At 43.7% G+C, this 288,358-nt stretch overlaps 1 long non-coding RNA gene across 1 annotated transcript; it reads left to right on the forward strand.

The window, feature by feature from the left end:
* Positions 1-39,128: 39,128 nt before the first annotated feature.
* Positions 39,129-156,306, forward strand: LOC146865595 (uncharacterized). Its single transcript, XR_014970328.1, has 5 exons — positions 39,129-40,807; positions 45,179-45,332; positions 73,078-73,168; positions 79,380-79,473; positions 155,034-156,306. It is a non-coding gene; the product is annotated as an uncharacterized LOC146865595 (long non-coding RNA).
* Positions 156,307-288,358: the final 132,052 nt, after the last annotated feature.

Here is a 288,358-nt window from a genome sequence, read left to right on the forward strand (position 1 = left end):
AACATTCTGCGTCAACTTACATAGTTAAGTTCCCAAGGTACTTAGCATTTATGTATATAGCACTGGCTTTGCAAATATCAAATGCATCTCTCTGTTGGCTAGCTAAATAGCAGGTATGTGCTATTTGGATGGGAACCTTGTAAAGAGCAAATAAACTTCATTTTTCACCTGGCTGCTGGTTGATAAGCAGACAGTATGCATAATTTGGCCACTATTGTGCAAATAGAAGAACTTCTCTATTTACTGCGCTTCTTTATAAACTGCTTTCATTATGTATTATTATGCCTAGTATAGATTTCAAAAGGCACCTGCCACCAGGTAGAACTGCAGGCAAGGACTGAATACCATCAGCACCTGTATCCTTATTCAGTTTGTGATAAGATTGCCTTAAATAACATTTTCGCCCGAACAGCACTAACTGAATGCCACTCCGTTATACTCAGGGCCATGACACCAACTTGGAGGGCCTATTATGGAGCTGTCACAAATATTCCTGCTCCTTTATCTGAAGCGATGGCTGATGGGAAACATGATTCGATTCTTTGCAAGACTAGGTGAAGCTGTTTACTTCTCTACAGCATTGTACTCACTCCTACCATAGGCGCAACTAGAGCCAAATTTCGGGGGCTACAAAAAATATCGGGGGGTGGGGGGGGGCTAATTCTTCCAGTTAAAGGCAGAGTGGAGATGAGGGGGGGAAAAACAACAAAGCCTCGTTAACACGTAAATGGTTCTTTAAAGACCTGTGAAGTACTCAGGTGTGGCTGCCATAAGCTCAAAAACTCTCTGTGTGCCCGGGAAGCTGTCTCAGCCTGGGCTGACACACACAACATGGGGGGGTGAAGCCCTTTGAGCCCTATGGGCGTTGCATACCTGACTCCTACTCACAAAGTCATGAGAATGTCGCAGGCCCAAATATGGTATTAACAAAGGACTCCATGCTATCAGAATACATATTTTTCTGTCACAGTTTTCGTTCAAATAATCAGTGCATTCTAGAATTAGTCATTTTGGTTCAGTTCAATTAAACAAATCAGACTGAAACACCTGAACTCTATAATTTTTATAAGCAAATGCTTGGACTGGAAAAGTTGGATGCCAATGACATAGTGCCATCTGATGTTTAGGGTTTAAAAATAGAAACAATTGCCCAGGCCCACTTATACAAATTAACAATGCAGTATAGTTTAAAAGCTTCTTTCTGATCTCATGACAAAAGGGAGAAAGCTATATATATTTTTTTACAATACTGTCCATGTATGTAGCCAAATGTCAGTCAGTGTGCTTTTCAGATGCTTCCATAGCTGTGTTTGGCAAGTAAATATTAAATATGACTAAATGACTGTGTTGTTGGTAATGACATCGTCATAAGAGTTATTTCTTTAAAAAGAAGTGCTGGTGACAGTGGATAGCAACAACAAAATAATACTTCCATCTCTAAACCAATGTGGTAACAAAAAATATATTTGGGAAATTTGCATGAACATTTGCATTGTTTTCAGAATAATCACCATAAGAAGGCGAGGGAGTAAAGGAGCGTAATCATTTTAGTAATTATTTCATTTCACTCCTAAGATCAGAAAAGTAACTAAATCAAAGGAATATTCTCTACATGGCTGTCGGTAATTTTGGCTATCTCATCACTCCACCCCTACGCCCCAGTTAACTGAACAGTCATGCATGTCCTCTGCAAGTGATCCATCCTTATGTTTTAATATATTGTGGGGCTCTGATGACTAGGGGATACCCAAACTCTGCCCATCCTGAGTGAGATTGACTGCTGGCCCATCAACCATAGTAGATATATATGTGACAGGTTCTATTAGCAGCAGTTAAATACTGCATGGGAACAAGACTTAAATTATGTTGCTGTTGCGAGATTGGCTATTGGTTGTCTAGACTCCCAAACTATGGTCTCTTGCCTTAATGAATGTCAGCTCATTATGGGTGGTTTACTGATACTGGGTGAATGGTGTGGTACATTTGAGCCTGGGTACTTGCTGCACATGTTGGTGGCTCTCCCTTAGCTAGGTGTTTTAGTCAATAGTAGATATGCTAGCCTATACATACTGCTTCCTAAGCCCACCTTCCCGAAACCAGTTGTAGATGTTGGATGACGAGATGACTGCCAATATATTCCCTTTACCACTTTGGATTTCCTCCTGCTCTAGTAAAATCCACCTATCTCCTGCTGTTGGTCTCTGAGGCAATGAGAAGAGATGGAGAGGGATGCCAGGCCTGGAATCAACAACACAACCTTTACCAGTCCATAATCATTTGACCATTGATTCTTGGCATCAAAACTCCGAAAAACTTGGACAGCAAAGAGAAGAACACTTCTCCAGAATTGTACAACTCTATATTAAATAATACGTTTGGTGCTTCTTTACCCTGATATAGTCTCGAATCACTTCTGGGTCCTTAGTTTAAAAAACAACCTTGTTGGTTGTGTATAGTTGATACATGGCCTATGTGAGAAACATTGGGTGGCATGTTAGAGGGTTAGAAATGTGCTCCAGTCATTCCATGGAAAACTTGTGATTGTGCTTAAGCATGAAGTGAATCAGAGCTTTACGAGAAATAGAGCTGCATTTTCAGACACATACCATTTTCTTGGTGGTTTTGCTAGGTTACTATGGTGAGGGTTTTTAGTGTGGCCTGAATGAAATCACATGGGATGTTCAAATGATTGGTCCAATTGTGTGACCACAGTCTTGATAGTGTTTTTATTAGGGATGGGTGGAACTCGCGGAGTTGCATGAAACCTCAGCAAGAATCCCCAGAGTTTTGCGAACATGCGGAAATTGGCAAGTTGAGCTGCCTGCTCTGTTTTTTAGCGCCAGGAGATTGTTCTGTGCTGAAAAATCAGTGTTAACTGTACCACGCGCTGCTTCTCGCTTTGGGTTTGCTGGCGCTCTAGTAGATTTTCTATTCGAGAGGCAGATTCCTCACCGCCTGCATTGGATTAATCTCTCCGGGTGCCCTCCTATAGCTTGAAAAATGTGCTACAGAACATTAATTCTTGCTTGTGAACTTACCGTTAACGGGCCACACGCGAGAATAAACCCTGCCACTCTGGCTTGAACTCCATGGTAAATGCGTAACGCGGAGTGGCCAAAATGCTGGAGACGGAGCAGAATTTATGTCCCACCCCTAGTGCTTATGCATGGAATGTGGCAAAAAAGTGTAAGATATATGGAAGTCAGACATGGGTGTGCACCAACATCCGCTACTATACCCTTTCCCTTGTTTTTCTTTGCAGCTTTATTTATCATTTATCAATTAACAATACAAAACAAAGAAAAGCATAGGGAACTGTCATGTGTGGCATTCTCCATCTGGGACGTACAATCAAATAAAGATAACAGAATATGATAATAGTTTCATGCCATTTTCCCTCAAGTTCTCTATGCAGGGAAATTGGAATATAACACGTTGGGGGAGGGTGTAGGATTGAGGGGGTGTTCGGAGTGTGGAGAGCTCTCGGCGGCCTTGAGAGGGAAGCACAGACATATTTCGATGTCGGTAATGTGGTGACACGCTTAGCAGTTAGGGCCTCAAGCTGGGTCTGGTGTCTCAGTACAGAAAGGAACCTGCAGAAGTCATATGATATCTTGAGAGTGGGCCTCCAGTCTTGGCTACCTGTGAGTGGAGGGTTGTGGTGGGTCGATGGATATCATAATTAAGGGGATATTCAAAAGGTATGGATCACGTACTCCTTTGATAATCTTTCTGTTAGAACAAATTTGAATAGCATGTGCTTAGGGGTTGGTTGGTGTGCATCAAAGGTATCGCCCTCTGATCCTGGACGTGTGTCAAACGTAATAACTGTTGCACTTCCCCACTGGGAAGCTTCTCTTTAGTGCACTGCCGGGGTTTCACAATTGGAGAACTTTAGGTAGGATTTCTTTTCTATATCAATCAATCAATCAATCACATTTATAGAGCGCGCTGCTCACCCGTGAGGGTCTCAAGGTGCTGAAGGGAGGGGGGGGTGCTGCTACTGCTCGAAAAGCCAGGTCTTGAGGTGTTTCCTGAAAGTGAGATGGTCCTGGGTCAGTCGTAGGTGTGCAGGCAGGGAGTTCCATGTCTTGGCTGCCAGGTAGGAGAACGATCTTCCTCCGGTGGTGGTTCTCAGAAATCCGTGGGACGGTGACGTGGGCGAGGCTGGCGGAGCGGAGCTGGCGGGTGGGGGTGTAGAGCGAGAGGTGTTTGTTGAGGTATTCTGGGCCCATGTTGTGGAGTGCTTTGTGTGCGTGGGTGAGCAGCCTGAACGACGTGATCCTCTTGTTGACGGGGAGCCATTGCAGGTTCCTCAGTGGGCAGATATGTGGCTGTGGCGAGGGATGTCGAGGATGAGTCATGCGGAGGCTTTCTGTATGCGCTGGAGACGTTTCTGGAGTTTGGCTGTGGTTCCTGCGTATAGGGCGTTCCCGTAGTCCAGACGGCTGGTGACGAGGGCTTGGGTGACAGTCTTTCTGGTTTCGGTGGGGAGCCACCGGAAGATCTTTCGGAGCATGCGCAGGGTGTTGAAGCATGCGGATGAGACGGCGTTGACTTGCTTGGTCATCGTGAGGGAGGAGTCCAGGATGAATCCCAGGTTGCGTGCGTGGTCCGTGGGTGTTGGTGCGGTGCCCAGCGCTGTGGGCCACCAGGAGTCGTCCCAGGAGGATGGGGATTGTCCGAGGATTAAGACCTCCGTTTTGTCCGAGTTGAGCTTCAGACGGCTGTGCTTCATCCATTCAGCGACATCTTTCATTTCTTCCTGGAGGTTGGTTTTGGCGGTGGCTGGGTCTTTGGTGAGGGAGAGTATCAGCTGGGTGTCGTCGGCGTAAGAGATGATGTTGATGTTGTGTTTGCGTGCGATGGCGGCGAGGGGGCTCATGTAGATATTGAAGAGGGTTGGGCTGAGCGAGGAGCCTTGGGGTACGCCGCAGATGATCTCGGTGGCCGCGGAAGTGAAGGGGGGAGGCGTACTCTCTGGGTTCTGTCAGAGAGGAACGAGGTGATCCAGTCCAGGGCCTTTCCTTGGATCCCGGTATTGTAGAGGCGAGTTATTAGGGTGCGGTGGCAGACGGTATCAAAGGCTGCCGAGAGGTCCAGGAGGATGAGAGCGGTTGTTTCTCCGTTGTCCATCAGGGTCCTGATGTCATCGGTGGCTGCGATGAGGGCGGTCTCGGTGCTGTGGTTGGCTCGAAAACCGGACTGGGATGGGTCGAGCGAGTTGTTTGCTTCGATAAATGTAGTCAGCTGTTTATTGACGGTCTTCTCGATGACTTTAGCTGGGAAGGGGAGGAGGTAGATGGGGCGGAAGTTCTTGAGGTCTTCGGGGTCCGCTGTGGGTTTCTTCAGAAGGGCGTTGATCTCTGCCTGTTTCCACCTCTCAGGGAAGGTGGCTGACGTGAAGGAGCTGTTTATGACGTTCCGGAGGTGGGGTGCGATGGTGGTGTCGGCTTTGTTGAAGATATGATGAGGGCATGTGTCGCAGGGGGAGCCAGAGTGGATGGTGTTCATGACGTGGGGGGTATCTTCAGTGCTGATGGGGGTCCATGCGCTGAGGGTGGTGGTGGTGGTCATAGGTTTGGCGGCTGGAAGCAGAGTCTGGGGTCCGAAGCTGTCGTGTATATCTATGATCTTGCGGTGGAAGAACGTGGCGAGGGAGTTGCAGAGATCTTGCGATGGTGTGATGTCGTTGTTGCTGGCGCTGGGGTTGGAGAACTCTTTGACAATGCTGAAGAGTTCCTTGCTGTTGTTGGTGTTGTTGTCCAGCCGCTCATTGAATGATGTCCTTTTGGTGGTGCGGATCATCTGGTGGTAGTCGCGGGTGGCGTTCTTGAGGGCTGTCATGTTTTCTGCTGTCCGTTCGTGGCGCCAGGTATTTGAGGGTTCTGCAGGTTTTCTTTGCTACTTTGAGGGCGTCTGTGATCCACAAGGTCTTTCTGTTGCCGGTCTTGCCTGGGGGGTTCTTGAGTGGAGCGAGGACGTCGGCGCAGTTGGTGATCCACTGTGCGAGATTGTGTACTGCGTTGTTGGTGTCAGGGGTGTTGACAGGTGGGTTCTTGCTCAGTGATGTGGTTAGTTGGTCTGTGGTGACTTTGCTCCAGCATCTGCGGGAAATCTGCTGCGTGTGGTGGTGGGATGTGGTCTTCTTGAAGGTGAAGTGAATGCAGCTGTGGTCGGTCCAGTGTAGTCCGGTGGAGTGGCTGAAGTAGACATGGTTGCTAGCGGAGAAGATGGGGTAGAGCGTGTGGCCAGCGCGGTGGGTGGGCGTGTCCTCCAGTTGCTTGAGTCCGAGGTTGTCGAGCAGGGTGGTGGTGTTGCTGTCGTTTTTTTCCAGGTGGAAGTTTAGGTCCCCTAGGAGGATGTATTCTGGTGAGGCCAGGGCGTGCGGGCTGATAAAGTCGGCGATGGTTTTGCTGAATTGTGTGCGCGGGCCCGGGGTCTGTAGATGAGCGTTCCTCTGAGGGTGGTCTGGGTGTTGGTGTGGATCTGGAAGTGTAGGTGTTCGGCGGAGGGGAGAGTATCTTCGGTGTTGGTCATGATGCTGATGGTGTTCCTGTAGATGATGGCGATTCCTCCTCCAGTTTTGTTGGCGCGGTCCTTCCGGGTGATCTTGTAGCCATCCGGGATGGCTAAGGCGATGTCGGGGGCTGAGGAGGCGTTCATCCAGGTTTCCGTGAGGAAGGCGACGTCTGGTGCTGTCGTATCAAGGAGGTCCCAGAGTTCGACAGCGTGCTTGTGGACGGAGCGGTGTTGAGAAGGACGCACTTGAGGTGGTTGTTGTTTGGTTCGGCGGGCAGGGGGCAGGTTCGGAGGCAGGTGAATTTGCAGGCTTGACAGGTGAAGGTTCCGTGGGTGCGCTTCGGGGCGGCTTGGTAGCAGGCTTGTGGTCATCCGGTGTTGAGTGCGTTGAGGGCGGCGGAGTCCTATCTCAGTCGAGTTCTCTGGTTTCGGCGGGGACCAGGGGTTCTGGCGCTAGGCGCGGTCCAGGCGCAGACGGGGTTGCCTGCCAGCAGCGCAATCGCTGCGTGCGGCCGCTGCGCGGCCTCCATATGAGGGGTAGAGGGAGGAGCAGCTGGGAGGTGGGAGCGGGGCAGCCAATGGAAGTGAAGGGGCAGGGCCGCAGGGGCTCAGCGGCGGGAGAAAGCGGCGGGAGAGAAAGGCGGGAGAAAACGGCGAGGGTCACCGAGGGAGGGGGATAACAGAAGAAAAGGGGGCCCAATGGGAAAAAGTCAGCGGGCCTCGTGAATCAGAACTGTGAGTTAATAACGACAAGACAACAAATTTGTGAAAAAAAGTCCTCTTAAAGAGGACGGAGTCCCATCACCCACCGAGGTGGCATGCTTCATCATTTGGGACCTCCTCTTAACCGCACCTGGTGCAGTTAGGGAGCTATAACTCCTTGCTAGTGTCAAAAGGAGGAGCTCACGGATTTTTAAATGTGAAAAGAGAGGACTAGATCTCCTAAAGATCGATGAAGCTACCTGGGGTGTGGTGAAAAGAATGTGATAAGCGTGCAGTGTGTATGAACAGTGTATTAAAATTGACTACCCAAAGAAAAATATGTTTATTCAGTATCTCAGGGTGTCAAGAAGTAAAAAACATGAAAACGTGTTCTCGGTAAGTATCCGAACTCGCTAACAACAAATGCGGTCTACATGTTTCAGCCAACTATGATCTGACAATATGATCATGGCTTTCTTCAGGACCATATGATGATACTACTGCAACAAAAAAGAAATGAAGTGCGGATTGTCACAAAGCAAAAGATAGAAAGGAACGATACAAGCAACTAGTATACCTGCTTATTCAAAGATAGGCGGTGCTGCAGGGATACAAGGTAATCACCTGTTAAAAAAAGCAAAAACAGGAGAAAACGCAAATGTCACATGTTGTGTTGGGTCATAGCAGTCAGTGAATTAAACAACTGTATTTATGAACAACTGTCATGCAAAGGTCTATAATTAACCTTCTTACCTGCAAAAAGTTGGGGATAACGCCCTCCACTCCTGGTAACAACTCAGGGCGTGAGGCAACGCTCTATACAAAACATAAAAAAGAAGGGAAAAAACTAGTACCACAATTGAACCAAGTGCTGAGTGCTTAGTTCCTCTTAATAGCACCGCTTAAAATAAACATAAAACAGAGGGCACAGGAAATCACTCAACGAGACTATCATAACCAAAGTACTGGACCTGGAACATGTGGGTTGTACTGACCTCACAAGACATGAATCAGAGGTAGAACAACCTATGTTGATGAACTGCATTCATTAATGAACAGCCCTTGAATCTGAACGTCATTATAATCAACAAGCAAAGAGCCAGGACCCAACACTTGGAGTCGATGGCTCCTCCTGAAAATAAGCGCATGCATTTATCAAAAGCAATAAGAAAAGAGCCAAGATCCACAATTTGGAATAGATGGCTCCTCCTCAAATAAACGCATACTTCTCTCTAAAACCAAAGGATCTAGGGCCTGAGATATGGTGCCATGGCTATAATAATTGCCCCAGCAGCATACGATCACTAGAGCATTCCTAAACACATCCAGAGTTGCTAAACCAACGTAACGGCGTGCTAGCTTCCTTACCTGTCCGTCGTTACCCCGGACGTTCTTCCTGGTTGTTCCGAGTGGTAACCGGACGGAAGCAAGCGCGTCATTTATAGAAATCCAAATATTCTAAACACATGGGAATCGGCGTACGGAACTTACGGGTGAACCTCGTCACTTGACTAGAGCATATCAGCATATAGCACTCGTACGTGAAGGATCAACAGGTATGATGGGAAATGTAGTATCGATCAATATAATAAAATACAGAGTTCTGGATGTGCGCAAAATCACTGTAAGCATGATCGAAGAAATTCCGCCAGTCTAAGCACACTGAAGGCTACAAAGACCATCGGGACCAACCATATTCCCATGCAGCAGCGCCAGGATTGGCTGAGGGATTGCCACGCAGTGCTGACGTGACGTGCTGTTCCAGTTCGAAGAGGGCAGAGATTCGCCAACGCGGACCAGGAGCAGAGGCAGTCAGGTAAGTTTTCCTCTTAATTTTATATGGCTTGTTTGTAGTGTTTTGTTTATAAAATGTGGGCAAATGAATTTATTTCTCTCTGGGGGTCTTGCTGGTCGTAGTACGGACAGTGTGTTTCTCTCTGGGGATCACGCTGAAATTAGTAGGGGTAATGTGTTTCTCTCTGGGGGTCTTGCTGCTGTTAGTATGGACAGTGTGTTTCTCTCTGGGGATCTTGCTGATGTTAGTGTGGACTATGGACAATGTGTTTCTCTCTGGGAATCTTGCTTAAGTTAGTACATGATAATGTGTTTCTCTCTGAAGATCTTGCTAGTGTTAGTATGACCCCCCCCCCTCGCGACTGCTCACACGTTCGTTTGCTTCCTTTGCAACCATTTTACGCCCCGCCACTTTCAAATGTCACCAGCCGCCCCTAATTGCAATATCGCAAATATGGCCGCCATCTTTAAACAAGTATACGTACTGATATATAACACAGTGTGTGTTGTTACATTCATGAAAGAAGGTAATGTAGCGTGATCATGTTGAATAAATCTCAGTCGTGCTTGTGCATGAAACTTGGCACTGTTAGTACAACGGATGCCCGCTAACAAAAACAGAGGTTGAACATATCGCAGTATCACAAATAACTATTTCCAAGATGTGAAACTCAACGCTTAAACGTGTTCAAGGTGGCAACGATTTGTTTGCTATATCAGATGTTGCAGAGACGTTTACAGTGGTTATAATGTAAACAAGCATTTGCAATGCAATAGGTCTCACATTTACTCGCGTTTGAGCTATTGCCATTATAAATGGCAATGCCTTTTATTTATGTTTTGGTTTTTAAAACATTAACCCCTTCGCTGCTAGGCCTTCCCACCCCCCCCCCCCCCCCCCCCCGTGCTAGGCCTTTTTTGGGCTATTTGGGGGTAGTGCGCGCTTAGGCCCCTGTAACTTTTTGACCACATAAGGTATCCACGCCAAATTTGCGTCCTTTTCTTCCAACATCATGGGGATTCTAAAGGTACCCAGGGTTTGGGGATTCCCCTGGAGGGGTCCCAGAAATTAGCCGAAATACAGCAACATTTTTTTTTTTGGAAGGGGGGAAAATGGGAAAAATGGCCATCAAATGAAAGCTTCTGGGTTTTTCTCTGTAAATAGTATCAAAAAAGGGTTTGTGGGGCTGAAATCACCATTTTCACAGCTTTTAGGGAATGACACAGTTTTGTCAGAAAACCAACATTTTTTCCACAGTTTTGGCATTTTCTGGGACATAGCCTATTTTTGCTATTTTTTGTGCTTTCAACCTCCTTCCAGTTAATGGTAGAAATGGGTCTGAAAGCAACAATGGATCCTGGAAAGCTATACATATAGGACTTGTAGGTTCACCAAGAACCCGACGAACCCAGAGTCAAAAACTGAGCAGCAATTTGCAATGGTTTTTTATTATGTTCCGTGTATATAGCAATTAATGTGGGAAAATGTATACATGGAAAAATCAGTATGAAAGACACCTATGTATTTCTGAAATGGGAAAAAATTATGGAGTTTAGAAACAGTACATATTTGCACATTTTCTAAATTGGGAATACTAATACTAGCATGAGAATTATCGGTCATTTTTCAAAATGACTTCTTTTTTGCACAAAGTCTTTCATTTGGAAGGCAGAAATGCATCAAAAATCAATAGGTAATAACAGTTGCTTTAGAAATCTGAATTACCCCAAGTCTCCCAATAAAAATGGTACCTCACTTGTGTGGGTAGGCATAGTGTCCACGACAGGAAATGGCGCAAAACGCAACGTGGTCACACCTCAATTTCGCATTTCTGTGTTGGAAAGTTCTGTAATCTACGAGGATCCACAAATTTCCACCCACCCTGCGTTCCCCAAAGTTTTACGAGAAAAACGGTACTTTACTTGTGCGGGTCGCCCTAGTACCCACGACAGGAAACGGTGCAAAATGCAACATGGTCACACCTCAGTTTCGCAGTGAAAATGACCCTTTTTTGGCGAAGTGCCTAGCTGTAGTTTTTGAACCCTAGCTCTGCGGGCACCTTGGGAAACCTGGGAAACCTAGCAAACCTATACATTTTTGAAAACTAGACACCCAGAGGAATCCAGGATGGGGTGACTTGATTGCCTCCTACCAGGGTCTGTTACCCAGAATCCCTTGCAAACCTAAATAATTGTAAAAAAAAAAACACATTTTCCCCACATTTCTGTGGTGGCAAGTTCCGGAATCTGCGTGGATCCACAAATTTCCACCCACCCCGCGTTCCCCAAAGTCTTACGAGAAAAACGGTACCTCACTTGTGCAGGTCAGCCTAGTGCCCGCAACAGGAAACGGCACAAAACGCAACGTGGTCACACCTCAATTTTGCAGTGAAAAATGACCCTTTTTTGGCAAATTGCCTAGCTCTAGTGCCTAGCTCTAGTTTTTGAACCCTAGCTCTGCGGGCACCTTGGGAAACCTACCAAACGTATACATTTCTGATAACTAGACTCTCGTGGGCTTCCTGGGAGGTATGGCTTGCATGGATCCCCCAATGTTTCCTTACCCAGATTCTCCTGCAAACCTCAATTTTAGCTGAAAAAATCACATTTTTCACACATTTTTGTGTGGGAAAGTTGTAGCATCACCCGGCTCACACAAATTTCCCACCACCTAGCGTTTCCCCGGGTCTCCCGGTAAAAATGGTCCCTCACTTGTGTGGGAGGCCTAAGTACCCGCGACAGGCAAGGGCCCAAAACGTAGTGAGGCGACATCAAAATTGCCTATCTCAAAACCGCCTGGTTTTGCAAGGGGGGTCACTTGGGTTTTTGGCCCGGTGCTCGGCGGCCATCTAGGGAGACCTACCAAACCCATACATTTCTGAAAACTAGACACCCGTGGGCTTCCAGGGAGGTATGGCTTGCGTGGATCCTCCAACGTTTCCTTACCAAGAATCCCCTGCAAACCTCAATTGTAGCTGAAAAAATCACATTTTTCACACATTTTTGTGTGGGAAAGTTGTGGCATCACCGGTCTCACACAAGTTTCCCACCACCCAGCAGGCAAGGGCCCAAAATGTAGTGATGCGACATCAACATTGCCTATCAAAAAATGTTTTGGGCCCTTGCCTGTCGCGGGTACTTGGGCCTCCCACACAAGTGAGGCACCATTTTTACCGGGAGACCTGGGGGAACGCTGGGTGGTGGGAAATTTGTGTGAGCCCTGTGATGCCACAACTTTCCCACACAAAAATATGTGAAAAATTTGATTTTTTCAGCTAAAATTGAGGTTTGCAGGGGATTCTGGGTAAGGAAACGTTGGGGGATCCACGCAAGCCATACCTCCCTGGAAACCCCGGGTGTCTAGTTTTCAAAAATGTATGGGTTTTGTAGGTTTCCCTAGATGGCCGCCGAGCACCGGGCCAAAAACCCAAGTGACCCCCCTTGCAAAACCAGGTGGTTTTGAGATAGGCAATTTTGATGTCGCCTCACTACGTTTTGGGCCCTTGCCTGTCCCGTGTACTTGGGCCTCCCACACAAGTGAGGCAGCATTTTTACCGGGAGACCCGGCGGAAAGCTGGGTGGTGGGAAATTTGAGTGAGCCCAGTGATGCCACAACTTTCCCACACAAAAATGTGTGAAAAAAGTGATTTTTTCAGCTAAAATTGAGGTTTGCAGGGGATTCTGGGTAAGGAAACGTTGGGGGATCCACGCAAGCCATACCTCCCTGGAAGCCCACGGGTGTCTAGTTTCAGAAATGTATGGGTTTGGTAGGTTTCCCTAGATGGCCGCCGAGCACCGAGCCAAAAACCCAAGTGATCCCCCTTGCAAAACCAGGTGGTTTTGAGATAGGCAATTTTGATGTCGCCTCACTACGTTTTGGGCCCTTGCCTGTCGCGGGTACTTGGGCCTCCCACACAAGTGAGGCACCATTTTTACCGGGAAACCAGGAGGAACGCTGCGTGGTGGGAAATTTGAGTGAGCCCGGTGATGCCGCAACTTTCCCACACAAAAATGTGTGAAAAATGTGATTATTTCAGCTAAAATTGAGGTTTGCAGGGGATTCTGGGTATGGAAACGTTGGGGGATCCACGCAAACCATACCTCCCTGGAAGCCCCCAGGTGTCTAGTTTTCAGAAATGTGTGGGTTTGGTAGGTTTCCCTAGATGGCAGCCGAGCACGGGGCCAAAAACCCAAGTGACCCCCCTTGCAAAACCAGGTGGTTTTGAGATAGGCAATTTTGATGTCGCCTCACTACGTTTTGGGCCCTTGCCTGTCGCGGGTACTTGGGCCTCCCACACAAGTGAGGCACTATTTTTACCGGGAGGCCCAGGGGAATGCTGCGTGGTGGGAAATTTGAGTGAGCCCGGTGATGCCACAACTTTCCCACACAAAAATGTATGAAAAAAGTGATTTTTTCAGCTAAATTTGAGATTTGCAGGGGATTCTGGGTACGGAAACGTTGGGGGATCCACGCAAACCTTACCTCCCTGGAAGCCCCTGGTGTCTACTTTTCAAAAATGTGTGGGTTTGGTAGGTTTCTCTAGATGCCCCCAAGCACGGGGCCAAAAACACAGTTGACCCGCTTGCAAAACCAGATCGTTTTGACATAATTAGTTGTTTGTTTCTACAGCGTGAGAATTTCGGCACAATATTGCAAGGAAAATGTGACAGACATTTTGAGGTTTGCAGGAAATTGTGGATAAAATAACTTTTTTGAATTCACAAGAGAGACATCACCATGACGTCCCATGGGTTTATGACAATATCTACAGTTGGTGGGTTATTCTTACATGGAACGTACACCATGGCAGAGAAACTAAAAAGACAAAGTTTCCTGCACAGCCATCTATTCCTCAAACACACACACAGACTGGTTGGATTTGGCATGAGGGCGAGTGATGGTTCAGTATATTAAATTTTATTAACAAGAGATTTCACAAAAATGAAATGCACTGTCAGTAATTAAATGGACAAAAAACTGGACCAATGACTCGCAGCTCGTGAGCTGTAAAGCCACAGCAAGGCACCAACCGCTTTACAGACCATTCACACACCTTTCATACGTGATACACACAAGACCATTCACACCACCAGGCACAAAAACAAAACATTACAACATTCACAAAAAGGGACAAGAAAGACACATATTACTGCACAGCCATCTAATCCTCAAGCACACACACGTACTGGTTGGATTTGGCATGAGGGTGAGTGATGGTTCAGTATATACAATTGTATAAGCAAGTGATTTCACAAAAATGAAATGCACTGTTAATAATTGAAAGGTCAAGAAACTGAACCATTGACTCACAGCTCTTGAGCTGTAAAGCCACGACAAGGCACCAACCTCTTTACAGGCCATTCATACACCTTTCATACGTGTGACACATACAAAACCATTCACTCCGCCAGCCGCGGGCCTATCACAATACAACACTCACACCAGCAGACAGCGCCATTCAAGGGCCCATAACTTTCACACGCCCACATTCCTGACTCAGCAACCACACAAGCTGATGGATTGCATGGAGTGGCAGTCAGCTAGCAGTGTGTGTAGTGACCAGCAGCAAGTCACTACTCACACACCGCCAGCCCGACCGCCAGTCCACGCACACCGCTAGCCAGGCGCCAGTCCACGCACACCACAAGCCCAACACCAGTCACGCACACCGCCAGCCAATCGCCAATCCACACACACCGCCAGCCAATCCACACACACCGCCAGCCAAGCGCCAGTCCACGCACACCACCAGCCAAGCACCAGTCGACACACACCACCAGTCAAGTGCCAGTCCAGGCACACCACCAGCCAAGCACCAGTCCACGCACACTGCCAGCCAAGCGCCAGTCCACACACACTGCCAGCCACACGCCAGTCCACGCACACCGCCAGCCAAGCGCCAGTCCACGCACACCACCAGCCAAGCGCCAGCCTACACACACACCGCCATCACATTTAGGATTTTTTTTAACAAATATAAAAACAGAAACAAATTGAAAATAGATACAAATCTACTAACACAAAATCTGAAATTAAATACATTGCACTAATGCCAACTTTGAAACAGATTCACATTTTTTAAAGAATACAGACCAGGCAGTTCACTTTACCACTCATGTATGCTCCCAAAAATTATTTTGCGTGTGGTACGCTCTAAAAAAAGCAGGGACACACAGCCCAGGGTTAGAAGGACACTCAGGCAGTACATACGAGTCTCCTTCCGCGTACCTCTTCGCCAACAGACTCTACATCTCCTAGTGGGAAAGTCTTTTGAGGATGTGGGAGGAATGAAATCAGGAAAGTGGCGATCTTTCAATCGAGCCACATCCTCCACGACTCCAACTCTAGGAACACTTGCCTGTTCCACAACAGCAAGGCTGCCTATCACAGATTGCTGTAACTGAACAAAAGTCAACTTTGATGCAGGAGAACACTCCTTGAACACAACAAAAGCATTGAAAGTTGCTAAATTAAAGAGATGGATGGCCAACTTCTTATACCAAACGTAACAGCAGTGTAAGGTTCCAACCTCTGATCTACTCTATTCACACCACCCATGTGCTTATTGTAGTCTAAAATGCACACAGGTTTGTGCACTTCAGAAATCTGACCCCAAACAGCCACAGGTGAAGTACTCTCATCATGGATGGTAGTCGGCATGTAAACATCCCGCCTGTCCATAAATTTCACAGCTAGTAGTTCATTACTACGCAAGGAACTGCACTGTCCCCTCTGAAGTTTTCTGCAAACAAGCTCTTTTGGATAACCTTTACGGTTAGAGCGGATTGTGCCACAAGCAAAAGTGTCCGCTTTGAACAATTCCTTAAACAATTGCACAGCAGTGTAGATGTCAAGGTACAAATGGTGGCCTCTGTTAAACAGTCCTCTAGCAAGATCCCACACAATTTTCTCAGAAACTCCAAAAGTGGACGGACAACCAGGGGGGTCAATAGTGGAATCCCTACCAGTGTACACACGGAAATCAAAAACATATCCTGTCCTACTCTCAGACAACATATACAGCTTAATTCCATAGCGTGCCCTCTTGCTAGGGATGTACTGCCTAAAAACCAAACGGCCCTTGAACAAGACCAAAGACTCATCAATAGATATTTCTTTCCCTGGAGTATAGATCTCTGAAAATTGATCTACAAAGTGATCAAGAACAGGCCGAATCTTAAAAAGACGGTCACAGTCAGGGTGAACTCGTGGCAACGCCAAAGAATTATCAACAAAATGCAGCATCCGTAGCAAAAGCAAATACCGATCACGAGTCATAACTGCAGGAAATGTGGCTGTTGCCATCAAGGGACTGGTAGACCAATTTGAAGCCATGGACGGCTTCCTTATCAAACCCATCAATAAAGTCAAACCCAAAAACTTCTTCATCTCTTCCAAATTTGTGGGAGTCCACCGGGTAGCTCTAGAGTGGGGCCTAAGTTTGTCACGGTTGTCCCTCAAAAACTGTTCAGCATACAAATTAGTCTGCTCAACAATCTCACCCAAAAATATATCATCCATAAACAACTGAAAAAACTGTATAGGCAAAAAATTTTCACAATCCACTCTACACCCTGCATCACCACTAAAGGCAGGCAACACCGGCTGCACCATGTTTGGATCAACCCAGACTCCAGCACTTCCAGTAGTAAGCCTAGCAGCCTCAGGCTGCAATCCAGATGCCTCTTGCACCATCGGCACAGCAGTATCCTCCTCTAAAACAGGCACTTCATCCGCACTGAGAGTAGCTTCATCTGCACTGAGAGTACCTTCGTCATCCGATGATTCCATGTGGAGAGAAAACTCACTGCCTGAATCTTCCCCTCCCTCCTCTCCCTCAGACGCACTGTCAGTCTCATAATCCTGCTCAGAGGAAGATTCAAGAAGCATACCAACCACCTGCTGAGCAGTCATTCTACGGCTAGCCATACTGCTTACTAATAAAAGTAACTTGTCAAACAAGTCAACAAAAACAAACACTTTGTAAAATAAGTAATAAACAAAATGCACCTTTATCAGAAATACCTATATACTCCAAAACGATACCACTCACTTGCCAGAAGCAGATAAATTCACCACCGCCTACTCTGCACAGACACACTATGGATCAACAAGATCCCACTAAAAAAGAAAGAGAAAAGAAAATTACAGATAAGACAATGCAAAACACATCGCAAAGAATTCCATGCACAAAACACTAACTAAATAAGCTGCCATTATGACACCACTTACAAAAAAAGTCATTCATAAATGACACAAATACTAATTTGGAGTATATACAACAAAAATGTTTTTCTTACCAAAAAAATGCAACTACGCAAAACTACAGAACACCACTGTCGAAATCGCGAACAGGAATCAAAAGCTTTACACTAGAATAAAAAGAAGAAAAAAACATTACAATCACATATGCAAATAATGCACCAGTCCACACACAATCCACCAGCCAAGCTAAGGGGTAGGTGAGCCTAAGAGTATAAATAAAATATTCACTGCCATAAAAGTTGAGCAACCCTTGCCCTTGAGGCCACTCCCAAACACTAAAATAAAAAAAAAATAACGCAGGTGGATAGTGGCTTCTGCCCCCCTTGAGGACAGATGGGCCTAAAAACATACTGCTATTCTGCCACCCAAAGAGGGCAGAAATGACCACAATCATCCTCCCATAAAAGGGAGCGACCCTTGTCCAAGGGGCCGCTCAACAACATAAAAAAAAACCCGGGTGGCCTAGTGGCCCTACAAATAAACAAATCAGCTGATCTGCCCCTCAGGGTGGCAGAAACGGCCAAATTAATACTCACAAAGTGGGAGCAACCCTTGCCCAAGGGGCCACGCCACACAAAAAAATCCCTGGTGGTCTAGTGGGCCCAATTAAAAAAAACATGGCCATCTGGCCCCCTGCGGGGCAGACACAGCCACAAAGATTGACCCCAAAGGAGAGTGACCCTTGCCCAAGGAGTCACTCTCCACAAATAACTCCCTGGTGGCCTTGTGGGCCCTACATTAAACAAGCATTTGCAATGCAATCGGTCTCGCCTTTGGGACCTTATATGTACTTAGCTATGCAGCACATTAGCCTGCTCCCTGAAACATCTGCTGTTCTTTGACATGGAGGGAAAGCAAGCAAAAAACTGCGTGACACGCCAAGTATTGGAACATACGGGGAGAAATATTGCCTTTCATCGGGAAATGATATAGTCCAAAGCTCTGTTTTTAATATAAAATCTGGGTCTTCGGTGGTCATACAAGATACAATACAAGATTTAAAAAAAATATTGTCTATGGGTGCTCGTGGAAGACAATTTCTATGGACTGAAAACTAGAGAATGCTGAAGTGATTCTAGTATTTTACTGACCTCTGCTGGTCATTTTCTATCAAGAAAGTTAAATAAGAGTCAGTTGATCAGAAAAAAAAGTCCCTAAGCGGAAGCAGACAAGTCCTTGGGCTGATCTCCAAAGCCCACAAACCATGTAAACATATAAGTATATACTAAAGTATATACAAGAGGTATCGAATGCTCGACCTAAAAATGGCATAATCTGCACCCCCATGGGGGCAGACTGCCAAAATCATAAGCCCCCAAAGGGGAGTGACCCTGGCCGATTTTATTAAAAAAAAAATGTCTGCACCCCCCTAGGGGGGCAGACAAAGCAAGAATATATTGCCCCCAAAAGGGGGAGCGACCCTTGCCTAAGGGGCCGCTCCCCCCAAACAGGAAAGTCATGGCCCTTTAAAAAAAAAAAATCCCTGGCGCTAGTGGCCATTCCTGCTGCACGATCGTGCAGCTGAAATGCACAAAAGAGACATTGAGGGAAAGGAAAACCCTTTCCTTTCCCCCGATGCCTCTTTCGTTTAAATCCCCCCCTCCCCAGCCCCAAAACTTACCTCTTTGTTCACCGACGCGCAGGAAGCAAATGGCTTCCTGCGCGTTGGTAAACAAAGGGAACCCTCAATGACGTCAGCGCGCCTCGCGCGCTGAAGTCATTGATGACGTGGAGGCGGGCGGGGGGAGGCAGGGGAACGTTTTCCCCTACCTTCCCCGCAACAAACCCGCTGATCGACCACCCACGTGGGGAGTGACAGCGCCTCCCCCGTGGGTGGGTGTCATGACGAGCTGGGCTCTTCATGAGCACACGGCGACTGTGTGCAAAACTATGGTATATTACTTTAAACACATTTGTAGAGCATTGTTTTTCTACTTGTATGGCCTCTAAGCACCGTAGGGGTTTAGGTACCAACATGCAGTAGTCCCAAGGATTACAATACAGGCTGGAGTCTCTTTTTCCTCAATGCTTGAGTGTCTTCAGTAGTGTGAGCATAGTTAAGATGCTGTGTAACACAGTTGGTTGTAGCTATGTAAAGATACCTCAACACATACTGGTTTCTTTAATAAGATATTAAAGACTCAATGCACAAAATATTATCCTAAGGCGAGAGCCTCATGTGTGAGATACCAGTCATACAATAACTGAGCTCTGGAAAAGCGGGCTACTAGCTTTTAAAGTGCTTCAAGGCCCCATCAAGGGTAGTAAGCACTATATAAATGCAATTACAATAATGTTCTCTAAAGCACACTGCTGCTCCTTGGAGCTAAGACGGCCCAAAATTAAATACCGAGGACAGCACATGTATTGTGTGCACACTCCTCTGATTTCTTTGAGCAGTGCTCGATGACTAGATCCAGATGCTTCATCTCCTCATCTCCAGTATGTCTTCATAATCCCTCCAGTGTGCCCTCATGCCAGCCAAAGCCTCACAGTCATCTTCTAGAGCCTCATCACCTCGACCAGGCGTACACAGCCCCTTCACTGTGATCTCTCCTGATCCTGTGGCATGGGCTCGCAATGACAAAGGCGTCAAGGAGATCCACAAAGCGGGAACCTTTTCCAGTGTCCTCTCAGCAAGGAAAGACCCTTTACACCTGCTCACTCTCACAAGGCCTCTAGTGTGACATCATATTACCTATGGGTGTCCACAGACCTCTTCTACAATGCCTTCTGATCAGCCAGGCCTTTACACCTATCCCAGTGTCACCATTGTGCAACTCTTGACGTTGTTCACATTCTGTGTTTTCATCCCACATGAATGTGCATTTACTGCTCATGTGGTGTTCTATCTAGAGCTCCTGACACTAGACATCCAGCACTAATGGCATAAGTAATCTAGTACTCCTGTTATCACTCCACACCTGGTGCTCCAGAGACTACATATGGACACAGACTGATGCTGCTCAGAGTCAAGGCTGAGGATCCCAACAGCCAGCACCTGGAGCCCCTGGCAGGGAAGTCTTGGTCCACCTGCCAACACAGAACGGATGCATTTGACACCTCGAGTAGGACGCACCTCATCTACCGCATCTGGGGCTCCTGACATTCCAGGGGTGTGACCTCAATGCACTAGTGTTCCTGGCACCACACATGGAGTGCCGATGACATAACCTGGTACTTCAACTATCACTATACCTCTGGCGCCCATAAAACGCCAGGGTTACTACTCTCAACAAGACAAGGTCCCTACCACCCTACACATAATACTCCTGACACCGAATGAATCAATGCTCCTGCCAAACCAATACTTAAGTACCTCACATTCCGAGGCTGATGCACACCTCGCAGCATGTGCCCCTGAAACACCAATGCTGAGGGCTCCGACACACTTCCTGGCATCCCAAGGATGCTGTCCCTACCAGCTGCTTAGTCTACTTTGCTGTGAACCGGTTAATCCGGTTGGGCACTCACAGGCCAGCTGTCATGTCATAATATCTTAGGGTAAAGCACCACTCCGACCTCATGCTACCTTGACCATGGGAGCCCCACCCTGGGTTTGCAACAGCAGATGTACACCGCTCTATCAGCACCAGCTTCTGACAACCCCCCACCAACCCCCAAGCACATAGAAAGGCAGGTCCAAAGAAGCCTTTATAGTCCTCCGGCGCCCTCTGTGACCCCCCTCCTCTCCACCCGGGGTGTGCTCGTACCTTTGTAGCGCTCCAACTCGTCCTATTTGGCCCGCACATACTCCTCCTGGCTGCGGGATGCTGGCAGCAGCCCAGGAGTGTAGGAGGCCATGAGGGCACGCTGCCCCCACGGTGGGTGCGGACTGGGTCTGCTCCTCTGGTGGGTCTCTTCTAGCTCCCAGGGTTTGTTTCCGGTTCCGCTTCCCTGTTTGTTTTGGACTGAGATGCAGCGATCCCCGAGGAGTAGTGGGGGCGGGCACAGGGAGACAAGGAGGAATGGTGGGGGCGGGTAAACACAGCACACGGAGACGAGGAATGGTGGGGCAGTACCGGCAGGGAAACTTTCTATACTGCGCCCTGGTGCCCTTTTTTCCTATCCAAAAGGGCGGGTGCTCCATACATAGGCATGGAGCTCGGCTGCAGAGGAGACTGAGTCAGGATGCAGCCACCTGGATGTGTGGGGAGGGGGGGAGGCATGCTAATTTAAATAAGACGAAAACATTGCAACGATCTCCAAGGAGTAGTGGGGGCGGGCACAGGGAGATGGAAGAGTGGTGGGGGTGGGCAAAGACTGCAGATGGAGACAAGGAGGCGTGATGGGGGTGGGCACACGGTGACAAGGAGGCAGCTGGCGCCCTGTGCGCCGCTGCTTGCTCCTGCGGCAATATGCCGTGGGAGTGAACTTTTCTAAAGAGGTGGGACATACACTCAACTATTAGCGATTTGCAGGCTACGATTCCAAAAAGACAAACTAAAAGGCCAATCGAATGTGTGGGAGGAGTCATAACCACATAACCGAGATACAACAGATCACCTACAGCACAAGTGCTGTTTAGGCTCGACCTAAAAAGGAGAAGAGAAGATTGTGAAAAAGAAGAGATTGAAATAGGGAGTGGAGGGGGGCGTGGCTTGGACGCCGAAGAAGATGGCCGCCTAGCACGGGAGCTCCGCTATGCTGGGACGATGTTCCGCGATGTCCTGCGCTCTCGAAACCGTGACATGAGCGTTTGCGCTGAATTCCAACGTTGGAGCCTGCCGCCTGTCTTTTGAGGTCTGCATTTTGGATTTTGGTGCCTGCGTGCGTCACTAATGCCGCTTTTTCGATCCTCCTCAGTGCGGCCGCCATTTTGTGTATCTAGGAGCGCTCAATGCATTCACACAGTCTGACATAAATGCTGCCTGCTTACTTTCCTATTGTATGTTTTCCACGCATTTTTGAAGCCTTTTTGAGGAGACACAGGAGTCGTTTCTGCACAGGAATGCTATGGAGGTTTGATATTTACTTCTATTTTGCCTGCTCCTCCACTTGGTTTTACCAGCTGCGAATTTCTCCTGAGGTGATATTTTATGCCCTTTTTTGCGCTATGTGTGGAATGACTGTTTTTATGGCGCTAACTTGCTTTTGGGCACTACATTTTATTCTTTGACTTGCCTTCACTACTTTTTTGAGGAGATTCTTCAGGATTACGTTTTTGAACCATGTGAAGTGGCACTGGACTTCCCTTTGTTATAAATGCCTTCATCTGGCGCTGCGATCCTATGAGGTTTGATGATAGCTGTGGTGGTTGCTCGTGCACATTTTTTGTTCAGCTCTCATGTTTTTTTTTAATAAAATCCACTCTCACCTCGGCGTTTATTGAAGCGCCGCACCTTTTTCTGCCTCAGCTTTTTCAGCGGGGACTTGAATGTTTTTTGCGACACTTCTCTCAGTTCAGTCTTGACCTCACATCTGTGCCGCCTATCTGCACTGTACGGTTCCCGCCTGTCAGGGTCAGGAAGTTTCTTTTTCTTCTCTTCCTCCTAGCCTTGGTACATTGGGTTACCTGGCCCCTCAATACCTATGGGCAAGTTACGTAATCCGAAGTTTGTTTTTGTGCCCTCAAAAAACGCCTCTGCGACGTCATCTGCCTCCTCCTCAGCTGCTGATTTGTCTTCTACTCCAGACCAAATGGCGGCTTCAGCTCCTAACCGTGCTTCCTCCTCGCAGCCCTCTTCAAGTAAGGTCTCTTCTCCTTCTACATCCTCTAAACGCTTGAAGCAGGATTCTCCTCCTCCGGACAAACCTTCTTCTCCTATCTCTCTGGAGTTACTCCTGGAGGAGATCCGTGCTTTACGCCCATTTGTTGAGGAGACTAATAACAAAATGCAGAACTTTGAACTAAAATGGTCAACTATGGATAACAGAGTTTCTTCGGTGGAACAGCAGGTTTCAGAGATCCAAGTCAATTCTCAACGTATTGCCTCATTAGAGAAGTCCGTCCTTGCCCTCCAGCGCCACACTGAGGAGTTAGAAAATAGAAATAGGAGGAATAATCTGCGCAATTATGGCCTTCCAGATTCCCTGGAAGGGGATGATCCTGTTTCGTTTTTCTCCTCCTTCCTCCTGAAACTTTTGGATTTGCCTGCCACTACCTCTCTTAGCATCCAAAGAGCTCATAGACTTGGCCCTCGCTCCTCCACCTCATCCAAGCCTCGTGGAGTTATCATTCTCTTCTTAAAGTTTACAGATCTTCTTCTGGTCCTTTCTGCGGCTAGAGCCAAGCGTCAAGTTTCATGGTTAGGTCAGAGGGTTTTTCTTTCCCAGGATGTTTCAAACGCAACTGCTGCAAGGCGGAAGGAATTTTTGAACCTTTGTGCCCCTCTACGCTCTCTTGGAGCCAGATACGGCTTATTCCACCCTTGCATCTTTAAAGTTACTCATCAGAACCAAACCTGGACTTTTCAAGATCCTGCGGAACTTAAAAACTTTATTCACATTCAGTCTAATGCTGGCATGGATACTTCTACTGCTTGTGGTTGAATGCTTAACTCTCTTTTTTTTCTTGCAGGTTTTATCTAAAAGATTTTTGCATTGCTTTGTGTCTTATTGTGCGTTTCTCTTAGATCAAGTTTTTTTTTTTTCATCTAACAGATTGTTGTTTCTTTCTTTTCCACGCATGTTGTTTTATTGTTTTTTCCTCCATCTGATTTGTTCACATCCTCTTTTTCTTCATCTAGGCAGACTGATGTGTTCTCCTTCACTCCATACGGTTTGTCTTTTTCGTCTTCCGTCCTGACTCGGTGTGTTCTCCTGGTTTTGGGTGGTCAGTCTTCTCGAATCCTTCCACAACCCCGCCACCTTTTCTATGTCCCCCTCAGGTATGTTACCTTCAGTCATCCTTTTTGGATATGTACTGTCTCTTCTTGTACTTTTTTTCTCTTGTCCTTTATCTCTTTTCTCCCTCGTCTTTTTCAACCTATTATTCTCTTTTGTCTCTTCTTTATTTGTATCATGTTTTTATCTTTCTGTTTATATTCTCCCTTCTGTCTCTACCTCCCTGCATTTGTTGCGATTTTCCTTTTTGTTAGTATTTATTGTCTTTGATATGATATCTCCTTGCTTTTTCATTGTTGCTGTAGGTACTGTTTCTATTCATGTTCTATTGCGTTTAAATTCAGAGTATTTTCCTTTTCTCTCCCCTGTACTGGTTGATCAATTCCGATTCTCCTTTGTTTCTCTTTACCTCTCTCCTTCTTTTCTCAACCTACTTTATCGATACTTCTCAAAGTTTTCTCCTTTTCGACTTGTCTTTTGCGTATGCCTCTTCTTCTTTACCTCTTCTATTCTATTTGATTCTATGTTATTTGTTAATTCAAAGTTATTACCTGGAATGTAAAAGGTTTCATTAACCCTATTAAGCGGCAGAGAGTTTTGTCCCATTTGGCCTCCTACAATCCAGATATTGCTCTCTTGCAAGAAACTCACCTTAATGATGTTGAATCTCTGAAGTTAAAAAGAAGTTGGGTGGGTACAGTTTCATTTTCACCCTTTGACAACAAAAAGAATGGAGTTGCTATCCTCTGTCACAAGAGGCTTAAATGTACGGTTCTGTCCCAGGAGACGGACTCTGAAGGTCGTTGGATACTGGCCAAATTACTGCTAAACTCTATCCCTTTGACTGTTTTTAATGTCTATGGGCCTGTACAAGCAGACTGTTCTTTTTGGCCTTTGATTACAGAGAAATGTGTTCAATATAAGGATGTATCATTTGTTTTTGGTGGTGATTGCAACCAGATTGTTGACCCGTTCCTTGACCGTAAATCCACAGTCCGTTTCACACCACACAAACCCCACAAACAATTTCTTAATACTATTTCACAATCACACCTTATCGACTCTTGGCGTCTTTCACACCCTGACACGTTGGATTATTCCTTTTTCTCTCCTCCTCACTCATCTTTCTCTCGCCTTGACTATATTTTCCTCTCTAAATCTTTATCTCAGAATGTTCTGTCTTCTTCCATTGAACCTATTGTCATCTCGGACCACGCTCCCATCGTGACAGATTTTGACCTACTCCCACCACATCCTAAACCCTCCCGTTGGCGCTTTAATAGTGCACTTCTTACAGATCCCAATTTTTCTTATTCTTTTCGCTCTTTCGTTGAGGAATTTTTTTCTCTTAATTCAGACCCTAGCATTTCTTCCCACACTCTGTGGGATTCCTTTAAAGCCTCTGCGAGGGGTTTCATCATTGACTTTGTCTCTCGGAAGAAGAAACAGTTTACTCAAAAGCGGAAGTCATCCCTGGCCCATATAAAATTTCTGGAGCACCAGTTCTACACTTCTTCTGATAAACTTATGTCACCAGATCTCCTGCGAGCTAAACTAGAATTCAACAAATTAACTACGGATAATGCTTCTTCGATTCTTCTTCGCAGTAGTGCACGGTATTACGGAGGTCGCAATAAATCTGGTAAGCTCTTGGCCAATTATCTTAAATCCCGTAAGGAGCGCACTCTTATAGACTCTATATATTCTTCTGCTGGCAGTCTTCTCCACAAAGACAAAGAAATCCTTGAGCAGTTTCAATTGTTCTATCAGAATCTCTATACCCCAGAGTGTCCTCCCACTCCTTCCCTTATTCAGAGTTATTTTGAGAAACTCCCTAAACCGTCTAATTCTCACCTGAATTTTCCGGACCTTGACCTCGATCTCTCTCTCCATGAACTCTCTGCAGCCTTGACATCCCTTACTAAAGGCAAAACCCCTGGCCCTGACGGCTTTCCTGTGGAATTTTATTTGCACTTTTCAGACATTTTACTACCTAAACTTTTAATCCTCTTTCAATCATTTTCCTCATCTGGCAAGGCTGAAGGCACTTTTCAAGATGCTACCATCTGTCTGATCCCCAAAGAAGGTCGCGATCACCAATTTTGTAAAAATTACCGACCGATTTCGTTAGTTAATGTAGACTACAAAATCTTTGCCAAATTACTTGCAATGCGCCTAGACCCCCTTATGCCTCATCTCATTGGCAAAGAGCAATGCGGCTTCGTTAAGGGCAGGCTTACTTCGGACAACTCTCGCCTTTTTCTTAACGTCCTAAATAAAGCTCCCTCACTTTCAACCCCTCTTGCTGCTATCTCTGTTGACGCAGAGAAGGCCTTTGACAGGGTTGACTGGTCTTTTTTGTTTGCTTCATTGCGGTGGCATGGCTTTGGTCCCAAATTTATATCCCTTATCTCTCTCCTATATTCTGCCCCCAAGGCCTCGGTACTTGTGAATGGACAACTCTCTCCATCTTTTAATCTTCAGAGGGGTGTTCGCCAAGGTTGTCCTCTTTCCCCACTTCTTTTTGTCTTATCTCTCGAACCCTTTTTATCCTCCATTCGCAATAACACTTCCATTTCTGGTTTCCCATATGGCTCTAATCAGTTGAAACTTTCTGCCTATGCGGATGACATCTTATTATTTATTTCTGATCCTGAGTCCTCCGTTCCCCCCTTGTTATCCGAGTTTCACTCCTTTTCTTTGGTTTCCGGTTATAAGATCAACCCGGACAAAACCGAAATTCTCCCTCTCACCTCATCCTGCCTCCCCCATCTTTTCACTGCTACTGGTTTTGCCTGGAGTAGCTCCAAGATTAAGTACCTTGGCATTCTGTTTTCCAATTCCATCTCATCCTCGGTTAAATTGAATTTGTCGGCAGTTATTTCCAGGATTGATCAGTCGCTCTCAGCCTGGAATCCCCTCTTTCTTTCCTGGTGGGGTCGTTTGGATTCAATTAAAATGATGATTGCCCCTATTTTAATTTATACCTTCTCTATGTTACCGGTTCATATCCCTACATTTTACTTTAAAAAATTGATTCTCTCCTTTCTCGTTTTCTTTGGAAAGGTAAGAAATCCAGAATTTCTATTGCCACCCTCCGCAAGCCTAAATCTAATGGTGGGGTTAACTTCCCTGATTTCCGTCTTTATCATAGATCCTTTTCTTTACGTCAAGCTTCGAGATGGATCTCATCAACTATTTCTCCTTTTACGCCCCTTTGGCTTCTCATTGAACAATCTTTACTATTACCCTTCTCCTTTGCTGAGGTGATGCGATTCTCTGCCAGGAATCCTTTTTCTCTTTGCCCCCTATTCAAACATACCTCTTCTCTTTTAAGTCCTTTGGTTCTTCCCTCCGAGGTCACACGTACATCCTTCTTAAATTCTCCTATTTGGTATAACTCTCTTATTCTTTTCAAAAATAGACCCATTTTTTGGAGAGCATGGAGGGTAAAGGGCGTAATGTGGGTCAACCAACTTTTTGACGGTGTATCCCCTTGCTCTTTTCCCCAATTTCAACTTTTATTTCGGTGCCCTCGTTCCTTTCTGCGGAAATTCACAACCCTCATGGCAATTATCCTTGATCGTTATTATTCTCTTCCCTCCTCATCATCATCGTCACCTCCTCCTTCTCTTCTTAATATTCTTGCTACACTCCCTAAAGCATCTATCATCTATAAATCTTTTGTATCTCCTAATCCTAATCGTGTCAAATCTAAAGTGCAGCTTTCTTGGGAATCGGATTTTTGTTGTACTTGGCCGATTGCTCTGTGGGATAAGTTGTGGTCCAGATCTTTAAAAATTTCCCGCTCTGCTTCTCTTACTCAATCCTTATTTTATCTGTATCACAGGCTCTACCTTTCTCCCCTTTCTTTCTCCCGCTTTTCTCCCTCCTCTGACTCTAAATGCTGGACCTGTGGCTCTTCTGATGCTGACCCTTTTCACATGTTTTTTCTGTGCCCAGTTGTTTCTACCTTCTGGGGGAAAGTGTGGTCATGCCTCTCTCGTATCTTCCCTCTCCCTTCCTCTTTCACAAACTCTTTTCTCTTTTTGGGTAGCCTCTCTGATTCCTTGAATCTCCCTGCTCATCTACACGGTCTCTTTGACCTGACACTTGCGCTTGCCTTCCAACACATTTCTTCAAACTGGAAATCTCTAGCTTCTATTTCCTTACAAGGCTGGTGGAATTCATCATGCCACTTTCACAGATTGGACGTCTCCTTTGCCTCCACTTGTAAACCTGTTCGTAATGTTGATTTTTTCTGGTTGCCTCTTACCACTTATTTGGACTGCTTGGCCCTAAAGAAGCCTATATGTCTCAATGCAGAAAATGTTAAACCTCCTTGAACGTCTAGAACTCTCTCCTCTTGCTTTCCAGTATGGGTTTTGTTTAATACTATTGCTTGTTTTATGATGGTAATTTTGCATCGCTGATATATACGATTTGAATATGTGTCGTAATTATTAGATAATGTATGGTCTATATTATGTTATTTATGTCTTCCTTTCCCTTTCCCCCTCTTTTCCTCCCTTATCCTATCCCTCCCATTGCCTCCCTCAATGTTAAAATTCTCTTAAAATGCTTTGTAGGTTTTTAACAGTGATATTAGCAGTGTTAAGTTTTTCAATGGTTTCTGTATTATTGCAATGTATGCTGATATCTTTCTTTTGTTATCAACTCTTTAATAAAAGCTTTCAAACATAAAAAAAAAAGAAATAGGGAGTGGATAGGGTTAAAACCACCGACAACTAGTCTATGGAATATTAAAAATGTGAAACAGCACAGGAGCCTGTATATCTCTTTGCTTGGGTTCTAATGAATTAGATGAGATTTCAAAAAATTAAGAAGTAAACAAGTATAGTGAAAAAAAGTGAACAGGTATAGTGACAAAAGAAGCCACACCGGTGAACTAGGTTGGAAAGAGAAAAGCTCCAAAATCTTATAAAAGGCAGCTATATTCAATGCGGTCATTTAGGCCGCATGGCATCGGCGTGTTCAGCCGTTTTATCCAGGAGGTTTCCCGTTGTGGCAAGAATTTACGTTGTCTCTTCCTTCTTTGAGATCCACTTTTTCCAAGACCAAAAAAGTGTAACTGGCTGATATTGTGGTTTTGAGCCAAGAAGTGCACTGCCAAGACTGGTTTAGTGGTTTTGTTTCTGATATGACTCTTGTGTTCGTTCAGTATTGCCTTTTTTTTTCCTCTCCGTTTTCCCCATGTAGGTGAGCCCGCATGGGCACTTCAGTAGGTACACAACGTTCTTCGAATCACACATAGCTGTGGTGTGAAATCTGATTTTGTATCCCTTGGTTGGGTGGTTAATGATGTTTCCTTTAATAACACTGTTGCAATTGCTGCAGTTGAAGCGCGGGGCATTGCCATTGTGTATCTTAATGTCTCCGTCGGTTTTCTTTGCTCTTAATAATTCATTGGTTTTTGCTCCTTTCCTAAGCAAACAATGGTATGTCTGTGAACAGTCCCTTGGAATCTGGCTCCAGTTAGAGCATGGGCCAATATTTGAGGATAATTATTTTGAGTCCAATGCTTTCTGTAAGCTTAGATACCATGACCATTCTGTTCGATTTGATTTGTAATCTTTTGGTAATCAGTAGTTGGGTGCGCGGTATTGTTGATGCTCTGGTTGTGGCTGAAGTGAGTATGTTGATGGGATTTCATCTCTCTTTGAAGCGGTCTGTCATGCTAGTCATATTGGATGTGAGTTGGTTTGGATCAGACACTATTCTCTTTATCCTCAAGAGTTGTGAATACGGCAAGTGGACTTTTAATGCGTTCTGGTTACAGGTGTTAAAATGCAGTAAGTTGTTGCGATCGGTTTCTTTTTTGTACAAAGATGTTTCCAGTTGATGAGTATTGATGTAGGTAATCACATCCAAAAAGTTAATCATCTTGTCATTGATGTCGTAAGTGAAACTGATGCGGTTGGTCACTTGATTCAAAATTTCGAAAGCTAAGGTTAATTCTTCCTTGGGACCCTGCCAGATGAGAAAAATATCATCTATCTACCTCAGAAATGTAACCCAAGTTTTGCTTCCATGTTTCTGCATGTAAGACATCGTCCAGTTTAAACTTATGGATGAACAAATTTGGATAGCTGAGGGCTACACAATTTCCCATTCATGTCCCTGTAAGTTGCAGGAAGAACATCTCGTTGTGTGAGAAATAGCTGTGATACAGGGTAAACTGGAGTAACTCCAAAAGAAAAACCTTTAGATCCTGCTTGATGCTTGATTCGAGTAAGAACAATTCAACCGCTTCTATCCCTAAATCGTGTGGGATCGAGGTGTACAGGGCCCTTACGTCGATCTTTCACAAAAATATTGGTTTACTCCAATGGATATCCAAGTTCCTGATTTTCAATAGAAAATCCGTGGTATCCTTAATGTAGGTAGTCATGCGCTGTACAAAGTCCCGTAAATGTCGGTCAAGGTATTTTTCCCCAGGTTCATGTATTGAGCCCCACGTGGATATTATGGGCCTCATTGGTGGTTTTCCTAAATCCTTGTGGATTTTAGGTAACATGTTTAGCGTAGGGCTTTTCGGAAACTCTTGTGTGAAGTATCTCTGATCTGTTTCTGTGATGGTTCCAAAAGCCACCGCTTTATCTATTAGCTCCTTGAGTTCTCTTCTGAATTCTTCAGTTGGATTGTACCCTAATTCTATGTAAGTGGTCTGATCCTCAACATGCTCATTTATTCTGTAATCGTAGTAAGATGCATCCATTACAACTAGGGCTCTACCTTTGTCTGCTTTAACACATTTGATCTGTGGGTTGTTTTGCCAAACGTTGTACAATACTTCTTTCCTTTGTAGTCAGTTTTGATTGTCTAATATTCTTGGTTTTATAATGTTGTAGATCCTTTTTCACGAAGATTTTGAAGGCATCCAATATCTTATGGCTAACAGGCGCCATATAAGAACTCTTGGGTCTCAATCCCTTCAAGGTGTCTTCAGTCCAAGGTTGTTGCTCCGTAACTACGTCCTCAAAAAAATGTCTTAGTCTGATAGATCCCATGAACCTAAATATGCTGACCTCCGTCTCCAATATGCTGGACTTGTAAGTGGGCACAAATGAGGTACCTTTTTGCAAAATTTCAGTTTCTAGTGAGCTTAAATTGTATGATGAGATGTTAATGACCAGGTTCTTTTTGTTCATGACCTCTGGCTCCTGGTTAATCGCTTGGATGTGGTCGGGTCTGTGCTTGGCTCTCCCTTTGTCCCTTCTGGTTCGTCGTTTCCTAAGGGGCCTGCTCCTAAAACGGAACGGCTATGGCATTTGATGTACCCGGTGTCAACGATGTTTCAGTGAGAGGCATGTTTCTACTGGCTTGGTTGAGCACTTGAGGCCACTCGTTCAGTTGTATTTCTGTTCATCTCAGAGTCACTACCCGCAGATGAAGTTTTGGTATCGGAAGCCTTGTTTTGGGGTCTATTTTGCCTTCTTCTTGCATAGACCTCTGCCCAGTTATAGACCTCCCCTAGCTTACAGTCTATTGTGTCTCTTCGAAACATTCTCACTTTTTGTTAGTTGATCTCTTGAGTGTGACGGGCCAGTTGCTCATTTATGTCTGATAAAACCTTGGACCATTCATCTGCGCTCAATTTCTATGATAGCTCGCTTTTTCAATAATTGATTTAATTGTCCAATTTGTCCAGAATCTTTGGTTGTTCCTCTACAATCAATAGAATCAGGTCAAGCGAACATTTATTGAGGATGCCGTACCATCTGTCTATAAATTTGGAATCATTCTTGCACAGAGACGGCTTTAAAGGGATCTAAAGTCCCCTAGAGATCCGCTGAACACAGTGATACCTGATGAGTGTGCTAGCATGCAGCCGCTGGCTGATCTCCCTTTTAGTTAAATATAGCAATTGCTTAATGTTGCTCTGGACTGATCCCGAGCTGGTGGTGGTCGTTTCAATTTCGCCAATGAGTGAGTAAATTGGTTGAACTTCATTTTCGGTAAACATGAAAGTATCCGCTTGTTTATCTGTCAAATTCGAAATCTCTTCATAAGTCATGTCTGCGTTGGGTGCTGTGTATCCTGGTCCGACAAGAAAGTATTCAAAAGGTATGGATCACGCACTCCTTTGATAATCCTTCTGATAGAACAAATTTTAATAGCATGTGTTTAGGGGTTGGTTGGCGTGCATCAAAGGTATCGCCCTCTGATCCTGGGCGTGTGTCAAACGCAATAACTGTTGCGCTTCCCCACTGGGAAGCGTCCCTTTAGTACACTGCCAGGGTTTTACAATTGGAGAACTTTAGGTAGGAATTTTCTTTCCCAAATTCAATCTCAAAGTCAAACTCTATTTCCAGTTGAGTTTCTTTATTTGCTTTCACAACAAAGATTCATTTCTCATGTTGTAATCTTCCATTTTGTTCTTGTTATAACATAAACCATTTGTGTCAATGGGTAAATATCAAACGAAGATTAAGGATGTCCCCAATGCATTTCGGGCATATCACTGCCCTTCATCAGGGGATGTGTTCCTAGAAAACAAAAAATTGGGTTAAAATGAAACGACAAGTAATGGTGTAAACAACCCACTTCACCAGGCTTGTATTATAACGTTGCCTCTTTTATGTGTTGTGAAAAATATTGTGTTAATGTGTCCTGTATAACACATGTGTTTTCAAGAATTGCTTTACTGGCTTAACCCCAGTTGTGTCTCAGAGTACTCAACAATATATGATGGGTGTAAGTGTTAGGTAATAATCAAGACCAGGTTATTGATGTTACATGCGAAATCCTGAATTTCAGACTGCGATTGACCGTCATGTGAGAGCGCGAATCTCAAGAAGAATATGGCCGATGGGCTTGCTTTCTGTGTCTAAACCATGTTGCATGTATACTGTCATTTAATGTGCTTCATGCTGTAAGGCGCCATCATATGAGTGCGCAAATTACCAGTGTTTTTTTTTTTTTAAATCTCCAGTGGCATGTAGGATATGCTCCGTGCTCACATGACGGTCAATTACAGTCTGAAATTTAACATTTCGCATGTAACATCAATAACCTGGTCTTGATTATTACCTAACACTTACACCCATCACATATTGTTTCAGATGTTTACCAGATGCAGATTGTTCCTGCTACACACTTGTTGCACATACACAGAGTCGACACACACATCAAATGTCACTGCAACAGTCTGGCAGTCACACTAAAGCAGAAGATTACACAAATGAGTTCAGCACATGATCCTCTTGCTTCACACACAAAAGCGTCTGGTCAAGACTATTCACCCACAAAACACTTCATATGATGAACCCAGGAAATAAACTGCAGGTACATTTTGGTTATTGGGGCCCCCTTGATGTGCCCCTCAAGGTCAGACAACAAATTGTGGTCCTTTTTCTTGCATGGACAAGCCTGGGCCTTTCCGCACATGCTAGATTAATTTGGTTGTAGGGCCAATAAAAAAAGTCAGGATAACAGTTTCACAAACAGTCGGGGACTCAGGGCAGAGGTACACACCTGTATAGTATGTGTAGGTGCTGTGACAAGTCGATGCAACCCAATCATGCTTTGGGTATCAATAAAATTAACTACTTCTGGATCATTTGTACACCCTGGATAGAAGTTATAATATCCCATAATCGTGAGGTATGCATATCGAAGCGAAAGAGGAGCTAAGGTTTCACTCAAGAGAGGCAAGGAAGGGAGAATATTAAACCATCTGCGAAAGACTGGGAGGGGTCAATCTTAAAACGAAAGCCAAAACTTTCTGCCCCCTTCATTGAGCCCAGATCAAATATTTCACATTGAAAGAAATCTCAGAAGAGAAGTGAAGGCAGACTTAGAGGAGCGATTCTTCATCCAGTGGTCACAACACACAGTGAAGCTTCTGGGGCCTAATAAGTACATTCCCTCTTGAGGTCAACACATAATGCAATATTTCTTCATGCTTTCTCAGAAAGTAACTAATTGGTGTGAATGTTTCCAGTGACAGGATTTTGTTTGTGCTAGATGTGATGAAGAGTCTTAAATTTTTGAAGGTTCTGGAAAAGAAGGTTCCCAAACTCAGTGTACAAACAGACAAGCCCCACATATTGACTAATGAGAGTTTGGATAGAATGGTAAAGAAGTATGTGGCCATTTAAACATCTGACATTTTTAATGACATAGCTTATTTTCAGTCCACAGGTTCATTGTCCACAGCTCTAGCAGGGACAAGAGAGCTCACATCAGTGTTACCACACGCAGTGCGGCATTCCAACTCAGATTACTGAAGAAATTGAAACTATTTTTACCACCTTCAGACTTAAACCAAGCAGTAAAATCACTTGTGGTCTCCAGAATAGAATATAGCGCGGCGACTCTGTCAGGTCTACCCAAAGCGAGTACAGGTCCTCTCAAAACTACTGTTAATGCTGCAGCAAGACTGGTAACAGGAACTAGACGCTTTGTCCACATCACCCCATCGCTAAGTATCTAGAGTGGCTTCCCCTTGAGGCAAGAACGCATTTGAAAATTGCCTGCCTCACACACACAGCACATTTTAACGAACCAAGTTACCTGGCAGAAAAAAATTGAATCTCCGGTGGCAGCCACTACTTAAGAAGTGCTAACTCTCTCAGGCTGGAACCTCCCAGAAAACAAAAAACGTACACACGCACCTTTTCTGGGGCGGTGCCAAGGATCTGGAAGTCCTTACCACCCATGGTGTGTTCAAACCCATTGACCCACTTATTTAAAAAAGAGGTGTAAAAAGATCCTAATGAATAGATTCCTTTCATAGACTCTCAGAGAGCCCCACCCCAAGGCACAAAGGATGTCACAATGGCAGCAATCTCGAGTTTCAATCAATCAACCAATCAGGGAATTGTAAGCGCGCTACTCACCCGTGAGGGTCTCAAGGTGCTGGGGGGAAGGGTCCGCAGATCTGTTTATCGGTTTAGCCTAAGAGCCAGGTCATGAGGGTCTTCCTGAAGGTGTTCAAGGAGGGGGCGCGTCTGATGTCTGCCGGTAGCTCGTTCCAGGTCTTGGCTGCAATGTGAGAGAAAGATCTTCCACCTGCTCTGGCTCTGTGGATGCGCGGGGTTTCGGCCAGTGCGAGGTTGGAGGATCGGAGGTTCCCTTGGGGTACGTGGAAGTTGATTCTGTCGTTGAGGTATTTGGGTCCATTGTCCGTTGAGTTTGGTCAGAAGCACGTTGTTTACAGGAGAACCAGTGGAAACACTGCTGCCCTGGGTGCCTGGATCTGAATAGTTCAGAGCAGCAGCAAATACCCATCAGGAAGATGCTAGATCAATCTAGACTAATGGAATATTAATGGAATGACAGTCGTTTAATGTGATATCTGTTGCAACGGCCTATTGTGGCACTTACTTTTGATGTACCCGTCTATACCTATCATTTGTTCATTCAACCCTATGTACAGCACTATGATACCCTTGGGTCATTTGATCTCTTTATAGAACACTCTAAAATAAAAAATAGCAGGGGGAGTCTTGCTTCTGGCTCAGAACAACGAGGTACACTGTTTTACGTACTGCAATAATATAAAAACTTGAGGTATATTCATATCTTTAGGCCATACAATCAAAAGGGTTTTTGCAGTTGGAAGCTAGCCAATTCGAATAGTCAGCCCATATGTGCCCACAAATAAGCAGTTTCTAATGTTACCGAATCCCAATTTGATTTATTGGTATGGTATTTGGAAGGTGCATGATTAGGGCATCACTGTCAAATACCAAATTGCAGTGCTATGTATGAATTTAACACTTCTGCTTTTCTCCTCCACCATTCTCCCCTTGTCTGTTTCCCGTGTGCTTTTGATCTTGACGCACACATTTTGTGGTTATTGTCACCGGTCTTATTTGCAAATATCCATAAGCCCCCACTATGCCTCTCCATCTTCCTTTTCAACTTCTAAGCTTCACACCATCCCTTCATGGTCTTTTAACCCTCCAGCAACCTTTGCGTGTAATTGTATTTTATTTACATTCACAACTGCTTATATTCCTGAACTTCACATTCACCATTTGTTGAATTATGTACTTTACCAATTACACTCCATCCATCATGCCCTTCCAACCTGTTCTAAAATATAAAGTATGCTATTTCAAATCCATCGCAGACCCTTCCCAAAACATGCCTCTTTTTCTACCCCTCTGGCCCCTAGCCTACTCAACTACACATACTGGGCCATGCCTTCCTTAGTGGAGCAGGTGCAGTGGCACTGTGCCCCAAAAACCCATTCAAACTAGATTACTGCTTTATATCAAAATTCAAGCAGGAGCCAGGCAGCTAATTTCTTTCCTTGCACTACAGCCCATGACGCTCTGCCACTGTGTACCTTTTTATACTTTGCACCTGCTTGTGTTATCACCTACAAACTATGAAGATGTGTCCTTCTGTAACAGCACCAACCCACAGTTACTGCTCTTCTATGGCCTCTCACCATGCCTATTCCTCTCCCATTCCCAGCCTTTGCACTTCCAGGGGCATACTCCCTATTGATGCCGAGGAAGCAGTGTCTTCGGAACACACAGGACTCTGGGACCAGATTATTGCTTCATTTTGCATTTTAAACAGGAGCCTGAATCCTATTTCCTTCCTTGCACTAGGGCACATTACACCCTGGCTATCACACTGCTCACTTCCATATGTGTTATAGTTGCCTCTGTTGCCAACTACAAACTTTACTGTTTCATAGCAGTGTTCTTTGGTAACAGCAACAACACCTATTTCCCGTCTTTCCCTTCCCCCATCCCCCAAATGTATCTATATATTCATCTCTTGTCCTTGGCCTTTGACCCCGCGTTTTCATGAGTGTAACAGCCATGGGTGCAGCAGACGCAGTTACTCAGGGCACTTTTCTCTCTCCCTTTTGATCTCGACCCATGCATGTTGTGTTTTTTTCCCCTGTCTTTCTCGTAAATAGCGATTAACCCCGCCTGTGTCCTTCTCTAAGCCCCCACCCTGCCTCTCCATCTTCTTTTTCCCACTTCTAAGCTTCACACTCTCCCTTCATGTTGTTTTAATCCTTTAGCCGCTTCTACAAGCAAATACATTTGATCTACATGCTCATGTTGCTTATGTTCCTGGACTTCATTTTCACCATTTGTTGTTAAATTATATACTTTACTAATTGCACTCTGTTCTTCATTCCCTTCCAACCCTTTGTAAAATACAAAGTATGTTCTTAGACTGCATTGGATCTCTTTCTTATAAACCTGCTTAGAAAAATATGTTTTTCTCAGCCCTCCCCCACCTAATGTCTGAAAACATGCTTCCCCTTTTTGTTCTCCCATCCCTAGTTTATGCAAACACAGTTACTGTGCCATTGCTTCCCACTGTGCAGCAGATGCAGTGAGCTATGGCCAGAAAAACACATTTGAACCAGATTGCTGCATTGTTTCAAAATGTATTCAGGGGCCAGGATCCCGTTTCCTTCCTTGCAATACAGCTGAGCACTTTTTTAGGTTGAGCCTACTAGACAGCACATTCTCTGTTTCAAGACATATTGTGGCTTGAAGCTAGATAGAGGTACTTGGCCGCCCATTGCTTATCTTTGGATGGCTTTCCTATCACTCTTGTTTCTCTGCTTCTTATTTGTGTCATAGATTCTCAATTTTGTGTTTGTCCCTCCTATGAAGCACCTCTTTGATTGGGTAGCATCTCTGCTTCCACCGCTTGCTTTTCAAGCACTACTTTTTAGGTCTCGCCTACGTAGCGCGCATGCGCTGCTTAGGCAAAAAGACCTTTAGCGATGCTTCGGCTTTTCAGCCAAAAATGTGCACGCGTTCCATTGCCTTCAATGGCAACGCGTGCACGACTGGAGATTCACTTGCGGGAGCGAGCGGCTGGCGCCATATGTTATCAATAATCGCGGCGCCAACCGCTCGCTCCCGAAAGTGATTCGCGCAGGCCCCCTCCCCCTGCTGCCGCACGAGGCACGCGCTTGTCTTCTCTTTTTAACACCCTTTTTGAAGGTCCTCACGAATCCTGCTCGTGTCCCTTACATTTGCATGCAGGTGACACGATGCACAACCGCAGCCTCGTTCATCTCAGGCCGCCCGTCATCACAGTCCGTCTGAGAAAACTGACATCTTTCTCTGCTAGCCCTCACCCGCCCCACCAGTGCCTCCTGGGACAGAGAAGGGGTGTAAATGCTGTGGTGGTAGTATATTACCCACGCGTGTGGTGGTGACGTGGGAGGACGTAGAAGAGCATGTAGGTAATATCCAGTTATCCTTCAGAGGTCGACATATTGAGGACCCTTAAATTGGATATTAGTTCATTGGCTAGCGCCCAGCGTATGTGTAAATGTGATATTAAGTGCTACATAAAAACTAATTATTGTGTACTGTGACCTTTATCAAGCCCGGTGGATATGCTTATCCTGGTTTCTGTGTTCCGTTCACTTTAGTAGCAGCTTACCTGTGCTGATGCTGTGTACTTCTTAGTGTCACACTCCTGTGTGCTCAAACATCATGGTTCATAGTGTAATATAGACATGAACAATCTCTAGCATAATGAGTTTTATCCTACAAAACTCAAAAAGTATAATTTATTATTTGTCAGTTGAGGACTAAAGTGAATTAGAACATACAAATAATCTTGATCAATTTACCATTACTTCTTCCTTCATCTGATATTCTTCTATTCATCCATCGGTCTGTTTTGACCACTTAAGTAAAATATCAAAAAATGTTAAACAATATGAACTCGTTGTTCCTCACTTTGTATCCCCCAATGCCAGGGCACAAATCCTAAAGCAAGCATTGGCATAGCCAATAGGTCTCGCCTTTGGGACCTTATAAGTATTTAGTTATCCAGCACAATATCCTTGGTGCAACAAGATTAACTGTTGCATGGCTAAACACTTATGAGGTCCCAAAAGCAAGACCTATTGCCTATGCCAATGCTTGTTTTCTTTTGTGTTAAGTGTTTTGTGCTGTCTCTCTTGTGTACTTTTCCCCCCTGCATTCACTAGAACAAAAATGAATGTTAAGCTGGAAAAACAACCATGTAGCCGTCTCAGCATTCATCTCTGCCTTAGCGTATCCAAAGCACCCTCAGATCTACTGATAGACTAGGTATCGCTGCTAGTGAGACTGGGATTTCTACATGCAGCAGGCGCTCCTGAGTCAGGGGCTGAGTCTCTGACGACCTGGAAGTTTGACAGTTTGCCCTCTACACTTTAAACAAGTTCGAAAGTTATTTCTGCAAAAAAAGTGGCGAGAAGTATGTCCTGTTAGCTGACGTCAGAAACTTGTGATTCGCTTCTTAAGCATTTGTTTACAAATGTGTTATTTGCGAATTCGCCCATTGCATCATCTTGTTCTGCATTGTGCCCATTCACCAGTTCTTCGCCTGTGTTGCCTTTCTGCGAAATTGCTGTTACTGGATAGAACATGTGCATGGGCATATGTTATAGGAATGGGTGAAATATTTTCCTTTTCAAATATACCGTGTGAAAGAAAATACAAAAGTGGTGAAAGCATGCTTTAATATCTCATGTTAACCATTGCAGCATTTTTACAGTACATCTGTTCCACTCTTTTGCACGTGTATTTGCAGCGTAGCGTTTTATGAATGGTTTTCTTAGAAAACATACCCATAGAGAAGATGTGGCTGTAAAATGTGGGAGCCTGAAAGAACTCGCGCTGAGTGACAGAGATTGATAATGGTAATATAGTTCTTCAGGAAATTAGCCACATGGCAGTAGCTCAACCACAGGGAAAGCAAGAATGTAAATGAAGCATAAGGTTATATGTCCCATCATAAGCTGCATTGTTTTCACAGATGAGGCATACACATATGAAGTTGGATATTTGTTTATAAAGTATGTAACAGTTCACAGGGATTACCATTTAGCTTGACATGAAGATGGGAGAGCATACTGTGGTTACAGAGAAAATAGAACAAAAACGAATGTGACACAATTGCATTATCCTTATCAACAAACATTGTCAAAATATAGTCAGGTATTGATAAATGTATTAGTGTGGTTGGAGCTGGTAATCCTTTTCAGAATCAAGACAGGCTACATTTTAAAATGGTCATTTTTCCTGAATTCATTATAGTCACGATTGCATAGTGATTACGGAATTTTGATCTAGATTTATATTGCTTGGTCTATATTTACAGCATTTTAAAGCAAAGTTGCATTGATTTTTAAACACATAACTGATAAGAAGTGGGTAGCCTCACAGCTTTCCTTAATAAGAAGTGCCTTCCAATACAGTAAGCATGTCTACAATTGAGGTGTGCTAAACAGCTGCAAAACAGTAAGTGACCTGAAAATCCTGCTGTCACAAAATCCCTGGTTCAAGCATAGCATTCTTGGTATTTCACAAACCCTAGACATTTTACACCCTAAAAAGCCACAGAAAATAAAACAATAAAATCAATATCCACAGATACCACAGGGTTGAAAAAAGTAAAGACTGTAACCCAAAATTAGACTTTCTTTCTGGTTTGAGTCTTTCTCTTCTAGGATTACTGGTGCCAGGCTTTGGGGGACCACCGCCCCTCATATCGGGCCTGGAGCTGCGTCGCTCACCTCGCACTCCCAACCCCTCAGGCTGGTGTTCACACAGCGGCAGAACAGCCTGGCGGCCTGTCACTTGCGGGCTGCCCCCGTAGCTCCGTCCCCACTGTCACAGCCTGCCTGCATCGGATCAACTGCTGCTGAAGCCCATTGTTTTCTGCCTGCAACAGCTCCCCACCACCTCCGGAGCCCCTGATGCAGAACTTGCTATGGTATGCCCATAATATCATCCTGCGAGCAACTTGTGCTGTTATGGCTTCATTGATGGGCTGCACTATTATACTAAGCCTATATGTTATTTTACCCATTCACTGATCTACATTGTTATTATATGCCTATATGCTATTTAATGCCTGTATGCTTTCTTGCTCATTCTAGAGCAGGGGTACTCACAAACTTTCTCTTGGGGGCCAAATTTACAGTGTGGTTTGTGGCCGAGGGCCGCACCTTGGGGGTGGGGTCATTGGGGGAGGGGCGGGGCTAGAGCAACAAAAAAAAACTGTGACCATGAGGTGGAACACAGGTCCCTGCAGCGGACGCCTTCGTCCACTGAGCCACCGGACCTGGCATACACATATCTCTCTATCTCCCTTCCTCCCTCCTCCGTCTCCCTCCCTCCTTCGTCTCCCTCCGTCCTCCGTCTCCCTCCCTCTCACTCCGTCTCCCTCCCTCTCCCTCTGTCTCCCTCCCTCTTCCTCCGTCTCCCTCCCTCCTCCATCTCCCTCCCTCCTCCATCTCCCTTCCTCTCTCTTTCTATCCGTCTCTCTCCCTCTCCGTCTCTCTCCGTCTCCCCCTCTCTGTCTCCCTCCCCCCTCTGTCTCCCTCCCCCCTCTGTCTCCCTCCCCCCTCTGTCTCCCTCCCTCCCTGTCTCCCTCCCTCTCTCTCCCCCTCTCTGTCTCCCTCCCCCTCTGTCTCCCTCTGTCTCCCCCTCTCTGTCTCCCTCCCTCCCTGTCTCCCCCTCTCTGTCTCCCTCCCTCTCCCCTCTTACTCTCTCCGTCTCCCTCCCTCTCTGTCTCCCTCCCTCCCCCTCTCCCCCTCTTCCCCTCTCTCCCTCCCTCTCCGTCTCCCTCCCTCTCCGTCTCCCTCCCTCTCCCCGTCTCCCTCCCTCTCAGTCATGGTTACCTTTTTCCTTTTACACTCATTATTCTGAAATTAGTGAGTGCTTTTGCATGAAAAGGTAAGGCCATGACTACAGGGCCTGGACCGGACCCGTTTCAGTGCCCATTGCGTATATTCTTTCAAAACATAGGCAGTATGGTATAAAAAGACCACATTCGTAAACACACAGTCGCTGTACACATTTTGTTTTCCAATTCACCCATCAAGCAGGTATTTCAGTACCTCCAGGCAAGGTGCACTTTCCCACACAGGGAAAACTATGTTGTTCAAAGAGAGAGGAGTAAACAAAAGTATCACTTCACTGGCAAACACTGTAAAGTGGCACTAATGTGTTTAGGTGTAAATAAATCAATCTGGACATCTTGCAACCACTCTGTCTTGCTTTAATTAGTTATTTATTTTTCACATTTGGAACGTTTTATTTCTCTCCACCTGGAGGCTGCACTTGTGTCAGAGAAAGACAACGTTTCCAGCAAAAATGTTATTCTTTTTTGGATCCATTTCACAGGGGAGCAAATAAACGAAAGGAGGAAAGAGAGGGTAATACCCGTTTCTTGAAGTCTCGGCTTTCACTAACTGAGGAGCGAGACAGAATGAGAGGGATGACTCTGAGGCTTAGATGCCATCACAGTGGTGAGCGCGCACAGTTTAATTTATGGGGACTTGGGGAGGCTGAAGAGGATTGTTTCCAGGCGCAGCCGTCTCCCTCGCTTAGAGTGAGGGGGCCCCTGGAGCGTGGGGGCCCCCTCGCACCGCGGGGGCTGCGTTATGCCCCTGGCAGCTGAGGCAGCTTCCCTTCCAGGGCACACACACAGCCCCACCCGTACTTCACAGGTCTTTAAGAGACCATTTGCATGATAACGAGGCTTTGTTGTATTTCACCTCTAAGCGCCCCAGCAGCTCCACGTGTTTGCTGACACTGTTAACTGGGGTAACTGTTTCTTTGCCAAGTATGGAAAGCGCTCTAATACCTTCGGGTTGAGTTTTCGCTATTCAAAACACTATAAATAAATAAATAAATAAAATAACACAACTAGCTCCAGGCTAAGCTCACATAACACAACTAGCTCTAGCCGCTGCTGTTTAGTGTTTTGCCTTTTCCACTATCATTCATAAATAATGTAATGGAAAGTGAGTTATACACATTATAGAAACATTGGAATCCATGTGTCCTTGGGTCAGACATACCTTGATCTGTACAAGAGTGTCATTTATAGTCAACGGTTAGAGACACAGGTTATCCATCAAGTAAGTGCACTGGCTTGAGGTGCAGGGCCTCCAGTTGTTGGAGATGCTCCCTTTGGTTTTTCTGTAGGTTGCCTTAAAAGAAGAATTACTTGCATAGTAATTAGAAAGCTACAGCACAAAGCAGGGGATTTCACTTAGAAAGTTTCCGTTCATTTGAAGAGAAATTAAGAATTCTAAGAAGTCTTTTACTATAAAATGGAGCGTTTGTATTGTGAAGTGGCCAGCAGATGGTAATCTTAAGGTTAGAATATTGAATGATGGGGGCGTGGCTTGGATGCCGCGCAAGATGGCCGGCTAGGTACGGAGCTCCGCCGCATCATTCACCTCACGGCGTATTTGTCCCGATGTAAACGGGACCGCTATTGAGCACCGTCGCCGGATTTGGCTGGCGGAACATTAACGGAATCAGCGGAGCAGCTTTTCACCGCTTGTGGAGCCGTTTTCGCCCCTCTCCGCGATGAATTCCCTGCCCCTCACGGAGCCGCCATTTTGAAGCTCTTCCGAACATCGGAGCCTCTGCTGACAGGAGCTGTCACTACACGACGTGCCACTGGGCACCAACGAACTTTCAGACACCGACTTCACTTCAGGGGTGAGATTTATATATTTTGTGCAAGACGCCTTTACTGCATTTTTTCTCTCCTCCTCCACATTAGAGGAAACGTCCAAATACGGCGCTTCACCCCTGACAACTGGATGTTTCCCGCCCTAACATGCTCACTGCTCTGAAATACTTTTTATCCTAAATTTCTTCCTCATGGCGCTATGACAACAACGTTCTCTGAGACTTTCTGCCCGTTTCTCCTGCGCCTCAGCTACTTCAGGATGCTCCTTCCTGTGCTTCCATTTTAGTCATCCTCCCCTTCTTGTACTCGTTATTTAGCACACTCTAATTCCCTGTCGCCTTTTCCACTGAGTTACGTCTGGGTGCTTCACCCTCTCTTTGGAGATATTTCTGGAACATTTCACATGCACCTTTAGTCGTCTCATAGGAAATTGAGACTATATTGTCGCACGTTCATTTCTTTCTATGGTCAACTTACGCAAACCTAAATTTGTCTTCACACCATCGGGGAGTACTTCAGGAGCATCTTCATCTGGTACAAATAGAGCCACTGCATCTGCGAAAATGACGACTCCAAAATCATCATTGGCTCATACTAACACCAGTAAGTCTTCCCCACCCGCTCCGGCGGGCAAGCGCCTCCAGCAAAATTCTCCTACGCCAGAAGACAATCCTTCACATTCTTCTACTGACCAAATTCTAGAGGAATTGCGTGCGCTGCGCCCATTTATTGAAAAAACGAGTACAGATATGCAGCTTTTAAAGGATAAATGGGAAAATATGGATGCCCGTCTTTCTACTGTTGAACAGCACCTTCCTGAAGTTCAGTCCAACACACAACGTATAGACTCTTTAGAAAAAACGGTCCTCTCACTCCAAAAGCATACAGAGGATTTGGAAAATCGAAATAGGAGGAATAACCTCCGTATTTACAATCTGCCGGAAAATCTTGAGGGGGATAATCCAGTAACTTTCTTCACCACTTTCTTGTCGAAACTTCTGGACCTACCACCTTCCACCTCCATTAGTATACAAAGAGCCCATAGACTAGGTGCCAGAACGGGCTCCTCCTCAAAACCTCGTGGAGTCATCATTTTATTTCTGAAATACACAGATCTTTTATTGATTCTCTCAGCTGCGAGGAGTAAAAAACAAGTGTCTTGGCAAGGTCAACGAGTATATCTATCTCAGGATGTCTCTAACGTCACTGCCTCCAGACGTAAAGAATTTCTGGCTATGCGTCCCTCTCTGCGCGCCTTGGGAGCAAGATATGGCTTGTTTCATCCTTGTACTCTCAGAGTCACCTATCGAGAAAAGACTTGGTCATTTCAGGAACCTGGAGAATTAAGGAACTTTCTTCTTCTACACAGTGAAGAAGGGATGGACGCCTCCTCTTCTGCCTCGACCAGTGGCTGAAATTGGATTTTTATTGTTTAACTTGTTTGTCTTCCTAATGGCTTGTCTTTGACTTCATGTATTCTCCTTACTTCTCATCTCAGTTCTTACACTCTCTTTTCGTATCTCTTCTCTCCTTTATCTGTTTCTGGCATCTCCTATATATCCCTCTATTTTCTTTTTCTACTTTCTGGACTTTTGTTTTTACGTCTACATGTTATGTATGTTAACATTTTTTCCCTTTTTTCCTCCCCAGACGGATATGTATCGGTTACTCCTCTCAACACCTTGTCCCATTCCATGTTCCTTTTGTGCGGTCTCGATGTGGTTCTCCTCCTGATCCTGGTCCGTACGTCTTGTAAAGCATCACCACCTCCCCACCTTCCCTATGTGTATTTTTTCTCTTTCAGGTATGTTTAATACAGTCATCCTTCTGGATTTGAACTGTCTTCTATGCATTCTCTCTTTTCTTCCTTCTTCCTTCCCCACTGATCTCCCTTCCCTTTTCCCATCCCTCTCCTCCTCCCTTTTCCTTTTTCTTCTTCCTTTTCTACCTGTTCTTCCTTCTTCCTTTTTGAAGAGTTTTATGGTTAATACTTCTATACAGTTTGAATTATTATTACATGTACAGTATGCTTTTGCAATTCTTGATTTAGATCAGTTTAGTAAGCTTTCACCTTCAAAGTTGTTTCATGGAATGTGAAAGGATTTAATCACCCTATCAAAAGGCAAAGAGTACTCTCCCACCTTTCCTCTTACAATCCAGATATCGTCCTTATCCAAGAAACTCACCTATCTGACATCGAATCTTTAAAACTAAAGCGACTATGGGTTGGAACTGTTTTATTTTCTCCTGCTTCTCAAAAAAAGAATGGAGTAGCCATTTTGATTCATAAGCAACTCCAGTGTAAAGTAGTTCTAGAAGCAAAGGATGACGAGGGACGCTGGGTCTTAGCTAAACTACTAATTAACAATATCCCACTTACGATATTCAATGTTTACGGTCCCACATGTTTTGACTCCTCTTTTTGGCCCTCCATTACAGCAAAATGTATTCAACATAAAGATGATGCTTTTTTATTGGGTGGAGATTGTAACCAGATCATTGACCCTTTTTTAGACCGAAGATCCTCTGTTCGTTTCTCCCCTCATAAACCACATAAACAATTCCTTGACACTATTACCCAAACTCATCTTGTAGACTCATGGAGACTCACTCACCCAGACGTTATGGATTTCTCCTTCTTCTCTCCTCCTCATGCTTCCTTCTCCCGCTTAGACTATATCTTTCTCTCTTCATCTCTTTCTCAACACCTTATTTCTTCTTCTATTGAACCGATTGTTATCTCTGACCATGCTCCTATTATTACTGTTTTTGACCTTCTTCCTCCTACTCCTAAATCTTCTCGCTGGCGCTTCAACCCTTCTCTTCTTACTGATCCTCTTTTTTCCTCCTCTTTTCGTGCTTTTGCTTCTGAATTTTTTCATCTTAACTCTACGCCTGATACCCTACCTCATATTCTTTGGGATTCCTTCAAGGCCACAGCCCGAGGTTTTATTATTGATTTTGTCTCTAAAAAGAAGAAAAAATTCCTTCAAAAACGTAAAGTCACCCTTGCTCATATTAAATCTCTGGAACATCAATTCTATACTTCCTCTGATAAGATTATGTCTCCTGAATTGCTTAAGGCTAAGATTGCCTTTAACAAACTTACCACAGACTCTGCCTCCTCTTTTCTTCTCCGGAGCAGCGCGCGATTTTATGGAGGTCGAAATAAATCAGGTAAACTGTTAGCTAACTATTTAAAATCCCGTAAAGAACGTACTAATATTGATTCTATTTATTCCCCCTCTAATGTACTTCTTCATACCAATGCAGAAATTTTGGAACAATTCCACTCTTTTTATGAGACTTTATATACTCCGGAAAACCCTCCCACCCCAGAGCTTATTCAATCCTACTTTGACAACATACCTCAACCAGATACTTCCCACCTTAATATTTCGGCCGTTGATTCTGATCTTACGATTTCGGAACTGTCCTCTGCTCTATCCTCCCTCACTAAGGGGAAAACCCCAGGACCTGACGGCTTCCCAGTTGAATTTTACCTACATTTCTCAGACCTTCTTTTACCCCACCTTCTATCTCTATTTCAGTCTTTTTGTTCTACTGGATCAGCCCAAGGCTCTTTTCAGGACGCTACCATATGCCTTATCCCTAAAGATGGTAGAGACCCTAAGTTCTGTAAAAATTATCGACCTATATCTCTAGTTAATGTTGACTATAAAATGTTTGCGAAACTATTAGCTCTTCGCCTTGACCCGCTCCTACCACATCTTATAGGGAAGGAACAATGCGGCTTTGTTAAAGGCCGCTTGACCTCGGATAATTCTAGACTCTTCCTTAATGTTTTAAGTAAAGCCCCTTCACTATCGATTCCCCTTGCAGCCATTTCAGTAGATGCTGAGAAAGCCTTTGACCGGGTCGACTGGTCTTTTCTTCTGGCCTCCTTAAAATGGCACGGCTTTAACCCCAAATTCATATCTTATATTTCTTTGATATATTCTATGCCCAAAGCATCTGTTCTCGTTAATGGTCAACTCACTTCCCCATTCACACTCCAACGTGGTGTTCGTCAGGGCTGTCCCTTATCACCTCTTTTATTTATTTTAGCGCTTGAACCTTTCCTTACCTCCATACGCAATAATCCATCCATCTCTGGCTTCCCGTACGGTAAACGTCATCTTAAATTGTCTGCATATGCTGACGATATTCTTTTATTTATTTCTGACCCGCCTACCTCAGTCCCCGCATTACTAGACGAATTTCAGAAATTCTCCTTGGTCTCCGGTTACAAAATAAACTCGGACAAAACAGAGATTCTTCCTTTAACCAAACTTTGTCTTCCCCACTTTTTCACGGCTACTGGCTTTGCTTGGAATTCTACAAAAATTAAATATCTTGGTGTTCTTTTTTCTAGCTCTATATCCTCCTCCATTCAACTCAACATGAATGCAGTCATATCTAGGATAGACTCATTACTCACCTCTTGGAGTCCACTATTTCTTTCCTGGTGGGGCCGTCTTGACTCCATCAGAATGATGATTGCCCCTATTTTGATTTACTTATTATCCATGCTCCCACTTCGTATTCCAAACTCCTATTTCCGTCGCATTGATTCTGCGTTGTCCAAATTTCTTTGGAAGCAGAAAAAAGCCCGCATATCGCTTTTCAACTTACGTAAATCTAAACTTAATGGTGGTACCAATTTTCCAGACTTTCGCCTCTATCATAAGTCCTTTTCCCTTCGACAGGCTTCCCGCTGGTTATCTCAGGAACCCTCCCCTTTTTCTCCCCTCTGGCTTTCTGTTGAACAGGAACTACTGCTTCCGTACTCTTTCCAAGAAGTAATTCGTTTTACCTCTAAAGCCCCATGCCTTAATCCCCTTTTATTCAAGCATACTTCTTCTCTTCTGCGCCCTTTAGTTTCACCTTCCTCAGTAACGCAGGAATCCTTCCTACTATTGCCTATATGGTACAATTCACTTCTATTAATTAACAACCGACCTATTGCATGGCCCTCATGGAGAGCGAAAGGTATCATTTGGATACGTCATCTTTTTGATGGGTCATCCCCTTGCTCATTTCCTGCATTTCGGTCTCAATTCCACTGCCCTCCTTCTTTTGCAAAGAAATTCCCTATCCTTATGGAAACCATTCTAGATCGTTATTACTCTCTCTCCTCTGAAGATCTACCTACCTCATCTTCCTCTCTACTCACTGTCCTTTCTACAAATCCTAAAGCTTCCATCATTTACCGGTACTTTTCAGCCCCCAATCCAGATCGTCTCAAATCAAAATTAGAATTGTCCTGGGAGACAGACTTACATTCTTCATGGCCGACTTCTCTCTGGGACAAAATATGGGCTCGATCCTTGAAGATTTCCCGTACTGCCTCTCTCACTCAATCCCTATTTTTCTTTTACCACAGACTATACCTTTCTCCTCTTTCTATCTCTCGCTTTCAACCTGATGCTGTATCTAATTGTTGGACCTGTAATGCCCCTTCTGCGGATCTTTTCCACCTCTTCTTCTTCTGTCCTTCAACTCGTATTTTCTGGTCTCAGCTATTCTCTCGCCTTTCTCGCATTTTCAACCTCTCTATTCAATTTTCTCCTTCTTTAGCATTTCTTGGTAGCCTTTCAGAGGATTTAGACCTCCCCTCACATTCTCGCGGTCTTTTTGACCTTATGCTGGCTCTGGCATTACAGCATATTGTCTCTAATTGGAAATCTCTGAACAAATTGTCTCTTAATTGTTGGTGGAATCTTGTATGTCACTCACACAGACTTGATGTTGCCTTTGCTTCCTCCTGTAAACCCTCCCGAAATGTTGAATTTTACTGGCTACCTCTTACTCTATACCTCGATCAATCCGCGAAAAAGAGTTACTCTCCACTATCTTCAGATAATTTCAAGCCCCCCTGAACACATGTACTCTTGCCTGCAGTTTTTCATGATATTTTTCAGTCTCAATATGGTAATTATTTAGCTTTATATTGACCTTCTTCATACTTCTTTTTCATTCATGCAATTACTCATATGATGGTTTTTTACTGTACTTTTTGATTGCCATTTACTGTATTTCCTATTATTGCTTACCCATCTTCTACGATAAATACCATGTTTTTGTTTTCTTCTCTCCTCCCTTCCCCCCCCTCCTTCCCTCCCCATAACTTAAAATGCTTTGTTTTTCATTGTGATATTGGCTGCTTCTATTTTCTTTGTCCCATCTTATACCTTTTTTTTTTTTCTCATATTTGCTGATGTCACCTTATTGTAATACTTATTTTTCTCTAATAAAGCTTTCAAACATAAAAAAAGAATATTGAATGATGTATTCCACCCTCATTATCCAATCTTTCTTGTGTACATTGACTGCCAAACGGGGCTAGTCGTCAAATGTAAACTCTAGTGCCTAGCGTACAAAGCTTTACACTTGAATTAGCTTTTATACTTCGCTAATTTTCTCTGCAACTCAGTTAGTCAAAGAGGAATGAGAATTAAGGGGTGCCAACATTTGAAACAACATAAGTGCAATAACAATCTTTTTCAGGAGTTGTTCCCCCAGAGTATCTAAGACCCAGCCCTTCCCCTTCTCTTCTGTCATTTGGATGACACCTGAAAAAAGCCAATTCTTCTGTATATCTGAATTAAGAATGTCTGGTTCTCTCTGCGCGCAGGTGCATGTTGTTCTGTCTGAATGCAGGAGCATTACATACAATTAATAAATACATTATTTTCCAGATAGAAAGTCAAATAGTATGCCAAAGGTTTTGGAGGGTTCCCAGAAAATGTACCTTGTTGGCATCCTTTGATACAATTGTTCATTTATTCTTCAGCACCTTTCTGCAACACTTAAGGCTTTGTTACGCGTGTCCTCGCTTTCTCTGCATTGCCTGCCACCCCTCCTTTGGAGCTACCAACACCAGAAGTGCCAGGTACTCTGGCAGGGGTGGGGAGCGGAGTTAATGATGGCCTACAAGTGAATCCCAATAACCTTAGCCATTACTCATTATTCCCTGGTTTTACTCTAAAAGAGTTCTCGTGCTTTCATCACTTCTTTTCCCATTGGTATAATACAAGCAGAATTAAGGTTATATATTATTTAAATAGGATAGATATTAGAATGATTTAAAGAAATCAGGTTGTCCACTCTGGTAGGTTCCTGGCAAGAATACCTGGTGAAGGCCCACACCTGCCCTGAGCTCCTATGTGAATAAGACCTAACATAAGCCGTGTGATTATTTTTAAGCCTGGGCGAAGCACTACGCTACGTTTGCGTAGTTTGCGAAGTTCGCGCTACTTCGCACTATGAGAACTGCACGTAGCACAGTGCGAACACGCGTAGCGTAGTGTTGCATAGTGCTGCGGTCATTTTTTGCATGCTCGCGGTCGTCAACGTCAAGTTGGCGACCGCGAGCAAGCAAAATGACATCCCAGCGAGACTTTTTCCTTGTTCGCGATCAGCAACATCAAGTTGGCGATCGCGAGCATGGAAAATAAACCTCCCGGCGAGATTCCCAACGCGAGGAGGTCAGGTTTCTCATTGTGAGGGGTCGCGTATGCTCGCGCCCGCTCGCGATGAGAAACTACCAGTTTGCGTTGAGAAAGCTGCAGCTCGAGTAAAAATCTACTCGAGCAGCAGAAAACTACAGCTCGCACTGTGCAAGATGCCATTTTCAATGATTGCACAGTGCCGGTTGCTTGTCCGCGCTGTGCAATCATTGAAAACAACATCTTGCACAGTGTGAACATGTTACTACGCAGTTCGCGAAGTGCTACGCGTAGCTCGCGTAGGGCGAACTTTACTTTGCGTAGCTTCGCGAAGTGCTACTTCGCGAACTACGCCCACCCTTAATTATTTTCTGTTTCTGAAAGACTATGTGAAAAGGAAGCCACTAAATGTAGGGCTTGGATCTTGGACTCATGTTGAAATAGTGCCACTCTGATAGAGGATGCATCTGTTTCTACAACGAAAGGTAATAGAACATCATGATTCTCAGTATCAGTTTAGAACTGAATAAGGTTTTTAATCTTCCTCTTGCTCCTATTACCAGCAGAAGGGTGATTCTATGAATTAAATGGCTGGAGCGTGGAAGAATATTTTTGTGCGAATTGCCTGTAAAAGTTTGTTTACACAATGAGTTGTTGTACTTCTTTTACTGTGTGAGGAGTGGGCCACTCAAGACAGCCTTGACGTTGGATGAATACATACAAATGCCTTGCTCAGAGATTTCAAAACTAACAAGGATATTCCTAACAGTTCAAAGAGACACTTCTTGATGTTGGCATGCAATGAGTGTTTCCTTATTCTGGCTAGCACTTCTCAGACATGAACCTGATGTTAATCCAAGGTTTCTGAGCAAATCAAGATGTCATCCAAATAAACCACTTTATATACACTTAAAAGATCTCCAATCTGCATAGGTTCTACTAGGTTCGCTGGGGGTTCTGTAGATTCAGAGGAATTGCAAATCTGGACAATTTCGCTCCTCTGTTCCTCAGGACCTCTGTTGTACTCCGATTTAAAAAAAGACCTTGGTATGATCATAGGGAGGACCTTCCGGATCCACGAGCCAAAGATAACACTATGGAAAGAATTGTCTGTGTCACCACCGAGCAATGAAGTAATAAAGATCATAAAATGACACTGGGGTTTAGTGGAAGATCCACTCCACGAGTAAAAAGGAACCCCAGTTCTCCTATAAAGGAGACAGGAACTTGAAAAATGCCCTAGTTAGGGCTACCCTACCACAGCCACCCAGAATCACCCTCAATACGCTATGGGTATTCCCGGCAATTGTGGCTCATTTCAATTGTGGCCAATATTTTGCCTGTAAATTCAGCATTAACACAAGCACCTTTATTCACAATAGTGTTGAAATTGCTCTTACTATCTTCAGTAACTGAAACACCCAGGATGTCATCAATGCTATATGGTGTCCATACGACCAAATTTATATAGAAAAGACAACACAAAATGTGAAATGTAGGATTCTGCAACGCAAAAGCAGAATAAAGTGTGGCATGGTGGGAGCACCCCTTGTTGAACATTACCAGACGCCAACACACAAGTGATTGAGCAGATCTCGCTTGGACGACGAGGAGGAGACAAAGCTAATCTCTACAGAAAGAAACTTTTATGGATGAACAAATTGGAAACAATTTCACATGGCTTGACGACTGGAGGCAACTCACCTTCATCTTAATACCTTGACAATACCGCATGTTTAAAACAATTTGTCCAGACTATTGATTCAAATGCGTTCAAACAGTGCTAATCGGATGATTCTTTACTTTGTATGATTCTTTATCTGGTATATGTCAATACCCAAATATGATATGCATGTTACAATCACCACGGGGCCGGAATGATTGTTTAACCTCTATTACTACTTATACCATAAATCAACATACATATGTGACATACATGCTATCATCAATTAGATGGATTAGATAGATCTTTCCTTTTTAAGCAATAACTTTTACATACATGTATTACAACTTCTATTTCCATGACCAGGTTTATAGGAATAGCAATATTTCTTTACCTTTGTTAAAATCGGTTTTGGTCAAAGAAATGCTTTTTAGTTTCTTTAATTTTTCTCTTTCATAAATTTAACACATTATTGAATATGCCAATGCAATTAATATCACTCTCCTAATTGATTACGCCAGTGCAATTTTAATCAGAGATGGTGATCCCACCGAAATGTGCACGTCAGGCTACAAATAAGCCGTACAATCGGCATTGCGCCACAGGCCCTGGATCCATTCGGGCCAGTGCACGTCCAGCCTCAGTAAGTACGAGAAGCTGGAAGGTTCTGGCAGCGGCCTCTAAGACTATCGTTAGCATTTACCCCCACCTCTTAGTTCCCTTTCAGCATTACTGATCATTTGATGGTCAATGCCCTCCTGCATGAGTTTTGCCCTAATTATTTCTTTTTTAATTTTAAAAACCACACAATAGAAACTTGTTTAATCATTATCCCGTCTTTATTTGCACTTTTAGATGCGTAATTCATAATCTGTTAAAACTGCCTCTCAATTCACAAGGGTAACCCAGACTGTCATTACGCTTGGTGAGCCACTTGTAATACAATGTTGCCACGTGTCGATTGACCTTTCTGAATGTTGCCTTAACTTTCCACATTGCCAGAGGCCATGCACAGCAGGTACGGTTTAAATTTATTTGAAACGTGTAAATTGTAGAAGAACCTGTAGACCCTTTCGAGAACCGAGTACTTTTCCTGTACTCCTTTACCGTTTTTTAGACAGTTAGAAGCCAACAGATACTAGTTGCATGCCTCATGAGCTAATATGTTGCCATGCTGTAATTAACTACGTGACCCGTCGCTTTGATTTTGCCGACGGCAATAACCAACACAAATGAATTAAAGATTGACGGTTCTTAACCCCCGCTTTCATTTAATTTTTCATTTAGAAGTGATATAACCACATTTGATTTGTGATTTCTGCCTTTTAAATATTTAGGGATTTGAACAATGTTCTTCACGATCCACCTCTTAAGTAAGAAGGCCCACAAGCTCCAGACAGCTTATGATGAGCCATACCACAAATGACCTGATTATGAGCGAACACTATACTTGTTTAGAGTACCAGGGGCAGTCTGAAACTATCTCTGCCAGAAAACTAGCTTTGTCAGAATGCCAGTCATGCCCTGTTCCCAATGTTCAAATTAAAAAGTTTGTCAATACACCAAATATCATCTCCCCTCATGAGCAAAACCAGAAAAAGGTGTAAGAGGTCAGAAAGTACCTCACGTAAGCATCACCAAAGGAACTGCTGGTTGGTACTCAGCAGTTTGCTCACGCTATCATCTTTGGTAACTTTCATGACCGTAAAGAAAGAAAAAAGATGGTGCCCTAGTTTTTAAGAGGTGAAGAAAAGGAAAAAAGAGAGAACTGGAAAGTGGAAACAGAATGCAGTGTCAATGCTTATGTCATTCTTAACCAATTGGACCCCGTGATGTGAAAGAAGAAAATTGCTTATCCAAGCTAAAATGAGTTGTGACTCACTTGCAGTTATACATACTTTATTGATCGCAGTGATCACACTCAGGTTAAAAGAACGGCATGTGTTAGACCATTTCAGTTAGAAAGGACGACATGTTTCATTGCCACTTATTTTCGGCAATTTCATCAGGGCTTGGGGACCGGTCTCTACCTCACCAATACTTCAAGCACAATCTGTGGTGATTGACAAACAATAAAAGAAAGATGGTGCCAAACATTTAAACACATATTAAAATGATGGTTTACTGGCAATATTGCTGAGACATTAATGCATGCAAATGTACAAGGTAATGGCATAATTACCCAGTGGTTCCTAACAGAGCTTGTTCCAGAAACACACTGTTAGGGGAGCACGCACAAATTTTAACCACGCAACCCCTGCAGAAAATTGCAAGTAGCAGTCGCCGATCATCAACTTGTGGATATATATAGATCAACACTCATTTTAATTGATGTGCGCTGACAATGTGTCCAGAGGGTCACCCGTATTCACCCTATAATCCGTGAGTGCCCACCTCACATCCGTTGGCATGTACTGATAGGGAATGTTCCAAACCTCGCAGCCTCACAATGCATTTGTAACTGTACTGTGTACTACTACACTCTATGGTGAACTGCCAATTGTATTGCCACAGCGCTCCATGGTACTTAACCGTGACCGGCGGTGCCAAGCTGTTAAGTTACCATTATCGGACTGCCCCACTCCGCACATACGCGGTACCCTACCCTTACTGCACAAATGGTCGTCTCTGCCGTAGACTCATCCAGGACGCTGAGAGTGCTCGTGCGCTCCTTTATGAGTGAGAAACGCGTCCCGGAATGACAGTGGAAAGCCCGCCCCCTGACCTCAGTCAACATTCACGTTCAACCCGTAGTGTGAGACAGGAGGAAGGTGCGAATCCTGCTAACACACGGGTGCCATCTTGGAGGGGTAGTTTTTACATACAAAAGGTGCCTGGATTGTAACGTTTCGATTCCTTTCTCGTTTTTTCTCAAGATTTCAATATTTCGTAAAGCCTTCTTCTTTTTTTACATGTAAAAGACTGTTGTACACATGATATATTTTACAAGGAAGTAGACGCATTTGCCTAAATAAAGTGTATCGACTTGGGCAGTTATGTGAGTGTCTGATGTAATATACAGGCATTGAAACACCTGTACTTATTAAGAAAGAGAGAAATATGTATATCTCTATCGAGTTGATATACCGGGCAATAACTAAGAAGGATTAGATTGACCACCACACCCTGATACCCATATAGGTCCCTAGGTGTCCTGTGTGGTGTGCCCTAAGCGAGTAGTCAGGAGAGAAGGTGTGGTATGGTCACCTCATGAGCAAAACCAGAAAAAGGTGTAAGAGGTCAGAAAGTACCTCACGTAAGCATCACCAAAGGAACTGCTGGTTGGTACTCAGCAGTTTGCTCACTCGATCATCTTTGGTAACTTTCATGACCGTAAAATAAGAAAAAAGATGGTGCCCTAGTTTTTAAGAGGTGAAGAAAAGGAAAAAAGAGAGAACTGGAAAGTGGAAACAGAATGCAGTGTCAATGCTTATGTCATTCTTAACCAATTGGACCCCGTGATGTGAAAGAAGAAAATTGCTTATCCAAGCTAAAATGAGTTGTGACTCACTTGCAGTTATACATACTTTATTGATCGCAGTGATCACACTCAGGTTAAAAGAACGGCATGTGTTAGACCATTTCAGTTAGAAAGGACGACATGTTTCATTGCCACTTATTTTCGGCAATTTCATCAGGGCTTGGGGACCGGTCTCTACCTCACCAATACTTCAAGCACAATCTGTGGTGATTGACAAACAATAAAAGAAAGATGGTGCCAAACATTTAAACACATATTAAAATGATGGTTTACTGGCAATATTGCTGAGACATTAATGCATGCAAATGTACAAGGTAATGGCATAATTACCCAGTGGTTCCTAACAGAGCTTGTTCCAGAAACACACTGTTAGGGGAGCACGCACAAATTTTAACCACGCAACCCCTGCAGAAAATTGCAAGTAGCAGTCGCCGATCATCAACTTGTGGATATATATAGATCAACACTCATTTTAATTGATGTGCGCTGACAATGTGTCCAGAGGGTCACCCGTATTCACCCTATAATCCGTGAGTGCCCACCTCACATCCGTTGGCATGTACTGATAGGGAATGTTCCAAACCTCGCAGCCTCACAATGCATTTGTAACTGTACTGTGTACTACTACACTCTATGGTGAACTGCCAATTGTATTGCCACAGCGCTCCATGGTACTGAACTGTGACCGGCGGTGCCAAGCTGTTAAGTGACCATTATCGGACTGCCCCACTCCGCACATACGCGGTACCCTACCCTTACTGCACAAATGGTCGTCTCTGCCGTAGACTCATCCAGGACGCTGAGAGTGCTCGTGCGCTCCTTTATGAGTGAGAAACGCGTCCCGGAATGACAGTGGAAAGCCCGCCCCCTGACCTCAGTCAACATTCACGTTCAACCCGTAGTGTGAGACAGGAGGAAGGTGCGAATCCTGCTCACACACGGGTGCCATCTTGGAGGGGTAGTTTTTACATACAAAAGGTGCCTGGATTGTAACGTTTCGATTCCTTTCTCGTTTTTTCTCAAGATTTCAATATTTCGTAAAGCCTTCTTCTTTTTTTACATGTAAAAGACTGTTGTACACATGATATATTTTACAAGGAAGTAGACGCATTTGCCTAAATAAAGTGTATCGACTTGGGCAGTTATGTGAGTGTCTGATGTAATATACAGGCATTGAAACACCTGTACTTATTAAGAAAGAGAGAAATATGTATATCTCTATCGAGTTGATATACCGGGCAATAACTAAGAAGGATTAGATTGACCACCACACCCTGATACCCATATAGGTCCCTAGGTGTCCTGTGTGGTGTGCCCTAAGCGAGTAGTCAGGAGAGAAGGTGTGGTATGGTGTAACGTCGCACACAGTGCCTTTCCTGATCCTCCCTCTAGTGCAGTACCTGCAATGACATAAATGCACGAATGCGGTGTATCTCATAATTCTCCCATGGTCATAGTTTAGACACTCAGCTCTGAGTGTAGACTAACACAGACACCAGCAGACGTGTATTGGTGTACACCCACACCCTGCCCACCATGTATTAGAGCCTCTGTTATAATTTTGATGGGGACAACATCCTGTCCTTCTCAGACATACTCTATATGGTATGGACATATATCCAAACTAATCTTACCATAGCCCGTCACATGCCAGTGTCTCAGGTGTGCCCAAACGGGAGAGGTTCCTTTCTGACCACCTTATTCCACTCAATGCAATCATCCAAGCCTATTTGATCCACCTTTTCCATAAAAATCCAACGTGCCTCCTTCCTGATCAGTATGTCTTCAGCGCTATGCATGTCTCCCACTACTCTCTCCAACACCGCCCATTTCAGATCCCTGAAATTATGTTTTTGCTCTTTCTAATACCAGACCAGTCGTGTAGTCAATTTCCCTGCCTTAACGGTGCTAATGTTCTTGTATCCTCACCTTCACTTTGCGGGACGTGAGGCCAATGTAATGCAATTTACACGCACAAGTAAATCTGTAAATGACATTTGTGTTGTTACAGTTGCTGAATTTATTTTGGTGCCAGATTCTGCTGTCCGTCAACTGGACATTTTTGGGCGCCTGAGTGAGATCACACACTGTACAACTCCCACATGGGAAGTGCCCTAATGGAATACCTGATTCTCTTTTATGTTGGGTCGGGCGGGTGTGGAAAAGCCGGTCTCTTAAGTTTGGTGCTATTCTAAACTCAAACCTTGGGGAAGAGAATTTTTGTCTGACTAGTGTCCAGAAATGTCCAGTGCTTTCTAATAATCTGTCTAATTTTGGTAGAGAGTGGGTCACAAGTAGAGACCACCAGTAGACAGGCCTCATTGTGTCTCTCATTTCTTTCTAGCAACGCCTAACGAGGGGTGTTGAGCGCTCTTTAGGGTGCCCGTTTGACCACCGTTGGATAGGCTCTGTTTTCAAAACTTTTCATCAGGTCCTCAGATTATTCCATGTACGTTTGTCGATGTACAGTTCCTTCGGTACCTGAAAAACTGCCCCACGGGAAGATTATCCAGCAAGGCCCTTGGGTGGAAGGAACGATAATGTTACAATGAGTTCCCATCAGTAGATTTTTGATGGACAGTAGTGTGGAATTTGTTGTTAACTGCAGCAATGTCCAGATCTAAATAGACAGCCGAATGCCTACTGATGGTCCATGTAAAATGGAGGTAGCTGTCTGCCTCATTTAGCCATCTAAGGAAGTCATGCAGTTTGTCCGCTGGCCCAGTCCAGATGCACAACACATCGTCAATAAACCTCTTCCAAAGAGAGATGTTCTTTTGGGAGGGGTTGGAGACATGATGAATAAAGTTCTCCTCAAATTGACCAACGTAAATACAGGCCAGACTGGGTGCAAAGGTGGCCCCCATGGAGGTCCCGGAGACCTGGAGATATAGTTGGTTCTTATAGACCAAAAAGTTAAGTGTAAGTGCCAACTCAACACCCTGCAACACAAAGGACGGTGGTATATCGTAAAACCACTCCCGCGCCCCAAGTGCCCTCGCTGCTGCCACCAGCGTGGCATCTTGGAGAACGCTGGTATACAGGGATTCAATATCGATTGTCACCAAAAATTGGTGTCTGGATCTTAGTCTACAGGGTCCAGGATATTGAGGATGTCATTTGTATTCTGGACAAACGAGGGTTGATTAATGACTGATTCCCTCAAGAAAAAGTCAGCGAACTGTGAGAGCGATTCAGTAATGACGGGATCCCCGAAACAATTGGGCAACCCAGGGGTGGGCGTTGTGCCTTATGAATCTTCGGCAAGATATAAAATGCCGGGGTCCTTGTCTTTGGCTTCATCAAGAATTCAGCTTCCTTGTGGGTAATCCACTTCTTCTCTTTGGCATCCGCCACCATAGCCCTGATAAAGCTTATGATGAGCCACAGCCCTGGAGTCACTATGTTGTGGCTGGATTTGTGGCTTCCATTAATGCTTTTGTCCCTGTTGCTCCACTTGTAACATGGTCGTCTGCTCGTGCTGATTACAGTTTACTCCCCGTCTCCCACTGATCCCTGCTGGCCACCTCAAAACTTCAATTCTGCTATCTGTTCTTCTCATTTACCAATCCCGATCACCGCCGTCTGCTTGGGCTGTTAACTGTTTACCGCCGTCTCCTGCTGCTCCCTGCTGGCCACCTCAATGGGGGAACCACCTTTACAACGCAACTTTTACAACGCTATGCTATTACAACGCATTTTTTACAACGCAAAAACTTTTACAACGCATGCTTTTACAACGCATGCTATTATATGGTAAGTACTTTTACAACGCATATACCTTTACAACGCATTATTTGAAAATGCCTTTACAACGCATGCATTTACAACGCATGCATTTACAACGCAAGATGTTATATGGTAAGTACTTTTACAACGCATATACTATTACAACGCATTTTTTAATATTGGTATTTTAATTAAAATAAATATATATCGTATAATTATTTGTTATAAAAAAAATTGTATTTGAAATAAAGTGAGTTGTTTATCAAAATATTAATACTTTAGTATTTTGTCTAGTAGAAATGTTTTGTTGGATAGTTTAATTAATACTTGAGTATTTTAATATTAATACTTGAGTATTTTGTCTAGTAGGAATGTTTTGTTGGATAGTTAAATTAATACTTGAGTATTTTAATATTAATTCTTGATACTTAATACTTGAGTATTTTGTTTACTAGGAATGTTTTGTTGGATAGTTAAATTAATACTTGAGTATTTCTGAAAATGGAATGATTGTTTTTATATTTAATTTGATACATATTACAGTGAATAGTGAGTATTTTTAAAGTTAAATAAATAATTGAGAATTATTCTAAATTGAAAGAGTATTTAATATATTTTTTCTAAAAAATAAGAGTGAGTAAATAAATTTTAATAGTTGAGTATTTTTTAAATATTAAAGTGTATTTCTTAAATTAATTTAGTTCATTGGTTTTTTCAAATTAAGAAACAGCATATTTTAAATTTAATTTATTTAAAGTTTGTGAGTACTTTTTAAAAATATTAATACTACAGTATCTATCAAAAATTTAAGAAATAAGATATGTAAATACTAAAGTATTTATAAGTTGAAAAAATAGAGAACATTGTTTTTAAAAAAAGGAAGAGTACTTTTGGATTATTTATTATAAAAATTAGATAAATTTATTAAAAATAATTAAAAATATAATAATATTTGAAATATTAAAAGAGTAATAAAAAATGCATTTTAAAAACAGTAATAGTTTAAAACAAAAAAAAAAAATAATTACTTACTTTTTTAAAATAATTCCCACGCTTTTCCATTGAAGTCTATGAGTGTCTTTGTCCTTTATTTATTTTGGCAGCATCAGAATATACAACCCGCGGAACAAGAAAAGAAGGATCAGAAAGTGAAGAAAGAGAAAGTTTTGAAAGGAAAAGACAATAGAGTCGAGGTAAGGAACATATTTAGTGAATTTACATTTAATTAGTTATAAATTTGAAAGTTAAATAACTATTTAAAAAATAATGACAGGAAACAATTTTTGTTTTCACATTTTTTATTTATTGAAAAATCATGAAAAAATAAACCATATTTTTAATGAATTTTGCAATGTAAGTAACATTTTTGAAACAAAATATAAATATTTTATTAACATTTATAAACATTTATTTACAGGTTAGTTAAATAAAGTAGTCCGCTTTAAATTTAGATGCACGCGATGACGTAATGACGTGAGCGTCGACGTAATACGCCATTTTGCAGAGCATCGGAGGAGGAAGCAGCAGGAAGCTGATCTGCGGCCAGGTAGGAAATATTTTCATTTGTAATTGTAGAATAAACCTTTAAAAGGGATACATATATAGTGAGGAAAGAATAAGGGGAGGTTGCGGGAAAACTAATTGATTACTTAATTGTTTTTAAACATGTCCACATTAATGTCATTAATGTATGCCTATGTCGGGTCGCTAAAATTTATTTATTTTGTTTAAAAAAGTATGTAACTGTTAAAAAAATAAAAGTTACTGTTCAGAAAGTTGATTTGTTTATTTAGGAAGTAACAAAAGTAATGTCGATCTTCATTTCGAACTGCAAAAAAGTTGCGTACTTTCAAATTTTGAAAAATAACAATTGTTATAAAAATGATGATTAAGCTGCAAAGTGCATTTCGGAATATGGTTTGAATTGTAGATTTTACATATGTTTCATTTTTGGAGATTAGTTTTGAAGGTAATTAAATTGGATTTTTTCGGTAATTTAATTAATGGAGTTCCGATGTCGAACAATAGTTCAAATACTATGGGACAGTAAATTTGTAGACATTGGTAGTTTTTGCTTGAAATGAAGATTTGTTTTAAAAAAAAATAACCCGACTTGTTTGTTTGAAAAATTTTTTAGAAAATACCTTGGTATGCCAATTGTAATTTGAAAATTAGTAAAATTTAAAGCAAAGCAGGAAAGTAAGTAATTACATTATTTTAAAAAGAAAGAATGTTAGAAAGATTTTTCAGGTAGTCTATAGCCACACACAACGAAAATTGTTGTAGAATTGCCAATAGTCTCTCAGACATTTCCCTTGTTTTGACTGTTACTCGTGGGTTTAGACTACCTGCGAGTGTTTGGGCTATTCTCATTTCTTGGAAACTTTGCTCCTTCTTCAAAGTTTCCAAAAATGAGTAGAAGTTAGGATGTGGTTTACCAATTGTATGGTTGAAGGAGTTATGCCATCCCTCAATGGCATTGTTTGTTTTTGCTTCTCCCTCTAAACAACTCGTGTAGCAGTTCCACCACTCCACATGGAATCGTGGCTTCCTCCTGCGACCCGATCTGCTTAGGTGTCCAATCCATGTGTCCTCAAAATAATTTAGAATGGGTGCCAATTTTTCTTCGTTACTCGTATAATAAACAGATTCTATAATTGCAGTGTAGTACTCGTCCACACTATCGGGAGGAACAAAACAAAGTGCAGTTAATTTTTTTAGTTCAAATTGTAGTTTGCTATCCCGAGAATATTCTGCAACTAGGGATGTTTTCTGTAATTTACGCCAAAATGCCTGCGAAAAATGGAAAAAACATCCCTGAATTTGGGTATCCGTGTACGTTTTAGTGATCACATTGATCATACTCAATTCAAAATCAATAATTATTTTTCGAGGACTTGAAGATGTTTTACTTTTAATCACTGATAAAAGTTCAGTGTATGTTGCAGAAGTCTTATCAGGTAGCAAACTATAAACTAAGGGAATTACACTATTGTTAATTTTAGCATGTATAGTGTAAATTTGAGTGAAAGGATGGGGTGTACTTTTAAACGTCCCATCCATCATCCAAATTTCACTAGTTTCTAACTTAGCAAGGTTACGTGGGGTACTAAAAATTAAAATACGTTTCTGAGGGTTTTCGTTGTCATGCAGAAGGAAAGGTTCATCAGAAAAAGAAATAGAAAGATCATGAGGAATTCTAATGTCAGAGAAAGTATGTGGTGTAGATAATTGAATGTTACTTGCCTGCTTTTGTCTCTGAATAATTCTTCTCAAATTAGGTATTATAGGCATGTTACTAGCAACATGACTGGGGACATGCTGTGCAACCTCTCTTAAAATTGATCCTGTGGAATCATTGGAGGTGCTTGCAATAGCTTTCATCTCGTTTATTGTTTCTCTAATTTCTACATCCATTGCAGAGGCAGAGTGGTTATGTTCTGTGGTTTTCACAACCAAATTATCAACAGTAACCGCTCTGCCACTGCAATGGGTAGTGTAGTATTGCACACACCTCCAATGATTTCTAGTTAAACTTATTCTTTCCTTACTATATATGTATCCACCATGGTTTAACAAATTTTTGCCCTTCCTGGATTTAATAAAGTTGGCAGCTCCCAGGCTAGACATTATCTGAAAAGAGGAGAAAAGACGCAAAAATTAGCCTGAATAAATTTATGATTTACCTAAAACATAACATTTACACCATCCTAAACATTCCCTACTGCTGCACCTTCCTGGAGTTAGAATAGTAAATTGCACCCCTACACCCTCCAACACTTTCCCTACTGATGCACCTTCCTGGAGTTAGAATAGTAAATTGCACCCCTACACCATCCAACACTTTCCCTACTGATGCACCTTCCTGGAGTTAGAATAGTAAATTGCACCCCAACACCAGCCAACACATTCCCTACTGATGCACCTTCCTGGAGTTAGAATAGTAAATTGCACCCCTACACCATCCAACACTTTCCCTACTGCTGCACCTTCCTGGAGTTAGAATAGTAAATTGCACCCCTACACCATCAAACACATTCCATACTGATGCACCTTCCTGGAGTTAGAATAGTAAATTGCACCCCTACATCATCCAACACTTTCCCTACTGATGCACCTTCCTGGAGTTAGAATAGTAAATTGCACCCCAACACCATCCAACACTTTCCCTACTGCTGCACCTTCCTGGAGTTAGAATAGTAAATTGCACCCCTGCACCATCCAACACTTTCCCTACTGCTGCACCTTCCTGGAGTTAGAATAGTAAATTGCACCCCTACACCATCAAACACATTCCATACTGATGCACCTTCCTGGAGTTAGAATAGTAAATTGCACCCCTACATCATCCAACACTTTCCCTACTGATGCACCTTCCTTGAGTTAGAATAGTAAATTGCACCCCAACAACATCCAACACTTTCCCTACTGCTGCACCTTCCTGGAGTTACAATAGTAAATTGCACCCCAACACCATCCAACACATTCCCTACTGATGCACCTTCCTGGAGTTAGAATAGTAAATTGCACCCCTACACCAGCCAACACTTTCCCTACTGATGCACCTTCCTGGAGTTAGAATAGTAAATTGCACCCCTACACCATCCAACACTTTCCCTACTGCTGCACCTTCCTGGAGTTAGAATAGTAAATTGCACCCCTACACCATCAAACACATTCCCTACTGATGCACCTTCCTGGAGTTAGAATAGTAAATTGCACCCCAACACTATCCAACACATTCCCTACTGCTGCACCTTCCTGGAGTTAGAATAGTAAATTGCACCCCTACACCCTCCAACACTTTCCCTACTGCTGCACCTTCCTGGAGTTAGAATAGTAAATTGCACCCCTACACCATCCAACACTTTCCCTACTGATGCACCTTCCTGGAGTTACAATAGTAAATTGCACCCCAACACCATCCAACACATTCCCTACTGCTGCACCTTCCTGGAGTTAGAATAGTAAATTGCACCCCTACACCATCCAACACTTTCCCTACTGCTGCACCTTCCTGGAGTTAGAATACTAAATTGCACCCCTACACCCTCCAACACATTCCCTACTGCTGCACCTTCCTGGAGTTAGAATAGTAAATTGCACCCCAACACCCTCCAACACTTTCCCTACTGCTGCACCTTCCTGGAGTTAGAATAGTAAATTGCACCCCTACACCATCCAACACATTCCCTACTGATGCACCTTCCTGGAGTTAGAATAGTAAATTGCACCCCAACACCATCCAACACATTCCCTACTGATGCACCTTCCTGGAGTTAGAATAGTAAATTGTTAGCCCTACACCATCCAACACTTTCCCTACTGATGCACCTTCCTGGAGTTAGAATAGTAATTGTTACCCCTACAGCATGGTACATATTTAGAACTGGTGCACCTTAGAATGTTGGATAAAATTACCTTTTTATTTCGAATTTGCTTTTCTTGCTGACTTTTCTTAATTGGGAATGGCGTGTAGGCAGCAGTAGACACTTATGAGGTGATTGGATTTGGAATGGAAAAATAAATGTCTGGAAAAGTGAAGAAAGAAAAGAATGAGAAAACTGAACGATGTTGAGAAATGCGATTTTACAATAATTTTTGTAAACTTGTATATTTGTTATAAGTTGCAGTAGAGAAGACTTTCCCTAATGCTACACCATCCTTTAGTCATGAAATAAAATTCTGAATTCTGCAAATGTAACCATAATTAAATTGTTTTTTTTTTCAACATTAGCAATGAGATAGCTAGTCTAATATATTGAAGGTTAAGAAACCATCATGAAAATCAATACCTTGTTTTGTAGAACTTGCTTTTCTGGATGAGGCTTCGGAGGATGATTTGGTCTGTTGGTTCTAGATTTAATGTGTGTGGTGGAAAGAATCTTTCTGTAAGGAATCAAATTGTTGTCTTTTGAAAAAAAAGAGGATAAAAAAAAAATTAACGTTGGTTTGAAATTTAAAATCTGAGTATATTTAAATAAATAATGACATACAATATAACTAATACTACATGACACTGTACTAACCAATGCACCTTCCTGTAGTTGAAATAGAGATATGTACCCCTACACTATAAAAAAATCTCCCTAATGTTGCACCTTCCTGGAGAAGAAATAGTATATTGTTACTCTAAACTATCCATTATTTTACTAATTTGGTACGTTAGAGGAGTAATAATTGCAAAAAGAAGGTTTAAAAATGTATAGTAAAAATAATACTGAAAAGGTAACATACCTTTTTCTGTTATTGCTTGTTTTCGTGCCTTTAAGCTAATGCTTGCAGCAGGATAAACTTTTTTTTTGGTACAGATGTACTCTGTGGAAAAAAAAACTTGAATAAATTAATGTTCCTTAGCCAACGTTGGTTGTTAAAAAAATAAATTTTAACAACAATTTGATATATGACAAAGGAGTATGAGTAACAATTGGTGAAAGAAAACATATTACACATTTAATGCATTTTTCGCAAAAAAAAAAAGGTTAATCCGATACTATCACTAAATTACTATAATGCAGAATATTCGAGGACTTTGAATAGAAATAGTTGCCCTAGTAATATGAATCGCTTTTTCAGATGTAGTACCCAACTGAAGTCTTATTAGTAATTGTTACTCCTGCATCATGCTATTTTTTCGTTTATGATGTAGTGAGATTGAGGTTTAAAAACAAAACACCATTGCCATACATCACTTTAGGTAATTTTTAAAAATATGTTTTACAATTAAAACCATTACAAATAAATTACATTTACCTTCACAATTTTATATGTCAGTCGTTTACGTGGTGGTGATGCTCAATTAGGTACACCTGTTGTTGAATCTCAATATATTCCGAGTTTCTGTTTTTGGAAAATAAAATACTTGTTTTAAGTTGGTGTGTATTTTTAGTGATAATAAATTAGAAACAGTACATTTTAAAAGTTATTATTAAGAATTTAATTTAAATTTTTTTTGGGGTTAAGAAAATATATTTTCCTCAAAACCAACGTTTAAAATTATTATAATGACTTACTAGTAGTTGCTCTATTGTAATGCTTTTACGAATGAATTCCGTGCTCTCTCTGAGGAGGTCGCAGTGGAGGTGACAGAGGGTCAGCTTTTCACGTCTGGTCTCTCTGCTAGTTGATAATCAACTGAGTGCAAAATGGTGTCTTCCTTGTATTTATAAGTTTTACTCTGTGTCACTATTAATTTTTTTAAAAACTGCGTTCATTGTGTTTTTTTAAATGCTTTGTTTTACTGTGGAAAATGATAATTTAAAAATGCTTTTTAAAAAATATTGTTTTCATTCATTTGCTCCGTTTTGGCATCCATTTTGGAACATGTCTTGTGGTATTGTTTACATAGCAACTGTGGTAGGACAAGTTTTACAAGTGAGATGGTTAAAATGGCGCCTATGTGTATGTGTGTTTTACTCTGTTTACTTACTTTCCGATTTATTCATGATAAAAATTGTGTTAGTACTGTTGTTTTAACTATCGTTCTTTTTGTTAATCTTTGAAATGTGTGAAAACGGAATTTATTTGGGGATTTTGAGTATTCATTTTAATACTTGAGTATTAATTTTAATACTCGAGTACTAATTTGGTTAAGCATTTCAGTAGATTTACGCTCAGTTGTTCTCCACATTTTAATACACTTCCCCACCCTAAAACCCCTAATTTCCCTGCATCCCGTGCCAGATTTTATTGTACTTTTAATTTAATAAAAAAAAAAAATCGCGTTGTAATGGTATGCGTTGTAATAGATTTCGTTGTAACAGCACTTTTCAGTATTTTAATAGGTTTTGCGTTGTAAGAGTATTCGTTGTAAAGTAATGCGTTGTAGTAGTACTTGCGGTGTAAAAAATGCGTTGTAAAGGTATGCGTTGTAATAGCATGCGTTGTAACGTCATACATCCCCTCAATGCGTCAAAGTTTGCCTACTCTTCTTTAGTCGTTTGTCAATTCCTTGCTCACTCGGATCACGGACGTCCGCTGGGGTTATTTGCTGTTTGACTCTCTGCTCGCCCTCTGGCCACCTTAACCTCAAACCCTACTTTTTAATTATCTTATAAGATTTTACCTGAGTACAGAAGGACAGTTAACCAGAGAAATGAAAGCATAGGCATAACCTCCTCTGCTGCTGGTTTACATCTTGGAATGTGCATATTGTCATTATCCCCACACACTTGGTCTGGGCGAACATCATGGAGTGGACATGTGGACATCATCCCACACACTTGGTTCAAGATTTCTCCCCTTAACACCATTCTTGTTCCTCTGATAAGTCACTCCCATCGGCCAATAGACACACTTTCATAATGGATTTAAGTCCTGATCCTTCAGGTTCCAATGCATTCATTATCAACTACCCACCCAACCTATTGAAAAATGCCGCCAAAAAACACAAACATCACATACTCAGGGCTAGGCCCGAAACGCTAATCTCGGACGTCTACTTTTGTTCAAACAACGGTAGTAAAGTTAATGACCTTATTTTCTACACTAGGAAAAGAGCATGTTGGCCACAAATCTTCCACTCTATGTTCCTAATATCAGGTAGTAGAAAAACACCTCATGGTCTCGAACTAACAATAGCGCCCTCGTCCACGCTCAACGCCAATGCCACCATCACCCTTTATAACAATGGTATCATCCTAATTCAAGCTCCCAATGCCAATCTAGTTAAGATAGCCATTTTCTTCCCGCTACTCAAAAACGCGGTTTTGGTGAACCCCAATGACACCTGCACTCACCCTACCATCACCCGGGATGTTACCAGTCCCCCCCCACCTCTTTGGGAAGGCCCTCACTCTATCTAAATCACTCTTTGCCGTTAGATGATCACAGAGCGGCTCTGTCCTCTATTGGCGTCCCCCAACCCCCTAGACCCCGACTCAAAAGGTGAGCGACTCTTCGGGCTCACTCATCGCACAGCTAACCAGTCCGATTCTATCTGTTCCTCGATCTGAGACATCCCCGTGTGACCTACTATCATTGCCTTCAACGAATGATCCCTCTTCCCCCATCCCTCTCCCCACAACCATACTATGCTGAAGGCTGGGCAAATGCCCTCCTCCTACCTTGATGGGTCAAACCCACTCATTCATGTTTGGACTGTTCCTGACTCTCAGCTCAGTGGGCATACCATCCTTGTTAATGCTACAACTTCGATATCCAAAGGCCATGGAGCTCAGCTAATCCCTAATGATCAACTCCCTCCCCAGGAACTACTCACCATCACCCTGGACCCCACGGGTCTACACCAAAGCCCCCGTCTCCGCTCGCTTTCCCAACACACCCCTTACCGCTTACAGATGTGGTTGCGCACCTGCATGATATATCTCTCCAGTTGTACCGCCTCACTACTGAACTACATGATCTGAAAGCCCTCTCAAATGATCTTTTCCCCATGATCAGCACCTCCCTCACCTCTGCAAATCTGCCGATATACCCCCCTAGGGTTAGAGATTGCATGGTCCAGCCTTTAGCCCCCTCTGTCTCGAAAACCATGCCCCTACCTAATGCGCCCTCCCGCCCCCGAAGATTTGAGACCTACCTGGCGTCCAAGGATCTCAATGACCTTCACAACTCATACTCTAATAGCTCCAACTCCAACATGATCCCGCCGAAAAAAATACAAACCATCCATTCTAACCCGAACAGAGAACCTCCTCACAAGATTAGAGCCATCAATAAAGACAACCTCTCGAGAGTGAAAGTCATCCAGACTCTTTCCCCTATAAATCCGTTACGGCTTAAATGTGTTCTACTCAATTGCAGGTCAGCCAGTAAACGCCTCCGATATCTTCGACCTCATCCAACACAATGACTTAGACATTATCATCCTCACTGAAACTTGGCTAAATCCCGCCTCCACTCCTATCCTAGACCTCCTAGTACCTCCCACTCACGACATAATTAGACTAGACGGAGCTCGGAAGCTGGGTGGTGACCTAGCTTGTATTCACAGGAACACACTCTAGATTTCTCTCATGGAGTCCTCTTCGCCTTCTTCCTGTGAATATCTGTCTCAGCATCTCAAGTAATAACCTGCCGGTTTGCAAACTTCACACTTTTTATCACCCCCTGGGAGAAAATCTCCCCTTCATCGAACAACTAATGGAAATCATCTCTGGCAATGTCGACTCAGCCATGTTCCAAATCTTCCTTGGTGACTTCAACCTTCACTGGACCAACCCCAATGACCTTGCGGTAACTTGCCTTAAATCATTCTTAAATAATCAAGATCTGATTCAGCACTGTGACCAACCAACTCATAATAAAGGAGAAGCTCTAGACCTCATTATCTCGAAAAGGCAGATCATCACTCTTGATACCATTACCCCTTGCGATTGGTCCGACTACCACTGCTTCCTCTTTTATATTAACAGGGAGGTGTCGATGACGAAGGGTCAACCAACGAAATCAAAGACCCGGAAAAGGGACCTCAGATCAATAAACTCAGTTGAATTAGCAGTCCACTGTAAATCTACCCTCTCCTCCCTAGCTGACCTGGGTGAGATTCAGCTACTCACCGACTCATACAACTCTACCATCTCCAACATCTTGGATTACAATGCACCACTCCAACAAAAAAAATGCCTCAACAAAAATATCCAAACCGTGGTACAATGACAATTTAAACACGGAACACCGCAACCTCAGTTGAACGTTCCTGGAGAGCCAAACACTCCTCGGACCAACTAAAACACCTTAGAGAGGTTAGAAGTTTCTACAACAAACAAATCAAATGCGCTAAAGCTGACTACTTCAGACACCAACTTGATCAAGCTGCTAACCTTCCTAAGAAACTTTTCGAATTAGTCAAACAGCAATCTGTGGTAGGTCCAAACTTCTCTGACTCTGGAGACAGCCCACCCTCATGCGACGATCTTGCTGCTTTCTTTATTGAGAAATCAAGACTAATATCCTCAGATCTCTCCTCTAAGAAGGCTCTTCTGCCATCCCCAGGGTCCGCACCTCCCCATGACCTCTTAGAAAAATGCAATCCTATTAGCATGAACACTAAGAACAACACGTCATGGGGCAACTTTACTCCACTCAGTGAAAAAGACATTAACAAGATTCTCCAGAATATCAACCCATCTAACCACTTCAATGACCCATTGCCCTCGGCCATCTTCAAAGAAATTAAGACTGTACTAATCCCCACCTGGACAAGGATTGTAAACTTTTCTCAATCACAAGGCACGATCCCTGACTGCCTAAAAGCAGCTCAGGTGTCACCTATACTAAATAAAACCAACGCAGATAAATATGACCTCAGTAACTTCCGCCCTATTTCCAACATTCTCACATTAGCCAAACTCCTAGAAAAATACGTACAATCCCAACTTAGTGCTCACATAGAGAACTTAAAACTCCTAGACCAGAATCAATCAGGCTTTCGGAAGGGGCACAGTACTGAATCAGCTCTCACTCGCGTTATGGATGACATCTTAAAAATGCTTGACCAAAATGATTCATGCCTCCTAATAATCCTTGACCTTTCCTCCGCATTTGACACGGTTAATCATGACAACCTCCTATCCATTCTGAAGAATAGGATGGGTTTCTCTGGTCGGGTGCTACAATGGTTCTCATCCTTCCTCCACCACAGATCACAAAGAGTCAAGGCAAACCACTCCCTCTCCCAGCCCTCTCCAGTATTCATGGGTGTCCCCCAAGGGTCAGCCCTATCTCCTATCCTCTTCAACCTTTTCTTGGAACCATTAGCTAATTCTCTATATTCCACGAACATACTTTTCCATATGTATGCGGATGATACGCAACTTTATCTGAAAATCTCATCCCCGGATGACATCATTTCACTCAACACTACCCTAATGTCTACACAAAATTGGTTAACTGAGAACCATCTCCTGCTCAACACCTCCAAAACTGAATTCCTTCTCATCTCGCCTCAGAACCATTTCCAAAGCTAGACCTTTGGCTACATCACCTCACTGCTTTCAACTGCACCCCTCTCATCAAAGACTATGCCAAATCCCTCGGAATCACCCTTGACAAGCACCTGAATATGAAAAATCACATCAGCAATGTGTATAAGGGAGCTAATCACTTGATGAGGACACTTCCTTCCACAAACCGATTTCAAGCAGGTGGTCCAAGCGCTCGTCTTACCGAGGCTTGACAATGGCAGTACTATGCTCTGCGGCCTTCACAAATACACCCTGGCTCCACTAAGGGCATCTCTGAATGCTGCGGCTGGATTGGTGACTGGTACCAAACGAAATGTACACATATCTCCAGTCCTAAAATCTCTTAAATGGTTGCCTACGAAGCTCGAATTCAGTTAAATATTGCCGTTCTGGCGCACAAAGCTCTGCATCGCAAAACCCCCATGTGCCTAGCACAAAAGCTTGAACTATCTTGTGTTGGTAGAGCCTCAAGAAGTGCTAACACTTTCCTCCTGAAACCACTCATTCTTAGCATAAAGAAAACTTCTCTGGCGCTGCCCCAAAGATATGGAACTCTCTTTCACCGGAAATACGCAGAATCTCCTCAACAACTGGCTTCAAACTGGAAGCCAAAAGATTCCTAATGAATAAATTCTTACCTTAAATGGGCTTGCTCACCTGCTCGAAGCCATTGATCCTACAACCATTGCACCGACATTTGAGGCTGCTCTTCCTTACCACATAGTGTGTCTCCCCGCGTAGCCTGCTATATACCTGTCTACTGTATTACTCTCCCTGTCTAATTTGCCTTGTAATTATGCGATTTTTCCTGTTTTTGTATTCTTACTTGATGTAGACATTGCTTTTATGTCCTTCCTTACATCCTTTTTGTAAAGCGCTCTGATATCCTTCGGGATCTTGTTCGTGCTATATAAAACTTTATAAATAAATAAATAGACTCACATAGAGACTTCATCCTTGAGAAATAATCCCTCACTCCGCAAGCTTTAGTGATCGAGCACACTGAGAACGATAAATACATTGATTCTCCCACCACCAAGTGAGTCCAAAACACCCTATCAAAAAGACATACATCTCGGCATTTGTAAAAAGAATAACATTTGTAACTATACATTTGTCTGTCATTTGTAGATTGACTGTAGTCCCTTTTGTCCTACTCGCCTTTGAGAGACGTAATAACTGCACTGTTTAACGACAGTGGTGGTAACTGACTATAGCTTCTGAATCTGAACTTAAATGAAACCTTTAGAATATGGTGTCAATACGAGGGATACTAAATTCATTATATCTCCCAACAGCTTGCCCACACCTGGTGACAGCCTTATGATGTACCCCCATACCTATTGTCACACACCTCTCAGATTGTAGGACTGTTGCCACAATCCTTTGGTAAGTCAAAATACCATATTTTAAACATTTTTATCATAACATCAAACCTTCAAGTTAATTTACACATGATTCTGTCATTTTAGGTGTCTCCTACATTATTCCTTCTTGATGACGACCCTTTTCTAAATAATTTTGTATTGTGGGTTAAAATATTGACAATTTCCACAGTGGGCTGTTTTTAAATTTGATTGAAGATTTCAACACTCTTACCTTGAGTGTTGTATGTTACAGCATAAGGTACCTACCAGTCACATGTATATGTTGTGTTCATGACCGAAACCTGAACATACCCTGACTCTGTTTTTGAATTAGGGCAGGCTTGCCCTCTTGGATATAAGATCTTCCATAAACCTAGAGCCTCTGGCAGAGGAGGGGGGGGGTCGGCATATTGTTTAAAGACAGCTGGAATTTTGTCCCTATGGAGGTCGACACGGTGGAGGGATTTGAGCTTTTGTGATTTTTTTAAAAGACACCAAGGGACACCTACTATATGGTTTAGTCTGTTATAGACCCCCTGGCCCTGTTAATATGCTTCATCTGCAGGCATTGATTGCTGTTATTGACAATATGGCCCTTACGCACTCAAGACTGCTTATAGTTGGAGATTTTAATATGTGGTTCAATGGGAATTTGGACATGGGATATTCTAACCTTCTCCAATCTTGTGAAAACCTTGGTCTCCGTCAAGGGGTAACGGAGCCTACACATAAAGGGGGGCACATGTTGGATTTAATTTTTAGTGAGGATAGTGCCACTGGGCATATAAGGGTACTTCCGGTGGATTGGACTGACCATTTTTTGGTTAAATTCCTGACGTATACTCCTAGTCAAGAAGTTCCCACTAATAGGGAAGTTAGGAGTTTTTTAAATAGTGACTGGAAGAGGGCATTAAAAAAGACAACGTGCTCTTCAACGTTCACCATCAATAAGGATTTAGATGTAGCCAGAACAGTGGAGGAGAACTATGTAGAATTCTGTAGTCAGATCATGGCAACTGTCAATTAAATTGCCCCTTTGAAAGTCTGCAAAAATAGAGGCAGACCTTCGGCCAGATGGTTTGATGAAAATTTGAAAAATCTGAAATTGAGGTGTAAACAGGCCAAAAGAAAATGGCGAAAGCCCTATACAGACGATGATAAGAATGCATGGAAAATGGCCATATCCATTTATAAAAAAGCAATCTTCTCTGCTAAAACAGAATACTTTGCAGAAACTATTCTGAAATCATCTAACAAATCTAAATGTGTTTTTAGATTGGTTGAAGAGATTAGTAATCCAAAGTGCCTACAAAATAAGACTCTGCCAACTCAAGGTCTTTGCAATAGTTTGGCAATCTTCTTTGAGGAGAAGATTAGTACCATCATAAATGGGCTTAAAACAACTATCCCAGTCGTAGCAGAAAGTTGGACCAGTGGAATAACAACAACCTCGTCCACAGATGTAGGAAAAATGTCCTATGCAGAGCTGGGTGCTGGTACTGTGCATCCGAGCACTCTGGACCATTTCAAACTTATACCAGAGGAGGATTTTGGTGGGTTGGCTCTGGGTATCTCTTCCGGGTCCCACTGGATCCTCTTCCTCATAAAATCTGGAAGGAATATGCTTCTGATCTGTTTCCTAATCTTAGACAGATTTGTAACTATTCACTTTCCAGTGGGGATGTGCCATCTAGCTGGAAACAGGCTGTGGTTACACTTCTCCTGAAGAAGGCTACTCTTGATCCAGCCCGCCCAGAAAGTTATTGACCAATATCCCTCCTACCTTACCCTGTGAAAATCCTTGAACGCTGGGTCAGCAGATCTCTGTCTGTGTTCTTAGAAAGTAACAACAAGTTAGCGGACGTTCAATTTGGCTTCCGCCCAGAACACGGTACAAAATCTGCTATGATGACCGTGATGGACAATCTTCGCTTGTTGGCAGACAATGGACAGTCGGCTATATTAATATTGCTCGACTTGTCTGCCGCTTTCGACATGGTCGACCATAGTATTTTGCTGACCCGCCTTGAGGAGGTTGGAGTGGTAGGTACTGCCCTGGGCTGGTTCCGCTCCTATCTTTCTGGTAGGCGTCAGGCAGTGACCCTTCCGCCATTTTAATCTGTATTTATTAATATCGGCCATGGTGTCCCCCAAGCGTCTGCCATAAGTCCGATTATGTTTAACATCTATCTTAGTCCTTTGATATATATACTGCAGGCTCACAATGTGAAGCTGATAAACTATGCTGATGACACTCAGATTATTCTGTCCTTGGATGGCACCCAACCTTCAGCGCTGGAGGATTTTCATACTTGTATGCGTGATACTGCGCATTGGCTACGGCTGAATTTTCTACAATTCAATTCTGAGAAAACCGAAATCATGCACTGCGCAGTAGGGAAGGTTCCTTTACCTCTCCCTCATAATTGGCCATTAGGTACTTCTTCCCCCTTGGTTCCGGCCAAAACGGTCCGTAATCTGGGAGTTCTGTTTAGTGCTAATTTGTCCCTGGAGGCACAGGTGAACAAAACGGCGGGTGCTGTTTTGTTCTTATTAGAGCCTTGAGAAAGATCCTCCCACTGCTGCCGGCCTCTGCCAGAGTATTAGTAGTGCAGGGTGCTATTTTAAGTCGCCTTGACTATTGTAATGCTCTGCTGCTGGATTCTCCTAAATATCTGATCTAGCGTTTGCAACGTGTTCAAAATATGGCGCAAGATTAGCTCTGGCTAAACCTCGAGACTTTTGTGCCTCAAAATGTTTGGCCGAACTACACTGACTTCCAGTGTTGCAAAGAGTACTGTTTAAGTCCTTGTGTATAATGTTCAAGGCCTTGCATGGGTTTGGTCCAAAACCACTGCAAGAAAAAGTACTTTGGTATATTCCTACTCGACATCTCCGTTCTTCTTCGGCCTTTCAGGCGAAGGTTCCTAGGTTCAACGTGGTCAGACTGGGTGGACGAGCCTTCAGCGTTGCTGCTACAAGGCTGTGGAATGAATTGCCACCCGGTATTAGACAATGTAATTCCCTGTTGCTGTTTAGAAAAAGGATTAAGACCTGGTTGTTCCCTAGAATTTGATTTTGCCCTCTGAGTACTGTCCAATCCTTCTGCCTGCCTAATGATTAATACTGCTCTGTAGTTACGTAATGCAGCACCAGGGTACCCCTGGGGTGTTTGTTGCGCTTAATAAATATCATATACAATACAATACAATACAATTAGCATTATGTATAGCACTATTTGTTCACCTCATCACTTTCACTGCACCATCACTAAATAGGAGCACTTTGTCTAAATTTGATACTGGGAATTGTCAAACCAAGTCCTTGTTTTGAAACAGGATTACTTGTGAAACATGAAATGCACACATCACAAAATAAACCTTACTAGTTGAAGGTTTCTTGTAAATACTGCCATGGAAGCCAAGAGCTACACTTCCCCCATAGGGACTATTTGCATTGATAATAATTGTCCTAACTAGGTGCCCGGGTTACTGGATTGCCCCCTTTTTTCTAGAACAAGTGCTTTGATTTGTAGCATTAAATCTACTAAAGCCATGGAAGTAGTAGGCCACTTACAGATCAGATCCAGTTTATCCTTTAGTTCGTCTCCAACACCTGGTAAAATCAGCAGTATCATCTTCATCTGTATAGGCCGTTTGGGGTCCAGTTGGGGAAAATGATTACTACAACTCATAAGTTGCCTGTTGTCTGATTCGAGGGTTGATAATTGAGTATGTGCTGTTTGTGCAATATGTTGTTTGGCAAAAGATTCTAAAAGTGGGTGAGAAACAGATTCCAGTTTGGATACCAAGGGCTTTGATTTTATATGGGGGATGTCACCCATGTTAGAAAGTCCTTTGTCCCATAATAAAGCACAAAGGCAATCTTTGGAGAATCACCAGTAAATTAATAAGGATAGGCTAGGAAGTGCAAATGACATTGCACTACAAATTACTAGAATTGATGTGGATTTCCTCAGAATTTCTCCAGCAGAGCTAAATTACTCAAAATAGGATTTCTTTTGATTCCGATTCCTGGAGCACTGCTTCTTAAAGTTGTAGTGACACTTCCTAAGGCTATTGTCGCTATGGTTCGGGAGAAAGAGGTGAAAGTCGAAAGTGTAAAGGACACTTGATTGATCCGATTTAACAAAATTGTCCTGTCTAATCAAACTGTTTTTAGGTATTCATATATCTAGATAATGTCCTGTTTTGTCGGTTGAAGAGGGTTTTCAGACAGGTTGATGGGCCTGGCAAACTGTCAGGTTCCAGGTAAGAAGACTTTCAGAAAGCCCGTGCATTCCCTGATGTATGCAAATTGACCAATGGCCACTACCCACTCGTTATAGCTATCTGGGGAAGACAGGTAGATGAAACACCAGACTGTGAAGAAGCCCTCATAGGCCAGTATACCAGGAGGGGTCCCAGGACACCACTGCAAACTAGACTGGACAAGAGCTGAGGGGAACAAATGAGAGAGAAAGAATACCCTGAGGTATCACAGACAAAAGCAAAAACACTATCAAAGCAATTAATGAGTTTTGGATTTTGGTGGGCAATCAGTGGACCACTGTTAACTGAAACATAGGTGATCCCTAAGCTGGTCTCCGAGACTCAGGAATGGTTTCTGTTGAATCAGGGTTCAGCTGCAGCACATGTGGTATGGGATTCTTATAAGGCATATCACAGGGCCTGCCTTACAGTGGAATGTATAAAATCTGCTCAGGGCAGGTAGGTCAGGATTCAATAGCATTAGGAAGTCATTGAGAAGTTCGCCCTACAAGCTCTCAGGCAGAAGGTAACAGCAAAGAAAGGGTAAGCTGAATGACCCACCATAACAAGAGCACAGTGGAGCATCTTGGTAAAAGATGTGAGGAGCGAAAACTTAAAAACTAAATATGGGAAAAAGGCTGGGGCAATCCTTTGATGGAAGACTAAGGGCCTGATTTAGATCTGGGAGGACGGGTTACTCCATCACAGTGGTGGCAGATCACTGCTTATCACTACTATTGATATAGCTAATACCTATGAGCTACATCTTCCTATTCACATGATGGATGCCGTCAAAGTCTTTGGCTCTGTAAATTAGGTAGATTTATGGGAGATTCTGTGAAGGATTGGGCTGGGCTAAAAAGGTATTGGAGCTATTAGAATGGGGTATTATAATCCAATAGGAAGTGTCTTGGTAAACAGTGAACACACTGAAGATATTGATATTAAGTGAGGAACAGATAGAGCTGCCCTCTTTCGCTCTGTATTATTTCACCCTCATACTGAACCCCTAGTGTGCAAAATGCATGAAACACATCAGAGAATCTGTTTCAAATATAGATAGTTTGAGAAAAAAATAGCGTTCTATGCTCATGGTCTTGCATTTTCACAAGCAAAGGTAAAAAGAAATAATATCAGATTTCTTGAAAATTACAAAATATCAAAAACAATAATTTTGAATTGCAACTATATTAGCCCCATGGCTAGAGAAGAGATTTGGTATGTAGGTCTCACTACTGTTCATACAATAGAAATGCTGTCTTAAATCAATATAAAAAGGGTTACTGGTGAAGTTACAGATCCACTTAAGACAGACCGATATCCCACCCACTTTTATTGGGATCATCAATGTCCTTAAGAGTATGGGTTTATCCTTGAATCTATCCCTCTACACTTTGATAAGCAGGAAATATAAAAGGTACAAGCTTAAGTAAACTCTTCCTTCTGGGAAGTCAAGTGCTACGGATTTTTATAGAGGAAATTTGCTCAATATGGAAGGATAGCTGGGCTTCATCAAATGTTCAGATATGCTACTGGGCTTTTAAGGTTAAGCAGTTCAGAAGACTCATTACTTGGTCGAGTGAGGAAGTCCCCAAGAATTGGTTGCTAGGTAATCATAGGCCATTCTTCCTGGAGAGGATCATCCCACAAATTATTAAAATACAGTTTATTTAAAATGGTGAATATAGGAGTATTTAAGGTATGTTTTGGGTAAGCCTTATTAAGAATATTGCAATGACTCTGAGACTCTATAGGTTCCAAGCTATGATTGAAGGATTGACTTAGCACTCCCCTGTTTCTGAGGAAAATTCTGTCATGAGTGCCCAGGATGGCGATAGGTGGCAGGAACTCAATTAGATGTAAGTTGTATCAGTTAGTCAAATGTATGAGGAATGTTACAAGTCGATTCGCTGCCTCTTTTCTTTTGAATGGCAAGTAAATCAGGGATTTGTATTATCAAAGGAGATCTGCTGATGGAAGTGGAAGAATGAAAGTTCAGAGATTCAAGTGCAGTATGGAGGGAGTGGTTGCCGGAAACCTCAGGAACTAATCTATGGCAAGTGTCTTTTTTTATTAATCCATACAATAATTATCCCTGCTGCATTAAAAGGCTTTACTGTTTCATGATTTCTGAACTGTACCTGTCACTGAAGAGGCTCAGCAAAAAAACAACCAAAAGCCCAGTGTGGTGCCCCTAATGTGCAATGGAGAAGACAGGTGATGTCCATATGTTTTGAGCTTAAGCCATATGGGTCTGATTTGAGTAGGATCATTGGCATAATTTATCACAAGAAAAATATGGTGGAGACTGTAGTTATAAGATAAGTAAAGGACAGAGTAAATCACAATCCTACCTCATTCTACTGCCAAGGAAAATAATTGGCCAATAGTTTATTAATGGATGACAACGTTTTGGAAGTTTGTCCTGCTAAGCAAACAGCTCCGAATTAATAAAGATATTTGAAAATGGTTTCATGAATGTGCCATTCGAGAATTACTTTGAAAAATCCAATGATTAGACATTATTATCAGACTATGAAGGAATGGTGATCCAGATTTTTCACATAAGCTGCCAAGCAAGTAATGCAACAGAATCCCTATTGTTCATAGCCCCATGGCATTCCATCTCTTTAGCGATAGGAGGACAAAAAAAACAGAATAGTCTATAAAGTGGTAGGCTTCAAATTAGTGTCCCTTCTGAAGAGTGAAAATATAGATATGATTTACTTTGGAGATAATTAGCTAATTACCTACATAAACCCATTGTGGGTGACAAGATCAGTAAAACAGATAATAAAATTGTAGGAAAGTAGGATCTACTTCTATTACCCCCACTTTTTGCCTGGTGCTAAGCTGTATTATGACCAGTCCATCTGCTTTCTCCCTACATTGTTGTGTTGAGTACATAGGTACACTCCAGACTGGATACTGGGGTACCCTTCTCAGTCCCTAGTATATGGTACTAAGGTACTCAGGGCATAGGTACCCCAGAGATCTCACATGGGCTGAAGCATGCATTATGCCACCCATGAGAGACCATGCAGAATGGAACTACGGGCCTGCCATCGCAGCCTGTGTAAGTTGGTGCTTGCACCACTTACTAAAGATATAGGTTTACTATATCTAAGGGGCACTGCAATTTAAAACTATAAATCACCCCTATAGCAAGCCTTTGAAATCCTGAAGGCAGGTTGCTTGGTTCTAAGTGAGAGGGTGTCCCTGCATGAGCAGGAAAACCCTGCAGCCTATGGAGTCCATTCTCCCGGGTTGTCAGTGAAGCAGCCATATACCATATAGAGGTGGACCACATAATTTCTCGATGACCATCTCGAAAACGGCTGCAACGAATCCTATCATGTTTGGTATCAAACATGTTGGAATCATACCCTCACACCATAAACGGTGTGGGAGGTATGATTCCAAGCACTGGAAGAGCCCTCCGTTAGGCTCTCAGTGTTCCCGGTACCGGCCTTGTTGCTGACCAGAGACACATTTCTGCCCTCCTGCTGCTGAGCCAAGCTTGAGCAGAGAAAGGCAGAACAATAGCCACCCTGTCACAGGGAGGTATGACCACCTTCCAGACAGGATTTAGTGTATTAGGGCTGGGTGTGTGCGCTTGCCAGCACTAGAAAGTCTGCATGAGGTGCACATTTGCTGTCCCTGTTCATAGACCCAGTTCAAACCAGTCCTGGGGGTCGTTGGCTCCTGCTCTGGCGCGATACTGGACATAGGACATGGGAGTAACCTCCCCCCTGTCCAGACCCTCACATGGGAGGGTCCTCTGAGTCTCTCCAACCCTTTACCTAGGGTACTTAAGGAACATTAGGCACCCTGTCACAGGGAGGTATGACCACCTTCCAGACAGGATTTAGTGTATTAGGGCTGGGTGTGTGCGCTTGCCAGCATCAGAAAGTCTGCATGAGGTGCACATTTGCTGTCCCTGTTCATAGACCCAGTTCAAACCAGTCCTGGGAGTCGTTGTCTCCTGCTCTGGGGCGATACTGGACAAAGGACATGGGAATAACCTCCCCCCTGTCCAGACCCACATCTGGTAGGGTCCTCTGAGTCTCTCCGACCCTTTACCTAGGGTACTTAAGGGCTAACCCGGGAGTAGGTCTTTAAATTTGCCGTGGATAAGATTCAGATCAGACACCATTGCACTTCTACCGTGTGGGCACTTTGGACTTCGTTTGGGCCTGACTTCATCTCCCTTCCAGTGTGCTGCATCGTCTGTGCCTGTGCATCCTACAGGAACTCTCAGGACCTGTGAAGCATCAAAGACAACTGAAGTAATCTCCCTTGGAGTGAAGTAGTTACTCCCCTGCATTCGCAGGCACCGCAGCTAAGTCGACCGGTCAGCAGATCCTGAGCTCCTCCGGATTCTGTGGGCTCTGCAACACAGGTGGTGGTTTTCCACAGCTCCCGAGGCCTGCCCTGCCCTCTCACCAAGTTTGAGGCCAGTATCCCTCCTGGGGGTTGCAAAAACTGAACCCCTGTGCACTGTTTCCAACTTGCAGTTGCAAAGGCTTTTTGGCTTCTTTGCAAGAAGATCTTCAGGCTCCAAGTGGCCCCAACCTCGAGCACCTCCAGTGACCAGAATCTTCAGCCACACCGCATCGTGTGCTTCGTGGCCTGCATCTTTTGGTGAGCTGCTTGAGGTACTCTCTTGACTCCTGTGCCTCCGGCCTGTGGGCCCACTTGAGGGTCACACGTGTTACTTTTGGGCTTCCCTGATTGCTTGGGCCTGCCCTGACTCCCCTGCTTGTGGTGAGTACCCTGGAACTTGCTGGTCTCAACTTTGCACCTTCTCGACTTCCTGCTTGGGTTGCATTTGCCAAGGCTTTTTGGTGCTCCTGCCACACACCGACCCCTCAGCACTCAACATCCTTCATGGGACAGCTCGTATCCGGGTCCTGGTCTTCCTCAGCATCGCCTGCTCTTCACAGCTGCAGAGTCAAGGTCATCGACATCTTCCCTGAAGCACCCGACATTGGAGGGCATTTGTCTTCCAAGTCTGCTGGTCACCCCTGAGTGACATAGTCTGTCCCCTCTGCTTTCAGGTACACGTTCTCCTCTTCCAGCAGCAGCACTTTCCTGAAGTCCTCCATTGGGTTCGACTGCGGTTTCCGACGCCACTTTATACCTATGCACCCGGCTTCCCTGGGATAGGTAACTTGGGTACCATGGGATCCACGGATGGGATGCCTCTCAAACCTTCTGTCTTCCACTAGGTTTCTTCAGGGTCCACTGGGAAGGGTCCTTAATCTTTAAAAATCCAACCGCGACTTGCACATAGACTTATATGGAGCACGCTGTCGTGTGCACACACTGCACACGCTCGACGTGGGGTCTCTATCTACTTACCTTGGGTGGTTCTGTGGGTCCCCAGCAATTCTATGTCCTCTCAACATCGTCCTGACTCGAGTCGTGGTTCTTATCCCACTTTCTAAGTATATGGTTTGGTCCACCCCTGGGGCCCACTGTATATTTCATGCTATTTACTGTGTTACTTTGCTAAAGTATTGTGTGCATTGTGTTTATCTCAGTGCTGGAGATATTGGCACATACTAGAGCGTATTATATAACAAATACATATTTTTAGAAATACTTGGTGTGGTTCTTTTCATTTAATCTGTACTATAAGATTGCATTCTGGTAAAACAAGCTGTTTTACACTGCTTCAAAACTAAGCCTGAAGGCTGCTCTCCGCAGCTACCACTTGGATATCTTTCTAAGATTGTCTAAGACCTCTTAAATCTCCATAAGGGTTGTCTGGACTGGTGCAAAGTGCCCATTTACATTAGTGGACATCATATACCAGGCCAGCCTCTCACAGTAGGACAGAGTAAATCACAACACTTCCTCATTCTACTGCCAAGGAAAAGAATTGGCCATAAGTTTAGGAATGAATGACAACGTTTTGGAAGTTTGTCCTGCTAGGCAAACCGCTCCGAATTAATAAAGATATTTGAAAATGGTTTCATGAATGTGCCAATTGAGAATTGCTTTTAAAAATCCAATGATTAGATGTTATTATCAGACTATGAAGGAATGTTGATCCAGATTTTTCACATAAGCTGGCAAGTAAGTAATGCAACAGAATCCCTTGTGTTCATAGCCCCATGGCATTCCATCTCTTTAGCGATATGAGGACAAAAAAAAGAGACTAGTCTTTAAAGTAGTAGGCTTCAAATTAGTGTCCCTTCTGAAGAGTGAAAATAGAGATATGATTTACTTTGGAGATAATTACCTACATAAACCCATAGTGGATGACAAGATCAGTAAAACAGATAATATAATGGAAACCAAACACTGAATACATTTTAAATACCCGCTAAAACCCAAGATCTTCCGAAGAGTCTATGCATGTTTATATCAAACTTTGTTTATTACATGAAAAACATCCACAAAGTATTCATAGAAAAAGATCACATCTCATGTGACCTTCTAAAAATTAAACCACCCTTAGAAACCATTACTAAAATTCATAACCAATAAAAGAATAGCGAAGTATTAAAATTAGGAAAGGTAGCCTATCATAAAAAGTTGATCAGGAGCATGGTTCGCTGGCTGACTTATTTGATCAGTGTTAGCATGCTAATTAATTAAGAATTTGAAACTATCAAGGATACTAATTCATCTTAAGCCTCGATGCTTTTCGCGATGTGTATGAGATCATTTCAGTGCAAAAAATTGGTGCCTATGTATGACCAACATTCACCTCAAACCACTATCACAGTGCCCATATTAAGAGGTTGCAAGGCCAGGATGGCAATGATGTTATTCCCAGAATCCATCCTACCATTTGACGGGAAATGCTAGTCGCATGGATCGCTAGCCACCAAGACCTAAAAACCTCAGAAGGCCATTGCAACACAATATCTTCTGGGTGTCTTTAACTCCCAGTTCCATTTGAATGAACATTGGCTATCAAATTCCTCAGTGTTTCTTACGCTGCCTCACGTTTTCCACTTGCTGCTGTGAGGTTGAGCCATCTTTAATGCCCATAGTATAGTGCTTACAGATGCAAGACATTTCTGTTTTTATAATTCTGATAATGTATTAATGCTATAAATGTTTTACTTTAAAGTACTGTGATGTCACCAAAGATGGAAGCTATATATATTACATAAAAGAGTGGTTCTGTGTGAGCATTTTGAATTTCTTGAGAAACTGAGACTGGCAGGAGAAGGACACTGAAATGTGTTTTTCGACATCTTCGAAACCGCCCGGTCAGTTTCAACTTCAGATTTATGCACAATAAGAATATTTTCCACATTCTATGGAGCCATCCTCGGGCATGCCCGACCCCAGAGGAGTGCCCGAGATGCTGGAACTCAAGTTCCTCAGAAGAAAACCCTCCAAAATCTACTCGTGACTCGAGGTCAACAAACGATTCAATTGTTCACGAGTGGCCATTTTAGATCCTGGAATCCTTGGCATTTTTAGGTTGACTTTCAAATCACTTCTGGCTTAAGAGTTTAATGCTATTAAAAAACATAGAGGCAAACACTTTATGAAATGGCTGACTACAAGAAACGACCGAGCCATCCTCTCCTGTCTATACCTGAAGACTGTACACTGTCGGGGTAGGCTGCATGCATTGGGGAGGATGCTGGGCCTGCCCACAGGCAAGGCCCACTGCCCAGCACCCACAGCACGCAAAGGCTGTGCACAGCAGGGGTTAACTGATGGCAGGGGTAGGACACTACCCTGTGCTAAGCTGTGTGCAGCAAGATTAGCTGACAGCGGAGACGGGATAATGCTTAGGTTCTTGCAAAACCCCCATTTGCACGCATCTGAGGGCCGTTTGCAGCAGGGTTGGCTGATGGCAAAGGGTTAGGTAAAGTTCCAAGTCGCAGGCCCCGTCCTATGACTAACCCCCTCTGCACAAAGCCGTGCACATCGGGGGTTGGCTGACAGCCACGGATTGGGAGGAGATCCTGGGTACAATCCAGTATCGCTACCCAACCCTGCTGCACATGCCAAAGGCCATGGACTGCAAAGGGTAGGTTAATGGCCTGTCCCTGTGCCCAACCCCTTGTGTGCATGGCCTTAATCCCAGAACTACTTTTTAACTGTGATGTTTTTCAGCGAATATATATATAGATCGATAGATAGATAGATAGATAGATAGACAGACACAAACATGTACTCCTAACCGTTTTCTGTTACGCTAATTTATGATGGTGTGTATGTATTCAATTGTGTATTTTCGAACACCTGCAAAAATAAAAAAGAAGTAATTTAACCGTGTACAAAAAGTGCGCGTTTCCATTTGCTATCAAAGAGACATTGTTGTACATGGATCATGAGAAATAAACGATATGGCCCTTACACTACTCCGCTAAAGCTAACCACACATCTTCGCACTCATTGTAATACAGTGATAGTTTATAGACAAGAAACTCTGATCGTCAGAGTTGAAGTTCTTTCGAACTGAAAACAAATTGCATCCGATTATATCCTGTAAATGAAACATGGCTAAGCAGAGCAGTGTGCATGCTATGTATACAAAGTGCTGAAGAAAAAGAGCTCAATACTTGACTGTGCAGGGATCTCAATAAAGCCAGTGATGAGCAAATGTGCGGCAGAATTTAGTATCCCATCTGCATCCGAGTCTGTGATGTTTGATGCTTCCTTTGCAAGATTAGAGTTTGCAGCCTGCCTTTGAAATAAACCACCTGCTTTCTTTCAAAACTGTTATTTTAAAAATATTTTTTTAATAATTTTATTAAATTGACATGAAAAATGCACGGATTTTGACAAACCCTTATATGCTTTATATGTTGTACATTGTCAAGTCACGGGGGTGCAACATAGCAATTGTTGCGAGAATTGCCGTAAGTAAAGATGGTTGTGCTAAAAAAAAACTTGTAGGTAAATGGAGACTGAAATAGACTCCCGAATTACAAAAGTTTTGCTTTTGGCTTTTAAAGCTGCGGTTATATACAAGTTGTGCAATAATTCTTCCTTTCATCAGCTATAGGGGTACTTTTTGGAGTTATATTTCAGAGCAGGGTGTAATATCCATCTCACTAGATAGCAGGGTCCTTCCTTTCACCAGATATATGGATGCATCCTGAAAATATATTACAGAAGAGGGTGTACTGGCCGTCGCACGGTAGAGCAGGCTCCTTACTACTAGTTCTGTGGGATTAAACTTCTTTTTAGTAGAGTTTTTTAGATACAACCCGCATTATGCATAAACATCTTGAATGCTACTGTAGCCTCCCCTCCAGCAGTTAAGAGGAGCAACCCCTACTGGTGGCTGTGTAGAGTTGCTATCTGTGCTTGGCAATACTGAGGTGACCCGTGCCAGACTGAGACATTTTTTGGTTATTGCAGCAGTGGTTGAGTGGAGCTGGACAGTGCTAGAACAGAGCAGTGCTGGCTCAAGTAATTCCAGATTGGAGCAGTGCTGGATGGAAAAGTGCTGTATTTGACATTGGTAATTCAAACAGTGCCTGAGAGGGACATCAGTGAATAGGCTAGAGATAGGGTGTGGTAGTGTCATTGCAGAGCAGTGATGATTCAAACAGTGGGGCAGTGTTGAAAGGAACATGCCAGTGAGGGACTGTGCTAGCTGAGATAGTGATCTTGTGGGGAATGCTGGATGAGGTAGTGCCAGGTTGGGGGCAGTGTTCGGTAGGACAGTTTTGCTAGTTTAGCCTGGTGCATTTTGGAAAAATGTGTGAGAATGGAGAGAACCAGAGTGAGGCAGTGCTGGATGGGACATTGATGCATGGGATAATGCCACAGCGGCAGTGCTGAATGGAAAAGAGTCATAGTGGGGCTGTGCTGCTTGAGACAATGCGAGAGTGGGACAGTTCTAGCTGGGACATTGTCTGCATGGGACAGTACTTATGTGTGCTTGGGCAGATCTGGAATAGAGCAGTGGGTCACATTTTGCATAATGTGCCTATGTGCCACTGCTCATTCCTTCAAAATTGTAGCAAATAGTGTCCTAGTCAGGGACCAATTATCTGATGGAAACAAACAGTAAATTCAAAGTCCTCAGGATCAGCCCTTTCCACCTACCTTGCCATGAGGTGCAAGGGGAGTAGATTCAAAATGCTCAAGTTCTTTCCTGTGCACCAACATCCTGATCAAGCTTGGAACATGCGCTACTTGTTCTTGTGACAGCATCTCCAAGACTATAGCAAAACCAGGATGTACGCTGTGGATTGCTTAGAGGTTTTTAAATGCATGGTTTAGTAAGAACCAGTGTGATGTACATAAATATACGAAGGAATGCAGGAGTCTCTTCTATATAAAGCAGGATCTTTATTGCAGAGCACAGACAAAGCGTACACCACAACCACTGACTGGACACCAACTGCCCCCAGTGCTTTATCAGAATTGCCCATTTACTCCTTAGCATATTAATATATTCAACTATTTTAAATATTTTAATTCAACATTATTTCCTATAGGATTTTATTTTAAGTCCATAATTCCATTCATCTTTATTGGAGAGTTTTGCAGTACCAGATTTTGGCCATGTGTGGTCCAGGACTTACTCCAGCTCTGAGCTGGAGTTATGTACTACTGTTTTGGGTCCCACTTTTTGCTTTTATAACTAGACGTGCAGATTGTGAATAGTAATGGGTTTACTCTTGAGCACAAAGCCCTACCTAAATCCTTTCCAAATCCCTACTTAATTCCCTCCCCTTTAGTAGCAAGCATTCCCAATTCTCCTGTCCCTTCCACACTTTTTCCTAAAACATATACTCACTGTCAGAACCCACTGGGAACGCAGGAGCTACCGGGCCCAACCACGATGGTTGAGTCCTTTACTCCTGATGTCTTAGAGCTGAACTCCTATGGATCCTGTGCAACTGGACCAAGTACCCTTTCTGCACATGACTCTCAATGGTAGTTGTGGATGAGCAGTCAAAGGCTCACTATGGGTGGGGGGTGTAAAGGGGTGTAGAAGTAGGTAAGTGAAGAAGACTCATAAATCAAAGTACACACAATATGAACAATAAATCAATGTCCAGTCCAATACTTAGTGTTTATAAGAAAAATAAATATTTTATTTCTAATTACACGTTCAAAGAAATAACAACATTGTTGAACAATAACACAATCCTACTGTTGTAGGGTTCTTCTACTGTAAGGCAAATCCCTATCCCACCCTCTTTGTTATAACGTGGTCAGGGTTATTCTCCAGTCACTGTCTGCGACATGCAAGGAATACTCACTAAGAGGCTGTACTATGGTGCTGCAGCACAGTTAGCAGCGAGCCCCCTGGGGCACCACAGGCCCAACTCCAGTCTTACCTGTTCCCACAGTATGGAAGCATTCAACGGTGCAGTGAGTGCCTTTCCTGCAGGCGCTCACAGGTCCTGATCCTGTTCAGCAAAGTCGGGCAGTGCACGTGGTAGTGTGACAGGGATTCTGCTTAGGCACAGAACTATGCTTGGGACCACACAACCTTGGCCTGTAGGGACTGAGCCACCATACCACCTCAGTATCCATGAGCCCGAGTTCGACCAGCTATATTGCCTCACTTGCCCTCCTAACCCTACCAGAGAAACAAGTTTATTTGCACCCCAGAACACAGCAATCACGACCCTCCAAGGAACACCCTTTCGCTCTTTCACTCTTACTTGTCCACTATAAGATATACAAGAGACACAAAAGAAGTTTAGCATATTTATTTAAACTATGTGCTAAAAAATGCAGTATTTGTGCCATAATTAGAAAACAAATGCATACTAAAAATACTGTTAGCATGGCCAATAAACCGTATACAATAAAAAGGCCCTGACATGTTATAAGGCAGAGTTGTCTAACCCCCCTGCCCTTCTAATGAAGCTAAATGAATATATATCAAAGATCTCTGGGATTAGTGGCAGACCCCATACCTTAGCATACACAGATGGACGTTCTACATCTTGGTGAAAGCAGTGCTCTTGTCTCTGAACTCTCACTCCATCTGTGTTTTTTGGACCTCTGTGCTCATCTCTATGACAAGACGTGTGTACATAAACAACAGCTGCTTTCTCGGGTTATGTCTAGGCCCTAGTGCCTGACCAGAGAAAATAACATGGGGCATTGTTGTTTTACCTTGTCTGGTGTGCAGAGTAAATCCCAGGAAATGATCAGAACACGAAAACATATGCAGGTTCTGTGTGAAAAAACAATGTGGCACAAAAGCCAGCGTGTTTATATAGTAACATGTGCAAAGGAAAATGCGGCTTACATATGCACAATTATTCTAAAATAGATAAAACGACAATTGGCCATGCAGGAAACACACGACAATTGCACTTGGCAGGTGCAGGCTCCCTCACTAGAGCTAATCCCTGCCTGCGAAGATAAGGTAAGTCACTCTTTCCTCACACAGGATGGAGGGAATTTGATCCTCCAGCTCCCACTGGAGCCCAGCGAGGGCACAACATCTCAGGCGGCGTCCTTCATGGTCCTCAGGGTATCAGTCAATTGCAGGCCTTGGCGTGCAGATGACCAGCCGGTCACAGCCTCATTCTTTTGTCTGGGTAAGGACCCTAACTTCTGGCAATGTGGTCATCGGCAGCCCCACCTGGCATACAGGGTTGCTGCAGTACTCGCACCTGATACTCCAGCATGCATGCCTCATCACGGTGGCATCTCCTGGCATACGAGGTGGCCGATTAAGGTAGTAACAAGTCTCGATGCTCTGGGAAAATATAGTTCAATGGTGGCCCCTTCTGGCTTACAGGGTTACCGAGATGAGGCAGTGCTGGCCTGGTGCTACCTGCACAGCACTTGCGACGCAGCTTGTGTCATGGCAGCCTTCTCCTGGCTTCAATAACACACTGGGAATCTAGGGGAGAGGCTCTGAATGGGGGACCGTACTACTCCCTGTCTAACTGAACTCACTAGAAGTACATCTCAAAACAAAGAAAAAGGGGAAGAGATGTCCCCGAAAATGGTGTGGTGACAATTTCAGACAATGTGTACTCCCCGACAAAGAGGAGACCTCTTTTATGACAAGAGCCCTCACAGGCCCACAAGGTCACTAGTGTGGGCTACAACTCTCCAGGCTTTGAAGAGGAGCTGAGGTGTTTTCAAGGAAGGGACCGAAGGTAAGGGTAGTGAAGGGTAGAGTGCAGAAAAAAAGGTTTAAAACTGTGTACAGGAGGACAAATAATCTTTATATCGCGGCCTTCTGGGACAGGATTAAAAAGAAAGAGGACTAGGGGTTACCAGCAATTTTTCTCCTACAGTAAGTCAACATGTTTCTGCCCTTAGGTGACCCCACTAGGGGTTCAGGGGCATTCTTCCTAATCAATTGACTAGTCCTTCAGCATGAAAAATTATATATATATTATTAAAAAATATGTACAATTGTTACAATATGAAACTTGTAGCATGGGAGAACGCCGGTCTTTTGACCACTGATGAGTACAAATACATGAAAAATGATAATCCTGTGACGCCTATTATGTACTTCATCCCAAAAGTCCATAAAAATCCAATAAAGCCCCCAGGCCGACTTATAATATCAGCATGCAATAGTATCTTAGAAAGAACATCAGTCTATGTGGACTATTTCCTTCAGACATACGTAAAAGAACTGCCTTCATACGTGAGAGATACGGGAGACTTCCTTGCGAAAATTAGAGATGTGATATGGCAAGAAGATTATCTTCTAATTACAATGGATGTTACATCTTTATATACTTCCATTAGGCATCAAGATGGGCTCAAGGCAATAAGGCACGGGTGAGTGAGTGGATGGGTGTTTAGACCTAAGACTCTGTGATGGGGTATGTACTTATTGGTGTTGAAGTGTCTATGGTTTTGAGAGTGGCAGTATGTAATTTAGAGTGGGTGTATTAAAGGTTATATTAGATTGTGAGAAGATGCATCAAATGATCACATGAATCACGCCATCAGTGATGTCATTTGAGATGTCATCAGTGATGTCATGAGTGATGTCACTGACCATGTCATGAGTGATGTAATATGTGACATCATCAGCAGTGCATTGCGGGGGCGCGAATTATAGTTAGCTGAACTAACTATAACAGGGGAATTTCAATGGTTTTGTACGAGGGAAATGTCCAGCTAACTATAACGCTCCTGAAACCTATGTTTTTTTCAGTGAATATATATATACATATATATTACCTACTGGCAGTCGCCAGCAGGTTGATATAGTTTATATATATACATATATATATATGCATATATATATATATAAGTATACAGGCCACCAGGAATCGGAAGCCTGTAGGTATGGCGATGGCCCGGATCTGTGGGAAGGATTGGGTCCATCGTCTGTCTGAAATGCATAATCAAAAAGCAAGAAAGCCAATGTGTCCTATTCGTTACATAAAACAGGGTCTCCATATCAAAACAAAACAAATTACAAAGTAGAAACATGTTTAAATGTTCAAACTCAGTGGTCTTATCCCCTAGGTGAAGCATTAATTCACTTTCCAACCTTGTAGGTGACCCCAATATTGGCAGGGCTAAAGGGAATCAAAAAGTACAAGAAAAACGAACAGAAAAAACACTCATCACAACCTCAGCAAATATGGCATGGTGTAATTTTGAGGAGAAAAAGGATTAAAAGCACCTGATGCTTCCCAAATATGTTCTTGACTAAAGGCCAAAACATGTATTGGGGACTTGAGGTTTGCGCAGTGAAAGATTCCCCTTACATTTCTGAAAGATGCTACGAGCGCTAAGTAGCAGACTCTTATAGATAAAAATAGGATATGAGCCTCTTTGGGAGTGGCATGCCTAAGCAAAGAGGCGCGCAGTACAAAATGAAGGGCAGCAGCTCGTGGTGAGTGCCCAGTTGCGTAATGAGAAAATGCAAAGCTAAGTGTAAAAGGACAGGTGCTATGTGGACTGGGCTGGCTATTGCGATATGCAGGCCGTGCAGCCAAGCTCATATATCAGCGTGGTCTGGAGAGACCACGTAGCAAAGCTCACCTTCATTGTAGTCCGTGTCCTACAGGATGTGGGAGTCCTGGCAAGAGGAAGAGTAAAGTTGCACATACACGACTTTGAGCACCTTCCTGAACACTGCAGGAGGCTCGTCAGAGCACCCTATGGTTAGCTGTGCCAAGGGGTCACAGTACTGATAAACTAAACGGCGCATATCCTCCTGAAGCGACCGCCATGCTGAAATATGAAGCGCGGTGGCTGCGTATCAGGTGCAAGCGTGCATCGTGTAGATAAAAGTTTGGTGCATTGCCGCCATGCTGAATTTCAATCAATCAACAAAGCTTTATTTCGACACGTGATGTCATAAAAGCACAAAATACATAAAAACAATTACAAATTCATTATTTTTAAAACATGTAAGAAAAATCCAATTTGAGATATACAATAAATATCTAAAAAAATGTATTAAATTTCACAGCTTTGGGGATTAAAAACGATAGTTTAAAAGATTTAATTAAAACTGATAAATTTTTGCCTGATTAGCCATGCCCAACCTAAAAATTTGGCCACTCCACAAACTAAGGTGGTGTTGGTGGTGGTTTTAAGGATTCGCATGGCGACAATGTGATCCCATGTTCCTAAGAGTAAACAGACGGGTCTAAGCCATTTCGTCCTAGGTAGTAGATAGGCTGGGCATGCAAAGAAGAAGTGAGAGACGTTTTCAGTGGCACCAGGACAGAATGGACAGTCAGGGAGGGTCTTGTGGGGGGGTTTCCACTTGCTAGTATGATTACGTAATGGGAGCGTCCCGAACCTAAACTGAATGAAGAGCGACCTGTCCTTGGACTTAGTAATAAAATCAAGGTATGGTTCTAAGAAGATAGTTGATTTGTGTTGATAAAAAACCTCTGTCAGCCTTCCAATATTGGGATCTCTTTGTTCCGAAGCATCCACCCATGCCCAGAAGGCTCGCTTAACTTCCACCTTCGATAATGGTGCCTCTACTGGCCAAACTGTTGTAAGGCCGGTTGCGATCAGAAGTTTTTTTGTGTTTGTGAGCCACTCAATTTTATGGGCTCCTTGCATGTTCATGACCTCCCTAAGCCCTTCAACATAGTTAGCGAGCTCAGGGGTTCGCCACAACCGCGCCCAATATAACAGAGGGCGAAGGGTGGCTAGATCCCTGATTGAGCGCCTACCAAAGTCGCTAAGGAGTGGTTTAGTCGGGGTACCCCTGGGGAGTGATACAAGTTCCCTAAAGAACTTGTTTTCGCTGGTCACAAGTGAGTCAACACAGCTGTAGCCCCATAATTCGGCGCCATAGAGTGCGCTACCCACCGCCTTTGCAGCATAGATGTTTAGTACTGGGGTAATAGGTTTAGAGGTAGAGGCCCGAAATTCCTTTCCCAGGGCACCAGTTACTCTTTTAAGATTAAGTGCCATTTTGTCTATATGGGGCTGCCATCTGAGCCTGTCGGAGATTCTGATTCCCAGATAGTCAAACTCTCCGACGCGCTCAAGTGGTTTCCCTTCTAGGGTCAGAATAGAACCAGAGGATTTTGAAGGGTTGAAGTAGAGGAGTTTGGTCTTGGCGGTATTGATGACGAGGCCTCTTCGCTCACAGAACAGAGAGAAACGCTGTAACAACTTCTGTAAACCAGACGGAGTTTTTGAGATTAAAAGAGTGTCGTCTGCGAAAAGAAGTGCGGGAACTTTATCACCCGCCAGAGCGGGAACATCCACTTCAACTTCAAGCAGAAAAGAGACCACGCCATTCACAAATAGTGTAAAAAGTGTTGGTGCCATGACACACCCTTGTCGAACCCCTCTATTCACTGGTATTTTTTTGGTTTTCTGGCCCTGTGTCCCCCATCTAATGCAGGCAAAGTTCTCTTCATGCATTCGGATGAGGAGTTTCAGGATGTAGGAAGGGATACCCAGCTCCTCCAAAATCGACCACAATCGATCGCGGGGGACCAAATCGAAGGCGGTCTTAAGGTCAATGAACGCAAGGTATAAAGCACCCTTGCCGATGGTAACCGTCTTCCAGTAAAGGAGCATTAACCTGAATGCTTGGTCAATGGTGCTGGTGCAGGCCCTAAAACCCGCCTGGAACTTGGTTAGAATCCCTTTGTCGTCCACCCAAGAATGTATCCTCTCCAGAAGTACCCTACCGACCAACTTCTGGCCAGAATCAATTAAGCTGATTGGGCGATAATTCACCGGGTCTCCCCTTGAGCCCTTCTTGAAGATGGGGATTACTTCTGCACCCTTCCATGACTCCGGCACCGGTGATCCGCTCAATAGACTGTTGATATAGATAGTAAAAAACGCAGCCCAGCCCTTTGAATTGGCTTTGAAAAGATCTCCCGGAATGCCGTCAGGACCTGGTGCCTTGGCAGATACAATCTTGTCAATGGCGATTTGAACCTCTTTCTCCTCAACACTTGGGAATAAAATATGGTCATGGAATTTTACTACAGACCCTGGGCTGGTGGGCTGGTCTACCACAACCTCAGGACCTGCGTACAAGTTCTTGAAGTGGTTAAACCATTCCCCATCCGTGATGTGGTTAGGAATTTGCGCCTGGGCACAGCTGGATGATCTTCTCATAATAGACCAAAATAGCTCGCCATTTTTTGCATGGCTCGCTAGTTTCAGTGAAACCCAGCGCTGTTCTTCCCAGTCTTTTTTGGCGGATGCGAGGGCTTGCCTATAAAGCAACCTCGCTTGCCTAACCTCACCGGGATTATTGGATTTAATTGCAGAGATTAGGCGATTTTTCTTTATTCTGCAATCTTTAGTGAACCAATCATTCTCTCTCTCAACTCTGGGGTTTGGTTTTTTCCTGTGGTCAATGAACAATGCCCCAATTGCATTCATAGAATCCACATAGACTTTAGTATAACTAGAGTTGTCCTCGGGTAGTAAAGAAAGCCTGGTGGTGTAGTCAGCGAGGATATTCTCCAGCGCAAGAAGTTTAATGTCACTAAGGGCAATTTTGGACCATTTAAGGGATCTACCACAGTTAGAAGGCTCAAGCTTCTTGGTCAACAACTGTATACCTGGTTGAGGGGAAATAGCCTGTCTATGCCAGACTTCTCGCATGATGAGGGACAGGGGGTTGTGGTCACTGGATGTTGATGGTATTACAACCATATCGACGACAAATTTCCATCCCCTCCTGTCAATTAGAATGTAATCTATTCTACTTTGACTGCCAACTCTGTTAAAAGTATTAGCGCCCACTAAATCAGAAGGGGTGCGCCCATTGACAGCTCTTAAACCGAATTCTAACGCTATGGCATTCATTTGAATTACAGCAGGAGTCCATCTTTTTACGGGGTTTAAGGAGAGTAGGGGGATATTCCATCTAGTGTCCTCGTCATGTGCGCCCAGTATATCTTCTGTGGCAAGTGGTTCAAAAGAACAATTGAAATCACCGGCGACAAGAAGATAAGAATTCGAGGTGCATGCAGAAAGTATCTCTGAGAGGGCTGTAATGGTAAGCGACTTGGCGCCCCCTTGAGTGCCACGAGAATAAACATTAAAAGGTTCCCAGGGTGGACTACTCTGGGTGTCTTTGATAATGAGTCTCATTATATCAGGCGTAGAGCGACCGTCAATGGTGACCTTCAGGTTGAGATCTGCCCTGATCTAGACCATGAGGCCCCCGGAAGGGCGCCCACGGCCTGACGAGATAGCTGGTATAGAAAAGCAACAAAACCCCGATTTATATAATGGATCAACACTCCAGGTTTCCTGGAAGATACATATATCATGTTCTTCTATGAATGCGTTCCAGTCAGGGAGGTCTAGCTTGTTACGTAGACCAGCTATGTTCCAAGAGACAATCTTAAGAAGGCCAGGTGTAGACACCCCGGGAGTTAAAGCGCTTAGAAGATAAAATTGAGGGGGGTCAGGACTAATAATGGACCTCGTCGGGCTCGTTAACATGATTGATGAATTCGAGCCCAAATGATCAGTCACTAAAGTGGGCTCTAGGGGACAACTTACTGAGAGAAGCGGAGGAGAGGCTGGAGTAACTTTACTGTCCTCCAGTCAGTCGACAGCCTCAAGACTGCTAAAGCGGTTTACTGTAGGAATAAGGTCTAAGGGTGGCAGATGTATAGGCCAACTCCCCAGTGGAGGGCCTCTCCCTTTTCTATGTACAACTGTCCATGGTTCTGTGAAGTGGCCAGGGGGATAAAAATAGGTTAAGGGGAGAGTTGAAATACATGATCCTATGGTAGTCGACCTCCAGTTGCAAATATGCTCAACTGCTTTGGTGTCCTTGAAGTTAATTAGGATACAATCCCCCTTTATGTTTTTAGCTAAGTGGCCTACCCATGGGACCCGTCGTACCATAAGAATTTTGGCGCTGATGTGCGGTGGTAATGGTCTATTTGTGTTGAGCCAATACACAACCCTATTCCTTAGGGTTGCGGGTGACTCAACTACGTTACTCTCCAGTTCGGGCACTCCTGCCAAAATTACAACATATGGAGCTGTTTCGGGAGGTAAGTTGGGAGTATTAGCCATAATTGAAGACTCTGATGTTAAAGGCCTAGCAACCTCTTTTAAATCTGTTTTACTGGACAAAATGGGGTTCCTTGGGTTGCCTGCTCTGGTAGGCATATTTGGTGTAGTTAGGGGTTGGCTTTCAATTTGGGCTGATGGTAAAGCTTTAGGGACCAACGGGGCTTTCTTAGCTCTAGGGTTGGCAGATGGGTTTGGGGCCTCTAAACTAGGAGTGGTGCTTGGTGCGATGGACAAACCCCCTAGGATACATTCAATCCTGGCTAGATGTTTTTCGATTTTGAGTAATCTGTCCTGCACAGGACAAAGGACCTGATTAAATCCCGTATGTCATGCAAACTCAATGGGTCAAGGGTCCCTCCCTTGGCCACTACGCTTTGCCCTTCTCCCTCCTCCTGGCTCATTATCCTTATTGATGTTAAACTGGATTGGGGGACAGAGTCATCCAGTGGGGCCCCCTGTAAGGGTTGCTCAGTGACATCAGGGGTTTTGTTCAGTTTTCCCGTTTGATTTGGTACCTTATATTTGCTTTTAGAGTATTTGCCCTTTCTGCCGATATTGGGTGGGCGCCCTTGTTTGGTTTTGGGAATAGCCCCCAAGTTACGCTCCCGAAGCTGCCTGGTGCTGCACTCCGGGGCTGTGCTAGGGGCAGACGGCAGTGGGCAAGGAGACAATAGCAAAGAGTCGAGGACCATAGACTGGTCCTCCACTAGAGTATCAGCAACCGTTCCGCTAGCTGGCAGGTCCTGGGCTGATGGATCTGTGTCAGATCTAACTGAGCTTGTGGGAGATAAAGTTTGACGTGCTGGAGATCGAGCATTAACAAGGTATCCCAGGGAGGACCTTCTGGCAGCTGCCAGATCCTGGGAGACACGACGCTCCAGAAGCATTATTTCTTGATCAATGACACAATTAACTTTAGTAACAAATTGGTCCATTGTCCCCGTGAGATGAGCATTTGCCGCCCTGACTTTGCTGTCCTTCGGTGGCATGATAATGGCCAATAGAATGAGCTACAAGGTAGGCTGGTACAACAAGAGCAAAAATGATAATTACATAAATGTTCAGTTTCGCATGACACTGTTAAATGCAAAGCGCCTGTAGAAGAAATGGGGCAACAGTACCTTAGATGGAGTGGTGTGCGGGAAACGTTAGAGGGGTTGCCCAGCCCAGTCCGTTCCAGGCAGTGACGGGCAAGGACGGGCCCGCCCTTGGCCCGGGCTTCGCCCGGGCGCGGCCCGCGCGCGTCCCGCGCTGCGGTGTTACTAATGGCCTGATATAGGGCCCGGGCGCTGCGTGATGACGTCTGCAGCGCGCGCCGGGCGCTAGGGCCTCTGGGTGATGTAGTTTTCCCCTGCCGTTCCCCTCACGGCGATGATGCAGGCGAGGATTTGGTGGGTAGAGACAAGCGTGCCCCTCTCAAATGCCGTTCCCCTCACGGCAGACTCACGGACAGAAAAAGGGAATCCTTCGGCCAGGTAAATGCGCGTCCCGCGCTGCGGTGTTACTAATGGCCTGATATAGGGCCCGGGCGCTGCGTGATGACGTCTGCAGCGCGCGCCGGGCGCTAGGGCCTCTGGGTGATGTAGTTTTCCCCTGCCGTTCCCCTCACGGCGATGATGCAGGCGAGGATTTGGTGGGTAGAGACAAGCGTGCCCCTCTCAAATGCCGTTCCCCTCACGGCAGACTCACGGACAGAAAAAGGGAATCCTTCGGCCAGGTAAATGCGCGTCCCGCGCTGCGGTGTTACTAATGGCCTGATATAGGGCCCGGGCGCTGCGTGATGACGTCTGCAGCGCGCGCCGGGCGCTAGGGCCTCTGGGTGATGTAGTTTTCCCCTGCCGTTCCCCTCACGGCGATGATGCAGGCGAGGATTTGGTGGGTAGAGACAAGCGTGCCCCTCTCAAATGCCGTTCCCCTCATGGCAGACTCACGGACAGAAAAAGGGAATCCTTCGGCCAGGTAAATGCGCGTCCCCATGAGAACCAGAGTAAGTGCAATTAGGACAAAATACATTTAGATAGATATATAGTGCAGATGGGACAGTGCTCAAACAGTGAACAAGTATATATACAACAACATACAGCCATAAAATATCTTTAGTGTCTTTTTATATGCTGTTGTATGAATACATGTTCAATGTCTGAGCACTGAGTCATCTGCACTAATTTGGATATATAAGGAAATTTATTTTGTCCTTATACTAAAGATGTGAAAACGATCATCATACAAAATTCAAACTCATTGGCGCTGCACTCGCCCCGATACTGAATTACTGCCACACCCAACTAAGCAGATGGCTTCAAACCATACAGAACTTAACAGGCTGCCTTCTCCCTCAACATCCCAACATGCACACACCCGGCACTGAAACAGCTTCACTGACTCCTAAGCCATAGTTTGTTTCAAACTTGTGAAACATACATTCAAAGTCTTACACAGCACTGGTCTGGCATACTTCAATACTGCCTTAGATTTCAGAAACCTTGCAGATACCTTTGCTCAGCATAGGCAGCACCAGAGCAGGAGAATAAACTTATTCTAATTGACTCCAAAAGGGCAGAATGACCTGTCTATACACATATGCGCTGGCTCTAAAATTATTGCATTCCGCATGAAACTGAACACGTGCCTCTTCAACTAGGTTACTCCATGGATCACCCCTGACTGCTCTAGCATGTTTGCCTGATTTTCAGAGGTAGATATGCTCACTCAGTTCGAGTAGTGACACCTCGGAGGAATACTCGGACACCCCCAACTTGCATCCCCAAACTGAAAGGAGTTGGTTTTACCACAGTGAGTGCACTAAAGATGCATGTAAGAAGTCTTCCTGAGCCTCATGTCGCGGTCAAGGGAGTCGTTAGTAAAGGTTCACTGGGAATGTATTCGGTAATGTTCAGAATGAAAGTGGTTATTTGACAGGTGGAAAAAAGTTTGTCAAACTGATTCCATCCTGCGGCGTATGAATGTGATGGGTATTTGCGTGGTGGCAGTATGTTGTTGTGAGTGCATTGGATTGGGCTTGTGGCCGGCGGTATGAAATTCTTGTCTGTAGTGCGTGAATGGCATGTGAATAAACCCTTAATCGGTTGCTGCCTTAACGTGACTTTATGGCTTACCTTCAGATGTCTTGGTTTCAATATTCAGATACTTTGATAAGTATTTGTGCTTTGAAGCTCGCTTTTCTGGAGGTGCTAAAACCAACCAGTGTAAGTGGTGGATTAATAAAAAAAAATTAGTACCACATTTTTGTCTGTGGTAGTAAGGATACTTAGTTGCAATGGAAACAGAGTATCCTTACCGCAAAGATAATGGTTTGGCCGACCGATTTATTTGTAAGCGCCATCTGTGGCTGACCTCTGTGTCCGTCCACCTAATTTAGATGTGCAGACATACAGGACAGTTTTCACTGCCCGTCACCACCTGGGAAACCATGGTGGTAAGGGGCAATAATAAGTGTCTAACACCCCCCTTGCCATGGGCATCCTCACCACGCTCCTGCTGCTCTTTGGAGGATGCAGATTTCTCCCATATGGTGTGGTCTCATCTGACACTTGCCCACTATTGGGATATGGTACTACATGTCATCCGTTATGCCTTTCGACCTTACCCCCCAATTGTGCCTGCTGAGTCTTCCTAAATGTAGTGCTGCGCATAAGGTTACTGATCGCTTTACAGACTTGGCATTGATCCTTACTTGTGGACAGCTGATGATATGTTGTAAATCGGCGGGCGGCACAGATTTAAACAGGAGGTGGCAGTAAGTGATTAGGCTGGTGGATTGTGAGGGAGAGGCGATTAGAAAGAAGGAGGAGAGAGAGGTACATAAGATGCTTATGTTACCGGCCTGTGATGTGGTATTGTTGGCCTGTCCTCAGTTAGACTCCCCGGGGGAGATGGTGGCGGATGTGGTTTATTCCCTGGGGTTTTAGGGGGAGCTAGCTATCCCCCCCCCCCGGGCCACTAGTCGACACAGTGACCCCTGACTTAGTGTAGCCCCTGCTCATGGGTTGTTACTGAGTATGTGGAGAATGTGTGAGAGGATCTGGATGTTCAGAGGTATGTGTTCACTCCTCGTGGGTGCTTTCTCTGATGTGCACTTGTTTACTGTCTGTGGGACCTTCTCCAGTGCAGCCGGCATATTTTATGTATCTATCATTTTGTCTGTGTCTCTCTGCTAACCTGCCCAGTTCGACATGTCTTTACACCCTTGTTTGTTGATTGCTTTTGTACTCAATTTGTTTAATCAAAACGTAGTAGAAACAGATTTAAAAAAAAAGAATGCCCCCCTTGCCATGGGAGATAACTCTCATGGTGAGGGCATTCATTTTTTTCAAAAAGAAAATTTGACTTCAGGATTTTGTTTTAAAAAATTAAAAAACAAAATTGATGGATGGCTCTGTCATGTTGTTGGAGTGGTGAGTGAAACATAAAAAGGCATTGAAAGAAACTGCTGTTTCATGGCTCCTGTCAATGTTTTTGAATTGACCGCCAGCGTGGCTGTCATTTGTAAATTTGGCTGGTGGTGCAGTCTCAGGATGGCAAACATTAAGTCCTCCGCCAGGGAGATGGTGTCCTCTTTATTAGCTAAAATGTAAATATGGCCCTTACTAAGAACAATTATTTTCAGTTGTGGGTAGCTGAGGACTTTGGGTCCTAGCTCAGCTGACACCTAGGCAAACCTGCACATTTTTTTAAAACTAGACAATCAGGGGAGTCTAGCTAGGGCTGCATGACTTGCATGGCTCTCAGCAGGTAATATTACTAAGAATCCCTTGCAAAACTTTGATAAGAAACACAAACTTTCATCACATATCTGTGATGGAAAGACATGGAATTTGTGGGAAGCCACAGGTTTTCTACCACCCTGAGTTCCCAGACGTCTCCTGATAAAAACACTGCCCCATTTGTGTGCCTGGGCCTAGTGCCCGCTACAGAAATGGGTCAAAAACCAAGGTCATCGGGAGCCCTTGCTAAGGGACTCACATTGACCTTGGTTTGATCCATTTCCTATCGGGGGCACTGGGCCCAGCCACACAAGTGAGATACCATTTACATTGGGAGACTTGGGGGAATACCTGGTGGAAAGAAGTTTGTGGCTCCCCGCAGATTCCAGAACTTTCCATCACAAACATATTAGGAACATTTGTTTTTTTGTCAAAGTATGAGGTTTGCAAGGGATTCTGGGACAAAAAACTTGGTAAGACCCACTCAAGTCAGCCCACCCTGGATAACCCTAGGTGTCTAGTTTTCTAAAATGTACAGGTTGGCTGGGTGTTCCTATGTGCTGGGTGAGCTAGGGTCCCAATTCTACAGCTACCCACATTAGAAAACGTGTCCATTTTCAGTGGATAAATGGGATGCGGCCATGTTGTGTTTTAGGCCATTTACTGTTCTAGACACTAAGCCTACCCACACAAATGAAGTACCATTTTTATCAGGACACTTGGGGTAATGCCGGGTGGATGGTAGTTTGTGGCTCCCCGCAGATTCCAGTACTTTCCATCACAGAAATGTGAGGAAAATGTGTTTTTTTAGGTTAAAGTTTGAGGTTTGCAAGGGATTCCTGGTAGAAAAACCTAGTGAGAGCCATGCAACTCAGCACACCCTAGATACCCCTAGGTGTCTAGTTTTAAAAAATGTACAGGTTGGCTAGGTTTCCCTATGTGCCGGCTGAGCTAAGGTCTAAAATCTACAGCTACCCACATTGGGAAGTACGGGTCAGTTTGCAGTGAAAAAGTGCAATGCGGCCATGTTGTGTTTTGGGCCATTTCCTGTCACAGGCACTAGGCCTAGCCACACAAGTGAGGTACCATTCCGATTGGGAGGCATGAGGGAATGCCAGGTGGATGGAAGTTTGTGGCTCCCCACAGATTCAAGAACTTTCCATAACAGAAATATGAGGAAAATATTATTTTTTTTGTCAAAGTTTGAGATTTGCAAGGAATTCTGGGTCAATAAACCTGGTGAGAGCCCAAAAAGTCAGCCCACCCTGGCTAACCCTAGGTATATAATTTTCAAAAATGTACAGGTTGGGTAGGTTTCCTTAGGTGCCAGCTAAACTATGGTACAAACTCTAGAGCTACCGACAATGGTACAAAAATAATGATCAGTTTCCCTTGGATAAATACGATGCGTCCATGTTGCGTTTTGGGGAGTTTCCTGTCTTAGACACTAACCTTAGCCTCACAAGTGAGGTACAGTTTTTATCAGAAAACTTGGGGAAATGCCGGGTGGATGGCAGTTTATGGCTCACCACAGATTGCAGTACTTTCCATCACAGAAATGTGAGGAAAATGTGTTCTTTTAGTCAAAGTTTGAGGTTTGCAAGGAATTCTGGGTAAAACAACCCGGTGAGAGCCATGCACATCACCTCACCCTCAATACTTCCAGGGTCTAGTTAAAAAAAATATACAGATTTGCTAGTTTTCCTGTTATATCTCGTGTTTATCTTATTTTCCCTTCCCTCTATTTTATGCTGCCATTTCAAGTAAAGGTCACCATTTACGCATGATAGATTATATCTTTCCCTTAGGCCACAGTTTACCTTAGAATGTTGAAACCTTGTATTGTGAAAAAGAGCCTGTAGTACAATGTTAAGCGCAGGTTGCGAGAAGACAGGAAAGGAGGTTGTAGAGTGGACAGAGGAGACTAATAAATTCTGGAACTTACCTGCTTGAATTTCTTCTTTTAAACACTGGTGATGATTGGTCTGCGTAAGGGAGCAGAACTGGTCTCCTTCCCATATGTATGCCTCCACTGCTTCAGTATCCAGCGGTTCCTGCATATTAACCTTGTGGCCTACAAGGTCAAGGTACTATTTAAGCTTTGTTGCCTGCCTAGTTTTGCTCCCTTCTGCCTTCATTTCCTTGGCCGTGTCTATCCCTCATACTGTTGGGGTAGGAAGCACTCTCCTGATGGATCGTTCTTCACCACTTTGCTGCCTTATGCTTCCATTCTCCTCCATGGTGTCTGTCCTTGTGCTGCTGGGATAAAGACCGACTTTCCGATAAATCTGTTCTTCACTGCTGTGTTGACTCTGCCAACCAACTCCGCTTCCTGTACTGGCATGTCAGAAGGCTTTCCTGCCCTCTTAGTGACACGCACACCAATCTGATCATCGAGCTCTTGCCAGAGGCATGTCCTATTTCTCTTAGGCATGTCAGAAGGTTTTTCTGCCCTCTCTGTGACATGCACACCATCTGTTACAAGCTAAGTCGGTTCCTCAGTTGTTGACTACGCGAGCAAACTCCGCCTCAGTTGTGGCATGTCACAGTGGTGCCTACGTCATATTGGTGACACGCACACCTCCGTTATTAATTGAGGTGGCTCCTTCATCCATCAGAGGTGTGGTCCTCGCAGTGTGAGCTGGCAAACTCCGCCTTGTGTTAGGCTTGTCACGGAGGCGTCTCTGCCATCTCGGTGACACGCACACCTTCTTCCCTTTTGGAGGCAGGTCCTTCATTAACCAGAAGCTTAGGTCCTTGCTGTGTTGGGACCTGGCAAAGTCCACCTTGTGTCAGGAGTGTCACAGAGGAGTCTCTGCCATCTCTGTGACACGCACACCTATTTTTGCTATTTGGAGGGGGCTCCTTCTTTAAGGTCCTCTTGAGGGTTCACTCCTTCCAGCTGCATGCATGCGAGGTGCACCTCCCAGGCAATTCCCTTGCAGCAGTGACACACACATCATCCTTGTATTTCACCTCTAGCAGTTACAAGGTGTTTTTTAGCTCTAAGCTCCCTGCCACGGTGACATGCACTCCTTAATTTTTTCTTATTTGTTCTGCTTCAAAGCACATTTGGCCGGAGACACGCACACCTATTTCTCATATGTACTTATTCTCTTCAAAGGAGTATATCCATAGGCGTATCCATTAGTTGCCATGGTGATATTCACACCAGGCTGGCATTCACTCCCCCTTCCCTCCTCAGTACCTTTTCTGAATTCAGTGTCTATATAAAAGTTATTGCATTTCTCTTGATATTTCCTTCACCACTTAAACATATAGACACAGGTCCTCTTGAGAATTATATTTTTCTTGAGCCATATTGAGAGTTATTTTAGTCTGACAATGGTAGCAAGCATGGCTCAACCTGCAGCTTTTCTAAATGAGTTAGGGGAACCTAACATCCCATGGAAGGACTGGAGAAAAGTCTTGGAATCCTACCTGATAGCCATTGGAGGAGAAAAGTTCAGTCACATAAGGAAAACACATATATTACTAATAACTTAGGCACACATGGCAGGATGATTTTTGACACCCTACTGGATCCCTTACAGGTTTGCAATGTAGATGACGATGATGATGTATACAAAGTTTCCTTACTTAAGTTAAAAAAACACTTTGGTGATAAAATTAGTATAGCACTTGAGCGCCATAAACTTTTCAGTCGATCCCAAGGAAAACAAGAAGTTATTACCAGTAATGTAGCTATTCTGAGAGGCTTAAATGAACTGTGCAAATTTAGAGAAATCAACGATTCTCTCATAAGAGATCAGCTGGTACGATGCACAAACAACTCCAAGATACAGGAAAAACTATTACAAAAACAGCCTGACATTAGTGATGCTATTGAAATAGCAAAATCCATTGAGCATACTGCCATGTGTATTAAAGAAATGAAAGCCCCTTCCAATACTGAACATGACAAGTTTCAAAGATCACTAACGAATCAGTTGACATCACTATATGCCAAATAAAATCTGACAAGAATGCCGCTACATCCATGATGCAAAAAGAATAGACTGAGATGGTACCACTGTGGTAGCAGTAACCACTTAGCTAACCATCCCAGTTGTTAAGCTAGGTCAAGTATTTGCAGGAAGTGCAACAAGAGAGGACATTTAGCAAGGGTATGCCGGAATCTCTCCAAGAAGCCTAATGATGAAGATAATTCTTCATATGTAAAACCACAAACTGTGAAGAAAATAGTGTTTCAAGTATCGGAGCATAATGCTATTAATCAAGTAAAATACAGTGATTGTGAAGTGTGTCTAGATGGCAAGCAGATAAAAATGGTAGTGGGTTCTTGCTGTTAATTTATATTAATTAATGCTGTTGATTTCAACTCCATTAATATCTACAAAGAAGAAAATTTACTTACAGATATTACCCCAAGTGGATACACAAGGGACCCAATTGCCCTTAGAGGCATCGTCAAAACCTGCCTCATATTTAAAGATCGCTCTACCATTGGAAAAGCATATGTCGTAGAAGAAGGATTAAACCTACTAGTGTGGCAACATCAAAAGAATTAGGAATCAATCTGGATCCTATAACAACCCTGAACAGGTCCTAAACATAGACCACCTTATCACAGGTAAATCTGTGTGTAATCAGTTCCCTGAAGGTTTCACAACTTAACTGGGTGTGCTAAAACATTTCCATCATTAAAAAAAACTTAGACCAAAGGACATGCCACTAGTTTAGAAAACAAGACCCATACGCCATCTACTGTGGGAACCAAACAACTCCAAGATACAGGAAAAACTATTACAAAAACAGCCTGACATTAGTGATGCTATTGAAATAGCAAAATCCATTGAGCATACTGCCATGTGTATTAAAGAAATGAAAGCCCCTTCCAATACGGAACATGACAAGTTTCAAAGATCACTAACGAATCAGTTGACATCACTATATGCCAAATAAAATCTGACAAGAATGCCGCTACATCCTTGATGCAAAAAGAATAGACTGAGATGGTACCACTGTGGTAGCAGTAACCACTTAGCTAACCATCCCAGTTGTTAAGCTAGGTCAAGTATTTGCAGGAAGTGCAACAAGAGAGGACATTTAGCAAGGGTATGCCGGAATCTCTCCAAGAAGCCCAATGATGAAGATAATTCTTCATATGTAAAACCACAAACTGTGAAGAAAATAGTGTTTCAAGTATCGGAGCATAATGCTATTAATCAAGTAAAATACAGTGATTGTGAAGTGTGTCTAGATGGCAAGCAGATAAAAATGGTAGTGGGTTCTTGCTGTTAATTTATATTAATTAATGCTGTTGATTTCAACTCCATTAATATCTACAAAGAAGAAAATTTACTTACAGATATTACCCCAAGTGGATACACAAGGGACCCAATTGCCCTTAGAGGCATCGTCAAAACCTGCCTCACATTTAAAGATCGCTCTACCATTGGAAAAGCATATGTCGTAGAAGAAGGATTAAACCTACTAGTGTGGCAACATCAAAAGAATTAGGAATCAATCTGGATCCTATAACAACCCTGAACAGGTCCTAAACATAGACCACCTTATCACAGGTAAATCTGTGTGTAATCAGTTCCCTGAAGGTTTCACAACTTAACTGGGTGTGCTAAAACATTTCCATCATTAAAAAAAACTTAGACCAAAGGACATGCCACTAGTTTAGAAAACAAGACCCATACGCCATCTACTGTGGGAACCAAACAACTCCAAGATACAGGAAAAACTATTACAAAAACAGCCTGACATTAGTGATGCTATTGAAATAGCAAAATCCATTGAGCATACTGCCATGTGTATTAAAGAAATGAAAGCCCCTTCCAATACGGAACATGACAAGTTTCAAAGATCACTAACGAATCAGTTGACATCACTATATGCCAAATAAAATCTGACAAGAATGCCGCTACATCCATGATGCAAAAAGAATAGACTGAGATGGTACCACTGTGGTAGCAGTAACCACTTAGCTAACCATCCCAGTTGTTAAGCTAGGTCAAGTATTTGCAGGAAGTGCAACAAGAGAGGACATTTAGCAAGGGTATGCCGGAATCTCTCCAAGAAGCCCAATGATGAAGATAATTCTTCATATGTAAAACCACAAACTGTGAAGAAAATAGTGTTTCAAGTATCGGAGCATAATGCTATTAATCAAGTAAAATACAGTGATTGTGAAGTGTGTCTAGATGGCAAGCAGATAAAAATGGTAGTGGGTTCTTGCTGTTAATTTATATTAATTAATGCTGTTGATTTCAACTCCATTAATATCTACAAAGAAGAAAATTTACTTACAGATATTACCCCAAGTGGATACACAAGGGACCCAATTGCCCTTAGAGGCATCGTCAAAACCTGCCTCACATTTAAAGATCGCTCTACCATTGGAAAAGCATATGTCGTAGAAGAAGGATTAAACCTACTAGTGTGGCAACATCAAAAGAATTAGGAATCAATCTGGATCCTATAACAACCCTGAACAGGTCCTAAACATAGACCACCTTATCACAGGTAAATCTGTGTGTAATCAGTTCCCTGAAGGTTTCACAACTTAACTGGGTGTGCTAAAACATTTCCATCATTAAAAAAAACTTAGACCAAAGGACATGCCACTAGTTTAGAAAACAAGACCCATACGCCATCTACTGTGGGAACCTCTAAAAAAAAACTTGCCACATTAAAGGACTTCGGTATCATCCAGCCTATAGATTGATCTGATTGGGTTGCTCTAGTGGTTATCGCTAAGAAAGCCCATGAGGAGGACATTCGATTATGCATTGACCTTTGAGACCCCACCAACAATATTTTAGGTAAAAGGCACCCATTACCTCGCATTCATGAGATTCTAAGCCCAATGCGGGAGGCAACCTGCTTCAGTGTCCTAGACCTTTCCATGGCTTATCATCAAGTGGAACTACACCAGGATTCCAGGGAATAAACCCATTTTTCTACTCCTTCGTGTTCATTCATGTTCCGTAAGATGCTGTTCCGGTGAGCCTCAGCGGCTGCAGTCTTTCAGAAGATAATACATCAAATACTACAGGGCGTACCTAAAACAATATGTTTCCAAGATGACGTATTAATATACGATGCCACCACTGAGGAACATGATGTATTGGTAATGTGGGTACTCTCTAAGTTCAAAGAGGCTGGTCTAACTTTAAAAGAAGATAAATGCCAGATAGGTGTAGGAGCTGTGGAATACCTTGGTCACACCATCACCAAAGATGGCTTTAAACGTAAATTTAGTTACCTTCAAGTAGTCAAGAAAGCTCGTGCCCCTACATCCAAACAGGAACTTTTGTTCTTCTTAGGTCTCACAGAGTACATGGCGAAATATGTAAAGAATTTTGCATACTTAAGTAGTAGCTTTAGAGAACTTACAAAAAGTCATATGCCATACAAAAGGCAAAACGAACACCAATCCTCATTTCAAAAGATAAAAGATGCTACACTCTCTGCTCCACATCTATGTAATTTTGATCCCTGTAGGAGAACATTTCTTACCACTGACGCCAGCAGCAAAGGACTTGGGGCCACGTTATCTCAACTTAGAACTGGTAAAGAATGCATTGCAGCTTTCGCCTCACACACCCTCAGTAACTCAAAAAAATGACTCAGTACTCAATGGTGGAGAAAGAAGCCCTGGCATGTTTTTGGGCCATCAAACAATTTAAATTATATTTATGGGGGATCAAATTCACCGTCTGCACAGATCACATAACCACTTACGTTCCTTAAAAAAAAACGGGATGCATTTAAAAAAGAAAAATGAAACTTTTCAGTTTCATTTTTTAAGGGCAGGCAAGTGGTCCTTTGGACAGCAAAAAATTGTCATACATCTGGCCCTAAATTCTTCCCTAATTGGATCGGCGGAGGCGAAAGAGTGGAAGATGATTTAATTGTGGCAAAAGACAAGATCGCCTCTCACCAAACCAAGTACAAGTCTTACTATGGCCGTAAACATGGTGTCTAGGGTAGGGGACTGGGTGTCTATAAAAAAAAAACATCGGAGGAAGTGGAGCGGTTGCAAATTTTCTAAACCCAAAATGATTGTAAAAGTCAAACATAATGTAGTTGTTTTGGAGAACGGACAAAGTTGGAGTATGGATAGACTAGCTAAGTGTCCAGCTCCAGTTGAAAATGCAACTGGAAGCACCATCACCACACCTGCATCACATGAAGACTCTGTTAACCAACGTGACCATGTCAAAAGACATATTGTGGCACCAAAGTGGCACAAAGACAATGTAATAGAAAGATGATAGTTTTTTGGTTATGTATCAAATATATCTTCCTCACGATGTTTGGTTGGAAGATGTGTTATATCTCATGTTTATCTTATTTTCCCTTCCCACTATTTTATGCTGCCATTTCAAGTAAAGGTTATCATTTATGCATGATAGATTATTCCTTTCCCCTCCCCCATCATGGTTAGTACTTCCCTACAGTTAGGCCAGAATGTACCTTAGAATGTTGGAACCTTGTAATGTGAAAAAGAGCCTGCAGTAGAATTTTGACCGCAGGCTGCGAGAAGGCAGGGACAGAGTTTGTAGAGTGAATAGAGGAGACTAAGAAATACTGGAACTTAACTGCTTGAAGTTTTTTCTTATAAACATTTCGATAGGTGCCAGGTGAGCGAGGGTCCAAAATCTAGAGTTACCCACATTGGAAAAAAGGATCAGTTTTCAGTAGAAAAATGTGATGCCTTCATGTTGTGTTTTGGACCATTTCCTGTCGCAGGCACCAAGCCTACCCACAGGTACCATTTTTATCAGAAGACTTTGGGAGCGTAGAATGGTAGAACATTTTTTATCACCTATTGGATTTTGCTGCATTTGTGCTTTTCAAATGTTAGCCAGGGTATAAGAAAAAACACTTTTTGAAAAATACTCTCTAAATCATACGCTAGTAAGGTTACCCACAAATTCAGAGAAGTACAAATTACCACTGTTTCTATACTCCATATCTTGTGCCCATTTCAGAAATACATAGGTTTCCTAGATACCCTTTTTGCACTCTTACTATTTCACTGTATGAATTCATCTATACTCGGAAAAAACATTGTATGTTGCAGCTCAGTTGTTGGCTCTGGTACCTTGGGTTCTTGGAGAAACTACAAACCCTATACACCCCCACAACCAGAAGGGTCTAGCCAACGTAATGGTGCATTGCTTTTTCTAAATTGACCATAGTGACACAAAGTTACGCATGAAAATGTTGTCACAAATTACCTACTTTTCCAACTAATTTTCAATATATCCTTATTTCAACTATTATTTTCCTTAGGAAATCTTGAGGGATCTACATATGACTCTTTGCTGAATTCGGAATTTTCTCTACTTTTCAGAAACCTACAGCTTTCCTGGATCACCCATGGGTATCACACTTGTTTTCACCACAAACTGGAAGTAGGTTGAGAGCACAAAAATAGGAAAAATGGGATACCACTCTGAAAAATGCCAAAACTGTGGTACAAAATAAGGTTTTATGATTCAGATTTTTTTCTCCCGAAACTCTAAATTTTGCTATATTTTGCCTATATTTTTGGTCCCCGCCAGTGAAAATCACAAACCTTGGGTACCGTTATAATTCCCAGGATATTGAGAAAAAAAGACACTAATTTGCTGTGGATAAATTATATGGAAAAGAAGTTATGGTGCCCTAAGCACAAACTACCCCAAATAGCCCAAAAAAGGCTCAGCACTAGGGGTAAAAAGCCCAGCAGCTAAGGGATTAAATGCTGTGCTTATCATCTTACCTGCACCCTTCACCAAGGCTTTGTGAAGTGGAAAAGCATTGGGTTTTTACTGGTTCCGGATCACTTGCTTTCATTTTATATACGCATATATGCTGCACTGTAAGGACTTTCAATGTAACTCCCCTGTTGTTAAAGATGGCACACCCACCAACGAATAATACTGAATCCGCATTAACAGCCAGCCACGAAAGGGTATACACTGCCCTAGACTAGATCAGTCTTTTATTTGTCAAATGTAGGATGGTGTATAGAGGAGGCACTGGCAGCTCTCCCTGTGAGAGCTGCATATGGCACAGTCTCACTACACATGGAGTCCACCACCTTGCCCGCCATTACTGTGCTGAGAAATGTTCACGTGGCAGTCATCCCTGCCAAGTGCGACACATGAAGGTTTAGAGTAACTTATTTTAAACCTTTTGCCTAGTACGTTTTTATAATAACAGATCAGATCTATGGCATCTGACAAATTGCATCAGGCTTTTGCCACCATAACTAATTCAGGCTGACTTTATTGAGCATAAGCTTTCCTACAAGGCATGAAGTGTAATGCAAGCACGTCTTTCAGTGGAGGCATTCAACTGCTGCCCAATCAAATGTTTTAATTAAGGAAATCAGCATGTGGGTGGTACTAAAGTGCCTCTCCAGTAGTGCTTGTTAAATCTATTTTTCTGTTGATCACTTAAGGTCTGGTGACAGCTATGCTGCCAAACAAGAGGGAAAAGGGGGGAGAAGAGGGGAAAAAATCACAGGGAGAGAGAGATGTGACTGTAGGACAGAGAAATATAAATGAGATACAGTTTATTACAATGGGACTAAAGAGAGTAAATGAGAAGGGAGGTGCAGAACAAGGATGAGAGAGACTGCTGAGGAGAAAGACAGTAGGAAGGAATGAAGAAAGGTTATACAGAAGGAGGAAGAAAGAGAACATAGGGAGAGTGAATAGAGGAAGGAGGGGAAGGAAAGTCGAGAGGAGGGAGACATTGAAGGGTGAGAGAGAGGGAAGTGTATGGCAGGGTGAATGATGGAGGAGAAAAAGGAGCAGCAGGTGTTTCCTGGTCTGCAACAACAAGGATAGATACCCTCTGTGCGACTAATTGTTTGTTTTATTTTACCAAGTTTTCTATATATAGTGCTCAGATATCACCTTGGTCCTGTCCGAGAGCTAGGATTCCTCATGGCCCACCATCCTTAGGCCTGCTTTGGATGTGCGTGGTGGTGGTGGTGTATCCTCCAGTTCATCGTAGAGGTGCTGATTCTATGGAGGAGGGGAATCCACCAGTCAATTTCCCTTCCCCTTAGAAATAGTGTGATTGAAAGGGGGATATGGGTGAATTCACTACTGGGTTTGGCACTTTATCCAGAGCAGTGCTTAATTTGAGCCAGTGGTTGCTGGTGGGGCCCACTAGCACTCATTTTAGGGGACTGGCCCCTATTTTTCTTGATAAGACATTTCACAAAGAGAGGGAAAAACAAACGGGGCAAAGAAGGAGGAAAGGAAAGACAGAACAAGCATTTGCAATGTAATAGGTCTCGCATTTCATTCAGAGTTAGAGCTATTGGCGCTGTAATGGAAATGTGTTTTACATATGTGAGAGAGAGTGCGCATGCGAAAATAATAGAAAGGGAGAGTGAGATGGTATTTAGAGATAGAGTTATTTGCGCATATAAGTGAGAGGTAGAGTTAATAGAGAGAGGATGAGATAGAGAGTGAAAGAGAGTTAGAGAAAGGTAGTTACAAGCTGGCCGCATGGGACACTTGTAAAAAGCATTCTCAGAGTGAAGCTGCTCCCAAAGCTACTGATTATATTCTGGTGTCACCCTGTGTTGTCATACTTTACAAATATAGTATTGTGATACCTGGCTGCAGTAACACCATAGATGCGCAGACGCGGTATCCCAAACCACCATGCGCAGATCTCCATCCAGACACCTCATCCAAGTTTGAGTATCATACGTTAACCATGGACAATGCTAGAACAACTTGCCCTGAAAAATCGAGTGCTCAAATATTTTGTTACTGCTGTTTTGCAGATTTCAACATTGGCGTTAATTACCGTGACACCTATTGAGATTATTGTCGGTATTTTGGAAGACACCTGTGGTTAGATGCAGAATCCACCAGCGCTAACCATGTTACAGCCGGTCATCCCTATCTTCCCATCAAAACCTCAAAATACTGCAGTAATACAGCATTCTTTCAGGCAATCCCCCACTTTTGTAAGCCTACTAACAAATCAAAAGCTACTGTTTACAAAGGACAGTAGGAGGAGCCAACTGAGACGATAAGCAGAAAATAGGTGGAGCCTAAAGTCCACACCTGAATATAGCATATCTCGAAGAGACAACACAGGCGCTGCCAAGGCGAGACCCTAAAAAAAGATTTTGTGAGGTATTGAGAGGTGCAGAAGCAGAGACTGGCGACTCATCAGAGAAGGAAAAGTCTTAGAACAGAGATGAGTTGCATTATGATTATGAAACTGTAGTGTCGTGTTGGAAATTTCTTGTTAAGGTAGGGTAATGAGTGATGCGCATGTGCTAGGTGTGTGTGTAAACGTAAGTAACCTTAGTGTGCTGCATGGGTGATGCTTAGGGGATAGAGAATGAGTGTTGTGTTGATATGACAACAAAACACTGCTTGATGTTCCTCCCAACATTTTTTGTCTTCTATTTCTGTGTTTGTCTCATACACACTTCAGGATGCCCCCGATGTGGAACTAGCTTTGCAAGTGGCTCACGAGCATGAAACATCTTAAGCGAACCAAAGTGATGAGTGGACACCGCAGTGACGTGAAAACTGTACATGACCTGGGCACATAAAAAACGCATCAGATTGCAGGGCAGATGTGTGTGTATGTGTGTGTGTTTTCTGATTATTTAGGGAAATACATTCGGGCGGCCTACTTTCTCTACCCATCCCTGGTCTGGACTCACAAAAAGAGACATCCCACTGTCTGTAAATAAACTGCACATGCTTCAACGTTATTGACTACCTTCACACAAATTCATTACTGTCTGTGGATACAGTGGTGCCTGTGACTGACGTGGTTTCTTTTAGGCCACAGGCATCTCTGAGTGAAGAACATCAGAGGTATTGGCATACATAAATTCAGATGGAAGTGCACTGCGGGTTGCTGTTTCCAAAGGGAGACGCGTGCATTGCTTGGCAGGGAGCAGCGTGGGAAAAGCTAGTCCCCTGCTATCTGGATGGGCAGGAAGGCAATGTTGTTCTAGCGAAGAAATCAACTGCTTCGCAAAGTGAACCGAAGTTCTGTCAGCCGTACCAACTCAACATGCAACAAGCATGCATGCCTCGCGCTGAAAGTAAAAAAAAAGCATCAAAGAAAAGAATGGGCGGGAGGGTTGTGAGAGAGTGGGGGAGTAACAGCAGCTGTTTTCAAGTACACTCGTGCTTGTGGCACCATCCGCCTTGCGAGAGCCAGCAACAGCCAATTAGCATGCGTGCCGCTGCTCGCTCCCGCAAGGTGGATGCCGCCACAAGCACAAGTATGTGCTTCCAAAAGGCAGAGCGACGGCTAAAGGTCCTCCTACGCAACGCATGCGCGCTGCGTAGGTGAGACCTAAAAAAAGAACCACACAGACACAAAGCAGGAACCTGCAAGAGTGACATAAAGATAAAGAGGGCACCTGGTAGTGGATTATAGAGACCTGAGGTGGATTGAAGACACACAGCCTTGGTATACGACATGACTTTTAATAGAGCTGGACGCAGGCTTCTTAGCAGAACTTTGTGCACTGGCACGCATTCTTTTACAAACTAAGCACTGATTACACAGATTAACAAACTGAAAATTTGGACCTATAGGCAGTCCCATCGGGCAATGAACTAAAATGCCCAGGTCAGTGGGAAAGTGGTCCAATCTGTCCTTTGCCTCTTTCACGCGGGTGGAGACGGATTACTTGCTGAAAGGCCTCCCTGCCCAGTCATTACTGCTCAGTAGAAACATTTACTGCCAGTGGAGTAGCTAGGGTGGGGCGGTGAGGGTGGTCCGCCCCAGGCGGCACTATTTTGGGGGAGGACAAAGGCATTCAGATAAGGCTCGGCTTGCTTTCGTGTACGTTCGGGGACGGGCAGAGAAGGAATAGGACTCGGGCAATGTCCTCTTCTTTTTTGTGCTGGCAGCTGTCCCCCACCCCCCATCTTCCTATTATTCCCTCTCTTTCTGTCTTGCTCCTCACTTACTGAAAACCGTGACTTGAAGAAACGGTTCACAACCTCTCTTTCCTTCTTTCATTTAGTTGCTTCCCTGTGAAATGGATCCAAAAAAGAAAAACACTCTTTGCTGAAATGCCCTTTTTCTGACATTTTTCTATTCCAAAGTGCAGCGGGATGGAGAGAAATAGAAGGTTTTAAATATGAAAAATAAATACATAACTAAATAAAGCAAGACAGAGTGGTTGTAAAGTGGCCAGATTGGTTTTATTTACATCCAAATACATCAGCATCACTTTACAGACTTTGCAGTGAAGCGCTACTTTTGTTTTCTCGTCTTTCTTTGAACAGCATTGTTGTCCCCAGGTGGGGAAGTGTACCATTCCTGGAGGCACAGCAATACCTGGTTGATGGGTGGATTGGTAAACACAATGTGTACCATGGCTCTGTGTTTATGGACGTGGTCTTTAAACCATACTGCTTACGTTTTGTAAGGATATAAGCAATGGACATTGAAACGGTTCCCTTCAGGGCCCTCTAGTCATGTCCTTAACTTTTCAGGTAAAACCACTTGCTGATTTCTGAATAGTGAGTGAGAGATCGTTAAGGTAACCATGTTGTTTCTGCTTACATTTCACATGCTTTACTTAATCTTGCATTCCCTACGAGTGGTTGCTTTTACTTTTTTTTTAGGCAGCAAATTACTCTCATCAAGTGCATAATTTGAATTGAGCCCACATCCAAGTGTTTATAGCGGGCATAATTAGGTTATAGCTGAAGGCAGTACAAGTTTCTCTCAGTGGGGAAGTATGGTGTTCAGTGGGGGAGAGGATGTGGCACTATGGTCAGAGCTGTCGAATTTGGAACTGGGGAACTGGGTTCAGCCTTCACGACCAGTCCACCAGACCACTCTACTGAGTGAGCACATTCCCATGCTAGACCTTAGAAGGCCCCACTAGACCTTAGAAGGCTTGATGTCTTAGCACAAGCAGGTGTAACCTAGTGGTGTCAATTGTGGGTTAACCTTGAAGGCCTGTCCGCCACAATCCATACTGAAGTTCATCTCCAGTCTTGCGGGAGGCCTACGAAGCAGCACACCCTAGAGCAACAGTGATCCAGTCACTGTGACTCTGTCACTGAGGTCACATGAACCTTGAGCAGGTTAGCGCGATGCAAACGGTGTGACCGCACTGGGTACCTTTTTCGGGTGGGTGCGTAGTGTTTGCAAGTATATTATAGTTTTAAAAAAACTTGCTGCCTCCTTCCTGGCCTCCAGCAATTTTCAGAAACAACAAAAATGTCATGATATCTTCGATGATTAATGTTCTTCCTAGAGAGAGATCGGAGTTTTGTCTAATGGAAGGGTTGACTCCTGGAAAGGTAGCACAGAGGGTTAATGTGCCTGCTGCAAAGAACATGTACCATGCAGATCACAAAGTGCACTGCTTTAATGGGGGGACCATGATGAATGGTCATTTAATGTCAGCTGTAGATGATGGATCCCTGAACAGTGTCATGTATGTGCATGTTTGCATTGTGCTGAGGGGATTACCATGTAATTATTCACGCAGCTCTCTGATGGATGTCACATGCGGTTTTTCTGAGTCCCCAGATAGATTATGCAGTCTGTGTGTTCTCTTTTGTACTGCCAGTCACTGGTGTATTCAACTGTGTAGCCTTGGACCGTGTCATGTATGTGCATGTAACTTGCATGATCGTGGTAACTATTAGCGGCGATACTACTTGTGTCTCGGACCTCTTTCAAGTGCTCGCCGTCCTTTTTCCCCAGCAACCCCCCCTCCCCAGGGGTGGCAATCTGAGGGATAGCCCCGGCCGCCACAAGCTCTAGCTACGCCTCTGTTTACTGCCTCACTAGCCGGCAGATAAAAGTTAAATAACGGTGTTCTTTACCTTTCTGTGTCTCATTTCATATCGGCACGAGCATCGAGGGACACCCAGAAAGAGGCGAGGCCCCATAAAGCCGGGCATTGACATTTAGCATCAATCAACCTGGGGAAACATTAAGAAAACTCTATGTCCAGTGACAAATGGGTACCTCGGGGTCAGCTAATTGCACTATAAGTTTGTCTTGCTTTGTGCTACCCCGGCAAAGCGTGTGATCCGCGCTCCCTTTCAACTCTCGCGTAACCTAGGGGGACTGGGGCCGGGGCTTCTGAGAGCGCTGCTAACAAAGCCGTCTTCATGGCGAGGATGCGGCTGCTAAGTGTCACATTAAAGAAAACAATCGCCTTGGTGTACTGCGAGAGTTGTGTGTCAAGCCAGCTGCAGAGCGGGCGGGCCACCCACACACACGGCCCAGTGAGGGGCTGTTGATACTCAGCCAACTAAACTGCTGCCACCTAAACAAACATTGGCAGGAGGCAGTGAGTTACTGCTTGATCTAAGTAGGTTACCGGTCGGAAGTAAATCTGCCATCTCTTCGTGTTACTTTCCCCCCCCCCCTACATAAATTGATCAATTGTTTAAAGTAAAAGATAGCTTAAAATGACATAGATTCGCTGATTTATTTCCGAGATGTTGTAAATATCAAATGAAATTGCGCGGAAGGGATGGCTTGGGTGGAAGTTGTTAGAATCTCTATTATTTCCATCAATAATGGCACACTCATGGAAGAAAGACTGCCTTGCCATGTTCGTTTGGGGATAACTGGCAATACAGGTGACCGAAGGTTACACACTTCGCACGGCTCTTTTATTACGTGAAGCTCATGTTTGGGCTTGGAGTTTTTATCAATCTTTAACGTCAACAATCACAAATCAGCTTAAAAATAATATCACCGTATCTAGAATATGTCACAAGCAGGCAATACAACTTCAATCGACATGTGTTGTAGATCAGACTTTGATTAGGTACTTAATGGTGATGTGAGGATATATTGTTTGGATAACGAAGGTCACCCAGAGGTCAGACTGTTTCCCAGGCAATTTTAACAAACTGTTCAATTAAAAAAGTGAAAGACGGAAACTTGCGAAAAGACACTGGTGGGGTTAATCGGCATTTCATCAAAAACATCCAGTATGTGCTCAAAACATAGCAGCAGCTGGGATAGCCAATAAGACTTGTGCATGGCAACATTGAATTGCCGATTCAGTGGCAGGGCTTCAAATCTCTGCAAGTTTGAAAACATGTTTGTTTAACATTTACAGTGGTCACTCTACAGGAAGTGATTGATGGGTGTTAAATGTAATACCCGCAGTGATACAGCAGCACTAAGCACATATTGAATTTAAAACAAAAGTGATATGGGTATGAATATTTGGTTAACCCAACTGATGATTGTGCTAGAGAACATTATTTTCATTCTTAGGCACAGAGGATCGTATTACAGTGGGACTCTCTGCCCAAAGAGAAATGGTGCTTTGTGACAAATATTTATTAAGATATTTGATCCAGCAGGGTTCTAGCTGCAAGGGCCTAGACAGCCAAAATGCTTTAAATAGCATAATGCACTGGAAACGTGGCCTTTATATGGGTGTCGTCATTCAATATTCGATGTGCTCACTTAAAGGGGGTCCCTGCCCCCCTTTTCTTTTCAAAGGCAAACCTGGTTGTTGCCTGAGCAGTGAAAGGTGGACTGACTGTTGCAAAAGGCTGAAAGGCTGTTCCTTGCAGTCGACTCTTGAACACATTGGACAATATTCCCTGTCCGCACAGTGTATGTGCTACACCCACTACTGTCGCTCAGACCTCCATCTTAGTGCCTTTCATTTTATTCTTCAGCATTAACAATGGAGTAGTTATTGTTTTGTCTTAATTCCTAGTTGTCCCCACATTCTTTTGGTCCTGATGAGAGCCCACACCATATAGGGGGTCAAAACTTCATCAACATGTACAAACAAACCAGCTATTTGGTCCCTTTGATTCATACAAGGGATCGTTTCATAGACCAATAATTTTGCAGTGTGTGTCATTTTTTTGTGGAAATGTGTATGTATTTTGTGTAATATTTGTATAATTGTTTCATTTTTTTTTTCTTACTGGTCCTTTGTTCACGTGGAACACCGAGCACATCACGGTTTGAATTTATGAAAATACAGTAATTTTCAAACACGATTGACTTTTTTGGGCCTTAGTATTGATATCATTGAAGAGTATTATTTTATTCTGTCATTGTGCTTGCCTATATATCGTTTATCCATATACATTTCCAACGAGAACCACTATCCTTCTGTTAGGCTCTTACTTATGAAGGCATTACATTGTCATTCTTCCCAGAGTTTACTCAAAGTGTGCTTGATGCGTGTCGCAAATTTGCTCCAGTCAAGTAAAAACGGCTGGCGATGACATCCCGTATGCCATGTTATATCCGGCGTTACTGCGCTTTTAGCTCAAGGGCAGAACAATGATCTTCACAGACCCTAAAGTAGCGACGTCCCTTTCCCACAAACAACGCAAGTCTGCCGGCAGCTCTCCTCCGAGTGGTTCCATCCCACTGGAACAGTGACTCAGTGATGTTGACTGAACCAAAGAGACAATAGAAGATGCAAGATCACCCTTGTGTGCGCTAGCTGTGGCACTTTGGCTCTGTGAGAAATAGGGGCCCACTGCACAATATCCTTTTTAGGTCGAGCCTAAAAAGCGCTTGCGCTGTAGGTGATCTGTTGTATTACTTTGTGAAGTGATGGAGTATTGGCTCGGGCACGGGCAGGGGCGCGCACATGCATGCATGCCTTTATCTTGTTATCCCTGCCCTACAAACCTTCGTGGGCTCTCGGCCACTTCGTCACTGTCTGCCCCTGTTTCCTCAGTGTGGAAGTAGCCTATTCAAAGTGAAATGCTTCTTCTGTGGGTGTTAGGAGGGAGACGGGCCCTATGAAGGCAGCCTGGTTCACCACAGTGCTCCAAGAAGCCAGACGCACCTGTAGACGCCTAGAGAAAACCTGGCGAAACCAGAAAACCACGGAAGCACGGATCAATCACAAGAGCACCCTGAAGGAATACAACCAGTGTATAAGAGACACCAAACGGACCTTCATAAGAGACAAAGTCCAGACCAACGCGACCAACGTCAATGAGCTGTTCAACTTCATACAGCAATTTGCAAAACCCACCCGCGAAGCCACGGACGTCACACCTTCCCAGGAGCTCTGCAACAAGCTCAGCTCCTACTTTCATCTGAAGATCAAGGCCCTCTACGACAACTTCGGCGAACCACCTCCGGACACTACCCCCCTACCCACTGATGGGGACAAGCCAACCATCACGTCCTGGGACCCCGCGACCGCACATCTTCCACAGGGCTGCCACTGTTATTGCACCCGAACTAGGATGGACGATCAACGCCTCCCTCAGATCCGGCATCTGCCCAGATGACTGGAAACGGGCAGAGGTAAAACCCCTCCTCAAAAACCTACGGCCGACCCAACGGAGCTGAAAAACTACCGGCCCATCTCTCTCTTCCCCTTCACGGCCAAAGTCACCGAGAGACTCGTGAACGCCCAGCTGACCGCCTTCGTCGAAGAGAACCCCATCCTCGACGCTTCCCAGTCCGGATTCCGCAGCAACCACAGCACCGAGACCGCCCTCCTCGCCACCACTGACGACATCCGCATGCTACTAGACCAGGGACACACTGCGGCCCTCATCCTTCTAGACCTCTCCGCAGCCTTCGACACCGTCTCACATCGCACGCTCGCAGTCAGACTTCATGACACGGGATACAAGGAACCGCCCTCGACTGGATCCAATCCTTCCTATCCGGCAGAACCCAGAGAATTCGACTCCCTCCCTTCCTCTCTGAGCCCATGGAAATCAACTGCGGAGTGCCCCAGGGATCTTCGCTCAGCCCCACGCTCTTCAACATCTACATGGCCCCCCTGACCGCCATCATCAGACAGCATGGGCTCAGCATTGTATCCTACGTCGGCGACACTCAGCTCATCGTCTTGCTCACAAATAATCCCGAAGACACCAGACTCCGTTTCCAGGAAGGAATGAAGAATGTGGCAGCATGGATGCAAGACAGCTGCTTGAAGCTCAACCCAGAGAAGACCGAGGTCCTCATCCTCGGATCCTGCACCTCTGCCTGGGACAACACCTGGTGGCCCTCAGAAACCCACTCACCCCGACAGACCACGCTTGGATCCTCAGCATCATCCTTGACTCCTCCCTCTCCATGGGCCGCCAGATCAACGCCGTTGCTTCCACTAGTTTCAACTGCCTTCGCATCCTCCGTAAGACCTTCAAATGGATCCACCCGACTGCAGAAGGACCGTCACCCACGCACTCATAACCAGCAGACTGGACTACGGCAATGCCCTCTATGCCGGAATCATCCGGATTCTTCTACGTAAACTCCAAACCATCCAGAACGCAGCAGCCAGACTCGTCCTCGGGCCTCCGCGCCACAAGCACATGACCAAACACCTACAAGGCCTCCACTGGCTCCCCGTCGAGAAGAGGGTCGCCTTCAAACACCTCACCCACGCCTACAAATCCCTCAACAACATCAGACCCAAATACCTCAACAAGAGAGTATCCTTCCATGTACCCAAGAGGAACTTCCGCTCTGCCGACCTCGCCCTGGCCAAGGTCCCCTACATCCGCAGAAACAGAACCGGCGGGAGAGCTTTCTCCTACATTGCAGCCAAGACCTGGAACAAGCTCCCTCTGAACATCAGACACCTGACCCTGCATACGTTCAGGAAGGACCTCAAGACCTGGCTCTTCGACTGACCAAGAGCCGCTCCCCCCCAGTGCCTTGAGACCCACACGGTTGAGTAGCGCGCTATACAAACCACTGATTGATTGATTGATTGAGTCAGTGGGAAATCCTGCAGCCAACGTAGAGACGTGAGAGTGCAAACTACTCTGCCACTGAAGCAAGGGGGCGAAGCAAAGGTGGATAGCGGAAGTGTCATAGATGAAAAGTATCAATCAATCAGGCATTTTTTAAAGTGCGACTACTCACCCGTAAGGGTCTGAAGGCGCTGGGGGGAGGGGATAGCAGGTTCCAGTCCATCAAGGGGGGGGATCTGTCGAAGAGACAGGTTTCTTGCGAAGATGGGGAGCGATGTTGTCTGTCTGTCTGAGGTGGAGTACAATAAGTAAATGGTCACAATAGCAATAATTACAAAAAAAGAAAAATAACAGCATTCACAAAACCTTATTTATCTGAACTGCAATAATGCAAATTATTAACAAATTGATTGGCATCAAATGCAATTATTATTCAAAGCATTGATCACTTAGGCAACACAGTTGCTCATATATCTGATAGAGTGATTATATATTACAGTGCTCTTGGTGCGGTAAAGGAAAGGTACGTAGGTTGGGGTTCAAGTGAGTGAGTGAAGGCAGTGGACAAGGAAAAGGTAGCGATATACATCAATTATACATGGTGTAACCTATCCGGCCTGAATCAGGACAATTGTTCCCATATATACACATAACCCTAATCAACATCAATTAATGAGAATTTTGTCGTCAGAGTTTGTGAAGTATGTCTCAACGTTTGACCCCTGGGAAGGCGGGTGGGTTCAATCCTCAAGTTGGGGTCTTCATCAGGACAAAGGTGATAAGAGCACCTGTGGACAATTGGGACAGTGTGTAAGGGGAGGAGCAAATTGAAAATTCCGTATGTGAATGCTATAGATTAGGCAATAAAAATACCTACTTAACAAAAACAGCAGGGTGGCTCAGCTGTATAGTCAGAAGACGAAGGCTCAAGAGAGCTCCTGAAGTCAGAGAAAACATAATGAGTAAGAATAAGGAAGCCTCAAACAAAGAGACCAAATTCAAACAAGGTTGTGCAAAACTACAACGTACGCTTAATTATAGGAAGAGAATCAATCTCCGTTATCCAGACTGTAAGTCACACTGTTACTCGCAGTCAGTTAGAGATGACACTGGAATCAAGCTATCCTGGCTGAAGAGGGGTGAAACCCCGAAACCAGTCCTAGAATGCTTGTTTCCAGTCCAGAGAGGACCTGGCTTGGCAGTTCGGGCTGGACTGTTCCCATGAGGCACAGGGTCAAGACTGATTTGCACATGGCTGGGTTCAAACTGGAATGGCATGGTGAGCAAAAAGCAATGGATTTAGGCCCAGATCTCTGTACTGGGGAGAATGTATGACATTGTTCTGCATTCTGTCCATCAACTGTTGTTTTTGCATTTCTTTGAAAGACAGCACGCAAAGCCCAATAGCATTTGATAAATTCCAAGCACACGCACGAGCGTGTGTTTGTGTTGAAATTTTTTATTGAATTTTATCATGAAATACAGAGTAACACAGAAATACTAAAACAATGAATTATTGATAATATTAAATACATATGTTGATGATAAATATGAACGAATAAATAAGAAATCATATTATATATAAATATTAAAATGAATAAATCAGTGAGTAGATATATGGTATAAAGAACATGAATAAGAACTGGATATTATACATATTATAATATATAAAATATGAATAAATCTAAATATAAAAGAGAATGACTTTGTACAAGAAAATTAAAATAATTAGATCAGAGCACAAAAATTAAAAAGGGAGGAGAAAATTGATATGAAAAGTGGAAGAAAGAAGAAAAGAAGAGAAAAGAGAAAAACTGTAAAGAAGAGAATACGAGAACAGTGAGAGATAATAGAGCCAGAGGAAGGGAGGGAGGAGAAGGAGGACGGGAGTGGGGGAAATAAATTGATGAAGGATAAAGGAGAGGGAAAAAGAAAAGAAATACACAAATATAAAATAATGAATTAGTTAATTCAAGTGTTTGCATTAAGAGAGAGAGTGGAGTTGGCATCAGTGTTAATTTCAGTTTTTAAAAAAGAAGACCAGGTCTGGAGAAATACATCAACTTGATCTTGAAGGTTATAAATTGTGCGCTCATGTAGGGCTATTTGCATCATTGCCACCAGCCATTCTTCCTGAGAGGGTGGAGAAGGAGACTTCCAATGACGCAAAATACAGATTTTACCTGTAGCCAATGCAGTGTGTAGAAGACGTATTTGAGATTTAGCAAGTTTTGGAAAGTGTCGAAAATCATGTAGAAGGATTGTGGCAGGTGTAAATGGTAAGGATAATGGCATTGTGGAATGTAAAGTCTTGCCAACAAAGGACCAAAAGGACCTTGTTGCTGGGCAATCGCAAATGATATGAACTATGTCACAACCAGAGGTGGAACATCTCCAGCAATTAGTGTGTGAAAGCAATCCAGCTTTATGTAACTTAGTTGATGACCAGTGCCATTCATATAGGATTTTAAATATACAAAATTTAAGCCTTGCTTCACGAACGCCTTTATGTAATCCCTCCAGTATCTTGTCCCATTCAGAAGCCGTATATGAAATAGATAAACGAGATTGCCATTTATTTTGGAGAGCATACGAGAGAGATTGTGAAAATAAAGGAGACATGAATGAAAGGTGAGTTTATATAGCGCAACTGTCACTCCAGACGGAGCCTCCTGGCGCTGAAGATAACCGGGTTGACTGTTACTGTACTAACTAAATAAGGGCAAGAGAGTGGGCATAAAGGTTTTATAAAGACCAAAGGTCACTCCTCTAAACTTTCCCCACAGATTTAGGTAAGATAGTATTGGGGACACCTGCAACACCCAAGGGGGAGATCCTAAGTGTTTCCTCAGACATTGTTGAAGTTGAGAGTATCTAGAGGAGTGTTGTATAGGAAGATTAAATTCCTCACATAATTGAGAAAATGATTTAAAATTTCCATCATGAAGAAGTTGATCTGGGGAGTAAATACCAGCTGCTTGCCATAAAGGCCAGGATAAAGTGTCACCATTGATACGGATAGCTGAATTGTTCCAAAGAGGAACCTTAACATGAATACGCGCATTTGAGCCTAGTATACGATGCCCCCTTTGCCAAGATTTGTGCATGACTGATAAGATCGGATTCTTGGGATCAGAAGAACTAGTGCCACTACCATATAAAAGAGAAAGATTTGAGTTCTTGGATAAAAGATGACGCTCATTGGAAACCCATTGTGGGACATCTTTAGTTCCTGGCAAAAAATAAGAAAATTGGGAGATGTGTTCAATGGATGGAAGACGCATAACTCCACATAACTGATGGGCTTTTAATTTTGTTATAGCAAGACGTGGTTTAGCTGAGCCCCATATAAAAATCTTAATCTTAGAATCTATTAATCTAAGGGTAGCTAAAGGAATCTGGAGGGGAAGCATACCTAAAACATAGATGAAACGAGGAAGGGTGACCATTTTGTTAGCTTGTACTCTACCCCAAAGAGATAAACCCAGAGCTTTCCACTTATCAAAATCCCTCTGCATTTGAGAAAGTAAAGGAGCTAAGTTATCTGCAACCATATCTTCCAAACCTTTGTTGACCAAAATTCCTAGATATTTAAGATGTGAGGACTGCCAATGAAAAGGGAATCCATGAATCACTGCCCTTGTAGTGCAATTAGAAATGGGTAACGCTTCACTTTTGTCCCAATTTATTTAATAACCCGAAAAGGAGGAGAAATCATTAATAATTTGAAGAAGGGATTGAAGAGATCGAGGAAGATTAGGAAGAGTAAGAAGAATATAATCTGCATATAAATAGATTTTAGAATGTCCAATTGGGAGAGGCACACCTATAATATCATCAGATTGACGGATAGCAGCAGCAAGTGGTTCCATACCTAAAAGAAAAAGAAGGGGGGACAACGGGCAACCCTGACGTGTTCCCCTCCGTATTGGAAATGCATTGGACAAAAAACCACAGCAATTAACCTGAGCTGAGGGATTGTCATATAATAAACGCACTTTATTGATGAATTGATCACCCAAACCAAATCTATGCATAATGGTAAAAAAGGTATTCCCACTCAATGCGGTCAAACGCTTTTTCTGCATCAAGCGAAAGGGCCAAGGTATCGTTTGAAAGATGTTTAGCAGACCACAAGGTGTGGACCAGGGTTCGGAGATGGTTCAGAGAAGAACGCCCTGGTACAAAACCTACTTGAGTGAAATGTATTAAAGTAGGCAGTACTTTGCGGAGTCGAGACGCCAAGATGCTAGCCAAGATTTTAATATCACAAATTAATAAAGAAATGGGACGATAGCTACCGCACAAAAGAGGGTCTTTGCCAGGTTTAGGTAGTACAGCTATAACTGCTTTATTAGAGAGAGGGCCCAATGATGATTCTTTATCAGCCTCAAGAAATGCAGCATGTAAAGTATCATTCATACTATGACCTGCCCATCTACAAAATTCAGCAGGGAAGCCATCTTCCCCAGGAGCTTTATGATAAGGCAGAGCAGTAATGGCTTTAGAGATCTCATCTCTTATGGTTTCACCATCAAGCAGAGCTCTACCATCATCAGAAAGACGCGGAAGACTCACCTTATCTAAAAAAGAGGACATCTTACCTAGGTCTATTTGACTACCTGGAGTATATAAGGATTGATAAAAGGAGGCAAATTAATTAACTATCTCTTGGGGCCTTGTAAGTATGTCACCTTGAGTCGATCGAATAGCTGGAATTGCCATTGCTGCTTCCCTTTGACATAATTGTGCAGCTAACAACCTCCCGGCCTTCTCTCCTTGCTCGTAATGTCTTCCTTTCATCCTTTGTACAGCAAATTCAGCTTTGGATGTAAAGAGACTATTAAGAGGCACACGTGCTTGCTCCAATAACTTGCGATTATGTAAGGTAGGATCTGACGTATATAAACAAGAATAGAGTTGAATATCTCGTTCTAATTCTGTCTGCTTTGCAATATTATTCTTATTGGCAAGTGCTGCATCGCACATTAGTTGCCCTCTAATAGTGGCTTTAGCCGCCGCCCAAACAGTTCTGCTGGAGGTGACAGAACCCTGGTTAATAGAGAGATAGTCCTGTAGATAGGATTGTAACTGAAGTTTACCCTTGGGCGTCCTGTGTCTTTGAATGCTCATACGCCATGGTTTACGCCCTGGCCGGGATAGACCTAAATCTAAAGATAAAAGGACAGGAGAATGATCAGACAAGACTGCTTCTAGGATACGTGATTCCGTGACTAATTGAACCGCTTTGTGCGTTATCATAAAATAGTCAAAGTGGGAAAATGTACCATGTGAGGATGAGAAGAACGTATATTCTTTGTCTTGTGGATGACTAAGACGCCAATGATCAACCAAACCGTTATCCGAAAATATGTCATTTAATACCACTCTATCCGCTGCATTGGCCTTATCAAACGAACCAGTTTTATCTAAAATAGGATCTTGTGCCAAATTTCAATCCCCACCAATGAGGTATTGCAAGGCATCAATTTCTGTGAGGAGGCAATTCAATTGAAGGAAAAAAGACGTTTTAGTGCCAATCGGAGCATAAATAGACCCAAGACAGATGTAAGAATTCCCGATACATAATTTGGCAAATACATATCGACCATCAGGATCTGACCAAGTCTTGGAGATCGTGACTGGAAGTGATCTGCGGATAAGAATTGCAACTCCACATTTGCGGACAGGATTAGTATGTGTGGGGTCATTTTTGTGAATGCTGCTGTGAATGACCTTTCCCACCCAATCTCTGCAAAGTTTGTCAGATTCAATCTCATCGAGGTGCGTTTCTTGTAATAAAGCTATGTCTACATGTTTGGACTGTAAATAGGAAAGTACCTTCTTCCGTTTAATGTAATGAGTGAGGCCATTGACATTCCAAGTAATGGTAAATAAAGGATGAATATTAGCCATGATAGGATACAATCAAAAGGGATTGGGAATCAATGTATTAGTCAAAAATGGGAAAAATAAGAGGTAGGAATACAATGGGAGGGAATAGGGCTGTATGGGAAGGGAGAGTACTCTGGTTGATAAGAAATAGAAAAGTGTAAGAAAATAAGAGTTTTACAGGTTAAGAAAGTTTAGTATATGAAAAGAAAAAGAAAAAGCTAAGAAAAGAAAAAGACTTATGGAGGACAAACGTGATAAAGAGGCAAATAAAGAATATAATAAAGTTTTGTATAGAACAATAGCGAAAGATATAATAAAATGTAAAATAAGGTTCTTATTGATATATATTAGAGGAATCAAAATGTTCTATGTAATCAGTTTATTTCTGGCTGTTAAAATATAAAAGAGAATCAAAAAAATGTATATAGATTCGTTACCTACAACTTTTAACTTTTAACCGCGGGCCTGGGCTCACTGGAGCACTACTACGAGTACAGACACCTTAAGGAGGGTGGACAATTAAAATGAATATCAGCCAGGACAATAAATTAGAAAAGCTGTAAAGAGAGTGAAAACTCCTGTGACCCAAATACATAATAATAGTATGCGTTAGGAGATTAAGCACATTTCATTAAGAAACATAGATAAGCATTAAACGGGTCTACAAGCAATAAATGAATGAGAATGAATACCAGAAGTTAAAGTAAACTATTAAAATTATCATTCATAAATACAATTCTCATAATATTTACATAATAAATTACATTTGATAACTTAAATTCATAAATAACTATAAGAAAAAACGTTGGTATTATTTAAGAAAGAATGTCAGCATTGTAAAGATTGATAAAGAGCCTTTTCTTAAAAAGTGAGATAGTAATACATTAAAAGCACATATCATAGCGTATAACATATGACCAATGTGAAATAAAATTATAAATAATGTTTAGAATAAAATTCTTTTGATAAAGGGACTGAAATAAGATACATATTAAAATACATAATAAGTATATCCATAAGGAAAAACACTCAGTAATATATTATAATCATCTATAATAAATATAAGTAGAACTTATTCATCTTTCTGGCTGAAGAGTAAGATGTAAGTAAACACAAGGAGTAAGCATTAACTCAACTTAAAGAATCAGGTAAGTTGATAAAATGATATTAACTAAGACCGTAACTATGAGGATAATAAATAGGGACTCAACTCATTCTCCATCTGGAGCAGATTTTAAGGGGGGTCTGGACTTATCTCTACGTTGATCTTGTGTGGTAGTAATTACAGACTGCAAGGCGGACGCTTGATCCTCGTGTGTACGAAAAGGTCGCTCTGTTTCTCTATCTCGAGAACGCACATCCACAAGGTTGCGACGCCTTTTATCTGTCGACTGTGTAGGTTGTGTAGAACTTTGACCAGACTGCTCATGAGAAATATGTTGTACATCCATTTCCTGAACTGTTAAACTGTCTAGAAACTGCTGTAAGTCTTCAGGGTTGTAAAAGTCTTGTGATTCACCATTTTTAGTAAGGCGGAAGCAAGCTGGGTCAAACAGGCCATACTTGATATCCAGCTTCCGCAGTTGTGGTCGCATAGCTAAGAATAGTTTCCTTCTTTCGTTGGTTTCTCTTGAGAAGTCAGCAGCCATATGTATTTGATGACCATCATAGATGTAGGATCTTTGCGTGCGAGCTGATATTAGTATCTGTCTGACTTGCTCATGTCTCAGAAAACAAGCAATTAGAGGCCGTGGTCGAGAATCCAGGTTTGGTCGTGGAGGACCAATACTATGAGCATGTTAGATTTCCAATGGTGGGTCAAAAGTAGTACCAAGTAATTTGGGAAGAATTTTACATAGAAATAACCGAGCATTTTGGCCTTCAATTTTCTCCAGAAATCCAAAGAAGCGAACATTGTCTCTTCTATTGCGATCTTCCAAGTCAACAAGCTTACTGCGAAGAAGTAGATAATCCTGGTCCCTGTTTTGTACTGAGTCAAGCCTGTTTTCCACTACAGTTAATCGCCGATCCAGCCCATCAGTTTTTTGATGAAATTGCACAATATCCGCTCTAATGGATTTGGTTTCTGTCGTGAGGGAGGAAATGTTATTATCCATTTCTGTCAGACGGGAACTAATAGTTGAAATTTCCTGCAAAATACGATTCATAGTTGCTACCGACTCAGCGGTGGAGTTGACCAAAGATGAAGTAGGTGGTGATGGGGGTGAACCTTTAGTAGGCATAGTGCGCAGTTGCTTATGTGTGTCTACAGGAGGAGACAATTTAGAATTTTTGTTGTAAATTTTGTGATTAGACATCTGTAAAGAAAACCCTCTCAGGAATGCAGCCAGAGGGGCTCTCCGGTTACGTGAGAGCCGAGACTTCTGAGGCCTAGGACGTGCTTGCCGGAGCAGAAAGTATTTCAGTCAGAATTAACCCTAAAAAGGGTTGTTCGACTCTGAAATTCAGCCACGAGTAAAAGCGCTGCTGTAGAAAGGCATAGCTGTCACAGGGGTGATCCTAGCTGAGGTGTAAAGTGCGCCGTCTCCGTCAAAGGTCCTTCTCGCAGTGGAGCCTCACATTCAGGCGGCCATCTTCCTTCGTGGCCAGTCCACGCCCCACGAGCGTGTGTTTGGAATTTAAAAGCCCTAACTAAATGTCTCCCAGGGCAGCGCATGCGCGCTGGCTCAGGCGAAATCTAAAAATGAACAAATAAGGCTGTGGGTCACTCAGTTACTCACAGTCAGTAGACAAATCCAAACAACCACAAATCAAAACTGAACATATCAGGGAAACTTCTGGGCAGTTATGTCACATAATCAATATAACTCCCATGTTTACAGGGTTCGGGCGGCCTGGTGCCTAAATCTTAACCCTGAAAAGGCGAAAGAAACAGTACGCATTCGCCTCGAGTTCACATAAAAAAGCCACCATAATGAGGTATGTATAAGGTCCTGTCATTATACCGAAAAACAAAGTGCAAGAAAGCCCAATGCCCTAATAAATCAGTCTAACCATGGCATAGCGTTCAATGACCCACCCGTTGTGTAGTTACAAATATAAACACACTTGGTTCCCAACTTAACTCATTGATAGGCAAACAGTATTTGTTTTGCGACGAACAGGTGCCATTAACCTCGTGTAAACCTTCATATCTCTGGCGAGGATTCCGTAAATAAATGTACAGCTCAAATGCTGGACAGTACAAAAGATGGCAATTGAAATTTTCAAACCACTAAAGGACTCGCGCCTTGTCTACATAAATCGCACGAGCGCGAACTCGCTTACCTCTCTGGTGGCACTCCAGCTCGGAAATGACTGTGGGTGTGGAAGCTTGTTCTATAGATTGTTTTAACGTGGTGTGCGTGCACGTAAAGTGCCGACGCTAGATGCTGACAGTGTCTAGAGGACTCGTCCCCTAACGGCCAATCTAAGTTCAGTGTAAAGATCATGCGTCATGTTATGAAAAACACTGAATATTCGATGAAGGTGTCAGTTACATAGTGTGAGAGCTATGCGGTTTAATATTTGGATCACGGGCGGCATTTGTGACACAATTATATTAAATTTAAACGTATTGTCTGTGCGCCGTAAAAACTGTCGCTAGTTGATGACAGTTCATGAGGGACCATTGTCTGGATGGTGTTTCAAAATGTTTGGGTGAAATGCCTGTAACAACGATAGTGCGATATACATAGTGTTTGAAGGAAAAACGTAATAACCAATGTTAATGTGACTTACTTAATCTATACATGAGGTTATTATGAACATAGTGTGCTAATACACATTCAGTATGATGATAAGGCTGTAAGGGTACTTGTTATTATGCATACTTATGGATGAAGAAAAATAATTTGTATGGATGTAATGCACTCGTGATTATGCATAATCATAGATAAAACATGATGAGAAACAGAACACGTTTGTATTTTAGGTCATTTCATACATGTCTCACTCGGGAAACAGCAGACAACTCAGAGATATTGACCTATTGTTTGAAGTTAATGAGGGGCTAATGTCGATCTTCTAAAAACATCTTCACTCATTATTTAAAACAGATAATTGGGCATTAGTACCATCACGTTCGTTTAGGCCGTTGTTCATTGTGTCTAGTAGGTACATCCATTTATATTCTCTTATGTTCAAGATGGAACTCAGGTCACCTCCTCTTAGACCCTGGGAAACTTTTTCAAGGACAACCCATCTCATGGACTAAGGTGGATGTGCTTTGGCCTTGAAGTGCTCTACTAGAGGGGCCCCCATGGTGTTACAGCGAACCCTGCTACAGTGTTGTAGGATCTTTGTTTTAGCTTTCTGCCTTGTCTGTCCCACATATAGCACATCGCATGGACATAGAATTGCGTAGATTGCATCTGCTGAGTTGCAATTCATATGTGATTTTAGTTCTATTGTGTGATGTTTGTAACTAAAAGTCTTGGTTTCGATTGTCATCTTGCATGCCTTGCATCGCGTACATTTGAAATGACTAACTACCTCTAGGTGGTTCCACATCGATTGGATGGTATGTTGAGGTGGGGTATCCAGTAGTGAGCGGACCACATGGTCTCTAATGTTTTTGGCTTTCTTAAAGGAGTGCATCGGTGGGTCCTGAATCTCCAGATCATTCGAAATCAACTTCCAATGGCCGTTAATTATCTTTTTGATTTCATTGCTCTTCGTGCAGAATGTGGTGACACATATCATTATGTTGGTATCTAATGTTTGTTGTTTCGGTGTCAACAGCGACTCTCTGTCACAATACCATGCCCTTTTCCTTGATCTCTAATCGGAAGACCTTATTAACCGCCTCGACGAGGCGGTTAATAAGGTCTTCCGATTTTCGAAAATAATCATCCCTCAGTGAGCAGTTCCTCTGTATCCGAAGAAATTGGCCGAATGGCAGGTTATCACGAAGGCCCCTCGTGTGATGAATGGAATATCTCAGCAGGGTGTTGCGTTGTGCAGGTTTTCTGTATAGTGTAGTATAGAGATGATCGCATGATGTTTTTGTGGTTATATCCAAAAAGTTGATGGTATTCCTGTTCCAATGGATGGTATATTTGATGTTCTGTGATTGGGCATTGATGCCAATCAAAAAAACTCTGTAACTCCGTCTCATCACCTGACCAGATCAGCAGTATGTCGTCTATATAACGTCATTCCAACGGATGGTTACAGTTCCTTCAGAATGGAGGGGGAGATTACAGCCAGCAGATAAGCTGTAAATAGTGGGGAGTGTCTCCAAGGATCGAGTGAGTGTGCAGAGTAAGGAAAAAGTACTCCTTAATGTGGTATCTAGTGCCCTCACACACCCTTGCGGATGTATAGCATCATCATTGGGCAAGGTTGCTCCTCGTGGGGGTGGCGCTGCAGTCCCTCACGGGCCCTTGGTTAGGGGCTCTCTGGCGGAGTTCTTTTAAGGAGTTGCCGCATTTGTGAGTGAGGGTGTGTGGGTAGGGGAGTGCTGGTGAGTGCAGATTTAAAATGAGACAGGGACCTAAAAATATTTAATCAAAAAGGTCCCTGGTACAGACTAAAAAGTTCACGGGGATGGAGATGCACGGTAGTGCTGCTATGAGAGGGGAAACAAGACCAAATAGAGACCCACTACTCTCAACCCGTGTTGTGTATTAACAAAAGTGAATGTGAAAAAGGTCTACATGTTTCGCGCTGTTAGATGGTCCCTATTGGATCCAGGAGCGCTTCGTCAGGACCAAGGAATAGATGAAAATAGGGTTCGGGAAAAGACAGCCCGTAATCCTATATGTTACCTGGGTCAGGTTTGCTTGACAATAAATGTCCAGAATCCGTTATTATACGTAAATCCTGTTCACAGCCTAGAGGGAAACATAAAAACAAGGGAGAGAGGAGTGGGGGAGGGAGGGGGGGAAAAGGAAGGAGAGAACCAGTAACATATCAAGGTTTATATGATACACGTGTGGCTCAAAGGAGGACACTGGTGCACGGGGTGTGCTTAGGTGCCTTGTGCATGAAATGTACAACAACCAAGGTAATGTCATTGTGTTCATGCAGAATTTTGATGCTAGAGTTATATCCAGCATGAAGGTGAAACCCACGGTGGTGGTGGTAGGTTCCATCCTTAATCATCACAAGACACAAACACATGTGGTCGTACCTAATTGGAGACCAATGGTTCATAGATGCAGGCAAGGGTGTGGCGGTGGACAAAAGGTTCAAAGGTGCCCACCGTGGAGGGTAACATGGTTCTAAATCACCTCGAAGTGCCTGGCGATGTAAAAACGGTGATCTATAGTGACTGTAGCGCATTGACAGGGAATGGAGACGGGCCGTGCATGAATTCTATGGCCTCGTTTTTACTGTTGCGGAGCGGAACTCTATGTAACGTCTCGGCGATATGCAGCCTGACTGTCCATAAAGACTGCGGCGCAACCGCGAGTATGTGAGCGGCCAACGTGAAAAAATAGTGCTCTTATCAGGTAGTCAAAATGGGTAAATAAGATGGCAACAAAAAATTATAATTAAACATAACGTCACCGAGTGCCTACCCTCTCCTTGTCGATGATGGGCTCCGTCAGCGTATGCCGCGAAGTAAGGCTGAGGAAGGACAGAGTGAACACAAGGCATCAGTAAAAACAGGGAAACGATCAAAAATACCTGTTTAAGGGTGCTCGAACGATCCGAGCTGGTGATGACAATACTCACTGCAAAAAGTCGCCTTACGTTGCGGGGAGACCTACCCGTGCCGCTGTACAGCCGGTAACATTGGTCGAGAAGCTCCGGTCTGGTTAAGTAGTGTTGACGGGATGTGTCCAGGCCCCGGGCGATGACGTAGTCTCATCGCGCCCGAGGGCCGGATTGTAAGAGAAAGGACTATAATACAGCCAACTACCGCAGCCATGATGGAATGGTATGCGGACCCACTAACGGAGTGGGGAGAAAAGTTAGATGTAATAGCTGCTATGACAGGAGAATGCTGTGAGGGTCGGTGTCAAATCCCTCAGAGACATAATAAAGCGGTGGAGTGTCTCATGGGTGAATATGTGATGGTACTTAAAAAATGTATACTCTACATCATCGAGCAGTGATGTAACTCAGAAAAAAGGGGGGAGGGAGGTAGAAAAGAAGGACCACATGAACGTCAACATCCAAAAGGGGCGTGGGGACGTGTGATGTTCGGAGATGTTCACAACTTGACATGTGCTCAAGTGCTATTATAGGAGATCTGTCCTCTGTATCAGATTTCCAGAGTCGTTAATTGCTAAATGCGGCTAGAGCACGGTGGTGAAGGATGCAGTTAGTTAATTGCGCTTAATGTTCATTGGAACTAGCATGTCAGTTCCAGAGGTGGTTGTGCATGCAGTAAACTAGTAGCCCTTGGTGTCGAGTGCTGTTGTAGAGTGATCTTATGTTATGCAACTAACGGGATAAATCAACCCAGGGAATGCCTTCATTAAGTCCCCCTTTATTACTTTGCAATTTGAACACCCATCGTTGTTCCTGCCTGAACAGTGTAGATGCTGACCAATGGGGATTCGATTCGATGATGGTCCATCGTAAGTCTTCGGGGGAATGGTTCATTTCCAAGAAATTACTTTGTAACCTCGTTGCTGTGCGCTTGCACCGGATTGTGCTCTTATGTTCCCCAATTCGGGTTTTGACTAGTCTCATTGTCATGCCGATGTATCATGACCCACAGGGACATGTAATCATGTACACGCAATTTTTAGTGTTGCAGTTAGTGTGATGTAACTGCTTCCAGGGTCTTGAGAGTCCTAGATCAAGTTCTTTTGTAATACTTGTCTGTGGGCATGCTGTGCACGAGCCGCATGGGTAATGATCAAAACGCAACCAACACTATGGAATCTACCCCCGGTAGTTGGTCATGTTCTTAGGGCGAGTGTGGACTAATATGTCCCTCAGATTTTGTGTTCTCTTGAAAGCAAAGAGAGGTTTTGGTCCTGGTAGGAACTCCCCTGTTTCAAGAATCTTCCAGTGTTTTTTGATTATTCTTTGGATTTTGTTGGAGTTCGGTGTAAAGGATGTCACACATGTTAGTATTTCTGAGGTGGTTTTCTCTCTGATTTCTAATAAAGCTTCTCTGGGAGTGTTCCTGGCTCTTTTGCGTGCCTGTTTCACAATTCTTTTAGGATACTCTCTTATTTCCAAATTCTCCGTTAATATGTCTGCCCCTTTTTCAAATTCCATAATAGAGTTACAGTTCCGGCGAAGGCGGAGGAATTGTCCAACCGGTAAATTGTTTCTTAAGGACTTTGGGTGGTGACTCGGGAATAGGGGAAGACTGTTCCTGTCTGTGGGCTTTTTATAGTTGGTAGTCATCAGGCGACCTTCTTTGAGGGATATCAGGAGGTCAAGAAATGGTATGGATTCGTATGACAATGTGCCCACAAATTGTAGATATGGATTTAAGGTATTAATCCATGTAAAGAATGTCCTGCATGTCTCTTCATCCCCTTTCCAAAAGATGATTATGTCGTCGATATATCTACGCCATAATAAGATGTTGTTTGTATATGGGTTGGTCTCTGTCAGGATGTGCTCTTCTTCAAAATTTGCCATGTATAGTCAGGCCAGGCTCGGCGCAAAGGTACTACCCATGCTGGTGCCCTGTATTTGATGGTAATGGTTGTTCTCAAAAGCAAAGTAATTTTCTTTTAGTGCTATGGTGGCACAGTCACAGATGAAGGTGATTGGTGTAGCTGACGGCCATGGATTGTTACGGAGAGCCTTGTCAAGGACCATCAGTGTGGCATCTTGGGGAATGTTCGTATATAGTGATTCCACATCTAGGGTGACCAACAGGGTGATGGATTCAGGTGCATCAAATCGTTCTATGTAACGTCGCCATTGTGTGACGTGCCTTCTAAAAGGATTGGTTTTGGTGAATATGAATTTCTCTTCGAACTCATCCATGAAGAGGATGGCTAGGTCAGGCGCAAAGGCAGCCCCCATTGACACACCTTTAGTTTGGAGGAAGAATTCATTTTGGAAGATGAAAAAATTCTTCATCATCGCCACCTCCAACACTTCTACTATGAACTCCATTGGAACGTTCACTGGTTGAGGTCTCTTCTCAAGTGCTTTAGTCATCACCTCAAGAGCCGGTCATTGTGGAATACTCGTGTATAAGGATACTATATCGAGCGTTACCAATAATTGAGTATTGATGTCGAATTCCGTGTCGTCAACCAAGTTGATCACTTGCATGGTGTCCCAAAGATATGTTCTAGTTGCTTCAGCCAGTGGTTTAAAAAAGAAGTTAACGTATTTACAGATAGGCTCCAAAAGAGACCCGCACCCCGAGATGATGGGTCTGCCCGGTGGGTGCTGTAAGTTCTTATGTACCTTGGGTAAGGTGTAGATGGTTGACAGGCGTGGCTGTTTAGTATTCAAATATTTGAATTCTTGGTGTGAGAGGAAGCCAACTTCTTTCCCTCTTTCTGTAATCCGCCTGATTAGTTTCCTTACCTCTTTCTCCTCTGTCTCTTCCGCCCCCCCATTTTTCACTCTCCCAGTTTATCTTACTTGCTCGCGTTCTTTCTCCCTTTCGCTCTCTTCAGCTCTTGTTTTTCTCTCTCTCTGCCTCCTATTTCTCCTCTTTTCTCTCATCCTCATCTTTCTTTCCGTCTCCATATCCCCCTTTCTCTTCTTGTTTTCTTTCTAGTTTAGAGCGTCTCCTTTCTGTCTCATAGCCGTCTCTCTCCCTTCTCTGTCTCTGATCTCCCTTCTCTACCTTTTTACTCTCTCCCCTTCATTTTTTTCATTTTTCATATCTCTCTCCTCCTCATCTCCATTTCCTCTCTCTGTTGTATTAATTCGCTCTATCTTACACACACACACATGCGCGTGCAGAGGTCCTACTCGGTTTTGTTTTTCACTTCGTCCAAGTATTAATTCAATTCGCATAAATCCTTGTTTGTAACGTCACAACGAGAAAAGGCGAAGTTTGGGTCTGTTACAGCTCAGGCCGTTTGGTTCAGCATGGCCATGGGATGCCCGCCCAAATCAGTGCGCATCAATAGTCTTTCAGATGCATTGTTGAGCACTGATCCCCTGGGCCCCTGCTGTGACAGACCCTGCAGCTGATGCAAGTTATTATCGCTTCTGGGCCAAAGTCGGTGTGCACGCGTGCTAATAAACACACAAGCCACCCGATATCGATCAAACGAGCCAAGGAGTGCCCAGAATACTCACAAGAGGAGTTTTGTGACAGACAGGGAGGAACTGTTCACACTGTGTGTTTTTTATTTAGCTTTATCTCCCAAATTGTCTACCCCTATCATCCGTATTAGGGACTTGGTGGGGGGGATGCTGGGAGATGTAAACCTTCCCCTTTCTGACATAAAGATTCCCTTGTACCTTATACCGACCGTATCTTGCCACCCCTAGAATCGTGCAACTGAAGTAGGGTGCATTCTTTTATGCACGTTCGTGCAGACGTGCCGCAGCTGAGCAGCACTTAATGTGGTGCTTCAACCGTATGATGTGCTGAAGCTGGGAGTCTGAGATGCAACGAGAGACGCAAGCAGGGCAAACAGTGTGTGCTTTCTGAGTGTTGTCACGAGTTGCGGTTCACAATTAGCTATGGTAGCGTTTTTTTCTTTTTTTGCAGTTTTGTATAGCGCAAACTCGGCCTGGAGCTTTTTCATGAGCACCAGTACATTACACAAGGACATATAATTTTATTTTGTAGACGCACCAGTACATTACACAAGGACATATAATTTTATTTTGTAGACATGGAAGATTAAGTGATTTGCCCAGAATCACAGAATGTTAAGCCAGCGCTGAGACTCAAATCCGATTCCCCACTTCAAAAGTCGGCATCGCTGGTCCTTACACCACAGATTGTTGTAAATCGGGTTTATTTAACACTCCGGAGTGCACTGCTGAAGCTCCAACAACGATTCTGACACGCATCTCCACTGCAGCCGGCACAGGGAGACATAAACGCAGCAAAACAAGCACTTATTTTGCATCTGCACGTTTTCGGAGAAAGCCATCCTTGAATGTGAAGGCCGGTGCCTACCTTCTCTGCTCTATCCTTCCTCGGCCCCCTCCCCCACACCAGTTTCCAGGAGACAGCAGAGTTATTTACACTCGTCCACTAATCCCAGCTCTCTCTGTAGGCCCCTGATGCCTGAAGACTGACACAGTTGTAGGGTCCTTTGCCCTATCTTCTAATATCAAATTTCACCCACCATTAAAGTGGAAGCACAGCATGAGGCGCTTTTATAAAAAAAGATACATTTGTTTGTGAAGTTCACAAGCAAATGCTTTTTTTTGTGAAATCACTCCATGCTGCGCTTTCACTTTAATGGCATCCGTGCCCCTTCCTTAAGACGCAGCTCGTCGTATTCACTTTGTCGGCGCTGCTTGCACAGCTGAGCACCACCCTTTAACACACAGGTTCCCCCCGCAGCATTTCCCTCCTCCACCCCCTCCCTTTCAGTGTGGTTGGAGTGAGGTCTCGCATTTGTGAAAGTTTGAGCCATTGGCATTATAAATGACAATGCTATTTATTTAGATATTGGTTTTCAAAACAGATAAATAAAAGGCATTGTCATTTACAATGGGGTCGGCCCAATTGCAGAGGAAGTTGCTCTCAGACTCCTCTTACATTGGCAAAGTTTATGGAGTACCCCAGAATTAGTAGCTTTTAGAGAAGAGCTGAAGGAAGTGTTAAACTTACAGGGAGCTAGTAAAATCCCATGGCTGGCTTACATCAAAAACTCTTTAGAACCTATGGGGATGGGCGACCTATGGGCTAACGCTGAAGGAAGCTGCATGTCAATATCCAGAAAGAATTCTTGACTTGACTATGCCAATAGCTTAAACTCTCGCAAATGTGAGACCTATTGCATTGCAAATGCTTGTTTACTATTAGTCTATTGGGCGTTAAAGATTCCTCTAATTCTCTGAGGACAGAGTTAAATATTTGTTTGTCGATTCTCAGGCCCATTTTGGATAAGTGCCATTACATCTCCTTGCTATACGTTTCTTATGTTCTTTCTGTCTCTAAGTATGTTGTATGAGAGGGGGACGTTTGGCGGGATTTCACTGGTCGATTGGGGCCCAGTGTGGGAGGAGGGGTGGTGTGGGGGAATGTTACTAGTTATTATCTTGCTGGCTCATCTGACAACACAAGGTATGATCCACTTGCGACTGACCGCTTACTCTGTACAGTTCTCCTGTTTGGTATCTCTGATCAATCTGGAATTTTCACACACAGTCTCTTACATGCTCTAAACTGTGTCACCTAGAACATTAGGGGGCTCGGCAACCCACAAAAGTGCCTGCAAACTTTGGCATATTTGACTCGACATCAGGTCAATGCGACCTTTCTCCAAGAAATGCACTTGGCTCTTTTACTGACTCCGCACCTAGCCAAAGCCTGGTCGGACCATCGATACTTTGCCTCCTACTCAACCTATTCCAGAGGGGTGGTCATATTAATTCACAGATCAACTAACTTCTGCCATTCATACACACTCTCCGATCCTGAAGGGTGATATATCTTGGTCCAGGACCTATTTGGCTCCATACATATTAATCTGGCAAACCCATACGTCCCAAACAAAGATAGTCTAGAATTTTTTTACACACCAAATGTCATTCATTCATATGTTGGATATGCACGCTGTGCAATGGGGAGGGGACTACATCACAGTTCTAGTCCCGTCACTTGATTGCACCAGAGGTTTGGCCCGCACACATAACAAGGCAGGGATAACTATGACCAACATCCTACAGGACAACAATATGGTGGACATTTGGGGGTGCTGCACCCCCATGATCGGGTCTAAATGTTCCATTCTTCGGTCCTCCAGGCTTAATGCCTTGTTTGGTACAAAAGATATCCTAGGGTGGACGCACTCCAGTACACACATGCCCATACACTATCAGACCATTCCCAGTTCTTCTGGACCTGGTGCTCCCATTGGATGGCCCATACTACCCGACTGTGGTCTCTACAGCTGGAAATTTAGTTTGATGGGTCTTTTAGGGAAGCTATACGCCAGGCCACTATGAATTACTTTACCGAAAATATGGGTTCTGTAGATTCCGCTCCTACCTTACGGGAGGCGTACAAGGTGATAATCCGGGAAGAATGTATCACCAAAAGCAATGGTATTCCAAGATCCCTCAGAAGTGAGCTGGCTAAGCTAGAGGGAGAGATAAAATCAGTAGAGGCGCAATATGAACTGGAATAGGAAGCGCCCATGTTAGAGGCTTTACAAACTAAAATCCATGAGTATAAATCTGTGAAGTGGCTCTAAGGGAAATCCATTTTTGTAGCAAAAATAAATCAGCCCGTATATATGGTGAGGGAGAATGCTCCCTGAAGTAGACCCCAAGCTTGAGGTTGTGGTGGCCTTTTTAGATGCTGAAAAGGTGTTTGATTCAATTGAATGGGGATTTCTGTTTACTATACTGGAGAGAATGGGTGTGGAAAGGGTATTTTTAAAATGGATTAAAATTCAATATAAGTCACCAAGGGCACAGATAAGGGTAAATGACTTACTGGCTGAGCCATTTAATATTGGCAGAGGGACAAGGCAGGTGTGTGGCTGTTGACCTCGCTCCTATTTGCCACTGTCATAGTGCCAATTGCCTGCTTCCTACAAGACTGTCACCACCCTAGGTGTATCTGCTTTGGAAATCAGGATGTTTTATTGTCAATGTATGCGGATGACGTTCGCCTCCTAATTAAGAACCTTGCCTGTAACTTACACCCAATCATACCTAATATAATTGGATATGGACGATAATCATGGTGCCAAATAAATTGGATAAATGAATGATTAGTCCTCCTCGCAACTGCCACTAAAAGACCAGTGCTCGAATTCCCATTGTGCTTGAGGACAGAGCCAGTCAGCTACTTGGGAATAATATATCATAGGGATATTGAGACTGTCGTATGGGCAAACTATGGGACCTGTATTTCAGGAATTACTTACTCGATCCAGAAATGGGTTAAGTTGCTCTTGTGGTCTCTGGCAGGATCACACTGATGAAAATGGTAGTGCTTCCGAAGTGGGAAACAGCCATTACAATGCAGTCGGAACCATGCATGACCATTTCCACAAAGTCATTACCTTGCATATGCCTTTACCACACATGCCTTTACAACAAATGTAATTCTAAAGGCATGAGTAATAAAGGCATGTATGGTAAAGCTTTTAAAAGTAAGTATTATTTATTTTCATTTTAGATATATATACACACTGAATAAACCAAAGGTTACAGGGATGATACAGTTAGACTCAGATTTCACTCCTAGATAATCATAGAAATTCAGTATTAATAGTTACCTGAGCTAACTATAACTTACACTCCCACAATGCACTGCTTATGACCTCACATATTACATCACTTTATTGTGGTCAATGACATTACTGATGTTATCATCCACAGAACCACTCACACATTCACTAACACTCCCATTCAATCTATCATACACCCACTCACACATGCACACAACCACTCACATATCCATACATCTACTGACACACTCACTCACTCAAACAGGCACTCAGAGACCCATACAGCCACCCACAAAACCACTCTCAGACCCAGCCAGCCACTCACACACCCATGCAACTACTTACATGCCCACTCACACACCCACTCACACAACCACCACACAACCACTCACTCACCCATACAGCCACTCACTCACTCACACAGCTAACAGAGCTACTCAGTCACTCATACAGCCACTTAAACATCCATGCACTAATTCACAAAACCACTTACATACACTTTCATCGATAGAAGTACTCATGTGCCCACTCACTCACCTATACAGCCACTCACACACCCACTCACATACCCATACACCCACTAAAACAGCCACTCACTTATCAATACATCCACATGCACACCCAGCCACTTACCCATAGAGCCATTCACACAGCCACTTAGTCACCCATACAGCCATTCACACACACACACTCACCCACCCATAGAGCCACTCACACAGCAACCTAGTCACTGATATAGACACTTACACACACACCCACCCACCCATACAGCCACTCACACAATCGCTCATCCAACCACTCACTCACCACGGCAGCCACTCACACAGCCACTAACTCACCCATACAACTATTCACAAACCCATTTATTCACTCATACATTCGCTCATACATGCACACACATACCCATACAGTCACTGAGACACCCACTACCACACTGATACAGACAGTCACAGTGGCACTCAGATTACATATATTTGAAACAGTGTCCCTCAGTAGTACAAAAGGAATAGTAATTTAACTTATACAGTAGCCTATTATATATATTTAACTCTCTGAAACATTTAGAAAAAACAAACTCACTCGATGATGTCATCAGGGATGTCATTTGAGATGTCATCAGTGATGTCACTGACCATGTCATCAGTGATGTAATATGTGAGGTTACAAGCACTGCATTGCAAGTGCGTGAGTATAGTTAGCTCAGGTAAAAATAACTGCTGAATTTCTGTGGTTTAGTACGAGTGAAATCTGAGCCTATCAATAATGTCCCTGTGACCGTTTGTTCTTTTTCAGTGTGTATATATACAGTGGGCGTCAAAGACAAACGGATAATTCCTCATAATGGCAGAGGATTGGGTGAAAAAACGTGAAGAGGAAGCTTTGAATATTTTTAGTGACCGAGAGACAGGCAGCAGCTTACCATCGTCCAGCAATATAACGAGAGTAACACAACCAATAAGCGATTTAAGGAAGCTTTCAAATGAATTAGAAAAACTACGAAAAACAGTTTCGAAATGGTGGGAGTGCAAATCATTGCAAAGGTATTTAGATGTCAGGCGTATTCCCAGAGGTTTGAGAATCCTTGTTGCCCCTACATACGAAAACCCTGATCCTGCCATGTTACAAATGTGGGCGGAGAATAGTGCACAGTCATCTAGAAACATGTTACAAATTTTGATAAAATTTGCCAGCAGTGACCGATAAAAAATCTTGGAAAGAATAAATCTAACCCTTAAAAAATTGGAAGAACTGGATAATCAAGAGGAAGTGAAGAAAAATCTGGCCGAAATAGAGATCAGAATTTCTAAACATGAGAAAATAATTAAAGAAAGCAAAGCCATGAAATTTCAAAGGGACAGAAACGACTATCTTCAAGGGAGGATCTACACATTCTCCAAAAAATATGATAATATTCGGCGACAACAACTATCCTCTAAGGCAGACAATATTCCACAAATGAGCGATCCTAGTGAATCAGAACTAAGCTCAGAATTGGAGTCAGACCTAGAAGGTGCAACCACAAGTGATGTAATACGCAGTGCCCCCACACCCATTCAAGAATTCGTTTTTTTACGAATAGAACGCATAATGAGTTTAAGACCAAGAACGACAAGACAAGAACAGAAACCAGCAAATCAACAAAAAGAAGGTGAAGGAAAAACAGGAGGTGGGGCAAACGCTTTACCAAAGACAGGAAAATCAACCTACAGGAAGAACAAGCGCAGATGAATAAACAAGATGTTGCAGACAACACAGTGATTAACCTAACAAACATGGAACTAACATCAAACGAAAATAAGATTTTATCGTTAGGACTTTCGTACTGTACTGTCACTAATTTTGATTACACCCAAACAAGGATAGACATCTTTCAGTTTATTCGTAAATTAAAACTTTGTAAACACTTCTTCAACTCTAACAAAAGGCAGACAGAAACGTCATTGCCAGGCAACATTGACCCAACTACTGGCATCTTATCTGTAGCAGACATGCGCCTCCTTCAAAATCTAGAGGAACTAAATCAAGAAGTAAGCCAGGTATCTCCTATGGACGTAGCCATTAGCTCTAACCTAGACATACATGGCAAGACAGAAAGCCCCTTTAAACCAAAATCGATTTTTCTACCCATGATGCCCAAGGATGGGATAGACTTATTTTCGGAGAACGTTGTCAAAGACCTAAAGGAACTAGCCATCATGAGCGGCAATCAATTCATAAAAACCAAACACAACCACAACATTGAATATAACAATCTGATGAAAAAAATCAAAGCAAGAAAGGACATAGTTGTGAGATGGTCAGATAAAGGAGGCAATATTGTTCTTTGGCCAATGGAAATGTATTATAATGAAGCAATGGATCAACTACAAGACACAAAGTGCTACTGTCGCATCAGCTCAACACACTTTACGGGTGTGAAAGAACGATTTCATGCGGCGCTATATGAATGGAAAAGGACAGGATTATTAACAAAAAATGAGATGGATTGTTTGAAAAATGATTATCCAGTTACACCTCAACTATATCCGATTCCGAAAATCCATAAAAACCCAACATGCCCCCCGGGAAGACCTATTATTTCAGCAATCGGGGGGCTGTTTGAAAACACCAGCCGCTAAATTGATTATTTTCTTCAACCTTGTGTTCGGGATTTGCCTGCATACATTAGAGATACTGGAGACTTTTTGAGGAAAATCCTAAATTTTGCATGGAATGATAGTTATGTTTTCATGACATTAGCTGTACAAAGTTTATATACTAGCATCACACACAAAGATGGTTTGAACGCCATGAAATTTTATTTAGAAAAGCGAGCCATAGAATTTTATCAACATACAGCTATGTTGTTAGACATGGCGGAATGGTGTTTGAGTCCAAAAAGCGATTTCCCAAAGCACACCCTCTCCTTTTATTCATTGAGTTCCTTTAAATTTGAATCTAGTTCAGCGTGCATACACCCGATAGGTGCTCCGTTCCTTGGCACCTTTCGTAAATGACACAGTGTGACCCACATTGTTGCGAGTCTCCGGGTTGCACTGCTTTATACACACGGTAGTACACATTAATCCACCTTAACCATAGCTTAGTTCAATTCATCCATTTTTTATTCCAAAGTTTTCATTTCATGTCACGTCAAAGGTTGCAAAATTCATCATTCTTATGCATCTTGCTTGCTGCATGATTGCCAATCCAGGCCTATCAATGGTGTTTGAGCAATAACGTTTTTGTGTTTGACAAACTATGTTATAAACAAATTCAAGGGACGGCCATGGGTACTTGCTTCGCCCCCAGTTATGCTAATTTGCATATGGGCTGGTGGGAGGAGCAAGTACTAATGGCCGAACATCCACAGTAAATGTCAGAAAATGTTAAAATGTAAAATGTATGTGAGATACATAGACAATGTTTTCATTCTATGGCAAGGCACTGATGAAACTGCCACAAAATTTGTTAACGACATCAACAAGAACAATTTGAACCTCAAATTTACTGGTACCACTAGTAAAGAGGTAATTCAATTCTTAGACATAGAATTGTATATAGAGAATGGAGTTATAGAGACCAGGACATTTAGAAAAACTACATCTGGTAATTCCATCCTACATGCGACTAACTTTCACCCTAATAAATTAATTGACAGCATTCCATATGGAGAATGCTTAAGGATGAAGCGCAATTGTAGTACAGTCACCAGTTATAACGAATCAAAAGATGGTCTCTTCCGAAGACTAACAGGCAGAGGCTATAACAAACAAATTTTGAACAGGGCAGAAAATAAATGTGCAGGGATCAAAAGAGTAGATCTGTTACACACTAAGACCAGCACGCAACATTTGACTGTAAGCAATGAGATGAACACACCGCCAAGACTAATCACAGGATACAACCTCTACCACAATAATTTACGCAAAATATTAAGGAGGCACTGGCCGCTGGTACGCAATGACCCGGTAATAGGGGAGACATGTAAGAAATCTCCTCAAATCACATACAGACGTGCTAAATCTATGCGTCAGGAATTAGTATGTAACTCACCCATGTTGAATGTAAGAACAGGGTGGCTTAAACCACAAAAGGGATTTTTTAAATGTTCCAAATGCAAGGCATGTAAATATGGCACAAATGTCCGTAGTCTGACATTGCCATTCAGAAATACCCCTTTTGAAATCCGCAGCAACTATTCTTGCAAAACGGATTTTGCGGTTTATGTTTTGTGTTGCAGTTGCAACAAATTGTACGTAGGTAGTACCATTCACAGGTACATGTAAGGATCTTGCAACACCTTCGTGCCATAAATAATGATGATCCTATGTACCCGGTTGCGAGACATATAAACACCGTCCATAGTGGTAGAAGTGAAGATCTTTCTTATTTTGTAATAGACAGTGTCCCCAAAAACAACAGGGGAGGAAATAGGCAACTGTCTTTGCGAAAACTAGAATCGAGATACATAATTCTGCTGGATAGTAAAATTCCAAATGGAATGAATGCTGATGAAGCCTTAAACGTACATCTGCATTGAGTGGTAATTAATAAAAATAGAATTTGTTTTCTCTGACCTTCTTTCACCCTTTCCAGATAGAACAGGTAATGTTCATTATGTAATTAACTATATACATATATTTTTTATTTTATTGTACAAAATATTTTTTTCTTTCACTTTCTAATTTTTACTTTTATCCAATTTTCAACCGATACAATCAGATGACCAGTTCTAACAATTAAGAGCAGACAGATATCAACACCCACTGGGGTAGTACTGTAACAGTTCTGCAAACACAGCTTAGTCGGTCACTTGATATATTAGAGTTATCGGTTTTGAATCAAATATGCTTTTCAAGATTGCAGTATATGTACCAAGATGTATTTAACACATTATTTTCCCTGTTACAAGTTTGATACTGTGATACGTTTATTTACTTATTCATTTATATGTGCTTAAGAAACAGGATTTTGTTTATTTCTATGAGGAGCAATTATTTGTCATGGCAACAATGTAAACAATTGATTAAGGTGCATTTAAATCAAGCAATATGGCAACGTACCTGTAGTAGTGACCAAGGCGGCAAGACCGCCGAAACGCGTCTAGCCATTTTTTGAGGAATAAAGGATTTTCTTTGCCGAAAACCCCACGGAGTCAGTGCCTGTTTCAAGCATCTCTGAACTGGGTTGTGAAATAAATATATATATATATATATATATATATTATCTACTGGCGGTCACCAGTAGATAGTTATAGTTAGGACCGAGTTTCCATAGGAAATCTCAAAATTCTATTTTGAATAACTTTGGCGCCGATTGACGAATCTTCGCGAAATTTTCAAAACTAATGGGGCGCTCCGCTCCGCTCATACCCTGAAAGTCTCGGGGTGATTCGTCAAGCGGGGCCCGAGAAAAAGGGGGGGTCCCAAAACACGTTTTCCCCATGGATTTTTCCTTAGGGACTTTAGTCGCAGCTACAGCCCGAACGGCTGAACAGAATTACGTGAAATTTGGCAGAGAGGTAGCCATGAGGTCCGTTTGGTGCCTTTTGCAGGTTTGGTGTAAATCTGTTCAGTATTTTCTGAGAAAATAGCATTTAAATCAATATATATATCTATACACGCGCAGCGTGCGCGCAGGGTGCGCGCACTCGGCCGTCCGCGAGCGCACTTCTGATTGGTTGTTACATCTTAGTAAACATTCGAATCGGTCGAAACCAGGAAGTGTCGGCCGCCATTTTGTCTCTCGCACTGAGAGGGGGGTGAAACACAAAGGAGATAAACATGTAAAGGGGGCACGCTGGACAGTTCCTGACCCCCTAGCAGGGGTGAAGGGTTCCCAGGAGGTCCCCCAAGGGCAATTAAAATTTTTAATTTTTTTTCGTTAAATCGCCGAGTGCGCGAAGCGTGCGCGCACTATAGAAATATAAAAAATTCTGCGAGGTTCGCGCAGCGGGCTAGCACGGTGTAAATGCTTAAAAAATAAATTGCAATGTCAATCCCCCCGTGTCCGCACGATGCGCGTAGCGCAGTGTGCGTGCATTGCATATAGTTAAGAATAACAGATTATGTCAAAACCCTTAACAACAAAGCGTATCATGTGTCCTCCTTGTGCGGACGGTGTACATGGCCCATTAAGCGTAACGTGGGCGCGCGGTGCGCGTAGCGCACTGCGTGCCCACCATGCGTGCACGGTGCGCAAAGTGCACCGTGCGTGCACGGCACTAACTGCGTAAAGAGGGCGCGCGGTGCGCAAAGCGCACCGTGTGCTCACCGTGCGCGCACGGAACGAACTGCGTGAAGTGGGCGCGCGGAGCGCAAAGCGCACCGCGTGCCCACCGTGCGCACACCGTGCGCGCACGGCACGAACGGCGTAAAGTAACTTAGCATTTAAAAAACCGTACAAATTCACTGAAAAAACCATAGGTTTCACACACGTTATAGTTAGGAATTAGCATTTAAAAAACCTTGCAAATTCACTTAAAAAACCATAGGTTTCACACATGTTATAGTTAGCTGGGCATTTTCCTCGTGAAAAACCAATGAAATTCCCCCGTTATAGTTAGTGCAGGGAACTATAACTCACGCGACCGTAATCCGCTGCTGATGACGTCAGATATTACATCACTGATGACATATGTGTCTTTCTGAAAAGAAAAAAAAAATATATATGTATAGCTAAAAAAAAGGAAGAAGACATGGGTATATAAATGTGTAAATACAGTGATGTAATATCTGACGTCATCAGCAGCGGATTACGGTCGCATGAGTTATAGTTGCCTGCACTAACTATAACGGGGGAATTTCATTGGTTTTTCACGAGGAAAATGCCCAGCTAACTATAACATGTGTGAAACCTATGGTTTTTTAAGTGAATATATATATATATATATATATATATATATATATATATATATTCCGCTCCTTTGCACCGTTAACCAGCGCGTCACTCTTTAGGCGGGTGCCCCGTCGCGGCGATGCCCCGCGATAAATTTTTTCGCTACCAACTCCTTGTCTTACACCAGGAAATCAGCACTCACGGGGTCCAATTGCAGCAAATATCCTTTTATTTAAAATGCACAGCAAACAAACGCGTTTCGGAACTTGTCCTTCGTCAGTGTTTGTGATTGACAATTCCCTCCGACATATTTATATTCGTCATGCTTCTGGTCATAGAAACAGAAAAGGGGTAATGTTTGTAAAAATACAAGCGCCATTTTGTAGTGGTATTACAATAGTAGTATTTGTGTCTGTATTTATATATTCGACAGTTTATGGTATATACAACACATCACCTTATCATAATGATATTGCATAAACACGATTGACATGCCATTCAAAATCAAAATCAAATAATCTCGCCGTGTATCGGCCTTTAGCAATCACTTTCACTTGATTGCCAGATCTGCTCTGTAAGACTATGCCGAATAACAACCTATTTACAAATGTACAAGTCGTAACACAAAAGACCAACAAAAACTGGACGGATGAAATAGTGGTATGGTACCGCTACATTGACGATCTCTTCCTGATTTGGAAGGGGTCGCAAACCAAAGCAGAAGAATTTGTGACACATCTTAACAGCAACAATGTCAATCTACAGTTTACAGGTGAGATAAGTTCAGTGGCAGTGAACTATCTGGACCTCAGGGTGACAATACAGGAAGGGAAACTGACAACAGCCCTCTACAGAAAGCCCACAGCAGGCAATAGTATTTTGCATGCTACAAGTAGCCACCCGCCGAAACTTAAAAATAGCATCCCATACGGGGAATTTCATTTCATTCGGACATTTTTTTCAACAAATCCTTTGTTGATTTCATTTGTTGAAAAAAATGTCCGAATGTATATTTAAGACTGCCGTTGTTGAATTACAATCACACGTGATCAAGGCTCTTCGCCGAAACGCGTTGTGTGAAATAAACACTCGACTACCCACTCTTCTTGGTATCCGTCTTTTATCTACTGAGAGTGTACGCTATACTTGCTTTGGCTCCACTTTGGATACTGATTGCCCGGCGCGCTCCGCCGGGATGTACGCCAACCTTCATGGGTCCCTCGCAATCCGGAAGGAGCATCTTTGTGGATTTATACATTAATGGAGGATTGCATTCAAGGACCGGCTGCACATCTATGAGTACTGTGCTGTGAGGCTCCATCACGGGAAGGAGTGATCTGCACCCGACTAGGAGGTAAGACTGCCTGTTTCTCGTTTGTCCTTTGGGGAGGGGGGACTGCGGTTCTCACGTCGGAGGACGGGGGACTGTACGACACCACCTTGGGTAACGACGAGGAGGGGAGTATTGCCGATAGTGGGTTTTGCATATCAGTACCGTAACGCACTGTACTCCTAAGAAAGAACATTATTGTGACTTGGATACTGCATAACAGAGGACCTTTCATATTTATGCATAAATACCTGGCTAATTTGCAGTTGATCCGAAAAGCGCAATTAGTAGTAAGCAGAATTTTGTTTCTGCTACTTTCCCTTTCTTTGATCATCATTTCTTGTGCCGCAAAGGGAACTTCCCACTATATGGGAGGGGTAGAAAAGACGCTACCTGTGGGGAATTTCTAGTCGAGTGAAGACACAGTATGGAGGAGGAGGCAGAAAGGAGAGCGGCAGCACTTACTCTGTTCTGCAGAAGAACAGTGCCTAACAGCAGGCCGAAAACTAGTAATTCAAAAGATCCATCAGCACAATTACTTGAAGAAAAAGTAAATAAACTGGAAAAATTGAGACGAGCAGAAATATCGAAATGGTGGGAGGCTATGTCCCTTCAAAATTACGTAGATCAAAACATGGCACCAAGGGGACTACGGATATTTGTTACACCCACTTATGAAGCCCCGAATCCCAAAATGTTGGAAGAGTGGTCACAGCATTCAGCAACTAGCTCAAAGGGGATGATGGAAATATTGATTCGATATGCCTGGCAGGACAGAGATGAATTACTCAAACAGATTAAAATCATCATGACTGACTTGCAGCAAACACTTGAGAGCAATGCCCTAAAAAAGATTATTGATCCCATGAAAGAAAGTTTGGGGAGACATGAAGAGGAGATCAAAGCAAGAAAATTAAGAAAGATGAATAGAGACTACGCTGATTACGAGAGTGGAAGAATCCTGACTTTTAGCAAAAAATATGACCATTTGTACAAAGTGCAGGATACCATTCTGGCATCCACCTCATCTGCGAATACAAACCTAACCAATGACAATACCATCATAAGTGATACCGAATCTGATGTCTCTGGAGGCAATACATCTGGGGAAGAACGTAGCCAGAGACAAGTGAATTTTTTAGAGGAGTTTCGGGTCCTACAGAAGGATCGACAAACAACACGGGAGAACCCACCTCCAAGGACACGGGGATGGGGACGAGGAAGAGGCAGGAGAAACGCCGGAACAGAAAAAAGAGACTTGCACAACGGTGGTACAACAGACAGAGGAAGGAGCAACATGGGAAACCGGAGAACACGCTCCAACAAAATTATTGATGGATATGAACACGGTAAATCAGACTGTGGTTAATTTATCCAAAAGACCTATGACTGACATTGCAAAAAGAACTCTCTGTCTAGGATTGTCGTTTTGTCCCTCTTCCTCTTTTAACTATACTGAAACCAGAATAGACTTGTACAAGTATGTAAGAAAATTAAAACTAAAAAAATGGCACATACTTAAAAGACAAAATCGGCACCTTACGAACACATCTAGTCAAGCTCAAAGTAATGACAACCTGGCAATAGGCGATATTGTCACCTTAATCACATTGGTTGAACTAGCACAGGATGATGAGAATACACTAAGGGAGAGCAGTACAACACAGGTCCTTAACCAGATGGAATTGAACACAGGAGCAGTGCCTAAGACACATTTAAAAAACAAGTCTACTTTTGTACCTCCTTTACCCCATGACAATATAGATACTTTCCAGGACTGCATTGTTAAATCACTCATCGAGCTTAGATTCAGTAAGAACAAAAAACATCAGACCAAAAAATGTAATAATCTTTCTTGGACACAAAGACAGGCATTAGAGGCCCTCTCTAAAGATACTGAGATAATCATTCGCCCTGCTGATAAGGGAGGAAATGTTGTCATTTTGAATAGAGTGGACTATATCAATGAGGCTTTACGCCAACTTGATGACACCAACTTCTATGCACTTGGGACTTGGGACATCTACAATCAAAGTATAGTGGTGATCTGGGACAAACTGATCACCTGGAGGGATAAGGGGCTACTAGAGTGGGAAGAATTTTGCTATCTAAAAAACGATCATTCTAGACTTCCCATTCTTTATCTTCTGCCAAAACTACATAAAGATAACATCAAACCTCCAGGACGCCCTATTGTCTCATCTATCGGATGTGCCAGCGAACACATCTCCAAATATGTCGACCATTTTCTAAGAGAATTTGTGGTATTACTACCCAGTTATCTTAGAGATACAAAAGATTTTCTCTGCAAAATCAATGATCTATTATGGCAACCGAGTTACCTCTTTATGGTTTTAGATGTACAGTCTCTTTATACCATAATAGACCATGTCCAGGGAGGGGAAGCATGTGAATTCTTCCTTAAACAGAGACCCCTCAGATATCGAGATCATAGTCAAATGATTATCGAGATGATCAGATACTGTTGACAAAATAACATTTTCTCATTCAATGGCGCCCTCTACAGGCAGGTAAACGGTACTGCTATGGGTTCCTGCTTTGCTCCCAGTTTTGCTGATCTATTTATGGGCTACTGGGAGCAGGAGATGTTTACGAATAACACCTTTCAGGAAGACTTACAGAAAGTTGTCATGTGGTGACGCTACATAGACGACTTATTCATCATCTGGAATGGTCAGAAAGAGGAAGCTGACAACTTCATTGCCAAATTGAACATTACCAGATATAACATCATTCTGTCAGGCAGCATAGACGCCCATAAGGTTGAGTTTCTGGATGTGAGTTTACAGGTTCAACAAGGTAAAGTGCATACCACTCTCTTTCGAAAAGCAACTGCAGGCAATAGTGTCCTACATGCCCTCAGTAGCCACCCAGATGTACTCAAGTGGAGTATACCCTTTGGGGAGCTGCTGAGGGCAAAACGGAACTGTAATAGTCCTGAATCTTATTGGGACGAAAGAGACAACATCATTGCTAGGTTTCTCACCAGAGGCTACCCTAAGTGGGTCCTCAACAAAGCCAAAGACCTCGCTGAAGGGGTAGAACGCTCGGAGACCCTAAAAGACAAAGTGGTGGTACAAGAAGTCCAAGGAGATGCGGGCACTTGCCTAATTCTCACATACAACACCGATGCACAAAAAATCCAACATATAATGTCGAGACACTGGAACATCCTCAAGGCAGATACCACACTGGGGGATTTCATTCCTGATAGACCTACTGTAACCTACAGAAGGGATAAAAATATTCGAGATTTGGTTGTAAAAAATGATATCACCAACTATCATAATCCAGCCAATCATGGCCTCATGGGATTTTTTCCATGCGGCCATTGTAAAGCCTGCAAGTTTAGCAAATACAAAGGTTTTCTGGAATATAATGGTGTGACAAGAAGAATTAAACAATTTCTGACATGTAGTACCAACTTTGTTATATACGCCATCATATGCACTTGCAACCTTTGGTACATAGGGAGCACTACATGTCCAGCTAAAAAGAGGGTCTTAGAACATCTCAGAGCTATCATTAACAACGACCCCAAATACCCTGTTGCCCGACACTTTCATGAACGTCACTGTTCTAATGTCGCTGACATGGGTTATCTGATTATAGAACAGATCCCTAAAAATCCAAGGGGAGGTGATAGAGTTTTGGTTCTGAGACATCAAGAATCTAAATACATCATAGATTTTCAGACCAAACTCCCGGGAGGCCTTTATATTGATGAAGAACTGTCAATTCACCTTAAAACCTGATTTTAATACAATGCTGCCTCTCAGTTTGTTGCATTACACAGTTTTGATGTTTTGTACTACATGGTTAAGTTGTTGCCGTTTTCAGACTGCATGAACCTCTCTTTGTCATTTGTACCTGTAATATGTACTGTGATTTTGGATGAAATATTTCACGGTTTTAATTCCATTTTTATGTTTTATATTACTTTACAGGAGAGAGGGAAGGGGCCCCTTCACATGTCAGCACCTGCACGGGCATCCTACCCTTTTTCTCCGTTCTTCTCCGTTTTCCTCACAAGTCTTCACTTTTGTAATTCAGATCAGCAGTTAATGAAGGATAGACCAGCCTCAGGTGTATTTGTTATTAATTTTCTCTTCATTCTTTGAATATGTTTTTTGGTGCACACCTAACTACACAGAATAGTCTGACTAATGGCAACATTTTGAGCACTAGCTCTACTTCTGTATCTGAGATATGTATACCTACCTTTGGTACAATGAATGTATGAATTTGATGTAGATGATGGCATTTACTTTTATGTTACCACTTGGACTTCAGCACACACTTGACGTCCTTTGTTTCCCTTAGTAACATGCACCTGTTGAACACCGTATGGAAGAGCATTGGCTCTGTGATACTATATTCAGGAGACTTCTCCGTGGGTACACAATGAAGGGAATATTTAGTATGCGATGTGGGTTTTTAATAGATAATGCAGCTGTCACTGAGACAATTACCATACATCTGGATGTGGGATATCGTGAACCACACTCACGCCAATAGTCGGAGCACTGCCTCGATGTAATTTATGATTTTGATGCCTTGCGCCATCATTAAGGGATGCACCATTCTATTTGTAACAGTAGGAGCACTGGCTCTGATTGCATAGGTGCTTCCTGAGTTTGTTCTCTTATACATAAGACATACTCCCATGGTTATACAACTAAAGGTACATCTATCTAGCTACACGTGGCGTACACAAATACACACTTCTAACTCACCCTCTATTTGGTGGCACTAGGGTACAACACTATCCTCTGTAGTGGGATGATCTTGGCACTCACTACGGGTAGCTCAGATCATTCGGCATTACTAGTATAAATCTCGTTAGAGTCTTACCGATCCAACATGGCTACCCCTAATCGATCTCACACATGGCGGACATGCAAACTTCCATTTGATGATTTAAATCAAGTTTCTTTCTGATCGAATTATAAATTGTATTGTGCCGGAGCGATATGATAATGTGTATCAGTGCCAACAATATGATGACCTTATTGGTTTACTTAACGCTTGCATAGGCTAAGATGGCCGCCACTGTTTAATTGACACTGCATGTAGCCACTTCGAATCCTTTGTTGATTTCATTTGTTGAAAAAAATGGCCGAATGTATATTTAAGACCGCCGTTGTTGAATTACAATCACACGTGATCAAGGCTCTTCACCGAAACGCGTTGTGTGAAATAAACACTCGACTACCCACTCTTCTTGGTATCCGTCTTTTATCTACTGAGAGCGTACGCTATACTTGCTTTGGCTCGACTTTGGATACTGATAGCCCGGCGCGCTCCGCCGGGATGTACGCCAACCTTCATGGGTCCCTCGCAATCCAGAAGGAGCATCTTTGTGGATTAATATATATATATATATATATATATATATATATATATATATATATATATTCACTGAAAAAACCATAGGTTTCAGGGGTGTTATAGTTAGCTGGACTTTTCACTTGTACAAAACCATTGAAATTCCCCCGTTATAGTTAGTTCAGCTAACTATAACTCGCGCGCCCGCAATGCACTGCTGATGACGTCACATATTACATCACTCATGACATGGTCAGTGACATCACTCATGACATCACTGATGACATCTCAAATGACATCACTGATGACATCATCCAGTGAATGTGTGTTTTTCTGAAAATTAAATATGTTTTATATATGTATATCTCAAGGTCGATGGAAGAATAAATGGGTATATAAGTGTCTAAATGGATAATTTGTTTTTGAAAAATTGATTGTGTAACTGACTGATTAAGTGTATCATAGTGAATACATGGCTTAGTGAGTAATGTTTAAATATGTAAATATCTGTATCAGTCTCTCACTTTGTGTATAAGTGGCTGCATGGGTTGGTGAGTAGCTACATGGGTGTCTATATAGGTTATTAGTTGGTTTTTTGAGTATCAGTCTGAGTGTCTGCATGGTTCGGTGGGGGGTATTACGTAGTGCACAGGTGCATGAATGAGTGACTCACTGTTTGTATGTGTTGAAGATAGCATGTGTGCAGGACTGTATGGGTGGATGAGTGTGTGTATGGGTGTGTTAGTGAGTGAATGAATGTCTCAAAAGTGTCTTTATGAGTAACTACATATGTTTTAAACTAGTATATGTGACTATTGGTGTATATAAGTGAGTATATGTGAGAGTGAGAGATTGAAAGAGTTCCTGTATGAATAAGTATGTGTTTCTATAAGTGATTGTTTAAAATACTAAGTATGTCTAAGTTTCCGTAGAAGTAAGTGTGGTGGTGTGTGTATAACTGTATATGCAAGTAAATGTATGTTTGATTCTTTATTAGCATGAGTGACTATGTGTGTGAGTAACTCTATGGATGAGTGGCATTGTGTAACAGGATGTATAGGTGTATGAGTACATATGATGAGTGAGTACATGTATGAGTGACTGTATAGGACTGTTGGTGAATGAGTGGATGTGTATGTGGATCTTAGAATTACTGAAGAGGTTGTTGTAACTGGTATTGGTATGTCCATTGTTTTGAAATGATAGGACATGTGAAGAAAGAAGGAAAAATGCACAGAAAGAAAAAAAAGAAGTGCAGAAAGAAGCAACAGAAGTCCTCAAAGACGAAGAAAAGTGCAGTAAGAAGGATAACGTGCAGAAAGAACAAAAAGAAGAGCAGAAAGAAGCCTTGTTGCAAAATCATCCTGTACCCTCAACTTTTTCAGATGGATACTGGTGGTAACTGAGTCTGACTAACCAGTCCTAGAGCCAGTGCTATGTTAAAAGACACTTAGAATACAGTGAAAACACCTACATACACTAGGGAACATTATGCGTTGGGGGACCCCTGTGATTAGCATGACCTCCTCTGTAAGCCCCTAGTATATAATAGGGCAGGGGGATTAAAACTACCTCTTAAAACAGGCCACAGGGCGGTTTTGCACACGTTAACTCAGGCCCCGTCCCCTCCCTTCACCACTGTGTAAACATGCCCTGTGTCCGTTTTTAGTTGGGAGATTAAGTTCATTTGAATCCTGAGGGTCCCTAGGGTCCAACTAGCCCACTAGTTATCTCCAGTAAGTGCCACAGAGCTGCGTTGCAGAGAGGTGTAAAAAGTGGCACGGCCTGGACCACCTCTCTGCAATGCAGCTCAAAGGCGCTTACTGGAAGCACTTGGTGGGCTAGTTAGCCCCCAGGGGCCCTCAGTATTGAAGGGAAATTATATCCCCAATTTAAAACGTGCCATAGTGCGTGTTTGCACATGTCACCTCAGGCCCCGTCCCCTCCCTTCACCACTGTGTAAACGCGCCCTGTGGCTGTTCTAAGTTGAGAGATTAAGTCCCCTTGAATCCTAAGGGTCCCTAGGGTCAAACTAGACCACTAGGTACCTTCAGTAAGCGCCACAGAGCTGCGTTGCAGAGAGGTGTAAAAAGGGGCTTGGCCTCAGAACACCTGTCTGCAGCGCAGCTCCCTGGCGCATACTGGAGATGCCTGTTGGGCTAGTTGGCCCTCAGGGACCCTCAGTATTGAAGAGGAATTAATTCCCCAACTTACAATTCGCCAGGGGGTGCGTTTGTAGAGTGCTGCAAGGAGGGGGCGTGGCCTCCGGCACGATGCCAGTCTTTTATTTATTTTAATTTTTTAAGAAAGGGGGCTGTGTGTTTCCCCTTCTTATTTTAATGTATTGGCCCTGATGACCCCATCCCCCAGGGCCTGTCTCCTAATTATATTTTTTTGACCCCAATCCCCAGGGCCGGCCACTGTTTTTTATTATTTTAAAAAAATATATATTTATAGACACACCTAGGACATGCTGGACAAACCGTACGTACCTATCACCATGACGATTTGCGTGATATTCATTAAAAGGCGACTATGCATACAATGAATCCACGTGGAATGTATTTACACCACTAGTGAAGCTCTGACATGTCTGATGCCCTACCGTGCCTAATCCCGGTCGACACCCTTGTCGTTTATTTATACAAACATGGGTAGCTATTGACGGGCACATTTAATACACATGCACACCAAGCCATTCAAAGGGGATTCGACAAAAATTCGACCAAAACTATGCAAGAAACCCCCCTCACGGTTAATAAAACACACATCCACTGCCGGATGTGTAATACTTTTTATTTTACTCTCTGGAAAGGGGACGAACATCACTTGAGAGTCACAGCGCGCTCCTGGCAGAGCCCAATGCTGTGTTACACCCACCATTGCCTGCTGAGTGCCACACACCTCTGTGTTGTATTCCACTAGCTAGTGCATATGCTATGACACTCTCTAGCCCATGTGCACTGTAACACCACCCCGTGAATATGTCATGCCACACTTGTCTTCGCACAGGTTATATTGCCCCATCTAACGTGCCTTCCTCGATGCCTATGTTATAACACACAGTGCTATGCCATACATATTACAAACTGGGATCCATATCTTTGTCACAGTGCATATGCAACGTTACACTCCCCAGCACATATTTTAGATTACAACTTTAGAGACAAGTTAGGTTACACAACACTGCCCTGTGCATATTACACTCCAAAGCGCATATCGCATAGCACGCGCTAGTGCCTGTGCTATCTCGCGCTCTCCAATGAATCTGTAATTGCGCACAATGTATTGCATATTATATTTCACGCCGGTTTATCTTATATCACACTATTTGGTGCATAGTTTATACCATACACTATATCTAGTTTTCATTTTCAATCGTGCTCTCAGGACTATGTTCTATATAACACTGTGTTCACCTACCCTTTTCACGGTAATTACATTTTGCGATAGGGGGTGGAGGGTCAGGGGGTGTTTCTGCCAAGTTAGCCCGGAGTCACAGTCACAAACCTCCTCTTCTTCCTGAATAAAAGTGAGATTATGCTGCATACTTGTTCATATTTTAAGTAGTTCGCACAGACACACGTTTTAAAAACAATAAAGTTCCTAATACCCGCCTTCTCTGAACAGTTAGCTTGCTTCCCCATCCCCCTCCTCCCTATCCTCTGTTGTGTGAATCCATGGACTAGCCTCCTCCCTCCTGCCATGCATGGTCTGATGTGCTGCCACTGCCCTCAATTTAGTATGATGTACCAGTCCACTCCCCCTGCCCTCCATTGCCCAATTCTATGCCCCATCATTGACCTCCTGCTTAAACTCTGTGCTTAGCTTGCTGCCCCTATTCTCCTTCCCACTGCCCTCCGATGTCTTTGTGCATGCCCCTGCTCCATCCTTTTTGCCCACCATGTTCCATGGACCTGCCACTCCTATCTACTCTGAGTGTTCTGTTGAGCTGCCACTCCCCTCCCACCTGCCTAGCATTGTCAGATGACTGTAACCTGTCCCTGCCACCTCCACCCTGCCTGTCCACATGCCATGCCCCTATCCTCTTCCTCCTGTCCTACATGGTCCATTGTACTGCCACACCCTTCTGCCCTCCCTGGTCTGTTGTGCTGCAACTGCTCCTCCTGCCTGCCCCGTGCGGTCTGTTGTGAGGACCCTTCCCCTGAACTTTCTTGTCTGTGCACAGGTCCTGACCCTCCCTTCTATCCTCCATCGTCCTTTGTGCATGCCCCTGCACCCTCCTTCTTGCCCATCAAAGCCATTGTGCTGCCACTAACCCTCCCACTTGCCATGCATGGTCTTCTGTGCTGCCATGGCCCCTCCCACCTTCCCTGTGTGGTCAGTTAGCTGCCCCTGACCCCCTCCCACCTTCCCTCCATGGTCTGTGTGTATGCCATCACAGTCTCAGTGTTGCTCTTCATGGTGTGTCTTGCTTCTAGTGCCCATCCTGCCTGACCTCCATGGCTATCTTGCTGCTCCTGCCCTGCGCCCTTGCCCCCAGCCCTCCGTTTACATGTGCAGACCCCTACTCCCTCCCTCCTGGCTTGTCTGTTCCATTGTAATGACCCTGATCCATCCCTCCTGCCCTTTATGGTCTGTTATGCTGCAGCTTTCTCTCCTGTCTGTCCATTATGGTCAGCTAGCTACCATTGCCTCTTGCTCCTCTGTTCTCTGTTGTTCATGTGCATGGTCCTGTCCCCTCCCTCTTGCTTTCTATGGATTGTTGTGCTGCACTCCCATCCCGCATGCCCTGTGTGGTGTATTGTGCTGCTGCAAACCCTGATGCCTGCCCTGCAGGGTCAGTTTGGTGCACCTCTCCATGTCCCTCCTGTCCTCTGTTATCCAAGTCCATGTCCCTACCCCATTTCCTTCCATGATCCAATGTACCATACTTGCGAACATTTTGAACTTGGTAAGAGGGAGATTTTGAAAAAAAACTGGGGTATTGATTTTCCCCTTTGAGTTACATTGAAAAAGAGGAGATTGTAGACAGGAGACAGATCAAATAAAGCCCATTTGAGCTTAAAAACATTGGACGTTTCTTGGCTGAATCGGGTCTGTTGGCATGTATGGTTGTACTACCATTGCCTCTTCCTTCTGCCCACAATGGTCTATTACATTGCCACAGCCTCTCTTGCAAGTCCTGTATTGTTGGTTTGTTGCCCCTGCCCCCCTTTCAACTGCCCTCCATAGTCTGTTGTGCTGCCACAGCCCTTCCTGCCTGCTCAGTGTGGTTAAATTGTTGCCTTTGCACCCTCCTACCTGCCTTCAATTTTCAGAGTCCGTGCCCCTGGCCTCTGCCTCTCAACAGTATCCTAATGAACAACTAGATTGCTAACATTCTATATTTATTACAAAAGTGTGGAACCCCTGACGTCATCTTGATGTAATCAAAACTGTAATACCTAGAGCATTTCCTTTAGAAATTACAGATATGAGAGGGTCTTATTGGCATCAAAATTATGGTTAGTGCTCTAAAAGACTAAAATAAGGACATATTTTCTGAGTTTTCATATAGCGACAAAGCACTTTTAAATTATTTGTTATCTTTATGTTTTTTTATCCAGTTGACCACTTGATTAAATGTTACACTTAGGGGAGAGGATGTGGTGTTACTTCCAGAACTGCAGACTTTGCAACTGGGGAACCAGGTTGGAGTTTCTGCTTCAGCTCGACATTCTGTGATTCTGGTCAAATCACTTAGTCTCCCCATGTCTACAACCAAAATGAATTTGTTCTTGTGTGATGTAACCAATGCTCATGTAAAGCACTCCAATACCTGACAATTCTGCACTATATAACACTGCAAAAACAAAAAATAATAAGGTGCCGATTACGATCTGGTAAAAAAATTCCCCGTACGACTCGTATCCGGTCTTTTTACCGTACGAATCGTACAAGTGCCGTACAAACTGCCAATTACGATTCGCATGGGAAAAAGACCATACGAATCGCATTGGGAATAATTCCCCACACGTCCTCGGGTCGATAAATGTGTCCGACACGTCCCCGGACGATTTACCGTACAAATGTGAAAAGTGAAGTCCGACCGCGGAATCACGATTCATCCCGTGCGTCCGATGTTACAACCGTATGGAAAAAACACCGTCCGCACTGAACACCCATAGCAACCATGGAGACATGTGCCCACTCTAGTTGCTCATTAGATAACTGTAGTAAAACTACTGTTCACCATGGAAGTCTGCTCCTGGTATTAAAAGTGCATCTTTCAGTCTGCATGTCAGAATTGTTTAATGAAATAGAAGAGGATTTGAGAAGTCACTCAAATTGTGCCCTCATTTTCTTTCTTCAGCATTAATCATAATTTCTATGGCAAAATGAACCCTCCCATTGTGTTCCTTTTTAAATTAAATGTTTTAAGTGTTACCAGTTTATTCCAATCAAGATGGCTTCAGGTGTGCCATACATTTGTCATAATGAAGACAGTAAGCGCTCTAGTTGTTTTTAAGAACACTCTGGGACATTCTGTCATTGGGCTATACTTGGGCTACATCTGGGTGAAATTTGGGCTACATTTGGGCTCTTTTGTCTCTGGTGGCCATCTTGGGAGACTTATTTGTTATGAAGTTTCCTAATTTCCTCATTTACTGCAGTCTCCTCAGTAGGAAATACTTTCAGTTTTTTACTTTGATTCCATCAAGAAGGCATTCAGATGTGTCACACATTTGCCATAAATTCGGAATGTTAGCACTCTCAGCCCCCGCTTGATGAATCCCCCCGAGACTTTCAGGGTAGGAGCGGAGCGGAGCGCCCCACCTATTTTGAAAATTTCGCGAGGATTCGTCAACCGGCGCCAAAGTTATTCCAAATAGAATGTTGCGGATTTCCTATGGAAACACGGTCCTAACTATAACTATCTACTGGCGACTGCCAGTAGATAATATATATACACATACATATATATAAATGCATATGCATATATGTGCAAATGTGTGCGTGTACAGAGAGGTAGAGAGAGGTAGAGAGAGGTAGAGAGGTAGAGGTGTAGAGGTAGAGACGTAGAGGTAGAGAGGTAGGGGTAGAGAGGTAAAGAGTAGTAGAGAGAGAGGTAGAGAGAGGTAGAGAGGTAAAGAGTAGAGGATGAGTAATAGAGAGTAGAGAGGGAGTAGTAGAGAGTAGCAGAGAGTGAGTAGGAGAGAGTAGTAGAGAGTGAGTAGTAGAGAGTAGTAGAGAATGAAAAGTAGAGAGTAGTAGAGAGTAGTAGAGAGTGAGTATTAGAGAGTGAGTAGTAGAGAGTAGTAGACAGTGAGTAGTGGAGACTGAGTAGCAGAGAGTGAGTAGTAGAGAGTAGTAGAGAGAGAGCAGTAGAGAGTGAGTAGTAGAGAGTGAGTAGTAGAGAGTAGTAGAGAGTAGTAGAGAGTGAGTAGTAGAGAGTAGTAGAGAGTGAGTAGTAGAGAGTGAGTAGTAGAGAGAGAGTAGTAGAGAGTGAGTAGAAGAGAGTGTATAGTAGAGAGAGAGTAGTAGAGAGTAGTAGAGAGTGAGTAGTAGAGAGTGAGTAGTAGAGAGTAGTAGAGTGAGTAGTAGAGAGGGAGTAGTAGAGAGAGAGTAGTAGAGAGTAGTAGAGAGTGAGTAGCTGAGTAGTAGAGAGTGAGTGGTAGAGAGTAGTAGAGAGCAGTAGAGTGAGTAGTAGAGTGTAGTAAAGAGTGAGTAGTAGAGAGTGAGTGGTAGAGAGTGAGTGGTAGAGAGTAGTAGAGTGAGTAGTAGATAGTAGTAGAGAGTGAGTAGTAGAGAGAGTAGTAGAGAGTGAGTAGTTGAGAGTGAGTAGTAGAGAGTGAGTAGTAGAGAGTAGTGTAGAGTAGTAGAGTAGTAGAGAGTGAGCAGTAGAGAGTGAGTAGTAGAGAGTAGTAGAGTGAGTAGTAAAGAGGGAGTAGTAGAGAGAGAGTAGTAGAGTAGTAGAGAGTGAGTGGTAGAGAGTAGTAGAGAGCAGTAGAGTGAGTAGTAGAGCATAGTAGAGAGTGAGTAGTAGAGAGTGAGTAGTAGAGAGTAGTAGTAGAGAGTAGTAGAGAGTAGTAGAGAGAGAGTAGTAGAGAGTGAGTAGTTTAATTTAAAAGGAACACAAGTGTGGAAATTTAGCTTGCAAACTGAACATTATCTGCGCCATCTTGCCTCTCCCCAGCGCCACGCATAGCAAATGCACGGCCGCCATTTTAGGCACCCCACTCTCTCTCCCCGCTCACTCTCGATCGCCAGCGCTTTCCCCCGGCGCTGCGAGCATCCCCCGCGCGCCGGCCACCCCCGCTCTCTCATACAGGCCATAAACCCTCTCCTTCTGCGCGACCCTGCTACGGGACCACTTCCGACCGACAACCCATACATGGTCATGCCTCTCCTTTGATAACCCCCTTCCTCTGCGCCCCATTGTCTGAACTGATCCCAGGCCATCACCTAGCCCTGCGGATGCAGTTTATTGCCCCTACTGTAAGGGAAACACCCCACATCAAAGGGATTACAGTAGATCAAAGCCCCTACCCCCTGAGACCCGGCCGGTTGCACACACCCCCGGGAATTAGCGGAATTCCCTGCTGCGCGATAGCCATCTCCCACTGCGGGTAGGGTGGGAACCTCTACTGTAACCATGTGTGGGATCAGATCTGAGCCGGGGGCTTCAGGGGATGTTCTTTCAGGCATCAAGGGAATCTCAAGAATATACTATGTATAATAAAGCAATAAACCAGTGTATAAGAGACCAGGTCTCAGAGATGCAGTTAGAGCACCTCGTGACGATACCTTGCTGTCTGATCTGATGTGTTCTGCTCCGACGGAATAAAACTTTGTTTCCTGCCTTCCAGTCTCCGGCGCCTGCCTCTTTTATTGGTAAATTATCGAGTGGTATGAGAGGCGATTACCGCCGGGCAAATACTTGAAAGGTTATCGACTGAAACTGCCGCTACCATTTAACAATTGGCGCCCAATGTAGGGCCCATCAGCGACACGTGGATCCAGTGGGAGAGGTCCCGACGACAGAGTGAACGACTGCAACGATCGGGAGAGCTCCTGCCCAATAGACCCTCGTCTGGCAGCCGATCATCCGAACTTCACTGGTTCCGAGCAGACCTCTCTCGAGTGATCTACGGTCCTGACTGGGAACCATCAGGAGTGCCGCGGCAAATACGGAGAGTAGAGGACGATCGGGCGCTGGAGGCGGAAGACGAGAAACTGTCCACGCGGTCCGGGTAAGGTCGTGAAATACGACAAAAGTGCAAAATAATTGATTGATTGTTTGAATACTAGTATTGCTCATTGATTGTTCTCTTTGAGATATTCGCTGTCTACAAACGGGGAGGAGTAGAAATACTCTCTCTCTCTCCCTTTGCAGATAGTGAAGGGTAGGTAACGCAGACTTTTGTCCCCGTTGAAACCCGTCGTGCCTATCTTTATCTCCCCATTGATTGATTGTCCGAACATTGATTGTTTTGAAGAATAGTGCTTTTTGAGATATTCTCTGTTTGCAAATAACGTAGAATAGGAATATTCTGTCTAGTCTTTGCAAATAGTGAAGGGTAGGTAACGCAGATTTTTGTCCCCGTTGAAACCCGTCGTGCCTATCTTTTATCTCCCCATTGATTGATTGATTGATTGTCCGAACACTAGTTGTTCGATATTGGTTCTTTGGAGGTATTCTCTGCTTACAAATAACGAAGAATAGAGATATTCTGTCTAGTCTTTGCAAGCAGTGAAAAGATAGGTAGTGCTGACTTTTGTCCCCGTTGAAACCCGTCATGCCTATCTTCTCCCCACTGATTGGTAGTTGGTTCTGCCCGGACCGCTTATTAGAGGTGAACCACCCGGCTCCACTGGAAGGCACCCCTAATAAGGACATGTTCACTAAATATGGACTAGTCGCCGTAGCTTATAGCAAGCTGTGGCATAAATATACCAAGAAGGACCCCGAAAGTCAGTGGCCACTGATGGGATCCTTCGACGACCGCAAGATAGAAGCGCTAGAAGTAGCTCTGCGTAGCAATAAGACGACGCCTACTATGCTTGACAGTATTGGCATGTGGCGCAAAGAAGCGACGCAACGGAAAAAGAGGGAAGAAGTAAAAGCAGAAAAGGAATTACGAAAGGCAGCTCACCTTGCCGCTAGAAAGTTAGAAGAAGACATAAAGGAGAGAAGGGAAACTAAACTAAGACAGGAGCCCGAAACCTCAGGCCAGTACGCTGTTAGGACCCCTTCTTTGCTCTACCCTGAGTTGTCCTCCAAGCAGCGAACGAATGACGAATTACTGTTAGGTCCCCCGATCATTTACATGCCCCCTCCGTATGCACCCTCCCAATCAATAGTGCAACACCCACAACCCCCGAACACGAGCGAAAGCAGTACAGGGGCCTCAGCCCTCACGGCCTCCGCGCCGGCTGAGCCTCTTGTGCCGAACCCAACATCGACTACAACGCTAGACGACCATGAGATAGGAAAGAAAGAGTCCACCAGAATGAATCGATTAACTAAGGATGAACGAGCAGGAATCGATAGGATAGTAGGGACGCTGGTGGAGCGAAAAGAAAGTGAGGAGTATATAACAGACGTGTATAGCTCGTATGCCGACAGCCGCAGACGACACTTCGTCGTACGGCTCTGTTATCACGCCCTGAATGCATATGAGGACAGATACCACGATAAAGGTCCCGAAGGCTTAGCGGCCCTATATAGGAAGGTAGACATTGGGGAAGAAGGAGAGGGCGATGTAACGAACCTCTTCACTCGTACACTCGAGGTCTACCGACACCTTAAAGAACATGGACAGACCACCAAAACAGAAACCCCCATAGCAACTAAGCCCCAGGGAGGAAGGGCCGATGCCATGATGCCCATTAAAGAAGCTGCCCCCTACTGGGTCCCCCCACGGGGTCAGGGAACACACGACGACATCAACCACCAAGATGCGAAGGGAAGGGTTGTATATAACTGGGTCTACCAGCCGTGGGACCGGCAAGATATTTTGACCTTTAGAAAGACTCTACCCGACTTGAGAAAGAACCCGACTGCCTTCTACACTGAATTGGGTACAGCCTTAGGCTCAACGATAATGACGTTAGCAGATATCGACTTGTTCTTTGGGCTATGCCTGCCGGCTGATGTGTGGAAACAAATCCGGAAAGTTGACCACGCTGAGCCGTTCGGATATACCTGGATACAACTCGATACCATAGATAAACAGCGAGAACCAGGACAGAAACCCCCGAAAGCCATCTTAGAGCTCCCAGACAAGATTGTACAAAAGCTGAAGACTCTAATCCCAGAAAGAAAGGTAGACTGGTCGATAGTGACGGCTTGCCGCCAGAAACCCCAGGAGGATGTGTCTGAATACTTCTCCCGATTCGAGACCGTGTTTTCCGATTACAGTGGCCAAGACATGACCACCGCAACCGGACACCACCTCTTTGTCCAGAATTATGTAAAGGGTCTGTCTCAAGAAGTTTCCCAGAAGCTACAGACCAGCGAGTGCAGTTGGGCAGCCTCCAAACCCGCAGCAATTCTCCAGATGGCCCAATACTACGAAAACCAGAAGAACGAGAACGATAGGGCGTCAGAGAAGAAGAAAAAGGAATTAAAGGAGAGGGTGATGATAGCACAGTTGCAAGGGGTGACCATAGGAAGGGAACCCCCAAAAGAGAATTACCAACCAACCGCCCCTAGAAAGCTACCCCCTAGAGACCATACACCTACACCCTACAACGGACGGAGAGACTTAGATGGGAATCAATGTGCGTTCTGTAGAGGGTTCGGACACTGGAAATCCCAGTGCCCGGTCCTTTTGGAACTGAACAAAAATAGAGACCCCAATAGACACAACCGGAAGTTTGTTGATACCCACCATCAACGTCACCACACTTGATTAGGATCACGTGCAATCGAGCAACGCCATTTTTTTTCGAATACGCTAACCAGATCGCTGATACGTACAACGCTCCAGCAAAATAGTATGGTCAAACATTTTTAATAAATTATAAGTATAACAACATTCCGGCAAAATGAACAGGTTAGAACATGTTTTAAACAACTATTTACATGACAGTCTGCTGCGACCTGCATCCCAAAGCATTTACGTCCACGTGACACCGTCCTCGCCTCTCCTTCCTCGAAGTTGCAACATTGGCCTGTTTTGGGCGGTCCTTTTTAGTTGATTTTGGGCTATAAAAGCCATGCAAAAATCCCTTGACATCAGTGGCGGGCGATTGTGCGAATAGGCCGGAGGCTATACGAAGCGCCGGAGGGCTGGTGCCCTGGCGGGGGGAGGCGACGCGGACGGACCTCCCCCACCTCCCCAGGTGGAGGCTTGCCAGGCACCCCAACCGCCTTTGACTCGCCGGCCAGCTAAGCTGCACCCAACCGCCTTTGACTCGCCGGCCAGCTAAGCTGCACCCAACCGTCTTTGACTCGCCGGCCAGCTAAGCTGCACCTAACCGTCTTTAATTCGCCGGCCAGCTAAGCTGGACCCAGCCATCTTTTTCATCGGCCTGCTGAATTTCACCCTGGCACGCTGTGCGGATCTTCCCAGTCACTTCTTCCTTCAATAACGGAGGGTGCCCTGGCGGGGGGAGGCGACGCGGACGGGCCTCCCCCACCTCCCCAGGTGGAGGCTCGCCAGCAGATGAGGGCACCCCAACCGCATCTTTCACACGTCAGCCAGCTGAGTTGCGCCCTGCCACTTCATTCGCCGTTCGGCTGAGCCGGCACCCCTGCACGCGGCCGCCAGGCAACCACCCAAGCACCGGGTTCACCAGGACTGCCGCTAGCACCCGACGTGAGGAGTGGGCTCCCGCAGCAAGGTAATCGGGGTCCCACCCCGGTGGTGATACCATCCAAACTGCTGTCGTCACTGCTACTGGAATCACCCCGGTGGCAGTACCACCCGAACCGCTGCTGTTACTGCTGCTGGCTCCTCTCCGGTGACTGTACCGAAGAGCTGCTGCTACTGCTGCCCTTGAACTCCGGCGGTTGACCCCTCCGGTTCCAGGCCTGGCCCACCGTGAGACTATTCTGGACTCGAAAGCTTGTTTGCTAGGGCATGGGCCCCACCCTTGACAGAACGCTCCCCTCAGCCTTGCAGAATTGGTTGGAGTCATTTGACGTTCGACTCCTGCGGACTTCCGGTAAGGACAAAACCACCACCATTGCTCTTTTTGCCCCCGGGCGGCAGCCACCTTGCCTCCGCTTGATACAGTGAGACAGTAAAGCGTCGGCGGAAGAACCCGCCTGCTGCCCCGCCCTAAGAACAAACCGTGGCATTGCTACAAGGTTGCAGTGACGCCATGCTGACGCAAAGTTGACGCTAACGAAAGTTCTCGAACTACCGAAAGGAATTCTGGTTCAACAGCTAATTCATGGAAAGACTTAGACTGTGCAATGACCCGACCCCGCCCCAAGATGGCGCTGATGTAGGAGTGGCCTACAACTCCTTGTGGCGTTCCAGTCACGTGACATTTGTGTTAAAAAAGAGATATATATATATGTATGCGATGCTTACACACATGATGGTGGGGAAAAGGGGGGAACCGATTTTTATGTTAATCCAGTGTTGCTCATGTTGCTCGACGCCTCTCACACCGTGGCCGGTCTATGGCGGCTGTAGGCCCGTACTTCCATACTGACATTGTTTTAAATAAAGGGCTTCTTAAAAAGGAATTACGAAATCAGTGTCATGACTAATCATCTGGGTTGTTGAAGGTTTTTCTTTTAAATAAATGATTGTTACTCCTAAGCGAAAGCATACAGATAATACAGACACAATTTGCCAAAAAATCTTTTTGTTTAACGGAATTTGTACCCATCACGCCTGCCCTTTTTCCAAGAATTGTCAAATCAATAATGAACTATAACTTAAGGTATATGTCGCATGCAAGGTATGGTATCCTGCACCATAATACACGACCAATTGAGAAATACATGCACGACCAGGGAACGCGAATTTAGGAGATGAATGAACTAGAGCATCTTTGCCTCGAACTAAAGAATAATAGGTCCGTGGTATTACCCACCCCTGCGGCTAGCCTGGTACATGGTAGGTAGAACCTTTCGTGTCTGCGCGCGCTGGGGTATTTTGAATACTGCACCTCCCCTCCCCTCTTATTTCCCCCTCTATAGGTCACGACGAAGTTCCGACTGAAAAGTGGAGTGGACACGGACCGCACCAAGTTCAATATCAGGGAAAACATAGACAAATGTTGCGAGATAGTGCAAAAAAAAATTACAGACCATCATTGGGAACATGAAAAACTGTATGATATAATTGTGCGTGTGTACTACGATTATACGATATGAATGTGTATGCATTTCATGTTTGGGTCACTTGAAGAGAGCGTCATTGTATGATTGAAGTGCTCGTCCACCGATCTAAGGGAGGAGAATAAAGGGTCAGACAACCCATAAGATAAACTACAAAATACTAAAGGTACGCAGCATTGCATAGGAATAGAGGACAGGAAAGGAGAGGCCCCCGTGCTCAACGCAGCCCTGAGTCCCCGTCTTGATGCATGTACTGTCACACCCTATCCGGCATTTGTGTGTACGTGACCACCGAATTTATGTCTTTTCCCCGCTTGTGTTTTCTTACATGGAACAGACCCATGCTACTCCATGTTGTATGTGCACCAAGTGGCCTATTATCTTACCCATCTCTCTCTCTCTCGTTTTGTGTCGTATGTACGCCAAAATAGCCTACTTGATGCACACGTCTCTCTCTCTCTCTCTCTCTCTCTCTCTCTCTCTCTCTCTCTCTCTCTCTCTCTCTCTCTCTCTCTCTCTGCACACGTCTCTCTCTCTCTCTCTCTCTCTCTCTCTCTCTCTCTCTCTCTCTCTCTCTCTCTCTCTCTCTCTCTCTCTCTCTCACTCTCACTCTCTCTCCCCCTCCCTCGCAAAAGGCTCTTTCTTGCCCTCTTTCTTCTTGAATAAATTAACGACATACACCTCTTTGGTAAGTGTATAATTGGCCTGAACACAGTGGTGTTCGAACAAATTGACAGAAACAAAAACGACCATACTTTACCACGTTACTACCTCTCCTTTTTGCAAACGTTAAGCCTAATCGGCCGAGAAGGAAAGGACAGGTAAGACGACTGATGTCTCCCAATCTGACCCTCATCACGGGGACTATATGTCAGTGGTTTTTGTTCTTAAAGGATACCATCTCCACCACCCAGAATCACCCCTGACCAATTAGCCCGAAATAGAATGTCTAAAGCACCCTGTTCTCCCAAAAGATAACTCCAGCCCTATACTAGCCGTCTCAGAGTATTCCGAACGAAACAGCTGATGGCCCTGTTTTCTAACGAATCCATCGCCTAAACTGATAAAGGGTCACCTACTGTCCCCAGCAAAAATAATGCTTAGCTTATGAAAAGGATACTCGTGAACGCATGACAGTAGCACCTCGCACTTACGGGTATTACCAAACCTTGTATTATAAGGCGCAGAAACCGACACCTAGAAGGCCAGACGATGGACAGGGACACCCACAGAACCCTGCACCACAGCAGTAATTAATAGATTAGTAACACGCACATTAACATCAGAGTTAATAGGCACCAATCATGTAGTAACAGATAAGAGCATTTCCGCAACTACTCAGTGGTTGGGAGAGAGAATGAAGTATGTAAATGTCTTCCCTGCCAAGATCTCTAAGACTTTCGTTTCTTATAGGATAACCTGCAGCCATCGGAAGAGAGGGGTCGGACGTGACGCACAGTCTGGCTGCGGATCATAAAGCATCTATGACATCGACCAAGGGGGAAGCGACGAAGCAACAAGGGTGTGAGATGAGACACCATTATCAGAACGATGAGCGCGAAGGGCTACATCGAGGCCCCTGCTCACTGACCAGCGTGCCTGAAGTCTCAACCCGTCGGGCCCGATTGATGGGCCCAGTGCTGAAAAGATTCTGCTCTCCTTGGTCCGCATTTTTTTGATCCGATCCCACGCCACCCTGTTCTCTCTTCCTCTTTCATTTGGAACTATGACTTTGGCCTACTACCGAAGAACAAAAGGCAGGCACCCTGTCTCAAAGTACCTGTGGTGAACTGTGTTAAGGAACAGGACTGTGATCAAAGAACAGTGAGTGGTCACACCCTGCCACGTGAGAAATCGGATTTGAGCTGGACCTTAGCTCCACCGCCGGTGCTCAACAGCGCCAACGAAAGAAGAACAACAATGAGAGCTTACCAGTGATAGCTCTTTTTAAAACAAGGACACTGGAAAGAAGAACCCATGTCAAAGCTGAAAATCCTCTCCCAACCACCTTATTATATTAACAATCTTCTTATCAAGTTTTCATGATGTTGCATCAATCACTTCCGACTGTACACTGAGAAGTTAAGAAAATGTAACTTTGTATAGTAACATTCATACAACACCAGCCATGTACACGACTATACTGCAACTTTGAATGTACTTCCTCCTCGCCTACTTTATCAAACTGTATGAGACAATGTACAAATGTGTCAGATTACTCCTGCCTACCCTAAAGACTCTGTATCTTTAAATGTATGACGAACATTGACGATACTGTAACTGAAAGGCTAACAAAGGTGAATATTGGCCGGACAAGCTGGCGAGATATGTTAAAAGGGAGGACTGTGGAAATTTAGCTTGCAAACTGAACATTATCTGCGCCATCTTGCCTCTCCCCAGCGCCACGCATAGCAAATGCACGGCCGCCATTTTAGGCACCCCACTCTCTCTCCCCGCTCACTCTCGATCGCCAGCGCTTTCCCCCGGCGCTGCGAGCATCCCCCGCGCGCCGGCCACCCCCGCTCTCTCATACAGGCCATAAACCCTCTCCTTCTGCGCGACCCTGCTACGGGACCACTTCCGACCGACAACCCATACATGGTCATGCCTCTCCTTTGATAACCCCCTTCCTCTGCGCCCCATTGTCTGAACTGATCCCAGGCCATCACCTAGCCCTGCGGATGCAGTTTATTGCCCCTACTGTAAGGGAAACACCCCACATCAAAGGGATTACAGTAGATCAAAGCCCCTACCCCCTGAGACCCGGCCGGTTGCACACACCCCCGGGAATTAGCGGAATTCCCTGCTGCGCGATAGCCATCTCCCACTGCGGGTAGGGTGGGAACCTCTACTGTAACCATGTGTGGGATCAGATCTGAGCCGGGGGCTTCAGGGGATGTTCTTTCAGGCATCAAGGGAATCTCAAGAATATACTATGTATAATAAAGCAATAAACCAGTGTATAAGAGACCAGGTCTCAGAGATGCAGTTAGAGCACCTCGTGACGATACCTTGCTGTCTGATCTGATGTGTTCTGCTCCGACGGAATAAAACTTTGTTTCCTGCCTTCCAGTCTCCGGCGCCTGCCTCTTTTATTGGTAAATTATCGAGTGGTATGAGAGGCGATTACCGCCGGGCAAATACTTGAAAGGTTATCGACTGAAACTGCCGCTACCATTTAACACAAGGAGGTTCATTTTGCCATAGAAATTATGATTAGTGCGGAAAAAAGAAAATTAGGGCACATTTTGAGTGACTTCTCAAATCCTCTTCTATTTCATAAAAAAATTCTGACATGCACTTTCAATACCAGCAGCAGACTTCCCTGGTGAGCAGTAGCTTTACTACAGTGATCTAATAGGCAACTAGAGTGCTAACATTCCGAATTTATGGCAAATGTGTGACACATCTGAATGCCTTCTTGATGGAATGAAATTAAAACACCTGAAAGTATTTCCTACTGAGGAGACTGCAGTAAATGAGGAAATGAGGAAACTTCAAAACAAATAAGTCTCCCAAGATGGCCACCAGAGACAAAAGAGCCCAAATGTAGCACAAATATCACCAAGATGTAGCCCAAGTATAGCCCAATGACAGAATGTCCCAGAGTGTTTTAAAGAACAACTAGAGTGCTAACAGTCTTACTTATGACAAAAGTATGGCATACCTGATGCCACCTTGATTGGAATAAAGTGGTAACACTTAAAACATTTAATTTGCAAAGGAACAAAATGAGGGGGTTCATTTTGCCATAGAAATCATGATTAGTGCTGCAGAAAGAAAGATTAGGGCACATTTTGACTTCTCAAATCCTCTTCCATTTCATTAAAACATTCTGTCATGCAGACTGAAACATGCACTTTGAATACCAGCAGCAGACTTCCCTGGTGAGCAGTAGCTTTACTACAGTGATCTAATGAGCAACTAGAGTGCTACCATTTAGAATTTATGGAAAATGTGTGACACATCTGAATGCCTTCTTGATGGAATCAAAGTAAACAAGCATTGAAAATACAATAGGTCTCTCCCTCGTTTAAGTTAAAGCAATTCTGTTTGTAATTAGGTGGCTTTTTAGCTTTGCTTGTATTAGAGTTTTTTAAACTTTCATGTACATACCATGCATATGTATGCATATATGTATATGTATATGTTTGCATGCATTTATATTGATATAGATATGCAGATTATATTTATATGTTTATATATGTATATATATCTACTCCACACTCCCTCGGCATGACAAGGAAGTCGAGCACACACGGGATTTCAGGTAACTGTGCTTTAATTAAAGACCATCGGCATATGGCATGACGCGTTTCGTATTCAAACTTCCTCAGATGCCGCCAACAGGTTTTACAAAGTGTTTTCCAGCCCACTCTTTAAAGCTGCATGCCCCCTTGCAATTGCCTGAGGCACCGCTGGCGTTGTTGTGCATAGGAAAGCCCGAACCCAGGAATCTGAGTCCGTGCGGAGCAGGCATCCAAGCGTGAGTACTAGCCCCAGTGGGCGGTGTCTGCTCCCTTCACCCCATGCAGGCCTTGATTTTCTTATTGTGGGCCAAATAGCAGCTCCCCAAGTCCCTCACCCCACCGCTGGAGTCCCGAATCAGGTCCGAAAACACCGCTTAGGTAAGCGATGCACTCCCACGCAGTCGCGGTTCATCAGTTTGATGGCTGGGCTCAATCCGGGTATGCGGCGGTTCAGCGTTACCAAAAAGTTTTTAGTTAAACCAAGAAGTTGCCACAGAGTCCGCCGAACACTTGGGGGGTGGCCACTCAATAGGTGCTTGTGGCCGCACCTCAAACATCTACTCCACACTCCCTCGGCATGACAAGGAAGTCGAGCACACACGGGATTTCAGGTAGCTGTGCTTTAATTAAAGACCATTGGCATACGGCATGACGCGTTTCGTATTCAAACTTCCTCAGATGCCGCCAACAGGTTTTACAAAGTGTTTTCCAGCCCACTTTTTAAAGCTGCATGCCCCCTTGCAATTGGCTAAGGCACCGCTGGCGTTGTTGTGCATAGGAAAGCCCGAACCCAGGAATCTGAGTCCGTGCGGAGCAGGCATCCAAGTGTGAGTACTAGCCCCAGTGGGTGGTGTCTGCTCCCTTCACCCCATGCATGCTTTGATTTTCTTATTGTGGGCCAAATAGCAGCTCCCCAAGTCCCTCACCCCACCGCTGGAGTCCCGAATCAGGTCCGAAAACACCGCTTAGGTAAGCGATGCACTCCCACGCAGTCGCGGTTCATCAGTTTGACGGCTGGGCTCAATCCGGGTATGCGGCGGTTCAGCGTTACCAAAAGGTTTTTAGTTAGACCAAGAAGTTGCCACAGAGTCCGCCAAACACTTGGGGGGTGGGCACTCAATAGGTGCTTGTGGCCGCACCTCAAACATCTACTCCACACTCCCTCGGCATGACAAGGAAGTCGAGCACACACGGGATTTCAGGTAACTGTGCTTTAATTAACGACCATCGGCATACGGCATGACACGTTTCGTATTCAAACTTCCTCAGATGCCGCCGACAGGTTTTACAAAGTGTTTTCCAGCCCACTTTTTAAAGCTGCATGCCCCCTTGCAATTGGCTGAGGCACCGCTGGCGTTGTTGTGCATAGGAAAGCCCGAACCCAGGAATCTGAGTCCGTGCGGAGCAGGCATCCAAGCGTGAGTACTAGCCCCAGTGGGCGGTGTCTGCTCCCTTCACCCCATGCATGCCTTGATTTTCTTATTGTGAGCCAAATAGCAGCTCCCCAAGTCCCTCACCCCACTGCTGGAGTCCCGAATCAGGTCCGAAAACCCCGCTTAGGTAAGCGATGCACTCCGACACAGTCGCGGTTCATCAGTTTGACGGCTGGGCTCAATCCGGGTATGCGGCGGTTCAGCGTTACCAAAAAGTTTTTAGTTAAACCAAGAAGTTGCCACAGAGTCCGCCGAACACTTGGGGGGTGGGCACTCAATAGGTGCTTGTGGCCGCACCTCAAACATCTACTCCACACTCCCTCGGCATGACAAGGAAGTCGAGTACACACGGGATTTCAGGTAACTGTGCTTTAATTAATATATATACACATATATATTCACTGAAAAAACCATAGGTTTCACACACGTTATAGTTAGCGGACATTTCACTCATAAAAAACCAATGAAATTCCCCCGTTATAGTTAGTGCAGGCAACTATAACTCACGCGACCGCAATCCTCTGCTGATGACATATGTGTCTTTATGAAAAAAAAATATTTGTAATATATGTATAGCTAAAATTTAATGGAAGAAGACATGGGCAAATAAGTGTCTAAATACAGTATTAGCATCAGCAGAGGATTGCGGTCGCGTGAGTTATAGTTGCCTGCACTAACTATAACGGGGGAATTTCATTGGTTTTTTATGAGTGAAATGTCCGCTAACTATAATGTGTGTGAAACCCATGGTTTTTTCAGTGAATTTGCAAGGTTTTTTAAATGCTAATTCCTAACTATAACGTGTGTGAAACCTATGGTTTTTTCAGTGAATTTGTACGGTTTTTTAAATGCTAAGTTACTTTACGCCGTTCTGCGGGCACCTTTTGCACACGGGGGGGGGGGACATGTGGATATTTTTTTATTTTTATTTATTTTTAACCGTACGCGTACGGTAAGCGTAATCGGCGTTTAAAAAAAAAAAAAAAATTACATTTTTGTCCTTGGGGGTTCTTTTGGGACACCCTAACCAAGGCTAGGTGGTTAGGAGCTGTCTAGCCTGCCCCTTTTCATGATATCCAACTTTGTTTTTCCTCCCCCCCTCAGAGTGCGAGAGAGAAAATGGCGGCCGCCATTTCCTGGTTTCGACCGATTCGAATGTTTACTAAGATCTAACAGCCAATCAGAATCGCGCTCGCGCACGGCACCGTACGCGTACGGTAAGCTTACCGTAAGCGCACGGTAAGCGCACGGTAAGCTGCCACAGATATATATATTGATTTAAATGCTATTTTCTCAGGAACTACTGAACAGATTTACACCAGACCTACAAAAGGCACTTCCTTGACCTGTAGACTACCTCTCTGCCAAATTTCAAGTAACTCTGTTCAGCCGTTCGGGCTGTAGCTGTGTCTAAAGGTCCTATGGAAAAATGCATGGGGAAAACGCGTTTTGGGACCCCCCTTTTTTCTCAGCCCCCGCTTGACGAATCCCCCCGAGACTTTCAGGGTAGGAGCGGAGCGTAGCGCCCCATTAGTTTTGAAAATTTCGCGAGGATTCGTCGACCGGCGCCAAAGTTATTCCAAATAGAATGTTGCGGATTTCCTATGGAAACAGGGTCCTAACTATAACTATCTACTGGCGACCGCCAGTAGATAATATATATATATATATATATATTACCTACTGGCGGTCGCCAGTAGGTAGTTATAGTTAGGACCACGTTTCCATAGGAAATCCGCAACATTCTATTTGGAATAACTTTGGCGCCGGTCGACGAATCCTCGCAAATTTTTCAAAATAGGTGGGGCGCTACGCTCCGCTCCTACCCTGAAAGTCTCGGGGGGATTCGTCAAGCGGGGGCTGAGATAAAAGGGGGGTCCCAAAACGCGTTTTTCCCATGCATTTTTCCATAGGACCTTTAGACACAGCTACAGCCCGAACGGCTGAACAGAATTACTTGAAATTTGGCAGAGAGGTAGTCCTCAGGTCAAGGAAGTGCCTTTTGTAGGTTTGGTGTAAATCTGTTCAGTAGATTCAGAGAAAATAGCCTTTAAATCAATATATATATCTGAGCCAGCTTACGGTGCGCTTACGGTGCGCTTACCGTACGCGTACGGTGGCGTGCGCGAGCGCGATTCTGATTGGCTGTTAGATCTTAGTAAACATTCGAATCGGTCGAAACCAGGAAGCGGCGGCCGCCATTTCGTGTGTTTCACTCAGAAAAAAAAGGGTGATATCTTGAAAAGGGGGCAAGGGAGAGAGTTACAGACCCCCTAACATTTGTAAAGGGGTCAAAGAAGGACAGAAAAGTACAAAGAAAACATTTATTGATTTTAAAAAAAATCGCGGGGTACGCGTACGGTAAGCTCAACGTATGCGTACGGTAGAAAAAAAAAAGAAAAAAAAAGAAATGAAATTCAGATTTAAGAGTTTAGATATTAGGGGGCTCTAAAAAGAGCCGTTGTGTTTATGAAGTGATTTGATTTTTTAGTGGTACCTACAAGTAAGTACCGATGCAGAGTCTAAGGTTCAAGAGGAAGACTCTGTTCCCTTCATCATTGAAGTGCACACCATCTCCTCTATAAATGTCTTGCATGTCGTAACGCAAGTTGTTGTGGTAAATGGAACCCATACCATAGTCTCTGAGGAAAGCAGAAACAGATTTGTTGACGTGCTTTCTTGCTTTGTCAATCTGCGGACAAAAATGATTGGACCAGTTCCATTTTTGCCTTTGGCATATGTTAGAAAAGACAAAGGCAGTTTTAGGGAAAAGTGAAAACAGTTGTGCAAAGGTGTCCTTCATAAGCATTTCCAGACCTACTCCAGTCAAAGTGCCTAGGTCATTGCCACCACAGTGCACTATTATGAGGTCAGGGTGTTGGATTTGCATGAAGGATTTCACCAATGGCATCAATTGGTGCCACTTTAACCCTCTCTGACCAATCCATTTAATGTCTACATTTGGCAAAGCAAGGTCTCTCACCATATCTGTTTTCTCTGCATACTTTTCACTCCAGAAGACATAGCTGTGCCCTACAATCCACACTGTGAACATCTTCAAAGGAGAAATGGATGCACTCAGGAGGTGAAATTCAGTAGAATGGTAAAAAGAAATGAAAGACAGTTTGGAAATGGAGGCATACATATTTTTTTTATAAAAAAAAGAACTGATTGGCTGTTTCATACCATTCTAGAATAAAAACTAGGCTGTATGTGTAAATTAATAGAAGCATGTTTTGTATTGGTACAGAAAAATGTGTTACCAAAGAACAGTACTATGGATTTGCTGTTAGGTTTGAAAAGTCAAGCACTCTTGCTCTGTGGAATTGAAACATTGTTTGGTGAACTTCTGACCTAACTCCACACAGCAGTGTTCCATGAGCTGTTGCTATGGTAGCAGGCAGAAGTCAAGTTGGGGGAAGGGTACTAGGCAGAAGTCAAGTTGGGGGAAGGGTACTTTTGGAAAAGGGTTGGTTTTCAACCAATAGAAATGTGTGATTACATTTGAAAAAAAGGGGGAAGCACTGAGATTTGAAATTAACATGTATATGTGTGGAAAAAGAGAGGGAAAGTTTGCCATTATCTGGTTCTGCTGAGAGGAGAGAGGTGTAAAGAACAGAGATCCTGGCTCTGATAATCTGCTGTTTGAGTGCCACATTTCTTTCACAACTAACTAATTTTAAAGGTGAGTTTAGAGTTTGAGAGGGGATGTATATGGTAAATTAAGAAATGAATAATAGAAATGGAATTCCTTTTGTTGAAGTTGTGTTTATCATTTTCTGTTTTGGGAGAAATTTAAATGTGAGGAACATGTAAAATAATATGGACTATGTTTTCACGATAAATTAAGGTGTACTGGTAAAAATAAGGAATACTTTAAGGGTTTGAGGTTGCACTCAGTAATGCAAATACATACAGCATCAGTAAGGCTGGTTGCCCTTGCTGGAGTGTAGGCAGTCACCCAGGTTACAAATGGTGCTGGTTTGAAAAAGCAGTTTGGACATGTGCTGTTTTCAGAATCTGAAAAGTGGATTCAAGATGTGTCAGTCTGTAAAAGTGTTTATCACTTGCAAAAAAAGAAAAGTAAGTGTGCTTTCAAATTGGCAAAGAAATTTCGTTTTGTGACTAATGTGAAAACATGACTCTGTGTGCAAAGAGGAATTACAGGCAGAGATTTATTGCGTATTGCTCTGGTGATTTCACAGTTGCATTAGATGGAAAGGGGGAGCCATTTTTTTTGTGTAGAAGCAGACTCTTAGCACACACCCAGCTGCTTATCCTCTGGAATCATGCACAGTATTCACAACCGAGTGGGGTTTGAGGTTTCAGTCAGTAATGCAAATACATTCAGCATCACTAAGGCTGGTTGCCCTTGCTGGAGTGTAGTCAGTCACCCAGGTTACACATGGTGCTGGTCTGAAAAAGCAGTTTGGACATGTGCTTTTTTAAGAATCTAAAAAGTGGATTCAAAATGTGTCAGTCTGTAAAAGTGTTTATCACTTGCCAAAAAAAAGAGTAGTAAGTGTGCTTTCAAATTGGCAAAGAAATTTCGTTTTGTGACTAATATGAAAACATGACTCTGTGTGCAAAGAGGAATTACAGGCAGAGATTTATTGCGTATTGCTCTGGTGATTTCACAGTTGCATTAGATGGAAAGGGTGAGCCATTGTTTTTGTGTAGAAGCAGACTCTTAGCACACACCCAGCTGCTTATCCTCTGGTATCATGCACAGTATTCACAACCGAGTGGGGTTTGAGGTTTCAGTCAGTAATGCAAATACATTTAGCATCACTAAGGCTGGTTGCCCTTGCTGGAGTGTAGTCAGTCACCCAGGTTACACATGGTGCTGGTCTGAAAAAGCAGTTTGGACATGTGCTTTTTTAAGAATCTAAAAAGTGGATTCAAAATGTGTCAGTCTGTAAAAGTGTTTATCACTTGCCAAAAAAAAGACTAGTAAGTGTGCTTTCAAATTGGCAAAGAAATTTCGTTTTGTGACTAATATGAAAACATGACTCTGTGTGCAAAGAGGAATTACAGGCAGAGATTTATTGCGTATTGCTCTGGTGATTTCACAGTTACATTAGATGGAAAGGGGGAGCCATTTTTTTGTGCAGAAGCAGACTCTTAGCACACACCCAGCTGCTTATCCTGTGGAATCATGCACAGTATTCACAACCGAGTGAGGTTTGAGGTTTCAGTCAGTAATGCAAATACATTCAGCATCACTAAGGCTGGTTGCCCTTGCTGGAGTGTAGTGAGTCACCCAGGTTACATATGGTGCTGGTCTGAAAAAGCAGTTTGGACATGTGCTTTTTTAAGAATCTGAAAAGTGGATTCAAAATGTGTCAGTCTGTAAAAGTACTTATCACTTGCCAAAAAAAAGACTAGTAAGTGTGCTTTCAAATTGGCAAAGAAATTTCGTTTTGTGACTAATGTGAAAACATGACTCTGTGTGCAAAGAGGAATTACAGGCAGAGATTTATTGCGTATTGCTCTGGTGATTTCACAGTTGCATTAGATGGAAAGGGGGAGCCATTTTTTTGTGCAGAAGCAGACTCTTAGCACACACCCAGCTGCTTATCCTGTGGAATCATGCACAGTATTCACAACCGAGTGGGGTTTGAGGTTTCAGTCAGTAATGCAAATACATTCAGCATCACTAAGGCTGGTTGCCCTTGCTGGAGTGTAGTCAGTCACCCAGGTTACACATGGTACTGGTCTGAAAAAGCAGTTTGGACATGTGCTTTTTTAAGAATCTGAAAAGTGGTTTCAAAATGTGTCAGTCTGTAAAAGTGTTTATCACTTGCCAAAAAAAAGAAAAGTAAGTGTGCTTTCAAATTGGCAAAGAAATTTCGTTTTGTGACTAATGTGAAAACATGACTCTGTGTGCAAATAGGAATTACAGGCAGAGATTTATTGCGTATTGCTCTGGTGATTTCACAGTTGCATTAGATGGAAAGGGGGAGCCATTTTTTTGTGCAGAAGCAGACTCTTACCACACACCCAGCTGCTTATCCTTTGGAATCATGCACAGTATTCACAACCGAGTGGGGTTTGAGGTTTCAGTCAGTAATGCAAATACATTCAGCATCACTAAGGCTGGTTGCCCTTGCTGGAGTGTAGTGAGTCACCCAGGTTACACATGGTGCTGGTCTGAAAAAGCAGTTTGGACATGTGCTTTTTTAAGAATCTGAAAAGTGGATTCAAAATGTGTCAGTCTGTAAAAGTACTTATCACTTGCCAAAAAAAAGACTAGTAAGTGTGCTTTCAAATTGGCAAAGAAATTTCGTTTTGTGACTAATGTGAAAACATGACTCTGTGTGCAAAGAGGAATTACAGGCAGAGATTTATTGCGTATTGCTCTGGTGATTTCACAGTTGCATTAGATGGAAAGGGGGAGCCATTTTTTTGTGTAGAAGCAGACTCTTAGCACACACCCAGCTGCTTATCCTCTGGAATCATGCACAGTATTCACAACCGAGTGGGGTTTGAGGTTTCAGTCAGTAATGCAAATACATACAGCATCAGTAAGGCTGGTTGCCCTTGCTGGAGTGTAGGCAGTCACCCAGTTTACACATGGTGCTGGTCTGAAAAAGCAGTTTGGACATGTGCTGTTTTCAGAATCTGAAAAGTGGATTCAAGATGTGTCAGTCTGTAAAAGTGTTTATCACTTGCCAAAAAAAAGAAAAGTAAGTGTGCTTTCAAATTGGCAAAGAAATTTTGTTTTGTGACTAATATGAAAACATGACTCTGTGTGCAAAGAGGAATTACAGGCAGAGATTTATTGCGTATTGCTCTGGTGATTTCACAGTTGCATTAGATGGAAAGGGTGAGACATTTTTTTTGTGTAGAAGCAGACTCTTAGCACACACCCAGCTGCTTATCCTCTGGAATCATGCATAGTATTCACAACCGAGTGGGGTTTGAGGTTTCAGTCAGTAATGCAAATACATTCAGCATCACTAAGGCTGGTTGCCCTTGCTGGAGTGTAGTCAGTCACCCAGGTTACACATGGTGCTGGTCTGAAAAAGCAGTTTGGACATGTGCTTTTTTAAGAATCTGAAAAGTGGATTCAAAATGTGTCAGTCTGTAAAAGTACTTATCACTTGCCAAAAAAAAGAGTAGAAAGTATGCTTTGCAATTGGCAAAGAAATTTCGTTTTCTGTCTAATTTCAAAGCATGACTTTGTGTGCACACAGGAATTATTTTTAGATATTTAATTTGTGAAGGTGTTATTGTGATTTTCATTTATAGGAAAGGGGTTTATAGTATTTTAAGATTTTTAAAGAACATAAAAAATGTAGTAATATATTTAAATAAAATAAAGGATTTTTTTTTTAGTTTTTTTCAGGTATTGCTGAAGAGCAGTGAACAAAATTTAAGATGCCTACAAAATCCAGACTAAAGAAAGACCACAAAAAAAACCTATATTTGAAGACAACTGGAGGACCTAAGTTAGTTGGAGATGCTCATGTTGGGAAAAAGAAAAAATCTTCTGGTAAGCAGACAAAAGATTTTTTAAAGAACATATTCAAAAAAAGGAAAAATGTACAAAATGTCTGTACTGGAAAGAATGTTTTCAATAGAAAAGGACAGGAAAAAATTGAGAATTTAGTTAATGCAAATATACCTTCTGTAAATATAAAGATTAACTTAAACAGAAAAACAGCATTTAAAGAGATACGTAGAAAAATGTTTCAGAGAAGAGTTATATCCAATTTGATAAAGGATGTGAAGAAATATAAGCAAAAGGCAAAATTTTACAAGAGAAAAAAAGAAATTGAAGCCATTGCAGCAAAGGCATTAGAATTAAAAAGGAAACTATTCATTTTAATTTTGAATAGGATGCGTACATTAGATAAAATGGTTAATGTACTGAAATCACAAAGCAAAAGGAAAAGAGTAGTGAACAGAACAAACTTTTGTAAAGTGTTTTTAGGAAAATGGATGCATAGTTCAAGTAGTGAACCTTTTTTTAATGAAGAGAGCTATTTTCAAAGTAATAGTTTGCTGCATGCAGTTGACACCAGAGGTCGTGCTTACGAAGTGAAAAATGGTTGCATAATGGAGAAGGAAATAATGGTTCCAAGAGATGAGGTACAAGTGATGGCGGATGAGGCTATGGGGAGACGTCCTAAAGCCCCAGTGTACACTTGGAATTGTAGTAGTATTTGCACTGTGCGTCAGGAATCTATTGATAAATTTCGTGAGTTTCTAAGAGAATATAGTAAAAAAAGTGTAAAACAGAAGATTAAGGTGCTTCAAAGTCTAGATCCATGCAGAGTGAGAGAGAATACTGGTTTGCAGGGTCATTCTCTGGCTTGTCTATCTAGAAAAGTGTGTAATAGTGTTTTCCATCATTTTAGGATGCTGGCTGTTCATCATACTGAAATTAGAAAGTTTGTGAGACGGTTGTATTTTGCTAAAAGTCCAGCACTAAAGTTAGATGAATTGAATAGGGCTCTGTTCCGTGGGTCAGTATCAGATGTAGAGAAGGTTGTTGATGAAATTCAGTTTTGTTACTTTGGTCCTGAACAAAACAGTGCAGAAAAGGACACAGTAAATGAGGAAGAAGTGGAAGAGAATGTAGAACCATTTGTAAGTAAGACATTTAATGATCACATAACAAAATTTGAAAAAATCTCTAATGAAAGACCAAATATTACTTGTATTTGTTGCCGCAGAACTCATTATAGAAAACAAACCAGGTATGTTGATCTCTATAGAAAAAGTGAAAATGAAGATAATTATAAGTGGAAGGATTTTGCCACATATATATTTCTTGAAAATTGTTTTGAATTGGGTGAAGTTCAGCGTATTTGTAAATACTGTTACACCAAATTAGAAGAAAATAGAATGCCGACCAGAGCTGTACATAATAATTTAGAATTGGATGTTATTCCTGCCGAACTTTCTGAATTAAATACTTATGAGTCTTTACTTATTCAATGTGTTCATCCGTTCCAGACCATAGTACGTATGGAGCCCAAAACTGGTAAATTACCTCCTTCAGATTTACTGAGAGGTTTAAAAGGTAGAGTGGTGTATTTGCCCTTGGATTTGAAAAAAAATATGGAAACTATTGATGCAGATACTTTGGAAACTGAACCATTAGTTATTCTGGTTAATGGTGTACCTACAAAGAATAAGAAGATTTGGCAGGAGCTGGTAGATGTACGGAAAGTACAAAGAGCAAATTTGTATTTGAAAAGGAATAACAAATGGTATGAATCAATTTATATAGAAGAAGAAGAAGAAGAAGAAGATTTACAAGAAGACACAGAAACACCAACTGGACAAATTGAAAAAGTGGACAAGTCAAAGGAAGAAGAAATTTATGAACATTTTAGCATACATCCTCTTCATTCAAAAGAAGTTATGGGAGACAATATTGATCTGTTTCAGATGAAGAAAGCAAAAGGAACTCCCGTGAGTGTATGGGAGGAGAGCTTGGAAGCTCAATGTTTTCCCCAGCTGTTTCCTAAAGGAAAAGGAGGACGATACGATGAACGTCCAGAACAGATTCCAGCTTCTGAGTATCGGACTACAAGACTATATGCTGAGGATCCCAGATTTCGACAAAGTATTCCTTATTTGTTCCATCTTTTATTTGAAAGCGACTTGTCTGCACTGTCTTATGCAGTAAATCACATTTTAAAAAGTGGAGTACATTTACAAAATGTGTCTGCTAAGGATTTTATGGAGAAAGTGCAGCACCGAGATGATCATTTGGAAACACAACTGATCAATCTGATGGCTTGTCAGCGTGGGACAAATGAATATTGGTACCGACGCCATGGTGAATTAAAATGCATGTTACGGAATTTAGGAACACCAACATGGTTCCTTACCCTAAGCTGTGCTGAGTACGCTTGGGATGATTTACTGGATTTTCTACGAGAGGCAAATTCAAACATTAAAAACATCGAATACAAGACAGCAGGAGAACTGTGCTCATTGGATCCGGTTAATGTTTGCAGATATTTCAATCATAGATTTGAGGCTATGATGTCCTTCATCTGCAATAAAAAAAATCCACCTCTAGGAGAAGTAGTGGATTTCTTTTGGAGAAAAGAGTACCAGGCAAGAGGTGCTCCTCATATTCATATGCTGTTGTGGATCAAGGATGCCCCAAAGTTTGGAACAGATGCTGATGAAGCAGTGTTATCTTACATTGAAGAATATGCAACATGTGCTATACCAAAAAGCACAGAAGAGAAAAAGTTAAAGGAGCAAGTTTTACGTTTCCAAAGTCATCGGTATGGAAAATACTGTCGACGGAAATACAAGAGCAAAGTTAAATACTACACTAAATGTCGATTTGGATTTCCTAGACCTGTTCTTTCAAATGGAAGAGTAAACAGTTTTATGTCATCTGTGAGACATACTATCACAAGAAAATCACATAAGAATACCTACAACCTTAAAAGAAAAGAAGAATCAAAAAATATAAATGACTACAACCCAGTCATTTTATCCATGTGGAATGCTAACATGGATATACAGTATGTAGCTGACAATTCCATTGCTGTTGCTCGATATGTAACGTCTTACATTACTAAATCAGAAAAAACTGAATTGAAAGAAATGTGGGAAGAGATTTCTCACGAGAAGACTGTCAGTAAGAAGCTGTACAGTTTCAGTTTAAAGATGTTATCGCATCGAGAAATTGGATCCTACGAATGTTCAGATAGGTTATCTTCTGCAAGTTTCTACTCGAAATCAAGAAGAATAATTTGGGCAAGTTTAGGCCTTGCAGCAATGAGAAATCGGGTACTGAAATCTGTTGGAGAAATTGAATATTTGGCCGAGAATGACCCAGAAAGTACAGATATTTTGAAATCAAACATGTTGGACACATATTATCCCAAGAGAAGTCATCATCTGGAGAACATGTGTCTCTATGAAGTGCTGCAGAACTACATTTATTCACGGAAAGCCGCAGAAGACATCAACAATGGAAAATATAAAGTCATTGGTGAGGAAGGATGTTTGGTGAAGCAAACAAAAGGAAGTTTGATAAATCACAGGAAGCTGAGTTGCGACACTACTGACAAAAAGGAATTTTACTACTTGGCTCTTTTACAGCTGTTTAAACCATGGCGTACAGAGGATGAACTACTGGGAGAATTTCAAAGCTATGAAGATTCTTTTAATGTTTGCAAAGACAGCATACAATGCAGTACATTCTCAACTTATCTGCAAATGTTAAATGAAGAAATTGAACAGGAAACTACAATTGCAGCAGAAGTAGCTAGAGACAGTTCTCAGGACAGCCAAAGTTCAGGAACACTCAGTCAAGATCCCCTAGGACAACCAATCGTTGAAAATGAAGCATCAATAGCCATGAATGAAGTGGAAACGGCTATGAATCAAGCTCAAGAAGAATTTATAGACTTACAAAATTTGGAAAGACAACTGAATGAAGAGCAGCAACAAATTTATGAAGAGATCAGAAGCAAAATTGATCACGGATTTCAACATGAAAAAAAAGAGTGCTCATGCACATCATTTCATCCAATCAGGATGTATGTAAGTGGACAAGCTGGAACTGGAAAAAGTTTCTTAATAAAAGTCATCAGAAGCTACCTACAGCAAAAAACGGATTCTACTTTGTCTTGTGTGGTTACTGCTCCAACTGGGTTAGCAGCCTATAACATAAAAGGAATCACCTTACATCGTTTGCTAATGTTACCAGTGGAGCATGAGAACAAAATACAATACAACAAGCTAACTGGAGAAGCATGCTTGGAAGTTTCAAGAGTATTGAAGAAGATGCAAGTTCTCATTATTGATGAGGTGAGCATGGTATCAAACTTAATGCTTGCCTTTGTGCATTTAAGAATGCAGCAAATTCTAAGGACAGACTATGACGTGTTATTTGGTGGAAAACATGTCATAGTTTTTGGGGATCTTCTACAGCTTAATCCAGTTAAAGGACAACCAGTGTTTAATACTGTGACACATGAAGACACAAAGAAGTCATTGGGAAGCATTGGGAAGCATTGGTAATGCAAATATTTGGTCCTTCTTTGAGTACAAGGAACTTACTACTAATATGAGGCAAGCAAACGATGAAGAATATGGAAGTATTCTGAAAGATATCAGGATTGGACTACTCACTGAAGCAGGCACAAAAGCATTACAGAGTCGGTTGCTACATAATTTATTTCCAAAGGAAGAAATAGTTGCAGAGAAGATATACAAGAACATTGCAGAAAAGAAAAGTGTCATCTGCTTAATGCCAACTCTACGTGAATGCTCAATATTCAATGAGGAGCTTTTGAAATTGGAAAAGGAAGATATCAGGAAATTGGAAGCAGTGGACAAAATTGAGGATGGAAGAATTACTATCACATTAACAGGCCCACTGAAAAATAAATTGGATTCACTAGAGAAGAACATTTCCAAAACAGCTGGATTAGAAAAAAATCTATATGTTTGCATGAACTGTAGAGTATTTTTAAGGAGAAATTTGGATGTTGAAAAAGGTTTAGTTAATGGAGCTATGGGAAGAGTTGTGGGTTTTATTAATTATCAGAAAAAAGATGGAATTGAATGTTTAAAAATAAAATTTGATCAGATAGAAGAAGTTAAAGACATTTGTCGTTGTTCAGTTCGTTTCATGCTTGTGAAAGACTTATATGTACGTAGGAAGCAGTTTCCGTTTTCTCTAGCATATGCTGTAACTATTCACAAGTCTCAAGGATTGACTGTAGATTGTGCATTTGTGAACATTGGTTCAACTGTGTTCAAAGAAGGTATGGCATATGTTGCTTTGTCACGAGTGAAAACATTATCAGGTTTATTCATGATAGACTTTGATGACTCAAAAGTTAGTGCTGATACAAATTGTGTAAAGGAGTATAATAGATTAAGAAGAAGCTATGCTCCTCATTTAGGTCAGTATCCTGTGTTGGAGAAACGTGTAGTTTCTCGTAAAAGGAGAAATGAGAATATCTGTAATGAAGATGTAGAGAGGAGGAAAAAAAAGAGGAGTGATGTAATTGCAAGCAAAAAGAAAAAGGAAAATGAAGAACAGGTTGTAGGATGTCATTTTGAAAATAGCTCTGGTGTCAACTGCTACGCTAATGTAGTGCTGAATGTTGCATTTTATCTGGAAAGTGTGCAAGAGCAGATAATAGTAAATCAGGGAAAAAGATTCTGTTCTGAGTTGAGTCTCCTTTTTCAAAAGCTGAGTAATGATAAAACTCAAATAGAAAGTGCTACTGAAATTAGAAAACTTTTAGATGTATGTTCAGGACGAACACAGTTTTCTCAAAATGTACAGCAAGACGCACAGGAATTCTTGATGTTTTTTCTTCAGGTACTGGAAGAAGAAGGGGTTTGAAAATTTATTTGGTCTCTCTTATAAATGGGAACATAGTTGTGAAAACTGTTACAATATATGTGGCTCTAATGTTGATTCTGAAAGGTTTATTTATTTAACATTGCCAGAAAGTAAAACAGTCACTTTTGCTAAATTAGTTAAAGATGCTAATCATAGCATGGAATGCAGTGAGTGTCAATCTGATATGTTTTCAACGTTAATTTTAAAGGAATACGGACAATATGTAATTTTAATGATGCAACGCTGTAAAGCTGATGGTTCAAAATTAGATACTTTAATAAAGAAGTTTACAGGACAGCAATTATCAATTTCAGGAAAAACTTTTGTAACAGTTGCAATAATTTTCCATGAAGGACCTACTGTAACTTCTGGACATTACACAGTTTATCTTAAATGTGAAAAAGGCTGGACACTGTGTAATGATTCCCAATTGATTTTTAAGCAACGTTTGCCTTTTGATTTAGCAAATTCCTATCTAATCTTCCTGAAACCTAAATTTTAGAGAGATTTGGCAACATCTGTACAAAACAATTTTACCATTTTATTGGATTACCATTGGAATTTTCAAAAAAAATGATTTTACAAATTATCATTTGGCCTAATGGAAAGGTAACCAATTGTAATGTGGACTTTTTCAATTTTTAATGAAACTTTGGAAAACCAAAAATTTAGACAAAATCGGTAACATCTGCACAATTTAAATTGTGGAATGTTATTGGATTGCCATTGGAAATTTATTCAAAAAAGATTTTTAAAATTACTATTTGGCCATGCGGAAAGGTAAACAATTCTATTGTGGACTTATTTAATTATTAATTAATCTTTCGGAAACCAAAATGTTACAGACAATCGGTGAGATCTGTACAATTTAAACTTTAGATTTTTATTGGATTACCATTGGAAATTTAATCAAAAAAGAATTTTAAAATTACTATTTGGCCTAAAGGAAATAGAACCAGATGTATTGTGGAGTTATTTGAGATATATTTTTGTGATTATACTTCTGAAACAAAAATGTCAGACGGTATTTTAAAGAAATAAGTATTGATATTAGATGATATTTTTTAAGAATATTATGCATTTCTATAAAGTTATGTTTATGCAAAAAGAGATTGTGGGCTTTTTTAAAACAATCTTTAAGATTGTTAATTTTTTTTTTGCCCGCTGTTAAATGATGAATGCAATTGCTTTCACAATTTATAGTGAAATGCAATATATTCTGAAAACAGCAAAAAAAAGGCAACATTTTTTTTTGAAAAATATGTAAATATGTGTACTGTATTATAAAATGTTTTATTAAATATTAATATCTTTTTTCTTTTTTTTCAGATTGAGAAAGAACATTTTCGAAAACTAGAACCATTTTTAAAGCAATTAAAATTAAATTTAAATTAATAAATATTTTTTTGAGTGGGTATGGTAAGTCAAAAATTTCATGGTCCCTTTTTTCCACTTCTCCACAATCACATTTTCAGTTTTTCATTGTAGTCTCTCAAGGACCTTGTAATGTGATAATTGATTTTTAGTGTTTTTAAAAAAAAATTAAAAAAAATTACGCGTACCGTACGCGTACGGTAAAAAAAAAATCAAAAAAAAGTTTTAAAAACATATATAAAAAATAGTTGAAAGGTAAGGTTGGCTCTTACAAGAGCCGTTGTGTTCATGCAGGGACAGAGGAAAGAAAGAATGGGAATATTAGTCGGTACGACAAATGTGCTGATCTATTTTATTGTTCACTAGGGAAACACTGGTCTCCCTATGACAAATTAGATCATGACAAGTGGCGCACCGTATTTCAACCCTCACAAACCGATGGTTTGTTTCCAGAGGAGTAGAAAAAGGAGATGCTCCCACCACAGATGAAGGGCTCACCTGACCTGCCGAAGATGGACTCGGCCCTGCAGATGATGGACCAGGCTGAGCTGCTGTGGATGTGCTTGGTTGACTTACTGAAGGGTTACCTTCAGTATGTCGAGCATGTGTCCTTCTGTGTACATCTTTAAGGTGTCTCAACATGGTGTGATTCCCGAAGGAATACTTCTTGTTGGGATTCCCTCTTGAAAGTACACGGCCACACAGCTTACAAGTCACTAAGGGTGCATTTACCTTTTTCTTGCCCTCTGGAAAAGTAAAATACTCCCATATGAAAGAGGTCTTTTGTTTCCTCCTTCTCTGCCTCAAGGTAGTGCTGCTAGCCTCACTCTCAGAAGAGCTCTGCTGTTCTGCCATCGTATCACAAAGACAACCCAGCTCCTTCTCCTAAGGGATCACAAGCAGAAATGAGGGGAATGGGTGTGGTGTAGGAGAGTTCTAGAACTGAAAGTAGTTTCAACCAATCAAAAGTTGTGTTTCATGATCACATGACCCACCGCGCGCGTACGTTACGCTTACGGTGCGCTTACGGTGCGCTTACGGCAAAAGTACGCATGCGCGTAAAAAAGACACGCGCTCGCGCGCATGCGCATAACAGTCACTCCCCAACACTTCCGCGTAACGTGCGCGTGTAGCGTACCCGCCTACGCGCCCCACGCGCAGTACGCGCGGCTATGCAAATTGCGTAACTATACGCAAACAGAGTAGATAAATTACGGACATTGCGTAAACCGTACGCTTACCGTACGCTTACCGTACGCGCACTAAAAAAAAAAAAAAAAAAATATTTTCAAAGTTATACTAATATATATTACCTGTTTGGTAAAAAAAAAAAGAGAAAACTTGAAATATTGCAGATTTTTTAGAAAAAAAACATAGTGTTTTAAGAGAATAAAAAGTTTTAAAAAAAACATGTTTTTTTTTTAAAAAAAAAACACATTTAATATAAGAATTTATAATAAAAAAATCATAAAAAATCAATAAAAAAAATATGGGAATCACATATGTTATAGCTAAGAATTAGCATTTAAAAAACCATACAAATTCACTGAAAAAACCATGGGTTTCACACACGTTATAGTTAGAAATTAGCATTTAAAAAACCTTGCAAATTCACTGAAAAAACCATAGGTTTCACATATGTTATAGTTAGGAATTAGCATTTAAAAAACCTTGCAAATTCAGTGAAAAAACCATAGGTTTCACACACGTTATAGTTAGGAATTAGCATTTAAAAAACCTTGCAAATTCAGTGAAAAAACCATAGGTCATCAGTGATGTCATTTGAGATGTCATCAGTGATGTCATGAGTGATGTCACTGACCATGTCATGAGTGATGTAATATGTGACGTCATCAGCAGTGCATTGCGGGCGCGCTAGTTATAGTTAGCTTAACTAACTATAACGGGGAAATTTCATTGGTTTTTTACGAGTGAAATGTCCAGCTAACTATAACGTGTGTGAAACCTATGGTTTTTTCACTGAATTTGCAAGGTTTTTTAAATGCTAATTCCTAACTATAACGTGTGTGAAACCTATGGTTTTTTCACTGAATTTGCAAGGTTTTTTAAATGCTAATTCCTAACTATAACATGTGTGAAACCTATGGTTTTTTCAGTGAATATATATATATATATATATATATAATAATTACCTACTAACAGTTTCCTACACATATGCCTTTACCAACCATGATTTTATCATGAAATATTCGTGGTAAAGGCATATACGTTGTAATTTATTTTAATGCAAATGCATGCATAGTAATGATGCATGTGTTGTATTGGTGGCTTTGTAAAGGCATGAGTGGTAATTACATGCGTGGATCCATTATACAACCTTTTGAAACTACTGTATCTATTTTAGAATATTCCCATTTCCCTTCACAGAGCATTTATTTTGCAACTGCATTGCCTCATGAGCACTCTGGCATGGGCTGGGAAGAATCCAAGGATAAGCAGGTCTCAGTTACAGAAGCACTATGAAAGGGGAGGGTATGGGGCGCCGCATTTTGAGCATTTCTGCTTAGTGGCATATGCTCAGTTTGCTCATTATTAGGTTCATAATGCCCGATGGGCACTGCATGTGGATTCGGAGCGTGGCTTGTTTGAGCTGGCCTCCTTCCAGACTGAACTTTACTGCAGATCACCTCATCCGAGTAAAAGATACATACGGTGGAGTGCTTGGGCTGGACACTGACGCAGCTGATGGAGCTCACTGGAGACTGCCTCCAGTTTGCGGCCCTGTCTTAGATTGCACATCACCTATATGCCCATATTGAACACAATTTCTCACTACTTCAGGTACTGTGGCCCAAATAGCTCCAATACATGGGGAACTTGTTCCCAAATCAAAAATTCATCCCTTTGGAGGAATTTAAAGCTAAGACGTCTTCCCATATGCTGGATGTGCTAAGTTACCATAACCCTAAACACATTCTGGAGCGACTGATTCTAAAATTTCCAGACACTCCTGCAGACTGGGAGCTATTATCCTTCCTGCTAGTTAACCAATCTATCAAAACATCTTGTAACCCACATGTATAGCATAGTATCCTGCGCTACCTCCAAACCAGAATGGCATGATCTCACATTGTTTTTGGCAGACCTAGGCATTGGCATTACTGACAAACAATGGTCTTTTTGTTGTGCACAAATCAAAGAAATCTCCCTGACTCTTATTCATAAAAAAATACTTGGACAGGACATATTACAATCTTGTTAGCATGATAAAGCATGGCATGTTGTCAGACACCAACTATCATAGCTCTGCTGCCCCTGATGCAGATTTTTTCCATCTCACATGGTTGTTCCCAGCGGTTGTGATATTCTGGGCCCAGGTGATGCGTGAACTTGACATAATGATGAACAGCGCAGCCCCCATATCCCTATGATATTATTACTGGGAGGCGTGTTGGATGCTCCAAAGCACTGTAAGAAATTGCACTGTAGGAACTATATACTGAGATGATGTCTCCCTTATCCAGGCTGAGAGACTTTTGGGGACCTCTTCAAGAATAGGTAATGGGCCTGGATGAGCATGGACCATCGACATAAAATTGGACATGTTGGGACCTAATCAGGAGAGGAGATGGAGCCTCAACACAGCTCGATAGATAATCTCTGTGGAATTTAAGACACTGTGCAGATACCAAAATTTCAAGGGTGGGGAGTTGAAATGGGTCTGTCAGTGGTAGGTCTTCCGCGATGGCAGAGGAGCGTCGCCACCAAAAAACATCAGGAACGGAAAAATAAAACTGCACTAGTTTTATTTCTCCTTTCCTGCCGAGTCTTAGGGGCGGGTGACATCACTGAGGGGAGTGATAGTGCAATCCCTTTACTGCGTAGGATGGTATGTGTTAGACCTGGCACCATTGGCGTGGATATCCTTTCAATTTTTTGCTGTTGCCTCTGATGTTTTTGTTGGTTTTAGATGCTTTGGGCGCTGTGCCACTGCTATCCAGTGCCACAGTGCAAGTACTCCCTATGGTAAATTGATGTATGGATTAGTGACTCCATGATTGGCTTATTTGGTTTACTTGTCAGACCCCAGTACAGTGCACTGCGTGTGCCCAGGGCTTGTAAATCAAATGCTGCTGGTGGACTTGCAGCACTGGTTGTGCCACCCACAGAAGCAGCTTGTAAAGTGTGTCTCAGGCCTGCCATTGCAGAGCCTGTGTGCAGTCTGTGACTGCAATGTTGATTGGGCAAGTGCACCCACCTGCCAGGCCCTAAACCTTCCCTTTTCTTCATATCAGACACACCTAAGGTAGGCCCAAGGGCAGGGTGCATTGTAAGTATAAGGTAGGACATGCCCTGGTGTGTGTGGCATGTCCTAATAGTGAATTACAGCCATTTTTGTTTTTCACTATTGCAAGGCTACCTGTTCCCCATAGGCCAGAATGGGCAGTTTGATTATAACATCCTATAATCCTAACTGACCCAGGGAACATGATAGAAATTCGAGTTCTTATGCCTGAACTCAGAATGATAAAATACATCTTTTAGTAAAGTTGGTTTTAACATTCTGTGTTTGAAAATATCACTTTTAGAAAGTAGGTATTTTCTTGCCTAAATGTCCAAGCCTGCCTCTGCTAGGTTGTGTATTCCATGTCTGGTTTGTGAGTGACAGGGGCTGGGGGATTCCAGGAGACAGGGTGAGTCAGCACAGGGCTGAATGGACCTATCTACATGTAGAGTGGTGGGAGGAGTTGCACCTGGGACTGAATAGGGCTGTGCCTGCCCTCCACAATGCTGGCTCCACCTCCTGTGGTGCGTCTGATGACCCTGGCCCACACTGTCAGAGGAAAGAAGGAGTCCTGTAAACAAGTGCTCCAAGACTGACCAGAACTAGGCCCAGGCCTCTCAGCCTTCAGACAACAAAGAGAATATGGGTATAAATACTGGGGCCCAGACCCCAAGACTTTATATCACTTGCTGAGGAGAGGAACCAGAGAGAGAGACTGTAGGAGGAGACTATCCCTATGCTGTGTATTGTTTAAGGATTGGCCTGCAGTGGCTACCTGATTGCCAAAGAAAGGAGAAAGGCTTTTGTGCTACTTTCATTAACTTGTAGGAAGATCTCCAAGGGCTTGAACTAGAGCTTGCCTCCTGCCTGAATTCTCAGGGATACTAGACTTCACCAACCAGCTCCCCTGAGTTCCCTTGCTGGGAATCTGAAGTGCCTGCTGTGAGCTGGGCATTAAGCGAGACTGTGTGTCGCTGGGAGCTGGAAGCGCAACTCAAGACGAAGAAGCGTGTCGCCACCGCAGCAGTTGTCGCATCGCCGAGAAAGCGTGCCGCCGCTGCCGCTGTCACCATCGCATCGCCGAAGCGCCTCGCATCACCGGATAAGAGTGTCGCTGTCGCAGCAGACGCCATCGGATCACCGGAGAAGCGCATCGCTGCTGCAGCAGCTCTCGTTGTATCGCTGAGGAAGTGTGCCGCCGCTGTCACTGTTGCCATCGCTGAAGTGCCCCGCATCACTGGAGAAGAGTGTCGCCGTCGCAGCAGACGCGTTGCATCACCAGAGAAGCGTGTCGCAGGGCCTGTCGCGGCTCAAGAAGATTCACCGATTTGCCACAAGCCCGTCGGGCATGCACGCATCACCCCTTCGTTGTCGCAACATCAAGAAGACGCCATTTTTGTTCAGTGCACCGGGTCATCATGGTGGCGTTGCTAGTCACATCGTCACAGAAGCGCAGTAAGAAACCAACGCATCGCCTCCCCACGCGGTAAAGAACGGACGCATCACCTCCTCTCCAGTAAGGAACCGACGCATCACCGTCCCCTACGCAGCAGCAGGGATCCGACGCATCACCTCCCCCGAAGCAAGGAAACAACGCATCACCGTTCTTGCTTGTAAGGAACCGAAGCATCACCTTCCCTGCAACTCTTTTGTCTGTATTGCGTTGCGCATCCAAAAGTACATTGAACGCTAAGCGTCGCATTTACCATCCAAAGAGAACTAACCTATTTCTACCATTTTTTAAGTACAGTATTGTGGATTTTTTTACATTTGTGGTCTTGTGTTAAGCCTATATAAAGAAACTTATTTTTTATAATACAACCTGTGCGGTGGCCATCTGTAGCGTTGTCACTGTATTACTGCATGTGTTCACAAATGCTTTACACACTGCCTCTGAGATAAGCCTGTCTGCTCCTGCCAAGCTACCAAGGGGGTGAGCAGGGGTTATTTTAGGAGTGTACCCCCTTACCCTGACTAGACGCAAGGTCCCCTATTTGGTCAAAGGTACCTACCTCTGCCAACTAGAGACCCCCAAATCTAACAGTATGGAGAAAAACTTCTAAATCGTTTCCTACAATATGAAGAGACACTCCAGAACAACCACTATCTTGATAATAACCTGAAAGTAATGCATGCGCCAATCCAGCATATTGATGGATTTTTCCTACCCCTTGCTGGAGTGAAAGTCAACGAGTAGTGAGTCTGTGAGTGGGGATGTAGAAATGACACCAGGGGCCCTATAATGTAAAGGGCGCAAACAGGGAAAGTGCACCCTATTACATGGAATGTGCTGGCCCCAGGGTAGCGGCAAATTCGCTCTGCCCTGGGGTAGCACATTCATGTGAAAAACTGAGCAGCTACTTTGAATTGGCTCTGTGTTTTGCAGTGTAGACGGCAACCTGCCTGCACTTTTAAGGGGGATTAGAGATCCCCTTGCAGACGGGTGCAGTGAATGACTGCACTACTTGCAAGGGGATGTCTGGGGGGACCATGGGACCCCCTTCAGCCCAATTAGAGGCCTGGCATAAGGGGGCGCACTGAAAGCTTCTTTGTCTCTGAGCCTGTATCTATAATACGGTGCGGGTGCAGATGCAAAGGGGCTACGCCCCATGCAAATGAGGGAATGCCCTCTGAAATAGCACTGACCCTTTATGTGCCCCAGCACTATCAGTATTACAGAAGGCGGCGCACCACTGTCGGCGGCCCCTTCTGTCATACCAAAGTGCCTCCGGGGCGCCTAAGTGGGCTCAAACGTCCGTTGCGCGCCTGGGTCACTTCCATAATATGACCCCAGGCCGTGACTTTTTTCATTCGTGACTTGGGCCTTATGAGAAGAAAATGTTTAAAGTGATACTTCCATTGTATCTTAGCCACCAGAACACTTGCACTCACCAATCAGCCTCCTGAACCAGTTTTGACTCTGGAGTAAATCACATTTTGTAAGGTTCACAGATTTTTGAATTCTTTAGCCACTGTGTTGCTTGCCTGTATTAATGTACACACCCAAGAACAACAAGGGAAAAGATCCGCACACCTGCAAGATCTGAAGTCAGCCATAGTTATGACACTGGAATGGGGCTTCACTTCCTTGAATTGTATGGTGCAGCCACTCCCTTTAAGTGTCATGGCCTATGAAACCTCGCTGTCTTTAAAGAAGATGAGCAGTTGCACCATCGTTTCCATGGGTTGAGAACCGGCATCGTCAGTAGAGTCAACCTTAACTCAAAAGTTTGAGGAATACCTTCTCATCCTTCAAAGATCACAAGTGAAAACTTCCCTTGCTTGAAGGAGGGACATTGTGTCTGAATTGTTATTTTGGATAGGAAGTAAAAGGGTTTTATGAAGCAGAACAGCATGGTTTTGCTCTTCAATTGATTAACAAAGCAAATCTAATTGCTCTTTAAAGAGCTTACATGCCAGAAAACATTTTCTCGCTTTGGTACAACTTCCATCCTTGCAGGTGCACGTCTTTTAACGCAAAATAATAAATTGAGGTCATCAAAGTCTGTTTTCGAAAGAAAATCTGCCTGTGAATGCATGTTAGCCATCATGAGCGGCTAAGTTGAGACTTGTATAGGACATTTTTAAGGATGCCTTCATCATCTTGTTTGCTGCACTCTTTATTGCCGCACCATTTGACATAACTGGAATACATTTTTCAAACAGAGCATAATCTTGCAGTGCAGCTTGGTGGAAATTCCATACCCCGTTGTCGAAGGTTTGCTCACAAGCCATAAATCATTATATTGAAGCTATTACAGGGGTCAGTAGATCCTTCTCCAAATATTTACCCTGAAGTATACCAAAAGGGGAGCTAATGGAACATTTCACATCTGTTATTGGATAGTGTCCTCAAACTGAAGGAAGATTCCTCAAGGTGCCTGGTATGCCATCCCTCTATATATATTGTCTCCTAAACTCTGGAAAATGACGTTGACGTACTCCTCCTCCTCATACTCTGGCAAAGGCATAGAGGATACAGAGACTAATGAAAGTGAGGATATGAGCCGATAAATTCAAGCAAAGAAACCGGAGATTGAGTCCTATTCAGGTTTCCCCACACACCATTACCTTTGGGCCCCTGACAGAGAAGGGATTGGGGCCTGGAACAGCACATCAGATATTTCAGTGGTTGAAGACACATGCCCAGTCTTTTGTCGCTGTCATACTGCTACCAGACATTCTTGAATAATCTCTTAATTGATCTCTTGATCTAGAGGTTATCCAAAATCAGATACCAGCCTCTTTTAAACTGTCTAAACAAAAGCAATACATACAGGGTCACAACCATGAACCAAGGACCTAGACTGCCTACTGAAAGGACACAGTTAACAAATGTTCAATCAATCAATCAATTCAATCATTTGTAAAGCGCACTACATACCCGTGAGGGTTTCAAGGCGCTGAGAGGGGTGGGGGGGGGGGGGGGGGGAGTGCCGCTGCTACTGGTCAAAGAGCCAGGTCTTGAGTCGTCTTCTGAAGGTCAGCAGGTCTTCGGTTTGTCGTAGGTTGAGGGGGAGGGTGTTCCGGGTCTTGGCGGCTCGGTGGGAGAAGGACCTGCCTCCGGATGTGGTTCTGCGGATGCGCGGAACCGTTGCCAGGGCGTGGTCAGCAGAGCGGAGTTTCCTGTTGGATGTTAATGTTAATGTTAAGCCTCTTCTGCACTCCTTACCTTATCTGAAGGCATGAATGAACGTTGTAGCACAAAACAAGCCTCCTACTAATATCTCACAAACTGACCATTGGCTGCACGTTTTCCAGAAGGTCTGTATGACAGGTACGAGGATATTTGGCATGTCTCGTGCAAGAAAGCTCCCCACACCTGACGAGAGCCAAAACTACCCTGTACCACCATATCATTCTCCAGTGCCCCCACAATGCATGTGCTATTTTACCTCCAGGACCTTCACATGTTGCATGTATGGATCTTGTAGTACTCAATTCTCAGAGCAGGATGATTAGGGAATCTATTAAAGCTGGCATGACAGTTTCAACAGCTAATGCTGAGATATTCAACATGGTGGAATAGTCTCCCTGCATCTGCCAGAAACTTTCTTCTAGCATACATAGACCTGCATACATAGACCTCTAGAGGGGGCTGGTTATGGAGACATTCAAAAGGCCAAGCCATCTTTCACCCTTGATGCCACCAAAATTCAGATAAAGCATATAATCGGCGGCTGTAATCCTCATTCACCATGCATGTAAGTCCCATCATGTTTGCAGCCTGAGCTTCTTGGGAGGAAAATGCCCAGTCATTTCTTATACCATCAACCCTAAATCTGATATTCATTTAACAGTTCTTCAAAGAATCCCTGCCAATCCTAACCACACATGCTTACCTACCTACCCGCCACCTTGATTCTTACTCTGAAATCACCGCTGTCCCATAGCACTTTTTTTCCATGAGACACAGAAAAAGAGGATTTGCTAATAGTGTGCACCATTTTTTTGTTTTGGCTCCTATGGCTCTAAGTTGCAGCCTTTAGAAGACAGCTTAGCATGAGTGGAGCTCTGAGTTGGACAGTAGGGTGTTTTCTCTGTAAGGCAAACTCGCCTCAGAAGAGTGAAACAGGAACAAGGAAGAGGAAAGGGAGACAAGAAGGAGTGCAGTTCTTACAAAGCTAAAAATATATTTACTACCTCATTGCTTTTAACATTGAGCCATTTGGATGCCACATCTTCCCATTTTGGCAGGTACATACTGGTATATTTCCTAATAGGATCCACTCCCATTGAGCCGTAACACAACCTTAGCTAGAACTTTTTATTCCTAGCACGACTGGAAGGTTTCACCCATTGGTAGGGCCCAACGTTTAAGCTTGGCATTCATCTCCTCCTCTCTTGGCTGCGTTTTGGGTATAGAGAACAATGATGGGCTTATGATTGCCAAGTTAGGTTGCCTACTTTGGTTTTGTGCATGTTCAATGTGAACCAGGTTTCTATGAGCTGAGGTGACTCAAGAGAGTGAAGGATGACGCATGCTACTGCAGGCACCATGATGGACACCATCTCTATGGTGCTGCTTGCTCTGGCCCTAGCTCTGTTGGTCAGCATGCTTCTCCTATGGTGAATAGGGGCCACGGCCACAACTTGTATCGGAAGATATATCCCCTTGGTTGGAACTGCCTTTGAGTGTGCAATGGTCCTTGTACAAGGAAGAACAAAAACAGATCATGCACAAAGTGCAGGAGAAAATAGTTTGCATTCTAGAGCATTGCTAAGTCCAAATAAAAATGTGTGCAGGGAATAGGATAAACTGCCACATGACAATCGCGTCAGCATTAAATAAAAGAAAAACATTTCCTACGCCACCTGAACAGGTAAATGGTGGATTTAATTTCACAGACTTCATAATGCACACAATATATGGCTGCCTGTATGTAAAATTTCTGTTAGTGTATCCCAACATCACTCAACAACTTTTAACCATCAAAGAACATATACACTTACAAAAATAAGACTCATTGGCTTTGCCAATGCTTGTTAATGTTATTATCTTCTGCCCAGTTCTTCAATAAAGAAAAAGCTCTTCGGAGTGGTTGTAGTGCGCGGACAATATACAGTTACTGGAGACCCTCCGTAAAACATATCTTTTACCAGACACCTGAAATGCCTCAAGTGCTTGCCATTGATATTTTATTAATGTTTCTCCTAGTAAATGTGTGTAATGCTTCTTGATGTGGCTCAGGGTACCAATTACTTCATTCTTTTCACTGAAGATAATGAAATGGGCTATTACTTGAAGATTTACAATCCTTACAAAAGCTTTTGCTGCAAATTTTCCTCGATGGAGATGTGGTTTAAAAAATGAACATAAACCAAGCCGTCCTTTGTGCTCTCACTTTTTGCGCTTGCTCACAAGACTCCTAAGAGGGAAGCTTTGGATCTCGTTCAAGTGTTTGACGTCAGCAAAGAGACATTTGTTTTTACTACCCCAAGAGCAAGAGGAAACCCACATCTACATTTCAAAATATATTTGGAACACGTGTCCATCAATATGAGAATATTGCATTTACGCCACTATAGTGTTTTCGACTCACAAAGCTTCTGCACATTATAAAACAGTGCTTCAATAAACAAGCATTACTTTATCGAATATAGGTCTTTTTTTTTACTGTATTTGAGTTTCTATAGTGTTTGGCAAAAGCGATTCACAGATAATCAAACAGTACAAAAATAATTATTATGCATAAGTGCGGCAATGATTAAAGAACATTAGACCACAACGTCATATTGGACGGAAGTGGTCTGGTAAGGAGGCAGAGAAGAAGTACTTTTTCAATATAGGGCGGAAGGTGCATAGGAAGGGTACATACCTGACACTGAGGGGGAGCGTGTGTCTGAGCATGTAAAGATAAGGATTTGAAGCTGGATTGCACACATGCAGGAGGGACTCAAAGGACTGATGAGTTCCCAAAGACCACAAGAGGAGAGCAACAGGAGAGACAAACCTAGACAGTGGTGTAACGAAACTTGAGGGGGCCCCCCTGCAGGGTACGTGGAGGGGCCCCTCCGGACTCAATCTGGAGCTCTCCAGCCGAAGTGCGGTGCTGAGGGCGCCCCCGCACTGCGGGTGCCTGTGTTACGCCCCTGATTGATTGCATCCTAGCTCAAAGGATATGGTGTATGCTTGAGCCAGGGCACTATGTTACGCAGTTATAGTTACAATACTGTTCAGCCCCCTTCCAGTCTCACCAGAATGGAAGGTGGCTGGTTGAAGAAAGTGGTTCTTAAAAGAGCTAGTGAGCGGAGCTGTCAATTTACTAGCTGAGCACACTCCCTATCTGCAATGAATTTTATTGTTTTGTTCTTCATCTACCCTGCCCTTTGTGTTGCAGTCAAGCATGTAACTGACTACCCAAAACATAATACACAATGTAACTGTATTTCAGGGCTACACTGTGCTAAAACCACACTCCTGCAAATGGGCACTGTATGCCGTTTGCGATCTTATATAGCCTGGAAAACTGAAGCACTTCTGAACATGAGAAATAATGTATAGTTCGTAATGGCAGATGCCCTGGTTTATCACTGTAATGATGTTGCACTGCTGTTGTATTGCTCTTTACAAATTGAACCCCATGCATACTTGAGATGTACACTTCCATAAATATATTAATATATTTATTAGGTACTATCAGACCATTATCAATTAAAAATAACTCTGGACTCGTGTTCTGATATTAGTGATCATTACGGCAGCACTTATACACAAACATTCAAACAAAAGTAATCATGAAGGGACCTTCATCTGCTTCAAGTTACTGGACTTAATTTACAAAGGAAAAGTAGCAGGTTACACCCCAAGAAAAATCTACTACTTTCCAAAACTAATACAAATCACTGCCAGCAACAGGCCCTGTACAGAGGAGACGGACTGGGCTTCCACAACTATAGGATGGGAAGATACATGAACGGTCTGTTTATCGTAAACCACACTAAAGAGTATACCGGAGGAGCATCATAGTTGGAGTTTGAAAGGTCCCCTTGGATCAGAGCCCCACAAACTCTTGCCAAAAGACGGGTACTGCAGGGGCAAAATATGAAATGCAGCAATAATAAAGCTGCATCAGTGGTCGGGCACTTTTGTCCTTATATACTGCCCTTCTCGGGTTAGAATGCACCGGGAAACTACTTGCCACCAGGAGAGGCTTGTTTATCTAATCAGCTGAACTTCCCTGATTCCATCCATATTCCCACGAGATGTTCAGCATGCCACCTCAATTGCTGCCTAGATGACAAACTCCGGGTAGCAAATGCCACTATCTGTTATTGACTCCTCCCATGGATTTGGGAGAAAGACCAATAAAAGGAGTCAGCTTGGGCACTCAAAGGTTGCCAGAAGTCCGGTGCCTCACACAAAGCTTTTCAGGTGACCAAAAGCTCCTCCCAGGATGTCAGAGTTACAAGCAGAGATACAATAGAACTATAGTTCTCCATGAAGTACTGGCAATACCTACTGATATCCAAGAATGAGGAAACATGTCTGGGTGGTTGGGCTCTCCCAATTTAAATTGGTCCGAATCTTGGAATCAAGAGTCATAATCCTTCCACCACCCACATGTGGACCAAGGTCGAACAATATGAGCAAAGCTTACGTCAGGCACTTGGGTGTTTTCATTGTGAGGTTAGCTCACTTCAGCACCCACAACATCAGCTCGAGGTGAATCTGATATTTGGCCCAGTGGTCAATCAGCAAATATGTTCTAGATAGGCAAAACAAATTTTATCCAGGTCATTCAAGACATGATTTGCCATGCACTGGAAAAATATATAATTTTTAATCCACAAGGCAAGGAAGGGCCTTACTTAGCCCAGGTTCTCTGAAGTGGAGGTTAAAGTCTTTTCCTTGGAACCAGAGTTCCAGGCAATCTGTCAAAAGCCAGTAATCAATGCAAAGGCAGTCAAAAAATTAGCAGCCCCCGACTTACTGATGAGCTTATCACGTAAAGGAAGAAGGTTATATGGCAACATTTAGCGCTCTCTAGTTAATTCAAAAGTGGAGGTGTGTTGAGCCCTACTCAGCACTAGTACAACAGAGTTTATCAACTAGTTTGAAGAGAGCTCAATGACTCCCTGTTCAACATTTTAGAGACTTCCACTTCGATGCAATCTGAAAAAACCTGGCCCAGGGTCTAATTTTTCTTCTTTAACCTCTCCATATGGTGTCACATTACTACCCGTACAGTAGGTCCCATCTATCCACCCAGCTCTTATGGTGGTAGGTCCCTTTTTTCTCCAAGGGCATCAAGAAAGAGGGACATCAGGCTTGAAGGATGGTGGCAGGTCGTTTCTCAATTCTTTCTCTTCTACACATACAATTATTTCCATTGACAACTGCAATGGCTACTAATGGCCAAAGACCTGCTGCATGTTCACCCTGTGATTTAGGCCACCTACTGTGTAGCTGCCCACCTACCAGCACCATGCAAGCACATTTCAAAGTGGTGTACTTTGTTAAGACAATGTTTTAAGTGCTTCTATTGTGTTTAAGTGAATGCTGTGGAAATTTGTTCTTGGCACTAAGGAACTCTAGCCAAACACAGTTCAAAGCATCAAATAGGGAATTACTTACACTGGCTATTTCTACTAGGCCTGGGAATAATATCAATCATGCTGGAGTAATCAGACTAATTTTGTTTAATTTCGCAACACTTTTTAACCCCTTCCATGCTGCGCAAATTCCGCCGCTGTGCTGACGGAATCTTGCGCGGGCGTGGTCATGACGGAACGGTTCCGTCATGAGCACAGCTCAACCGTGGCTCATGACGGAACCGTTCCGTCATGAGCACCGAAGGGGTTAAGGAGAAATTGCCAATAATAACTAGATTACGCCGTTTACGTAATTAAGAGTAATTTAGGGGGGAGATCCTATGGCGACAGCCCATTTAGAGAATGTGAGCAGCTGCTTGCACTGAAGTTTATGTTCTGTTGCATTTATCGCTATTTTATATTAGTGCAAAATACCCCCTCGCATCCATTTTGAAAGTGATGTTGCATTTTGTGCTAAGAAACTAGCGCTAAATGACTAGAGTCCGTTGAGTGGAAAATCTTTCTCCACTTTCACATTTGCCAAATGGTAGCTCGCATTGTTATTCATGTTCTGTTGCATTTAGTGCTATTTCTTAGAGTAAAATGGTGCAAAATGCTAAATTACACTTACGTGATTCTGCGTAATCTCGCTGAATTGTTAGGTAATTCGGCAAGATTACGCTACACAGAATTATGTGAGTTACGCCCACCCCTAATTTCTACATGCTTTATCATAGTTATTGAATTCCTTGACAATTTTCCGTCTACATGGGCCTTTTAACTTTGTGTCTGTGCTAGTATTTTGAAAGTGTGCTCTTCCTTGAACTCTGACACTGCTGGGTGACGACTGGTGGGTTGGGTGGTCAGTGGATAGATGGTAGAGAGTGTTATGCAATTTTTCTCTGACAGCTGTAGTAATGCGCAAATGTGGGGCAATAACCAGTTTTGGACTGCGGGCTAGCCAACTTTCTCCCATGTATCTTACCTTTATAGTGGGCACAAATGCTGTGGACCATCAACAACACCTGGCTGGATCAATCAGGGGTGATTTTATAGTGAACATTTAGCTCTCTTGTTTCTTGGATTACCGTTGGGCATTCCTTTATACTTGTGGTCACATTTAAGATCCTGGATGACACTGGCCATGGGTAACAAAGTGTGACCTACATTCTGATGGAAACCCAATGGTTCCACTTTTAGGTCAGCACTATCTTCAAAATCAGCTGCATCATAACCAGCACCCATGCATATCTCGATAACAATCGCTCGGTCTCTGGTAACTCCCGGCACATCTGCAGCTAGGGCACCATCATACTGAAAATAAAGAAGTGGAGGGGAAAAAAACAGCACGTGTTGATCGATCCATGCACCTCGGATATAGAGATACATTCCATAGCAATCAAGATCGCCTCAGCTCTGCTTCCATTTAGTAAGCTCAGTCTCCCCAACATACACGTTTGTCAAGGTCGTTGTAAAGATTCCATCTTTTCGTGACTCTACCACACACGAAAAAACAACATTACATTAAAATCCCTGCACCTTCAAAGTTACAATGTATGAAATGTAGGCATCTGAAAAGCACGCAACTCTGCATTTACATCCGAGGTAGTAATACAATCTGGAGAGGGAGGCCTGGCCATGGTTATTGACATAAAGTGAATGTTTCTATTGAAATTACCAAAGTGTAGACACTTTTCCTATCATCATAACTGGAATTACATTTTGGCGGCACATAACTGGCACTCCTCCACGAAAACGCAGAGGCCTGGCTTCCATTCCCAAACATGGGCGTTTTAGGAACAGTAGTAATATATACTATGGACTGTACAAGTGATGTACGGAATCCACCTGAACCGTCTGTTTGATTAAACAATATTCTACAAAATAAATATGTTGCCTTTGAATTGTCTTTATATAAATGTAACTTTTTAATTTTCATTAAGGGGTCTTGCCTTTAACTTCGTGGGGGGCGAGTCCCTGGCAAAGGAAAGTTTAAAACATGAGGCTTTTTAGTTACTTTATTTTTCTACATGCCCATGAAGAATTAAAATTGGACAGGAGCACATCCGTAATACAGAAGGTGCGGCTAGACCAGACACGTAACGGTAATCCTGGTGGAGGAGGGAGTGCACAGAGAGAGAGCCACAGAATCCTAAACCCAGGTCTGGGGAGGGGGCAGAATTTCCTCGTGTGTGGCAATCAACACGTCGGACACCGCCCACACTAAACACAGCATCTGTAAATACATTGGAGAACTTCTCAACTTCCTGACAGAAAAGGTCAATGGGTGGACGGCTCTGAGATTTACTCCAGTAAAACAATCATGCCCTCCCACCGACCACTTGCAGCACCTTCCGCCGGCTCCCTGACATCCAGCACACAATGCCGAGGCCTACTTCCCCCTGTTGAAGTAGCCCCCAACCACCCTATTCTCCCCATTCTAAAGAGCAGCCAGGGGCATGCCACACAATTCCAGCCTGTGACCCCGCCTATCCACCGATGCTCTCAGTCAAGACAGTCGCCCAGACAGACTGCAAAATAAAAGTGGAGCTCTCCGAGAAGCCCCTAACCAGCCCGGAACGCTGGCGGCCCCCTGTCCTGAGCCCTATGCCACAGCCGTAAGGCAATCTGTCACAATAAAAACATTTGTATCCCTGCCAGATATTGCAATTGATCCGCCTTTGTCCCCGCGCAGGACTTTTGTTCTCCCCGCCCGGGACTATGACCTCAATTAAGTTTTGAATTTCAATCCAATAGGCTGCTCCACTTACCCTGCTGCTCTCCCTGGCTGGATTAATTAACGTTGGTCAGACCTCCCCCAGTACCACGGCGCAATGTGCATGACACCAGCCCCACATTAAGGATGAAGAGCTGGCACAGACGTGGAGACAACTGCACGCCGCGCACCATTTAATTTAATTTAAAAAGAGACCGCAGTGAGGTGCAACGACGGCGAGCGTAACGACATAAGTTACGTAACCTATCACATCCAAGCAAGACTGATGTGTTGTGCTTTCTGGCTGCGGAGGGGGCCCCTGGAGCGCGGGGCCCCTCCGCAATGCGGGGGCTGCGGGGGCCCGTGTTACGCCCCTGAACCTACAGTGCACTTAAAAGAATACATAAAAAATGTACCCAACTAATGAAACGGGAGGCTGAAAGGTAATCTGCATTAGGAGATAAGATAGGGGAAAGGCTGATGGAAGAGCCGATGAAGAGAGGTGCTAACGATGGACGCCAGTGGGGAAGAAGAGGCTGGGAGATCCTGTAGGTGAACAGTAGTTAAGTTGAGATTAGGTAAGAGTGAGAATAAATGTTCTGTGTGAAAATTGATAAGGCAAGAAGTCTTGTAAAGATTGTGTAGTTGATGCCTGTAAGTTGTGCAGCGGTGGGAGAATGAGAGTAAATAGTAAAAGACATGACTAGGTTTATCGACCCAGCAAATAGTCAAAACCAGTTACATTTTTTATACAATGAATATGCATAAGGGAAATTTACACCTAATGAATATTTGAAAGTTTGTTGATCCATCTGAAACCTTAAATTAATTTTGAGAAATAGTAAAACTTTGGTGGGTGGGAACAGTTAAAGACAGAGACTAAGAAAGATCGTTTTTGCAGCGCAAGCGTGGTAAAATTGTATTATATGCTTACTCTCCTTACTACTCTAACCGTACTGGGCCCTTTATGATTAGACAATCTGCAGCATTTTCATTTACCACAGAGGCACTGATCCTCTGATTAATCTTTCTCTGCCGATAGGAGGGGTAGAAATTAGGGTGGCCAAAACACCACGTTAGTTGTTCAATTAGGACCATTAATTGAGAGCTAACTCACAAATTTGAGATCAGTTTTAGGCACACCATTCTTAAGGCCATGCTGTAGAAATTAAGAATAGCAACAGGAAGACCCAACCTCCTAAAGAAGTTAATTTGGACTAGATTATGCAGACTAAAAGTTCTGCTATGGCTACAGAGAACAAAAAAAGTAGAATACAATGTTCTACCTGATTCTCCCTAAAACACATTTAAATCATTTGTAAAATAGCACAGTATCAATGGAAGAATCAACAAGTCTCAATAATAGACTCAGACAGATATAAGATTAATTTGGTTATTGTATTAAAGATTCAAAATCCATAGCAATAAGCAATCTTTTAAGAATTTCAGTTAAGAATATCACAGCTTGCATTAAACTGCAAAACGTTTAAAAGGCTTTATTGGATAGTTATTATAAAAATCAGTGTACAGAATTACAGAGTCTCAGTACCATTAAAGGCAGAAGGTTAGTTTGTTTGTCTAACAGTTCAAATAGTACGAAAAAGGGGAAAGGGCTCATATTTAAAGTCCATTCAGGGCAAGTCCAGTAGCATAAAACAAAAGAAATAAAAGAGAGTGAAAAGAAATGGTTCAGCAAAGAAGGTTTGAGTCCATCAGCTACCGACTTTAGCTTCAGCAAAGCAGTCAAAAACTAAAAGGATAGTTCTTAATAATCATGAAAAATCAATCAGCATAGCGTTAGGGTCTCAGAGTAGGAAAAAGTAGAATAGCGTGTAGTGTTGCCCCTCCTTTGGGGTTTCTTCTTTTATAAAGTCTCTAAGAAAGTTCCAGTGATGTAGTGTTACATCACCATCGACAGACTGTCATATGCTCAGATTCACATAATAATACCCAGGACACTTGCAACAGTAAGGTGCTTTCTCATGAGTAATGAGAACCGAAGGATTCAGAAGTCCACACAGACTTAACATCATTGAAAAAGAAATGCAAAGGGGTCGATTACGATGGTGTTCGGAAAGGCTCCGAACAGGATTCGGATTCGGCGAATCCGATTTGGAACCTATGTTTCCGACCGATTCGAAGACATGTTCGAACAACTGATTAAGATGCAAGGAAACCGTTCGGGCTGTCCGAATTGTTTCTGATTGGCATTCGGACAGACAGTCGTTTGGAGCCAAACCGTACAGCTCTATGGACACTGTTTCTGACTGAGCGATTACAATGTCCGATTCTGACAGCCGTTCTGAATCGGTTTGTCCGACAGGAAATGGCTGTCGCAATCTCACTTTGGGGGCCGAAGCCGGCCCCCCTTCACCCGTAGCCCTCCTGGTGGCACCCATAGGGATACCCATTGGACCTCTCTTTACAACCATGCGCATTGTGGCAGGCACCATAGGGTACCCGCCACAGGGTGCAAAGTTTTCCCCAACCACCATTTCTTAGCAATGGGAGCCTGTGTTCTTGTTCGGAACACAGGCTTCCATTGAAGTCAATGGGAGTCGATGTTCGGAAGCATCGTAATCGGTCGGACGGACTCGCAGAACCCAATTTGGTCGGAAATGATTCCGAAACCAATTCAGTCGGAAGAGTTTCTAAACGACATCGTAATCGGCCTCTAAGTATCGATCTATAGTAGCATCTGAAATCCTGTTCCCATAGGAATAATTCACTGTGAACGTTAAAGACACATTGAATGTCGAAAGTTACACATGTACTGAACCAATAAAGTAACATTTCACTAGTTGTAAAAGGACAATTGTATTAGGTCAGGGGAAAGGTCAGCATTAGCGAAAAAGCATTTTCAGAAAAGCTTTTAAACTGGCAATACACATTTCAAATGAAATAAACTCTAAATCAATATCAAATATAATGCGATAAATCATTTCAGTGAAGTAATATGTAGAACTTTCACTAGACATTACATGGAAATAGCTAATGTTAGAAATACCCTATCACAATCTTTTTCAATATTCATATTAGTATATCATTTTGTAAATGCACACTACAAAATTCATTTTTCACTTTTCATAAACTATAGAATCTCTAAAATTAGTAGGCGAAATTTCAAGATCGTACCTAGTTTCGACACATTTTCGAACTGACTTTTCTTGATTGTGCATTAATAGCACAATTGTCATCAGTAAATACTAATAAACAACATTTTCATAAGAAATTCTCATTAGTGCAACTTGTTTATATGTATTACTTTGACTTTATATGTATGTTTTCTTCACCATACATATTAAAACACGCTTTTATGGTGCTTCGACTACACTTGTCTCATTCATGTCACTGTGTTTAACATGTGCAAAGTGTGCTTTCAGCTTTAATCAGTAAATGTGCCGTGTATTATGATTTTCAAAAGATTGAAAGTGGGAAGATCGTTCAGATAACAGTAGCTTGCTCCTTTACTATACATGACATTGCCCTTGCTACCATGGTCAAAGAGGCGTTGACCGCAATGACAGAAATATAATCATCGTTCTGAGAGCAGTGTTTAATTTTTGCAGTTTCCAAAGATGTATCATATATAAACCATTAATAGCAAGTGTGAGGTAGTTGAGGGGCTAGAAGTGGAACAAAAGATTAAACGTCTTGTATCATTGTTTTTCAAGAATGGGAATTGTTGGTCGCCGGGAGCCAACCAAGATGGCTACAAGGTAGCAGAGCTCCTGACCAAATGCTGACAGCCCCATAGCATACTGTTATCATCTTGCTTATTTGTTACCACTGTGGCTAGCCCGTTGTAAGCAACACTTCAGCAGAGGCTTGGTTAGAGATCTTGGTGGCAAGAATGTGCCATAGCAGAATGTTGCTAATCTTACCGCAAGGTCAGCAGCGAGTTTTTGGACTTTCATGTACCACTGCATGTCTAAGGAATGTCAGCCCTCACTAGATTTTAATCATCCAAAGAGCATGGCCAAAAGGAGTGATATCTGTTGATTGTGGATGAGCGAGGCCCCTGATGCTTACAATACTGCAGTAATCTAATGAGGGATTTCAGGAGCACACCCACAGCTCGCAAAAGGCCCCTAATCTGCCTGGTCTGCATTTAATGGTGGGCCTTGCTAGCAGAGTTATGTGGTCAAGCTCTGTTGGCTCCATCTAATCTGTGCTCACCCAGGGCCACAGAGAAGGGGACCCACAAAAGACATTCGCTTGGGAAGACGGGTGTCACAGTAATGCCAATTATGCAGGTTTTAAAAATGAGTGTTACAAGGAGACGTATGTGGGACAAATCTGACAAATGGTGGTGCTGAGGTGCATCTATGCAAACACTATCTCCTGAATTGTGAAGGTGAGACAGGGATGGCTGCATTGAGTTAGGGCTAAGACACTCCTGCTCATATACTAAGAACAATTGCAGGGTGGCTTGGAGCCCTACAGTGGACCCCTGGAGACCTATGTGACTTCGGTTTCACTGCCAGCACGAGAAAATACTGGGGTGATGCAAGCCGATAGTCCACTATTTGTTACTGAGTGTTGGCCACTCATAATTGACTGCATTGAGGGACTTTTTTCATGTCTGCTTGAGAATTGAGCTCTTTCATTGCCCAGGCAGGTATTGATGATTTCCAATGCCCCAGAGAGAACATCTGGACACTGTATACCACAACAGAGCATGATGGCATTGGAGACCCATGGAAAATAGATTGAGCAACACTTTGCCTACTCAAATAATTCCCATAAATATACATTTAAAGAACCTTCTTAATCACAGGGGCATATAGTCAAAGGCATAAAATGTCCTGGTGCCTCTCCCACCCCCTGGGGAAACCCCAGTAGACAATAACACCTGCCTGCTGAATTGTTTTGACAGAGACACAATTTTACAGGAAGTTGGTTGAAAGAGCATGATAGTGTATGGGAACGCTAAAGTGTTGGTTTTCCGTGACTTCACCATGGCTGTTCAGAAGAAAAAGAGCAGCTCTGATTGAGTGAGGAGTTTAGTAAAAGAGAGAGAAATAAAGTACATACTGCTATTTCCAACCTGCCCGAGAGTCACCACCAAATAGAGGTGGAAACATGTTTGGGAAATGGACAAGAATGGAAGAATTTACCTGGCACATTGACATACTGATGGATGACTCTGATCATGCAGAGAACAGAGGCCCAGACATATGGGCCTCATTACGATGTTGGGTGGAATCATGTCTGCCTGAAACCGTTGCGGTCTCGGGACGAGCGACTTCGGTGGTCCCAGCAGTGCTATTTCAATGTGACTGCACAGGGTGCGGTCGCATACTCCCATTTCTCGATGGGATCTTATTCTGCAGCCATAAACCGGCCATAGCACAAGCTCTCATAGAGAAATTGGAGTTTTTGTTAATCCCTGCACTTGGTGCAGGGATTCACAAGGGGGTACCATATGTGCCCGCAGGCCCTCAACCAGAGGCAGCTTTTGAAAGGGGGCCCTGCTAGGGGCCCCCAAGGTCACTTTCTGACAGGCTTTTCATGTCGGAAAGGCCAACATGAAGAGCCTGTGGGAAACCAACATCGTAATCCTGGCGGCGGAAGCGTTGTCCTTAAGGGATAAGGTGTTGGTTCCGACTGGCCGATGACCTCCTTGAGCCTGTCGGAAGCCAAACAGAATGACCGACCAGTTTCAAGTCCAACACCCGTATTTCTAATACAGTGGTCTAAATTGAAACCGAAGATGTCGGTCGACTGACATCAAAATAGGGCACTATGAGTGCAACATACATAACAATATCAGAGGACCAGGGCGAACTGACTGCTTTTGAAAATTCTGGAACAATTACAAACTAACATTGTTGGGCAATGAACAGATGTTCCTGTAGCTGGGAATAGATGAGGCATGATGTTGCACACTTATCAAGGCTTCACTGCTCACCAAGTTGGCAGATATTCAGTTGTTTTAGAATGATTCACTTATTATCATATTTTCAAAATGTCAGACTTATCTATAGAGTGCAGCGGAAGTGTGTTTGAAATGTTAAGACACTGTTCCTAAAGTCACAACCATGACTACACTGCATCCTATGAAAATGGGGCGGAATTTGTTGTGACATAGAAGGTTCAACAGGTGAACATAATCCTGAAAACACTTGATGCCTGCTAAGTTTCACTGACACAACTTCAAACTTTTCTTTATGAGAGTTGCGTGACAGACAAATATAAGACAAAGTTGTGTATGGGATATTGGGACCATGGTATTGAGACAGAATTAAAAATATCGATTGACATTAACATCGGGTCAAGAATATCTTGATGGCAAAATATTGATGTAAGTAATATTGATGTATAAAATATCAAAAATAGGTTGAATTTAAAATGTCAATTTTAGAAATATTGATGTTAAAAATATAGTTTATAGAATATGGATTTAAAAAGGCCAACATGAAGAGCCTGTGGGAAACCAACATCGTAATCCTGGCGGCGGAAGCGTTGTCCTTAAGGGATAAGGTGTTGGTTCCGACTGGCCGATGACCTCCTTGAGCCTGTCGGAAGCCAAACAGAATGACCGACCAGTTTCAAGTCCAACACCCGTATTTCTAATACAGTGGTCTAAATAGAAACCGAAGATGTCGGTCGACTGACATCAAAATAGGGCACTATGAGTGCAACAAACATAACAATATCAGAGGACCAGGGCGAACTGACTGCTCTTGAAAATTCTGGAACAATTACAAACTAACATTGTTGGGCAATGAACAGATGTTCCTGTAGCTGGGAATAGATGAGGCATGATGTTGCACACTTATCAAGGCTTCACTGCTCACCAAGTTGGCAGATATTCAGTTGTTTTAGAATGATTCACTTATTATCATATTTTCAAAATGTCAGACTTATCTATAGAGTGCAGCGGAAGTGTGTTTGAAATGTTAAGACACTGTTCCTAAAGTCACAACCATGACTACACTGCATCCTATGAAAATGGGGCGGAATTTGTTGTGACATAGAAGGTTCAACAGGTGAACATAATCCTGAAAACACTTGATGCCTGCTAAGTTTCACTGACACAACTTCAAACTTTTCTTTATGAGAGTTGCGTGACAGACAAATATAAGACAAAGTTGTGTATGGGATATTGGGACCATGGTATTGAGACAGAATTAAAAATATCGATTGACATTAACATCGGGTCAAGAATATCTTGATGGCAAAATATTGAGGTAAGTAATATTGATGTATAAAATATCAAAAATAGGTTGAATTTAAAATGTCAATTTTAGAAATATTGATGTTAAAAATATAGTTTATAGAATATGGATTTAAAAAAAAAAGTTTTGAATGTTTTTTAAGTGTGATTTATTTTATAAACAAATGTATGCAATTTCAATATTTTTTTTTAAGTAATTGTTTTTTTTTTTTGTTTTTTTTTTTAAACCGTTTATTACAAAGTTCAAAGAATATACAAAGATGGGCCTACAACCTTCAGGCCGGCCGCTAGCAAACAAGAGGAGCATATGATACACACAGTAGAACGCATGCTGCGGCAAAGGGAAACGTACAGGAGTTAGCAGCGTTGATGGCCACACCATCCGGACCCCACATAACGGTTTCTTTTAAACATAAATAACAACAACAAAAAAAAAATCAAACCACAAGGCAACCCACAATCGAAAACAGCAGCATGTGCTCCCCTAGAAGGGGGACCCTACCGATCCATAGGAGTATCAAGGGGGGGAGAAGGTCAGGACAGGGACTGGGTGGATTTCGTGCCCGGTACCGGAGAGCTAAACCGGCTAGGAGGACGGGGCAGGCGATGGATCAGGCAATAACGGCGGGGTACAGATTCCCCCGCGGTAGGCGTTCCAGGGGCCCCATACTTTCACCCATGTCCCAGGCTTACCTCTCGCTACATACACCACCTTTTCCCGAAACATGCACCAGTCCATATTTTCCTTCCAGGCCGAAACAGTCGGGGACCTCTGGGAACCCCACAGTTGAGCAATATCGCGCTTGGCCACCATATATCCCAGAGTCACCCACCACGTCTGTGGCGCCGAGTAGTCGGTTGGTTCCCACACGTTCAACAAACATCTCCTCGCTTCAGGCAGCAGCGACACACGCGTGACCACCCGCAGGACCTCATGCACACCACGCCAGAATCGCTCCACCTCTGGGCATTCCCACAAAATATGAAGAAAGGTCCCCAAAGAACCACACCCACGCTTACACAACCCGTCCACAGCATAGCCCATACGCAATAGCCTTGGCCCCGTTATGTAGACCCTATGGAGTATCTTGAGCTGGACGAAGCGAAGGCGGGCCGGTATGGCCACCTCTTTCGGGGAGGCCACCGCAGAGACCCAGTCCTCGTCGTCCAGCTCCAATCCATCGGCAACCCAAGCCTCACGAAGATTAGTCAGCAATCCCGAGCGGTCATTAATCAGTTTTTTATAGATCAATGAGATCGTGCTCTCCGGTACATGTCCATCCAGCACTCTATCCTCCAGAGGGGAGTACTCCGGGATGGAGGCGACGTCCGGGAAGGCGGAGCATAGTGCATGACGGATCTGCATATGCCGAAAGTACTCCCTGTCCTGCAACTGGAATTCCGTCTGCAGCATCTCGAACGTTTTGAATCCCCCCCTCGTCCAGAGATCCCCCACCCTGCTGATGCCTATCATGTCCCACTTCTCGAAGCCCTTCGAGGTCCACAGGGAGCCCAACTGCTCAGATGTGTATAGTGGTGACGCCCGGGTCAAACGATCCTTCCACCCCATCGCTACATTAGCCGCGTGCCACACTCGTACCATGACGCGCGTGGGGCCCGTCAGACGTGCGTCGATCGAGCCGGAGTAGAGCGCTCGATTATAGTCACCACCCGGCAGTAGCATCTTGTCCATTTCAAAGGCCGGGTTTAGGGCGGGCCCGTATAGGCCGTGATTAATCGCAGCCAGCTGGGAGGCCCAATAATACCGTTTGATATCCGGGAGGGCAATCCCCCCGTCATACCACGGGAGCGTCAGCTTCGCCAGGGCGATACGCGGTCTCCCGACCCAGAACAGGCGGCGTTGCAAACTCTCCACCTCGCGGAAGTAGCGCGCCGGGACGAGGTCCATTGTATTCTGCAGCGCGTACAGGAAACGCGGTAGCGACATCATCTTAAACAATGCCGCCCGGCCGAGCGGCGGGAGCGGCAAACGCCGCCAACGCACGACATCCTCCTTCAGACGCTGGAGGGGGGGAAGCAAGTTCCGATCATACCGGGCCTCCGCGTCCAGGGTAATGAAGACACCCAGGTACCTAAATCCCTGCGGGGCGATCTGGATAGGACAGCCCCGCGGAAGGATAGGAGCCTCCCCAGAGAGAACATACACGCACGATTTAGCCCAGTTGATGACAAGGCCGGAGTTACGACCAAATGAATTTTAAGTAATTGTTAGTGTTGCTTCTTAATTATAATGTTATTACTAATATAATATTTTTGTAAAATATATATTTTTTGTAGCGGGATGTTGGGTTTATAGGGGATAAGGGTGGGGAGTAATTAAAAAAATGCTATTTCATTAAATCTGATCTAATTTTAAATTTATTAGCATATATACATTTTAGAATGTTAACACTTTTAGGAGTGGGATATTGGGTGTATAGGGGATAAGTTTGGGGAGTAATTTAAAATATATTTGAATATTTAATGTAATTTTGTAAGGAATTTTAATTATTTATGTAATATGTTTTTAATATATACATTTTTAGGAGTGGGATATTAGGTTTTGAGAGGTTAAGGGGCCTATTATGATGGCGGGCGGATTGCCCCCGCCGGGCCGGCGTTGGCCACCGCTGGCCCAGCAGGGGCGATCCGCCCGCCATCCATGCCTGAATGACCCCCCGCCATATTAGGATGGCTGGGGGGTCCGCGGCAGACGTGAAGACCATCCGCCGCTTTTGTGACCGTCGACGAGTAGACCGGGTGGAAAAGGGGTTGAATATGGTGACCACCATCCATATTACAATGCAGGCGGAGAGCAGCCTGGCATGCGGTGTTCGCAGTTGGGGGCCCGTTGCGGGTACCTGCATTTGCATGCAAAAGGTGGCAGGCACCGCTCGGTGCCTGCCATGTTGTGCATGCAAATGCACAACATGCATTTTTCATATTGCGGCGGGTGCTGCTTACAGCACCGCCCGCCGCAATGTGAAAAATGCTGGATGCGCCCGCCAGTGTGGCGGGAGCATCATAATGAGAATGGCGGAACCAGCGCACCTATGGTGGGCGGTCCCTTTTGCCGTTGCGGTGGCGGGCGGACGAGTGGAGATTAATTTAAGAAAAGTTTTGAATGTTTTTAATATCAAAACAGACTTTTTTTGTTTTTTGGTATTTAAAAAAACAGATTAAAAGTATAATTTTGTTTTAATCTAAAAATATTTAATAAAATGTGTAGAATTTAGAAATGTTTAGTAGTTGGATGTGGTGTTTGTAGGAGATATTGTTGGGTAGTAAATTAATATAAGAAATAATTAAGAAGTTTTCCTAATACGATATTAAAAAAATCTAATTGCAAAATTAGTGAAAAATGAAAATGAAAATTGGTTTATATTTTTAGTATTTGTTTAATTTATTATTTTTCTGGGTAAATTTAGAAAAAGTTTATGAATATTTTTGTTTTTTACATTTGAAGACATTATTTATATTGTTTTATAATTAATGATCTAAAAAAGATGATATCTTTACAGATGAATTTTAGTAGTGTTTATTTTATTGTTGCATTTGTTGTGCACTTTTTTCAATTTTTTTATAATATTTTATTAAATTAAGAAGTACTTATTTCTGTTTTTTTATTTTTTCAGTCTTTTAAGAGTCACCTCTGACCGACATCGCCGTGGATGCGGAACCAACCGACCTCTGGTCGGAGGTCCCAACGGCGCAATTAGGATGCGACCGCACATGGTACGTTTGCAAAATTCCATTTTACAATGGGAGCTTGTACGGTGGTCCGAAACCCCTCCGCAGCACAAGCTCTTATTGTAAAATGGAAGTATTTGCACGTCCCTGCACCGCGGCAGGCACCTCATGGGGCCTGCCACACTCAGGGCCACAACCGTAGGTCCAGGGGAGGAGAGGGCCCTGCTAGGGGTCGCTAAGTTTCTTTCTGACAGCCTTTCCATTACACTTCTTGCAAGTCTCACAGAAGCCACCGAATTACCCCAACCATGATAACGTTAGCACAACCTAAAACATGAGGATACCCAACCACATGTTGAGCACAGCATGGCACTAAACACTGGCTGTGCAATAAGGCATATCTTTCTCCGAAGACTTGCCCACTCTGGGAAGCTCTAGCCAGAGATGTAACCACAGGGATATGTTCCTCTTCAACAGAAACCTGAGGGATTTACCATGGTTTGACAAATGTCACATTTATCACAATCTCTGGGTGCTGCCAATCAGTGTGATGGAGATATGACACCCAGCAATAGAAACATAAGGATAGTAAGATGGTACAAATATATAGTTGTAGCTTGTTTCCCTATAGCTTATGGGTTATACCTGTGACCAAATATCAGGGACCCACACTGACAATTTTCTCTTTTGTTTTTTTTTCTCCATGTTTTTCAAATGCACTGCACCCACTTTATCTACTGTGGGCACTGTGAATCCATAAAATCCATAATGTTTAGTACCCCCTGCTCAGGAGACCCAGAGGAAAAAAGTTTAGTGGTCGAGCTTTGGCAGGGATATTTTTTTGTGTGAGGGAAACAATGAGGTATTACTATGTTTTGGAGCAAAAAATGTGCTTAAATATCTGACAAACGTCATGTTCAGTATATTCTTAATATATTGGGCCTGATTACAATGTCGGTCAGAAAGCCTCTCACTGCTGGTCTGTGGCTTTCTGACCGACATGGTAGATTTAAAGTCAGACCACGGTATTATGATGACAGTGGTCAGAGTTTAAACTGGCCAGGTAGCCTGTCGGCCAGTTGGAGAGCCCTCATAATCCCTTAAGGATGACGATTCCGCCATCGGGATTATGATGCTGGTTTCCGACAGCAAATCCATGTTGGTCTTTCTGACATGGATTGGCTGTTGGAAACTGACTTTGGGGCCCCCTAGCAGGGCCCCCTTCCCCCTGGCCCTCTGCATTTGCCCCCCGCATTCAGGTGTCTTCCACACGGTGCAGGGATATTTAAAAACGTAAATGTTTCAATGGGAGCTTGTCTGCGGGCATTTTCAGCCCACCGAACAAGTGCCCGTTGAAAAATTGAAGTGTGCGGTCGCATCGTAATTGTGTGATCGCATCCCAATTGCTGTGGTTGCATCCATGAAACGGTGTTGGTCGGTGGCAATTCTGACCAACATTTTAATAAGGGCCATCGTTTTTACATTCCATAAAGTCCTGAATTTGATTTGTCATCGAATGAGCAGTGCACAATAAATTCAGATTTTGCCACAATTTAATTATTTAATTAATTGTGCAGACTACATTCCCTAGGAAAACACATATGTATCTGCTATTGTTAGACTTCAGACATTTAGGAAAACATTTCCTTGGTTAGGAATCAAGAGCTGTTTGGTTGTGAAATGTGGCGAAATATTGATCACATTTCTTTATGACATTAAAATATGTCTTCTTTTTCATTATATTTTCAGGTGGCAATACGAGTATGTAGCCCGCACTTACCTTAGTCTACTCACATGTAGATCTGCCTGTACACCTAGGTGTAGCATTCCGCTTTTTTCCTATCACCATATCCGAGTGGAGATTTACATGTCTCACACCTTCAAATAAGGGTTTGTAGCATCTTATGAATTAATTTATGAATTATCTTATATGTATAGTAACTTTTCACCTGTTGGTGGAGATCTCCACGACTGGGGTGCAGATCTCCCTTTTGAAAAATATATGGAAATGCAAATTATGGAAAAACAAATATTTAAATATATTCTAATGTAAAATATAAATGCAAAATGATTTAAAATAAATAATATTGACCTGTAACTAATAAAATACAAAGTTGCTTGGCATTAACTGCTTGAATTAGATATGGATTAATAAAGTCAATATTTTATATTCATTTAGATTGTGAAAAAACTATTTAAGGGTGATATCTTTTCTCAGCTAACGAAAGAGGACCTGCAAAGCTGCCTGGGAGTATTACACAACAAGATTTCGAACATGGTCACCACCCAGATGCAGGCTTTGAAGGCTTTTGGATGTGGCCAAAGAGATTAAAGCCATGGGACAGCGTGTTGCCAACAAAAATGATTTAGTGGCAATGTGCAAAAAGTTGGAGAAATCTGAAGACAGCAGACTAAGCTACATGTGTGAAAATGAAGAGCAATCAAGATAGTACAGTATTGTAAAACCTTGTTCCCCATAGTCTTAAAGTGAGACCAATTGTTTGAGATTCCTATCATACGAGCTCATAGATTAGGAGCCCACAAAGAGAGGTGTCAGGCACACGATCCAGAGACATTATAGCTAAATGAAGCTTATCTCCATTTAAGGATAGAATAATGAGGGTAGCCCGAAGGATGAATACTTTTCAGGACCAAAACATCGATATGTTCCAGGACGTCTCAAATAACTTTGAATAAATGGTGACTGCGTATGCCCATAACAGCTGATCTACACCAGAGACAAATCTTCCTGTTTGCTTTAGGGTTCCAAATGAACTCTAAAGCTAAAGTGGTCAGGACTTTGGAGGAAGCTCAAGTGATGATCAGTCAAGCTAAGGAAAGTCCACTTGCTGCGTCTAGAGAGGAAGAACAGAGAATTGTGAAGCCTAAAGAAAAGTGGGAAAGGATGAAAGCATCAAGAAGATCATCGGGTCAAATGAAAGTGGGAAGACATGATACTTAAACAAATGGTCTTAACACGGTTGTACAAAACAAATGATACCTACAAACAATTATGAAAGGTTTAATTATTAACACGTGCTGAAATTAAGCCTGGGTGGAGTTTGCAGAGTTTTACTCCGCGGAATGCTGCGAAGTGCCAGAAAAACTCCTCCACACTTCTCAGAGTCTGTTAAGTCATGCTGCTCTCACTGATACTTAGTGCCAGGAGTTTGTCCCATGCTTTAAAATCAGCACGAACGGCACTATGCATAGTGCCAGGGGGTGCTGCTGCTTTCTGACGCTCGAGTAGACATTCTATTCGAGCAGCAGCTTACCCAACGAGAATGGCAGATTTGTCAACCCGAGCAGTCATGAACTGCTGCAAACACCCGCAATGAAAAATCTGTCCAGGAGGAGGTGTAGCACTCAATTTCTTCTCGAAAGCGCTCACTAACTTACCGTAGGCGAGCCACTCGAGAAAAGAAACCTCTTCTCCGCGTCACTCCTGAGAGAATTTGGAACTCCGTACAGAGTGGCCAAAACTCCGCAAACTCCGCTGGTGGAGGGGAATTCTTCACCCACCCCTAGCTGAAATTTGATGTAAGTTGAGAATATTGGGGTCAGAATGCGCTTATTGCTTATGGACTTTGATAAAATATGCCCCTGAAGCCTCAGGCTCATGATGGCGAGCACTGTAATTTTACATGTTCTGAGGGGTGTTGGGAGGGCTGGGAGGAAGGAACGCAGACTATTGTATGATTCACCATCACCTGGTGGATGCACCTATTACCACCAATGTGGAGTAAGGCTGTTTGGGATCAGGTGAGGGCAAGGTTAATAGCATGAAAGGTGGGGAGGACCTGGGGGATACAAAGTGCTTTGCAATCTTACAATAGCACGTGGTATAGGAAGTGTGCTGTACCTGGATTCATAGTCAGATGCTTAGTGAACCAGATTTACAGTGAAAGTGGCATTGTGGAATCTACAGGGCTTAAACTCCCTGGTCAAACACCATAACATTTATGGGAGGTGAGGGAGGTGCTCCCAGATGTAGTAAGCTTGCAGGCATCTGACTTGATAGCATCAGACACCCATAATATGAAGAATAAGCTTTAGCCTACCCAATAGTTTGCTGCAGGGAAGGCAAAAATAAGTTATGATCGGCCTAAATAAGGATTTTCATTTTGTGGAAGTTAAACTAGTAAGGGAATCAAAGAATGGCCTCTTTAAGTTCCTGGAATTAAAATGACATAAGAGAAGCATTACTTTACTTGATGTTTATGTCCCTATGTTGTCCAGAAGGAATTTGTTTTGAAATTCTGGCCAAGATTAATGATTGAGACCCAGTAGAGTACAGGTTCCTATGGGTAGGCAACTTTAATATAGTCCTGGAGGCAAATCTAGATAGACATCAACAGGAGAGGTAGTGTAAGGAGCCATGTCACAAGCCTTGAAACTTTAAATTAAAGTGAGGGGCCTCATACATGTCTGGAGTAATATAAACCTCAATGCAGCCAAGTTAACTTGTTTCTCACTATTAAATAGGTCCTATTCTAGGATCAACCTTGCATGGGGTACCCAGGGGGATAGTAGGCAAATACCTGAATAATCTTGCATGGAATAATAGCGATCTCTAGTATTAATGTGGGAAGGGGACAGGAAACACACTATCCAGGGGATGGGTGTCTGGCGGTTCAAAACATTAATTCTTAAGGACAAGCTCACTACCCAATCCCTCTATGACACCAATAACTTCTACTTTGAAGACAACAGCAACGGAGAAGTGACCCCGCTTGAAGATCTTTTGGAAGTACAGATGAGGCCATGTGAGGGGGTATCCTATAAGACCTGTCCTACCACAGTCGTTTTAAACCTGAAACCAAGTAACCTTAATCACGTACCTAATGTAGATTGGAGAATAGTCATCAATATGACCTTGGCAGCAAAGCAACTGATTACTCATAAATGGAATCTCTCAGCGATCCCGACAATGCAGGATTAGGCAGGTAAGCTATGGTCATTACTGGTGAAGGAAAAATTGATTTGGGAACTGCATGCAATAGGGAATAAATATGAATAAATATGGCAATCACCAGCGGAATATCTTTTTAGGGGGGAACCAGTCGCTCGGTTTTCCTAGAACATTGAGGTCACTGAAATTGACAAGTTAACTTGAAGTACAGCCCATTTATCACTCAATCGTGTGTGTGATCCTCACTCTTTAAGCAAAAGGTATATGCATTGATTTGATTGTACTTGAGTATACTTCACTGTGCCCACCCATTAGGGGCTTGTTTGCTGAGGGGGCCCGAATGTATTTCCTGGTTCTATCTTGATTTTTATTATCTTCTCCTGTTAACGTTTGTAAAAACAAATTAAAAACACTTCACTAAAATGTATATTTATATTTAATTTGTAGTTACCCTGATTAAAATTATACATGTAATCAATTTAAATACTTTTTTATATTTTTACAAGTAAGATAAAAAGTTTGATTTGTTAGGTAAAATAATGTTTTAAAATAAAAAAAAAATTGTAAAATTAACCAAGTTACTTTTTTCACTACTATATAAATATAATATAAATTCAAAATTAATTCAATTAATGTAACATTAATTCCTACGGGATGTTAGTTTAAATCCCTGCCATGACCTTGGTCGATATCTGCCCAATGTAGTTTGTGAATCTGGCCCAATGTTTGTATAGGTGCAGATAGAGACCAAATTGGTACATGTGTTTAAACAACCTAACATTTATTTTCTTGAACTAAAACTGTAGCACAGAGGTGCGTAAATTAAAGGTTAAGAGAGTGTTGAAAATTGAAAACAGGATACAGAATAGGCATGAGCAGTTGAAATAAATCCTCTTTATTAGAACTATGGGCACTAGTTGACTGGGGTATGAGCCCTGGTCAAGCAGCAGCCAGAATCCTAGTCAGGCTAAGGGACAGGTGAACCCTAAATTAACCTGTGCTCACCTATGATAGCTTAGCCAGAGCAGTCAGGCTTAACTTAGAGGCAATGTGTAAAGTAGTTGTGCAACACTTCAAACAGTAAAACTGTGAAAACACTACACAAAAAGGTCCCTCGCCAGGTTAAACAAACAGGACTGACTATAATAAATAAAACAAGAGCAAAACGACAAAACTCTAATTAGTAGAACTGGAGTTTTTGATTTAAAATGTTATAGTGAAAAATAGCACAAAGCACTAATGGAGATATCTGGTTGTGCCAAGCTGGGAGAAAGACTCAAGATTAGGCCGACTGCACTGGAACATGGCCCAGCTACAGGGACCCAATTAGGCCAGATGAACAAAGTACAAAGTACCTTAAACCTTTTTTCAGAGATGAGATGAGGCTGCGCTGTGAGGTCCTGATGTATCGACGTCGGGGATCCTGTTGATGGGACTTGCAATGTGAAGGCCGGTGTCGGTGATAAGAGGCCCAGCCTAGACGATGCGTCTGATCCAATGAGCAGGTTGCAGCGGTGATACAACTCTTTTGGGATGGATCCAATCCACGCAGCAAATGCGATGCGTTGGTTCTGCTTGGGGATTCATCGCTCGGCAGAGAAGATGTGTCCGTTTCACTAGCAAGCACCTTACTTCCAAGGGTCCAGTACTGGGGATGCACCACTTGGCAGGTTAGACTTCAAGATAGCAGAGTCCAGGTGCAAGGGTCGGAGGAGCATATTATGTCCCTTAGGCTTCAGATCAGGAGGCCAGCCAACTAGCCCGTGGAGTCACTCTGGGTTCTGGGGTCATGTGATGCAGGTCCAGTCCTTCTCCCCTAGGCAGGAGGCCAGCGGTTCAGCACAACAAAGCACAATGCAGCAGTCCAGCAGAGTGGCTGTCCTTCAGCAGCACAGCAGGCCTTCTTCCTGGCGGAGTATCCAGTGGTCCAGAAGTGTACTAAAGTGGTGGGGTCTGAGGTCCAGTACTTATACCCGGTGGTGCCTTTGAAGTGAGGGAGGATTCAAAGACATGCCATTGGTGTGCACAGAGGTCCTCCCTTCCTGTCCTGGCTCCAGATTCACTACAGGGGCTTATGCAGCCCTTTGTGTGTACACAGGACACAGCCTATATAGGTGCAAGTGAGGTTCTGCCTAGTTCCTCCCTCCCATCCTGCCAGAGATGGCCCATTGAGACACACATGAGCTTCCATTCTGTCTGGCTGCCTCGGAGAAGTACACAAATCCCACTCCGACTACACTAAGTCATGTGATCAGAGTCAGGCTACAGGCACCAAATGGCAAACACAAGAAATTGCCAACTTTCTAAAGTAGCATTATAAGAATTGCAATTTAAAATCCAAGTTTGGATTTTAAATTGTGATTCCAGAGACACTCGACTTCAAGGGTTTATCTCTTCCCAATTGAAAATTGCACCTATTAAATGTAATAAGGTAATCCCAATTGTATCCTATGGGAGAGATAGGGCTTGCAGTAGTGGAAAACAACTTTGAGAGTTTTTCACTACCAGGACATGTTAAACTTAAAGGTACATGTCCTGCCTTTTAAACACAGTTAACCAGGCCTTCTGGATTGTCCAGGACATTACCTTAGGGGTGACCTTTATATATGTACAAAGGGAAGGTTTGGGCCTGGCAAAAGGTTTATTTTGCCACATTCGACATGGTCGTGTAAACTGCACACACAGGCCTTGCAATGGCAGTCCTAAGACATGGTTAAAGGACTACTTTAGAGGGTGGCACAATCAGTGCTGCAGACTTACTAGTAATATTTAATTTACATGCCCTGGGTACAGGTAGTACCACTTTACTTGGAATTATAAGCAAATTAAATATGCCAGTTGGGGATAAACCAATATTACCAAGTTTAAGGGAGAGAGCACTGGTTAGCGGTGGTAAAGTGTGCAGAGTCCTAACAACGGCAGAAATGTGATCTGAAAAACATGGAGGGAGGAGGCAAAAGGTTGGGGGAAGATCACCCTAAGGCTGTCAGATTTATTTACAATAGGGCCCCCAAATGAGAAAAAAGACCACCTTATAAAACTAGTACCATGTAGCTATTGCGGTTTCTTTAACTTTCTGCACTTGTACAAGAAAACCCCATAACCAAATAAATAACTTTCCAGTTGACAATGATATAAGATTTGTAGTTGGCAAAGTGTGTGACTGACATGATAAGACACAGTGTAATATATATTGACCCAATGAACTAAATTTGTTTGAAAAATGTCAGAAATCAACTTCCTTATGTTTTTGCTAAGTTTGACATAGATATATAACTTTATGGCGTTCATATAAAATACAAGAGGAATCGTGCTTTTAATTTTTTTCTTTTTTTAATTTGAACATTTAAGCCTCTGGTCCAACACTTGAATGAAATAAAGCTTTTCTTTTAAACAGATTGAGTTGTGTCTTTTTACCCCTTTTTCAATCTTCTCGTATGTAAGCCAAGCTGAGCAAACAGTAGTAGAACGTCCAGGAGTGGGCTAGTAGGCCCCACTCCCATGACACAGGTCAGAAGGTTTGGCCATAATACTTGATCACTCACTATAAAAATGGTATTTCGCCATCACTGTGCTCATGCTACTTATCTCCCAGTGAGGACGTAGCGCCCCACCACTATGAGCATGGTCTAAACAGACTGTAATCTATGAGACAGGCCTAGGTAACGGTGCACAAGCATGATCCGTGTTTATTCATGACCATGAATCAATACCAAGGATCCAGATATCATCACAGTTAGGGCAACCAGGGCAGGGGTTTACATTTACTATCTTGCAAGGAACTTTGGCATCACAACAGTTAGTACACTGTGCTAAAGCTGGTAGGCAAGTATTGTTAAATGGAATCTCACAAATTACCATAGTAGGCAAGGGTTTTGATGTTGGTCACCCACTTAAACGAACTCTGAAGAATATTTGCACTATGATAATCCATGTTAGATTTTCTTAGAAGGGTTTGTATATTGTTTTAACATATTTGTAATGTTATTACGGTATGCCTGATGGTTGCTTGTGGGAGAGCTCCTGCTCAGTACAATAGGTATAAGTTGGTTATGGTGGCAAGCCAATGATAAAAATTGTAGGCCTGATTAGTTAATTAGGAAAATTAGTCATATGCGATAGGTCTGATTGAGTTATTATGAAGAACTCTGATAAAAGCAGTAGGACTGATTCATTTTTTTAATGAAATGCATGTGTTAAAGTCCATAGGCCTTTAGAAATTGATTATTATTACACTGCGTTAACGCCTGCAGGCATATTTTGCTGTATGCAATCTCACACATTACCTAAGTAGGCAAGGCGTTTTGTGTTGATTACCCCCTTTGACAAACCCTAGGTGTTAAACAGTTGAACTGTAATAATTCATCCTATAACCTCTGTGGTAGGAATGAGTGGAAAGCTATTTTCTCCTTTCCATGACAACTTAAAAACTCTGACAGATTCCACAATTAGATTCTGTTGTTATCAAAGATAGGCACTTGTAGGCATGCATTCAGGTAGCCAATAATGTAGATTATTAGAAGAAGGTTTATTGATTAAGATAAGACTTAGTTACAGGTGAACAGTAAGAAAGTGAATAGCCCCACCAGGAGCAGCATCCTTCCTGCTCAACCCACAATCTCCAACTGACATTTATTCTCACCAGGAACTCATCAGCCTTCCATGACATCACACACTTGCTGAGCAGCAGGCAACTGGTAACTAAGGAGAGGATGCATTGTAACAACTCAAGCAAAAGACACACAGGTGATGGACGGAATGCAGAGCAAATGAAACAATCACCCCCCCGTAAATAGATCTGGGTTAAATCCAGTGTTCTTTTGCTCACCATGCCACCCCAGTTTAGACCCAGCCATATGCAAATCAGTCTTGACTCTGTGCCTCATGGGAACAGTCCAGACTGAACAGCGAAACCAGGTCCTCCCTGGACCGGAAACAAGCATCCTGGGACCAGTTTTGGGGCATCCCCCCTCATTAGCCAGGCTAGCTTGAATCCAGTGGCACAGTGAGCCCGAGACCCACGTCTGGGCATACCCGGCTCACTTAGGGCGAGAAAGCAAAAGACACACAGATGATGGAAGGAATCTAGAGCAAATCAAACATTCACCCCCAGTTACTAGATCTGGGTTAAATCTATTATTCTTTTGCTCACCATGCCACCCTAGTATAGACCCAGCCATATGCAAATCAGTATTGACCCTGTGCCTCATGGGAACAGTCCAGACCGAACTGCAAAGCCAGGTCCTCCCTGGACTGGAAATAGGCATCCTGGGACCGGTTTCAGGGCATCACCCCTCATCAGCCAGGCTAGCTTGAATTCAGTGGCACAGTGAGCCCAGGACCCACGTCTGGGCATACCCGGCGCACGTAGGGAAAGAAAGCAAAAGACACACCGATGATGGATGGAATGCAGAGCAAATCAAACATTCACCCCCAGTTAATAGATCTTGGTAAAATCCATTGTTCTTTTGCTCACCATGCCACCCCAGTTGAGACCCAGAGACTCAAGTCACAACATACCTCCTCTCCTTAGGGAAACAATAGACAATAAATATCAAACCAGCACGATGGAAACAAACATCATCCTTGAAAAATAAGGACAACAGATGAAAGTAAAAATTCCAAATAACAAATCAAAAATTAAAAAGGACTACAGATGGAAATGAATGATAAAACTTTTCTATAACATCAGATACATTAAGAACCACATCATGTAATTCTTTGCAGGACTTAGGGAACAAATAACGCCTCTAAAGACCTTCACAGCACTTGTTTGAAACACCCACACTCGCCTCCTTCTGCAACACACTAGAACATTAAGGTGCAACATTCAAATCATTGGGGTGTAACCTCTGCATCACTGGGGTGCAACCTTCGCATCACTAGGGTGCAACACCCACACTCACCTCCTTCTGCAACACACTAGGTGACACACTCTGGGGCGCAACACACAACCCCTACTCTTCTCCCCAACCTCTTTAGCAAACACTACACAACCCTCGACGCCACTGTTGTAATTGAAGATGGGCACTTGTAGGCAAGTATTCAGGTAGCCAGTAAAGTAGAATATAAGAAGAAGGTGTTTTGATTAAGATAAGACTTAGTTACAGGTAATACCTAAGAAAGTAAATAGTCCCACCAGGAGCAGCATCCTTGCTGGTCAGTCCACTCTCTCCAACTGACATTCATCCACACCAGGCACTCATCAGCATTCCATGACATCCCACTCACACATGCTGAGCAGCAGGGAACTGATAACTAAGGAGTAGATGCATAGCAACAACTCAAGTCACAACAGATTCAGCCCTAAATTGCTGGGATTGTAAGCGAGTGGGTTTCACCATAGGAGACAAATATTTCCCTTTGGAGGATAAAATCAGATAAAAAAAGTGTAACTGCATTTATGCGAATGCTTCATTCAAATGTAACACTCTTACGTCAGTGGAGAGCACATTGTCAATGTGTAACTGCACGTATGCATGAAGAGAAGAGTGAGATACAACTGTGTATGTGGGGAGGCATGTGAATACAGTGTGCTCTGTGTGGGAAGCATTTTCCTTTCATGCGTACATGCAGAGTGTGCTTATGCTGTGACACAGTTAATGTATAGTGGTGCTTATGCGTGAGGTGAAGAGACAAAGAGTGAGTTAAAGCTATGGATGTGTTTGTGCATACCATCCTTTGGGTGATTATGTCCAGCTTCAGGTATATATGATCCTGTGGTCTGTGTTGCCAACAACCTTTTAATGGTGGTAGTTGTTCGGTCTTAAGATGGGTAACGAGTGCTAGAGGGAGTCTGGCAATGGAGGTGTGGGCTCATCTGTGATCTAGAGAGGAGGATTCCACTAAGGTCCTAAAATTTGCAATACACTACAGTGGACTTGAGGAAGGGACTCAAGGCCCATTTGAGCATGTACAAGGCCAATCTAACTATAACTCATATAGATACCCTCGGGCAGAAGTAGCAGGCTCGACAGATACACGTTTTAAGAATCAGTCTCAATTTGCAGGATAGCACTGTTTACCATTGAAGAATATGTCATTAACCCTGCGTAAATCCATTGGTTGTTGGAGACCATAGAGAAAAACATATTTGAGGGATTCTATTCTGAAGAATCTTTCTTCACAAACCAGTTTTTCGCAAGATTTTCCAAATTATTAGCATTCCTGTGATTTCAAATAGATCCGGGTGAATCACCTTCATGTAGAAAAAATTACCAGAGTTCTCTTTTTTTTCAGGACCACATAGAGCCTATTTTTTCTATTTATGGGTGAACTCCCATGCCCTCCTTCTTATTCTTCCTTTCTACCCTCTTTTTGTCTTGTGGATTCTCCCACATACCCTGGTACCTCCTCTTGTTGATAAGTCTCTCTGACCTGTCCTTCACTATGTTTTGTCTTTATTCTAAGCCTTTATCCCTGCCTATACATAAGCATTTGTAGCTGTATCTCTACTATAGTACCCCTAATCTGCCTATTATTTAATGCCTATTAATCTGCCTAAACCTGCTTCTAACCCCAAGTATACCTTAGTACTTTTCCCCTTAGCCTGTTATCTCAAACCTACTTATCTCCTATTATCTTCAAAGCTGTCTGCCATTATCCTAGTACACATATTCCTACATATACCCTGCAATCTTTACCCTCACCTATACCCTAGTATCCTTAGCTCTACTTTTAATTTATTACCTTTTAAGCAGATATGACCTAGTAAAATACTCGAATTCACCTTCCCCTGGCTTTATCCTTGTATCTTTATTCCTAATGATATGCTTGTACCTCTACACTTGCCTAAACCTTGGTTTGTCTAGTGATATACTTGACAATACCCTAGTATGTCTACTGATAACCTAGTACCTCTGTCCCTTATGACAACTTAGTACGACTGCCCGTACCTCTACATTTCCTTATACTCTAGCAACTTTACATATACTCTATGACATCTTTCTGTCTCTTATTAGCTCCACCCCTTCTTACACGCTAATATTTTTACTCAAACCAATACCCTATTACCTCGATCCATGCTGAAACTCTAGTACTTCTTCCTTTACATAAACCTTAGCAATACCACACTTTTGTTCACCCTTGTACTCATAACCCCCTTTGTTTGTTCGTAGCTCTACCGGTGTCTATACCCTGGCATCACTACCCTTACCTATACCCTTGTAATTCTTCCCCCAATTTTACAATAGTACGTCTACTCCAAACTATACCCCAGTTTCTCTACATCTCCCTGTACCCCAGTGCTACTACACATGTCTGCACAGCAGTACCTCGCCCTCTGCCGCCTTTGCTGGGCAACAATACTTCTGCTTTTCCCTTGAACCTATACCTCTGCCTGCCTACTCCCTAGGACAGCTGTTGCCAAATATCCCAATCCTAATCTTTACTTTAGTACTTCTACACTTACCTACACCCCTAGTACATCTTCCTTCTTCTCTCTCCATTTCTCTTGCTAATTTTCTAATTACCTGTACTCTTGTTCATTTCATAACCCATTTTAGGATTTTCGAGAAAAAGGGTTTGATCATTGTGTGTATTCTCCAAAAGGGAGCTACATTAGTCTGGCGTCATCAGGTTGGTGCTCTTTATTTTGTTTTAGTCTGAAATAGAGTAGAACAATTTCCAGTACCCTTTCTGCCTGAATTACTTGCCCAAATATATGCGCTGTAGGGAAAATTGTATCTCGACATAATGTATTTCACACTTAGTCATAAACAAGTGGCATTTCTTTGGTTTCCCACCAAATCTGCCTTACTACAGTAATAAAAAACGCAATCCTGAGGTAAGGCAGAAGTCTATAGCATTTCCTGATATTATGCACTGATGTGTCTGCTATATTTGGTGACAGGATTGTGCATTCTCCGAGCATAATCCACGCACTGACAGTTGTGAGTTGACCAAACAGATACATTTTATATGACGTCCAGGGCAAAATATCCGTTCTTTCAACGCTTTACCTTTTAATGCCCTTCAGCTGCACTGCAGCATCATATGAAGTTCTGTCTTTGGTTGGAAGGCCTGAGTAAGGATGGTGAGCCAGAAGACAGGGCGGCAGAGTCTTGGCTGCTTACTATACGACTGGTGGTCAAACCACAAGCAGTGACGCACGATTTAAAACATTCACTTCTCATTCCACATTTCTGATCACTTAATCCCATCAAATACTTCCCAGTTCCGTCATAGTGATGCAAAAAAAACACAGTGTTTCATTCGGACCTGCACACTTACCCTTGACAGCAATAGAGAAATAAACTGAATTTCACCAAGTCAGCCTTGCAAGTGATGGTTGTATGGTGTGTTTGATTTGATTATGAAAATGTAAAACTGCTTCCAAACTCACATTTGTACAATGGTGCACCAATGTGGCCATTTTCAGATTGTGGGGAGCGGCCATGTTTCAAAACTTCTACTTCTACTAGAGCACTGAAAATCCCTGCAGTGTTTTGGTTTGAACCACACACAATCCCCCATCTCGGACAGCTGTGCTACACTTGCATCTACCACCACCCTCTAGTAGCTGCGTTGCATCGCCAACCATTGCCGTCTGCACATTCTCTGGGCCACCCAGAAGCTGATAATGTTTAATGCAGATACTGCATTATGGTTACTTATTTACTGCAACTTGGAATTGTTGGAAGAAGGATCCTCTATGGTAACCTGTGGGAAAATCAAACACATGCATGCAGAGAAACATGCACGGAGATAGGTGAACATATGCAGTCTACTGGCCAATCTGCCAATGTTGAGACCCTCATGGTCTAGTGGCTAAGCTGTGGACCTTTGAGCCTGAGGACATGTCCCTATGAAGATCTGCCAAAAAGAGACTAGTGCTGGCTCCAACCCCAAAGCTAATACCAGGGGCAATGTTTTTTTAAAAAATTTTATTTTGAACTTTTTTGAGCAAACATACAGCGTCAGTCAAAGATTGCGACAGTGAGCACACATCACAATCATAAGGAATACATCGGGAGTATGGAGCGGGAGTAGACATATCCAAGCAGGCATCATTAGTGCGTTCATGAGCATCAAAACAGTCCTATACAACCAGCATATAGCTACCCACAGAGACAACTGAGGCCACACCACACTCTGAGGGACCTCCCCCAGGCCTCACACATACCCACCTCGTGTGTGTTTCATCTTATGTGGATATCCGCAAAGCGCAGTGTACACCCACCACCTAACTAGCGGGAAATGGTCTCGGGTAGCCTGATCCCAAGAGCGTGTGGGAGCGCCAGCCGCGGGACATTATGCGATCACCCCTTCGCGCGCAAAAGCCTCCCCAGCCGAGAGGTAGCACCGTAACGGAGCCCAGATATCTGTGGGACGCGACGCTGCCGGCAATAATTCAGCATAGGTATTGATCTGCTCCTGGCAGTAGGTCAGGTCCCGCAACCAATCCTTGAATTTCGGGGCCCTGCCTCTGCCCCATCGGCACGCAACTCTTCTCTTAGCAAGCAAAAAGGCTAACGCGATAAATTTGCGGTGTGCCGCCTGTATGGGCTCCACATATCCCAGCAGGGCGAGGAGAGGGGAGGGTGCCACCACGGTATTAATCATTTTGGAGAGCACTTCAAACACCTGGCACCAATAGCGGTGTACTGCTTCGCACGCCCACGCCAGGTGCAGAAAATCTGCCCCCGGGGCGCGGCATCTGTCGCACCTGTCATCATCCCGAAGACGATATCTACACAGTCGGGCAGGGGTATAGTATAATCTATGGATGTACTTATAATGAATTATCCTAAATCGACTACTGGAGGAGATGCGCTCCGTCTGCAATAGGCAGAATTCCCACTGCTTGTCCATCAGTGGGGCCTGCAGCTCTTGGTCCCATCGGCCCCTGGCTGCCAACTGTGGCGTGGGCGTCAACGAGTGCACCGATCTGTATATCTTAGAAACTAGCTTGGCCGGGACATCGTCCTGGAGGATGCGTTGCAACGGTGTCATATGAGGGGGTTCCTGCGGAAAGCTAGATGTCAGCGCCCTTATCCCCTGACGAAGCCGGAGGTACAAATAGACGTCAAGGGGCGAAGGCTGTATGCCCTCATAAAGGTGGTCCATTGACCGAAATGTGCCATTATGGTACAAGTCCCCCCACGTCGATACGTGAATAGTGTGAAGCAGTTTACGAAAACCCGCTTCCTGCAGCAGGGGCATACTGGGATGGTAAGTAAGAGGCAAGAGCGGCGCATATAACAAGTCCCAGCGTGCCTGTCAAGTGGCCCCATGCGGATACCGTACTGATCACTGTCGTGGGCGTCTTATCTCTACCCACCACCGGGATATACAACGCACCGTCTATCGGGATAGGATGCGCCAGCCAGTGTTCGGCAGCCAGCTGGGGCATGTATCTAGGTTGACGTATCCAGAAATAGGCGAAGAGTGCCTGGGCTGCTCGATAATATAACTCAAAGTCGGGGACACCAAAACCACCTTGATTGTACGGTTTAATAAGTATCTCCCACCTAAGCCGGGGTGACCTACCGCCCCAAACCAATCTAATAAGCTCTGTGCGTAGTTGACGGAAGAAGAAACCTCCTGGATAAAAGGGGATGTTCATGAAGAGATATAACAACTGCGGTAATATTACCATTTTGATCAATGATATTCTACCGGCCATAGAAAGGGGCAGAGTGATCCATCGCGCGACGCAGTCCGTAATGCGAGTCATCGCCGTGCCATAATTCGCCCTCAGGAGTTCCTCCCTGTTTTTTTCCACATGTATGCCCAAGTATTTAAAGTCCCCTTCACACCAGGCGAGGGGGTAGTCCAGCCCAAACCGCCCAGTAGAGGCCGTCAGGGGGAACAAACAGGACTTGCTCCAGTTGATCTGGACCCCCGAGATCATGCCAAATCGGATAAATTCCCTAAGAATCGGATTGAGATTATCCTTAGGATCGCGTATATAAAGAGTGATATCATCAGCGTACATAGATATTAAGATCTGCCTCTGAAAACATCTCAGCGCTTTGTCTCGATGGTGTTGCCGTAATTTGGCAGCCAGGGGCTCCATAGCTATGGCAAACAACAAGGGCGACAGAGGGCACCCTTGCCTGGTGCCTCTGGTAATGGGGAACGCAGCAGAGAGTTGGCCGTTAACCAGGACTTTGGCTCTAGGGGCGGTATATAGTAACTTAATCCAGGAGACAAAGATGTCAGGGAACCCCATACGCCGCAACACCTGAAATACATAATCCCACTCCAGGGAGTCGAATGCCTTCGTGGCATCAAGGAAGACAGCGGCCATTGGCTGATCGTCATGTACCGAATTTAGGATTGAAAAGAACGTGCGTAGATTATGGGACGTCGCCCTGCCGGGTACAAACCCAGCCTGGTCGGGTAATATCAAGTTGGGGAGCAGAAGATTAATACGATTAGCTATGAGTTTAGCAAGGATTTTCACATCACAATTGAGCAATGAGAGGGGCCGGTAGGAGTCACATTTAGCCGCCGCTTTCCCGGGTTTAAGGAGGGACGTGATGAGGGCCATGCGCATCGAAGGGGGGAGGTGACCCACCTCCAAGACATCTTCATACACCTCCCGTAAGACCGGCGCCATAAAGTCAATATAAGTCTTATAGAACTCGATCGGTATCCCATCTAGTCCGGCGGTCTTGCCCGAACGCATGTTCATAATAGCGTCCCGCACTTCGTCCAGTTCAAAAGGGGAGCTAAGAAACTCTCTTTGCGAGTCGCTGAGCCATCCCAGGGACACGTCCTCAAGGTAGTCTTGCAAGTTGAGCTCCCCCTCCCTAGTCGACGTATATAACGCTCGGTAGTGCGCAACGAACGTATTAAGGATTTGCGCTGTGTCCCTGTAGAGCGTGGCGTCCTCTCCCTCAAGCTCAACGATGGTGTTGGTAGGACGCGTCAGCCTCATCGTTGCTGCCAGAGCTTTACCCGGTCGCTCGCCCTCGCCATAGCGGCGGGCGATCCAGTGTTTGCCTCTAAATTTCGTCTCTCTAGCGGCTTCGGCTGTATACCGCGTGATTTTATCGCGAATACGTGCAAGCGTGGCATCGTCGGGGTTGACAGCCAATGATGCCTCCAGCGTCTTAAGGTCAGTTTCCAGGGTGCGCAGCCGCCCTAGTATACTCTTCGGCACCCCCGACCCCTTGGCGATGCACACGCCACGTAAAGTCACTTTAAATGCATCCCAAATAGTTTGCACCTCCTTCACGGAGTCCTTATTACGCTGAAAGAATTCTAAACATTCGTCTCGAAGCTCCTCCTGAAAAGAGGCATCCAACAGCATCCCAGGCTGTAGGCGCCAGGCTGACAGCGGAGGGCCAAGGTCCGAAGCTCGCAAGGTAACGCGTACCGGCGAATGATCCGAAAAGGTACAAGGGAGGTGGTGTGCCCGAACCAGCGCGGTATGAAAGCGTGGGGCCAAGAGAACGTAATCAAGCCGCGCCCACGATTTTGCTTGCGCCGTGAAGTGTGTGCCCTCCCGCATAGCAGCGTGAAGGTGTCTCCATGTGTCGATCAACCTATGCTCCTCCAGTAATTCTAGCAGCGCCCCGCGGGCTTTGGTATAATGATGGGGGGCTGGATGGGACCTGTCTAACTTCGGATCTAAGGTGGTGTTGAAATCCCCCCCACATATAAGGTGCTGCAGGCCAGCGCCTATTATGGCTGCCCCGAGGTCCGTGAAGAAGTGTGGGTCGTCTACGTTGGGGCCATAACAGCAAGCCAGGGTAACTGCCATGTGTCCCAGTCTACCCCACATAAGACAGTACCTGCCCTGGCAATCGCTCCTTGTGCCGGCCATAGTAAAGGGGGTCCCCTTTTTCACCAGTATTGCAACCCCACGCGACTAAGAAGAGTAGGAGGAAAAAGCAGTGTGCTTCGCCCATCTGGAGACAAAGGTGTGAGTAGCCTGCGCCTTGAAGTGGGTCTCCTGGAGAAACGCTATGTGGATTGCATGGCGGTCCAAATAAGAGAGGATCTGCCTACGTTTTCTCGGGTCCCCCAGGCCTCTAACGTTCCAAGTAAGTATGTTCAGGTCAGTGTCTCCCATAGGCAGGACGATAAGAAAAAGAAAGATGTCGCACTGTGTGAGAGATTTGCGCGTTCGGTATCTGTAAAGGGCACATATAATGCCCGCCCCACTCCCACCCCGAAGCAAGCAGTTGTGTGTACAGCCTGCCGGACGAGGGGACTGCCTCGCGATCCCTGAGCGGAATACCTTGTCAACCCTGTGAGGGGCATCCGTGTGACGTCAGCTGCGCCCAACATCGTAACAACATAGACAAATCCCACTGCCCCCCCCCCCTCCCCGCCAAAATTCCCGACATGCAACTGGTACCATTTGCAATGTCAATTCCATCTGGTGACGGAGGAACATCAATCCCACAGCCAAAGGAAAAAAGAACCGTGCCCATCCTCCCAAAAGCAGATCCAAAGCAGAGCTTCTGCTCACATATGCCCGTAGACAGAACTGCAGTGGAAGCAGGCTGTCCACCGTGCACACCCAGCATCGCTGAAACGTAAGGGGTCAGGAAACCACCGCCACCCGGGTCAGGCTCCCCTCCCCCGCTATTGGCAGACATATCAAGGGCGCCAGGGGTCCTTGTAGCGGGGCCCAGGACAGACATGCCAGTCCCCACACAGTGAACATCCAAGATAAAAGGCGCTAGCCCTATAAGCACTGTGCCCCAGAACTTAACAAAAAGGCGAGTAGGCTCCCCCACCCCTAGACATGGACCAGCAAAGAGTGCACGTAACACTACCCCAGGAGGAGTAGCCGTGTTCCGCTGGAGCAATGAGACAACCGTAAAATAAACGAAAATGCAATGCACCAAAGCAAGCCCAAAACCCCACGCCCCACCCCCAACCCACTGAAGCATCCCCAAATTGCCAGAAGTCGCGTCCCACCCCCCCTCCCGAGATAAACACCAAACAGCTCAACAGGAGCAGCGAAGTCAGTTTGTTCATTGGGGTACACCCTACGGGGGTCATCCAGGGGACACACATATCCGCCCTCTGCGCCCCGCACCCCCAACACAGCCAGGGGAGCAGGGGGGAGTGCGGCGCCTGGAGTACAGTACCAACCACCAACCAATGCCCGACCAGGGCAGTCTTGTGCAGCCTCTCCGCCAACCGTCAGATGGGCTCGCGTGGTGGCCCTCTAGTGGAGCGCCAACCGGACCACACTCAAGTACAGAGGCCAGTCCTAGAAATCAACAGCAAAGTCGTCACTGATCATCTTCATGTTCAGCGCCTTCCGCCTCACGTTGCTCGGCACGTGCATGTTTTAAAGTCTTCAAAAAATCGTCCACTTGTTGCGGATTCATAAAGAAATGTTGCTTTGCTTGATGGGTAACTCTCAGCTTTGCTGGATACAGCAGCGCATAGTCGATTTGGAGGCCACGGAGTTTTCTCTTTACATCAATGAACTTGCGCCGCTGTTCCTGGACGACAGGCGTGAAATCCGGGTAAACAGTGAAGCTGACACCATCACATGAGAGTTGTTGGTTCTGGCGCGCGGCCCTCAGCGCAGCATCGCGATCTCGGTAGTTTAACAGCCGTGCAATGATGGGCCTAGGTGGAGCTCCGGGTCTGGGACGCGGCCCAAGCGAGCGGTGCGCCCTCTCGGCGATGAACTGTTTGGAGAAAGCCTCCGGACCAATGGAGGCCAGGAGTATCTTCTCCATGTACTCTTCCATGCGCCCCGTGTTGGTGGACTCAGGCACACCCACCACGCGGATATTATTCCGCCGGCTGCGGGCTTCCAACTCCTCATTCTTGGCAGCGATAAGTCTGAGGACATTATCCATTCTCGCAAGTTGCGAAGTATGTGAAGCGGAGGTGTCGTCATTATCAGAGATCCGCCTTTCAGCCTCCGTTATGCGTTCTTCATGTACATCCAGTTTCTGCGCAAAAGCATCCATGCGCGAGGAAAGACGGTCCACCTTATCAACTACAGTAGCAAAGCCTTGCCTCATTTCCTGCATCAGTTGCTGCAGGTCCGACGGTGGTGAGCTCAGGCCCTCTGCAGTCGCCGGTGGGCCCTGCGGGCCACCCGTATCCTGCGTACTCCGCAGTCCCTTCTTAGCCGCCGGGGCATCAAAGGATAGCTTAGGCTGCTTACTGTCCTGCTTGCCCATCATGGGCCCTCTGTAAGGAGGCACAGCGCTCGGACACACCCCAGTCGCAAGCGACAATCACACAACGGAGGGCCCGGGCCGGCACACCGAGGCAGAGACTGGGAATGAGTGCGACAGCTGTCCTCACCGACACGTAAAGCGCCGGTCGCCACCTCAAAGCAACAGCTGCTTCTCACGAAGCTGGAAAAAGAACCACGCTGTCAGGGCGCACTTGCCGCTACCGCACCCCTGCAGGATAGGGAGGCCCCCGAGGGGACCGAAGGGGCAGTCCGGCGCCAACAGGTCGCCAACGGGTCGTCACCGGACTGTCGCACTTATGGCCACAGGGCCAGCAGCCATCCTCCTCCGGCAACAACAGTGGAACCTGGGCGTGGAGACAACACCTGGGAGCTGGGAGGCCTCAACGGGGGCCGCGCAGAGGTCAGACGCGCTCCAGCGCCATCCAGGGTCGCACCTTAAGCCGTCGACAGGGCCAAAGCAGACAGGTCCGCGTCCCCCGCGCCTTCCACCACTCCTGGGCCGGCAGTGTCACAGCCACCACTCTCCCCCGTGACACACGCGCAACCTCAGCATGGCGGTCCGCTGCGCTCTCACCCGGTAAGCACGGGGGGGGGCTCGTATGTCCGGGGTCGACCAGCGTTCAGTAGCACCTTCAGGCCACACAGGTAAGGATGCCAATGTACGACGCGGCAATGTGGGGGGGCGCAGGTCCTCCAACAGCAGGCCGTCACCCACTCCAATCCCGTCGGGGGGGGGGGGACAGGTCCGGCTCAGATGCGCTCCCCAGGCCGAGGACACACCTCCCCCAGGAAGTAGTGCTCACCGGCAGTTCTCATCCCCTCCGATCCAAGGCTGAATCTGCGATGGAAGTCCGCCGGGGGGGGTGGGGAGGGGGGGACCTGGCACAGGTCGCGTTCCCCGGCCGCACAGCGCCCTCCGCTTTCCTCCGGCAATCCGCCCCCGCGATCCCCGGGGCTCCGCACCAGCGAGTCGTTCCGCAGGGCCCACCCGCCTCGTGGTACGCACCGGCCTCGCGCAGATCAGAGGCCCGGCCACTCGCTCTGCATCTCGATAGCCCAGGGGACGGTCAAACTTGCGAAGCCTCCAGGTCGAACACGGCAGGTCCCGCAGCTCCCAAACCTGCACCGGAGCCACAGAACAAGGACAGCAACATTCAAAGCCGGTTGATGTCGGGCAGGTAGTCGGTGGAGGAGGATAAATGAAGGATTACAACTCCAGGCAGCAGGAACCTCACAGAAGTGCGGCCATACTGCTTGCGCGCCCTCTAGCGCCCCTCAATACCAGGGGCAATGTTTCCATCGGTTCACCCAATCGAATGCTGTCCAGAGATGCATAAATCCCAAGAACACTGATCCCTTTTTAGGCCACTGTGTATTTCTGATACCTATTTCTTGCAAAAGCAAGGGCCAGATTTACCTGGTCATCTTAAAATGAAATTTCTAAGGTTTAGATTATGTTCTGAATTATGAATTTGAGGGCAAATGGAACCCAGTTTTTAAAGATAAAACTACTTGTCGACTTTGTGGGCATGCAATTGAATCCCTTCTGCCAATTCTATATATCTGCCCTAAACTACTGTACTTAAGAAAAAAGTATTTGCGACCTATGTTCAAAAAGGCAAAATTAAGATCAACTGTGGAGGCTGTTAGATATTGCTTTAGCATTAAAGAAGATAGTGCAAAAATAATGTCAATTACGTTTTTTGACCAGGCTTGCAAAGCTTTATCTGCAGGATTTTACTCCCTCTTTTATACGCCTTGACTTGAAATCTTTTTTTACCTGGATTTAGAAAGCTGTATTTACACATTTAATCTCAAATTACATGCGTTCTTGCACATTTTGCCCTTTTTGCACTACATCCATATCCGGTTTTATTTAAGGTCAAATAGGATGGACTGAAGAGTCTTCCAGAGACCATAAGAGTGCCTGGGACAACAGTGCAATAATAATGCTAGCGTTATTGTTAGATGGGGCCTATAATGCATTTGCATCTGTAAATCCTGTTACTGTCTTATGCTCTGTTTTGATTATATGCATTTCTGTAAACTGCTTTCATACATGAATTGTATACCGTATGTCTTTAGACATCCATGTACTGGCCCAATATTTTAGGATGGAAGAAAAGGTATCTGCCAGTGATTGTCATAACATGAAGGTATGACAAGCGGTTTGCGAGTGACAAGAGTTGCACAGCTGCATTCACATTTGCGTTCAAGTAATCCACGTTATCAGTAGTAATTTGCAGTTCATCCATTTTATTCACCAAAATATGTTAATCCTTTTCCATCACGTCAAAGATACATAGTTCCAATGTTTTATGCATTTTACTGCTCCAGAATTGCCCATCCGGGCCTATTCGTAGGCACTTACTGAAACTAAGTTCCTCCATCACATTCAAATCCACCCAATGCATTTCGGTCCACCTGGATCTTCGTCAGGGGTATCTATGGTGATTTAAAAATACGTGTCAACTGCATGCTATGAAAGTGTATAATCAAACATAAATAAATAACTCATCCTTTAGTTTATGCAAATCTACGCTCCCATTCAATCTATCTAACCTCTATTTAAAGAAAAGCATTACACCCACCAACTGGGATTAAAAAGACTGAAATTCAAGGAAAGGTTTGCTTCAGGTCTACCGCAAAGCAGTGATTGTCATAAGGCAGAACAAGATCATCTATGTAAATTGCTCGAAATTGTGATAGTATCAAGGACAACAGTGCCATAGCAATCCAGTGATATTTTTAGACTAAGCCAACAAAACATTAACTATGTGATTTAAATATACTGCCTGGACTCTGAATCATATCCATCTGTGTTCATCTTCAAGTGTCTGCTTTTATGCGTTGCTTTTTACAACGATCTTAACATTTCATTCCTGATCACCCAATACTTGTAGTGATCACGATGTTTTAAACCTTTTATTGTGTAATCTTATGATTAATAAAATTAACTTTTACTGCTACTACTGAAAGAGGTCAAACACAGCTGTCTTGGGGGTGGGGGGGGGGTGCATTTGTCCACTCAGCTGCCAACTTTTACACGCATCTGCAATGCAATAGGTCTTGCATTTACGCGAGTTTGAGCTATTGGCCTTTTAAGTGACAATGCCTTTTATTTATGTTTTGGTTTTAAAAACATAAATAAAAGGCATTGTCATTTACAATGGCAATAGCTTAATTTCTTGCTAATGCGAGACCTATTGCATTTTAAATGCTTGTTTTTAGGGTGCCCGGGCCTATTTTTGATCCCCAATCCGACCCTGTGCATGGGTGGGAAGATGGGGGAGGGTAGGGGGCGCAGTGGGGGAGGGGAGTTCGAATTTGGATGGCAGTGTTGTGGTGCTACAATGTATTATTTTTATGGTCATTGGTTATTTGTTTGCTTTATCTGCAATAAAAAGAGCTTTAAAAAAAGAGAAAGAATGAGGTGTCTTGTAGGACAAACTTCAGGGCTTCGGAAATATTAACATATTTTCTTTGCATTCTATTAAAAAAGGGGAAGTGACTAATACACAGTAAGTTTGGTTTTTATGAACGGCTACGATTTTTCTAGGGCGCAGATTGGAAGAGATGTAACCCACAAGGAGTGTCTTTATTCTTATTTTTATTTTTATTTTTATACAGCTCAAATTTGGCAGAGCGAATAGAACGCGTTACGTGAACATTTTTACAATTCGATGTCTTTTGGACACGGCGAGTTTAAGTGATTTGCCCAGAGTCACAGGATGTTTATCCAATGCCAGGACTAGAAGTTGGTTCCCCAGTAGTTGCTTAGCAGACAGCTTTAGGCGCAAGGTCACATCTCCAATCTACTGACTGTAGTGATAAAAAAGCAAAAGGAATCTACTCCCTGTAGTCTGTCTCGTGGTGTGACCGCTGAGCAGGCAACGTTCCCCTGAATCGAGCCTGTGCAGGACTATATGTCCTTGCAGAAGAGAAAAATGCTTCTGTTATGAGATTACCCTACTCCTGAGTCACGGAACCTTTGTAATGGAATGAGCTTGTGGCAGGGGTGAAACAGGAGCAGGGGTCATAGATCCACCGCCCACAAAAGGTAATGTACACTGTGGAGGCGGCCTCTACAAAATACGCTCTGCTGAGCGGTGTGGGCTGCTCGTACATCTCAAGGCACTCAGCTCTGTCTGCTAATAGGGAAGCGACAGTGTTTAATGTGTGCCGGAGGTTACAGCTGCTAGGCACTGGCGCTCATTTTGGCGATAGGAACTTGCCTTACACCAAGAGAGAGAAAGGCATAAAGGGGAAGATGAGGAGGAAGAGAAAGCTAGAAAAATACCAAAGGAAAGCTAAGAATGTGCAAGAGTGAGGTTGAGAGACAAAGTGTGGGTGGTGAGAGGAAGAAGCGCTAGAGAGAGTCAATACCTAATGCAGAGTGCAGGCGCCGTGCTCATTATTAAAGTTTAAAAAAACTAAAAATAAACAGAACGCGGTGTCCCTGAAGAGGGCCCCATGCTCAACATCAAAGATTTAAAAAAAAAATTAAACTGAGCGCGGTGTACCTGAAGCAGGCGCCGCGCTCAGATTGCAAGTTAGAGCGGCATAGCGCTCTATAAGCAAAGCGGCCGCCATTGTCCCCACCAGTGTCATTAAACAAAATATTGATCACCCACTGATAATGCAGACCATGTAACAAGCCAAGTAAAAGGTCTAGTCGTTATGGGCGGTAACAAATGCAGACAAGGCAGTACCAAGGAGGGACTAACATGTCTCTTCACGAATCAGAAGCTAGCATTTATGAAGGACAATGACACAGGCCAATGACAAATATGGGCAGAGAGTGAGTGGGGCTTATAGTGCATACTGTAATACAGCATGCCTCGCAGAGCGAGCAGCGCATGCATGCTGCCGAAAGAGTCAGTTCTCACTCACCTCTAATTTTGCTCATCATTGGTGCATATCAGACCTCTGCTTCTGTTAGAACTCCCACTAAATGTAATGGGTGGTTTAGGAGGCGCACTGGTTTATACACCACTGAGAATACTGGAGTAAGTCAAAAGAGGGGAAGAGTAAGAAAAGGCATATAGGGCTTACACCTTGGCACCAGGCTAGAGATGTCAATAAGGTAGAGTACTTGTTTAAGCACATTCCCTTTAGTTGTTAGAGATGTTATCTGTTGCACAGTGTCCTGCCATGTTCTCAACATTTGCACCGTTCAAGTCATTGGTGCTAGGCCTGTATCACCGTGCTTATGTAGGTAACACTTTGGCTCAGGGTAACAGGTGTGGGAGCAGCTGCCTCAGACTCGTCTGGAGAGAACATTAACAATACTGAGCACATGCACAGCACAAGGTAAAGCACAGCAGTGAGTGTGGCTCAGCAGATGTGAGCTGAGTGTTTGCTTCTGGTCCCTTTTGGACTTCATGAAGTTTGCAATGAGGCGGTGAGCATATTGGTAGTGGCCTGACCAACAATTTCTTTTTTCCAAGATTAAGAGTGGAGTACAGCTTGTGGTTCAGTGCAGTTTTTGTGTGGTCGTGAAACCTGAGAAGTGAGAACAGCACTTTCCACAATAATTTGAAACCTGCGAAGCAGCATGGGCTCCCTGTCAAATGAAGTGCAGAATTAGACTCGGGGCCCATGCTAAATACACGAAGGCAGCTCCTTGGTGGTCTGAAGCCTGCATAATGCAAAGGATGGGCATTGACACACAAAAATTGAAAAGACAGTTTCCATATTTCCTGAATCAAATGGCGGGTGGGATTTTCAGGGTATTCATTGACAAAGGTCCTTCACCCAAGGCACGAGTAGTGAGATGCAAAGTTTTGGGAATGGGACTCACATTATGGCCCTCATTTCAGTTGCAAGGTGTTAATTTCCGATTTTTGTGCAAACGGAAGTTTTCACATCTTTCCGAATTACAGGTTGTGTGATACTGTGTGATACGTAACACACCCTCACAGTTTTTAGGTGATTGTTTCTAGTAGGGCAAAACTGCTTCTAGTAGGTTCAAAACTGCTGAAACTTATGAGGCACAAAGGCCTGGAAAAAAAGAAAAAACGGGGTTAATGTTGAAAAATGTGTAATAGGAGGTATTCGCTACTCAGGAACATAATGACTTACCATGGGGGACTGCTATTTTCCACGTGTGGTATTTACTTCTAGCGAAGAACATAGTGAAAAGGTCCACTTATATCTATTGATGGCAATACGGCATGTTGACTGCTCTTTGGTTGTTAGGGAGAGCATTTAGTGCACAGTGCTATGCTAGACAAGTATTAGGATACTTATGTAGGTATAAGTTAGTCTCAGGAAAAACAGGATATGTGTAGCTGCCTCAGCCACATGTCTGACGACAGCGGAGGCAAGAATGAGCACAAGTATGACACAGGGTACAGCCCAGCACCCAGCAAGGGACCTGCCTGTTTACTTGTCCTGGTTCTTTTCACAGGACATTTATTGATGTTTGGTTGCAGGATAGGGTGTCAAGTGGCTGGAGCTCAGTTTACGTGTTCGCTGAGGCTGTGAAGTCCACTGTCCAACATGTTCCGCTCTTACAGGATAATACTGCAGTTCTTCCTGGTCTGGCTCCAAAGAATTGGAAATTGAACCTTTTTCTAAGACAACAAGGGAAGACTAAGGGTAGGTTGGCAATAAACACAGCAGCACAGGATAGTAACGCAGTGTTTTTAAAGAGAATGTTTGCACAGCAAACCAATATCTATACGTCGTGTATTACACCCTGACGTCTTCGGGGACAATGTAAACGAGAAATAGTTTTAGAGAATATCCGAATATTGTACTTTAATGTCTAGTTAGATAATCATTATTACAATGACAGAAGGACGTAAAAATATTCAAACCTGTATAGAACAGTATATTGTCCTAGTCCTAAGTAGAGCAGCTGTGTCAAGTACATTGTGTGCAAAAAGAACACCGGCCCTTATGGAGTGGTATCCTTATGGCGCCTGGGAGACCTCTCTTCATATTTTTGGAAGAGTTACTAGCAATAAAACTCTCAAATACACAATAAAAAGGTACTTGAATATGCTAATTGTACACTGTTCATGTTCACTGATTGATTATCAGGAACTCAGAAACAGTCTTGAAGGAACAGAAATGTACATAATACAGTTACTCTAAAAATGATTAGATGACTCCATACACTGGTCACAAACATATGCCATAAACTGGCTAGTATAAAGGACACAAGTGGGTGCCAGTGCTCTGCACAAAAAAACAGAGTAAATGGACACAAAATCAATGAAAGCTAGTAGAAAGATGGAATGCGCTCTTGAGGCAGTCACCACATACCTTACTTGCAAATGTGCATTCCCATTGGAAGTTGAACCCTGGAATGATGAAATCCATTCAAAGTAAAGATATAGCCTATTTTTGCAGCTTATGACTGGCATGGCAACAATCACTTCAAGGATGTGTGATCCGGAGCAAAGATGGCGATCGCCTAGACCCACCGCCCGCCCACACCAATTCTCTATCCGCCCAATGACTGACCGGACAATGGACTACAGCTGGAGGCCGTGGAACACACACAAGGACCGCGCACAGCAGTTTAATCAAAGCAGAGGCCACTGGCTGCTTGGTGTCCTGAACGCGGCTCTGCAAATTGTTTCAAGTGCTGGGAGGTGGCTGTATGAGATCAAAGTCACGGCCGCAAATTTCATCATGACGGGACGTGGAGCACAGTCCATCAAGTCGCGGACCACCGGAGCAATTACAACAGGCGGTGGAAGTGTAGGAGCGGGATCGGAGGCAGCAAAGGAGTCCAGACAGAAAGAGAGCTCCACCAGGACCAGACAAGACCCCGAAGGTGTGAAAAAGCAAGCAGGAAAGGAACTCTTAGGTAAAGAGGCAGGAGGGCGGGACTCTCCAACCAACTATTGCCTCCTGGTTCACCCCCCACTTGAAGGGGGGGATGGGAAAACTGTCAAACTTTCTCATGAGGCGAGTAATACTAACTTAAGTTGTGCTGCCCCTATATTAGGAGAGGAGCATCCCCAACCTAAAATCCCTGTAGCGTCTGGGACCGCTGCGGATCTGAATACTGAGTTGGGCAGGAGCAATAATAATCCTCCTACAATTACCCCCAGTACCGCACAAAGTGGTAATCCCATCCTGAATTTGAATTTGTTGGAAATGAGTTCCGCCACGCAAGAGGTAGATTAAGGGGGGGAGGAAGAGGTGACCCCCACAGTAATTAAGCGAAAGGACCATGCCTGGCCCCGGGAATATAAGTCACAAACAGATGGGAACGCTATCCCCACCGAATGGGCAGGGGGCGAGAAGTTCTTTTCTCTGACGGATAGCTCGGACTCTTCCAAACAGGAATGTTCATCTCTTGAAAGTTAAGTTTCTCTGGACTCTGACAGTATTGCTTCCTTGGATGATCCCCAAAACACGCGAAGAAGAAGAAAGTCCTCAAAGAAGAAACACAGGAGATTGGGGAGGAGGGTCCGCTCAGGAAGAGCAATGAGCAGTTGAAATGGGACTACTCCAATGCCCAGTTCTCATTCCAAGACCCTGGGATGAGTGATAAGGACTATGCGGTGGCAGGACCTGCTGCTGGGGAACAAGAACCATCTCTTACCACCAATTTTTTTGTCCCTTAAATAGATGCAGGAAGAGAACTATAGTGAAAGCCGACGGCGACGAGTCACCTCTAAAAAACTAAGTTTTGGGATGCGAAAGCTAAGTAAAGTCTGTGGAGAATTTGCGGACCGACTGATCACCGTTGAAGGACACACGAGTCCCTGAAGACTGAAGTAGAAACCCTGAATGCCCAGAACACATCACAGTGTGCGGCTTTGGCTGATGTAATACTCAAATTAGAAGATCAGGAGAACCGCCAGCGGCGGAATAACTTACATCTGCTTGGGATCCCTGAAGGGATGGTGGCCGACAACCCAAGGGACTTTATGGTTCGTCTACTAAGAGGATCAAGTAAATTGGGACGGGAATGCAGAGATCCAACGGGCACATTGCTTCCCCCAGACGGAAAGGAAACATCCTCAGAATGAATCTGAAAAGCCCAGGGCTATGCTTGTCTATTTCAGCAATTTTTTACTGAAGAAATTCATCTATTATGAGGCACGCCCAAATGCAAAAAAAATCTTTCAAAGGGGTGTCATTTTTTTCCAAACCAGATTTCGCACATGCTACTGTGGAAAGCAGATGGCACCTCCAGCAATTAATCAACCCCTTCCAAAGGATCGGAGCCGAAGTTTACCTCTTAAACCCAGCCAGGCCAAAGTCATCTTTAGAGGGCACACTCGTAGTTTCACATCGGAGATACAGGCCCAAGAATATTTGACAGAACTGAGTCCTTTTAGGAGGAAACTGCAAAGTCATTGCTTGAGGGAAGTAGTAGGAGAGGACTAATGCGGGAAGGAATGTTGTTCTTCTCTTTATTTGCCGTGTTTCTTTGAATTTTTTTTTCTTTCTTTTTCTTTTTGCTTCTGTTGTTTTTTTCCCCCTTTGACTAATCCTTTCCGTGTTTTCTTGTACCTGGAGTTGGAGCTAGAGCTGAGAGCTGCCGCGGATGGTGGGGCTGCATCGCTGTGAGGCGGGACACAAGTGTAAGTCGGTGTGAACCCGGGGTGAAGCCAGGTGTGTGGAGAGCTCGGCCGTCAGACACAGCATTTCCGCAGCCGCCAAGCCAAGCTGCAAATAGCGTTAAACCAGCAAAAATCAGCATCAGCATTAGAGCCTGTGAAAAAGATCAGACTGCAGGAAGTGGTTCACTGCACATCAAAGAATAGAAAAATAATTCAAAACTTGTGCAGCATTGGATGAAAGGGGGGGGGGGCCCAGCTCCTCGCACGTGTTATCCTCCTCTAATGTCAAACTACACTGAGTAAGGGCAGTCTGCACACTAGGGCTGCCTTGGAAACATCAACGGGTGCTGCGTTGGAAGCATCACAAACTTATCATAAATTCAGACATTAACGACTGAAAACAAAAAACTTTTTCAAAACCCGCAAAACTAGTAGTTCTTCAAAGGTCCCTTGGAAAGTCTCCTAAAGGTTCTACTATCAAAATAAAAATATAATAGGCCCGGCAAAGCACAGCATGAGGTCAGGTCGTGTACGAGGAGGCCCGACGGTGAAAGGAAATACAAATAAGCATAAGTGGATCGCTAAGACACTAGAGGGTTCCAGGGAAGAACCACCAACTAAAACCAGGCCAGCAGCACAGCATGAAGGCTCCTCAATTGAAATAACTACAGATATAAACACTTCAAGCGAGTGAGCATTTATCAAAATCGGAAAAACTCGAAACTCTAAAACACTGCCAAACTATTTCCAACCAAAGATTTACACAACATTTTGCTTTTTAAAAAATGCGGGGGACACTCTCCTTTCAAATGCCAGAGAATTGCCGGGCCTTCAGTCACCTCTTCAGCTGTTACAATTCACTGGCTCACTGAGAAGCGCTTATAAAAAGGAAAGTTCAGATACGTTAGTCGGCAACCCCAGACCCTTGCACGTAACATCAACCCCACAATGTCAAAAGACACTGGTGGTTCAGGACACTAAATCCCCAGTCAAGAAAGCTACGATTGACACTGAGCTAATCCAAGTACACAGGACCAATGAAGTACACAAAATCTCCGTAGAAGGTCTAGGAGAAGGACAAATAGATATACATGAAATACCTACGGCCAGAGGGTCACTTCACAGTAAAAATGTAATAGGCAACTGCGCTACGACTGACGTACCAACGATCTGTGAACAGAGAAGTCTGGAGGAAATTAAGCAGAATTATATGAGGGAAAGGAAGGAGTGGAGCGAAAAAGAACTTTCTTTGGCATCTCCGGTATCAACAACAAATGATCAAGTGACAGACTATAAAATACCATTAAAATCGGCATCAAAACTAGTAAAAGAAGATAGGCCAGCAATTCACTCCTTGGAAGACACAGAAGCCTCTTCATATTTGGAGAAGGAAGAGTGGGAGGACCTTCTGGCCGCCTATTCTCAAGACAAGTGTAGGAGCGGGCTTCCCGCAAATACTTCTGATACAATAACGGAAGATAATCAAGAAGATCAGGCTGCTGGGGAGACTAATGGATAGCAAAATGCTACAACAAATTTAGGAAGTCAAAAGGGGTCTCCAAAACAATTATGGAAGTGCTTAGCCAAATCTGTTAAAAACAGTGCAACTCCTGGTAGAGGCCCTCCAATACCAATCTGATAAGATGGATGCTCAACTAACGCTATTGGACACTCTGGCTGTCTTTGTGGTTGCTATCGATGGAAAGTTGGGCACATTAAACACGTTTTTACAAAACACGTACAATCAATCGCAAGGTATCAATTTAAATTGTGGATGCGGCCCAATTATTGACAAATTAGCCTCCCTCCCAATAATGCTGAGTGATCTGTGTACACAAATCAAAAGGGCTCCGCAGTGCCCAAATAACCATCCTTCAGAGGCACACCCGGAAAAGGAAATTCATGAACCGACAGAAACACACTCAACCAAAATCTACAACGAAGGGAATTCCACGACAAAGATAAACCCAGTACAATCAGTTATAGGGACAGAGGGTAGCAAAACTAAAACAATAGTAGGCCAAATGTCTGATGCTCTATTGGGAGATACTTTAGGCAATAAAATGAATGCAAGGCGAAGGCGAGCAAAAAGACGGAAAGGCCGAAATCAAAAAACAAATTTAAATCAGGATGGATTCATGCGCCTTTTTGGGTCATCATTAGCACAAATGGAACTTACACCCGAAAATGACATCAATTTAGTAGGAGTCCTCGAACAAAATACAGAAGCTGCAAAAGGAACAAATCAAACCCTCACCAGAGGGATGCAAGAAACTGAGAAAATGCAAGTATTTGGGAATATCAAGAATGAAGAACTAGAAGCCCCTCACCAAAAAAGGACTAGCATGAACCTTCAAATGAACAAAGAGGAAAATGGATCTCTTGAATCTGACCAGAAGTTACAATAAAAGAGCAATACTACAATACATTTCATCATTAATCAAGCAACAAATGGTGAAATCACTTCTGTAATAAACCTAAAAAAATACAACGACCAATGCTCACAGAATAGGAAGCCATGTGAAATAAAGAGGAGTGTTTATAACGAGACAAATGACAGCCAAGTAGCCTCCACTATTCAAGCAACCCCAATTATACATACAGGGGCCCAACGGAGACAAGGAATCCAGGCACCTGCAGAACAACGGGGAACCATGTTAGATCTCCCCTGGCAGGGAATTGGAGGCCAACCGTCTAAACTAAGACAACAAATAATACCTCAAAGTGAGGAAAAGAAAGTAGAATCATCCAATCGTCAGGCATTAACAGAAGCTCAAGAACACAAGCCTACACCACTATGCCCAGACAACAAAAGGACCATCGGCTCAGAGAAACCAAGGAAGGAAACCAGTGCCAAATGGTTCAGGCATGACTATATCTCTAAAGGTAGGCATGGCATCCTGAACAGGGGTAATATTCTACGGTTGTTATCTCATATTCTATCTCTGAAAGAAGTGACAACTTTGGATTTGGTTTCAATTGAATTCACCAAAGACAAGGATGATATGGACAGTGAAAAAATGAAAACAACATGGACAACGTCATCAATTGTACAAAAGATACTAGTAGGGGCTCATACAGTTAAAAACTGGGGGATAACAATTACTCCTTAAATTAAGCCAGGATACCCTGATTTGCTAATTCCAGGGACAATGGTGGGGGCTCAGACCTGGAATATCGGTGCTGAGAGGAGCGGTGGGGAACTGTAGAGCGAGTAATGAGCAATCTCCTAGTAACATCAGAAGTGACCAGGACGTCACGATGTCACCAAGCTGGCTAACAGATCTAAGATGGATCGCTAGAACAATAAATAATCAAACAAAATGACAAAATACCAGTTCACAACGAAGATCCAGTAATCATTGGTATTTACAAATATGTTCATGGAATGTAAACGGTCTAGCAAACAAAATTACTGACCCAGACTTTGTTACCTACATAAGATCATTTGACATCGTGGCATTACAAGAAACATGGCAAATAGACCCTCCGCACCTTCAGGGATTTTTGCGTTTCTTTACTTTTGCACGTAGGAGGGCAAATAAGGTCACCTCCAAGGTGGACTAGTAACCTATGTTTCAGTCACAAGTGTACATATAGCTAAGGAAGTTGGACCAATTTCTTCAGCAACAATGGCAGTAAACCTTCTCACCTTGCAATGAACACCAGGTAAAAGGGGCATTGATCTTACTCTGATCAATGCTTACTTCCATCCAAAACGGAAAACAAAGGCAGCAAAGGAATTATGCGATTTTCTGGAGGTGTGTATAGGGGAAAAATCAGCAACAGATCTTATGCCTACTGGAGACTTCAATCTTAGTCTAATGGGAACTTCATCAGATGAAGAAATTCTATGGCAAAATTCAATTTGATTTCATTTGATTTCATTACAAGGGAAACCGCGAACATTCATACAAACCAAAACGGGGAAACAGATGCTAGAGGATTTCGAACATTTAAATATCAGAATGGATGATTTGCTGGAGATAACCCCCCAGCTACAACACATTATTCAACAAAAGTTAATACAATATTAGATTATACTTTTATCTCACTGCCTCTATTTCAACATATGATTTAATTTCAGATGGGTGATAAAGCTGACAGTGATCATCGTCCCCAAGAAATTGTGCTTAAAGTAAGCCGGCCCAAATTTGAGTGATCTTTGGCTCCTCAGGAATCACTTTTTACCATCAATTTTAAAAGGATTAAGTTCGCAGCAGCGACCGACGTTACTATGCTGGAAAATTCAAAACAGCACTTTAATGCAAGAATTGGATCAAGTGAAGTCGAGAAATGGAAGCACTTTAGAACATTCATGGCAGTTTACGCTACAAGAACTAACCTACGGGTCCAACTGGTTCACAGTGGCATGATGCATGTCTCACAAGATTATAAAGGGAAGCTCAGGCTCACAAAAAATCAATTTACCAAACGTTGAGACAACTTCGGCTTAATCCAGCAGATAAAGAGAAACTTTAAATATTACGGAAGCCTAAGGCAATGTTGAAAAAACAAAAATGGGAAGCTAACAGATCTGCGGAGGACAATTTTTGGGCAAAACTACATGCCGACACCAAACAGAGTAATAGTGCAAGATTTTGGAAAACGATAAACCAATTTATAAGACCTTCGCATGATGGAGTTTCCTCTAATATTAGAGAAGAAGTATGGGCAAGCTACCTCAGGAATAATTTTAATCAAGATATGGATTCTACTAATTTGGAGCCAAGAACTGAAAATACGATAAAAAGCATTATTATAAATAAAGCACAGACATTTCACACGATCATCGGAAAACCTGAGTGTCAATCATTATTAATAGATGATGGTCTGACGAGCACAAACAACACCATTAAGCGCCAAATTAGAAAAGGAAGGAGAGAGGGGGCGCCCGGCCCGAATGGATTTCCGCCCATCCTTTACAAACAAGATGCGAATGAATGGGAAGCAGCACTGGATCCAATGTTTATGGAAATAAGATACTTTAACAGACTGCCTGGCTCCTGGAAGGGATCAATTATTTCTCCAATTTTTAAGTCAGGGATAAGTCACTCCCACAGAACTATCGGTTAGTGGCCCTTATGGACAATGAGGCAAAGTATTTTGCAGGAACGCTCTTGGAGGAGCTGCAGCCCTGGGCCAAAGAGAATTCTTTAATTCCAGCTAATCAGACTGGTTTCGCTAAATCAGTTGGAACAACCACAAATATCCTAACCATGGGAATGCTAATAGACAAGGCAGAATCAATGAAAATGCCCATTTATCTCTGCTTTATAGATTACAAGGCTGCCTTTGACCATATAAACCGGAACATCTTATGGTCCAAATTTAGCAGCTGGGGGATACCAAAGTCTCTGTTAGCTAGCATGTGTATTGGTGGTGCAAAAATCCAACATGTATGTGTGAGGTTGCAAATTTGAATTGCATACAGACCCCAACGCTTTGGTGCAGATCCTCAATGGAAGTAGTCTGAAAATGTGTTTGTTAGATTGACCAGGCTGTTACAAGAATCAAGAATATAATTTTGTGGTTAAACTTCTGTCCAGGGGTAGAAATTTCCAACCAGATGGTTTGTCATCCATGCAGCTGGTGGATTCTGAAGAGGAGGTTTGCGTGGATGAAGCTGAATGTTGTGCAGCTGTTGTGGATGTGTTAAGAGAATATGAGACTGTGATGACAGAAAAGGACTGGGTGAAGGCATATCAAGATGATTCAATTTTGCAGAAAACTGAGGAATTTATTGTGCATGGGTGGCCTGAAAGTAGATGCTTGTCGGGTGAGTTGAAAACTTTCTCACAAGTATTGGGGAAGGGGTCCGTGGTCAATGGTATGGTTCAGAAGGTTGAGCAATGTGTTCCATCTATGAAATTGAATAATAATATAATTTCTATGGCTCACCAGGGATATTTGGGATGGAATAAGACTTGTATGAAAATAAACAACACTATTGGTGGCCTTCTCTAAACAACCAGGTCAGGTTTGTCGTTGACAAGTGCTCTAAATGCTTGCTTTCCGATAAATATTGGAAGTCCACTCAGACAGCCTTGCACCCCGTTCCTTTCTCTGATGTTGATTGGGACAAAATAGGTTTGGACTTCTTTGGTCCGTACTCAACACTCACAAGTAATATGAGGTATTCATAATTTTTCAAACTGGATGTATTTTTATTGTGGATTCCCCAAGCACTGATGCTGCTATAATCTTTCTTGAAAAAGTATTTTTTATTGAAAGGCTATCCAAAGACAATAATTACTGACAATGGCACACATTTCATTTCAGAAAGTATGTGTACATTTTTGAAACTTCATGATATCAAGCATTTGCAGGTGGCTCTGTATTCACCATCGTCAAATGGTTTGGTGGAGCGAAGGAAAATTCTTATAAAAGAAGGAAAACAAATGGCTATCACTTCAGGTCATGATGTGTGTAACTTCATTAAAGAGAAAGTATGGAGAAATGATTCGTCACAACACTGCACAACTGGTGTGACTGTGTTTTCCCTATTTAGGGGAAAGGAGGTTTACATTGAGTTATTTACTGCATGGTTGGAGGAGCTGGGGCAGAGAAACAATGTTGGTATACACAAAAAAATTGAGGAGGTTACTTCAAAAGTGATCCATGGTCAAACTAAAATTAAATGTGACTGATAAAACACAATGTATGACAAGAATCTAGCTGCTGGTGACAGGGTGTTAATCAAAAACCCCATCAGAAAGGGTAAATCCACAGTTTTGTTACCTGTTAGAGTACGTAAGGTTAGTAAAGGTGCAGTTTTCCTTGAAAGTAAAGGGTGGTGAAATATGAGGCAGCTAGTAAAGCTCACTCAGCAGCAGACTGAAATCATTGGCAGGAGAACTAGTCCCAATGCTCACTCTGATTTGGTCATGTTGGTTACAGTCTGTGGAGGAGCTTCAAGCTCAGGTAGAGGTCAATGATTTTACTTCAGTGCTTGCAGCTTCAGAGTTTGCAGAGGCTCATGTTGCTGGGGGTGGTGTCAGGAGGTGTGTTTGATATCACAAAATAAAGGCTTCAAGTAAGTTTAATGAGTATTTAATGTATTGATATTTGTTTTTATATTTACGAGTTTTGTATTTATTTTTAGTTTTTCAAGAGAGGAAAGTGATAACGTTGTGCTGTATGTTGTGTTATATTTTAAATGCCATCGGTGTGCAAGAATACAATGGCAGGTGAGGATTCCCACGTCAGTGGAGTTAAAGTGGGGACCCAAGCCAGCCACACACTTCACGTCATGGGCAATTTATCTTTTAATAGAGTCTACCACCCACCTATACTTTGTGGCCCAATCATCCTTACAACTACAGTTGACCTTTTTTTACACAATTGTTTAATAAACTATATACAATGCGATTGCTCATCATGCCTCAGGCCCAGATGATTCAGAGTCCTGATTATTCTTCTCATTTGCTTTAGTGAAAACAAACTTCAGAATTGACTTCCTTGGAATTAAAATGTACTACTTGATAACCTAAAATGGGTGCAGGGGCAGCTCCTCCACTAGGGCAAGGGCGTCGCCCCACTGCTTTCTCCCAGTGCGAGAAAGCCAAACTATAAAATGATAATAACTTTTGGTTATTACCATTTTATGTTTGTTTGTGCATTACCGGTGGGCGGACAGATGGAGCTGCCCGGCCAGGGCAGGAGTGGTTTTCCCATTCGTGAGTGCGAAAAAACTGTTTGGTCGGCCCCCTCGGGCTGCCCAAACAAATCATGCGCACTCTACACTTATCCATGCAGACTGCATTGCAGCCTATATGGAGAATAGGCCAGCCCCTATAGCCCCTGGCTGGGCTGCGTCCTGACCAATCACAATGCTCCACTGGAGGCTACCTGCTTCTTTTCGGAGGCAGGAGAGCAGGAGCAGTGAGGACGTGGAACCCGGGCCGGCGGAAAGGTAGGTTTAATTATTTTTTTATTATTGACCCCCTCCTCTGCGGTCCTCCCCTCTTCTGCGGTTGCCCCCCTCCCCCACACAACCGCACAGTTGCTCCCCCTCCCAGCACGACCCTGCGGTCGCCCCCTCCCAGCACGACCCTGCGGTCGCCCCCTCCACGCACGACCCTGTTGTTGCCTCTCTCCCAATGTGACCCCACAGTCACCCCCCTCCCCGCATGACCCCACGGTTGCCATCCTCCCCACTCGACTCCACAGTTGTCGCCCTCAACGCACTACCCTGCGAGCGCCCGCCTCCTTGCGTGACCCCGCAGTTAACCCCCTCCCAGCGCGACCGCACTGTTGTCCCCCTCCACATGCGACCCCACTGTCGACCCCTCTCCATGTGCGACCCGACAGTCTTACCCCTCCCTACGTGACCTCGCCCCCCATTCTCTCAGCCCTGCCCCCACCACCCTCCCCACTAGTCATGCCGGTTGCTACTGAATGGGTATTTCATGCCGCCGTCTTACCGGTAGCATTTTTCGGCAGTACTATTTCAAACTGATCCATTCTGAGCCTTAAATCCTGGACTCAAAACTTTATTCTACAGCATATTCATGGCCTCAGGTGATAAATTTGATGTGCAATCATTTTACTTATAAAAAGAAAAGAAAATTATTTTAGCTGACCATACTATAACAGATTGCAGAGACCTAAATCGGTTTTCAGGTATTGGCTAGTCATTTTCTGGAGAAACAGTTAGCTTATCTTTTTTAGCCATTGTTAGACACGGGTAGCGTGGTGCAGAGAGGGCAGGCCAAACTGCGGAGGAAATGTGTAAAGCATCAACGCAGCACACACAAGCGACACACCAGGCACACTACAAAAAGAGACTCCACACCAGGTTGCATGAAAAAATAACTCCTGTATTATGAAAACACATTAGACTGCAAAACACAGGTGCATATCTTCCGTGCCAGCCGGCAGCTGGTAACAATTCACATGGGACTATTTACATGGCAGGGCCAATCGGGCCGCTGCCGGAACCATCACCAGGTATAATCAGTAGTAAATGTGGAGTCCATCAATGAAAATGTAACCGCCAGTCGCGGCTGGCAAACCCATGCACGTAGCATAAATCGCTTTACGCCTGTGTCAACCTGGCATTAGGCATAAAACGAAAACCTCTCTGCCTCTCAGTAGGCATAAAACCTATCTGGGTAGGCGGCATTAACCATGAGCCTAGAATGAAAACGTCGGGTAAGCATATAAACACATTATGCGCAAACCCACATTTGACTGCGGCCTAAAACCTATGCGCATGAAAGCATACATCATTTTGGTATGAGGCATGAACTTAGACCATCATATCTTGACATTCCGCATAGAACGGAACATCACGGCCTGGTACCAGGCATCAACACATTTGCCTCAAGCCTGAAATGGAAACATCATGGCATGAATACATTATGCATACATTGCAATCAGCATGAAAGTATTAGGCATAACAGTCTGAGTTACATTATACAGTCAGAACGACACTTCTCAGAACATTGGCAGAGCACCAACAGTCTGGGGCATAACCGGTAGGCCTCAAATTAGCATGGGACCCCATGGGCATGAAGTAGGAGGCAGCAACATGAGCGTAAACGACATTAGGTCAAACATAGCAATGCATTAGGCATAGACATAAGCCTTACGTATAAGGGCCACACTATCAGCCTGGGGCGTAATCACATACGCTATGCACCCATCAGCAGGGGAGACATTAGGGCACCGTGGTGCATATTATAAATGTCACCAGAACCCTGGCCCGATGGAGTCCCCTCCGGGGCTCTGAACCTGAAGCAATTCCCCTAGGCGTTGCAGCGGTCCACACTTGCGGCGCCGCTGAGGACAAATGACCCACTGGCACCGGGGGCGTGCACCGGCAATGTGCCCTGACACTTGCCCCCCACCACCAGAGGACAGAGCCCCCCTCATCAGCAGCCCGGGTCTTCCCTCGCCTTCACTGGAAGGCTCCGGCAGATTCTCCACACATGCAGGGCTCTCCTCTGCTCATGGGAGCCATGCCGATGACAGCACCTCCCTCGGCTTCACCCGGGCCCGCTCCTGGGACCCGGGACTACGGCGCGGAGCCCACGAGGCTCCAGACGTCTTCTTCTCCTCGGTTGACTTGCTGCCCGGGAGCCAATCTGTGCGCGGCTTCCTGGGGGCATTGCCGATGACGCGGCTGGCGCCTCGGTTGCCTAGCAACGCCCCCCTTTGCGCGCTCAGGCCCAGCGCAGCCTTGGCTGTTACGGCGGTGATCTTGGGCGCAGCACTCTTCCTCCCAGCGCCTCGAGGAGATTCCCCAGCCAGCAGCGGTGAGTTCGTTGCTATTAGCGCTAGTGCGGGGTGGGCACCTGCTTGTTTTTAAATATGTAGGCATGCGGCACGGGCCTCGGCGGTGATTTTGGCCATTTTAAAGTGCGGCAGAAACGCGGGGTGGGCTCCCGCCGTTTACAATAAGCACCAGGCCGCAATAACGCGGGTCAGGCACCCGCCAGCAAAAATAGGCAAACAAATGTAGGCAGTTGTGGGGGGAACTCAAATATAGCGCCGGATGGCACAGAGCTACAGGAATCAGCTCCTCTTTTCCTGGGCCGGGGCTGAAGGCAGCGCCCACGAGGCGCTAGGGGCGCAGGCAGGAAACAGTCAATTAAAGTATAGCGCCCACCAAATACAGCGCTCCCCTAGCTCTGGCAACTTGAATATAGCGCTCTCCTTACGCAGGGAATGCAGTTAGGGTCCCACGAGGCACTAAGGGGCAGGCAAGGAGTACAGTCATTTAAGTGTAACGCCCACGCTCCTCACCTCCTGGCCAGTCAGGTGGACAAAGTAGAGAGCTCACGAGGCGCTAGGGCTGGAGAGCAGGCAGGTAATGCTGGGTCAGATCAGCAGTCAGGGGGCACTCATCAGTATAGGACAGCTGTTCCTGGAAACAGGCAACCCTCATAGCGTGGCACTCCTCCTGGCCTACAGTCTGCACTCCAGTACAGGCTCTCACTGGCCCTGTGGACAGTAGAGGGGGAATAGATGGGCACAGGGGCCAGCACACAGGCACTTGCGGCGGTACCTCCTTGCAGTATGTCCCCTCACATTCAAGTCCACGCTCAGTCTGAGCACATGGCATCCCAGCTCTGCTATTTATACACCCCTCACCCCACCTACCAGAAAGGGCTGGAAGCTTCTGGAAGGTTCCCTGGGGAACCGGTCCCAACTGATTTAGGGGGAGGTGTAGAGCACCCTGGGTGCCAGGCTTCCCTCCAAATGCTGGGGGTGCTGGGAAACAAATGACTAGACCGGTAACCCACCTCAGTCAGGCAGCACATGTGCAGACAGGAATGGCGTCCATTTTAAAAGGGACCTTTACACAATGGTAACAGTAACTTGTGCACACCATTGCGCAGCATTTGTTATTTTCCATCTTACACGTCAGACGTACATATTTATCGTGTTTCCTTTCAAACCAACAATTCCAAGTTAGCCAAAAAAACTAGGGTAAAAGGCAAAAAGTCTCGGGAAAAAGGGCCAAGTCCAACAGCCATCTTATATGTAGGCTAGTTAATAGGATATCCGTTTCCCTCATTTGGTCAACCCATTAGTGAGCAGTTGAGTCCAATGAAAAAACAATATTTCATTATATAAAATTCAGTTGAATGTTTTAGTTGATTTGTGGCCTTAGCTGGGAGACATAGTGTTTAAATGTGGATATTTCACATAAACATATTCCGTGGGGTCATCGCCCCATGAGTTGAACCTTTAGTGACCTTCACAGCATGGTTGCGTGCACAACATAATGACCATAGTGACAGAAGAGACAGTGGCATAATGCAAAACGACACGAAGAATGTGATGAGGCCAGGGAGGAATGTTATTTAGATTTCTGTTCCCTAATGGTCCAAGCAATGTCACTACCAACAGATATATGGAGATATATGGAATATAGGTGTAAACATACAGGTGTATATTTTCAGATTTCTGTGTGAATCGGGCCCATCTGGCTTAACTCTGCTGTTCTTAGGTATAGGTGAATAAAGTATGTGTATTTTGTTTTATGACTGTTAAGTTCTTTATCGGGGAAAACTACTCTGGCCAGTTATATTGTTAGCCAGTTTCATTATGGGTAAGCGTTCTTGGGAAGCAATCCTTTTTTTCCATTTCTTATTTCAACTTTCCTGGAATAAGACGTATGCATTTAATTATTAAATGAATTACAAACATATACATTATGTAGGATTTCCAAGATCTGAACAGTTTCCCAAGTAACCAATATTATAATAATATAAACAAATTAGAAGAAAAGAAGAAAAAAATACCCAAGACTACTCCTGTAGACCAAACAAGAAAACCTGGTACAAAGTGTTATATTTGATCTGGAGAACGGCCATCTGTTTTATGTACTCTGATATTTCCTTGATAGTCATCAGGAACTGCTTAAAAATACAATAAACTGCAAATCTTCATATGAGATGCCGCATTAGTGACGCTTTGGTTTGCAGCTCGAAATGGGAAGCTGGCAGGCCGAGAATTGTTTACATTTACCCTTCTGTGGGGTTTGTATAAGGAAAACCCTTTTTCCATTTCTAATTCTACCTCTAACCAATGCTCCTTCGTGATGCTTGCAGCACTTGAATTAGAAGACTGACTGAGAAGCAACATCTGCTCTTCCTTGGTGTTTGTTTTCAAGCCACAGCAGTAGACATAGAAAACGGCCAAATTACTCCTTTTTTTCGATTTTATTACTATCGGTTGGTTCGTCTGTGCTTGGTAGAAGCTTGAATCCTCTAAATGGCCACCCGGCACAACATGCAAACTGATTATAATATAAACTGGGCCAAATTTATGGGGTGAAAATACACTTAAACCCTTAGGCGCACGTCTATGCACACTTGTTAATGGTAAATGCATGACTTTTCGAGAATCCACACACATCCTCAATAGTACGCCAGGAAAGCTATGCCAATCGTAGCTTTTCCGGCTTACTAATGGGAATGCCATCTTACTTTGCTATTTTTCTATTGTGGTGTTACATGCAGGGCATAATACAGCATTGGGGAAAGACTCCAATTTACAAATGCCATTTTTTTATTTTGTGCGCCGCATACAAAATATTTTTCCCTTAGAGAACCGTTTTCCACTAACTAGACTGTGCACCCACGAAGTTTCGGGCTGTTCCGTGCCCCTTCTCAAGATATATGGATATTGAACATCCCCCTGGTGTAGTAAACCTCTTACAATATCTATAGTTTGAAGGGGTCAAAAGGGAGTTTGTGCAGCAAAGAAAACTGACGTTTTTGGGGATTTACAAACTTTCAAAGCAAGGTATGTTGTGAACCTACCTCTTCCCACCCCTTGCATACGATTTACATTCACGCAGTTGTTAAACTGTTTACGTCTGGTAGACAGAAATGAGTGGATATGTGTCAGGCATATAAGGAGGCATTGTTGGCCATGCACATAGGTTTATGGCTGAGAATTACTTTGCGAATGAAGACCATCGCCTTTCTAGCAAACTTAAGTGTTTACAGAAGGTGCTTCACTGCCCGCAGTTAATATCCCCTTCCCAATCTTTGGCTCTGGTGATAGACTTCTTTAGCTTGTTTGCAAGACTTCATGCCAATGCACATCACACCCCATATAACAAACGGAAAGGGGTTTTGGGTCAACACCCTTCAGCCATTGGGTTGTTTGGGTGAGCCCCACTTCAGCATTGGCTAGATGAGCTGTCCTTCACTCTTAGGATTGGTAAACAACATTTCGTGGGTGTTTATATTTTCTTCACTAGACTATGTTAAAGGATTCAGAATCTGTCACCTGCAAATTACACACAGGTTTCAATAACGGTCACAATAACGCTCTAAAGGAAGAGATCAACATAAGATCAATACCTGCTCTGACCTGCCCAACTCTAAGAGGCACCATCCTCATTGGAAATGTACTGAAAGTGTTCTATCTGCAGTCAGAGGACATCGATATAGTGTTATTTTGATGGGTTGACAGAGCCCACGTGTCTCCCAGTAATTTGAGATCATCTGGTGAACTCTATATGTTGCTTTCTGGTGCCACCTGTGCAACCTGCTGAGCTGCTAATACCCCTCTAACTCCCGCCAAGCACTTCTCTTCCATTTAGATTCCCTGATTGGCCCCCGTATGCCACTAACTTGCACACTGATCCTCCCACTGGGACACTCACCTCCCTGCTTGTTCCATCAGGTGCTACTCATACATTCCAAGTGCATTGTGTACCCACTTATGATACTGATTTGGGACCCCCTATTCCACCTTTACCTTTACCTTTTGGGATGCTCTGCATTCTTCTCTGACCGCACGGTGTTTTTCAGCCATTCAAAGTGGTTGATTGGTCCCCGCTTCTCCATATAACAACATGCCACCACAGGAGACCATATAGATTGAATCCAAAGACTGAATTGGTAACAGGGCGAGTGTGGACCAAAGGCTGACCTTGCCCTAAGCAACTAGAACAGGCTTCACAGCATTCCTGATGACATTCTGCCGTTCCCTAAAAATGTTTTCTGCAAAAGTACACCAACCTTTCTATAAAATCATCAAATGAAGAAACAGGCAAAACATACACCCAACCTACTTGGGGATTATCTTTATATGGCATTACAAACAAGAGGTGATGCGCTATGCGTCCCCTACTCCTTCTGGTGGCCCACTCCTACAGTCATGGTTCTGAGAGACTGCTAAAGAAGGGGATAGACATGCTGCCTGTCGTGCGCTCTGCTTCATGAAGCACTAAAGCATCCTTAGCGTCCTGAGGGTTGTTCGCCATGGGACAATCGCTCATCCTGCAGCACACTTGTAACATTACAGTTCAAGCAGCGATTTGACATAGAAGGGTGGAGCCTGAACATTACTGAGTCACTGTTGCCATGTTACGCTGTGTCATCAGCATGTCTAAGGGGTATGCAATAGGCATCGGTCGAAAACTGGGTTGACATGGGTCACTAAATACTTCCAAATTCTTCAAACTGTCTCCAGCAGATTAATTGCAGGCTCCATCTACAGGGTTTCCCAAAATATTTATCTGTATGAAAGACACGAAACAGAAACTGAAAGATGCAATTGTTCAAATCAGCTTTAATATTTAATGTGTGCTTGCACAGTTGTTTCAAAATTGATGAAAGTGAGCAAAAGAACAAGAACATACAATTGAATGTGACTATCCAAGGACACAATCCTAGGACAGAGGCTGGCCATACCGTTATTTTGTATGGGCAACAACACAAGTCTTATGTCATACAGCACAGTATGGTAGAGACAAGGTCCGCCTGGATCACTATTGCATGAGTGAGGGGCAAGTCATTTACATTTACTGGCATAAATGACATATAAGAAAGGGGAGAACAATATATATGCGAGTGTAAATCAACCGGAAGTCACATGTCACGAAGTAGCAGGTAACTAAATATGTCAAAATGCAAGCACAACTTGCATTTTGTTTGTACGAGTGGGCTTTTGGTCCACCATTAGAGGGTTTTAGGGGTAAATTTTCCCTCTTCTGTGGCACCGTTTCAGATTTATTCAGGCTCATACAATAACGTGATCAATAGTGCGCTCAGTAGTAACCTGACATAAGAATAACACCCCCCTGTTTGTGTTTCACTAAATATGTCAACAGGACGAAAAACATTTACAGACTAGTAACATTGGTACATAAATGTTTATCTTTCATGTCTCCTAATATGTTAAATCAAGTTGCACTTACTGCAGTCCTTCTATCTCCCTCATGGCTTATGTGCTGCTTTGGCTCTGCCTTACTCCTCCTCTCTATCTTTGTCATATTTCCTCCATCACACTGCATTTCTTCCTCACCCTCTCTCTTACATAATGCATTCTTCCTTCCTGAATTCATTTTCTCCCTTACTTCCTCATCTGTCGCTGCCTCACTTCCTTCTTTTACCCTTATCTGTTGCTATTTCTTCCTCCCCTCTGTCTTCGTGCTCCTCCCTCCTTTTCTCTTCTCACACATGGTTACTTTTCCTTGTGTGCTTGCATGTTTTACTTCAGCCTCTCTTCTCGTCCTATTTCACCCTTTTCTGACCTCTGGAGCATCTTCCAACTTTGCTCAGACTTGTGTTTCTGGTAAAGTTATTCTAGCCCTTGATGGGGCCAGGTTCCACGTTCTAGATTTACTCTGGAATCCCTGGTCGATGGATCGTTGGTTCCTGCTTAAAAGTGTAGAGGTGAGAAATATATTGTACAATCAGATTTTACATTTCCAATAAATTATGACTACAAAGAATCACTGACTCCCAATTCTAGGTTGAGAACAAGGCCAAGAACAATTGGAAACACAAGCACCTTAAGAAAAATACATTAGAACTTTTGAAGCCCTATGCAGTGGCGGCCACCAAAACACGAAGGTGGGGGGGTTGTGGGATAGGGAAGGTAAAATAATAATTTTTAAAAACGTACCTTTCGCCGCAGCCTCTGACTTTCGACGCCCATGGCCGCCTCAGAGTTCTCTCAGCAGTCTCTGGGAAAACAGAGGCTGCTCAGCCAATCCTGGCGCTGCTCTCCTTCTGAGAGAGCAGCACCAGGATTGGTCTGAGCGGCCTGCTATGGCAACCAGACACTTCTGTGTAGCCTGCGGCACTTCTCCAACCTGGCTGAGAACACAGCTGGGTTTGAGAAATAGAAGTGTGCATGTATGTTTGACCAGCATAGGACAGCCAGCCAAACATACATGCGCACTTCTAAGTGCTCACCACCTGCGTGTCATGGCCCGGCCCACCGCACCCTGCATGCATGTCAGAGCCAGTCACCGAAAAATAAAATGATATTGTTTCACAATCATTTTATTTTTCAGTGACTGACTCTGACGAGTGTGGCGCCGCTCCTCCGCCATTACGGAGGAGCCTCCCCTGGCCCAATGAAAATACTTGCTGAGGCAAATAAAATCCCATTTACCATCTCAGAAATATTTTACTTGAATGACATGTATCAGCACAGGTAAAAGATAACATGGAAGCTTGGTTTGAAACAGATAACTATTTAAACCTTTCAGTATGAGTCCCTTAAATTCTGTAAATATGACAAACGGGCCGCAGTCTGCAATGTCATGTCTGAACTTTAATGTCTACTCGAAAACTGCTTAGTGGTTAGATTCGACCTTGACACACAACATCTGTCCCAGATGGGAATGCTTTTGTTTTGCTACAGACTGTGAGATGCCTTCTTGACTCTGATTTGGGAAGGCATTGTTAAAACAGAGATGTGGATGTTTCAGCATGAAGTGATCCTGAATTTTAAAACATCGTAAGCAATTTATTTACATTTAAATACGTTGAAAATAATCTATGCGTTTTCCTCTTGTAAGGCTTGGGGTCAAAGGGTCACATCCTCAGTGAGTCACATCAGATTTTCAAAGTGTGGGTCTGCACCACCTGCAGATGTAACCTACAAAATATAAACAATCACAGAAACAAACTGAACACTATCTCTGTAGTGAAATCTGAAAACAGCTCTCCATGAGAGGATGTATTTTACAGTCACATGGTATTTTGCATTTCTTAAGATGTCAGAGGACGAACCTAGAGAAAAAGTTTTCTTCATAGTCATTATTTCAGTGTCCCAGCCTGTTTAGGAGGGCACCACTTGAGCTTTATTGATATGAAGGATCTCCCCCCCAAAATAGTCTTATGCGCCATTTACATTAGGCTCCATCTTTCCTCCTCATGTGAATCTGCAGAATGTTTTTGACTTTCGTTTCAGACTTTTAATTACCTTATTCTCGTCTGACGTTTGGTTATGTGATATGTGGTTTATATGTTTTTCCTTGCAAACAAAGATCTGGTTTTAAGTAGTTTTAAATGTGAGGGCTAGTATTTTTATTGTTCTCACTTGAAACAGAGAGAGAGGATAGTCGACCTCCAAGTGGTACCAATGTTTCTTTAAGTTCCGGATCGTGTGCCCTGAAAGATGGCCACTTGGCTAGAGGAGTCAATGTAGTTTCAGAGATACGACGGTGAGTCATATGATTTGTAAGGCATTTAAACATGAATCTTTGATTGATGGGAATGGCGAAAAATAACTGAAAAAGTAAAGTGAGAGAGGAAGAACTGTCACAACCCACCTTCCTTACATTCTGTAAAATTGGCCGACGCCCCTGAGAGTCCTTACACCCACCCACACAGGTAGTGATCCTCGCTTTTTCTTTTGATGTAAAAACAAACAATATCTACATGGAAGTTGAACTATGAAGGCAATAGTACCTCTGGGTATATTACGTTATGAGAAAAATATATATATTTTACCTTTAATGTTGTGATGTCATATGTTATCACATTCATTCTTGTACAGAGTCTGCTAACCACAAAGTCCTCAAATCCTCAATCGTAGTCCAATCATGGGGCACATTTTGGTATGTTTGCATCATACTCACAGTTTACTAATCCGAATCCAAGCCACAAAATCTACAGCACTGTAGGTACTACCAACAACACCTTACATAATATCCTAACATGCTGGGCATTGGTGAAGTTTCCTTCTTGTCCACCTGACCTCTCCCCAGCAGCTTCTGACACAATTGATCAGAGGCCCATTGAAATCCTCAAATATTGCATGGGATTCATGGACACTTTTCTCAGTTGGTTCATATAAATCATCAGCAACTGCGGTTGAATTTAATGAGAAATACCTACTCTGCCTGTCACACAGTGGGAGTCGCTTAAGGATGCAAAGTGGGCCCAACATTGATGAATTCATGCATGGAACCATTGAGAGTCATGATGGAGAAATCATGTTTGTCCATCCCAGTTTGACACTAACCAGAATACGATGAATTTTACAGGAAGCCTGCCCCTTTGGCCAACATACTTAATCTGAAACCTTGCCTAGTCATCATTAAAAACGGATGTCTTCAACGTTCCTCAAGCTAATACCCACAAAAGACAGAATTCCTTGTTATTGCTTGTAGCACCCAATGTTCAATACAGACTGGCTTACCAGACTTAAAATTGATGGTTATTCTCCCAGTAGAAGTTGGATCTCTTGGTTTTTGGACCAACTCAAACCTCTACTTGAAAGTACACATCAAGAATAGTATAAAATCATAGGGAAACATCATTTTCAAATTTAAACAACTCCTCTAAAAAACTCTCCTACATTACACACTTTTCTGTACTACAATGTATGCCATTGTGATCTTCAAAATTGATTATTGAACGCAATATTCCCTAGAACCTCTTCAAATTTCCATTATACTCCAGTAAGCTCTACTACACGCAGCGGTAAAGCTTAACTTTAGCTCTGAAAAGAATCACCACAAAATCGCAGTGTAGAGTACTTCGGTGCCTGTGCCTAGCGGCAACAATTAAGTTCAAGTTTCCTTGCTTAACCTTCAAATCCCTCAAACAACAACCTGCATGACTTTACTCCACCCTAAACATATTATAATACGAAGAACCTCGGAGGCAGAGATTTCATCAACTAGAATTAAAATATCCAAATCCCACTCTGCTGTGGCCAAATGATTTTCTGGTGATGCTCCTCCCTTGTGAAATTCTCTCTCTAAGGACTTAAGATGGGAAGAAAACCTTATGCCATTTCTTTCAAAATTGAATACTATTATTCTGCTCACATCTAATCTTTAACCCTTCCATCCCCTCTCCATTTCTAACTCAACACCTGATAAATGTCAAATTTTCTTCTCTTTAGACCATACCATTTTACACAGTGCTTAAGTTGAGACGGTGGGTGCCGGGGGGGGAGAAATCCGCACTCATTTTTGAAAACCGACACTTACCTTTCCACATCAGACATTTACGAGAGGAGGGGAGGGAAAATCACACAAAACAGAAAGATGGAGGAAGAGTAAGACCGAAGAAAAACAATCACAAAGGAAGAAAGCAGGAACCTGCAAGAGTGAGTTAAATGGACAGGGGAATTTCTGGAAGTGGAGTATAGGGGCTGGAGGTGGATTTGGAACTGCGCATCCGTGGTATTCGGTGCACCAACATTCAGATGCCAATTCAAGCTGCTGACTCGCGCACACAAAGCTCCTCACAACCAAGGACTCACCTACATTAACCACCACCTGAATGTCCACCAACCATCGAGAAGTCTACACTCTGCCTCCCTTTGACTTGCCTTTACTCCCCACATCTACAGAAGAAGAAGTGAAGGATGCTCCTTCTCCCACATCAGAACAAAGACCTGGAACAGTCTCCGACACACCTCCGGACTATCACTTCACTTCTGGGATTCCAAGTGGCTCTCAGGGCCTGGATGTTTGAATAATCTTCGAGGCCTGCAAGCGCATGGATACCCTATCGGCTGATTAGCCGTGCTTTAGAAATCCTGATTGATTGATTGACTTGCACTGACCACAGGCTTCTGAACAGAGCCCTGGGCACCTGCACTCATTCTTTTGCAAGTGAAAGGGACAGACCCATAAGTTCTGGACCTACTCTAAAATCATAATCCAATGATTGTTTTTATCAGCTTGTAAGTGTAGAGGGGAGAAAGTCACTTTTAATGCCACTCAATTCAACAGGAGTTTCTCTGCACACATAGTAAGTAACCACCGACAAGTACGTAAGGTTAATTAGTTTATTACAAAGCCAAAAATAACTGGACATAGAGACACCTCAAAACGAGAGTGTAAAAATACAAGCGAATCAGCATAAAGCCAATTCTGTCAATAAAGTTGAGGCAATGCAACATGCAAAAAATAATTAACTCAAGAAATAAGATGCAGAGTATCAGAAAGTATGAGTCCAAATTTCCCTGCATCGAGGTTTGTTGAAAATAAAGCATCAATCTATCTCTACTCCAGCACTAACATAACATCTCTAATTAAGCATCTTCGTGGGAAAGGAATAAAAGGTGTCAACATGTGGAGTCTTCCTAAGAAGTCTCTCCACCATCGATGGGTCGGATAGCATAAAGCTATCGGGACAGAGCTCATTCTAAGATGCACTTTCTCCAAAGGCAGAGAAGAAGTGGGCACTTTCCCTACTCTAACATTGCGCTATTACAGGTATTTTTCCCAATAGTCCTTGCAGGTCACGCCATCTGCTTTGAACATGATCACATAGGTCATTTTCCACAGGATAGCGATGTTCCTAAACTGTAACATGTTGACCTTGATTCCCAGGCCCTCTCCGTTGTGGAAACACAATAATTTCCTTTATTGGCTTTCGCTTATGATGTATCTCCTTCTCTCCTTGCCTGACTGATAAAACAAAGACATTATTCTAGCTAACAAGGGCACTTCTTCCACCTACAAAATGTGAGAAAGAACAAAATCCACAGCACACATGAAATTCAAACTGTTAGTTCTAAAGCGAGAGCTTCCAGCAAAATTACATTTCAGGCCTACAAATTCAGCTATCATAAGGAAATGGCATATGAGCTTAACGAATTGCATAAGAAAGTAAGGCAAGTTCAGTTAATATTCCTGCCTACATGGAAAAAAAATGACACATTAATAAACACATTTATTAAATTAATGATTGTCAGTTGCTCAATGCAAATTATTCATGTTTCTGCTAGTTACATTTACTTTCTACCTTAATTCTTCAAGTTAATATTTAGTGGCCCAAATACATCACGTTTCACGTTATTACATTTCAAGATTCTAAAACTTCGGGGCGTGGCTAGCAGCCGAGCGTGATGGCCGCAGCCTAGAGGAGCTCCAGCAAGCACTGAGAAATCCCCGTAAAATCCGCCCAATAATCTGAGCAAAATTGGACCCCAAAGGCAGAATTCAGGCACTGGAACACTCAACACACCATTTGACCCCACGCGGGACCCGTAATACAGCTTCTGCGGACATCGAGAGACGGGAGCACGGAGCGGTCTGCGGGAGCGCGGAGCGGCCTGCAGCCGTGACTGAAGCAGGGGCCTTGCGTAAAACGACGGCCCAGCAACGGAGAGTCCGAGTCGGCGCGGCCATACACAAAGGCGGGAGACGAACGGCACCGGGTGGACAGGCAGGGGAACAACCCATCAGCCTCGCCCTTCACGCCCACCCAGGAACTGAAAGGACTGTGTGGGGCCCGCATGAAGATCCGAGGCAGCGAACAGGAAAGTGAGGCTGACCTGCGCCCAAGCATCACCGACATGTGAGCCACCATACTCCACGCAGAGAGGTACCAGGGACAGAAGGGGAGTAGCGTCATCCCTACCCCGTGAGTCCTGACCCCCAACAGTACGCTGCAGCAATACGCACGGGCTGGGTGAGCAGCCCCGGCATGCACGTGGGCGCGGAGCGGCCTAGGACCCCGGGTACCATGCCATCACTGGTCGACCACTGGCTGCAGCGATTTTGTAATGCACAGAATCAGTGATGCACGGAGACTGACCATACCCCACAGCAACTACTCGGGGCTCCGGATGGGTTGGCTGAGGCCCTGAATGTTGTCAGACGCAAAGACCGCTGCGGCAACGTCGGAACAGACCCGGGGCCCGAGTTGGCACTGACCACCACAACCTCCCTCACTGCGGGGCAGGAAACCCGACAGGCCGCGAGTGGCGCTCAGTCACACAGCAGGCAGCAGTGAGTACTGCCCCATACATGGACCGGACACAACACCGCCCCAGTGAACAGATAAAGATGGGGGACCGGGGCCAGAGCACGACCCAACAGGTCAAGTTGGACAAATATGCCTACACAAAAGACATTTCAGACGCAGCCGACCAAAATTCCCCCACAGAATCTAGCTCAACACCTGAGGGCCAGCCCGAGGTCACGCTGCAAGATATAATGTCCGCCCTCACCAATGTCCAAACGACAGTAGGGTCGATCTCAACGGACGTCTCGTTCCTCCGCGCAGACCTTCAAAAAATGGCTTCGAGAGTGACTGAGGTCGAAAATGTAATGGAGACACTCACGAAAGACACCACCACCCTGCAATGGAAAGTCCACCAATTGGAAGCGGTAAACAGACTAATGGCGGCGAAGCTCGACGAGCAAGAAGGCAGGTCCTGGCGCACCAACGTACGAATCACGGACGTTTCGGAGTCCAAAGGAGGGCCTGCAATGGACCTATACATTGAAGAGCTCATCAAGACCCAGCTCCAACTGAAGGGACTCTTCTCAGTAGAGAGAGCTCACAGAGTGCCAGGGGGTAGACCCAAGCCCGGGCCCCCCCCCCAGAACAATTTTTGCTCGTATTTTTAACTTTCTCGATCGAGGCGCCATCCTACAGACAGCAAGGGTGGCTCCACGATTGTGCATAGAGGACTCAGTGGTCTCATTTTTTCCAGACTACACGGCGGCGGTCACCAAGCAAAGAAGAAGTTTCCTCGAAGTTAAAAAGGAACTCAGACGCAGGGAACTCACCTACTCAATGCTGTTCCCGGCAAAGCTATGAGTGGTGGCGGATGGGAAGACTTGGTTTTTTGGCATACCTGAGGAGGCCCATGACTGGCTGGAAGGCTGGCGCCAGGCCGGTGGGTTGAGGCGGGATGGTAGACAACAACAGCGTCGTCCACTCTGGGCGACATCGCAAGACTCGAGAAATACAGGTAGTGAAGAAGACCAACCACAGATGGAGACAGAAAAATGAAAACCGATGGCGTCCAGCAGCTGAATCTCAAGATCAAAAAAGGGGAGCCTTCTTGAAGCCTACAGCTAAGACTTAGCGTCATAGCAGGGACTGCACCGAATGGTTCAGCCAAACTACGTCGGCCTCATCTGGGTCACGAGTGGGGACACTACATTCGATACCCGATGCCATACTTACTGTAACAAACTAACTCTACAAAAATGTCTTTGAGCAAGGAGATGTTCAAAGTGCTCTCCGGATGTCTCCCCCCCACATGAAAGTACTCTTTATGGGACTAAAGCACGCTGCACAGTTGGGGTGGCGGGTAATTGGAAATCCGTCTAGCAGGGGAGCAGGGAGGGGGTGGGGGGAGGGGTTCAGTTTATGCTTAAGTTTGTAATTCTCAATTCGTTTATGTTAGAACACCAAATGCTGATATAGTACACTTCAAGGTTAGGCATATGGGCAATGATATACCGCAAGAACAGCTCCAATGTCCAACAATCGTTCCTGTGCCCCAGGGGACATAGTTCCTGACTTGGCACAGTCACAGCCAGAGTACACACACACGCTGCAGTCCCCCTCGTACTGTAATATCCTGGAATGTAAATGGCCTTTGTGACAAGATAAAGAGGGGACTGGTACTGCAACATCTCAAGACACACGCTCCCTCAGTGGCCTTTTTACAAGAAACACATCTGGTGGGGACAGCCACTAAAGCTTTGGACAGATGGGGCTTCAAGATGGCGGCACACTCTGAATTTACATCGGGATCCAGGGGAGTAGGGCTATTGATCTGAAAAAGTTGCCCACTGGTGATACAAGGAACTCAGACAGACAATCAGGGGCGCTTCGCAGCGCTCTCCTCTCAGTGAGAAGGGCGAGCAAACAACCTAGTCTCTGTATATATTTCTCCTGCACTTCACAATCTGGCCCTCCCAGCCCTTGGTAAATTCCTGCTTTCACTCCCTCAAGGGGAATTGATCATGGGGGGCGACTTTATTGCTACACTTGATGCCACATGGGACAGACACCCACGAGAGACCAGGGGACATCTTCTCCACACCTACGAGAATTCCTGGATGCGCTTGAGCTGGTGGATGTTTGGTGCACACGCTACCCCAAGGCACATCAGTACACTTACCACTCAGGTGCACACAACAGCATTTCTAGGATAGACTACATCCTCACCTCCCCAACAAGCCTAGAGAGAGTACTAGAGATCTCACACCTCCCCAGAGGCATATCAGACCATTCCCCTGTGTCACTGATGTATACATCACACCACACTGGGAGGAGACGCACATACCCCATATATCCTGGGTACCTGAAAGACCCAATCATATGGAAAGGCCTGCACAACAGCTCAGGGCTCTATTTTCAAGAAAATGTACACACGGTGACCTCTCCCGTCACCCTATGGGAAGCATATAAGACAGTCCTGCGCGGACAGGCTATTTCATTCATCACGTCACATAAGCGAGACAAGGCACAGCAGGTAGAAGAACTTGAACAGGCGGTGAGCCAGGCGGAGAACGCGCATGCAGGAGACCCAAATGACGAAACGACCCACATATTAAACCTTGCAAAACAATCATACAGGGACCAGGTGTGGGAAGAAGCTAAGGCCAGAGTAACGAAAACACAACACACTATCTATGAAGTGGGAGACAAGGCCGGCAAACTCCTTACCTGGCTAGATAAAAAGGAGCGGGCCAGTCCCTGGGTAGCACAACTGCAATTGGCCGATGGGGAGACAATAGCGGACCCACATAACATAGTCACAGCATTTGCACACTATTACGAGACAATTTACACCCCCAATGCAACAGCAACCGTAGAGGAGAATTTGGCCTTTCTTAGAGATATACGTCTGCCCAAGCTAGCGCCTCAAGAGGTACAACCACTAGAGGCAGCTCTCACAGTTGATGAAATCACTGCAGCCATTAGAGGGCTCCAACCGGGTAAGGCACTAGGCCCCAACGGTATTCCCGTCGAGCTTTACAAAAAAGAAGCAGATACACTGGTGCCACACCTGTTGAGGATGTATGAGACCAGCCTAGAAGAGGGAACACTCACTAGAGATTAGAGAGTAGCAACGCTTGTGGCGATTCCAAAACCGGGTAAACCCCCACAGGAATGCACCTCCTACCGCCCAATTTCGCTCCTCAACGCAGAAGCGAAAATACTGGTGAAAGCACTGGTGACCAGGCTTCAGCCATATCTCGTGACCCTTATGCACCCCGACCAATCCGGTTTTATGCCGGGCCGGAATACGGCGATTAACCTGAGAAGACTTCACGGCGTGATGGCTAACATACCGACTATCCAAGAATTATTTATTTATTTGTCGGACTTGTATAGCGCATAGCTGCCCCAGCGATGGGGCGTCCCAGCGCGACCAAAGACAATGAGGGTGGCTAGCGGGAGGGAAGTTATGCAAAAGTAGGGAAAAGCCAGGTCTTGATAGCTTTTCGGAAAACCAGATGACTCTGGATCTCTCTGATCGAAACAGGAAGCAGATTCCAGAGTTGCGCTGCAAGACAACGGAACGAGTGGCCCCCAGCCCAGCTTTTGCTCTCACAACACAAGGGACACTTACTAAGGCCCGATTGGCCGATCTAAGAGGCCGCCGAGGCACATAAAGCTGAAGCAACTTGGACAGACCCAGGGGAGCCTGTTGAGTGAGGATCTTATGCGAAACACACAGAGTTTTAAATTGGATTAGTTTCTCAACAGGCAGCCAATGTAACTTGGGCAGGACATGGGAGACAGAAGCAGATCTCGGTAGTGTCACCAGAATGCGTGCCGCAGCATTCTGGATCCTCTGCAAACGCTGAACGCAAGACTTATTGGCCCCAAGATACAATGAATTGCCATAATCCAGTCTGGACAGAATTGTCGCCTGGATGATGGTCTGGCGCACCCTAGGGGGGAAGAAGCCAAGTATAGGCTTCAGGACGCGCAGTAGGCCAAAACATGTCCCTTCCACGGCTTTAGCTTGTGTATCAAACGTGAGTCCGCTATCGATCTAGACCCCCAGGTTCTTAACTGCCTCTTTAGGCACTGGGGCCTGTTTAAGGCTGTCTGGCCAACACTACTCGGACTACAGGTCTCGGTCTTTCCCAAATAACAGCACCTCAGATTTACTGGCATTCAGTTGAAGGCAGTTATTAGCCATCCAGCCTGCAGAGAGGTGGTCATACTCTCATTAGACACCAGTATGGCCTTTGATCGGGTGGAATGACCCTTTCTATTTGCGGTGCTACAACATTTTGGTTTTAGCCCCAAATTTTGAGCCTTGGTTCAGCTCCTGTATACGCAGCCAATGGCACATGTAGTGGTCAACGGGCGAGTATCTGACGACTTTCCCCTGGGGCGCGGGACCAGGCAGGGCTCTTATTTGCTCTGGTGCTCGAGCTGTTGGCAGCGTGGATAAGGGCGAATCCTGTAATATGTGGACTGCGGTGGATGGAGGGGTGGGAGGACCACATTTCCCTCTCTGCCGACGACATTTTGTTATGTAAGGCATCACCCAGACGGTCGATCTCTTGCTTGTTAGACATCTGCGAGTCATACGGCAGAGTTTCAGGATACACGATTAACTGGGCGAAGTCGGTCCTATACATTCTTAAGGGTCCCCCCCCCCCCCACGCCTGCCCAGAGGTGTCACAATAGAGATCGCAAAAGATGGGTTCAAATATTTGGGCATACATATCACATCGGAACCCACACAATTTTACGAGCGTAACCTACTACCACCCCTGAGGAGACTCCGTAGTGACGTGAAACACTGGCACTCCATACCTCTGACGCTCCTGGGCTGAGCGACCCATGCTCTTCCCATGTTTTTATACGCTCTACAAAACACGCCAATCCCTGTTTCCCACTCCTATTTCAAGTCAATTGAGGCGGAGGTGGGCCACCTCCTCTGGGAGGGGAAGCCCCCCCGCATAGCAATGTGCAAGCTTGTAAGTGGCTGGTACGATGGAGGAATTGGCTTGCCCAACATTCAACTATACTACTTGGCCTCCCAGCTCATAGTGGTTAACCACTGGCTTCACGCCCCATAGGAGGAACCAGCACTACGCCTGGATAGACACACCCTTGGCACAGATGGAATCCTGGGTGCACTATATAATAAAGCTCGGAAACACACACTGATTGGCCCCACAGCGCACACAGTGCACATCTGGTTCACAGCACTTCGAGCACTTGGGTGGGAGGGAGTGCTTACACAACACAGACCACTTTGGGACACCCCAAGATTGGGCATGCTTCGCAATAGGATTCACCCGATGGAATCTTATAGGTATACCTAGTGTGGGGGACCTGTGGAAGAAGGGGGGGTTGGTTACATTTGCTTAGTTACAAGTGACATACCAGATGGCCGAGACGGAGCAATACCGATACCTACAAATCAAACACGCACTTACAAGAGCCATACCTCAGGGAACTGATCTCCCTGAGTCCTTGCTGCTCGAAGACCGATTACTGACAGACTGCCTAACCAAAAAAGCAATCTCTCTTACATACCGTAAACTGATAAACAATCAGAAAGATCCCACACACAACCTTAGAGAAAAGTGGCATGCTGAGCTTGGGGCAATGGACGAACAAGACTGGCAGGAGGCACTAGCATCCCCTCGTGAAGTGGCAATCCCCTTCAGACTCCAACTGGTGCAACTGAAAATACTGCACAGAATATACTACACCAGAGCAACACTTCACAAAATGGGGAGGACTGAAACACCTCTATGTCTGCGGGGCTGTGGGTTAGCAGGCACTTTTTACCACACACTGTGGGACTGTCCCAAAATCACACAAGACTGGGGGGCTGTCATGGCCACAATCACTCGGTATGTGGCTTCAAAGTCCCTCCTGAACCACGGAGGTGCCTTCTCAATGTATGGGAGTCCACCGACCTTAACCACCCAGCACAGGACTGGGCGACTCTGGGTATCACAACGGCCAAACAGAACATCGCTCAACATTGGGGAGCGCCAACTGTCCCCTCACACCAGCAGTGGTGTTGTGATCTAGACAGGGCAATGATAGCGGAAAAAGTGGTATTTATTCGTAGAGGGTGTCCCTTAAAATGGGTGCAGGTGTGGGGGAAATGGAACTCATTTCAAGGAAACATTTCCGCCCCCCACCTGAGGAATCCGACCCAGACTTGAGTGACTAATACACACACACTGTCATGGAGCCACATGGACATATTATTAGCAGCTGTAGAGAAGTGCACGTTGAGAAAGTTGAAGAAACAAAAACATCTACATTCTGTTCCCTCTAATGCACCACCTTGTATAATGTATGATCTGAAAACTACATGTGTTGTTTGTAATCAGCACTGTTATAAGCAAATAACAATAAAAAAATAAATACATAAATGATTCTAAAACTTCATGTTAACACGACAAAGGATTATATGCTGGTGCGCTCTACTTGTGTGATTATAATGCACCCCTACAAATAAGATGCAGTTTCTGCTACATCACAAGTTAAGCCCTGATTCTATCTATTGCCATAATATTGGCTTCGCACCCCATGTACTCCCTGTCTTACATAGCTTTTGTTTACCAGGTAGCATGTACTTAGCATTACAATTCTATTGTTGCTATACTTTCATTGTTAAATGTATTTCTGAGATCCTGGTGTCATAGGCTGCTATCTGTAAAGCTTTCTGCCAGGCCCAGTGGTAAGAGTTGAGCTATGTAGAAATGGACACAGAAATGAAAAAGTTGTACATCATTAATCAATTAAATATGCCGTCCAGGTATGCCGGATCACTCACATTTCAGATTATATATCATTTGAATAGCTATATACGGAAATGTATCAAGCGATAAAGAAGAAATGCAAAGGTGGTACATTTCTCAAAGTTTTGTGTTGCAAGATTTAATGTGATTTTCACTTGCAGTAGACAGGTTCAAACAGAAAGGATGTTCTGAGCTACATTTTCTTTTCTTCCCTGTCTCCTACCAATATCTCGCCTGACATTTGTACACTAAGTAATCCATACCACAAAAAAAAACAGAAATGCTCGAAAACCGCCATTTCACTTTATATGCATAATGATGTGACATTTGACAAAATTCTGTAAAGATTTTGCAAGATTTGGCGAGACTAAGCAGACCAGCAGATCCAGTAAACGAGCGAGCGGGAAACGCGGCGGGCAGCAAATGAGCACTGGGATGTACGACCACATTTTCTCAGTTTAATTGATGAAACAAAACTTACGATCATTGTAAAACAAAGAGCCTTGATGATGTCCAATGAGGACGAAACGCATTGGCTGGATTGTATTGATTAATTTTGACAGATCTATGGACTTTTCAATAAAAACAAGAAAATTGAGAAAACTATACGCGACTCCCTGAAGACTTTCTTTATGTGTAACATTACAACTAGATAGCATTTTGCTTTTGAAACACTTACGAATTACACGCTCCTTTTGTTTTGATTGTATTCTTGTTGTAAGTGGCCCTGGGGCGGTGGGACCATTGAAAGTAGAGCGTGACCAGATCGATTGACAAAAAAAAACAAATTACACACCAGCGCACATCCTGTGTGCTGCCTTCAACGCTACGGAACTGTATCAGGGCTTAAGCACTACTGCATCTTTTTTTGCTCGTAGAACAGGTGCCATGTGGCCTATTGAGTGCTGCCATACCTATATTTAAGAGGACCAGCCATGACAGTAATGAAGTGTATATTTACTGTTCTAAACTCCACGTGCACTTTGGTAATGGGATACGTTAATCAGAGGACCAGACTAAATGTTTATGCACATTTATGTTTTAAAAACTCTTGCTGTAAAATACCTAATCACCCTGTGGGGACTGGACCTCGTATTAACTTGGTTCTCAAACTAGTGGTGTTTGGATCAGTCAATGTTTAGAAATCCTATGAGAATCAGTCCCTTCTAGGGTGACCAACTGGCATGGGTGCAAATTCAGGATGGTGAGTGTAAAAATTCAGGACATAGGGTCAATATTCAGGACAAAATTTCAGGACATGGGATCAAAATTCAGGACAAAACTTAGGGACAAAAGGTAAGTTTTACAGACTCATCAGAGAAGGTTGCATATTCGTAAATAAGTAAGTAAATAGACAAACACTTAAGTACAAGTCAAAAAAAGATTATATTAGGGTGAAACAATCGCGCACTTCATGGCTTTTCAGTATGCATGCAGCTTTGAGCAACTGTGCGGGTCTTTTTGTGGTATTTCATATGATAATAATCTATTTTATATGGTTACTGCACTGGGTTGTACAGTATGATATTTTGTTTACAATTCATGGTCCAGCCAGGCATGTTGGGTGACAGAAATGGTTGGGAAGATCTGCTCGGATAGACATTATGCGATGTAAAGCGGCACCCATAGGATGCAGCTAATTGGAACCTGCAATGCTGGACTAGAGTGCAGTCCTCCGAGTGACCAGCTTAATGTGTCAGATCTCTTCAAGCATTCCCTTTCTGTTCAGGTGGTGATGACTGGTATAGAAGCTGGTATAGTAGTGAGTGATGGAAAAGACCCATAGCTGGGAGGTCTTGTATGAGGGTAAGAGCATTAAGCAGGAAAAAGGAGTTGTTAACCAGCCTGCATGAGCTATAATTGGCTGCACACTGCTGAGTGTTATGGTATTATTGTGGGTCAGAGTGGTTAGATAGGATTTGACATTACTATATAATTCCCTGGCTAGCCATATATCAGCCCTCCCTATTTTAGCTGTATATTGGAAATAGTATACTGATTGGGGCGTTTCATTTTCATGAGCTGTAAACTGCAGATTCTCATTGATGCACAGAAGTGTGCTACAGACTAGAAACTGTGTACGCTGTTGAGGCATTATTGTAGGGCAGAAGTAGGCCCTGTCTTTTACATACAAAACATATTCTATTGAAATGGAAGCAAAATGCCATCATGCCGTTTTACTGATAAATCTATATAGCGCACTAATACTAATGTGTGGAAATGTGGTTTCAGCAAATATGTATCAATTGAACACCACCCAGTAAAGTGTCTTGATTGTTTTGATCCTATTAAAATTCTGTTTCCAGCACATTTCTTAATTACAAACAAGTGGCCCATTTGTGGTTTCAAAACTACTGATATCTTTAGAAACTGTTGCACAGTTTATTTACAGATATTTAAATGTTGTTGTTGTGTTACAAACAAACTGACAGCTTTCAGCCTTTGTTTTTGCACCCCCGAGAAAATTTGGGAAAGCATGGTGCATTTCACAACACAGTTGTCATTATATATCAATGGTTAGCTTCACAAGCACAGTAAATGTTGACCTTACTCTGCACCATGATACGGTAATCTTTGAAGGGTGCTCTTCAATGTTTCCCTCACTATCACCCTCCAAAAGTGCCTCTCATCTCTTCACAGCCCCTCTCTCACATGTATTTCATTTATTTTATAGCCCTTTTCATACCACTATATGATGTCGGAGCACTTTACATCACACACACATACAGAGACAATTAATGATAAGAATGTATTTCTACCCTAACAAACCTTTTTTTAGCAATATCAAGATAATGAAAGACTGGGCAGGAAACATAACGTTGTAACCTGTACCATGCAGCTTGCATGCAGCCCTTTGATGGCAGTTCATAGCTCACTGTACTAGAATACATATGTAACTTATGGACTGCACAATAACAAAAGAATCTCAGTTACCAAAGGCACTGAGCTCTGCACTTAAAATATTGTTCTTTGATATGCATGGTGCACATTGTTTGCCACAGGCATATTAACCCTATGTGCTACCTTAGATGAGTCAAAACTCCCATCTCGCTCCAGCAGGTACATTAGTCACCAGACACAGGTGAACCACTTCTGAATATAAGTGAGGCCGTTTTCATTGTTGGCTGAAAACTGCTGGATATACAAGGAACTTTGCAGTGCCAGCTCCCAGTAACTAACCTCCCCCCCACCTTTACAGCCTCCCAGGGAAATGCCTGATGCTTGGTCCGGCCAGTTCGGTCTTGCCACCACCCTTTAATGGTACCCCTCATCTTCACATAGACCCTGTTCAGTTCAGACAAAAGTTTATTTGGACCAATTAGTCTTTAAACACTTAAAATCTTCATAAATACAATCTCATATAAAACATATCTTAATAAAATCTTGCATAAAATTCATACACATACAATTCATTAATCATTCCACCTTTCTATTTAAAATAGCATGTATCATATACATATCTATGAAAGAGATGTTGATTCTATTCACATTTAAGGATTTTTTTAAACGTTTTGGATGAACTTCCCAATGGCACAATCTATATCCAAATTATACATTTCAATTAAAAGGTCTACTGCTTTCAACTGGTTTTTGGTATAATACTTTTTAAATATTGGACATAAAAACATTTTCCTTATATCTAAGACCTTCTGGCAGTCCAATAAGATGAGCAATATGTAGCATGTTGTGCTCAAATTACAAGTGCCCTTCGGAATCAATCATAGCTCCTTTCACCCTGTCGCTAGCATAACAAGGGTTAATACCAATTCTTAGCCTTAATAGTTCTTTTCTAATCCAACGACAGGGGAGTGTGTCTATGTGTGGGAAATGTTGTTCATTTTGCCAAGAATTAGCAATGAAGCATGAGATATTTTTGATTGAGATCTCGAAAAATGTCTCTCCCTAATGCCCTAAGTTCCCTCTTGTCTACCTCAATTGGTAAATTCTTTGGTCACAACTTGATCCCTATAACTCTACAGGCTTTAGTTGTGGTTTCCCTTGTCCCCCTTGCCCACTTCAGCTCACTCTGCAGTATCTCATTTCTACACCAGTGTGATATTTTGTACTCTTCCCCACAGTCAGGCCCTGCCAGAATCTTAATAGCGCCATACATGCCATTATATCCCATTATATCATTCCGGTTTCCAGTCTTACTGCCGGAACCATTGAAGACCTGACCAATGATAATACATTTTTCAAACATTTCCCTTCTTCGGCATTCCACCTATTTTTACCACTCAAATTTAACAATTCTGCTCCATATTGAATCTGTGGTGGTATCATGGTGGTGTAAGATTTTAAGACCAGTCTGCCAGACATATCTCCATAGTCTCTGTTAAAATGTTTCAAGCCTCTAACAGAACCAAGAGCCCTTACTCTTAGTGCATCTAGGTGAGTATGCCAATTCATATTTTCAAACCACATCCCAAGGTACCTATATCCATTTACCTTTTACAACTTCGTGGAGCCGAACACCCAACTAAACCATATTATTCTTTTACCAAAACGCAATACCTTTGTCTTTTCCATATTTACCACAAGTTTTGTAAGGCTGCAGTATTCATTAGACATATTCAACTTTCTTTGCAGGCCTATCTCTGTTTGATCTTTTATTACAAGATCCTCTGCAGTAAACATGCAATATGTTTTCCATTTGGCTTTGGGCTGGCACCCCTCACAGCGCCTAAAACTGAAGGTAAATCGGCTATGAATAAGGAGTAAAGTAGGGGGTCGAAACACACCCCTGTGTTAGCCCATTTTCAATTGTGATTTTCTGGGATAGGGTCCCCTCTATATCCAGAATTACCTGAGCCCAATTACGGGTATGTAGCAGTTGAATTATCATCAACAGATCTTTAGGGATGTTGTATCTAATCAGCGTCCCCCACAGTTTCTTACGGTCCACTAAATAAAATACTGCGCGAAAGTCTACGAAGCAGCAGAACAAACTGCCCCTCTGCTCCATAGACTTCAGCACAATGGACCAGAGTGCAAAACAGTGGTTGACTGTAGAATGGCCCTCCTTAAAACCCCCCTGTTCCAGGGGCAAAATCTAGTTTACTTCTACCCGGTCCTTGCGTCTTTCCAAAATTATTTTATCATATACCTTTTCGTCTACATCCAGTAGGTTTATTAATCTATAGTTCTTCAGAGATTTTATATCTCCTCATTTGTGAATAGGTCTTATAATTGCTCCTCTTCAATTTTCTGGCATATGACCCGAGTTAAGTATGCCAAGGAACATCTTTGAAAACAATTCTGCCCACCACTCCGGCCTGGTTGTTATAATCACTGCTGGGAGAGTGTCTGGGCCTGCGGCTCGAGTCAGAGTTAGATTATCTATAATTCTTTTAACATTACTAGTTATAAAGAGATCCTTAATATCCACCGTCACACCTGGCCAGATTATAGTTCTCAACCTCTTTGTTTCTGCCCATTTTCCATATATTTCCACCAGGTAACTTACCCTATCATCTTCTGGCACTACACAATTTAAGGACCCCTGTAACTTCCTTGAATATTCTTGAACCAACTTCCAAAATCCTTTTATATCTTTGGATTGGATTGATGCCAATAATTTTACCCAACAGCTCTCAATATATGTTCTTTTTTTGTTTCTGATGGTCATTTTAAATCTTTTCCTTAATTTCTGGTGGTTGTCGAGCATCTCTACAGCATACTTTCCCCTAAGTCTTCTTTCCTCTTTTCTTATACTTGCTTTTAGTTTACAACATTCTTCATCAAACAAGGTCTTCTCTTTACTCTGGTTTCTATTTTTCCTACCGTCACCCAAAGTATTTATTTTCATTTTGACCCTTAGGCATTTCACTAGTTGGCTAATTATAGTTTCAAACCATCCAATATCCTTAATGTTAGGGGGGCTTCCTATTGTTTATTTCTGCTGAACTGTGGCAAATTGTTCGATGTGCTTTCCTGATATACGAGTTGTGAGTTGCCTTGGGTAAGCAATATGTACAGGGAGAACTATATCTCTTTGTTTTTACTTGCTCCATATATTTCTATCTTTAATGGGTAGTGATCGCTTCCCTCCACTCTCACCACCTCAAAACTCTTGACTAATTCAAAGTTCCAAACATGCAGAAACGCATAATCTATCGGCCATAATTGATGGCCTGTCTTAAATTTGTCTCCATTCTACCATTTGTGCCCATTGAGCCCAGAATTTTTCCTTGAGCCATATCTTGTGTTGACAAATCCACCATAGGAAAAATGGCATTATTTATGTTATATGAAGACAGCAACTCCTTGCACCATGGGTCGATCCTACAAGGGTCTAATTTATGATTTAAATCACCCAGCACAATAAGTACACCTCTGGAAGCGAGCGGTCAAGGCCAAGATGTCTTCTTTGAATTTTTCCAGTTCTGCCTTATATTCCTTCTGTTTGCCCTTCTGTATATAAAACCATTGCCCAGTGGCAATTTTTGTAGATGTCAACGTTATTTGCCCACCGGAGGGTCGCCCAAATTTCTTCTTTTTTGCTAACTTATTCTGTTGGACAAACCCTTCGATTATTGGGGTTTCATCGCACAGCCAGCTCTCCTGCAAGCACACAATCTCATTACTGCTGATAACTCCTTTAAAACTTTCCAGTTTCCTTATTCTACTATATCCATTGATGTTCCAGGACAATATAGCCAGGCTGTGCCACTACCCTACCTCCTAATAGATCTCATTTAGCCAACCATTTTCTTCATTTAACAGGTACGCAAGAACCCTATATCTATTTGCCATGAGTAAACCCTCCCTATATCTATCTGTTTCGTTGCAACTTGTGGTGATTTCAAGGTCTTCCTTGGCATCCCAACCCTGATTGATCAGCCTTACCTGTCTTGATTCCAACTCTGCATGAGTCACAAGGAGTGGCTTATCATAGTTGTTACCGTCTGGCATTTCTGTCCATTGTAGTAGTCTGATTCCTTCTTTATGCAACTCATGCTCTGCATTTACAAGCGCTGTCTTCACCAACCATGAATATATAAGAACTTTGGTTACTTAATTTCCTTTCCTGTTTACAGTACATCCCACTTGTCTGAGATCTTCAGAGCCTATGTTCCATAAACTTGCACATTTAGATAGGGAAAATAGCAGTTGTGACCGGTTTAATGGATTTAATTTCCTCATTTTTATGCCGCCTTTCCCTAGGCACATTGGTTCAAAGAATAACCTCAGATCCTGTCTGGTTCTATTCCAACTTTTTAGTGGCCCCCCCTTGCAATCCTCCCTCCTTCAACCTGGTTGTTCTATTTCCTTCCCTCTCCCCATTTGGTCTTTACAAGTTCTTATTCCTCTTTGCCCACCCATCTCCATTCTCATATCCTTGTCACCCTCTTCCCTACTCATAGAATATTTCTTATAACTTCTTTTTCTCCCTTAGGTTGCCCCACTTCTCTCTCCTTCCTCCCCACTTATTCTGAGTTCCAAGTAGCTGTTCCTCTTACAGTGGTATTTCCCCCCTAGCTTTTACAACAATATTTGTTGAGCTCTTATACTCTTTTTCTATAACTACCTCCTTTTTCCCCTGTTGTTTAATAGTTAGGCCCTTCTTTAGGCCTTTCCTCCATCTCCTCGGTCATGGTTTAAACTGGTTATAACTCATCGCTTCTCCCTGTTTCTTTGTGATCATTCGGTATCGTGATATTAATACGCTTTGCTACTCCCCTCGCGTTGGGGTACCATTCTTCTCCCCTTCCTGCTGGGATTTATCTTCCCCCCGCTTGTTGGTCCCTACCAACTGGCCTCACTATGGAGGGCATGAAGTCTTTAATTTGTTTCAGTTCACCCACCATAATTTGAAGCTGTTCTTTTTGAGTTTTTAAAATGTCACTATTCATTACTGATACCTCCAAATGGCCTTGCAGTGTCTTTTACAGGATTAACATTATTTCCAGCATTGAGGCTCTTGAAGTTCCTGTAACCTCAAAGTTGGCCTTGGATGGATCCGAATAGTCATTTACTCTCTCATGAGGCATTTCCGCTCTTTCATCCTCTTTGAGGTGTTCCTCTATAAGTTTATTGAACTCCTTACTTTGAGAGTCGCCGTGTATGCCTCTCCCCTCACCCTCTCCTTCTGATTCTTAGTCGTCAGAAGGGGGGGGGGGAGTTGGGGTGATAAGGATAGTTTTGAGTCCAAGAATAACTCAAATATATCAAGATGAGTTTGGTATGGTGAGTCCAAGTCGAGCGATACCATACTGGCAGATGTTAGCTTTTTCTTCCCCATCCAGCTGCCATTCTACTAGCGGTTGGTTCCTTTTAAAGTGTTTCCCCACAAAGTCCTTAATCGACTTTGTGACTGAAGACCCTCCTTTTACCCCACCTGTCTCACTTTACTGGGGGTTTTATTCAGAGGCAGTTTTTTCCTTTGTATGGCTTTTTTGCATTGGGTTACTTCTCCTCGGGGGCAATTGATTCTTCCCTTCTCTTTCTGGTTCGCTTCCATTCCCTCTGCCCCGACTTCATTGGTGCAGGCTTTTTATGGCTCTTTAATCCTTTACATGCTTTTGTTCTCCCGGATGCCATCTGTTTTTTAAGATTCTTTTTATATATCCTTCGTTTTTGAGATCCACTGGATGTGTCCTTGTGCTTTTCAGACAGGGCTCTTCCGGAACACTTTCTGCCCAATGTTTCTTGGAGTGACCTGGAGCACTTCCCCATTTAATAACAAAACATTCACTGCCACCAGTCCTCATTGAACTTATCTTTGCTCACCCGCTACATGCTACGCTGCCCTGCTGAGTACTACCAGCTGCAACGTCCGTCAAGGACCATCAATCCAGGTTTTTATTATTTTTGTCAGTTGCTCCCAATTTTAGGTCCTCTTTATTTGCTACAGTTCACTTGATGCAATTCCATAGAGAACCAGGGAGTGCCCTGCCCTGCTTTGACCCCCCCACCCTATCCACAAGGGGCCACGAGGGGCCGACACAATCACACACTCTGTAGCACCACTTCCTACCAGTTAATTTATTACGGTAGGAGGTCACTGGCTCCAGGCAGCAGTCTTCTCCAAACACTCAACTCGATAATATTTACCTGCCTCTGCCCCTTCTTACGACCATGACTAGGCACCGATGCATTTGCTTCTTTTCCTGCAGCTTCCGGTCTAGTCCTGCCCCTATCGCGCCCCTATCGGCGTCCACACCAATGGGGTGAAAGGTCTGGGAGCAGTCCGGCCAGGCAGGCCATGTTGCAGCATTGCAACGTTACGCACGTTGGCGTCAATGTCGATGACAAAGTCGGCAGCGTAGCATAGAGTAGCCTCCGGGGGACAGAGATTTGCAGTCTGGTGTCCGAGACCCTCTCTCATGTGTGGTTAATTTCTTTCATAGTGCTACTCATCCCAAGTATGTATGGCAGGGTGTCGGAGTGCATAACATCACACACATATTATATAGAGACAATGACTCATATTAATGTGACAGTCAATATATAGGAAATGTTAATTAAGATAATGGGGGCTACAAGGTGTAATCATTCTTTCATCCATCATTCAGTCTTTCACCATTCATTCTGTCCTTGAATATGTGTGCCCATCCATATCCAAACATATTCAACTATTTGCAAACCTATCCATCATGTATCCT

The sequence above is a fragment of the Triturus cristatus genome, chromosome 2_1 (assembly GCF_964204655.1).
Source record: "Triturus cristatus chromosome 2_1, aTriCri1.1, whole genome shotgun sequence".
NCBI classification, from domain to species: domain Eukaryota; kingdom Metazoa; phylum Chordata; class Amphibia; order Caudata; family Salamandridae; genus Triturus; species Triturus cristatus.